Here is a 278,751-nt window from a genome sequence, read left to right as displayed (position 1 = left end):
GTCGAACAGATGTGTGGCAGTCTTGCGTTTCAGGAGCTACTACCGACAAACCAGCAAAAAAAACCGCCAAATGTGTCACCTGTGACACTTGTGAGGTTATCTCAAACACACTCCGTCAGTCTTGATGCTGTTGAACAACAAAATGTTTAAAAATGTGGCGAGTTTACCTGGTGATATCCTCATGCGCGACGCGATCGCGAAAACAGCAAACAAGTAACACCACGCCGATGTTGTTCACGGGACAGCAAGAGTAAACGATCGGGGGACTCTTGTCGTCGTTATCGTTCCCCTCGCACGGTTTATTTCTCCGAATTCAGCGTTTTTGCTTCAAAACTAAAGTGTGCAGTTTACTTTGTGCACTAACATGGACTCGAGTCAACCAGCGCCACCTCTGGCCAAGTGCCACAGCCTACAGCCAGATCAACTGGTGACACACATCTGCACCACGTTTGAATTCGTTTCATGCACAATACATTTGTACCTTTCAATTGTGTGTTTGTGCGTCATGCAAATAAACCTTTGATATGATTGAAATGATATCATATATTCCTTATTGGCCTACATTTGTACAAAATGCCAAATTATATACACAAAGTCATAGAAATCACCACTCCAATTGGTCATCATGATTTTGATATTCTCTTTTCCCATAACAATGAAATACACCTCGGACAAATATGACACATCAATATTTCATTAGTGTTGTCACATCACATACTGTAAGCATCGTCTGTCTGTGTCTTTTCCCTGGAAATTAATATTTCCAGCCAATATAGGCAATCCATCAACATGGCTGGAGTTATATACAGTCTGTATAAGTGTGGTTAATCTAATGAACATTTGTAAGGAGACGGCAGTTACTGTGAATTCACAGCAGTTACACAGTGATTAGTAATAAACAGAGCCAGTGAGAGTGAGTGGATTTAAGAAAGTCAGTGACTCAGGTGTGTCGCTTGGTTTGTCATCTGTTTGTGAGACTGGAGGAGACTGTAGAAATCTTTTGTTTTAAATCTTAGTTAGGAAGATTCCTGTTTGAAAACAAGCACTTTTTGTGAGAAATGCAAGAAGTACATCTGCAGAAAGCACACAGTTACATTCTGTCCATCATGTGGACAAAATAGAAAATGTTGAGCATTGAAAAACTGAGAACGTTGGGCAAGTTCAAAATACGTGTTTGTAAGAACGAAAAACCAAATTGTTCCTGAAATAGTTATGGAAAGTCTAACTGTTGTATGTCTGTGTTCTACATGTTTATCTGATGGGAAACATATGGGCTCAAAATGTGGTCATAAATATTTTGTACTTGTAAATCGGTTTTGTACTTGTAAAAAAGATTTGTATGTGTAAAAAAGATTTGTGCATGCGTAAAAAAGATTTGTATGTGTAAAAAAGATTTGTGCATGCGTAAAAAAGATTTGTGTGTGTGTAAAAAAGATTTGTATGTGTAAAAAAAATTGTGCATGCGTAAAAAAGATTTGTATGTGTAAAAAAGATTTGTGCGTGCGTAAAAAAGATTTGTGTGTGTGTAAAAAAGATTTGTATGTGTAAAAAAGATTTGTGCATGCGTAAAAAAGATTTGTGTGTGTGTAAAAAAGATTTGTGTGTGTAAAAAAATTTGTATGGTGTAAAAAAATTGTGATGCGTAAAAAAGATTTGTATGCTGTAAAACAGATTTGTGGTGCTGTTGTAAAAAGATTTGTATGTGTGTAAAAAAATTGTATGTGTAAAAAGATAAAAGTGTGTTGTGTAAAAGATTTGTTGCGATGTGGTGGTAAAAAGATTTGTGTGTGTTGTAAAAAAGATTTGTCTGTGTAAAAAAGATTTGTGGTAAAAAAGATTTGTGTGTGTGTAAAAAAGATTTGTGTATGTGTAAAAAAAAATTGTGCATGCGTAAAAAAGATTTGTGCATGCGTAAAAAAGATTTGTGTGTGTGTAAAAAAGATTTGTATGTGTAAAAAAAATTTGTGCATGCGTAAAAAAGATTTGTATGTGTAAAAAAGATTTGTGCGTGCGTAAAAAAGATTTGTGTGTGTGTAAAAAAGATTTGTGTGTGTGTAAAAAAGATTTGTATGTGTAAAAAAGATTTGTATGTGCAAAAAAGATTGTGATTGCGTTAAAAAAGATTTGTGTGTGGACTTAGCCAAAAAACCTCTGCAAGTTACAACTACGAATTTTGACCCTATTTTTCTTCCTTTCATCTGATTGGTGAATGTCATGTCAATCATAAATGTAACAATCCAATCAGAGGACAGATGGGTTTGGCTGTCGGAGGGGCGCTTTTTTTGAACTGCAGGTCTTTGAAGGGAATAAATGCCCTTTTACATGCCAACCCAGCGTTTTCCTTCATCACCACGAAGGAAAACAGTCTGTGGTCGTCCGAGTTTGATGATTTTTGTGTCACAGGACTACGTGTTTAATACAGGGACTTCCACAGCCTTTTCAACAGCGCTGCGGACGCAGGGGGGGGGCAGTGTTTTGGAAATGACAGTCTTCATTACAAAGCTTTCTTCGTTATGAATTAGCATACATGTTTTTATTGAACATTTGAAGAACTAGCAAAAAAACCAGAAACTCTTGTAGTTCACATAAAGTCAGCGATAAAAACGAAAACGACAAGGAGCAGGTGCATCTAGTACGGGTAGAGCTGCTGCAAAAACCCACAGAGCCCAGCAGCCAGCAACAAATTCTGGATCCTTTGCTTTTAGTTAGCAGTTAGCATTAGCAGCACATCCTGCGTCCGATGTGAAAGGACTTTTATGCTGCGCGCTGTGACTCACAGCAGTGGTCCCGGGTCAGCCCTGACGTTGTGTTAAACTAATCTTAAAGTAATAATGGTATTTCTAACCACTGATATACCACAACTTTATCCTTTCAACAGCTGCTGAAAGTAAGGGGACCTAACTGCTATCGGATATTTATATAGAAATTACCCTTCAAGGACCTGCAGTTCAAAAAAGCGCCCCTCCGACAGCCAAACCCATCTGTTCTCTGATTGGATTGTTACATTTGTGATTGACATGACATTCACCAATCAGATGAAAGGAAGAAAAATAGGGTCAAAATTCGTAGTTGTAACTTGCAAGGTTTTTTTGGCTAAGTCCACACACAAATCTTTTTTACGCACACACAAATCTTTTTTACACACACACAAATCTTTTTTACACATACAAATCTTTTCTACGCATGCACAAATTTTTTTTACACATACAAATCTTTTTTACAAGTACAAAACCGATTTACAAGTACAAAATATTTATGACCACATTTTGAGCCCATAGATTTTGAGCCCATAGACTTCACGCTCCTCCTGAGCGCTATGCGCCACCTAGTGGTATTCTTAAGTAATGCCATGGAAGATGTGAAGTGTAGTGGGATCGGCAATTAAACACATAACAAACACAAAGAAGATATACTGGGGTGTTCCCTTGTTCCCTTCTTTTCTTGTATGAAGAAATAATCTGAACTAAAATCCCCATAAGTCTTTTTATCTCTTAACCTTTTAACAATTAGTTTAATCCAAATTTATTAAACACACATTTTAACCTTTTACACTCTCCCCTATTTTTTTCATGTCTCCTGACATTTTTCATGTTGAGGGATGTATGTGTCTAGTTACTGTGGTTGAGTGTAACAGTTGTCCATGTATGGATGTGGGTCTGTGTAGTATGGGAGTGGAAGAGTACTGGGAATACCCTGGAGAGGGTATATGGGCAGAAGAGAGTTCACCCCTGCATTCAACTGCTGGTGTGATGGTTGTCCCAGGGTGTTATAGGTGAACCTCTCTCTTAGCCTGCCAGTTTGCTGCGATCTCCTCACAATTTCTATTTCTTCTTGTTGTTTATTCCCATCAGCTGTTGGGTTAGGTGGTGGCTTGCTACGCAGGTCTGGCTCAGTGTGATGTTCGTCTTCCAGTGCAATGTCCTCAAAAGCTCTGTAGTGTGCCTGTGGTACATTCTCACTCTGATCTGGGATGTTAGTTTCCTCCACGACAGTCGGGTGGAATTCATGAGCTGGTGCTCAGCCTGAGGATGGTGCACTGTATGTGGTTGTTCTTCCTGTTGAGATCTCAGCCTGTAACATGGAATCTTTTGGTAAGCGTATTCTTCATCAAGACTGGCTGTGTTTTGGTCATGTGTGTCAACAACTGCCGTTTTTTTTGTTTTGTTACCTTCTATTGTCTCTGGTCAAACAATATGGAAAACCTGGGAGTATCTGAGCCAAAAGCACAATAACATCAAGCAGGTACAGCCCGTTTAACAACAGGATTAAAAAGAACAATGTCGCATAAAATAGACATATAGTCAGAGAACACTGCATCCTCGATGAGTACGTTATGGACAGATAAACTATGTGACAAAACCAAGTCCAGTGTGTGACCACGTTCTTGAGTGGCACCTTTAACAGAACAAAATTACAAGAGTTCACTAAGTCCAGAAAGTCTCCCTGGCTAAAGACTTACAAAATCTATAATTTTAATATACAGCAGACATATTTATTAAAATCACAGAGCAGAAGGATCTGGTTATACCATGATGCACAATCAGCAAGAAACTCTGAGAACTTGGATAAAAACTCCTTATTATATTTATTATATTGTTTGATAAACAATCGCCCACAACAGCGAAGACGAATGGCCCAGTTTGCACAAACAGAGTTCAAAACTGGTGTGGCGTGTCGATGGGGATAGCTGCTTAAAGTCAAGATGTGCCTTAAAAACAACAGCTAGCACTCTCCCACAGCCAGAAACTCTCGGGGCACTATTGCAGCCAGCCAGCAATAATTCAGAAAAATGGTTGGAATGATGGAATCCAAGTTTCAGTCAAACAAAGAAAATCCAGCGATGGGAAGAGAAAAATTCCTTCAAAATGAAGGTCTTATTTGCCACCGATCTGGCATTAATTAAACCAGAGGAAAACAAGAAATCCGGAATCTCAGCTTGATGAGGTGACCTCCACGGTTACCCCCTCTCCTGTGTCGCTTTAACAAATCCAGTGGCAGTAGAAAGTAACGCCAGTGCGGTGGGGTTACTTCCAAACAGGGAAGTAACACAGGTTGTTGTTTCCAAAAAGAGCTAAAACTTGGGTGGATAAACTTATTTCCAATAATGTCTGGCGATCATAAGACAGTGTAGGGCTGACATGTTGCACAAAATTGACTAAAAACACTAAAATAAAACAAATAAAAGAGATAAGAAGCGATAGACGGCATGCCAAACACACAGGCAAAATGCAAAAAAACCACGAAACAGCAAGGCTGCGAAAGGTGGACCACGTTATAGCGAGGGACCACTGTATTTCAAATTTTATTTAATTAATGGCACATTTAATTACTTAATAATGAATCATTTGACTAATTATTTGTTTATTTCCATTTTTGATTAATTATTGACACATTTAATTATTTATTAATGATGTATTTATTATATTAATTTTAGCAGTCCTGACAATAATATTAAAAGTGTATCTGGTGGCACATAAACAGAGTATTTAAGGTTTTGTTAGTTTTTATATGTACTTTGTTGGTGTCACGAAACGCCCACTGAAAGAATGGCCACAAGGCTAAAGCGATGGTTTTGACTCGATCAGCGTTAACCCCGCCCCCTGGCTTTGATGGGTGAGGCTGACAGATAAAATTAATTCAACAACACAGCCAAAATGAATAAAAAAAAAACTACATTATTAGATAAATAATTAAATGTGTCAATAATAGATTAAAACATTGAAATAAAAAATTAATTAATTATATGTGTCACTAATAAAATAACATTTGAAATAAATAAATAATTTATTAAATGTTTTAATTGTAATGAATGGGGATTTAATTAATTATTGAAATATTTACTGAATTAATAAATTTCTATTGTAATTAATTAATGAAACATTTAATTGATTATTCGATGACGTATTTAATAATTCATTTTGTCACTCCTTGCCCTCCATATTTTTCTGGGTCACCTCCTTGTGAAACTGTTTCTCCTCCAGGTTGGACAAGGTTATCACAATATTTTTGATAGATTCAGTCAGGATTTGATGTCAACAGTAAGGGTACGGCACATTTTGTACGTCCTGTGGTCATCCTGAATCTGACAGCAGCCTCAGCTCTTCTCCATCACTGAATTCCTCCTCATCAGTCATTTCTTGGTCTGGATTATTTTCCATACAGTCTTAAACTTCTGACTCTTTCTCCTTAATTTAATCAAATCACTGTCAATTTCCTGGTCTCTCTCCTCCTCACCAATGTAGTGACTAAGTATGTACAGTCACACAGGGTATATTGACCTGCTATGATGCTGCCACACAGTGACCTGTGGGCAGCGCCTCAGAGAATCATCACACCAATGATAAAAGAAAAGTTTAACGCTATTGAAATAATGGCGCCATCTGTGAGAACCAACACAGAAATGTTGGAATATGTGTATGCACATTAATAGGTGCTTACTTGAGAGTGTACATGTGGCCAATGGGCATGTGCCTCTCCCATTCATTTCTAATGACTGGTTATTTTTGGCCAGGAACACAAAGTGTGTAGAAATGTTGAATAAAACACAAAATTGTTTGCAGATTAATACAAATTTCTTTTTTGTGCGTGTTGAAATCCTCTTTGTGGACAAAGTCATGAAATCTTAGGTCAGTCTGATAAAATTAGCTACATGAAACTTTTAAATTAGTCAAATTTCACCGTAACACAATATGATTCATAAACATAATGCTGACAACTTATCAGAAGTGGCAAAAGTAAAGACATTTCATACTTAAGTAAAGTGTTAGCTCGTATATTTTTGCGTTAAAAAAATACTACAAGTTGAAGTACTAAAGCAACTTTTTTACTTAAGTATAAGTAAAAAAAGTACAGGCTCTGAAATATACTCAAAGTAGGAAAGTAAGTAGTAGCTCTTTGAAGGACAATTCTACTAATCATTTATATGCACAGGTAACAGGGCCTCCTGTTATATCATTATAATAATACAATAATATTAGTACATGAGAATACAATTGTTATTCAGTTCTAATTAAACGGTAAAAGAGGAGTGGAGGAGCACTAAGATCTGTTGTCGTGGCTCAAGGTGACGCAAATATTCACAACTGACAATAATTTCTGATGAGCTTCAGTAGATTTTCTTAGCGTGCAGCCTGTGATCAGCTGACCTGCTGCTCTTTGTAGATTTACACAACCGAATTTAACAAGATGTCAGCAGATGTTTCACAGTTTTTCCATTTCCTACACTACACTATACTGTATGTTGTTTTTATACTAGACAGCATAAGGTTGGTAAAAAAAAAGTTGATTTCAATCAATAAATCTAAGTGTCATCAGCTTAACTGCAAATGAATCTCTGCTACACTTAATGTGATCTAACACTGTTCACCACAGCCACTGAGGCAAAAACAGAACACATGTTAAAGTCATCAGGAGCGTCTGCTGATGTGAGGTCAGTGTGGCACCAGTTCTTACCTACAACCACACATGGAGGTTTAGGTCTGCGGATGTGCCGAATCGTGTCAGTGTCAGGCATCGTCACCAATGATAACTTTAAAAGGAAAAGACACAGAAGCTCCAGCTCTGTTCACAACAATCACAACACTGCACACAGAAAGCTGTCAGGCAGGTGATATTTGAAAACAAGTGTTACAATTTTTTCACGATATATGAAATACCAACAAAGACATTGTAGTATAATTTTAGGTAAATTTCATGTTATTTTTTTTTAACAACTACACTAGTGTAAACACGAACTGTCGCAGTAAATCTGACCAGATAACCAAGCAAACTTTAAACTGAGCCATTTTCACTGGGAAGACGTTTTGAGATGAGTTAGTCATAAATAATGGTAAAAATGTCGTAAAGGTGATGCTGTACCTTCTTGAGTCCCTCTTCCTCCAACCTTGTCTATGAAAATTAGAAGAACATCTGGGGATTAAGAAGAGTTCACGTCATTTAAATACTGGTCTTAACTTCCGAATTGAGTGACTTTTTTTTTTCCTGATTTCTCTTCTCGTTTTTAATCCTGTGCTCATTTGTATTTTCTCAGCAAACATAGATTTGACTTCCTATTTCATTTTGACTTCTGCTTATGCATGAACATTTTTACTTGCCCCTGATGCAGGTTCTCTATATTATATTTAATAATTTTCAGTAGGAGTGAAAAGGGGATTGACTTAATCAAATCCAAACAATCTGACTGAACCCAGATGTGAAGGCGTAAATGCAACATTCAGACTGTTGGAGGTCAAAACAAGTTTACCTGAGGAAATTTAAAGTCAAAGCGTCAAAGCGCTAAGTCTGCTGTTCACTAGTGGGGAGACGAGAGAGTGACAGGCGGATTGTGGTAGCTGCAGTAGTGATACGGTCGCTGTACAGGTCCTATATGTTAAAGAGAGCTGAGCAAAGGAGCAAAGCTGTCAATTTACTGGTCGACCTACAACCTCACCTGTGGTCATAAGTTTTGGGCAGTTACTAAAAGAATTAAAGCGGTGAAAATGATCTTTGTCTGAAGGATAGATATCCTCTTACTTAGAGACAGAGGAATAATTTCAGTCATTTTGGAGGGGCTCAAAGTAGAGCCACTGCTGCTCCACATTGAAAGGAGCCATCAGTTCAGGATTTGTAGAAATCCAGAGTCAAGAAACAATCAGGCAACATCACTGCAGACCCAGAACCAGCACTCTGGTCACAACCTGTTCCAACTCGTCCTTTCTGGCAGGCGCTGCAGAGCACTGTACAACAAAACCAGCAGACATCTGTTTCTTTCCACAGGCTGTCACTCTAATAAAAGGCTTAGGACACTCGCATATTGAAACATGCACCACAGCATCAGAGCATGCTGCATATGCTGTTTTGTTCTGTTATATACATTTAAACAAAACAAATTTCGCACCTGAGGGCTGTCTTTATTCTTCAAGCTCAGGTCCTCTACCAGAGGCCTGGGAGCTCGATGGCCAGTCCAGCTATGGTGGGTCGATGGTGGTTTTTCATATTTATGGGCCGATGGTTTTTTGTTTGTTTTTGTTTGTTTTTTTTTGGGGGGGGGGGGGGGGGGGTGTTTTTGGAACGGTATAAGCAATGAAAGGTGGTCGATTGTCCAGATGCTGGCTGATGTGTAAAAATAGCTCAGTTGTTTGGTGGTGGCTATGGCGTAGCTTCCATAGAGGCCAGCAGGTGGATGAGGGAAGGGGAGGCAGGAGGAGGAGAGACCCGAAGCGGCCGCTGGTCCGAGTATCAGGTGAACTGAACTTCAGGTAAGAAGTTAAGACCTGCAGTCTATCTGAGTCAGATATAAACCAAGTTTAGGTGGAGTTTATTTTTGTTGTGCTGACTTTTTACAGTCAGTTACAATAACTCGTACTGCGTATTAGCTAGCATGACGGTGTTTATATACAGCTGGGTGGGTGCTATGATGTTACTGATAGTGAATTTTATTTTATTGATAAGCTTAGTTATTAGAGTTGCCAACCGTCCCATTAAAAACGGTATTCAGAGAAAATATTACGCGTTTTGTATTGTTCCAAAAAGGAACAGTTTGTCCCGGACTTTAGCTACAGTGAAAAAGACACAAAGCTGGAGCTATTCCGCGTCTTTACGCTGCAGCTGCCTCTTCTTCTCTCATTCTCTCTCCCTCCCTCTCCTGTTGCTACTTCAATCATGAAACTGATCAATGATCAGCTGATCGGCTTTTCTGGCGCAAGTCCTGTCTCTTGTTTGTTTATCGTTTACTTTTTGCCAGAAGGAGGAAACCAGCGGAGGTCGCGTTAAACAACAGCGGCACATTTAAGCTTGATCAGATGTTTGTTTAAAGTATTAACAAATTCCTTTTAAAAGGAGTGTTTAATAAGTACCAAAGCATTTGCATTATATACGGTTTATTTTTATGAGTATCAAGTTTTATTGTGAAGAGTTCATGAATGTAAGAGGAAGTGAGTGTGGTTGTGATCGATAGCTGGACTGAGAGAAGTACAAGTGTATGAACTGGACTATGTGTTCGACAGTCTGTGTCGATGCCACATTTTGCAAACTAACTGTGAGAAGCTGGGCACATTTCTGCAACAAATCCACCGTGTAGGTGTTCGCTTTTGTTTTAGGAGAAGTCTGCTGGTCGCTCTGCTTTCCTTCACATGTAACTGTTCCTGTACAGAAAACATGTCCTCCACCCTCTGGAAACATGGGACTCTTTCTGCAATGATCCAGTAAAATAACTGGTCAAAGGTTTTATTTACAATAGAAAATGTTTTCCATTTCATTAAAGGTAAAGCAATTCAGTTATAACATCAACATAATTACAGTATAATATACAGTAGAATTACTTTCCAAATTTAATATTTGAACTCACAGCCAGCTTATTATTTATTCTTGCTCTGTTTGAAGCTCCATTTTAGGGACTTGGAAGCAAAAACACTGGGAAATTTCTGTTTGTGAAAATTCTGCTTCTGCATTTCTCTATAATGAATCTCTAAGCTATAAGTTTCTTGAATAGCTTTAACAAAACACTGACCACATACATAGTGAACATTTGTGCACTCTGCTTAAATATCAGGGCTGTATCAGAGAACCAAACATGTTAAACGAAGGAAGTAAAAAGAACAGAAATCATTAAAACCACCAGAGTGCCCCAACATGCTTAAAGTTTATACAAGTGTATGTACATTTCTAAATTCCACTGTAAATGTTTTTATGAAGCCATTTGTAAATAGTAAAATAAGTTCACTACAGTAACATTTCTGTTTCTCCCCTTTGTTCAGAGGTGTAATGGTAAATATGTAACACCTTCAAAATAACAGCTGCTCCTTACTGCTGCAACCAACGCCTTTTAAAAGGCACTAATGGTATACTGAAAAATAATGAGCTACATTTCTTATTGTGGCAAGTCGAAGGTTGGCTCTTGTTGGGGACTGCAGCAATCTACTTGCATCCAAAGGAAACACAAGAAGGTTTTTAAATCCAGCACGGTATACCTACTTGAGACCAGTTTCATCTAGCAACTGCCCCCAACCTCTCGCAACCAACTGACTGGAGGTTTCCAGGGGTCATCAACAAGTCTCTAGACCTTTTGCTTCTCAAGTCTGTCAAAAGATTTAGAGACTTCTTGTTAATTCTGCTGTGTTCAATTTTGCATTTGCACCTAAGAAAAAAGAAAAAGAAATTCATTGGAGTTTTTCTCAATTTATGTTATTTCAGTGTTTTGTAGTTTTCTTACTGTCCTTTTGAACTTGCTGGTTGATGGTGGAACAGTGTTTATGAAAGAAGAAAATCAAATTAGACCTGACTCCATCATTATAAGATCACATGGGCCTTTGCTATGCAGTGTTTGTTGTTGTTATTACAAATGGTAGGACAGTCCCTATTACATTTTACATGATGTAGTCTAATATAAATTGTATATATAGTGTAAGAGTGTAAGAGCACAATTAAATAGTTAAATTCTCATGATGCACATTCAGGGTCACAGGAGGACTGGAGCCTATCCCAGCTGTCATAGGGCGAGAGGCAGGACGCACAACAATATATTTCATAATAAAAATGTAAAAGAAAAAAGGATTCTTCCCACCTCTAAAATACCTGGAAATTACCAACTACTTAAATTTATTTTATTTTATTTAATTTCTAGTATAATTACTTTTTCCTCCAAAGTCTTGAATTATTCTTCCCCTGATCTGCTGTTTCTAATGCTAAGTTTTTGTTGGTAAATATATTTCAACTTTAAGTTCAAGCGAAATACACAGGAATTTGGTCAAATACAATACAGTAGTAATTACCTGGTATCAACAGTGGTTATACATAAGTAACATTACATGGATGTATTTAAAAACAGCACAGAAACTGGTAATATTAATGTAGAAACAAACATTTTTCTACGAGGCAAAACCAATTAAGAAGCATATAGTAATAGTTTTGTTGCAATATGACAACCTGAATTTTTAAAAGTGCATACATTAGACTATACAGTGAACCATAGGATCCTAGTGTGGTAATGCTGGACGAGTATTTGAGCCTCATCTTCGCCTTCAGGCTCTTGTCGTTTACAACACCAAAAAGTGATGAACAGCAGCCCCAACAGGCCGTAGGTCAGGTTGGTGCTCCAAAATGCAAACAGGTAGAAAGTCTTGTTGCAGTAGATAATGCCTGTGGTTACGCTCTTATTGAAGTTGGGTTTTATATCCGAGTAGATGAACACATTGACTGTAAAAATATTTAAAATACTGCTGTAGTGCATTCGTTTTCAAAATGACATAAATGTAAGAAAGAACTTTTAAAACAATGACTCTTGTTAAAAACAACAACAGTAACTCATTCATTGAAGATCAATATAAACTACAAACCTGTTTTTTTGATTACTATTCAGAGTATAACTTGTCTGTACTTTTTCTCTTTTACTTAAGTAAAGAAATTATATGAGTACTTCAACATTTACTGGAGCTTTTCAAAACACAGGTATCTGTACTTCTGCATAAATAAAAAATGTCTGCACTTTTTACACCTCTGGGGTCCAGCTATCACCTCATGCTACCAGTAGGGACACTACTTAAAGCTTAATTGACTTGATGCTACACTCTGATTAAAAAGTGTTTCTTTTTGAGCAGCGTTTATGACAGGAAAAACAGAAAAAACAACTCATGATTTAAGCAATTTCAACAGCAGCTCTGCGTTTTCTTTTGTTTTGTTTTTGGTCACCATGTAATTTGATTTTTCTCAGTTGTTGCTTATTCCATCTTTCAATATTTCTTAAAACAGGTGTGTGCTGCTGTTAGAACATTTTTAAAGCTTACCACCAAGGTAAAAGAAACAGACGACGAGGAGGGGCACAGAGCAACAGCCTATGTTGCACCACTTGCACCGCCCTCGGTGCAGCAGGTACAGCAACTGCTTTCTTGGTGTAATTGGAAACTGCTGCATTCTTTTCGCTGTGCACATGCTCAGTGCCAGAAATACAGATATGAATCCATAATTGTAGATGCATATGGGGATGTAGAACTCTCCTTTGCATTCATCAGTTGCTAAAGCTGTGGTGTACAGGGATAAAACAAAAACAAATGTCACTGAATCTGCTTCATAAAGTTTTAATACACAATTTAGGTTATTTATTTTTCATTTTACTTATTTCTGGTTACACAAAATAAACTCCAATGAATTTAATCTGATTATTACAATAACAGTGTCTGTCACTTACCAACTATCACTTGAGCAATGAACATGATGCAGGAAATCACCAGGATACACCCTGAAGAAAAGCAGATACAGTGAGTCCCACATGACACTATGCACCGTCTGCACATGTGTGGAAGAATTTCCACATCAGCCTCTCACCTAATATTGTTGTTCGTGGTTCGGAGGTGCATTTTGGTCTTTCACTCTCTGGCATTATTTCTAGTTTTATATCTGTCCTAAAAAGACACAAAAGACATTCATCTGTTAGATTGGCAAATAAAAACAGGTAGACTGAAGAAAGACAATGAATTTTACTTTTTTTTAAAAAATCCTTTTTACGTTGTAAGTCTGCCAGAAGGACGTGTAACTATTTTTTAATCAAACCTAAAATGACACAAAGAAAGCCACAAGATATTCTCCACTTTATATTTCTGTTATACTGTTAAGTGATAAATGGAAACATACCATGATATAACACATGAATAAAATTACAATGTATGATTTAAAATGAAGGAAAAACCTGATAATGTAAAAGCATGTTACCTACTTTTTACTGATTGTCTTTTGCAGCGTACAGAAGAATTTCAAATCACAAATAGTAGTCTGTGAAAGAGAAAATTGTTAATTCTAAAATCTAAATGGTTATTGGATACCCAAAAAAGTTCAACAAACAGATATTTCCATAAGAAATCCACTTTAGAAAGCTTGTAAACATCATTCCTGTGTGAAAATAGTTAGCAAATTAAAGTGTGAAAGCTGAAAGCATTATACAGACTGTTGCAGACCAACCTGTTTGTGTGTCTGCCAGGACTTCCTTGAAAGGGACTCTTGCAGGAACATGGCCACATATAACATGGGCATGTGAGCATGTTGCTTCAACTTCCTTTTACAGCATCTTTCACTTTCTTTTTTAGTTTTAGTATTCTTTTTCATCCAGCCATTTACTGAGATAATTGTGTTTTTAATCATTTGTTTGTATGTGAGCAACGTTACATAAAATTCTTTTTACATTTATTTCTAAGGAGCTCTTTTGCATTCACAGACCAGAGAAAAACATCACTGACAGCGTGTCTGTCACAGCAAAACCTCAGGAGAGGAACACTTCCTCTCATTTGTCCTAACCCACTAAGACCTCGCTACATAAACATTTTTATGTCGTATTTCTCCACAGGACGAGGTTTGCCTGCTTTTCTAAAATATATTCCCTGTTTTAGTTCCCACCATGAATCTTTTTTTAATTCATTGTTGAGTGTGAAAAATACTATGACAGTATCATTCTTTTAACAGCTGACCAGGATTAGAGAAGATAGTGTCAGATAAGGACAGTCATTTTTAAAAATAATATTTTATTCATGTTAATTTTAGGACAGCATGCATTTTGTAACATTAACATAGACATAATACATTAAATTACATCAAATTCAGCACTGTGTAAAGGTCTTTAGCCACGCCTTGTTTCTTTATGATGTATTTCTAAGCAGTCAGACTTTGGATATTGGCTGCTTTTTCATTTATTTTCATTCCTTTTACATTTAGAGATGGTTTTTATTAAGCAACTTAACGCTGATCTGTGAGTCATTCAAGCATGAAAAAGGCTGTGTTGTGTCTATGCATAACAAAAAACCCAAAGTCAGCCACACAAACACATAAATTATTTCAATTTTTTCTGTTGAATCTATTGAAAATACCAAAGATAAAACAATTTGACAGACATAAAATGGTATCCTTGCACCAATGAAGGGTTACATCTGTAACCAATGATTAATAATCATTACAGACTGTAGATTCTCTGACTGTTGAGATTGATCAAAATATATTTTTTGTAAAGGTATTTTTGAACCAATGAGGGGGATACAATCATTTTGACAGAAAAAAAGGACAAAGGGCAGCTTTGAATGTCCTTGAAGAAGCCTGGAGATCTATTCCTGAAGACTACTTAAAGAAAGCCCGTGTTGAGGAATAAAGGTTATCATATCAAATATTGGCCTTCAAGCTTGTTAGAACTATAAAAACTTTCTTGCCTTGGATACTGTCTGTTTCCTTGTATGTTTGTACATTTTAATAAATCCGTGGACCTATTTCTGATCTTCCTGGAAAAACGTAAACGTACACTTTACACTGACATTTTTATGTACATGTATTACTTATGATTAATGATCAATTCACTCGAGACTCCGGGCTTTCTCTGATTTTGTTACTGGATCAACAGATATATTCTCTAAGCATTTCTATGATGTTTCCTCAGTATTCAGCCTCACACATTTGATATTTCTGCGCTCACAAGCTCATAAAACCGACCTATTAGAGAATCAATGGGAAGGAAAAACAGGATATTATTCATATCTAAGGATGTCATTACATAACAGAGTACTGCTGCAAAAGTATTTAAAAAGAGTAAACCTCCAACATTAATTACTTAAAATATAAATTGTCATTCTTCTCTGATAAAAGATCAAACATGTACATTGCTCATTAGAACATTTGATTATATCTACATAAGACAAACAGGAAAACTGCCTTTAAATGCACAATTTGCCCTCATTTAACTGACAGTGTATGATTGTTTTTTTAATTAAGTTTGCTTCGTCTCTATTTATTACCGCACAAGTGTTTGAGTCTCATTATCACCATCACCTCGTTGTCTACAACAGCAATAGGATAAAAAGAGCAGTGCTAACAGTATGTATGTCATGTTGGTGAACCAAAATGCGAACAGGTAGAGCGTCTTGTTGCAGTAGAGATCAGGCTGCGCTGTAGTCTTGTCGTACTTGGGTTCATAAATGGAGTAGATGACAATACTACCTGTAAAAAAAAAAAAAAACAAAGACAGAAAGGCAAAAAAAGAGCTTTAAAATAGTTCTTTTGGGGGGGGCATCTGTGCTAACAGTCACATCTGTGTGCCTGAGATGACCCTTTTAAGGATATCCAAAATCTCTAAAATCAATAAGACATGTTAGATTTTGGAGGATTTGGAGTAAGAAACCATCTTGTTCTCACTCCAGCCAACTCTGTGATACTTTTAAAAGCTTACCAGCAATAAACCAGCAACAGAAGAAGATGGTGGTTACAGACCAACAGACACTGTTGCACCAGTTACACCATAAACTCAGTGCCAAGAAGACCGGTATGATCCCATACAGGGACATGTAGAGGGAGATAAAAGGCTGTCTGGGACAGTCAAAGGCACCTGAACCTGTGGGGCGCAAAGATAAAGATTTGATTTTTCAAACATTGTCTGGCTCATAAAAATAAATTCACATAAATTCAATGTCAGGATGGAAATAAGAGGATGTCTTGCTTACCAACCATCCCTTGACAAATAAATATAAAGTAAAGGAAAAACAAAGTAAGCCCTGAAGGAGGCAAATACAGCATGTTTTCAGTCACAAATAACAGTATCCACCAACTTTATATGTCTGCAAAAACTTTACACATCACTCTCTCACCTATTGTTATGTATCGCAGTCCACAGATGAATTGTGGTCTCTGACTCCCCTGCATTGTAACTAGTTTTGACTCTAACCTATAAAGACACAAAGTGAGCAAGAAGATAGTCTCCTTATGTTTATATTCCTGTTATTAAGTTGTTTGTGGTTGTGGGGGAAAAAATGTACAAGTGCAAATGTCAAATTATAGACATTAGACTGTAAAGGAAAAATTGTGAATGTTTGTACAGTCTTGCAAAAACCGTTCAACAAACAGATGTTTCTACAAGAAATTAGCATGTTAAAAACAACTCTATAAACCTCCTGTGTATTTCAACCTAGTTACCAAATTAAATTGCATTATGTGAAAGCATTAAGCAGATAGTTGCAGACCTACCTGTTTGTGTGTCTGTCTGGACTTCTTTAAGGATAGAGAACATGGCCACATGTAACATGGGCATGTGAGCACGTTTCAACTTCCTTTTACAGCGTCTTTCACTTTAGCGCTTGCTCTCAATCTTCCCTTTTTAATAATGTTATTTGATTGAAAAGTACAGTGATTTACTGGAATAATTATGGGGTTTTTTTGTACTTATGGGTATGTTAGCAACTTTACATAAAAACTAAAAGGTTAAATAATAACAAGAATGTTTTATGTTTTATTTTTCATTTGTTAGTTTTTTGTGTAAGAAATATGAAGCTTGGTACAGTATTTTCAGACAATATCTCTGAGTTTTCTTGTAGCATTACTCAAAGAGTTCAGGGTTTGGATTTCCAAACAGCTCTTTGGTGGAAAAAAAAAAGATAACTACTCACTGACAACCTCAGACAGTTTCTCAGTAACACATTCTCCATTTTCACTTCCCACTGTGACTTGTTTCATCTGTTTTCTCCCTTTGTTAATTTGTTTTTAATTAATTGTTCAGTGTGAAACACACCATGACAAATTATTCCTGCAGAGGTTGATCAGGATTAGTGGATATGGTGTAATCATCCCATGGAGGCCACAAGCCAAGGTCCTCCTGTTGCCCATTTATCAGTCCCACATAAGTGGGGAGGGTTGCATCAGGAAGGGAAGTGGTTGTAAAATCTTGGCCAAATCAAACATAATAAAAAATGAGATTTCCGTGCTGGATCTGTTGGAGCCTAAGTTTGTTGGTCAAAGGCCAAGAAATAGGAGGGGGAAAGGTGTGGTCAGAGGCAAGGAAGGAGAAGGTGATGAGTTAAGAACCTTCTGTGACGCTGTCCAGCTCTCCTAGACTAACTGCTGGTCTCCTTGAATCTCCTCTATGTTCCTGACACTGTAGTAGGAGATAGCAAACCTTTTGGCAATTGCTTGTACTAATGTGCCAACCTGGAGGAGTTTGACTACCTGTGCAACCTTTGTAGGGTCCACATAGGTATCGCCTCATGCTACCAGTAGTGATACTGACCCTAGCCAAATGAAAAACTAGTAAAAACATTCAGAAAATATAAGAATGGAAAAATGTCAGTGGCCTCCACCTGTAACACCCTTCCTGTTTTGGAAGTCGCTAGTTCACATGTGGTTAATGTCATTAACTCAAAGCATCTGAAACTGACTGACAATCGCCTCTGTTACTTAAATGATCAGATTAGTAGTTTTATTGACTTCATGCTATGCTCTTCCTTTATTTTTTAGAAGTATATTTTGATTAAGAGTGCTTAGTTTGAAGTCGACCAGTGTTAGCAGCAGCGTTGGTCAAGTTACTTGAAAAAAGTAATCAGTAACTAATTACTGATTACTTCCCCAAAAAAGTAATCCTGTTACTTTAATGATTACTTGTTTTCAAAAGTAATAAGTTACTTAGTTAACATGATTTACAACTTGAATAGGTGATAAAGCGATAGATCTTTCAGCCCAATTCTACTTTCTGCATAATCCATCATACAAAATGTAATCAAATGGAAAAGTCTCTTTTTAAAACTTGTTTTATTAGTTTTAATCTTTTAACTTTATGCATCAAGCAAACATTTAATTATATGCAACATTCTCTGACTGAAAGAAATTAGTTTAACATTTACACCTATTTTCTGCACATTCCAGCACATAAAATAAAATATTTTTTTGTGTGTGTTTACACTCAGTCTTTCAAATAGATGCCAGTAAAACACAGCAGAAAGTAAATAAAATCAAAGACTCAGCGGTCCTGTTGCTCTATTTTCACCTGTAAAGCAGGAGTAGGGTAGCCGGAGGTTTACCCTGGTGCAGGTGTGCCGCAGCGGTGTGGAAGAATCCGCGAGTTTCTCTGTCAATTTCCATGGTATGGAAATACGTGGTAGCACACTCGGTGCTTGCGTGGAAGTTAAGGGTTTATTTCGCTGTAAAAAGAAGTTTTCTTCCCATGAAGTGAACAGCGGACACTAATGTTTTTGTCACTTTTTACAGAATCAAACTCAAAGTAAGGTCAGTACTTCCACGCTTTAAACGCTGCACGCTCATACTCTCTCCTGCACTCGATATATTATCCATTGTTGATCTGCACACAGCTGTTGTCACGAACATCGCACTCGCTTACGTCTCTGTCTTGAGACACTCACAAAAGAATCACAGTGTTAGTAACGCAGTAACACAGCGTGCTTACAGGAAAGTAACGGTAATCTAATTACCTTTTTTGCAATAGTAATCCCTTACTTTCAAGTAATAGTAATCATTACTTGAAAAAAGTAATTGGATTACAGTAACGCATTACTTGTAACACGTAACTTGTAACGCGTAACTGTCCATCTCTGGTTAGCAGTGTTACGAAATAACAAGTAGAGGACGTCTAAACTCACTCACTTTCTCATCGAGCCCTGCTTCCTTTTTGAGAAGCCAGTGGTTTGAGGATGAGGATCCTTCCCCAACGCCACATCTTCTCCTTTTCGCTGGTCCCCAGTTCCTCTGTCTCAGCCACTGGCCTCCAGATTTCCTCCATCTGCGTCGCTAAGGCCCCAGCAAGCTTGCTTCACCACCAGACCTGGACACTCAGTTCAGTCTTGCCCCATAGACAGGCAAACTCTTGTTTTCTGTGGTTGTCTTGTCTTTGATACTTATTCTGTAAACTTCTGTGGGGTCTCTTGGTATCAGCTCTGATTCGGTAGATACTTTGCAAACAGTCTGTGGGGGTTTTCAGTCATCCCAGATCATGGTAGTCTGAGAAGCTTGGAAAGAAACTTTCTTTAAGTCTCACCAAACTTAAAGAAGTCCAGTCACTTTCTTTAAAAGCTCCTTGGACATTTCAAACAGGCCGGATAAAATAGGATAAAATGACTTTTTTGAAGTTAAGAGCACTTCCCCTTACTTGGTCTAAACCACTAAGTCTTCCCTGTCTGAGGTTTTTTCACTGGTTTTGGAGCAGCATGAGATTTGTCTGCTTTTCCAAAATACTTTCCCTGTTTTCACTTTCCATATTGACACATTTTCTGGTTCATTATAAAAAAAATATTATGCCAATTTATGAAATTGACAAAGAATAAAGAAGATACAACAGGGTACTAAACTATAAAATAAAAAATAGGACGATTAAATGAAAGAACAGCTTTTTTTGTTTTTTGTTTTAATTTATTTTTCAGATAAAAAAATGAATAGTTTGGATATTCCTAAATTAAGAAGCTCACACATGGATTTCATTAAGCTATGATTTATATCACACAACATTTTTGTTTACGTTCAGAAAACCTCAAACCTCTCAACAACAAAATGCTGGCACTGTTTTTGCAATAATCCTCTGCACACAATAAAAAGATTGTCTAAGAAGTCCAACTTAAAAAACACTTTCACGTTTAATGGACATTTTGACTGAATGCTTCTTGCTTTGTCTGCATGACTTCATCAAATCAATATTCTCCATATGTTCTCTTCTAGTTTCTGACAGTCCAGCCTGACACTCTTATTCCTTTGGGAAACTCCAGGAGCTCTAAGTTTGTAACAACTTAACCAATAGTGGTAAAACACAGCAAACACCAAGCCTGACAAACAATAAAAATATTATTTGAGTAGATTAATGAAATCATTTGAGAAGATTAAATGTAAAACATTAATTGCTAAACCTCATTGTGATATTTCTCTGAAAGATCAATAGATTAAACACATGTTGCTGTAATATGTTTGCTAAAAGTACATAAGACATAAGGGTGAGTGAATACTTTTGCCAACATGCTGTACATGAGACACACACGAAAAACACTCACTACAGTTTTTCTCAATCACTTCGGCACAAAGGAAAGTCATTCTCACACCACTTTATGTACTGTTCAGTTTTATAACACAGAGTCACTAAAACAAATAAAACATTTTTCAAATATGTCAAAACATGAAGAGTCAGTCAATCACTTCAACTCTGTGATGAATGAATAAAAACCGTGTTGAAGCAATTATATTAGGCATTAGGATATCAATGAAATGTATTACAAATTTGAGAAGTGCATTAAGAGTAGTGAAAATAACATTTCTGGTTTGATTTTGCACCAAAATGATCAGTAAAAATCATAATACCACCAAACATGCTGATTGTGACCCGCTGTGTGTGCCTATGTTTTCATGTCAGCCATCTTTATTCTTTTCTTTTTATCTCCGCAGCAGAGCCTCATTATCATCAGCCTGTTTTTCCTTACAGCAGCAACAAATGTAAATGACTGCAGCAAACAGCACGTAGGTCAGGATGGTGCTCCAAAATGCAAACAGGTAGAGCGTTTTGTTGCAGTACGAATCAGTTTTTGTTGTGTTCTTGTTGTAGTTTGGTTCATAAATGGAGAAGATCGCCACATTACCTGTAGAAATAAAGTAAAAGAAAAGTAGTAATGTAGTAATGTCTGGTTAGACTAAAAAACAGTGAAATAATGCTTTCATTTTTAAACTGAAAAAGTTTTATTGTCATAACTTCGGTCACAAAAATCATTTTAGTCAGTAAATCAGAACATAAACTAATTTCCAAATGAGATGTTTTAGCTCAGGACCAAGTCTTTATAGATTCTGTATCTGTTTAAAGTTACATGAAAAAATGTTTAAGCATTGAGAAAAGCTAATTTTCTGTGATAATTCTGGACAATTTTTATTTTCAAACCAATATGTGTGATTCTCAGATCCAAGTTGTTCCTCCCTCCACAAAATTCCTTTGCATTTAGATACTTTGCTTTGAAAAAAACCTATAAAACTCATTTGCAGCTCCATATTTTTAGTAACTATATAATCCTGGCCTTAGCAAATAAAGGTTTGAATAGTAGGTGGGTGGAGCCTGAGATGATCATATTAAGGATACCCCCTCTCAGTGACATCATACAGAGCCTAGAGTTGAAAAAGCATGAGCTTCCGGCTCACAGATATCACTTTCACATAAACTGACCTCAATTTTTGAAACTTTGTCCACATTTAATATCATGCACAAGTTGTAATATATTTGTGAACTGTAATACTTATAATCATAATTTTTCTCATGTATTTCTTTCTTATGTTGTCCAAAACCGAGTATTGCTATTAATGCTTACCAGCAATGAACCAGGCAAAGAAGAAAATGCTGGTTAACAAGAAACAGATCTTGTTGCACACCCCTATTGTTCCAAGTATCCCAACGACAATCATGGGTCCACATAGATAAGTGGGGATGAAGGGTTCCCTTGGACAGTCATGCTCGTACAACCCACCTGTGGGGCACAAGGACAAAGTATGACCAGAACTGAGTACACTGCCTGATAGACTGATTATTTGTTACACTGCTCTGTTTTTTCTCAATATTTTTTTGGTCTACTTTACACTGAGCACATCTATCGCTATACCCAATGAGATCCCAACAAACAAAATGTGAAGCAGTCTGTGTGTTTGTGTGACAGCTCGGGACATGCTAGATGCTTATATTTTATATAACTAATAAGCTTTACATTCATGCTGTAATGGACAAAGACAAGTTCTCCATTATCATCACTACATAAATGCAATAATAATAAATGGACGTTTGTTCATATGGTTTTACGTTCATGTATGTTTGCTATTTCTTATGTCTTATTTTCCCTATTTTATGATTTCTATTGAAATAATGTGGGACACACTGTCTACAAACAATCAATGCAACATTGAAAGATGAATTCATTCTGATTGAGCTGCTTCTTTCACTTACCAACTGTCATTTGAGCCACGCCTAAGATGAAAAACATCCCCAAGATGCACGCTGAAGGAAGACGAACAAAGCAGATGTTCACTCTCAAATGATCCCGTTCACCAGCTGCAGACACTTTATATGTAAAAAGTCTGCACAGCGGTGTCTTACCTGCTGCTTTTGTTTGACGTCCACAGACACAGTTTTGAGGTTCATCAGTCTCTGGCATTATGAGTAGATATAAAATTCACAGGCACAGACACAAAGTGAGCAGATGCTTTGGTTGAATTTATTTGTCTGGTAAATGAAAAGACAAATCACAAAAAAAGGTTCATTACTCTATGAAAGAGAAATGCTAACCACCCATGTAGTCTTGCATGATGACTGAAGCATCTGAACAAAGATGTTTAAAAGCAAATTTAACAATCCAGGTCACAAAAAAATACACAAAACACTTAAACCTGTGGTAAAAACAATGAAACTAAATGTGACTGTGTGAGAGATCACATTTAGATAGTATATTCTGCCCTATGAGACAAATTCTCACCTGTTTTTGTTTTCACAATGACTTCCTTTCTTGAAGGGAGAGAAAAAAGCTTTTGCTGAAGAACATGCATATAGTGAGTGATATATATATATATACATGGTGGGCATGTGGTCAAACAGCGCTTGTTTCAACTTCCTTTTTGAGTGTTTATTTCCGTTTAATGCTCAGTTGCTTTATGTTCCTTTTTTCATTACGGTGATATGTATTCAGACTTTTCTGGATTGCAACAGTTGAGTGAGTACAAAATCTGCCCATCTAAATTTAATCACACACATTAAAACGGTGGAAGATTTGGGAACGATTTGCTTGATTTGTTCTCTGTGTTTTAGTTATTTGTTTGGCTTATTTTTAATGAATACTGATGAAAATGACACACCGCTAAAAGCATAAAAGCATGTGTCACGATTGCCTTATTGCAATTCTCACAGCAGAAAAGTCATAATAAGCACTCTTAATGGTGTTCCCAAACCAGTATTGCATTTCCACACCTACATGAGTCTTTCTCATTGTTTTTATACACACTTTTACTGTAACTATGCTTCACTAAAGATATTTATTACCAGAGGTGGGACCAAGTCATTGTTTTGCAAGTCTCAAGTAAGTCTCAAGTCTTTATCCTCAAGTCTCAAGTCAAGTCTCAAGTCTTTATCCTCAAGTCTCAAGTCAAGTCTCAAGTCTTTATCCTCAAGTCTCAAGTCAAGTCTCAAGTAATGTCAGGCAAGTCAGAGTCGAGTCTCAAGTCACTGGTGTAAAAGTCCAAGTAAAGTCACAAGTCTGAAATTTTGAATTTCAAGTCCTTTCGAGTCTTTAAAAACCCCCCGAAAAAAAGCATGTTGCAGTTATATGCTAAATGTAAATATTAGACCATGTAATTTTTAAATCTGTGTTTTTCTCAACACATGACAAAATAGTGAACTTAGAAAATATACACAAATTGTGAAATTGCACCTCTTTAAAATGCAGCTCAATTAAACCTAGCTCCAAGAATAATTTTCACCGACAGTTCTGAGATAAGCTGCATGTTATTCTTGGATGCGGTTGTAGGACCGGCTTTAAAATCGCATGACAAAAATATCATACATATTAAAAAAAACTGCATCACCAACGTAGCCTGGACAACATTTGCTAGTTAGATGAAGTCAGCTATCTCATCGTAGCATATTTATATGCATATTTATAATTATACGCTTCTTGGAGTGAGCGCACACACTCATGAAGTTTAGTAACTTCCGGTCACTGCAACAAGCCCAGGTACAGTTTACCGACGGATGGGTACAGGACCTTGAAATGCACCGTGTAGAAAGTAAAGACCATCGTACGTATCATAAGTTTACCAGTCTCACAAATCGTCGTCATAAATACACATTCGTTAACCGTTTATTAATAGGACCTTTGAGCTCAATGGTAATTAATTAGCAGTGGAAATAATTTCTGGTAGCATCACAGAAATGTAGCAGTGACAATAATACTGTATGCTGTAATCGCACTGGGCAATTAGTGATACAAAACAACTGTTTTATCCTGTGAATAAAAGTATATGTTTTTGTCAATGTACCATAATAACAGAAGCGAAACGCAATATTGTGTCAGGACAATTCACTATTTATGCACAATAAACACAATAAATAAAGGAGCATAGCGCGACAATTTCTGTTCAGCGTCAGACTTGCTTGTAACCTATATCACCAATTATGTTAAGAAAAATGACGCATTAACTACAACAGCAGACTGACCTTTGTGGAAATGCTTGGAGCAGACTAACCTGTGAGCTGGAGTGTTCTGGGACGTTATATTTGGTCTTTGAATGGCTGCAATCCAGTCGCCTCTTTGTTACTTCGGAAACATGGCTCGAACAATTTCTCTTCAACGACGTAATCCGATAACAACCGATCTCTTTACCCGTCGGCTTCCCGTGGCTGTCATGCGACCGGCTATTGCAGTTAATAATACAACAGCTTCTTGACATTTTTGTGTTTCTTTTTATCACTGTATAACTGATTTCAATTGAAAGCCTGCGTGCGCTAGTACCGCTTGCCACGAGTTCCCAGAATCCTTTGCGGTTCTACCCGTGAATGACGTCACATTTTCAATCTCTATATAATATGCATGTTAAATTTTATATTTGGGGTAAAATATCAAGTCTTTTCAAGTAAACCGGTTCAAGTCCAATTCAAGTCCCAAGTCATTGGTGTAAAAGTCCAAGTCAAGTCACAAGTCTTAGAACATTTTTTCAAGTCAAGTCTAAAGTCATAAAATTAATGACTCGAGTCTGACTCGAGTCCAAGTCATGTGACTCGAGTCCACACCTCTGTTTATTACTGTATTGATGCACTTCTCAGCTTATTATCCCAGCAGGGTATCTGATCACTGGCGCAGGGAGGCTGTGATAGCCTGGATCTTGTTCTTCCAGTTCAGCTGACTCCTCAGGACTTGCCTGACCCTCTGCAGGTACTTGGTGGTTGCAGTGTTCCTAGCATGGTTCATGGTTCCCATTAGACCATGGGACTCCCAGGGACTTGTAGCTGTCATTGATGTCTGCAATTTCGCCTTCTGGTAGTTCGATTCCCTCATTTCTGACTCTCTTCTCTCTCTTCGTTACCATCCGACCAGTCTGAATGACATTCCGGTGTCACAGCGGATGTTTCGTTCAATCCTGTCATACAGCTTGATGTCATGCATGCAGAGGGGGCGACTGATGATTGCTCTGTAGTTGGCATTCGTAACCAGTTTTGTTCTATTCTCATAACGTCATCTGGCAATGGTTTATTCTCCTGAGAGAGAGATTGCTCCTTTTTTATGATGAAGTCTTTCATATTCTCATTGCTTCTCCACATACTTCACTACTAAAGATATTTGCTTACTGTGTTAATAGATTTCTCAGTTAAATGCTTTGAAATGCAGCGGAAATCTGATTCGATTATTTGAATTACTGCAATGAGCAGTAGAGCAGGCGTACCTAATAAAGTGGATGCTGAATGTATGTAGTGTGACTTTACCTAACAGTACAGTGGTTGGCGCTGTGTTCTCGGATTGTTTATTTTTTCTTCGTTTTTTTTTTTTGTGCATATAGTTTAATTTGACTTTTTTGCTTTTCTTCATTTTATTAATTTTGTAAAGTTTTAAAAAAAATCCTTCACATTTAAATTTTGTTTCTGAAAAATTATTTACTTCCCCTGTAAGAAAAACTGACAAAACCAAAGAGCAAACCAACCAACAGCATCTGCTTTCAGTTTCACGAGTCAGTTCTTATTTCCTTGCTAATGTTTCCAGACTGATAGTAAAAAGGTGAAGTGTGCGGGTGTGAAAAGCTGGCACAGCATGTTACATGCCACAACAGATAGTTTCTATAAGCTCCCATCAAACTATATACAGAAACACTATTTTACACACGTTTATTCAGCTTTTACACAGTCTTAGATAGTTATTCTTTAAATTTTTGTGGTGTTTCTTGGTATCATCTCTGAACAAACGGGTACATTTCAAACAGGCCAAACTTTAAGGATAAAATGACTGTTCTGAATTTTGAATATTTTTGAGGTTAAGGGCACTTCTCACTCATTTTTGCCATTCTGAATTCCACAGTCTTTTTAAATTGTTTAAAAATGTATTGAGCCATTTCCTTCGGTTTTTCTGGGGGGAAAAATCACACCGATGACCTGTATGATCTATATGCATCAAATATGAAATATGAAAACTGAAGAAGATACAATAAGGCTAATAAAACAACAGCATGTTATTCTTATTTTCTTTTATTTACAAGTAAATAAAACACAACTAACACATGAATTTCACTAACATACATAAAAATTACATCATATACACTTTTAAAAGGAAAGAGGGTTAAATAAAAAGATGAGACATAAATCATTAATTGTAATTTTACATGGTAACTGCAAAAGTTTCACGTTGCCGTATTAACCAAGATAAAATACTGGGCGATAAGCTCCAAATGTACATAAAACACAGATAACAATAATGATTAATCAATAATATTGATCAATTGTATGCTTATCTTTTCTGATTAATCTTATAGTTGGATCAGGTGACCCTTATCTTCCCTTAGTTATGCTGCAATAAGCCAAGGATGCTTGTGGGATTCCCGAGATTAAGTTAAAAAGGGAGTTTTTCCTTCCCACTCTCGCCAAGTGTTTGATCATAGGGGGTCGTGTCTTGTTGGGGTTTCTTTTTAGTATTGTGGGGTCTTTATGATACAGAGCACTTTAAGCTGTTTTTACTATTGTTGTGAATTGGCTGTATATAGTAATTGAATTATGATTTCGATTCAGTCATGTTTAGGTTGCTCTTGAAATTGAGACCTCATGTCTCAATGAGATTTGCCTTTGAAAAAAGTAAACTATAAACATTGCATTATTTTGGTTATCCCCAAGCAGCGTTTGAGTCTCATTATCATCACTTTCTATCAGAAAATAAACAGCTAAAGAATACGAGCAAAAAAGAACAGCTAACAGGACGAAGGCCAGGTTGGTGGTCCAAAATGCAAACAGGTAGAGCGTCTTGTCGCAGTAATGATCGGGGTCTTTAGTGTTCTTGTTGTAGTCAGGTTGGTAAACGGAGTAGATGCGAATGGTACCTGGAGAAATATAAGGGAATCAGTTAAGAAAGCTTGATCATGATTGGCTACCGTCATGGTCTGTGTGCAGGAGGCAGGAAAAGAAGACACAAATGCGCACACACAGGGTACGACAAGACGACGAGCAGGGAAAGACGCAGACACTAAATACAAGTGGTGAACAAGACCAAGAGGAAACAGCTGGGAGACGTGGCTGACATGTCTTTTTTGAGGTGGGCGAAACAGGACATTACGCACCCCGACGGGAGACTGTCAAAATAAAACAGGAAGCAGAGAAGCAGATTTGACACAGCGACGTGGACACGACAGGTTTAGGGAGGCACAAAAACAGACCATGGAGCACAGAGACAAGAGTGACAAGGAAGAAACGGAACAGAGGGAGCATGAAATCAATTATTCAATTATTTATTTCTATTTAGTTTCAAAGCTCTTCTTCTTAAAAGCTGCACCAGTGAATTTAGGGCACTTGAAAGCAGCAGAAAACAACACATCACAGTTTGTGAATTGTGGTTCTTCTTTTGTATCATTGCAGCCTGAAGCCTGACCTTCAGTCATAGTAATCTCATGAAGATTATTTGCATCTACAATAACTTTATTATTTAAAACTGTGATCATGTAAAAGGAAATAAGGGTGATGGAAACTTCTTACACTTCAAGCAAGCACAAAGCAGCAATAGGGATATTTGTCCACTTGTTCATTTCACCAATAATCACCAATAATTTTACTCTTGTGAAAAATCTCTGGGTTTTCGTGTTGTTATTTTTTTTTTATGCTATGCAGACTGTGTGTAATATTTCTCAGTACTGCACTGTTAAGAAACTGTGTAATTTATAACGCTTACCCATGATGAACCACATAAAGACAATGGCGATGGATGCAGACCAAAGGATGATACTACACCACCTCTTAGACCACAACCAGAACACGGCTATGAATCCATAACCAGACAGATAGACGGGGATGAAGGGGTCGATTCGACAATCATTAATGTGCACCAACCCTGCAAACCACAAGTATGAAAATAAAGACGGTCAAATGGTTATTACATCATTTTGGTTATTTCATTTTTTAAACATTGTTTTCATAAAATATATTTAAATGAAAGCGATCTGAATATGGAGCGTCTCTCACTTACCAGTGATCGCCTGAAGAAAAAACATGATATGGTAAACCAGCAAGGTGCAAGCTGAAGGAAGGCAGACACAAAGTGATTTCAGTCACAAATGACTCCAAGCTGCAGCCGCAGACGTGTGCAAAAACATTTTAAATCATTCTCTCACCTATTGTTTGACGTATCCAAGTGAAATAAGGTCTTTCACTCTCTGGCATTATGACTAATTATAAATGGACCTACAAAGACACAAACAAGGCTGTGAGACATGCTCAAGCTGTCTATATGTCCGGTAAAAGAAACGATATGTCTAGAATAAGTATGACAAATTACAAACAGTTATTCGTTAGTCTGTGAAAATGAAATGATACTGAACATACAGCATGTCGAAAATCTGAATAACAAATGGATATAAATGTATATCAAATAGTTATCAAATAAACCTTAAATGTATTAAGTGATTGGATTAAGGCCTACCTGTTTGCACGACTGACAGGTCTTTGTCTTTGAAGAGAACGGTTTCATGAGAACTTGGCAATATATAGTGCAGTCAGATTGAAAGTGTTGCTGTCTACACTTCCTTTTACAGTGACTTTCACTTTAATACTTGTCCTTCACCCATGTTCCTTAAAGAACAACACCCCAAACTGTTTTTGGTGTTGTTGGCTCTGTGCAGCAAATGTCAAACAGTTCAAAATTCCAGGATAATTCCTCCTACTTTAGGTACATTTTCATTTTATCGTGAGTATGAATGAAAACTGCACGAAATCTGTCTTTTTTTTCTGAATTACAGTTACTGTTTTTGAAACAGTAAAGATACACAGCAAAGATACACAGATACCATGACAGAGACTAAGGCAAAGTTCGGAGTCATTGTGATAGTGTGCGTCAGCATCCGCATCACTGGGAACACAAGACTGAAACCAGTGGCAATCGCTACAACGCTCGCCCAGACAGAGGTGGAGTTTGGATGGTAATACCTGCCTGCAGTCCTGACCTCAAACACACTGAACACTTGGATCAGCTTTGGTGTGCTGTTTGTGCCAGAGCGACTAACACAACCACACTGGCTGACTTACAAAGATGGAGACGCCAACAGTAGAAACAGTAGGTTTGTATACCAAACTCTACTTTTTAGGATACCAACCGTCTGTACTAATAAATCAGCTGGTGTCAAACTTTGGTACCAGAACACGTCTGGATTAGAGGAAGAACAAGAGTGTCAGAGGAGCGAGCAGCGATCTTCGGATGTGTTGAAGACCAACAAACAAAGATGGCAAGACAACGGTGGTGAGCTGCAAGTTGTCTCATGCGTGTTTAAACTTTTCATAACTTGACAACGCTCTCAGAAATAACCATGGCAACACATAAAACCTGATAAAGCACCCGGTCAATCAGAAAATATATCTAAAACCTGAAGAGTGTACAGTAGTTGAGCCTGAAATCCAAATTCACTGACAGAGCTGCAGCTAGCATCAGCAATGGAGGATGATGATGAAACACGAGACATCAGCAGCTTCATCTTCTTCAGGTCATCAGGCACTAACTGAGCATTTTTACACTGGGTGCACTCAGATTTGTTATTGGCATGTTACAGTAAATAAACTTCATGTGACATGGCCCATCTGTTGAGAAGTTTTTATTAATTTCTGATTCCACTGCTGCTACTGAGAGGAGGACAACAGGAAGTGTCAGTAAACACGTGCACCATCTCATGGATTACTGACTATCTGACAGACTGGACACAGTGTGTGAGGCTGGGCAGAGCGGTCGCTGATTTGGTGATGTGCAGTAAGAGCCGTGACCCTTAAACATGTGCAGCAAAGTGATGTTGATTTTCCATCAGTCAGCTGTGGTGAGCACAGCGTACTTTACTGTGGTCTGCTGGGGGATCAGCACTGGAGCTGGATAAACTGATCAGGAAGGAGTAATAATGTTTAATTTTATTCTTATCAGTAGTAGCAGTAACTACAGCCATGACGAAGGCTGGTGTGATGAATAAAATAAAATAAAATAAAATAAAATAAATGCTTGAAATCAAAAGGGAGGCATTAAGGATTGTGTGATTAGAGGAATTAGGGGGACATCTAGTGGTCTTTGAATGTTATTGCAGTCAGTTCTTTGCTGGACTTGGAAGAAGTGGCGCAAATTACTTGAAGAAAAATGTGCTGTCTAGAAGTCAGATTTGAGTTCTTTTTGTTCTGTACATTTATTTATTTATTTGTTTATTTTTATTTCTTTTTATTGTAGGTGTTGCTATGATTGCACGTAAATATACCCCAAAAACTGGTGGATAGAGTCCTATATGTGACATCGCTGTAACCAGTGTTTCTAAGAGGAATCTGCAATCAGCCACTCCTTTAGCTAAATCCTAATTTTGTCATCGAGAGGATTATTTTCTATTTCTCAGTTACTTGTTCATTTAGTCTGTTCATTTAGCAACAGAAAATATTGCACCAGTTCTTCAAACAGCTCAGTACAGAGAAGACGATTATGAGACCACAGAGGAACATATAGATGGGGATGAATGGCGCCTTGGACAGTTATTAATGTGCACAAATCCTACAAACACGAAAATGAGGAGTGTCAAGTTGCTGTTCCACAGTTCATTATTTCATTATGTCATTTCAATTTTCAAGTTTTATTTCCAACACATTAAATGAATGTAGATAAATTCAGTCTGATTATAGTGCCTCTCTCACTTACCAACTATCCCCTGAACAACAAACATGATGAAGAATACCATGGAGATCAAATCTGACGGACAGCAGACACGATATGGTTTCATTCACAAATGACACCATGCAGCAGCAGCAGATGTGTGCAAAACTGTTCAAAATCACTTTCTTACTTATTGGTTGAGGTATGCAAGTGTGTTGAGGTCTATCACTCTCTGGCATCATGACGAGCTAGTAATGAAGCCTACAGAGACACAAAGGAAGCCGTGAGACGAGCTCAGGTTGTCTGTATATGTCAGATAAATCAAAGATAAGAGTGTCAGAAGGATGACAAATCAGAAAATGCGAAGTGTGTGAAAGTATTACTTAACATACAAATCAAGCTTAAATGTGTTATGTGATAGCATTAAGTATCCTGTTGAAGCCCTACCTGTCTGTGTGCCGTCTGTGAAGCAAAGAAAAGAATGATTTCCTGAGAACTTGGTAATATTTATTGTGTGTGAAAGTGTTGTTGTCTAAGCTTCCTGTTACAGCGTCTTTCACTTTAACATTTGCTCTCATGGCACTGAGAGGAAGAGGAGTTTTTGTGGTTACTGATTAGATTATTTTTTTATTTTATTTTGGCTTTTTAGCCTGTAGTTTGATAGGTGAGTAAAGTAGGCAGGAAAATGTGGGGAATGACATGCAGTGAACACCCGGTACAGACTCGCACCCAAGACCCCACAGTAGCCTTTTCACATAGGGGTTGACTGCTGAACCCAGTGAGAGACGCTGGCACCGTTTGAAACTACATTTAAAAGAACTCATTTGAAGAACTGGAACATGAATAAAGGAAGAACCCTTAGTTTGGGGGTTGATGTGATTTATCACTTATTTATTTTTAATGTAATTTACATTTTTAGGTTTTTTTCTAGTCCTGTGTTAATTTAAGGTTTTGATTTTTAGATTTCTAAAAATCTGTCTTTAGATACAATTTGTTACTAGCAGCCTGTAACAGAAACACACCATTTGTTCCAATTCCTTTTGTTTACTCTAAAGATTCAAATGAAATGTTTCCCCTATTTAAGTCCTCGATCTTAATGAAAACAAACAAAGATGTTTGTCATGTAAATAATATGTATTTCAATAACTAAACATGATTTATTGAGACACAAAATAAAATTATCTGAGGCTGAAAGGCAGAGCGACAGAAGGATTCAACTAACAGATATGAGCGTGTCGGTCAGGTCAGGATCCAAGATGTGGCTTTGAGCTCCTTTTGATGAACGTGACAGCAAATCCTTTCAACATAAAACAAAATGCAACACTAACAGCTGCCAAACTTACTTTGTACAATAGCTCACCCCTACTCTCTGGCTCTTCTGTGACACGCTTCATATACAGACCTGTGTTGGTCCCTGGGTCTTGGACTCGGGGTTTTGTGTTTTCTGGGGGTTTGAGGATCATTTGAGTTTTACTTCTGTAATATAAACCATATTATTTCTGTTTACCTTGATGTCCTTATTATCACCCAGCAGTCTCTGTTTGGTTTTTTTGCCAAGACTTAATTATGTTATGCTTAAGTTCTTTGTCTTGGTGATGTAGTATTTGGTTACTCTCCTTTTCTCCTTAATCATTCTGTTCCTCCAGTCTCGTCTCTGTATTTGTTTTGTTGTCTATCTAGTTCTCTTGTTTACTTGTCTCAAGTTAATCTTGTTAGTCTCTCTTCCTGTTTTATTTTGGTGATTGTTGTTCTCTGTCTTCTGTTCAGTTTAAGCTGTGTTCCCACCCGCTTCCTCTTCTCCTGTTATCTTGAATGGATCTCTTGTCAGAGTCTCTTCTTATCCTTTGTCATGTTGTCTCACATGGTTGCGTGTCTCCTCCCCCCGAGTCTCTAATATAGATGTGTGGCCTTGACTGAGAACCACAAAAATGAAGAAATAACATCACTTTTTTTCTTTGAATTATTACAGTATTATATAAATGCACTCGTTCATAAAAAATGTTCTACAGACCCACTTGGATAAAGCAAGTTACAGATGTTTACCTTTGAATGTTCTGCTGAGAGACCCAGAAACCAGTGCTGACACCTGTATGTATGCAACCACTCTGACCATGACTGCGTGTGACTTTATCCTTAAAGTCACAACGTTACTGCTGGAAAGTCCAAACTACTTCGACTAACAGTCACAGCACAAGTTAGTGAATGAGAACTGCCAGAGGAGCAATATGAATAATGAAAGACATTCAACTTTATACTAAAGAAACACAAAACTAGCGAAGCTCAAGAGGCAACATTAAAATAATACAACAATGTCTTTACTTTCATATTCTCACATGAAAGGAACCTGTTAACACATCAGCCAATGATGAACGTGCCATATTACGACATGACATAAGATGACCTTTTAAATCATTATTCAATATAAACCACCATCCACAGTATTCATTGCTTTTTGTTTATTCACCATAGGGTAAAGGCAAAACAAAAAAGCACGAGCAACAGGGACAGATAAGCGAGAAGCCTAAAAGGATGTAGTTCAGGTTCATGGTCCAGAAGGCAAACAGGTAGAGTGTTTTGTCGCAGTACATATCCGGGCTCGCTGTCTTATTGTAGTTGGGCTCATAGACGGAGTAGATCCACACGTTTCCTGAAAGACAGAGCAAAAATAAAATGTTTAATATAGAAGTGAAGAGTTTCATGATTATTATTTATTTTCTTTCTCCAGTGCACTTGTGTGATTCATTAACATAACGCTGATGAATGTTTGTTATTATGGTACACCTACTATATCTGTTTCTCTCACATGCTTTATTGGTTTTTTGGTGCTGCCGATACCAAGAACTTTCATACATGAAATCAATGGGTTCCACATTATTTTATTTACCTCTGTTCACCAGCAGAGTGAATTTAAAATCAAACAATCAAGATTTGACTGAAGTGCAGACAGTGTTAGTTTATTTAACAATGCAGCAACACACATAAATAGTGTGGTCTGGAGGAGGTAACCAAGGCAACCAGTGGAAGTAACATATGAGCAGTAAGATCAGGAAGTAATTGGGTGAGAATGTCTGAAGTTTTTACCTACACGCTGAGTCTTACATTTGCTTTCTGGGAAGCAAACAAACAAAACAAAACTGCTTTCTTCCATTTTTCAGCTTACCAGCAATGAACCAGCAGAAGACGAAGAGTGAAACGAGGCAGCTCCAGGCGCTCCTGCAGTTGCGGCAACACTGAAGGATGGAGAACAGCAAGGTCACCACTCCAACCACCAGCAGGTAGATGGGAATAAAGGGCTCCCTGGGACAGTCATGGAGGTTCAATGCTCCTTTTAGGACACAGAAAAATACCTAACTGTATACATTTATGAAAATGTCTACATCTGTCTAACAGTGAGTGCACCTGTGCTTACCCATGATGAGCTGAGCAATGTGCATGACAAACAAAATCACCTGGAAACATCCTGAGACAAAAACAGAACACATATTAAAGTCATCTGTCTGATGATGGTCCTGCTGAGGTCAGCGTGGCACCAGTTCTTACCTACGACCACAAATGGAGGTCTACGTCTGTGGACGTATGTCAGTGTGTACGTGTCAAGCATCGTCTCCAATGAAAACTTCAAAAGAAGAAGACACAGAAGTTCAGCTTTGTTCACGACTATCACAAGACTCAAGTGACTCAAGAATCACAGAAGCAGTAAATCTAACCAGGTGACCAAGCAAACTTTAAACAAAACCTTCCCCAAAGGGAAGTGGGTTTACACCCTGTAAATGCTGCACAAAACAAAGGCTAGGTGCACCCAAATTTTTCAACCGCATTGCTTAATCAAGTTCACTTTTTTTTTTTAAGTTGCTGTCCATACAGACATTATTGATTTGTAAATGATTAACTAACAAAGTTGTTTATTTGGAGCACAGTTCTATAGGAAGGATAAGTTACTTAAAAAGTGCTTGTGCTTAAAGTGCTTTGGCACTTTGGCACTCTTTGGCAATATTGTAGACAATGTTAAACTTAATCACATCGGCCTCCTCTGACGACCTGTTTGCTGCTGACTGCTGCTTAAAGGCAGTGGGGAGAGGGGAAACTTGGGCAGTGCATTTAGCACAGCATATAATGAGCTTTCTGGATACACTGTGCTTTTTCAGCGTTGATGGCTCTGTGTCAGAGCACTGGCTATGAATTTCAGACAGATCAGGCCTTAATGAAAAAGTTATCAATCCTTCTTTTCATCTTTTCTCATTACCCACAGCTACATCCACTTCTGTCGGGCCTAGGCTACTCACTAGGGCTGGGTATCATCACTGATTTCTATAATCCATTTAATTCTGATTCACAAAGTCCCGATTCGATTTGATTCAATTTTGCCTCAGACACTCAGAAATATTATAATTCTGATCATTTAGCAGTAATTTGGCATAATTTAGAAAAAATTAAATTTTAAAAAATGTAAATATTTAAAAAGTTGAAATTTCTTCGCTATTAAACAGCAGACATTACGCTTTCTTGTGGAGGTCATTTTTGAAAAACAAAAACAAAAACAGTAGCCGACAGCACTGTACATAACTTGTGCGTAATAAGCAAACGAATAATGCAGAAAACAGATTTGAGACAGAAAACTGTTGTTGAAGTATACTGAGAGAGAGAGCAGCTGTGCCAGATGTGCTATTTTATGGTGGTGGAAGCAAAACAGCAAAAGTAAGAGGGAATTCGTGACGATGTTTATCAAATGTGAAGCATAGTTTGGATCTTTTTTTGCTGCTGGTTCAGTCAGTTTTGGTTGGAGAGTGAAAAAAAACCTGCAGCATCAGAATCTAGCACAAAAAAAGTGACGTAAACACAAAGACCGGATCTGTGCTTTCGACTTTCAGCCCCGACAGCGTGTCCGTGTACGTGTCGTTAGGTCAGAAAACCGACATCTCGCTGATTCTGACGTTTTTATGCCGAATCCGTTAACCTGCTCTCATTTACCGTTTTAGCTGTTTGGTGGTTGTTGAAATAGTTTTGTGAGCTTTAACCTGAGATTCTGGCGTTTCTGTCAAAAATACGTTTATACTTAAAAGTCGATTCAGGATTTAATGAATCGATATTGCGTTAATCACGCTACTCACCTCCCTCTATCAAATGTAGACAAGAAGAGCTACAGAAATATCTGGACCACGGCCAATCAGAGAAGTCCCGCCCCTGACTATCTCTGATTGGTTTAGACCATGATATGGGCATAATGTGTGTTTGTTGTTGTTGATCACATGGAGACTATCAGAGTGCGGAGACTTTTGTTTTTTTGTTTTTGCCGAATGGGGCCATTCGATTTTTGATTTTTTGATTTTATTTTATTATTATTTTTTATTTTTTGCACCGTTGAGAAATTGGTCGCACTCTAGAGCCCCGCCTTTTCACTCAAATGATGCTGCTGCTCAACCCATTTGTTGGTTGGGCAGCAGAGTTGAGTGCGATGTTTGCGCCCATGAAAAACTTACCAAATCTTCTCTGCCAGTGCCGAACAGTTTCTTTTGCTCCTGTTTTGCAATTCTGATTGGCTACCTGTTTTGTGCCATGTTTGACTGATCTGAAGAGGGCCTATGGCACAGTTTGGAGCAAGCCCTTGTACCATCTCCATATTAAAGGCCAAGCCCCATGGGCTACAACCACACTGAAAACAGGCCGAACTGGAAGACCAACACAGAGGCTGGATGATAAGAGGCATTAGGGGGACATCTAGTGGCGTTTGAATATTATTGCAGTCAGTCAAGTGTGTTTTCTCTCAGGCACAGTGTGTAAATGTTATAAATCTAAAGAGAAAAGGCTCAGCCAGATGAAAGCTACAATATGTTTCAGTACTTGAGGATCTGTTGCACTAAATAAGAAAAAACAGTCAGTTTTACTTCTCTCAGTTAGTTTGAGGACTTTAATTTGTTTACTCATGCCAGGATTAGTGACCTCCAATTAGTGCAGGTGATGACATAATTTACAGTCTCACTAATTCTAAAAGTCCAGTAAATAACCCTCTGCAGTTTGACTTTTTTGACTCCGAAAGTCAAAGCAGTGCCTGCACACATACCTGAAAGTAAGAAGGTAGTCCTCCCACCTAAAGAACTGCACACCACCTCTGCAGAATCCCATAATTTCAAACATTACATACTCACGGTGATTAAGAAATATCAACAGCAACATTAAAACATTCAAAGTTTACCATGTTCCTACTTTTTGCAGCTCAACATCTTGAGGTTAATGTGAAGTCTAACAGGGCAGAGGTAAGACTTGTTGGTGACACCTACATCTGCCTATAGCTCAGAGGACTCACACTCGAGCGGAGAACTCAGCGGAGGAACTCGGTGAAGAAGAGAGAAGGTTAGTTTATATTTCCTGGTAATGATTTGCAAACTTGGTGGATAAAGGAAAGAGCAATCATGCTTGTAGAGTGGGGTTCATGTAGCACGTCTGCTTCAGGTTAGGCAATCTCAAACACGAGCACAAAGAGGAGGAAGTCAGAAGATTTTCTCCTCCTTGTACATGTTTCTGTTGCTCTTCAAGTCACTGACTTTAGCTGAATACTGGCTGCATACTGAACATATGTTCACGACTCTTACCCAAGGCACTCCAGCTCCCACTGGGAGAGGAGGTTTTTGCAGGGGGGGCAAAGACTTTGAGATCCACTCAGCCTCCTGCTGGACACAGTCTTCCTCGACTTCAAGCTTGTCAGTGCTGACGTGACTGTGATAGAAAGTCAAAAACAGTGCAGCCACAGACATGAAACCACAGATGTACAGGTGAACACAAACATCAACATGATGTTTGAAATCAGCTGAAAGCAGGAGCAAACACTGAAAGGATCTCACAGTGACAAATACACAGGAGAATAAGCACAAAGCAATCAATGAGCTTCAAACAGGAACACATTAAAAGGACCTCATACCTCAGCTCTGTATTCATTTGTCACGGCTTCATTTTTAAGATGAGCTTTTGACCGTTTTGGTTACAAATAATGGTTTGTTCAGAGCTGCTTCTCTGCAGTGTCACCTTACAAAAAGCCCATCCAGTGAACTGGTGGGAGTTTACACCTCTGACAGCATCAGCCTCTCTAATCTATAGATCCATAAGAGATAAATTTACTGAATTTTCCAGAGGAACCCACCCGAGGGATTTATAGTTCTATCTAAATAAGTTGCTGAAGAAAATGTCCCAACATGATGATGTAAATCAAACATGCTTACAGAGTGAGTCTCCAACACGTGAGGAAAATGGGAATCAAGTGAAAATCTGGACTTTCCTAATGAAAGTTTGTCAAACATGATTCCATATCACTGACTTCCTTTTAAAGTCTCCACAAATAAGTCGCTGCCATCTTGCGGCCACAAGATGGCAGTGACGTAAAGGTTGGCTGCAAAGAGGAAGAACCTTCCTGACAGAAGCTGTTTAATATGAAAGCAGAGAGAGCTTGTTGTTAATTCATGTGTAACTTAAAACTAAGTCATCCTGGACAAAACTGCCTTTTTTCCAGGCTTCTGAGACTGAGTGGCTCCAGTCTGCTCATTCGATCAGTTTTGATTGGTGGAATCCTGCAGAAATGATCGTCCTCCTGGAAGGCTCTCCTCTCTCCACAGAGCAACATTGGAGCTCTGTTACAGTGACCATCAGGTTCTTGGTCACCTCCCTGACTGGTCAGGCAGAGAGCTCTAGGAAGAGTCCTGCTGGTTTACAAACTTCTTCCCTTTAGAGATGAAGCTGCTGAGTTCACTGGGACCTCCACGCCTTGATACAATCCTGTCATAGAGATCAGCAGACAATTCACTGGACTTATTGTGTGCAGAATTTTGAGATGAAAAGTGAATTTAATCCATTTTGGAGTAAGACTGAAATGACAAAATATGACACAATGGCTGAGAATACTTTCCAGATGCATTCCAAGTTTCTCCATTCAATTTACATTTTATTAGCAGGGAAAACTGAATGCTGCTATCAGATTTATAAGTGCCTGAAATAAAAATCACCGTAATTACTAAACGTAGACGCTGATTTAAAAAAAGACAAAACAATTTTATAGTAAAACTTTTATTCGGTTTTTTCAAGTCAAAAACAAAGAACAGATACAGAATGAGATCATGACTTGATTTCTATACAGTGGCAACTTTAATTTAAACCTTCCTTTGCCCACACATGTAAAGTCATTCCTCAGCTTTACACTCTGCATCACCCTTCATTCACTCACGCACACTCCCATTCATTCATTCGCACTGGGAGTCCCGATGACCTGCATTGAGAGAACAGCACATATTTAAGACTACAGGATTGGATGCAGACATAGCGTCCAACGAGATATTTACTGAGTGCAGTCACCAAACCTGGGTTCTGTCAAAGGCCAGAGGGATGCAGTCCTTTAAATTCAACACCCATTGGGGAAGCAGTGTTTTACAAAAGTAGACATTTGAAGATTTTCAGAACAAAACCCAACCGATGCCTCGGGACTCCCAATCACATCCAACACCTGCTCTCCTCCCTATGATTCCCCTCGTCACAGGTACACTTGTAGAAAGAAAAAAAAAAAAAAAAAACCAAACAAACACTGATTTTCAGAAATGAGGATCACTCATGGATGAAGAGGGAAAAGGGAAGGGGATCCAGCAAGTCCAAAATATTCAGATGAGTTTTTCCATCAGGGGTACAGACTGTTCCCTGACATCATCAAAGCACGAGAGAAAGCACCCGCACTGAAAAGAAAGCTCACACTAATGTAGTGGGTAACAGTGTTTTAAAGAGAGGCCAAAGGCGCCGTTTCTCTGGACGATCTCTGCTTTCAAAGAAAAAACAAAACAAAATCGTTACTCTTACCGAGGACAAAATAAAAATAAGTTCAACCTTTCCTCTATCACAACCTGGTGACATCGGGCAAAATGCGATACAGCTGAGAGTGAACAGAAAAGTAAGTCATGAGTGGGAGAAAAATGTAAAAATAAAGCACTCCTCCTTCACCCCCTGCCCTCTTCATCCACAGTGTGTGAACATGAGCCTCCTGGAAACAGGTTTACAAAAATCACCAAAAGCAAACAAGTGAAAAGCCAAAAAGAAGTCTTACTTTGTCTCTATTCACACAGAATAGTAGTTAACTTTCTTTCTTAAATAGTCCAAATAAACCTGTGTACAAATCAGCTATCAGAGATGGGACAATGATTAGTGAAAAGCCAGATGGATGTGGAAAAGAAATGCTCAAACTAAAGCTTGATCAAAATGTATCAACATGTGTTACTCATGCAAACAGTGACAGAAGCAGCAATGCCAAACTAGTATCCCTCATCCACGGCTGCCCCATTTCCTCCTGAACTCAAAAGTAAAGACACAATCCTTCTATTTTATTTAATAGAAATTTTTAAATTCTCCCGCATCAGGGGAAGATCATTTGGAAAAGTTTTCTTCTTTTTTTTTTGCTTTTGATGCACAAGTCTCCAAAATAGCAGAGGACAATAGGATGCTGGCGGGTGTTTATGACATCATTCAGCGCTCTGGGGGTGTGAAGGAGGAAGAGTGCGAGGCCGATGGGTACATACGCTTATGCAGTCGAAGATGCTCGGAATGAGAAGCGTCTTTTTTTTGTATAAACTGCATGCCAGTTTCTCTCTCCTGTAATGGATGCGTTAATGGAGACGACATGTTTTAATGTAATTGCACTCGAGCCCCCAAAACAACTGGCAGCAAGTGTTCTTCTACAAAAGCAGGAGAAAAAAAAAAAAAAAAAAAAAAAAATGGGCAGGGGGTCTCACAAGACACACCTTGGTGAAATGTGCAGTAAACAAAAAGGCGCAGGCTAACCCTCCTCGATTTTCCTTCCAGCTTATGCTTTTGGTGATGAATACAATCCGCTTAGCTTTTTGGAAAAGGCTTTTGGCAATATGTACGCGTTCCAGGAACCAAAAAAAAAAAACAAAACAACCATTTAATTAATAAGAGCAAGAGAGAGAGACTGGATGCAGGACACTATAAAGTTAAAAAGAGACTCATTTCCCCCTCCACAGTTTAAATATTCACCACATCTTCCTCTCCTTTTCATCCTCTTGAGGGATTCTCAGTTTTGCTTCAACACCCCAAGTGAAAATTAAAAAACTATTTCAAAAAGGCAGCCTTTTTTTCCTTCAGGCAAAGCAGTTCAAGTCTTTCACATAATAGTTTTGAACTTTTTTTTGGGGGGGGGGGGTTAAAGATGAGGGGGAGGCAGCTCCTTCGGATGGTCCCAAGCTTGAGTTTTCCTCACAGGAAATGATCACAGTTGGGACCCTCCAGTGGCTAAAAGCTCCGTCACCTCCAGCTGTTTAAAGATGCTGTCCGTTTAGTTGTCTCCCACGAGGCGATGGAGCTTCGTCCCCGGTCTGTTATTTCTTTTAGCCGCCTCCCCTTCTCCTGCGCAGCTCATCAGTTGTTCTCCTCGTCGCTGTCGTCAGGGCTGATGGCCGGGCTGTAGGTGGGGGAGGTGGGGCTGTATCCAGGGGAGGTGGGGCTGTATGTCGAGCCTTTGGGACTAGTCGGCGAGTACGTGGGAGATGTGGGTGAGTATTTGGGTGAAGTTGGGGAGTAAGTGGGGGATGTAGGAGAGTATTTGGGGCTGGTGGGGGTATAGGTGGGGGAGGTGGGGGAGTAGGTGGGAGAGGTGGGGCTGTATTTTGGAGTCGTCGGAGAGTAAGTAGGAGAAGTGGGAGAGTACTTCGGCGATGTTGGGGAGTACTTGGGTGACGTGGGGGAATATTTGGGGGAGGTGGGAGTGTACTCTGGGGAGCTGGGGCTGTATGAAGGCGAGGTCGGAGTATATTTGGGTGAGGTGGGGGAGTAAGAGGGCGAGCTGGGGCTGTATGATGGTGAGCTGGGCGTGTAAGTGGGCGACTGCGGGGTGTAGCGTGGACTGGAAGGCGAGTATGACGGAGAGGTGGGTGAGTACGAGGGAGAAGTGGGTGAGTAGTTGGGGCTGGTCGGGGTGTAGTTGGGAGAAGTCGGGGAGTAAGACGGCGATGTCGGGGAGTAAGATGGGGAGGTAGGGGAGTAACTGGGTGAGGTGGGGGTGTAGTTTGGTGATGTGGGGCTGTAGCTCGGGCTGGTCGGCGAGTAGGAAGGAGACGTGGGGGAGTACGAAGGGGAGGTGGGCGAATAGGATGGAGAGGTGGGGGAGTAAGAAGGCGAGGTGGGAGAGTAAGAAGGTGAGGTGGGTGAATAGCTGGGCGACGTCGGGCTGTAGCTCGGCGACGTCGGACTATAGCTGGGCGAAGTGGGGGAGTAGGAGGGGGAGGTGGGGGAGTAGGAGGGAGAGGTGGGCGAATAGGAAGGAGACGTCGGAGAGTAGGAAGGAGACGTGGGCGAATAGGAAGGAGAAGTTGGGGAGTAACTGGGCGAGGTGGGCGAGTAGGAAGGAGATGTCGGGCTGTAGTTGGGGCTGGTGGGAGAGTAAGAGGGAGATGTGGGGGAGTAGGACGGAGAGGTAGGGGAGTAGCCTGGGCTCTGTGGGGTGTAGCCACCTGGGGAACGAGGCTCGTAGGCGGGGGAAGTGGGGGAGTAGTTTGGTGACATGGCTCCACCTAAAGAAGAAGAGACATTTTAGAGATGAGTAAGAAACCATCCAGGATGAGTCTTTGACTTTAATGCATGCAGATTTAACACAACACAACAAATGGATCTAAAGACATTATGAAGCGTGTATCTAAGCTAACTGCCCAAACAAGAGATCAAATGTGCCCAGTCAGTATCTAACCTGGAGATGGGATGTATGGGCTGGCAGGTCCCGGAGATCCTGGAGAGCCAGGAGTGGGAGACCAAGCAGGGGAGTAACCAGGAGAAAAGCCACTTGCGTCTGATGCTGCACTGGGGGAGAACCCTGCTCCTCCAGGGGTCATGCCGCTGCCTGGAGGGTAAATTAAAAATCAAACATCAGTAAATGAAGAACAAAATTAAAAAACAAACAAGAAAAAAAAAACAAAAAAAAAAAAAAAACCCACACACAAAGCAATGTAGGCGCTCACACACACACACACACACACACACACACTTACCAACACTGGGAGACCAAGCGCCATAGGCTGGGGTAGCTCCGGTGTTCCATGGGGTCATAGCAGGGGACATGCCGCTCATGGGACTGGGCACAGTGCCGAAGAACATTCCCGTGGCTGCAAATCGGATGGAGACGGAACATAAATATCGTATAAAGAAAAAAGAAAAAGTAAAAAATAAATAAATAAATCTGCAATACAAACGATCCCTGGTTCTATCCAACAGACTTTCCCCCACTTACGTCCAGCCACGCTGATGCCGGGTATGTTTGTGGGAATCTCCATGCCGTATTTGCACTTCTCAGCGTCCAGCAGTAGGTCGAAGCAGCCCGTCCCCGCTGGTGCTAGCTGGCCAAGCATGATATTCTCTGACACACCCTTCATGGGATCGCACTCTCCATGGGATGACGCCTCCATCAACACATCCACCTAAACAGAAAATAAAAGAACATAACTATGAGGACAAAATCTTCATGATTCAGATTAAAAATAATTCAGTAGTTAGTTCTCATACCGTCTCCTCGAAGGAACACTTCATGAGCGGTCCTGTGTCTTGGCGGTTGATGCCGTGACGGGTGATGGCCATCAGGTGACCTCGGCAGGTCATGGTGTCACAGAGCAGAGCCAAGTGGCGGTAGTTGACGTAGGAACCGTCGAAGGAGATGACGTGGTACAACTCCCTCTCCAGAGCCTTTCGCACAGCCTCAATTCCCAAGACCTAACAGAGAGAAAAAGCAGGAGAGGAGAGGGGAAAGTAAATAACAAGGACAACAAAAACAAACAAAAAACAACAGTATTTTGCTCCACTGAGATAAAACCATTTTTATGCTTTTGTACCGTGAATATCTCCACAATGTCGTTGGAGGTGGTCCTGACGGGATCGACATCTTTCTCGCTGAGCACTCTCATGAGACTCACTCCGTCCGTCTCAAGGATCCACTCCTGCAGGGCTTTGAACTCACCGTCCTCTGTGATGATGATCTTCTTCTTGTTGTCAGTCTGGGGCAAGTGCATGTACACCTGAAGGAGAGGAGGTGCGCCTTTAACTTATAATCAGGCTTTAGTGAGGAGTTTGAGAACATTAACTTTCCTGCAGCAATCATTAAAATGTGCGTTATCCATTACCTTGCTGATCTGCTCGATGCCCTGCAGAGTCATGTCCGTCAGCATGTTGGACTCGATGCACCTCAGGAAGACGTCGTCATCCATCTTGTCCACCACCTCCTCGTCCTAGGCAGGAAACAAAAATTAAAAATAAAGAAAATGAATAAATATAAAATCTGACTAGAGTGAATTTACTGTTATTAAAATCATCACTGCTGCTCACCTCCTGGAACTTGTTTTCATCACTGTTCATGATTCTGATTCGCAGCACCAGCTTCTCAGCGTTGTCGTCGTTGAAGATGCAGTTGAGGTCTTCTCCAAAACCTGACAGAGACGCCACAGTTACATTATGGTAAATTCATTCCGAAAAGGGAAAAAGAAAGAAAAGAAAATGTGCGTCCACACCCCACCTGCATTGATCTTCTCTGCAATCTGCTCCATAGTCAGTTTGCGATCTGTCATGTGCTTCCGGTCGAGCTCGATGCGCAGGAGCCACGGCGAAATTCGTGTCACATCGAAGTCGGGCATCTCGTAGTAGACGTTCACCCACTCCTGGTCCTCGGCCACCACCGTGTTCTGTGGGTTGGGGTCGTAGTAGATGGCGGTGTTGGCCGTCACCTGAGAGAAAAAGAATCCAGCTTGTACATTAGGACCGAACAATTTTCTGAAAAATGACACTTCCTGTAGTTTCCTCTAGATCCCATCAAAATAAAGGTACATACAATGACTTCCTCTTACTTTTCTCAGTGTTGTGTGCTCCAGCCGACAGAGGATATCTTTGGCCCTCTCTGCGTCACGTGCCGCCTGACCCAGCAGGAAAACAGTCAGTGAAGGCGTCTTTGGCCTCTTCGAAATGTTGATCAACTCCTTCAGACGGGGCACGCCGAGTGTTACGTTCTTGGCCGACACGCCGGCGTAGTGGAAAGTGTTCAGGGTCATCTGAGTGGCTGGCTCTCCCAGAGACTGAGCAGCCAGAGCACCCACCATCTCACCGGGGTGAGCCTGGAAAAGGAGGTGCAGGAAAACAAAACGTGATGTTCAGCTGTTCAGAAGCCTAAAAACGCTTAAACCCCTCGCGTCAATGTGCTAAACTCACAATAGACTGGTTGAACTTGGTCTCAATCTCTCCCAGCAGCCAATCGAAAGCCTCGGTGGACAGCCGGAACTCCTCGGTCATGCGCTTGGAGCACAGTGTGGAGCGCAGGTGGATGTTAAAGAGCAAGGTGGCGTTCTGCTGGGCCTGTCTACTCAGAGGGTCGTCGCCATTCACAATCACCAGCTTCTTACTCAGGTCGTGAACACCTGAGGATGCAAATGCACAAAGACTGAAATTTTGTCTACAGTGGTGTACGCTACAGAAAAAATAAACACCTTTCCTCCCTGTCAGAACACTGGAGCTATGTTGATCTAATCATTCCGCTTGTTATATAACAGGCAGGAATTCACCAAGTGGCTTTACAAAGCTTTAAGAAGCACCTGAGGCCAGGTCATGATCTCTCAGCTCCAACAGCCAGCGACGCCTCCACACGCACAATTCATCCTTGAACATAACGAGCTGCAGCTTCAGTGAGATTTCTTATTTTTAAGCTTACCCTCGACCACTCTGAGAGGATGGAGGTCTGTCGGAGTTCGAGGGTTGATTCGGAAGATCTTCTGAGCGTTCCAGATCATTCTGGCCAGGTTGCACGGCAGCACCACCTGCAGGTGAAGCAGCATAGCAGAATGAGTATTTCTGCATTCTCAGTAGTCAAGCTGACCAGTTGTCCCACTTTATGTGGGACAATTCAGTCAGCGTCCCACATTTTGACTGGCTCCGGTTATAAAAGTGAAGACATCTCTCAGAGGAAATCTGTGGCCCATTAAAAAGAAATATGCTGATCTATGTATTTATTCTCACGAATGATTAGCAGACAGAAACATGGCCGAAAGAAAAGTGGGTGCACAAAGGTCCACAGACAGTCCAGCTTTATTAATTAGTTTAATAAAAATGTGTGAATCATCTGTGCAACATGAGATTTATACCAGACGTCTAACGTCCATAGTTTTGTTTTTAGATGCATTCATGTTTACTACCTTTAGGGTTTTTGGGGGGCAGTGGAGTTACAGAGCAGACACATCTATTACTGTGATCTCACACACCTTACTGTCACCAGTAGGGAAAATTGCTCGCAGGATCTCCCTGTCCTCCTTCATCTTATCAAACTCCCTTTCCAAGGTGCCCTGGACATGAGCATTGGTCATCACGTCTTTCACCACGTCTTCTTGCAGCGTTCGCCTCAGTGCTCGCTCATTTGTGCAATCAAACTTGAACCTGGAAATACCAGATGAGGCATGTTAACCACTTCAAAAAAAAAAAAAAAAAAAATGAATAAAATGCTCAGCACAGATCTTAAAATCATTTTAAAACACCACTTCTGTGATTGAACACATGCAGGTGTCAGGTGCGTGACTCACTTCTTTTCGAAGGCTTTGTGCGAGGGTTTCACTGTTGCCAGATTTTGGAACTCTACATTCTCTCCTGCCAGGCCGTCCTCACCGTATCGCAGCTGCACCACCTGATTGATGGAGTTCCGCACTGTGCCATCATACTTCACCATCACAGACTCCATAGACTTGATCAGACGACGCTGGATGTAACCTATAAATGGGGCAATTTTTTTTTTCCTTAAACATCTTGTCCTGCGTTTAAATTTTATTCTCCATTTTTTGCTCAGACTGCACAGACTTACCAGTCTCAGCTGTCTTGACAGCTGTATCAATCAGACCCTCTCTGCCTCCCATGGCGTGGAAGAAGAATTCTGTTGGTGTCAGGCCGGCCAGGTAGGAGTTCTCCACAAAACCTCTGCTCTCAGGACCGTAGTCATCCTTGATGAAGTGAGGCAATGTGCGATGTTTGAAGCCAAACGGGATTCTCTTACCCTCCACGTTCTGCTGCCCCACCACAGCAATAACCTGAATAAGGAGGAAAGACAAGTCGAGTGTCTCGAACTCCAATCAAATCCAATTACTCTAATGCAAGGTGGTAAGGAGGACTCCTTTACCTGTGAGATGTTAATCTTTGAGCCCTTAGATCCAGCCACCACCATGGACTTGAAGTTGTTGTACTCGGACAAAGACTTCTGGGCAGAGGATCCCGTTTTGTCTCGAGCATCGTTAAGGATGCGATTCACCTGGTTCTCAAAGGTCTGCCTCAGTGTGTTACCAGGGGTCGGCTCCAGCTCGTTGTTGTGAGCTTTCTCAATGACCTGGCAGACAGAGAGTCAAAGAAAAATTATTTTCCTGTATAAAATTTCACTCTATTATCTGCAAAAACTGGTGAACCAGCTGAATAAGAATCAGCCTCGAGTTTGAGACGTTTATGAAACATTGTTCTTACTTCTATCACATCCTGTTTGGCTTTCTTGATCGTATTCTGGATGTCAAGGTACGTCTTGGCATCAGCAATGGAGTCACCAATACCAATGGAATGACCTGTTAAAATAGAAGGGCTTATTATAAAAACAATCAATTTGGTAATATTTATTTAATGTCTCTTCAGGAATATAGCGATAAAGCTCCATTTCTGATTTCGTACCCTCGATGAGCAGCCAGTTGTTGACCACAGTCTGAATGTTGGAGTAGAAGAGTCGGGTGATATCATGGCCCATTTCCAGGTAGGAGATGTGGACGAGGGAGCCAGCTGATGTTCCCAGGGACTTCTTACACAGGATGCCCATGATCAGCTCACCATTCTCCACTATAACCTGATGAAAGAGATCATAAATAGTTTACTTATAGTGTAATAAGTTTCCAGTCTGTAACTGATACATAGACGGCCTGGCCTTTGTACCTTAGTGTCGCCGGGTGATATGTGCTTATAAGGACCGCTGTCCTCGTCGTCAGGGTGGGTGCTGTGTGTGCGGATCACATTAATGTGTCCTGGAATGATAAGACTGAAGATCTGCTTGCCAGTCCACAGAGGACGAGGTTTGAGAATGGCCGGCTGAGGCATTTTCCCATCCCAGGTGGAGAGGAACATGAGGAGATTCATCACTTCACCCTGTAACGGGGATAAAAGAATTAAATGAGTGCAAAAGGCACTGTGCATTTAGGATCCTTTAAGAGAAAGAACTGCTGGTGATGAAACAAATCTCCTTACCCTCTCCAAGAAAACGTCCCTTTTGGTGAATTTGCGAACAGCAGTCAGAGTGTCCTGCACGATACCCATGACGGGCCTGTTGGACTGCGGTGTGACGATCATACGAGGCACCATGGCCAACTCTTGAATCTCTGCCCTCGTCTCCAGCGACTGTGGCAGGTGGAGGTTCATTTCATCGCCGTCAAAGTCAGCATTGTAGGGCGTGGTGACACTGGATGGAGACGAAATGTTAGAAACGCTAAGACACTTGTGTTACAGCTATTTGCAACTGACAGCATTAGGAACTGCTAATAACAACAAATATAGTAAAAGATTTACTAAACATAACGAATTCAAGATACTCAGATTACTTTCAAGACAAGAAGATGAGTCATTGAGTACCTGAGGTTGAGTCGAAATGTGGACCACGGCAGAATCCGCACCCTGTGCCCCATCATGGACATTTTATGTAGTGTAGGTTGTCGGTTGAAAATGACAATGTCCCCGTCACACATGTGTCTCTCCACCTACACAGAAAATAGTGCTTTTTAGTCTGAACACATACACAGGATTGCAAATCAAGTCAGGCTTTAATTATGTATTTTTTCCTTCTTACCTTGTAGCCAATTTGCAGATGAAGATCACTTGGTTTTGGGTGAAATCGCAGGTCAATTCTGTCTCCATTGTCGCGGATGATGTATTTGGCTCCGGGATACTGGCTGTTTCCTCGTCGTACCAGTTCTTGCAATCTGATAGACATAATCCAAACGAATTAGCTGACACAAGTTCACTTCAAATTAAAAGATTCTTGAATGCACAAATCATTACGTTAAATGAAAATGTACCTGTCTATATTGAAAGGTGTGACAATTTCTGGGAAGGTCATGTTGGCAGCAATGGATCGTGGTACGCCCACTTGGTCAATTTGCAGGTTGGGATCTGGGGTGATGACGGTTCGAGCTGAGAAGTCCACACGCTTCCCCATCAGATTACCTCGCACTCTCCCCTCCTTCCCCTTTAGACGCTGTTTTATGGACTTGAGAGGGCGGCCAGACTTTTGCATCGCCTGATGTAGAAAAACATTGGTTATAGCAGATGATAATGAGCTCACGTGAATGTTTATCTGTTTCGTTATGGTGCCAGAAAGTACACACATACTCTTGGCAAGCCTGGCAATTCATTGTCCACCATAGTGGCAACATGAAACTGAAGCAGCTTCACATCTTCAGCTATGACGTGAGCAGCCGCACCACTCTGCTCGTTTCTTTTAAGCTGGTTGTTGATTTTGACGATGTCGGCCAGTTTGTGGGTCAAGTCATCCTTTAAAACAGAAGTTAAGTCATGATGATTTAGGATGCTCTCACATATATGGGAGGGGGGGAAAAAAAGTCTCAGTTGTCTTTTACCTGGTTGCGAGCTGAGCCCTGCATCACTACAGCAGGCCTTACAGCCAGTGGAGGCACAGGCAGCACAGTTACAATCATCCACTCTGGTCGGGCGAACTTGGGGTCCATGCCCAAGATGATGTCTTCTTCATCCGCGATGCGCTTGAAGATCTCATGCACACGCTCAGGACTCAGCAAGATTTTCTTCTCCTGTGAGTCCTCATTAACGTGTTTCCACTCAGCATACAACTCCAAGCCGGAGCGTTTAATGCGTGGTTGATAGCGTCCACAGCCCCCGTGACCCTATGTAAATCATAAGGGAAGGATGAGGTTAAATAGCTGAGCCATTCCACGAATGTTTGTACACGGTGACTAAAAGGCCCCACCCAAATACCTTCTCCTTGGTGAGATCCTCCTCCGTCTCCTGCTGCTCCATTCCAAATTTGTTGTCCATCTCCTCTCCGCCTTCACAGATGTTTTTTCCTTTGCACAACTCGTAGACGTGGGTCAAACGCTTCCTGGGTTGTCCTTTGGATTTTGCGAGGATGTCTTTGATCTTGGGATTGTTCTATAGGTTAACAGTAATGGATTAAGGTGTTTTAAGAATCCAAACTTGAAACATCAGTTTTTCTAGTGAAACGTCAGTACTGTATTATTACTACTTACTGAATCCACTAGCAGCTTGGAGCAAAAGAAGCAGACACACCGAAGAACCTTCATAATCTTTGATATGAAGCCAACGTGGAAAACCGGTTTTGCTAGTTCTATGTGGCCAAAGTGACCTGGACATTCAGTCATGTTGCCTGAAGAAAGAGAAGCAATGTAAACAATATGACATCACGGCCCACCTTTAAAAGAGTATATAGGGACAATAAATGCTAAATTGACAATACCTGCACATGTCTGACATCTCCCAGTTCGCTCTATGACCCCTTGTCTCGGATCCATAAGGCCACTAAGTTTCGGACGTCCTCCTTCTGTTGTTTCGGGGTACTTGATTCCCGATTCTGTGACGGACATCCGTCTCTGGGGAGAAAACAAAGCAAAGTAAAGTAAATTACTTTCTTCACATTACTGATCATGTCTCAAAAATCGATACATTTTCATTTTGTAAGTTCTTTCAATAATATAATAATATAATAAAGTAAATAATATAATATAATAAAGTAAAATATAATAAAGTAAAAAGTAACACGTGTACACGACATGGTGTACACAGTTGTTAGCGAAACAACACGTGTTACGTGTTGTTTCGCTAACAACTGTGCGTGAAAAACATGAATCTCTGCCCACGATAACTTCATATTGAAATTTTCGCTATATGAAAAAAAATAAATAAATCACCAAAAATGCAAACCAAGAAACTGATCAAATATCAGTCATGTCACGCTTAAAAAACGACGTTCAGGTTTAAAAATGCTCTGAATTTATTGAAGTAACGATGCCTTTATTGTGCATACAGTGTTAAAATTCAAACACGCAATGAACACATCAAAGAGCTTCACAGACAGCAAAATACCATCTCCACACTGGGCCCAGTTATCAATACGCCTTAATAAAAGGGGGTTTCATTCATGTGATAGCATAGATTTATTTAAATAATGATGTTCTTTAAGTTCTCAAACTTCCTGCAACATGCTAGTTAGCTCAAGCTAGTTAAACTTACTGTTAGCTAGCTAGGCTACGCTAACAATAGGATTTCCCCGTTGTAAACGGAACCATGTCGTTGCCCCATATTTTAAATTACACTATAACTGAAGACACTAATGTAACGTATGTGATATGTAATATAATTTAAAATACAAAAATCCCACCCTCCATAAATAAAACCTACAAGTTCATCTGGGCTGATGATGCCGAATTGAACTCTCTTGATCGTGCGCAATGGGCATGCGCTGTCGCCGGAGGGCGGTCCGTGCATCCTGTCTATTCAAAGAGACGCGTCCTTCCTCGGCACGCCGCTTTGTGAGCAGGAACAGCCTTTAAATTGTCACCACGACTCTGGTCAGGCCGCCAACGGTGACCGGAAAGTCTCCGAAGGCGATAGTCCAGGGACCTCTGCTGTCGGTTGCCTTTAAAGCCGAGTTAATTTTGTTTAATCATATATAAGCTGACTACCGACTGTTCCCCTCCCTTTTTTTGATCCACACTCTGGAGCGCTCTAAGCGCTACTGAGTGTTGAGAGGTCCAACGCTTGCTTATATAGATTGAGTCTTACTACGGGTTGGCCCACTCACAAAGACAGGGGCTGACTCTTCGGAAGGTGGGACGTGGATACCCGTAGTAAAACGCTCATTGGCCATTCAAGCCAGTTAAATGAATAATCAATTTTATTGCACGTAAAACCAATTGGAGGGCACGCTTGTTTTTGTCAGCGAATGAAAGCTAAAGGCGGGCGTTGATTTAATCCAAGCTAATTCCTATTGGCTATATCAAGCAAGAACAGGCGGTGTTGAGCATATTTTACATCCAAAATGTGAATATTCAATTTAAAGCCTTCGGATTCGTTCTTTTTCTCGTTAATATTTAGTAGCTGAAAAGAGTTGACCAATGACTGCGAAGATATGAAGCTTCTTATAATAATTTCACCAAAACCCGCCTCGTTTCCGATGTTTGCCGAATGTCGCCGATGTGAATTTCTTCCCTCTGAGCAAAAATAAAAAAAATCTCTCTTCCCTCGTTCGTCTCGCTGTGGATCAGCCTGGGCTCTAAGAAAAGAGGCTCAGAGCTGAGGCCTGTAAATGTCTGTAGTGAAACAGGGAAAATAGTCGACAAATATTACATTTTCACTTAAGAAACATTGTTTATTGGATTATATTTCGATCTCTTTTAAGAAATGCGTCGACGTTTTGGCTTTTTGACTTGTGCATTTTTGGATCTCTGGGACTTTGAATGCAAGCCTCGGACTCGACTGCGAGGGATGGCCGCATATTGAACTGGATTTTCCCGCACGCCCTTTAGGAAAGTCTCGGGGAAGCCTCAACTGCTTATTTAACACCTGCTTCTCACCGGATTTTGACTATTTTCACTTATATCTGTAATATGCTCGCTTTGTATTGAATCATAATGTTAAATTGTTGATTCGCTTTAAAATATTTTTGTTAAAACGAGAAACACTACAAAGGCCACGTTTCGAAAGCAGGCTGAAATGGCGGTTAAGTAGCATTATTTGGCCACTAATTTCACCGACGAACGGCGAGTGTTATTTAAAGTGTAATGGTTGCAACTCATTTACAAGCCCGCTGATTCCATTTTTACATTTCTAGAGTTATTATTTGGCTTTCTTGGGTAAAGCAGTCGATTGGTTAGCTTAACGTTGGACTATTTACCAGCAATGACGGTATGTTCCCTGATGTTTTTTGCCCTGCTATTTCACGTACTATCAACAGTTTATTATATTTATCCCATAATGGTATTATTATATCGTAGTGTTAAAAAGTGCCGTTAACGTGAGGCTCCCTGTGTTTTAGCCTTCTTCGGTTTAGCCCTGTATTTGCCATAATGGCACAAAACGATGTTTACCGGTTAATTACTGGCTAATGGTGCCATGCTTGTTTACATGCTGAAGTTGTTGAAAACGCGTTGATTTACTATACCACCTTTATTTTTGCTTTTCAAACGCTACCGTGAGGAATATAATTAAGGCTATCACAGTTAGCGCTCAACATGGCGGTTGTATGCTTCTTGTTGTGAACGAGAAAAGATGGAGGTCTGGAATATTCTTGTTGGCTAACTTGACCAGTCAAATACCCACGTATTTGTTTTTATATTAAACCGCCGAACACAGTATTAAAATGAGCCCTGTGAATATTTTAGCTTTACTTTTAAATCGTTAGGTTATTTCAGAGGTAGAAAGTGCTCGTTTACGTTTGCCAGTGACGATTTGAACACTGCCGACTCTTCGTCGGTGGAGAAAGTTGAAGCCATTTTGCTAACAACGTGCATATTAGTCTGTTATAGAAGAGGAAATCTCTCTGTTTAGTCTGTATGCGGATGTATAACCCTGAATTTACTGTAATTAGAACAATGGGGTCTTAACCAACATGTATTAGAGTCAAACTGAGGTAAGCGTGTTAGAGCTAAAATATTATAAGTGTGTTCAGTGGCTAAGAATTGTTTTCAGCATAAACAATAGATTATGCTCAAAGGAATCGACCGAAGTGACCAGTGTTTCCTGAGCAAAATGATACAATGTCTTAAATGTAAGCTCTTTGACAGCCACCAATCCCATTTGTCCCATAAAAGCAACAGAGGGTTGTTTGGCAGTAGGTGCTCAGTATTCGGTATAGACCCTTTTACACATTTTGTCTTCGTTTTGTCAAAAGAAGGTGGGAGTAAACGCCACAAGCAGTGTTTAAATCCTTGTGTGGTTGCATAATCTAAATCTGGTGTAGTGTTTTTACTGCATGTAATGCTGTTGAAGCATTGTATCAGTTTCTCCTGCCCATTTTCCTTTTTTTCTAAATAAAGAAACATTTTTGAAACAACAGTATGGACTGTTAAGTTTTATTTTTACATCCCACATTTTCTTGTTTAAAAAAAAAATACCACATGCATGTTGCTGAATGGGACCAAATACCAGCACTGTGAACATGCCTGTTTGCCATCATCTGTTCTGTTTTTTGGCAGATCCATCAGAGGAGAGCATCACTGAAGCTCAGAAGCAAGGTCAGATCTGCTGTATCCACATGGAGTCAAAACATGCTCCGAGTGATGGTGATGACACGTTTTGAAACGTAGATAGGAATGTGACAGTAGATCACTTTGTTCACCATGTGCCATGCTATACCATGACTATACAAAGGATTCATTGTTGACCAGTTGGCTCCCTCCTCTGGCTTGTAGTGAGAATGATCAGCTTTGCAAAGGCATTGCACAACCACATTTTCAATGCGGAACCGGGTCCCAGAAGGCTGTCAAAAGTGCTCCCTCTGCTGTTCCGAGGAGGTTAGTGCATATAGCCCCATAGTGTCAGCATAGTATCAAAAGCAGTCACCTCTGCTTTCCTAAGCATGAAAGAATCAAATGTGTATAGATCAGACTGGTTCAGGAGTGGGGACGTCCTGTAGGCCTGGTGTGTACGGCCCTTGACTGGATTATTTAAAGAAGATTTCAATGTAAAAACACACTAAAGTTGTGCAATTACTGTAACTTTATGTATATGATTCACTTTTTTTGCTGTTATTGAGTACTTTTTAGTTTTACATACACCTTGTAAATATGATAATAGGTAATATCAAATTTCTAAATGGGTAATTACAGCTATGAGATTATGCTGACAAGCAGTTGTAAGTATATATAGAAATATACACTATAATACTTTAAAAGAAGGACAGAGACTATGAATGAAAATTTGATTGCATACGTTTACTAGTAATGCATTTAAAATGTTAATAATAGTACCTTTACTCTAATGAGGCATGTGATTGCATATAATGTGAACTTCTTTCAAACTGAAGTTGGAAAATATTTATATTTGATGATAATGATTAATCATTACATGTCGTGAATTCAGCTTTAGAAGTCTGACAGACTGCGGTACTGTCCGCTGCTCAATGTGGCTTAGCTTCTCATACTTTTAAGGTTGCTTCAGTTTATGTTTCTCAGTCATGTTTGCCGCTCAGTTTCACTTTAGAAAATAGATTGGAAGAAAATCCGGACTCGGTGAATGCTGGTGGTTTTGGCAGCTGGATGTTTCCTTCAGTACCCATGGTTGACTTAGGTTTGATGTTTTAGAGAAGGCCAGTTGGTGACGGTGGCCTGGTTGTTGATGTGTCTGTTAAAACCAGGAGCAAAGTCTCGCTTCGGTTAGAGGGGAATGGCTGTTTGATTTGGCTGCTGTCGGTATAGGAGAGCGTGTGTTTGTTCCTGTAAGGACTGAAGATTGGTGTATCCAGGGGGAGCTCTTGTCTGTTGAGAGCGCATGTGTGTTGTCAGGGGTCAGTGAGTTTGTGGTGGGGTTATAGCACAGTATAGCAAAAAAACAAAGCAGAGACTTAATTTTTTCAGTCAGATTTACAGTGAGCTTAAACTATAACGTTCGCCTCCATCCCTGTAGAAAAATTGTATTGTTATTGAATGACATCAGCCAGTGAGTCACTGCACAGCGCAAGATTACTGTTTCTTGACGAAGTGAAAGGCAGCATGTCCTGGAGGCTGTGTTGCTGCTCTCTGGATAAAACTGCTGAACATGAAATGGAGAATTTGTGTGCCTCAGTAAAGTTTGAGAAAATGGGCGGTTGTTGGAAAAACTACAAATCCCAGTGTGCAGGGGTCATCACGCTGAGCACCAGGATCAAACAGGCAAGACTCAGTATTTAATGTCAGGTTCGTGCGATTATAGGAACAAAGAAAAAGAAAACCTTTCGTTCTCTTACATTAGGGACCAGGATGTTAATAAAAAATGGTTGACGTACGTTCAGAGGCGTGCTCCGAGAGCCCATCGGAACAGGCCAGCCCATTTCTGCCCGCTACAGAATGTCCTGTTCTTTGACTGTTTGTTTTGGCTGATGTCAGCCTCTGCCAAGCGTCTTCATCTTTTCTTTCATCCTTCCTTTTATCATCCAAACACTCTTTCAAGCCTTCCAGGTCCCTCATCTGCCGTCTTTTTTACCCAGGATTCCTTTCAGGCGGCTCATTTGCAGACACAAGCAGGAATGTTAAGTCAGCTAGTATTTGACTCGGAGGAGTTTTTGCGGGAGATCTGTGTTTTGTTAAGGCTCTTTCAGCCTTTTCCTGGAATGATCTGGGTGCTAAATTAATTGCTCCTGATCCCACCTCGCGTTGCAATCAGCTTAGCGCTAATCTCGGGTTCTCAGAGCAGCCAAGTCTTGTCTGGGCGACGCTTCTGCAACGAGCTGTCCATTGCTCGCTTCTTCCAGGGTTTTGACCCCTGGCACTGTCCTTTTCACTCATTGTTAAGCTTTTGGGGGGCTTCTTTTTGTACGCCTTTCATTCTCAATCAGCTTGGCCTATTTACCTTTTCATACGGTCGCATGATTGCTTTCGGTCCCCCTCAAAGAGCTGTCTGCCAACTAACTGAACAACTTGAACATATTTCTCTATGTCTCAAGTTTTCATCTTCGCTTTCTTGCGTCATTGGCTTCGTCTGCCTCGCTCATAGTCTCAGAGATGGCCACATGTTGTCTGCGGTGTCCCTTCTTATCCATTTTTTTGTGTTAAGTTTCTCTCCTGTGCTGCTGTTGTGTTTCCCCTGGCTGGATGCCACTAACCAGACCATCTGCCTCATTTTCTTTTTTTTCCCTTTCTTTCCCTCTTTCCCTTTAATTCTTAATGTCAGCGCAACAGTTAGGTTTCTTTTTTCCACCCTTTCTACATTTTATTTTTGATTACAGGATACGTTTACCTCATATTTTCCTAACTCAAAAAAAAAAAAAAAAAAGAAATCCCTGTATCTATCTCTTCTTTTGTCTTTCCAAGACGGCTTCCCGTCTTTCCGGGAGGCTCTGATTGAAGTGCCTGCGTGCTATTTAAAGAGGCGTGGATGAAAGCGGGGTTGTTTACAGTGCCCTCAAAATACAGCCTGTCTAGAAACAGGAAGTACCATCGCCATGAAGCGCAGCAGCACACGGCGTCAGCCAACATGCAGCTACTTCCTCCTCCTCCTCCTCCTCCTCACGGCTGAGCAGCAGCTCCAGCAAAACAACCCTCATGCTTATCAGAGAATTATGCACCCCTCCCCTCTCCTGCTCCTCCTGAATGGCGCACATACACAGCAGGCTTTTCACCCCCTCCACCATGTCCTATCTCGCTTTCTCCCGTTTTCTTCTGCCTAATGCCCCCCACCCCTTCCAACTGCCTCTCTTTGCCAGTACAGCATGCCTGAGTAGCTGCCTGGAGATGAAGGAGCTAATTAATTTGATTTAGCCGTCCCCTCTCTCTCTTTCTGGCAGTGGAAAAACCAGCCGTCCACCTCCCTCCCTCTCTCTTCCACACCATATCAAGCACCCCTCCCAGATGATTTTCCAACTATCCTTTCTAGTCTCCTTTAGCAACATCCTTGCTTCCTCTCCTCCTCTTCTTTTTCTGCTCTTTTCCCCCGTGTTACACGACCATATTTTGCCAGCGGTTTATTGCATATCAAATTGTAAATTAGATGCCAGCTTTAACTCTCTTGCGCGGCCTGCGCCCATGTAATTCCAGTTTTCGACATTTTATCTCCCGTGTGCCCGGGGAGAGTTTGTGTGACTCAGCAGTCTCGCTGCTGAGTCACACAAACATGCTCGTTATAGCTCGGTGTGCCTGCTTCAGGGACCTAGAACAGGCCTGTTAGACTTTGGGTGGATAAAGGCTCGTTTCTGTCATTTGATACTCCGATGGATCCGCCTATTGAGTTATATCAGGCAAGTCCAGCAATGCACTATAACTGTCGAACATAACTTGTCAGCGTAGCTCGATGAAACCTTTCCTGTGCTTTCATCGTGCCTGTGGGACATCCTCTGAGCTTAGCAGCGTGCAGGTTGTGGACATCTGCTGAGGACAGGCTCTTTGTCGTGTGTGTATTTCTGGCTGTGAGCATGGTGTAGAGTTGAACCTGCTAACTCCTCTGCCGAGACTTCAGAAGTTTTAAGCATTCTCAGCTCAAGAAAAAAGGGGGAATATGTCTTCCATCTTCCATTTTTAATGCGATTACATGAAAATTATTTCACGATCATTGTTGTTGTGTTAGCAACTAAAATATTTCCGCTGTTTTGTGCCTACCTGCAGTTGGTTTAATAGGTCTGACAGCTGTGAGAAGTTCAAGTAAAAGTGTGAAATTACCCAATAATTCTTGAAGAAACAAAACGAAGACAGGAGTTTGAAAACAATACTTTCAGATTTCGATCCTAGTCTGTCATAGCTCGACCTTTGTGATGATACAAAAGCAGTTTCACCTTTATGCTATGCACGGTTCTGTGGTTGTACCCTTTTAACCTTGAAGCATCCAGTCGTAGCCTCTGTGTAGACGTAGAATAAATGTTGTGTTGTGGCACTTCTGACCTGATTATTCAAAGTTTCTTCTGTCTTCCAACCCTGTGGTTTTACGAGTTTTCGAGAGGCTGCTGGCACAGTTATGTTTACATTCTTACAGGTTGGTTGAAAAATGAGTAACTCATACAGCATTTCATTAGATGCCTTTTTTCTCTACTCAGTGACACGTCAGGGGAATATTTTAAGATAAAGCAGGAAAAAATAGGTTTGTCTAATTATAGCTGTAGAATTACAGTCATGTGAAAAAGCTTTCCCAGTGCAATAGCCTGTTAAAGCCAACATTAGCTAAACTGATTCACGCTGGTCTTGTCTGTCCAAAGGACATTGTTACAAAAGGTTTGTTTAAATCAGTGGTTCCTAAAGTGGGGGCACAGAGCCATTGCAGGGGGGGGCGCAGTATGAATAAAAAAAACGAATGCTTGGACACTGATAGCATAATGGACAGTTTTTTGGCGGGGCTGCCACACAAATGCAAAGCAGAAGATGAAGTATCTCCACATATGCTTCCAAACCAAAGACTAGAAAAAATGATGAAGCATATTTTGCCTTTGGCTTTACCTGCACAACGGTGGCGCCAAGGTAGGTATCCCGATCAGAATTTGTTTCCTCTGCATCGGGAGCACCCGCTGGGCTGTCCAAATCCCGGACAAACAATATCCCACAGTTGTTTATGTTTGCACAGAGAGGCATTTTGTGAAAAATGTATTGATAGCAATATTGAGTATTCTTACACAGTAACAAAAAACTACACGTATAATAATTACACCATAAAGATGGTTTGTTTTTCTGTTATTTAAAAGTGTTGGTAGTTTATTTTATTGTAACCTCTAATTTATTGCAGTTTACTTTCATTTTTTTAATTGTTTACTAAAGGTTTGGGGTGTGAAATAAACTGCAATGGAGTTTAAATGCAAAATATGGGCGTGTGTGGTTGGAGGATGCGTTTGTGCCAGGGGGGCACAAAGATTTTCTTGTAAAACAAAGGGGGGCCCAGCAAAGAAAGTTTGGGAACCACTGGTTTAAATACAGTTCTGCAAACGTAAGCTTTTTTGGTAGCGTCTCTGAGCTTTGCACAGTCTGACCTTGGGGTGAATTTGCTGGGATGTCGACTCCTGAAGATTGGCAGACGTCTTCAGTATCTTTCACTTGTGAATAATCTTTCTTACCGGAGAGTGATGGACTTCAGATTGTTCTGAAATGGCCTTATAACCCTTCCCATATTAATGGACAACAGCAATTGCTTCTCTAAGATTTTTCCTCATTGGTATTGTATTACCACCACACTGTAAAAACTTCTGCTTGTAAAAAGGTGCTCATATTTGTTGATGATTGGTTAATCAAGTGTAGTAGATCAGCAGCTCCTGGCGGTTACTTTCCCTTTTATTTCCTGTGAAAGCAGCAAAGGTGTACTTAGTTATTCACCTATTGCACTTTTGCTTTTGTTAAGAAATTAATGACATGATATATAATCTTTTCCTAGTTTTAAGACTAATAGGGAGCAAGTGAATTTTATTATGTCCTAATATATAAAACCTTAGACTTTAAAGAGGGTGTACTTTCTTTTTGACTGTGTGTTGTAAACTGGGCTTTATGATGGTGTTTATCTGTAGGTCTGAGTAGTCTGCGGAAGAGCTGTTAAACCAGTTAAATGGTGGTTTCTGCTGTTAACTTCATCATGTGGGAGCCGTTTGTTGCGTGGATTTTCTGTTCCATATTACCGGCTTCCTGCACTGATTTTGTTTTTTTGTAAACAGCAGAGACGTGTTTGCAGAGGACAGGCTGCAGCACGCTCATCTCTCTCCCTACGTCTACCGAGGTTTTCATCAAATTACTCACAGCACCGCCCCTCTCTCTGTGAGATAAAGCTGAAGGATTAAACACCCAATCGTGTACAGATGTAAACACATGTAAAGCTCATTATTAGCCCGCACGCTTGCAGAAAATGTATATGCTGCGCTTTCACTGCTTTCCTGAGAAACGCGGAAACTTGCTGCGTCGTCCTCTTAAAGCTGCTGCTTCCTCTTTAAGAAGGCACTGACATTTGAACTCCTGTAACGTTGTTTGACTTCCCACTTTGATCAGAGTCCAAGTCAGCTGGAGAGCAGGTTAGTCATCCCTTCTCTGAGATCACTGAGGATGTTTTCTAACCCATCAAAGGGCCTCGGGTTATATTCACACCAGTGTCCGTATTAGCAGAAACACAAAGTGAATGTTAAGAGGAAACAAGCAAAGAGAGTGACTGATTCCTATCTCATAACTCTTTTTTTTTTTTTATTCAACTACAAACAACTGACCGAATAAACACCAAGAACTAAGGATCTGATGCTTGACAAGTCTGGTAAGCAGTAAGCAAGCACGTTTAGAGTTCAGGTGCACTAAAACTCAAACTGACTGCAGGTGTGACTCTGCATATCGTGGATCTGACAGAGATGACGACCTTTCCCTTTCTTCTCAGATACAAGATCCTAGGCTCACTCAAGTGTTTATACTGGAACAACAAGCCTCGTTCAGCACGTCTTTAAGAGATAGACTCGAGCTCTCAGTTGTCTTCATTTAAAGAAAAAAGTCAGACTTCTGGATAAAACGCACTGTGTGTTTCCTTAAAGCGGGTATGAACAGCATGTTTTGTTTTGTTTTTAATTTTAAGAATAGCATGGGGGGTTTATAATCACATAAACTACATTGTTGAGGCTACACTGAGCCTTACTGCTTGGATGATGCCATTTCTGGTGCCTCAGTCAGCAGAGTTAGTGACTAGCTGATGAACATAATGTAGCATTTAAAGATTAAAGACTTTCATGTTTCCCCCAGGAGCTAGCTAAGACTAAAAAAAGAAAAAAAAAATGAGCGCAAACTTGAGACAATGGATCAAAACATGTTTCAGATGAGTGCTTAATGTGATTAAGATGGCTTAATTTGATAATTATTTGCTAAATTTAAGCTAGTGAAAGTTTAAGACAGCATGTCGAGGTATTTTTACTACTTCACAAACTACTTGCATTTTGAGTACATAGTTTATATCAGCTTCCTATCATGGTTAGAACAGTGTTGCTACACAGTCTTAAGGTTTATGCTTTATTTTAGCATGTGCATCCGTGTCCTCATGCACAAGCTGACAGACCCTGAAAAACAAACAAGGACGCACCTACCAAAAGGTTTCCTCCATAATTCAGCCAGACTGCGTAGGGTCCTTTCGACTGCACAGCTGGTATAGTGCTGAGTGAAAACAACAAAAACATTTTAGTTCAGTCCGACCGTACATGTAGAATTAGTTCCTTTTAATTTTCTAAAGAAATCTATTTGAGCTTCAACATCTCGTGTGCGCCCGAGACGAAATCCAAGACTGACGCCGCGACTCAGATAAACACTTTTTTGTTTTCTTCTTCCTTTGGTTAAATATTGAAAGACTTGGTGAGTTAATGGTTTAAATTTTCCACCGACATGGCTTTCTAAGTTTCTCTATCTCTGTGTATTCAGATGTGCGTGTCGCTTGGTAGCACAGCATGAAAAGATATGATCACGTCTGGCCTAACAGCCATGAATAGGGATTGACGGACAACGGGGTGCCTCTGAATGTAGAGTTGGTGGCCGGCTGCAGCCACGGGACAATGCAGGTGCACATGCGTGGACCGAGCGGCTGCACTCCTGTAACACACACTCACTCTCACACACATTGTCTCTGCATCACGCACGCATGAGCTCATTTTCACGACAGACATAATTTTTCATTTTCCAGTTCTCTCTCACATACACACACTTTGCTTTAAAAACGTGCACGAGTGAGGATGGAGGGTGCAGGAAAAAAAAAAAAAAGTTCACTCAACTCCAAGAGCTCGAGAGGTCACAGGAACAACACCCAATCCCAGAGCGGTTCCCATGGAGACAAGTGTGGCAGCGTACAATGAGGGTGAGAGAGACTGATGAAAGAGGGAAAGAGGGAAAGGGCAGGGGAAGAGTAGGAGGAGGAGGGTGGGTTGTTGGCGTCAAGGTTCAGTTGGTGGGTACCGGAGGGGGGTGGGGGGTTTCTCCACTCAAAAGGACAGTGGGAAGTATGATGGTGCTGTAGCATAACAGTACCAGAACATTCTTCCACCCCAGCTCGCATTTTTCTCCCTTCTTGTTCCAGCTGAGAGAATACCTCCTGATCTGAGGCCGCAGAGTGGCTCATGGCTGTCGGAGGAATTTCTACCGACCGCGACGCGCAAGGCCGAGAGCAGCGAGAGCAAAGGCAGTTGCTGTTGTGAGGCATTTTGCGTGGCTATGCACGAATCAGTGCTCAGATGCAGCTGCAGACCTTGATTAAAGTTGTGCTGCCAAACAAAACTGAGAGTTGTGCCCAGTAGATTTCAGAGTATCCCCAGATACCCCAGCTGACCTAAAAGCCCTTAATTGACAGGAGCAGCGCCATCGACGGTAGCACTTGAACCGTTTTAGCTGAGGGCACGGACAATGGAATGGTGTCCCTGCCCCGGGGTTTGTGGCGCTCTCTCAGCCTTTGGCCACGTTCTCATTTAAAGACGAATCTGAAAGATTTCGTGCACTGGCCGCTACTCTGGGACAGCACTCTGGTTTTATACCAGAAAAGATTTGATCCAGTTTCATAAAATGTGAAGTTTCCTTGTCCCTCAAATCTTAAAATATAAACTAGACCAATACATTAGCCTATGATGGAAAAGAAGTATTTAGGCATAGTGAGAGACAACGGCACACAAATAGCCCTAAAGGGAGCTCTGTACAAGTCCCCAGACAGCAAAGATGGAAGATGTCTTTGTCGTTGCAGGGTTGCACGTGGACAGTAGAGGTTCGCAACAGTTTTGTTGCTACTCAGTGTGGCAGAAGAGTGTGTTGGCAGTGCAGTGGTTAGCACTGTTGCCTCACAGTAGAAGGTCACAGTAGAAGGTCCTGGGTTCAACTCCACCATCTGGCCGGGCCTTTTTTGTGTGGAGTTTGTTCTCTCCAGACACTCTGGCTTCCTCCCAGTCCAAAGACACGCAGTTAGTGGGTTTAGGTTAATTGGTGAATCTAAATTGAGAATGGTTGGCCCTACAGCAGACTGGGAACTTGTCCTAGGTGTACCCTGTCTCTTGTCCTATGACCACTGGGATAAGCTCCAGCTCCCCTCATGTTGGTTCTCTGGACTGTGCCGTTAATGAGATGTAGTCAAAAATCTGAGTTCTGTTTCTACACATCTGTTGAAATTAAAGTTAGACTGGAGCTTCAAATAACTGCCCAAGTAGGTCCTCAGTTGGGGCTCCAAAGATGGCTGCAGAGCACCAAGACTTGCTGCTAGAAAGACTTTGTTTGGTTGATCGGCCTTTCCTCCCACCTTATCCCTGTCACTGAGCTTTGCATCCATCCATCCATGCAGCTCTCCATACTCTCACCGATGAATGGTGGTGCCATGACTTCCTTCCAGCAACAGCTGTTTACTTTGCAAACGTCAGGACGCAGGACTGAATTATTGTGGCTGTGCCGTCTTTCCAAAGTTGTAAAATTCTTTATGACACCACTGTAAAGCGCGCTTAGCCCTTGCACTCGTCGGTCTGACCGGCCTTCCTGGTTGGCGGTAAATTGTTTTGGTACTTGGAGGAACACGCCTCCACCTACGCAGCCTGTTGCATTGTTTTCACACATGCTATTTTAAATCTGAACACCCTTCATGGTTAGCAAGTGAGGTCACGAAGCATGAAAGACATGGGCATCTGCCAGGCAGGGAGAGCATGAGTTTAAGTTGCATCATGGGAAATGTAGGGTTTGGCATTTTTGTTTCTGGGGGGTTGTTTTGAGCTTTGCTTAAAGTTGGGGACGTTCCGGCACCTGCTGAATCAATTTTAGCTGTTCTTTTTTCAAAGTGTCTCTTCCGAATCCCAAAACTTCATCGAAGTGGCGTGCTGAATGGTCGGAGTACCCCCCCACCCACACACACACGCACACACACACAACACCCTTTATAATGTCTGAGTTTTCCCCCCCTGAACTTCACTTGTTTCACAGAGTGCTCCCATCCGCCATTTGACTACCACCAGCCTTGTGCTCTCTCTGTCTCTCTCTCTCTCCCCGTCGGTCTCACTTTCTCGCTGTCTCTCTCCCTCGTTCTCCTCTCACTGTCCCTCCGTCTGTCTGTCCTGGTGCCCAGGTTTTTTGAGTTGGCGTGGTTCCTGTTTGTTTTCAGCCATTTTGGGGACTTGCAGTGCTCGTAACAAACTGCTTAAATGGCGTCCTCTTGCTTGCTTGCTCTCCCACTCTGTCTCCCTCTGCCTCTCTCCCTCCCTCTCCCTATCACTGGGCTTTGTGTATATAAAGTAGTGTGTGTGTGTGTGCGCGTGTGTGTCTGTGCATGTGTGTTAGAGAGGGAAAGGGGGGGGGGACAACACTTCCAAATAAAAAGAAGATTGGATTCAGTGGGGTTGGGGTGGAAGTGGTGGTGGGTCAGTTGAGGGGGTGCAGAGGGATTCACTTGCCGGAGAAGAAGAAGAAAAGAGCAAAAACACTAAGAATCGTGTGTCAGAGGCAAAAAAAACTGGAGTGAGACAGGAGAGAGAGCAAGAAAAGGGGGGAGTGAGCGAGTGAGAGCAAGCAAGTTCGAGTGTGAGAATCGCTCCTGCCCTCTGTCTTCACACACTGCTGCCTGTATGTGTGTGCATGCGTGTGTGCGCCGCCTCTCCCTCCGCTCACTCTCTCTCTCTCTCTCTCCCTCTCTCGCACACACTCCGACGTGCGCATACACAGACCAAAGGGGGAGAGAGAGAGAGAGAGAGAGGGAGTGTGAGGGGAAAGAACACATCGCAGCAGAGATGCAGCAGGAGGTTTTCCGAGGTACGTTCTCTTGTATGCTTGCCTTGCTGAGAGACAGACAGAGAGAATAAGAGGAAGAGAGGCTGAAATCTGTTGTTTTCCTGCTTGTTTTTCCGCTTCACTCTGCTGCTGTGGCGGTGATTGCTCCGCGCGTGAAGAAGGAGGAAAAGGTTTTTATTTTACTGTGCGCGTGCTGGGGCGTGAGTCCTGTGGTGGGTGTGTGCGCTTATGCAGTGTGTGTTTATGGTAGGGTATTTATATGTGTGTGTGTATGTGTGTGTGTGTGTGTGTGTGTGTGCGTGTGTGTGGTGGATCTGTGCGTGTGCGTGTGCCAGTAACAGGCCTCGTCCCTCGTCTCCCTCATCCTCTGTCGCTGGCGCACCACGCAGTTCTTTTTCAAGAGCGATGACTCGTTCTGAGATTGTGATGAAACTTTTAATTTATCTCGCGTCTCGGCGAGTCACTGCAGGTCAGGGACTCGAGGGGAGAGGGAGCGAGCGGTGGCGGTCAGCCCGCACCGGTCGGGAAAAGGCGTCAAACACGCGATGCAAGGTTTGTTTTGAGGGGGTCTCTTAAACATGGTGGGCCGGTCCCCCACCTCCTGCATGTGAACTCGCCAACAACATTAGAGGAAGTGTTCTGGTGAGTTTAAATGTCGGATGTAGGCGATGGTAAACATCTCCGGTCCCATCAACAGGTTCTGTCTCTTATTTCGTTTTTTTTGGGCCGCCCAGTTTGTCCTCCATTTTACCAGCCTGGTGTTGTGCTGGAGGTTGCCTCACATAGAGCGGTAGAGGGCATATTGGTGTCCCCAGCCCAGCATAAGCCTTACTTTTTTCTTTTTTTTTTCCAAAACAACAGAGCATCTGCTGCCAGCTACTCCCAACATTCCTCGTTCCCCTCCTGGATGCCGAGACAGGTCCCCGAGCTCGGCATGTGGAAAATATGACCCATACTGCCACGGGGTGAGAGGTCATAGGTCAGACAATAGGAAGTGTAGTTCCTCTGCAGCTCTGTTGTGTTGAAATAAAAGAAGATGATGATGTTGATAGCAGCGGTTTCCTATTTTAAATGTGGCTGAGTCACACATTAGATGAATTAAGTGCCTTTGAGGCGTTTTTCTGCGCTGGACATTAAAGTGCTAAGATGAAAAGCGTTACCGTCTTTGACTTGGTTAGCTGTGTTTACATAAATGTTTTTGTTTTTTTTCTCACATGCTGCAAACTTAAAAGGATGTGGACAAGCTCAGGAAGCTGGTGCAGCGCTTTGCTGCTCACCCTGCCATGGGTGTACTTGCTGTTTATGGTGACAAACCGCTTTGCTAATACTCGCATGTTAAGAACTTAAATGAGGTTTTCACGCCTTCAGCAGGGACTGCGCATGAAATTGAAAATGATTTGGGGGTGGGGGGAATTACCTCAACAAAGGTCACCGATGCATTGCCGCCGCTCTCCAGAGCTGGGTTTTTTTTTTTCCCTTCTTCATGTTTTTTTGGGTCTCGCTGCTTCCTAATGCCTCCCATGATTCTGTTGCAGCAAGCAGAATTATGGGAATTACGTGCTGGGCTGGGAGCTAACAGAGCGTGGAGAGTGGTGCGTTTTAGACACGGGCAGGTTTGCCGGTGCGTGCAGTGGCATTCGAAAACACCACGATACGACAGTTTACACACAGGGTGGGGGCACGCAGTCAGTCACACTGAGGGATTGCACGAGGGGGGGATATGAAAGACGAGGAAACCGTAAAATGTGAACACGGGATGGATGTGTTTGAAGTCTCCCCTCCAGCCCCCCCACGCCCCCACTCACACCACCATAACCACTCCCCGAACCATGCCAACTTCCCCTTACCTCCTCCCTCCTGCTCTATCCCATCTGGCTGGCTCCACCACGCCCTCTTGGCCGGGGGGTTGTCGGGAGTTCAGTAGCTGTTCTTGCTAACGATGCCCCCCACCCCACCCCACCAACCCACCCACACTCACAACATTATGCACACACACAAACACTCATCTTTGCAGACCTACTGCCGCTTCGATGCCTGGGCCCCTCTGGCTGACCCTCCACAGGGGAGGGCGCCCAGCTACACCTTCGTCTTCCCACATGCTCCTCGCCGCTGGCTCGCCGGCTGGAACACACAGGCCCCCCACATTCACCCTCGCAGGCACTCCTCTTAACCTATCACACACACACAAATACAAGCACGAGCACTGATACCATGATTACTTTCAGTAATAATAACATTGGAGTCAGCAGCCTAATTGCTGAGTGCAATGTTATTATCACGCCACAAATAAAGGGATATCCTGAAAAAGGATTGCAAAGAAGGAAAAACATAAGTCACACACACACACACACACACACACAGACTTCCTGGTTCAGCTGTGACCTGTAGTTACTGTCAGGTTACTTCCGCTGGTTACAGTTTCCTATTCTATAAGAAACGCATCAAACTCATCCGCTGCATTCAGGGTCAGAGTAAACTCAAACTAAACTCGGTCGGTCACGGCCTGTTTGATCGTCAAGCTGCTTCTATTTTTTTTTTTCCAGGCGTGCAAGTTATCGAAGATGTCCTGTTGTTGTGTTGCAGTTGTGTAACAATGATGGCCTAAACTGTGGAAATAAAAAGAAGTTTTAATCAAGGCCTAATTTGGGAGGGTGAATGGCAAAGAGTGAATACCCAGAGGTGAAGTTAATCATTTAAGCACTATTAGTTCAAAATTTAAAGGAGCCATAGGTGCAAGTGTTAGCTGTTTGCACTATATTGATTGTGCCACATTAAGAGGCGCTAAAGCAGCATTAAATCTAATTTGCTTTAATCAGACCTTTTAATATTCAATTATAAGAAGTATTGTTGTGAAAGAGCTGTAAAGGGTTTCCTTTTTATGTCGTTTTCCCTTTGAAGATTAAAAAAAAAATCTCAACACTGGTGGTTTGATTTTTGAGAGTGTTTCTGTAAGATGGTTAAAAAAAAAACATGGTAACTGAATCCCACCAGTTATTTGTCTATCAGCATGAGTACCAGTTTCAGTGCGGAATAAACAGATTGCTCAACGTCTGGTTCAAGGCCTCGAGCTGGTGCACCAGCCAAACTCCTCTGCCGTCCTGCCTTCTGTTATACAAGGCCAGTTTAGCGGCGATGTTCCCGGTGACTGATTGTCCGTTGCAAATCATACAATTATAAGGGAAAAGTTAAAGTTCTCCACATTTTTCTCCTGCCAAGAGAAAAAAGACCCCAAAGTCAATAAGTCAAACTTGGAGTCCAAGCGGGTCCAAGTTATTTGTTGTGCTGGATAGCACTTTTAATTTCCTAAAGTTAAGGAGTTTAAAGGTTAATGAGAGGAGTACGGTCAGGTAGGCTTTGTTACTTACGGATCAGCGTTTCCCGTAAAACCCTCTCACCTCCATCAAGTGAATTCCTCTGTCTGAGGTTTCTCCTTGCTTTACTCACGCTGTGTGTCATGCTTCCTCTTCGCGCTACTGTGCCTCCTCCCTCTTATTTGCCAATCACAGTTTCCACTGTGGCTCTATTTCTTCCAGTGTCCCTCATTTCAGTTACCTGGGGAAAGCGACTGATAGCAGTAGTGAAAAACAAAAAACGAGCCTTAATTTTCCCTGAAGATTTCCTGCTCGGTGGCAGACAGGGGTTGTGCAGTGAATGCCAGACTTGATTGGGCCCCCATCTGTATCCCCCTAATGGTGTCATGCGTTGGTCATACGTGTTGGCCATGCCGTTACAATGTGCAGTCAACGTTTAATTTGTAATTATAATCAAAACGAGGAACTTTATTGTCACTTTAAATGCACCGATCTTCAACTTTGTGCTATTTTTAAGGTTTTAAAGAATAAAATCCTCCTAATCAAAACCGCTGATGTTTACTTTCTCTTCAGATTTGTCATTTGATGTGGAAAACAAACTGAATCATGCTCAAAGTCTGCCTTTGATCCCTCTGCCTGTCAGCCCAGCGTCTCTGTCTTTACATGAAAGCCGACGCGTTTGCTATAATGCGCGTCGTGTTTACGTGAGCCCGCTCCGTAATTTGGCCCGCACCGGCTGAGCACCTGCTCTCGATGCGCGGTTTTTGTAGTGCCACGAGCATAAATAGACGAACGCTTCACAGGCCGGGCGACGTGTTTATCTGTGCAGAACATCCTGTTGCAGAGAGGTGTGGGAACAGGGTTGCTGTTTATTTTGATTTTTGCCTGGGGACTCTCATGGTCACATTTGTCTGTGCGCCGAGTGTCGAGGTGTTTGTCCACTCATCTGTGTGTGTGTGGAGATAAAGTTGGGACTTTTAAAAGGCAGCCTGTCACAGTCAGGCTGCGTGTTGTGCAGGCTCTGCTTGCACAGTGGCTCCGTGCGTCATAGGGAGATGAAGAGAAAGAGCGAGGGGGCGTCGTACGCATTTTCCTGTCCGCGACGCAAGAATCAGATGAGGGGATGAAATTTTTAGCCTTGGCGCTGTCTCTCAGCGCGTCCGCCCACTTGTAGCAGCCTGGCGCTTGCCATAAGGGATTTCCTGCACAACATCTATCGCTCAGCAAATGTGAGCGACAACGGAGGCCCGTTTCAGTACTGAGCACTGATTCGTGCACCCTTGCTCTGATTTAGATCTGAAAGCCGGCATGAACCGCTTTATTGTCCCTTGCATAACAAAGAGCATGTGCCGCTGCTTGCACCCAGTATGTGATTAAAAGACACTTCTGTTTTCCTTCCGTTGGCTACATGTCACTCCAGCTGCATCCTCAGTGTTAGGCCGCTGTGCACTCAGATTCACCCTTTGGTTTTGAATATCATTTACAAGCAGGCCCTTCCATGTTGAACTGCTTTGTTTATGCCGGCCTGTCTTGCCTGTGGGTGAGAGTGTATGCAGAGTGCACGTATGTGCTCTGCGTGTGTGTGTGGTAGCATTAGCCTGGGCTCCTGTTTGTCTGACGGTGCCGTGTGTCTGACTGTTCCTATATTAACCTCCCCCTTCTTTTTCACTAACCCACACACTCTTTCTGTCTCCCTTTTTTTCTGTCACCCTTTCACTCTCCCTCATCCTCACCCTCTTTTCTCCTTCTCTGTCTCTCCCTCCTCTTTCCTCTGCAATAACAGTGCTGACCTAGTTTCTGCCTGTTCAGGGCTGCCTGTGGAATTTTACAGCGGCCTGCCTTCCTGGCTGCTTTGCTGCTCGAAACGAAGGCAGAAAAGCATGACTGAGGATTTTTCTCCTCGTCACATCATTACGGCCCAATCCCGTCTCTGCCCCCCCACCCCCCCAAATCTGCAGACCTAAACAAATGAACCCGCAATAAATAAGTGATAACAGCGAGCTGACTGCCGGTACGCGATTCTGCTGCTTTCTCATTTATGGGACATTTTTGCAGTGGCACTGCAACCGCCACCGTAGCAGGCGAATTAGGATGGAAATGAGGATAGCCTGTCGCTCATCTTCTCCGGCTTAGCCGAGATTGTACCGGATGCAGAGGGCAGAAAAACACCCCTTCTCTGTGCACATGCATGCAATCTCCCTCCCCCCCCCATCCCCGCCTTCACAAATAAATGGTTAGAGTCATGCCTGGCAAATACTAGCCACTGCCAGGAATGGCTAACAAGGCTCTTGCTCACATATAAAGAGAGAGCGGGACTATTTTTATGCGTGTTGGGGCCACGAATCTAAGTCAGCAATTTATTCCGCGGGAATCTTGATTAAATCTGAACGCCTTCCAATTAGGCATAGGGAATGTTGTGTCACAGCCTAGAGAGAGAGATGGATCGCTGGAATGCGTTTCTGAAAGCTTGGCTGTGGCACGCTGAAATCTAAACCAGCACTGCCGCAGATTCATTCCTTCCCCCTCTGCCCTCTCCCTCCCTGCACTCACCATTCCTGCCTGAGCAGTCGGGAGTTCAGCATAGCTGGGCATTTAGTCTTCTCCACCGTTTGTCATGATTGCTTCTGCAAAAGTTTTGGGTGTAATGTCCATTTTCTACTTTATGTATGTTTTGTACATATACCATGGTATGCTTATAATGCTAATACCTTCTTTCTGATTTTTTTTTCTTTCAGATTTCGGGGGGTGGTCATGGTGTCCGGTGAGGTGTGGGACCCCCTCCGTGTGGGCCATATTCCGTCACGTCTGAGTGAACAACGCCCGGCTTCCCTCTGCAAACCCGCACGGACTGCAGCTAAGGACCCCACCTCACACCAAAGTCAGCGACTGTCCCCTTTGTCTTCCCCGCCGCCGCTGCCAGTGGTTCGAAACACCCTTCACCCAGCTCGAGCTTCCTCCTTGCATCCGCCTGTCAGTTTGTACGGCTCAAACAAGGTCAAGGGACTACACAAACCAGTACACCGTCCTGGTGTGACTTCCCAGTCTGAAGAAGAAAAAGAAGAGGGGGGGGAGGAAGGGGAAGCTGAGCGCTTGGAGATGAAGGGTAAAAGGCTCGGAGGCCGGGGAGAGACCACAATGGAGGACAGGTTAGAGGATATGGGTGATGGACCTAAAAATGCAAAAATCACCCTAAGCTTCCCGCTCAGTGCAGCCCCCCTTCCGACCTCTCTGACATCACCAAACCACTGTCATGGCTCCTCCTCCTCATCTTCCCCTTCCCCCCACCGACGGCGACCGTCGTCCAAAAGCTCAGACAAGGGGTCGCTGTGGAAACTGGATGCCACCATGGACGTAAAGCACAGACCTTTTAAACCCCCAAGACACGACAGCTCTCCGTCCTCTTCGCCCTCCTCCTCCTCATCTCCCATGACTGTTCATGCACTCATCAGAAAGGACATCAAATCGCCACCTCCTCTAAAGTGCTCCAAGCTCAGTTCAGAGACTCAGTTTCACAGGTCGCCACCAAGATCCTCCACCGGGCCTTTTGGGGGATGTTATGCTAGAGATGGATGGGATGAAAGGCACAGGGCGGCCAACGGTACAGCCTCCCCCTCACAGACTGCTCAGATCCTCTTCAGTCTGGGCACATCAGCCTATCAGAGAGGCGGGGATGCAGAGAGACGAGAGAAAATAACAGGAAGGCCATCTGGGAAAGCTGGGAGCCCTCACGGACCAAGTCTTCACCCACCCACCCTCCATCTCCCTCCCCCTTTACCACCACCACCTCCTCCTCCCTCCGAGGGCCTCACCGCACCCCCACACTCATCCTCCTACTCCCCTACTGACAGCCTGAAGCCCGAACTGATTTGTGGCGTGTGCCATCGGCTGTTTAGCTCAGCCTCCTCCCTCACGGTCCACATGCGGCTGCATCGTGGCAGCCGCGCCCTTTGCTGCCGTTACTGTGGCAAGGTCTTTATCCACAGCAAGAGACTGCAATCCCACGAGGCCTCCTGCAGGGTGCCAGGCCTGCCCTCTAATAGCCTTCGCCCTCCTTCTCTCACTATACAGCCAAAGGAGGAGCCGCTGGAGGAGGGCGAGGTGAGAGTGGAGGGGGGAATGATTGTGGGAGAGACAGACATCAGCAAGGCACGGCCAGGGAAGAAAGCACGAAGCCTCCTGGCGCGTATCCAAGGTGATGATGCAGCAGGCACAGAGGTGCTGGCGGGTGATGAGAACCATTTTGTGAAGGTGGTAGACGGCAATGTCATCTACTTCTGCTCTGTGTGCGAGCGCTCCTACATGACCCTCTCCAGCCTGAAGCGTCACTCTAATGTGCACTCCTGGCGCCGCAAATATCCGTGCCATTTCTGCGACAAGGTCTTTGCCCTGGCCGAGTACCGCACAAAGCATGAGGTGTGGCACACAGGAGAGCGCCGCTACCAGTGCATCTTCTGCTGGGATGCCTTCGCCACGTACTACAATCTCAAAACCCATCAGAAGACCATCCATGGGATTAATCCCAGCCTCATCTCCAGTGAGAAGACAGCTAACGGGGGTTATAAGCAGAAAGCTAACGCCCTCAAACTGTACCGTCTTCTTCCCATGCGCTCCCAGAAGAGACCCTACAAGACTTACAGTGACAGTTTGCATAATGGCCTGCTCCTGCCACCAACCGAAACACCTCCCCTCTCCCTGCCAGGCCTGGGCTGTGCTCTGGGCCCCGGGGACCTGCAAAGCCTAATCAGTGGGGCCCACCCTCAGAGTCTAAAGCCTGACCCAGATGCCTTCCCTGATGGATTCCCTGTGTCTGTGACTGCTGAGCACAGGGACCTCTCTGCACTAACACCCCTCCCCCAGGTAGATATGTCCCAGGTTAGAAAACATGAGAGTGAGGACATTGAGTCAGAGCAGGGGAGAGGTAGTGGCAGCTTCAAAATGTCCAACAGCAGTAAAACCAAAAGTCTCAAGAGTGGTAGAGGCACAGAGACGAGCATGCCTTCTGTGATAACATATGGCCATACAAAGCCCTCCGTCATAGTTCACGGGACAGCTGTGTCATCCTCTGTCATTGTGCATAGCAATCAGGTCACGTCTGGAAGTGAGAAAAGCCCAGTGAACAGCCCATCCCCCGAAAACAGTGACAGTCAGACTGTAGTCAAGGGCCCGTCTCAGCCCATCAAAAAGCAAAGGGACAGCATAGATAATCACAGAAAGAGGTCAAGAGACAGTTCAGATACGGCAGAGGAGGGCTCGAGAGGCAGGCAGGACAGAGAGACAGGCAGATTATTTCACAAATCACGCAAGTCCCACAGCAAGAGTGATATCTCTAACTCAAAGCAGCTGTCAGCATCTGTAGGGTCACAGGTCAAAGAGGCAGGGCCACTGTGTCAGATTACTGTACGTATTGGTGAGGAGGCCATAGTGAAGCGCAGTATATCTGAGACAGACCTCAGGAGAGATAAGAGCCTTTCTCCCCCCAAAACCAAACGCAGTGAAACGTCATCTGTGCGGGACGCCAAGGAACCACGCCACTCTCACTCCCACCACCACCACCACAGACACCGCCTCCAAAGCAGAGCCAGCATGGAAGCAGAGGGCAATAAGGAAGGTGGACACTCTGAGGAGGAGGAGGAGGAGGAGGAGGAGGAGGAAGAAGAAGAAGTGGTCAGGAAAAAGAGCCCCAAATCCCCCAGTGAAGTGAGGGAGTACTACTTTCGTCAGGAGGTGCGCGAGCACGAGAGCGACCATGACACAGAGGACAATTTATGGCGACCTTACTACTCCTATAAGCCCAAGAGAAAGGCCCAAGCACATCTACAGAGAGTAAAGAGCTGGCAGAGGAAGCTAAAGTACAAGCGCTCCATCCGGCTGAAGAGGAGGGCAGAGAGGCTTAAGAACCTTTCAAATAAAGAAACAGAGAAATCACAAGATGAAGAAGAGGATGCAACAACTGAGGAGGCTGAAAAACTGCCAAAAGCTAACAGAGACAAGGGAGAGGGGGAAAAGAAAGATAAAAATAAAGAGGCTGAAGAAGAGGTTAAGGAAACCCGCCATGAGGTTTCCACCTCTCCTGTGCACTCTCCAAAACCTCCTCAGTCTACCTCAGTGGCTCCTACAGGAATAAAAAGGCGGCCGTGGACTAACGGGAACGCAGCTGAGTGTGGTACGTGCGGCCGCTGGTTCTCAAGCCCCAGAAAACGAGACAAACATGAGCTGAGCCACCTGCTGGAGTTTGTTTGCCTTTTCTGTCGAGCCACTTTCCCCTCGAGGGATAAGCTGGAAGACCACCAGAGAGCCCAGCATCCCAAACCTACTGAAGCCCCCTGTGCACCTCTCAAAGCTGCTCACGAACAAGTAGAAGGGGTCAAACCTGTGCCAGAGATTTCAAAATATGATGAAGATAAGGGGGGGCAGGGTGGCCTGGGAGGGAGTCACTCTAGTCCAACTCGTCTAAGCAGAAGGGCCTTATCACGACACACGTGCCCACAGTGTCACAAGGTGTGCAAGACATCCTCAGCACTGAATCGACACATCCGACGCCACGAGCTCAGCAGTTCTCCAGAGAGAGAAAGAGAAGATAAAGACACAGAGCCAAAAACAGCAGAGACAGTTGCCGACATTCTTAGCAGAGAGAATGAAAAAGCAGAGCTTCCCAGTGCTCTCTCTGTTTCAGTCATCAGCTATTCGACGCCAGAGCCGCCCAGCAGTGGCGAGTGCTTGGCGTCGCAGCAGCCTGAGGAGCACCTCTGTGAGCTCACAGATCATCAGGTGTCAGAAACCAGTGACAAACCTGAACTAACAGAGCCCACACTTCCAGCTCCAGAGAGAGAGCCACCAAAAGCTGCAGACCCTCCGTTAGACGCCCCAGTAAACCTTACACCCACCAACCACAAATTAACATCTGCCACGCCCTCCACCCTCCAGACCGTGCTCGTCATGAACGGATCTGAATGTCTTGACTACCGCACTCCCAGCAAAAAGCACCTAGACAGTCAGATCCACAGAATACCCAGCCCTGTGCACGCTGTGGCATCCGCCAACACCTCCCCAAATGTGCCCATGACATCACAGACCAGAATAACCACTGCTGCTCCTCCTGTTTCCATGACAACATCTTCCAGCTCCGAGGGGGGATTCATGAAACGGGATGGGGTCATTATGGACAGAGAGAGACAGGGTGGGAGCAGTTTATTTCTACACGCCGGCTACGAGGAGCCGCCTCTGGTGCAAGATCTCAGAGTCCAGTCCCTGTCCCGCAGTCCCTCTCCCAATGAAGCACAAGACCTGACCATGTCCTCAATACTAGCGCGCGAGAGGGAGATAGAGAGGCAAAGGGAGAAAGAGAGGGAGCTGGAGAGACAGAGAGAGCGGGAGAAAGAAATTGTGAGGGAGAGAGAAAAAGAACTAGAGAGGGTCCACCAAGTCAGTAGAGCTGCTCACATCCCAGAGGACCAGATCACACTTTTGGTCCCCAAAGAGGAGCCCTTGAGCCCCGTCCCATCTCCCCAACATATCCCCACTCAAACCACTATGAATGGACCCTCATCACACAGGCACACTCCCAAATCCCCCTGCCGGTCACCTTCGACCATTGGACTGATAGCTCAAACCAACCACCAGGTTCACTCCAGTTCACAAGGACTTGACAGGCTTACGCTGCCCACTGGAGCAGCTGGTGCCGGCGACCGCCCCTCTGCCCACGCTCTGCTTCTCCCCCGAGCCCCGCAGCCACCTGAACCGGAGCACCAGGATACCGTTTCTTCTAGAGATTCCCAGCAAGGTAACACCACCCCAGTGGGTTACCCCTCCCAGGATTATCCACTACCCCTCATTGTGCCGGACAGCTACCGCTCTGGTAAGAAGCAGGAGGAAAACCTGCTCATGTCCTCCTACCCGCCTGGAACGCTTCCCTTTGGCCCCTTGGGAAAAGTGATGGTCCCTAATGGCGGGGACCTGGCCAAGCTGCCATTCTATCCGGACCCCTACCAGCTGCTGTATGGGCCCCAGTTCCTGGCCTATCCCTACAACTTGGCAGCGCTGCCCGTGGCTCTGAATATGATGGCACCGGGGGGAGACAAAGTGGAGCCTCTGCCCTTCCTCCCTGCCATCTTCAACTACGCAGCAACTGCCGGGCCTTACATGGGGGCGGCCCCCCATCCCCTCGTGGCAAACCCAAGCCTCTACAGCGGCAGCAGCGGCAGCAGCAAAAAGCAACGGGACAACAGCAGCAGCAAACCCTAGGACAGCCACGCATTAAAAGGAATATAATTCAAAGGGGACAGCCTCATGTGTTCAGGCTGGGAGCGGGAGGAGTGCATACACTGGCACGGCACCCCTGCCTCTCTTTAATCCAGCAGAGATCGGAGTTAGGAAGCAAAAGTGTGAAGGGAGGAGAAGAAGCAAAGAAACTCTCCTGCCTTTACTCATGCTCGCCTCTCTCCGCATCTCTCCCGCCCAGCTGTAGCGTGTTATAGATCTAGAGCTCGATTAATCTTCCTCTTTGACTCATTATATTATCTATAATATAAGAATTAAGAACTGCTAACAGGGTGTGTGTTTTGTGAAAAAAAGAAAAAAAATTAGTTCAGTCTACTTCCCTTTATAGTCACCGCATAACGAGGATAAAGGCTCTTCAGGGAAGGCTTGTGTGGGCAAGGATGAGGCAGAGGAGTCCTTATTCAACACGGCTGGAGGTGGTGAAGCATTAAACGACTCAAACCTTTTGCGTGCGTTTGTACGAGTGAGCGAGTGAGAACAGCAGGCGTGTCCCGCTGGTGTAAAAGTGTCCACGAGAGGTATATATGTGAGCTTTTACATGAACATGTACAGCAGGTAGGGATGTGTGCATGCAGGGGTTGAGCATTAACTGCATATGTGCGAAAGTGTGTGAGTTTGGGTGTGTGGGAATAAGATCATTCCGTTTGAGACGCACACAGCATTCCTACTCTAGTCGGAAAAGCTACCGTAGGTCAATGTGTAGAAGTGCATTTAGAAGCGATTCTTCATATCCAAATCATTAAGAAGTCGAAGCTGTGGCTGGACGTGAGTCTATGACAATGACAGATCACCTGAGCTTCTGAGGTCTGTCAGCGAACCTGGCGACTCCGGGGGCCAGATGACACTGTAGGATCTGTATAGCATTCACCATAGTTTATACCTTATGTGCACAAACTAGAAAAGTAGTGGTCACTTAAAAGGGACACTTGTAGCTGCTTTGGAAATGTAGCTGGCCACTGGGTAAGAATTAAAGGCTGGTAGACCATTGCACTTCCGTTTTTTCATCTCATTTCCTTCACTTAAAAACTTAAAAAGGAAAAAAAAAAACTGAAAATACTACTTAAAAAAAAAAAAAGGTCAGCCTTCATGTTGCGTAGCTTTTTCCCCTCTTTGACTGGAAGAGGAAAAGGCTCCATTTTCTAAGCCAGGAAGAAGAGAGCAAAGAATGAGGGGGGAGAAAGAGAAATGAATTCAGGGTATTGAGTTGTTTCTGAAGAGGAAAGAGAAATATATGGGCACAAAACTGCTGGACTCTGAACAGAAGTGCTCCGTAGAAATGACGCTGCGGACGAAAAATGTTGTCCTGCTCCATAACTGTGAGGAGATTGGAAAAAGAAAAAAAAAAGTCTGAACTATTCCCTTCCTGCCTTGTGTTATTAGCGAGAGGTAGGAAAAGGCCAAAAAGCGGTGGCCGACACTCTCCAGACGCCCTCGCGGTGGGGCCTTTTTGTTAAGTGTAATGTTATCTCTCTATATGTTTGTTCTGTTGAAAAGATGTTGTTGTTTATGTTGTTTAGCCCTACCAGGTGGGGAAAGTGGCTTCGGCGGAAAAGAGGGGAGGGTAAAAACTTCAAAATATGAATGTAAATTTAGTCATGAGGTTAATGAAGTACAGCTACATTAATGGTAGAGTTGTTTTTTTGTTTGGGTTTTTTTTTTTTCTTTGTTTTTTCCAAGTTCCTGTTTTGTTTTCTGTTTTGACACAAATAACCTGTTAAAAGAACCGTATAACGTCTGGTATGCATATATACAGTAGTCCTAGGAACATGTCAGTAAACTTTGGTTCTGTATCCACAAAGCATGAGCAACACTCGCTTCCTAACCGTTTATATCCTCGGCAAATCTGGCATTGTGCGCACAGCTTCTGTTTTGTTTCCTTTTATATATATTTTTTCTGGTCTCTAAATCATCCATATCTGTTATGTTTTTGATGTATTATTTGGAAGAATTCCACAAAAATTAGCCGCCACTTTTCTTTTTTTTTTAACTTCTCACGGTCACTTTGTAGGCGCTATTTTAATCCCGCCCCCTCCCCTGCCCCTCGCCCCTCTCCCCCTCGAGCATACACTCGCTCGCTGCACCTTCTTTTGTTTTTGTTACTGGTGTTGTTGTTCTGAGTGACGACGTTTCGGTGTGTGATGGTACGCGGGCACCTTTTTGGTCCAGGTGGGAGTGTTGAAAACACTGTGTGACCGACTGCAGGGGTGCACAGGCGTCCCCCTTGGGTGTGGTTACAAGCCTTTTTATTTTTAAATGTTTTTTTTGATTTGTTTTTTTGTATGTTTGGGGTACGTGTTGTGTACGAGAGCGAGCGGCTGCGCGACGTGAATAAGAAAACCAAAATAAATCTGCCTAAGCAGCATATCCCTTGGCAGTATATGGGCCACCTGTTTTGTTTTTCTTTTCTTTTCTGTGGGTTAGTTTCAGTGTAAAAATAAAAAGCCTTTCTGTCTCCAATACACTATCTCAAGCCATTCCTGTAGACGGACATGTTTGTGTTTCGCGGGGGTGTTTTTGGACCATAGTTTCTTATGCCATAGTTTGCTCTCATGGTTATCATACAGACCAAAAGCATGCAAATCGACGTATTGTAGTGACTGGACTGGAATCTGGAGGTTTAAAAAATCAAACTAAACAAAACAACTATTTACTGTATGTTTTAGTTTCAATGAATGTGCCTCTGCTTTGATATTTAAATAATTATAGTAAGATGTGGATCTGCCAGATTTCAACTGTTAAAGGTGCCTTGTTATGGCATAAGAAATTTGAATTAGCATTTTTTTTTTTCCTTGAGAAATGATGATTTGGAGATAGAGTTCTTGGCTTTGTTTGCTACGAAGCTGTTCATAGATGTAGGAGTGTGGCTAAACTGTTTTGGTATCGTGTACATGTCTAGGGTAATACTGTGCCATATAGAGCCCACAGAATATGTTATTGTTATTTTTAAAAGATGTTTTAATGTTGCCTGATGACTTTGTCTTTAGATTTGATACAAAGGCTTGTAGCCACAGCTCTCCCAAAGTCTGTAGTTTCCTCTCTCCGACATTCTACTTCTCCTCCTCCCCTCCACCCCAACCCCACCCCGTTTCCGTCTCCCTTTCTTTCTCTTTGCTGCAATCAAACAAAATAAAGTATTAACCTGATGACCCAGCGAAATCAGCTCTAGCTTGGTGCTGCGTGTGTTGTTTTGTGGTTGTTCTTGTTCATGTTGATGATGTGTCCAATCTGTACAAGTTGATCAAGCGCCCTTAATACGAACCATGTGCTTAAAGTCAGCAGATGTCTGCTTTTGCATTGTTTGTGAAATGTGCGTTTAATATTTAGCAGATCGGGGGGAAAAAAAGCTTTGTTTTATAGACGCATGTCACCTCTCCCCTCCAAAAACTCAGAATGTATGGATTTTTCTTCTGGCCTGTGCTGATTTTTATCCTCCAAGATTGTTTTGGTGCGAGTTGCCCAGTTTGGGAGATATCAGCTGTAAGCTGAGACGTCTGCCTTCTTCTATTCAATATAATGGAACCAGATGGCTCTCGCTTTACTGTGCTGAGAGTGCCAAAAAAAAAAAAAAAACCCAAAACAAACAAAACAAACAAAGAAAAAGATGCATCGGAAAAGCGAAGAAGGAAAAGTAGAAATTCATTCAGCTATTTCTGAGTAGGAGGAGAAATATGTGGGCACGAATCATGAAGTGAATACTCAAAAATCTTGTTGTGAGCAGTTTCATCAGGAGCTTTGACTGCATGAGCCAGCTAACATGACAGCTCAGCTGATCCATTGTAATATTTGCATCCTGTCACGCTGTCACAAGCACGATCTCTGGATACGGCTGGCCGACGTGGTTCACTTAGAAAGAAAATATCTGAAACAGCTGAACAACTCACAGCAAACCAAACTAGGTCACATGTGGATAAAATATGGCCCGAGGTCCAAAACGGGCCCGTGGACCATCTAGAGCTGGCCCCTGATGTTCTAAGAGGAAACCTAAGCGCACAACCATAAAAATACCAATAAAAAGCAGCACTGTGATAACAGATATTGAGGCAAAGGACTGTTATAAGTCTGCACTGCTCAATTTCAACTTAAAGCACTCCACTTTTTTGTAATGATCTATAACAGTTTTACTCTAATGGTAAATGAGGCCGTATTTATGTAGATGCAACAATTCAACAAGTTTTCCTTTGCTTAGTGTGAAAAAAAACTTGACCTGCCCCTCATCTAAAGGAATAAATATTCTTATTTTGTATTCAAACATGCCATTTCTAAAAAATCTTTAATCTAGGAATTTTTGTCTTAGTTTCAGTAATCAATTGGGGAGCGTTTCTAATATGTGTCAGTTACCATTGTTTACTTGTGAATAGTGGTTTCAGAGGCAAAGATTGATTAATATGATCAACATGGGCATCTGATCAGATTTAAGAACAGACCAAGTGCTTTAAGCTTTATTTCTCACTTTATATTAAATGCATGTTTAAAAAAGACACATGTGGACTGTAATGCAAGCCAAAGCAATATGAGCCTTTTGTTTTATTACACTTCTCTAAAAGGTTGGGTTTTTTGGGGGGGGGGGTACTCAGAGAGAGAAACCAGTTTATTTTCTATATTCTGATTGTTTTTAATCAGGGCTTCATATATCATCCAGGGCCTGTATAACAGAACATCCTACTCCTTAAAAAAAAACACCTGCTGACGGTGTTTTCCTCGACTCCCAAACCCCCTCTGTAGAAACGTTTGATCCTAACGTCCCGACAAAATAAAAGCAAATGCTGAAATCTGCATTTGTGGAAAAAGTGAAACAACGAATTCATCATAAAGTAAGAATTTACCGTTCACCTGTAGCGTCTCTGCTTAATCATTCGTGTCAGCTTAGTTGGCTGCTGAGAAAGAAACCTGAGCCTGATCACAGATTACCATCACCGAATGAGCACTAGTGACACTCAGTGGATTATCCAGGAACAGCCAGTCCTAAAACGTGAGGTAACAGATGAATTGCCTTTGAACATATTAAAGGGACAGATCACTCCAACATCAAAATGACATGTTTTGACCTCTGATCCGTAGCTCCAATTATCCTTCCAGATCAGGGGTATCAAACATGCAGCCCGGGGGCCAAATCCCGGCCCGTCAAAGGGTCCCCCTGCCCCACTGTGCGGCTTCAGAAGGTGGGAAATAAAAATGCTTTGAATTCATTAATAAAGTATTTCTATATTTTAAAGTTGTTAGGATTATAAAGAATTTAAATACTCTTTGTTGTTTCACACTGAAGGTTTTGTACCTAGATTTTAACACACGTGCAATGACAGTAACTCATGACTGTTGGAAAATCAGACCTGCAGGTACGAGTCTGACTTCATTCACTCCGTTTATTTTGTAATGTTGCCTGTAGGTGATATTAACACTGAGATGGATTTAACTGTTGATTGGGACATGTGTGTTTCGTGCTGAAATAAACAGCACCTTTTCTTATCACTGTAAGAAAATCACACAGACCTGGTCCCTTTATGAACTTTGGACCTGTTTCCATCCTGACTGATACGCTCCCCAGTGTTCATAAGTTTCTCCTTTTAAATCAGTTTTAAATGAAATGAGTTACTCTGAGGGTAAACACAAGCTTCCACCTGTCTGAGTTGGCGCAAAATTGGACACATTTGCTTATTTTTTACAAAACAACATCAATTGATGTTGTTTTCCAGCAAGCAACTTCGATTACCTTACACTGATAAGTAAGATGTATGTAGGTATACTCTAGTTTCCCCTGAGCTGATCCGTGGTATGTCACAGAAACACACAGGTATGAGGGCAGATGGAGGGCAGTTTTTATTTTAAATTCATCTAAAATATGTGTATGCATTTGAATCAACTGGAGATAGCAGCCTTTCCCCACTGAGGTCTTTTAATCTTGCCAAATTGTATGTTTTGCCAGCAGGCAGCGGAGACCACTCACTGAAAAGGAGGAATCTATGCAACTAGAGGCGGGCGGATCGATATCAGTACCAATGCTAGTATTGGTATGGGATCAATACTAAGTTATACTCTGTTTCTACCCTCTAAATTCCGTGTGTAGTTCACTGAACATTTTACATTTTTTTGTTGTTTGTTCCCAGAAATAAAAAAAGAACTCAAACGTGCACTATGAATAATATCTTAAACTTTTTTCGTGTTGACTGTTTTATTTATAACCTATACCACATTTAAAGAACAGAAGCTGACAAAAAAAATAGTTTCAAAATACATAAAAATCTGAAAATTGCACTTTGTTGTGTTAACTAATAATTGTGGAAAGTAAACGTCACAATGGTCATTAAAATTGATGATGATTAATCTCATAAATCATGCTTTCCCCTGAATAAGCTGATTTTATAGGTTAAAAGTATCGGTACTAGTATTGGCAACACTGCTGGGGAATGCGCAAACAAATATCACCAGTTAACCTAAAACCGAGTTAAACTGGAACGCCATTAACACCGGTGTGTGACGAGTATCCTCCGACCTGCACAGTTCAGGGTCTCGTTATCATGTGGAGGGCAGAGGCGAGCAGGCGAGAAAGCTGCTCGCAGGCGTCCTGCTGCCTGCCTACAGCGATGACTCATTGGTCACGTGATAGTCACAGTCATGCCTTCTGATTGGTCCAGAATCTAACGCAGACGACCAATCATCCTGCGATGCGGAAATAACGTCTCCAAAACGACAACAACGTAGCGGGAAATTGAAAGGAGAAGCAGCTGGTAACAGTGCACAGTTTCTGCAACTTTAGGTTTTAAGTTAATTTACAGTTTAAAATGGTATCTTTAGAGCTTTAAGCGATGTTTCCTGGTTTTCTCTGTGGACGCGGTATGTTGCCGCTAGTTTAGTGTTTCCTCGTAAAATCTCGTAAAAGTATTGACTGCAATGAACGCTGTATTTATTTTGACATGTTGCTCAAAAAGGCTGTAAATCTGTGACTTAGCAGTTCCCTGTCCTCTCTATCAGCCATTCCTCCTTCTTGTTTCGCAGGAGTCACCGATGCAAGTCATCTGCCTCCATCCTCCTCCTCTGTCATACCAACCCTCTACATATCCACCTACACTACATCCATGAATCTCCTCTGTGGTCTTCCTCTTTTCCTCCTGCCTGGCAGCTCCATCTTCAACATCCTTTGTCCAGTATATCCACCGTCCCACCTCTGCACATGTCCAAACCATCTCAGCTTGAGCTGTCCGTCTGATGTACACATTTTCAGTCTTTCTATCAGTCCCACCATCTCCAAATTATACATCACAGCAGATCTCTCTACCATCTTGTAAACCTCCCTGTCACTCTTGTTGTTATCCTCCTGTCACAAATCACCCTGACACTTGTCTCCACCCGCTCCGCCCTGCCTGTGCTCTCTTTCACGTGCACACTGTCTGTTGCTTTCGATGGATGATCTCAGGTATCCAGTGGAGCAGAACCACTGGATCTTCATAGTGCAGGGTTTTGGGTGACAACATGTCCCTAATTATGTGGGACTGCTCTTGTCCCCCTATGCCACACCTGGAGACAATAACCCACATTTTGATTGGCTCTGCAGAACATGCACTGTTCCAAAATCTGTCTTTTACCCAGTGTATATGAAGGAAAACATTTTTTTATAATACTCAGGAAAATATTGTCTAATGCCATACTCATCAGGGAAAGTTACACGTCACTAAAATGTCACAAGCTAGCAGATTATGTTCAGTATGATGGAAAGAACTGCAGAAAAATGAAGCAGCAGTATGTACTGAAAAATGGAGTAATGAAATAACAGTGAAATAAAAGGAATTTATTGGAATATATAAATACTGTTGCGTGAGACCATAAGAACAAGCTTAAGCTTCCTTTTATCCTCATTGTGTTTACCTAGCAAGAGAGTTGGAAGTGTGTTAGATTTGACCTCTGTATGCTAAATAAATCTGGGAAAATGTACGTTTTAGTGTACTGTACAAACATTTCAGGCGACCTCTCAACTATGTTGACATGTCCCACTTCACCCCAGTCACACACAGCGTTTGCCCTACATTTAGTTTGTTGGGATCTGGTCAAACTTGTAGGTGGCAAAGTTACAGAAGATGCCTTTAACTATTCTCTGGTCATCATAATAAGAGGATACAGAAGGAGAGCAGATAATAATTCATTCCTAATTTCTGTCTAGAAGCAGCACACAAAGAGGTTCCAAAGAAATCTGAGTAGTAAAATAAAAAACAGTTCTGTTAATCGGAGTGGTATTTTTCAAGATTTTTTCTTTTTTAATCAAATGGTCAAAAACAAAACGTAAAAAACATGAAGTTAACTTTTTATTACTGTAGTTTACATTCACCCGAGGGCTCACCCCGCCTCCACTTGCAGCATCATTTCAGACGTAGTGCAGAAGCTGCAGGCGCTCTCTCCTGACGCACCAAACTTTATAATGGGGGATTTTAACCATGTCTCTCTTAAATCAACTTTGGGCAATCTGTATCAATACGTATCCTGTCCTACCAGATGGGATAAAATGTTGGACCTTTGTTACGGATCGGTGAAGAATGCTTATAAATCCCTCCCGCTTCCTCCTCTGAGATCTGCAGACCATAACTGTGCATCTTCTGCCCATCTATAAAACTGTCTTAAGACGAGAGAAGACAAAGACTAAGGATGTTGACATATGGTCAGAAGAATCTGTGCTTACCTTGCAGGAATGTTTTAAGTGTACAGATTGGGAAGTTTTTATTCAGTCTTGTGGAGATGATCTCGACGCTCTGGTGGATGTTACTAGCTCTTATGCAGTATTTTGTAAAGATATGATTATACCCCGTAAGCGCGTTAAAGTCTACGCTAACAATAAGCCATGGGTCACTAAAAGCGTCAAATCCTGTTTAAGGAAAAAGAGATAGGCCTTTAAAGAGGGGGCTGTTACTGATTTTCAGACAGCCACCAAGGAACTGAAAATCGAGATCTTGAAGGCAAAACAGAGCTACAAAAACCTTCTTGAAAGCAAATTTGCTGCAAGAAATTTTGGGTCTGCCTGGACTTGTATGAAAACCATAGCAGGGTTTCAAAATCCCCAGAGCGGCAGTCAGATCATTGTAGATGGTTTTAATTCAGACAGAGATTTTGCAAACGCTTTAAATATGTTTTATGCTCGTTTTAGTTCTTCTGATTTTAGCGAGGATATTTTGGAACTGAAACAGAAACTGAGAGATACTCAGCACTTTATCATTGAACTCAGTGATGTCAAAAAGGCCTTTCATACAGTCAATGTGAACAAGAGCCAGGGGTCCTGATAATATTAGTGGCCACCTAATTAAATCTTGTGCTGATGAACTCAGTCCTATATTTCAGGTTATTTTTAATCAATCCTTGCAAACACAACATGTGCCCTCTCTTTGGAAAGAAGCAGTCGTGGTTCCTGTCCCTAAATCTAGTCGTCCAAAAATTCTAAACGACTTCAGGCCTGTTGCCCTCACTTCAGTTGTAATGAAAGTCTTTGAAAAAATCATCAGAAATGTGATTCTGAAAGAGACTGAACATCAGCTGGATCCAATGCAGTTTGCATATAGGCCCAATAGAGGAGTGGAGGACGCACTTTTGACTTTGTTAAATCTGATTCTTAAACATGTAGAGAGTAAAGGGACTTTTGCGAGACTTCTTTTCATTGATTTTTCTTCAGCTTTTAATACAATACAGCCCCATATTTTAATTAAAAGACTTTTAGAACAGTTTGAAATCAGGAAAAACCTGGTGGGCTGGATTTTAGGTTTTTTAACTAACAGGTCACAAAGAGTGAGAATAAATGGGGTTCTGTCTGACCCAGTGTTCTCCTCCACAGGTTCTCCTCAAGGCTGCGTCTTATCTCCCTTATTATTCACTCTCTATACAAATATGTGTCAGAGCAGACATGAAAACAGGGTCATCATTAAATATGCAGATGACTCTGTTATTGTCAGCTTACTGAAAGAGGGTGAAACTAACCCCGGTCCAGTCATTGATGACTTTGTTCAGTGGTGTGAGGAGTCTTATCTCCAGCTGAACATATCTAAAACAAAAGATATGGTGATTCCTTTTAGGAAACAACAAAATGGGCACGCAGTCACTTTAATTAAAGGTCAGAAAATAGAGCAAGTACAATCATATAAATATCTTGGGACCATAATCAATGAAAAACTGAACTTTGATCAAAATTGCAAATCAGTTTGTAAAAAGGGTCACCAGCACCTTTATTGTCTTAGGAAACTTGCTCATTTCCACACTGACCAAAAAATGTTAACTTTGTTTTATCGTTCTTTTATTGAGGCTGTTTTATCCTTTTGTTTGGTGGCACGGTTTGGTCAGACCTCTGTCACAGAGAAAAACTCTCTAAATCAGATAGTGAGATGGTCCAGTCGTCTGATAGGTGAGCCACAGTCTTGTTTAGCCTCCCTGTACTCTAAGCAGGTACAGAGGATGGCTTTATCGATCCTTAAAAATGGTTCCCATCCTCTAAGGGGTGAATTTCAGCTTCTTCCCTCAGGACGGAGGTTTATAAAAATAGCTTTGTCCCCGTCGCTGTCACTGAATTAAATAAGACCTGTTTTTGATTCGAAATATTAAAATTACTATATATGTGCCACAGTGAGGTTTATATCTTTACTAGGTATGTGTGCTTTTAAAGGGATGCCAAATGCTGTCATTTTTTTCTGTAAAGGAAATTTACCTTGCCTATGGGTATAAATAAAGTAACCTTGACCTTGACCTTGATGATGGCTCTATCACAGTGTCCCATTATGTCAGAACACAAAATGCCATAACCCTAAAAGCAGCAGCATGGACGGCAGCCATCAGTAATCCCTTCATTTAGATGAGTGCTGATACCTTCTGTGATCAGCTCGTATGTATGAGAGCGTGTGACAGGGAAGAGTTGTGGCCTGTTTGCCGTTCATCTTGCATTTCCCACCTTTCATGGCCTGATTGTGTGCAGTGGAAGAAAAGAACTTTGAGTTCTCTCTCCCCCTTCACTGCAACATTTTACACACACACTGAGCCATGGCTGGCAGCGGTCAATCAAGGTTCCTGTGTAATGTGTAAACACATGTGTCTGGGTTCGCTAAGGTCACTCACCTGGCCCGCAGTCGTGTCCTTACACAAATAACAACGAGTGCGGAAGATTGATGGACTTATAAAACCACACTTTTTAACTTCTAATATTGCAACAGACCCTTTAAAACCCCCCACAGTTTCTTTCTTCTGTTTGCCTGTGATAGGTTTGTAGCTTGAACCTATTCGCTGGAACGTTGAAGACAATATAATTACACAGCAAGCAAGACACGAAGTAGGCAAAATTCTTCATGTTTCTCGTGCACGGGAGAGAACCGGACAAACGCCGTTCCTTCGCTTGACCCCAGTTGCTCTCGTCCGCTCCCCCGTAACACTGCTCTTTTATTGAGGTTACATGAATTCATTAACATACGACGTGTACATACACACAAAGAGTACCTTGCCTGTGTGTGTGTGTGTGTGGGGGGGGTCAGAGTGTGACCCCATAAATGACTTCCCTAAACCTGCTGGTCTGGAAGTCCAACAGTTCATCTAAACAAAAGGCACTTAGCCTAAAACAGATATAGATACATTTATCCTACCATAAAACAATAAGAGAAGGTACGACCTCTCCCATGCTCCCAGAGTGCTCTCTAATGCACACAAAGTTTGCAGACTATCAAGGATCAAACCTCTACCAATCGACAACTAATTATAAAACTCTAAGCATATATAAGTAGATATTTCTAAGCATAAATGACAATCAACAATACAAAACCTAACAGCCTGCTGTACTTCACGTTCACCACCCACAGCCATCTGCATTTCTGCAAACACTGGTCTCAACCAGCGCGGCCTTCCAGCCTCAGGATCGATAGCTTGTCCAGAACATGGCATATATGCCCTCTGGATCCCAGGAATTGTGACAGCAGACGCCAGCGAACTGCAGACTTTTCCACAATCTCTCTGCTCCTCATCCTTTTTTCTTTTTTCCTCGTAAATTTGTACATTTACCATTTTTTTCTCAGAATTTTCCCCTTTTTTCTCCCAAAGTTGCAAATTCTTTGCTATTATAATTGTCAATTAAATTGGTAAATTTGCATTTGTATTTTTCTCTCAGAACTTTCTTTTACATTTTTTTTCTCAGGTAACTCGAACATTTCTTTCTGGTAAATTAGATAAGCTCCAGTTCTTCTAAAGATTTGTTGTTCTTGTATTGTTTTGTTGTTGTTGTTTTTTTAGTTTCATATTTTTAATTTAAACCCATTTTTTTTTTTTTTAAAAAAAAAAATGAAAAATTTCAACTTAACCTTGAAAAGTAAAGCAATGCAGCTTTGCCCTTTTTACTTTATACATTTGAGTTTTTTCTTGTAAAGTTGACCATTTTTTCACCTAAATGTCTTTTTCATGAGTTTTCCTATTTTTTCTTCTGCGTTTGTGAATTTCTTTTCAATTTTTGTTTCTCTAAAACTTTTTTCTTGTAAATTTCCTAGTGTTTTTTCCTCACAAATTTGAGACTTTAATCTCAAATGCCACTTTGTTTTTTTCTTGGCTTTACAAATGTGTAAAGCTATCCAAGTGTTCATAAACACTTGGATTGCCTTGTAATTTTCAGTCTTTTAAACACCACAAGACGAAGGCCACTTACTTGTTTATTAAAGTGAAAGCAGACATTTCCAAAACTGGCCACTCAAATGAGAAAAATCTTGATACTTAATGGATAAACAATACTAAACCTCGGGGGAGAAATATTTCAGTGAGATTCAAACTGTCTCTTTAATCTCTTCATGAAAAGGATGAGTCAGTCATTGTCTGGGAAATGGTTGTGGTCTCCTGCAAATAGTTGTTTCGGTTAAAGCCTAACAAACTGCTGAATTTGACTAAGAACAGATCCCTTTTTTCTACAGCACATGTTGTAGCTTTTGAAAGCAGGGAGACATAGATGGTACCATAGTAATAATAATAATGGCTCTATCACAGTGTCCCATTATGTCAGAACACAAAATGCCATAACCCTAAAAGCAGCAGCATGGACGGCAGCCATCAGTAATCCCTTCATTTAGATGAGTGCTGATACCTTCTGTGATCAGCTCGTATGTATGAGAGCGTGTGACAGGGAAGAGTTGTGGCCTGTTTGCCGTTCATCTTGCATTTCCCACCTTTCATGGCCTGATTGTGTGCAGTGGAAGAAAAGAACTTTGAGTTCTCTCTCCCCCTTCACTGCAACATTTTACACACACACTGAGCCATGGCTGGCAGCGGTCAATCAAGGTTCCTGTGTAATGTGTAAACACATGTGTCTGGGTTCGCTAAGGTCACTCACCTGGCCCGCAGTCGTGTCCTTACACAAATAACAACGAGTGCGGAAGATTGATGGACTGATAAAAACACACTTTTTAACTGCTAATATTGCAACAGACCCTTTAAACCCCCCACAGTTTCTTTCTTCTGTTTGCCTGCTGTACTTCACATTCACCACCCACAGCCATCTGCATTTCTGCAAACACTGATCTCAACCAGCGCGGCCTGCCAGCCTCAGGGATCGATAGCTTGTCCAGAACATGGCATATATGCCCTCTGGATCCCAGGAATTGTGACAGCAGACGCCAGCGAACTGCAGACTTTTCCACAATCTCTCTGCTCCTCATCCTAACTCGACCTCCATCTGCACCGCAGTGTAGCTGGACCAACCGTGGGCTGTGGGGACTGAACGCTGCGAGGCCTGGGTCAGTGAATGTGCTGCAGGATGACTTGGAAAGCAATGGCAGGTGCACTACTGCTCACTCTGAGCCTTATTTTGCTGGGGTGGGGAGCTGAGGGCCAGGAAAACGGAGGTGATAAGGTATGTTAGTGCAATGCACAATGCCTAGAATTAAAATGTGCACTCGGTGTGTGTGCGTAGGAAGTATCATCTATATGCACCTTTTCAGCCTTTAACGAAGTCCCTGATTCTCTGCAGAAGCATGGATGACTGTAGTGGCATATATTGTTTCTGCACAATTACATGCTACAGCTCCTGATGATTGGAAATATCTGCCTGTATCATTTAGATACATCTTTTTCTTCTAGAAAAATCCACTTTGTTGGCTCATAGGTTATGTTTTAAAGAATAAAAGTCTAAGGGGGAGGGGGGATCCCAACATTTGCTTAGACTTTGCTCAGTTTGCTCAGTTTGTGGACGCATCAGCATAATTAAGATAAGAGAAGAAATACTTTACTTTTTTTCCCAGTTTTGGGAAATTACTAACACAAAAAGAAAAGCAAGACTTGTTTTTCCTCTTAAATGTTGTACATACACATGGTTCATCTCCACAAGTGAGTGTTGTGTGGTTGCTCTTGTCAATGAAATGCAGTGATGTGGCACTTCATCACCATTTAATAATTTCTGCACACTGCTCTGTTCAGCTTTTTTTTTTTTAAGTCAAATCAATAACTGAATAAATTTAATCTCTCGGTTTAATGTGGTTTTAACGAGCAGCCAATGAAGATCTCTGAGTCTAAAATACTGAGGCTGAGTTCAATAAATTAGAGCTGCGTGTAATAAAAAGCTGTGAGTAACGACCTAAGTGTCAGTTCAGTACAAGATGAAGCTTGTGTCTTCCAGAAAATGGTGCCGGGCAGTTCTACCGTCAATCTGGGCCAGAACACCCACGACTGGAGGCCGCTGATCCACACAACGGTCAACCTTAGTGAGATCCGCAGGTACGTGTGCGATGGGGCAAATCAGTGCACCGTCAAGCCTGCACAGCAGCTCATCTGTGGGCAAGAAGGTGCACATGATTCTTCTGGGATTTCAAATTAAAACATGACATTGAAGTTCAGTTTCTACTGAACAGGCGTACATGAGCTCTCTAAGATCAGTCAAAGATAAATAAGCAGGTTGTCTTATTAATGCACCAATGAGCAGCCGTCACTCCAATTTACTGTATCTTTATTCTGCCACGCAGCATCAAATCCTCCTTTGAGTTCCGGACATTTGACCCAGAAGGTCTGATTTTCTACGGAGACACAAAAAACGGGGATGACTGGTTTATTTTGTCGCTGAAAGACGGCGTCCCTCTGATACAGATCAACAAAGGTGTGCTCGTCAGCGTAGCGGGCACCCCGAGGCTCAATGACGGGAAATGGCACACAGTAAGCATCCAGTGATCACTTGGAAATCAGTTTGTTGAACTCCAACTGGCTAAAGAACTGCTTTATGTTGCTTTGCTGGTTTCGGGCCTGGAGAGAACTCAGGAGCTGCTCCAAGGCTCCGTATGAGAAATTATGAAGAGCTCCTTGAGAGCGCAAGAATAAAAACATGCTGGAAATGAGCATAACAACTCATCTTAAAACTGGCTAACTGTACCGTTTGTTGTTCTCTTGATGCCACCAAGATGGAAGTGAGCAACCAGGACAAATTCGTAAATCTGGAGGTGGATGGCACTGGCGGGCTGGTGGTGGGCATACATTCCAAGCAGATGGAGGAAGCCATTTACGGTAAACTTCGACTGGCCCTTGGCGGGATGCTGATCAGCAAAGAAAAGATGGTTGTTCAGGTACTGTGTGTATTTTGCACCATTTGTTTTAAACTGCACTTCAGCTGCAAATAGACCAGATGCTGTTTTCCTTTCCTTGCACAAGACCTCTGGAAAATAGCTTCTTGAACATGTTTGAACCGTCCCTCCTCTTCCTTTAGTTCAATCCCAAAATGGATGGCTGTGTGCGGAAAGGCAACTGGCTGAACCTCACCTCCCCATGGGTGGCAGAGGCAGACGAGCTACAGCCTTGCTATGAAAACATCCAACCTGGCAGCTACTTCCCTGGCACAGGATTTGCCATTTTCAACACCTCAGGTGGGAACACTCTGCTAAATTATCCCAGATACAAGCAAGTGTTTACACTCCTTTATTCAATAACAAGCTTTCCAGCTGGCCCGGATATTGCATTTATGCATGATATGGCATCTCGGGTAGCAATATTTCTCCTACTTCTAAGTAGGTATTCCTGATCAGATTCAGCACGTTAATTTGTATTTATTGGAAGTGGTTTTATCTGCCTCAACACATCAGCAAATGACTTTTTTTCTTCTTTTTTCCCCAGATTTCCAGATCAATGGAGATCACGAGGTCCATATTGAGCTGTGGGGGGATTTCAGCCAGATGGACGGGACCCTTTTGAGCATCAAAGCTGATGGGGAGGAGCTCATGTTCTCTGTGGTAGCTGATAAAAACACTAAGGTATCCACATAAGTCAGATGTATTTGCCCTCAAAGTGGGATTATTAACTTAGCAATGATGTTTGTTTCATGCAAATAACACACACAGATCAGTGTACATCACAGTTCTGTTTCCATTTGGCATTCAGAACTTCACATTCACCTCTAGAGAAGAGGTGTTCACCATGAAAAACACTTTCAAGAGGCTCCAAATTAAGTTTCTGAAGGATTCGCTGAGCGTGGTTAAACATGAGGAAGAATCATCGGCTGATTTTTCAGTCAGTGCAGGGAGCAACACCGATTATTTATCAGCTTGGAGAGATGGTCATCTTGCCATTGGAGGCCTTTTGGGTGAGACTGCAGCTTTAAAGTATTTCAGTCTAATCCTGTATTACTGTGCAGCAACACAAAAAAAAGGATCTGCTCTGTGTAACTCGTGAAGACGATTGTTTTCTTCATCTATTTTGTCTTTTCAGGTGAGAATGCTGACGATGTCGGCTCCCAGTTCTTGACAGGCTGTCTGGAGAAGATCCAGGTCCAAGGGAAGGATTTGGATCTGGATTTGGCACGCGTGAAACACGTGTCCGTTTCCTCTCACAGCTGCCCCGCTTAAACCACAAAAGCATGCTTACACTTTAGGGTATGCTGAGTAGACATGGTGTTTGCAGTGATGAGCACTAAAGTGTTTTAAGTCAGAATTTTATACTTGTACCAGTGAATCTCTAAAGTCTAAATAATTTAGTGCTAAATATTAATATTTTACGAGATGTCTCTTCCACTTTCCCACTTTTAACACAACATACAGATAAATCTGATAAATGTGAGCAGTTTTGTGACCCTGGTACGTGCAACAGCAAGTTTTTGAATAAAATATGACTTTCCCTAAAATGGTTTCTGATACATATTCATTTTTCTGGTATATTTTAAGGCACAATAGAGGAGTAAGATGTTTAACAAATAAAACTGTTAAGGTATTTTGTTATGAACACCTTTATTCTTCAGCAGAGTCGGAACTCTCTTAGGCAGTTTTTTTTTTTGGTAATTTCTTTAAGGGGGCGATCGTGGCTCAAGGGAGTTCGCCTTGTTGGGAGTTCGCCTTGTAATCGGAAGGTTGCCGGGTCGAGCCCCAGCTCCAACAGTCTCGGTCGTTGTGTCCTTGGGCAAGACACTTCACCCGTTGCCTACCGGTGGTGGTCAGAGGACCCGGGTGGCGCCAGTGTCCGGCAGCCTCGCCTCTGTCAGTGTGCCCCAGGGTGGCTGTGGCTACAATGTAGCTTGCCATCACCAGTGTGTGAATGTGTGTGTGAATGGGTGGATGACTAAATGTGTAAAGCGCTTTGGGGTCCTTAGGCACTAGTAAAGCACTATACAAATACAGGCCATTTACCATTTAAGTAGTCTCCAGGAATAGTTGTCCAGGCTTCCTGAAGGACATTTAAGGCGGCCTTTTGTCCTGTTCTATGTTAACATGATGCCACATTGGTCACCCACATTGATCATTTATCCAATCCTCTACTCTCGGCTGATTATCTATCAGCTCAAATACAGTCATTTATAACCCGGTTAGACCTCTTAGATCTTTCGCCACGAGGCTACCATCACTGAGTGTAGTCGATTTCCTTTAAAGCCAAATTTGAATTCTAATTTTCTTCAATTCTTTCAACTTACGTTCAGCCAGTCTTTTCACGCATGCCTCACAAGAACCCACTCGCTCTCGCCGAGTGACTGATCTTAGACATGAAAATTGCTCCCTCTAGTGGTTGATTAAACATAATGTTAAATTCATCAGAGACTTGTGTATGACGTCATCTACCCCATAAAATTTGATACACGGAAAAAGTCCAAATATTACTTATCAACTTTAAATTATGAAAGCAGAAAAGAGGAAAGATTAGAGCAAATATGAATGAAACGCTCAAGATCAGTTTCAGATAAAATGATGTCTGCTCGCTCGGTTCTGTATCCACTTATCGCTGCAAGAAGTCATCAAACTGTTATGTGCAGCTTTGAAATGAACTGGAAGATGTGAGAGGTCGGGGAACACAGACAGATAAATAGATTTATTTTCATTCAGAACATTATATACATTTGTTTCCCAAGACAGCATTAAACTGACAATAAATAGAATAAAAAATATAATAACACCTAATAATATTTAACTAGAAAATCATATAATAATAAAAACACATACATAAAGCGATAAAATGCGAACTGATAACGAACGTGACTCTAACTGTAGTTAACGTAGAAAGTTTTTAGTCCTCGAGCCAATAAAGGAGAAATAATCAAAAACAAGTGTACGACGAGGCTACGTTGAATGTAAAAACGCTAGCTTCTGAACCAAAGCGTTTATATAGACTTTAAAATGACGCCACGCTTTCAGTCATTAAAGCCTGAGGTGCGGTTGCTAACGATTCCGCAAATCTGCCGGCTGCCATAATGTTACTGTCGCAAAGCCTCGCTGTCGTGAATACTGGCCGCCCACTGAAGATGGCGGCGGAGCTGCATCCGCGGAGCGGAAAGCTGATCGGCCTGTCCAACTCGAACCGAACCGCCCGTCGCAACCAGCCAGTCCAGGAGTTCAATCACGGCCTGGTGCTTAGCAAGGAGCCGCTGAGGGACCGGGATGTCTTCACCGTCCGCATTGACAAGAAGGTAAACAAACTGCAGGCCCGCTGCTGGCTCCTCTGAGCGTGTGTGAGGGCAGCGGGACGGGAGTGGAGCTGGAGGGACGAGCCGGGGGTCTGTGGCTGTCCGCGGTCTAAAGCTATTGCTGCTGCTAAGGCGGCACACACAGGGCTTGACAGTAGCCGCAGTGTTTACCGCTCCTCAGGCTTTAATTAGATACACCGACAGAGGACCGCAGGGAGCTGATAAACAGCCCGCTGTGGGCTGGATGTGATAAACGAGTCTCTTAGCTAACGATAGCCCGCCCGTGTTGCCTTGGTGCCGTCAGATAGCCGTGCTAATGAGCCGCTAGCAGGCTGTCCGGGGCTAGCCTTTCTGGAAGGTGCTACGAGGGCTTTGTCTGGCGCTGACAGGGACCCGATATCGTTTTATCGCGTGAAAGGATCCCACCTAAGCCGGTAAGTGCGGTTCTTTTAGGGCTTGTTTTGAAGGATCGGTCGCCTGTCAGGCTGTCTGTCCGATGGCTAATAACACTGCAGTGTTCACGCCACACGGGGATATCGTAGTGACTCAGAGGCCATGTGTGAACAGTACACAGTCACTACACCGAGGCTGTTACCACTGTCATTAATATTAACCAGAGCCTGTGTGCTGAAAGCCTCAGCTCTGCAGCCTCCGCTCACCTCTGTGCGTATGCAAAGCGTCTGCAGACCGCTAGAACTGCTGCTCCAAAAGTGGCTGACTACTTCATGCTGTTACTCATTAATTACATGCACTCTTTCGGCTGACTTCACAACCATTTAAACACAAAATCACGGATATCATGTGTCTAACTTTACTAGACCTGCTGCTGTTAACTGTTTGCATCATCAAGTTAAGTACAGGTGATCTCTTTCCTTTCTTTTTCCTTCATTTCCAGTCAAAGTCCTGCCTCTCCTCAATCACAAGTGCAAAGACAGCTTACAGCTACAGTTCACATCCACTGATGAAGCTTAAACCAGTTTTTAATTGTGACTTTTTGCAGGTAGAGGTGGCCCAATGTTCACTTTCCTTGAATTAGCATTTGAATTGCACTGGAATTGCATTAAGAGTGCCTGTGCACAGTGTTTACATTTCAGTTGTGGAAAACCTTCTCCGTTGTAATGGCTTCTGTCTCTGCAGTTGGCCTCCCAGCGACGCTTGCCAACAACATGGCAGCATTGGAGTCAGTGCCAAAACCAACTGCCCCCCCCACACACACACGAAATGACAGTGTGTCCAGCCGTCTAAAAGCATAGTGTGTGTGCACGTAAAGCATCTGGTTTAATAGCACCTGCTGCATGCTAGATAATTATGCATCCCTGGTGGAGCTCTCAGCCTGATAAAGGCTCTCATAAAAAGGCTCACGCCCTGTCTTTGCATGCATTGCCAGTCTGAAAATCAATAGTTTGTCATCACGGAGCACCCGCTGGTATGACTCTTGAGTGCTGACGTCCAGGGTGGGGGGACGTAAACACATGAGGGGGAATGAAGTGATTTATTGGAACAGGACTCGGCAGGTGTTTTAGCATTTAAGGAACTGATATGATAGGATTCAGTGGAAGATCCAACTTGTGATATGGAATACTATGTCATGCATTTTGTATACTGGGAGTTACTTAAAGCTAAAATGATTAGCTGTGTTTTGTCTCGTGTGACAATATCAAGTTTTGAATTGTGCTTAATGGGATGAGTAGATCAATATAATTGGCACATTGATACTAATATCTACTTTGAAATGCCACTTTTAGTTTCTTGCTGTTACTGTTTAATTACGAGCTAACGCTAAAGTCATAGGTTTTCAAGTCTAACGTGTTTTTAAAAGCACACAAATTCAGTAAATTGTGCCACTTTGTGTTCCTCAGTCATGCCGATCTGGCTGGAAAATTTTTATTTGCTCCCAAATAGGAGTTCGTTGTTGTGAGAATTCGCGCCGCAAAAGCTGAGCAGCTGCGTTTCCTCTCTCTAGCGGTGCTCCTCATAGGTGGTGCTTTTGAAATTGACAGGCTATGAACTTCTCTGTTTCCCTATAAAAGATGCTCTGTTGTCCCGCTTAGTGGGTATATTTGTAGCCTAGAATTATTAGTCTTTTCGAGTCGAGTCGAGTGAATGACCGGGAGGCAGACGCCCACAGGCTGCTGTTACGTAAGCGAGAGCGCGAGGGAAGGAGATGTCTGTCTCCTCCACACACACAGACCCGGTCAGCCTGAGCTACTCCCAGATTTGTTAACCCAGATACCCTGACTGCAGTAGCACACTGCCTTAGATAGCACCTGCCACGGAGCTGAGGAAGAGGTGGGCAGGAGGAGGCTTACTGTAGTGTAAAAAGAACAAAAAAAAAAAAGGTATTGATCCCGGGGAAAGTGTCTTTGGCACAGAAGTCAGCTGCAGAAAAACATCCCAGGAGCTGGAAGGGTTTCAGTGATATGGTCACGGTTATCTCTTACACTGGAGTCCTAATGGGGGTGGGGGTGGGTTATGACTGAGCATAAAACTGAGGCTTTTATCCACCGCTGAGGTTTTTGTCAGATACCTTTCTCCTTGAGGAGCAGGTGGAGTGCAGCCAGCCAGGAGTCGACTCCTCTTCAAGACGACGGGGGGGTGGGGTTCGCATCTCCTGCGCTCAAGTGTTTTTAATCAAGACTTAAACATCAACACCAGCTGCTGTTTACATTTTCCTTTTTCTGCTGCAGTCTCTCGTCCACGTCGTGGAGGTTAAACAAAAACGAAAAATAGAATTCATCTCGGCAGATCAATAAAGTATCTCGTTGTCGTCAGCTTATGGTGAGCTTCGTGTTACCGGGAAGAAACAGATGCCTCGGGCTGCCTGTTAGGCGATATGAGGCCAATGTCGTGCAAAGGCACGAGGAATTTTTGCTGTGAAACGGGGACCAACTGCGCCATGAGTTTAGGGGATGGTGAGATCGCTGAGCTGAAGCTCAGGTGTTTGTTTTCTTCGAACGGGTTTAATCATTACACCTGGACCACAGAGCCGTCTGTGCTCTCTGCGGCTCCACTTCTTTTTATTATTTCAGTCATAAAACGGAGGAAAGCATTAGCTATGACCTCATAGTGAGAAGATCCTGAGCTTGTACCTGATTCAACTCTGTTCCTTTACTTGTGGAGTTTGCATAATCTGCCTTCAAAAGCTTGTAAAAAAATTTCCTGCCCCTGTGCCATATTTATATTACAAATCCCCAAAAACTGCCAGCAAGTTGGTGTACAAGTATACACTTAATGGGTAATAAAAAGACAAAAACATATAAAGAAAACCCCTCACCTCTAACAGCAGATAGCTGCCCCTCCCCGATCCTGGTTCTGCCAGAGGTTTCTTCCTGTCAAAAGGGAATTTTTCCTTCCTACAGTCGCCAAGTGTCTGATCATACGGGGTCATCTGCAGAGATGGGCAGTAACGCGTTACTATAATCTGATTACTTTTTCAAGTAACGAGTAAAGTAAGGGATTACTATTGCAAAAACGGTAATTAGATTGCCGTTACTTTCCCGTAGTAACGCTGCGTTACTGCGTTACTAAAACCGTGATTTTTTGCGAGAATGTCTCATGACAGTGACATAAGCGAGTGCGCCGTTAGTGACAACAGCTGTGTGCAGATCAACAATGGATCACATATCGATTGTGGGAGAGAGTATGAGCGTGCAGCATTTAAAGCGTGGAAGTACTGACCTTACTTTGAGTTTGATTCCATAAAAAGTGACAAAAACATTAGCGTCCGTTGTGCGTGGGAAGAAAACTTCTTTTTACAGCGAAAAAAACCCCTAAACTTCCAAGCAAGCACCTAGTGCACAACGAGATAATGGGAAATTCAGAGAAACTCGCGGATTCTTCCACTGACCGCGGCACACCTGCACCAGGGTAAACCTCCGCCTACCGCAGTCCTGCTTTACAGGTGAAAATAGAGCAACAGCACCACTGAGTCTTTGACTTTATTTATTTCCTGCTGTGTTTTACTTGCATCTATTTGAAAGACTGAGTGTAAACACAAAAAATATTTTATTTTATGTGCTGGAATGTGCAGAAAATAGGTTTAAATGTTAAACTAATTTATTCAAGTCAGAGAATGTTGCATATAATTAAATTTTTGCTTGATGCATAAAGTTAAAAGATTAAAACTGATAAAACAAGTTTAAAAAAAAGAGACTTTTCCATTTGATTACATTTTGTATGATGGATTATGCAGAAAAAGTAGAATTGGGCTGAAAGATCTATCGCTTTATCACCTCTTCAGGTTGTAAATTGTGTTTTTAAAAAGTAACTAAGTAAATAAGTAATTAATTACTTTTGAAAATAAGTAATCAGTAAAGTAACGGGATTACTTTTGGGGGGAAGTAATCAGTAATTAGTTACTGATTACTTTTTCCAAGTATCTTGACCAACACTGGTCATCTGATGTTGACATTTCTCTAGATTATTGTAGGTAGGGCTGTGCGATATGACCAAAATCTCATATCCCGATATAAGAATTCTATCTTCCGATAACGATATAAATCACACAAATGTAACATTTTCTGTAAATTCTGTGAATCTCCGGCAGCTCGACTTGCGGGAAGTGTTTCCAGCTGGGCGTCGTGTAGCTGGAGTCGAGTGTTTTAACAGATGCATGAAACGATACATTTTTAGACATAAGTTGTAACAGCCGCCGTTTTCTTTGTGAGTATTTATTACACGGCGTGCTGCGAGGAAAAGCCTGTTCTAACGTTTGAGTCTAAGGCTTATTTTTTAGCACCTGGCTTCTCTTTTTTACTTCTCATCCGTAAATAATCTGCTCTTTCACGTGATTAAGTTTATTTTGAAAAGTCTCAACAGGATCTTGAGCTTTATTGTGAAAGGTTTATGTGGAACATAAACAAGCAGACATGCGATGGTTTTACCGTCATTGTTGCTAACCACAACGGATAAAAACAGGCGCTTGTCCGTCTGTAGTGTGGTTATATTAAATATAAGAGAAAGAGAGAACTTTAAGAAATTAATATAGCCACTACAGTGACCATCAAAACGATGAAAAAATATCGCCGTAAACAGTTTATTTTGCGACACCACGAAACAAACGATAGCGTAAAATGAAACGATAGACGTTTTTATATCGTCATCCGATATATTTCATTATATCGAACAGCCCTAATTGTAGGGTCCATAAAGCACCTTGGGGCGACTGCTGTTGTTGTTGTTTTTGAATATAGAATTTAATTGAATTATTTACATACTAGCAATATTTCGTTACCTAAATAATCTTCCGATTGCTGTCAGTGCTGCTGTGTCATAGCAGCCCTAATCTGCACACGCACTGCAACATGCATCATTTCAACTGTGCTTTTTGTCATCAAGCTAATGGGACATCAGACAGATGACAAATTGGACAATATGTAGGGACAAAGCTGATTACGTCCTTCTGATGTCGTGGTCAGTTGCAAGTTGTTATTTAATTTTTTTCCCTCTTCTGTTTGATCTAAATATAGAGCAGGATGTGTGAAACTCACCCTTCAGTATCAAAATGTATTTAACTTCCCATCTTGGCAGTAAGACACCGGTATCATAACAGTAATCTAATGCAGCACTGGTGGTTCAGTGAGTTTTCTTCCAAGTTCATGTTCGTGCTGTTAAACATGACAGTGCAGCGACAGAGTTACTGTCAACTAATCTCTGACAAATTTTCATATTCTTCTACGCTCGCACTGTCCCGCTTTATTCTCAAAGGAGCGCTCCCTGAGCTGTGCTCGTCACCGGCAGAACGACTAAAAATAACAGCGGCGGATCATACACGACACGCCCTTTGTTTTCCATAGATATCTACTTGCAGTTTTTAGCACAGAGCTTCACTTTTTTAAGAGTAACTCCCACGGCACAACACAGCTCCACTCGGAGTCAGAGAAAAAATAATAATAATAAATTTTTACTACTTCTGTGCTTTTTCTCAATATTTGCTGTCGACTTCACAAAGCTACATGGCTCTGACGTTATTTTTGAGCGTTTTTAAATGTTTTGCTAAATGTGGGACAAAGACTCGGTCTATGGTAAGGTGTAAAATCCATACTTTGTTGTCTTTTGCTTTTTTAAAAATGGATCTTTAATTAGGAGAAAGGTTAAAGGTCACACTGTGTCTCCTTTCAGGTGAACTCGTGGAGCGGTTCCATCGAAATCGGCGTGACGGCCCTGGACCCCGCCGCTCTGGACTTCCCCAGCAGCGCCACGGGCCTTAAGGGCGGCTCCTGGATCGTGTCGGGCTGCTCGGTGCTACGCGACGGCCGCTCCGTCCTGGAGGAGTATGGCCGCGACCTGGACCAGCTAGCTGAGGGCGACCGCGTGGGCATTCAGCGCAGCTCCCGCGGAGAGCTCCACCTCTGGGTTAACGGGCAGGACTGCGGCGCGGCCGCAAGCGGCCTGCCACCCAAGCTGTGGGCGGTGGTGGACCTGTACGGGAAGTGCACGCAAGTGACAGTTGTGAGCTGCGAGCCGCCACCGCCCTCTGCGGAAAGAGAGAGCGAGACATTAGAGCGGGAGGAGGAGGAGGAGGATGAGGAGGAGGAAGAGGTGCTAGTGTGTGGGGGTCGGGAGGACGCGGGGATCGCGGCACTGATGAATGTGACAGCAATGAATGGAATGATGAATGGAGATGAAGGTAAGAAGCCTTTGCTCTTTATCGCCACGGTTCTTTTTCCTTCTCTGTCTGTTGGACTGCGCTGATCTGCTGTCTCCTATCTCTGCCAGTGCCTGAGCTTAGATGCAGTCAAACTAGACCAGACAAGTTCCTCAACAACCTGGAGCCCGATGCTGGTAAGAACATGCCCCCCAGAACCATCAGCGGACACTTTCCAGCTGGACTGGCGCTCACAGCTGTTCTCTTCACGTGTCTTTCAGTTCTGACGGAGCACCAGCTCTTTGACGTGTTCAACAACGCAATAGTGTCCTTTTACCGCTCCGAAGATGAGGGCGGAGGGGAGGATGGCGGAGGAGGCGGTGGTGGAGGGGGAGGAGCAGCAGGAGGAGGAAATACAGGAAGCGACTCCTCTTCCAGAAATGACAGAGGGAGCAGCAGCGGAGGAATGAACAGCGACAGCGGGACGGGGACGACGGGAGGAGGAGCGGGAAGTGCCGGGGACAGTGGAAATTCTAACAGCAGCCCTGCTGGTAATGGAGGCGTGGGGCCGGGAGCGCTGACAGGCGCGATGACCACCAACGACGCGCTGCTGTTCCACGAGAAGTGCGGCACGCTGATCAAACTGAGCAACAACAACAAGACGGCGGAGCGGAGGAGACCGCTGGACGAGTTCAACAACGGCGTGGTGATGACCAACCGGCCGCTCCGACACAATGAGATGTTTGAGGTGCGTGCACGTGTTCAGGCCAACTGTTTAAATGAATGTTGACCTGTACATGAAAAGTTATTGCAGTATGTTATATGGTCGTTTTAGACCGAGCCACAGCCTCACATGTGCCTCGCAAGAGGCCAGGCTTACTGGGATCTGTTTGAGGAAGCCAGCCGAGGGGCAGGCAATCAGAATAAAGGTTCGGCCTTAAGTGAGAGGAGGCTTTCAGTCTTTCCCCCATAAAGAAAACATTTAATGATCTCTGCTGTGCCCTTAATGATGATGATTGTGACAGTTCAGTATATCAATAACAACTTTGGCTTTGGCAACCGTTAGAATCGTTTTTGGGCTTTTCTAAGGGTAGCTGCAGAGCCAGAGGCCACCCTCATGTTTTCCTGTACGCAAAACATCTCGGTGAAAAAACATGGAGGTCGCACAGCTGTCGAGTAGTTTGCTTTGAGTTTTATTGACGCAGAAAGAATGACGGGACTGGAAGACGTGATATTTTGCTTGTAGGACATGCACTTCATGCACGCCTCATGGTCTGCAAAGGTGGTCAAACCAACAGGAATGCAGCAAAGTGTAAACGTGAAAGCAGCGCAGGGTTGTTGTAATTTTGTGTTAAGCTTTGGTGCAATTCTTGTTTCCTTTTCTTTGAGAGCTGCACTGAGTTTAGACGGATCATTTGATACAAAGATTTGCACATTAACCGGAAGTAGCACAAGGACGTGACAGAAGCATTAAGGGTTTATGAAAGTGCAATAAAATCTTTGTTTGACATTAAAATCAATGAATAATTGTGACAGATAATCATAATACTCTCTGCTATCAGATCCGTATCGATAAGCTGGTGGACAAGTGGTCAGGCTCAATAGAGATAGGTGTGACCACACACAACCCCAACAACCTGGACTATCCTGCAACTATGACCAATCTGCGCTCAGGTAAGGCACGAGTAATGACACGGGGAAGTCTGTTTGTCTGCGGCAAATTACAAGGTGCTGATTGTTTCTGCTTCTTTAAGGTACAATCATGATGAGCGGCTGTGGGATATTAACCAACGGAAAAGGAACCCGCAGGGAATACTGTGAATTCAGCCTCGATGAACTTCAGGTGAAGCACGTGAACACACGCGTAAACATCTCATTTAGTCTTTTTCTAGTAAATCTGACTTTACTTTCTCCGTTATCGACTTTTAGGAGGGAGATCACATAGGGTTGATGCGCAAAGCCAGTGGAGCGCTTCATTTTTACATCAATGGCATCGATCAAGGTGAGACGGATCACAGCCTTTGATGAGGAGACAGAAGTCCGGTCCAGGACTTTGAAGCTGCAGCCGCAATATGGTGGTTATGAATGAGTGAGAGATGTAGCCAGTAACCACAAAGCAGTTCATCTGGTGGTGGAGATTTCTTTTAGATATTTACACCGATCAAGGATAACATTTTGACCGCCTGCCTCGTATTGTGTTAGCCCGTGCTTTGGTGCCAAAACAGCCCTGACGCATCAAGGTCCAGGCCACCTTCTTTTATGGCTCCGTGGTCCCGTTCTGATGCTCACGTGCTCTTTGTCGGTGCTTTCGGTGGCGGGCAGGGGTCAGCATGGACATCTTGACATGTCTGCAGCTATGCGGCCCCCTACACAACAAACTGTGATGCATGTGCAATCTGACAGCTCTCTGTCAGAACCAAAATTAAATTTTTAGGAAATCTGAACTACAGCAGCTCGTCTGTTTGATCAGACCACACCGGCTGGCCTTGACTACCTACATGCATCAGTGAGCCTCGGCCGATCGTGACCCTGTCGCTGGTTCAGCACGGTTCCTTCCTTGGATCGCTGCAGACCAGGAACGGCCCACAAGAGCTGCAGTGTTGGAGATTCGCTGACCGAGTTTAACCAAACTCCCTCAATTCCTCACACTTCTACATTTCTCCTGTTTCTAACACATCAACTTTGATGACAAAACGTCCACTTGCCCACCCACTAACAGGTGCCACGATGAAGAGATAATCAGTGTTATTTACTTCACCTGTCAGTAGCCATAATGTTATGCCTGATCGATGTAAATATGTTTTAGCTCCTGTGTTATTCTCGGCTGTTCATCTCTGTATCTGCACATGTATTAAGATGTGTCTGAAGATGTAATCGTAGAATCCACACTTGGATGAAGTAATGAGTGTAAAGAATTTTACTGTTCTTGCTTTGTTTCTCCCAGGCGTCGCAGCAGCTCAGACCCCCAACGTGGTTTACGGCGTGGTCGACCTCTACGGCATGGCTGTCAAAGTCACGATAGTCCACAACCACAATCACAGCGACCGCCTCAGACGCAACAACGCCATCATGAGAGCGCTGTCCCCCGACGTGGGCCGACCCCGGACAACTCTCTCCGTCACCCCGGACGCAGAGCTGCCCGACCGTCTGCTCTTTCACCCTAACTGTGGCCAGAAGGCCGCCATCATCAGCGATGGCAGGACGGCGCTGCGACCTCAGTGAGTTGTCCTTTCTGCTACTTCATGTTAACCTCGTGATCTGAAAATACTTGTTACGGGTAATGCACACAACTACACCGCGTTCCAAATTATTATGCAAATGATATTTTTCTTTGATTTTCCTAAATAGTCGATTCAAATGACAGCATCATTTTCAAGTCATCAAGCATTAGAGTATAATTCAAATGTCTTAACAGGTCAAGTTACATATTAACATGGGACCTCTTATTTGATAGCAGTTCACAGTTCTTGCACTCATGGAACTTGTGAGTTTTTGGAGAGTTTCTGCTTGAATGTCTTTGCAGGATGTCAGAATAGCCCCCCAGAGCTGCTGTTTGGATGTGAACTGCCTCCCACCCTCATAGTTTTTGCTTGAGGATGCTCCAAAGGTTCTCGATAGGATTGAGATTAGGGGAGGATGGGGGCCACACCATGACTTTCTCTCCTTTTATGCCGATAGCAGCCAATGATGCAGAGGTATTCCTTGCAGCATGAGATGGTGCATTGTCTTGCATGAAGATGATTTTGTTGCGGAAAGCACGGTTCTTCTTTTTCTACCGTGGAAGAAAGTAGTCAGTCAGAAAAGCCACATCCTTTGCAGAGGCCATTTCCACACCTTCAGGGACCCTAAAGCGCCGACCAGCTCTCTCCCCGTGATTCCAGCTCAAAACTTGACTCCACCACCTCCTTGCTGATGTCACAGCCTTGTTGGGACATGTTGGCCGTCCACCAACCGTCCACCACTGCATCCATCTGGGCCATCCAGGGTTGAATGGCACTCATCAGTTGAACAAGACTGTTTGAAAACTAGTCTTCATGTAGTTCTGGGCCCACTGCAGCCGTTTCTGCTGTGAGCATTGGTTAGGTGTGGCCGAATATAAGGTTTATGCACAACAGCAAGTCTCTGGAGGGTCCTACACCTTGATGTTCGCAGGGCTCCAGAGACACCAGCAACTTCAAATATGTGTTTGCTGCTTTGTAATGGCCTTTTAGCAGCTGCCCCCCTAGTCTGATGTATTTGTCTGGCAGAAACCTTCCACATTGTCCCTTTATCCACACCAACCCATGTGTGCTCTGACTTAGGCACAAATGTCCTAACATTATGCTGATCACGCTTAAGTTTTCGTGAAGTATCTAAGGTTTTCATTACGTGTCCGAGTCATTCAACTATTTCACACTGTTCAGCAGCAGAGAGATCCTTTTCTTTCCCATATTGCTTGAAAATGCTGGTCTGCTTAATAATGTGGAACGTCCTTCTTTAGTGGTTTTTCCTTTAATTGGGCTCAAACCAATGTGTCCGAGATTGATTTCAGTGATCCAAAGAGCCCTGAGACACAATTCCATACATGAGTTTAACTGACAAACAACTTATTTAATATTTATGCCACTTAAACACAATTTGCATAATAATTTGGAACGTGGTGTAAATATGTTCTTGCGGCTCAATATTTTTAGTGTTTACTCATCTTCACACTAATCTTTGCTGCAAAAGCTCCTAAAGCCTCTGAACAACACGCAGATTACCTGCTTGTTCTCTGCTGTTTTTTTCATAAGTACTTGTGAAGAAAGTTGATATAGTACTGCAGTATTTCAATCACAGAACAGTGATGGAGTGTAAACAGTGCCGCTTTTACAGCGCCACTGACGACTTCAATCACGGCGTGGTCCTGAGCAGCCGGCCGCTGCGCTCCAATGAGGTGTTCCAGGTTCGCATAGACAAAATGGTGGACAAGTGGGCGGGTTCCATTGAAATAGGTGTCACAACGCACAACCCCGCCTACCTGCAGCTGCCCTCCACCATGACAAACCTGCGCTCAGGTGAGATGAGATGGAGCAGCTTTTGTAGTTTGGATAACTTGCTGTGCCGGGGTTACTGATCCCACTGGGGATGTTTTCCAGGGACGTGGATGATGACGGGGAACGGTGTTATGCACAACGGAACGACTATACTGGATGAGTATGGACACAACCTGGACCGACTCAAGGTTAGTGGTAATAATGGTTTTTTTTTTAATTACTATTTTAAACATGACTGTTTGTTTTGTTTTTAATGCATTGTTCTCGTTCCAGGCCGGTGACACAGTCGGTGTGGTGCGTAAAGAAGATGGCAGCCTTCATTTCTTTGTGAACGGCGTGGCTCAGGGCCCGGCAGCTTGGAATGTCCCCCCCAGCGTCTATGCCGTGGTGGATCTCTACGGCCAGGCTGCACAGGCCACCATCATGGACGACATGGGTAAGACAGGAGAGCACGAGAACTAAGAAATGTCTTTAAAAAGAAAATATTAGCATCAGAGTTATTTTTCTCTGCTTCTTTCTCTCTCAGTAGACCTCCCTCCTCTTCCAGAGGACAGCTCCGAGGGACCCACAGCCATGTCGCCTGGGAGTCCTTGCTCAGTAGGCGGAGCCACCACAACCACTGACTTGCGTTTCCACCACCTACATGGCACCAATGCTGTCATCACCAACGGGGGGCGCACCGCCCTGCGTCAGAACTGCCGCAGCGAGTTCAACGATGCTATTGTCATCTCCAACAGGTGAAACACGTGACGTCAAAGTGACCTGTAGTGACTCTTAATCCATCCATGGAAGATTGTGCCTTTATATAAAAAAATAAAACTTAATCCTGCAATCTTCCTAACAGCCAGCAGGGGGCAGCACCCGTTTGATTATATAGAAGTTTATAAGGAAATCGCTTTGCTCCTCTCTTGATCTTTGACCTCAGAACAAAACATTTCTCACTCTCAATCACTAGTTTTCTGTTTTGTTCAACAAAACGTGCACATTTTGTAAATTATCAACCCAGCAAGAGTTAAACAGACAGTAGAGCCATGTTGGTTTAGAGTGGGGCTCCTGTATGATTGACTGTGTTGCTCCTGTATGAGTGTGCGGCGTCTCTAGGTTTGTCCACCACTTGTCACATCTGGTTTCAAAACACCAAGATGAAACCAGTGATGGCGCTGTCCATCTTCTTATACAGTCTATGCTTGAAGACTATCCACCTCTTATTCACAGGAGACGGGCGGTGTCACCATGTTTGATTTCCTCGTTAGGTGAAGGTGTAAAGCGTTTCTCTGTGGAGCCGCTAACATTCCTCTGTGATGTCTTAAACTGCTGCAGGTGCCTTCGGGACGGAGAGCTGTTTGAAATCGTGATCCAGAAGATGGTGGACCGCTGGTCGGGTTCGATAGAAGCCGGTGAGATGTTTGCCATGTGTCCAGCAGCAGGTCACTTCACACTAGAGCAGCAAAAAAACAAAAGTGTTCCTCTCCTCGTCTTCCCGTGTTTAGGAGTGACAGCAATCAGACCAGAGGAGCTGGAGTTTCCAAACACCATGACAGACATCGACTATGACACGTGGATGCTCAGGTACTGATGCTGTACGCCAATGTGATGTCATCTTGAAACTAATGTCTGTGCTTTATTAAGAAGGACTCGGTGTATGTGTGCTCAGCACGACCAATGCAGATGTGCACGTTCCCAGTTTTCTCTTTTTAACCTATTAAAACTGGTGTACAGAGAAGATAATTGTTGGAAAGTCAAAATATTTTTCCAGAACTTCTTTTGTGGAAAAATGTAAAATTTTGGTTTCAATCGAGAACATTTTTTTTTTCCCTTTCTGCTTTCCTCGCAGTGGGACGGCCATCATGCAGGATGGCAACACAATGCGCAACAACTACGGCTGCGATCTGGACTCCCTGACGACGGGCTCGCGGATCGGGATGATGCGCTCAGCCAGCGGAGACCTCCACTATTATATCAACGGTGTCGACCAAGGTGTCGCCTGCTCTGGCCTCCCATCAGGTAGTGTCGAGTTGGAGGACTCTGAACAACACAACACTCTACGACTTCCTCTAAATCACCACGCTGCATATCTGCACTACGCGACTTCCTCTTTCCTCTGGGCAGCTCATCATCTTGTCCAGCAGTCCCATCCGCCTCATGCACATCCAAACCATCTCAGCTGAGTGGATGTACTCATTTCTAATTGTCCCTGAAGCCCGATGAAAATATATTTTCATCGCCTTCTGAACTTTTTGTCAGTGCCACCGTCAAACCATACATACTTGCTTCTGCTGCCTTTCATTCTGCCACAGGGTTGAGATGGATTATGGTAAAGGAGTCAGATTAACAGATGTGTGTGTCTGACTCTTTCAGAGGTGTATGCTGTGATCGATCTGTACGGTCAGTGCGTTCAAGTGTCCATCACCAGCTCATCGGGCCCGCTGGACAACAGCCTCTGCACCAGCAACGTCACAGAGAAGAGCTTCCCCATCCACTCACCAGGTAAATGTCAGGATCCTTACTTAGTACCAAAAGCAAAATGAGTAGAAATGACGGGTGGTTCAAGAGTTTTGCACAGCACTGCATATTTCAAAATGGAAGAAAAAGACGAAACTATGGCTTGTTCTCAGAGTCTGATGTGTTTGTTCTTTATTCCGTGTGATTGCAGTGGCAGGTGTTGCCCACCGGCTCCACAGCAAACACGGTAAGAACGTGGTGCTGCTCGGCGAGGGCTGCCAGGCCGTCCGAGTCGGAGGTTACGCTCACGGCATCGCGTTCAGCGCAAAGGAGCTCAAAACGGATGAGCTGTTTGAGGTGAGGAAGAGGTCACGGTGACCAGATATTTCAGAGATGGCGGGCCTGATTTGCAACATTTGAAATGCTTAAAAATAGAAAGGAAAGGTTTGAGTTCTGCATTTAATCCTCTCCTGCTCCTCTCTCCCTGCAGGTGAGGATAGATGAGGTGGATGAGCAGTGGTGCGGCTCGCTGCATATCGGCCTGACCACGCTGGCTCCTCTGGAGCTGCCATCCTGCCCGCTGTCAGGTCTCTCCCCCTCCCTCCCGCAGCTCCGCACCAAGGTCACCTGGCTGCTCTGCGGCTCCGAGGTCCGTCGCAACGGCGTGCTGCAGCGGCAGAACTACGGCTGCTCACTGGACCGGCTGATGGTAAGCCACGCACACACCCCCTCCTCCCCCGCCGGCTCTCTGAGCTGTGCACCGAAGCTCTTCACGGATACCTGTAAGCGGCGCTTCAAGTAACTCATTACATTTTAAGGATTTAGTTGAAGATCAAATTAAAGACCCTTAAACCTCTTGACTTAAGAGATTCTCACAGCCTCTCAGAGAAGCTTAGAAGAATCTGCTTCTTTGTCTCCTGCACGCTCACATTTTTGTCTTTTTTTATTTTGTGTTGTTTTGTTTTTTTAAAATTGGAGAACCACTTTATAAAAATACAAATTTTAAAGGCACCGTCTAAATAGCTGGATCGAGGGCTTCTCACTGTTCACTGATGATTAATATTAATATTTAACATTATCTGTCCATCATTTGAAGTTGACCCCAGGGTATAAAAACCTGCAGACTTAAACACGAGCACCCACGCTCTTAATCTTCAAGTTAAAATGCAAATCCTGAATAGTTTGGAGCTGAATACTAATCGTCTTACTCCATCAGTCTTCAGGCTTTTTGATTTAAATATTGATTCATTTTCTTAATGCAAAGAAATGCTGTGATTCCTTTGTGTTGTTTATCTGCTGTGGCTGAAAAAAGCTTTAAAACAGAGCGGAAACTAATGTTTTGAGACTTTTTCTAAATGTCTCTTATCTTTGAAAAGCATTGAAGCTAAAAACCAGACGAACAGCAGCAGTGTGTCATCGCCGCACGCCGTTCGGAGGTGTTAATTGTGTCGTGACACAGGCGGCGTTAAACCCGGATTTGTGTTTTCAGGTTGGGAACCGCGTCGGGGTGAAGAGGTGCAACGACGACACCATGCACATCTTCATCGACGGAGAAGACATGGGGCCCGCCGCGACAGCCGTAGCCAAGGTAACCACCGCTCACTCTGACTCTCATCAGTGATGTCGGTCTGCGATGCCACTCAGCGCCTCTTTCCTGCTCCTTGCAGAACGTTTATGGAGTTTTGGACCTGTACGGGCGGATAACGGCGGCGTCCATCGTCAGCTCCTCGCTAACGGAGGACGTGGAGAGCGTTAAGGCGCCCTCGCTCTCCTCAGACAGCTGCAGCGAGGGCGAGGAGGACAGCACTCCCGTCAGAGAGGTATGAAGGATATTTAAGAGGTACCCTCCGCCTGTTCGATTTTTAGAGAGAAAGTCTGACTCTCTGTTGCCATCTTCAGGCCGAGAGCGAACCGTGCGTGCTGGTGCCCACTGTCATGGCGTTCCTGGAGAATCACGGCAAAAACATCCAGCTGTCCAATCAGAACCTGACAGCAGCCAGAGTGTCGAGCTACAACCAGGGCCTGCTGGTCACCGCCCAGCCGCTGGCTCGTCAGCAGCTGTTCCAGGTAAGAGTAAGGCTTAACGTAATCATTCGGATCCTCCGAGCGATCGCTTCGATTTCGGGGGTACCGTCTTAAACCATCGCTGTTTTTGCCCACCAGTTTCACATCGACCGTCTGAACCCGTCATGGACGTCGTCGCTGTCTTTAGGGGTGATTGGTCACTCCCCCGACCGGCTCAACTTCCCCTCCACGGCGTGCTGTCTGAAGCGCTCAGCCTGGCTCCTGCAGCGAGACTCTGTCTTCCACAACTCCCTGAAGGTGTGCACTGAGATCACACAGATCTGTCATCGGGGAGGATATTGATTTATTTTTTTCTGTCTTACATGAGAGAGTCTGTTCGCACTGACCCTCAAATTTGACTTCCTTCACTTTCACTGCTTCACTGGTCTCCCCCTCTTTTTTCCAGATATGTGAGAACTACGGTCCTAACCTGGATACGTGTCCAGAGGGGACGGCGTTGGGTCTGCTGGTGGACGCCAACAGTTGTCTCCACCTTTATGTCAACGGCATGGACCAGGGCGTGGCGGCCCAGGACATCCCTTCTCCCTGTTACCCCTTCATAGACCTCTACGGCCAGTGTGAACAGGTTTGCAGAGCCGACTAACATTAAAAAGAAGAACATGAAAGTGTAAGCTGAGAGTGGATTTATTTTATCATGTTTAATGAACTTTAAGTCCAAAAACAGACCAGAGACTTCATTTCTGTCACATTTGAAGATTGCCAAAGTTTAGGGGTACGGAAAGCCAAAAGGGTCATAGCAAACCATCAGATGGCAGCACAGTTAGCAGTGTCACCTTTCTGTGTGGAGTTTGCATGTTCCCCCCACAGCCCAAAGACATGCAGTGAGGTTAATTAGTGATTCTAAATTGGCTGTAGGTGTGAATGTGAGTGGGACTGGTTGTTGCTGTCCAGGGTGTGCCTGTCTTAATAGATTTCCATCAGGTGTTACATGTGCTACCTCGTCGGGGTTTTTCCTGGGCCCACAGGGGATGAAGCGCAGTGGGTCTGCATATAGCCTTTGTTACCTTACTTAACAGAGGTCCATTTTCATGTATTTTAGGCTTTGGTTCATTAAACCTTACTTCATGAATCCTCCTCCTTTATGAAAAGCCTCTTGGCCACTGAAACCATGAATTAAATATAATAGAGAAGTTTGAGCACAGTGTTGACCTTATTAGATACCCACGTGTGATGAGCGATGGCACTGAAACAGACCCTGTGCGTCTTTTAGGTTTGTGCAGCTCTTCCAGCTGCTACCTTTAGACCTTCGTGTAGCTGAAAGCTGTGAATACAGTTAGTGTGTGGACTGTGAGGCAGCATGTTTATCATATGTCATGTGCTGACGGCAGGTTACAATAGTCACCAACAACGTGCCAGCTGTGGGTGGAGAAAGTGGTGAGACCCGCTGTCAGGGCGACATGGAGAAGGCAGACATGGTTGATGGTACGAAGCTGACTTTTTTTTTTTTTTAAATATTCAAAGTGCTGAGGCCGTCAGATTTATCAGTTTTGCCTCCTTTTCCTTCACAACAGGAATCAAAGAGAGTGTGTGCTGGACGCCGCCTCCAGAGGTCAACCCCAATAAGACCTGCGAGTACCAGGCGCTGTGCTCGCGCTTTAAGGACATGCTCACGTTACCAGGTGGGTGCTTCATCTTTCATCTTTTCTTCCCGAGACTTCATCTGGATCTAAAACGCAGCGTCTCTGTTTATTAAGATGGATACTTCAGTGAAGATGCAAAGTACAACCTGTGCTACTGTGAGTCCTGCCACAAACTCCGGGGGGACGAGGCGTATTACAAGAGAGGAGAGCCGCCCCGGGACTACGCCCTGCCCTTTGGGTGGTGCCGCTTTGGCCTCAGGTAAGAAGACGGCCTCAAGCTGAGCGGCGATGACATCGCTATCCGTTTGACCTGAAACTAGCGAGGGAGTCCACGTTAATCTGTTCAGCTTGCTTTGTGTTTGCGTCAGTAACACACTGTCACATCTGTACAGGATGAAGTCCCACTGTGAGGTTTCCAATGCACTGAAGAAGTGGCACATCGCGTACCACGGCACCAGCGTGGGAGCTCTGCGACACACGCTGGACCACAGCCAGCTGTTGCCGGGTAGAGAAATCACTGGCACGCCTTTTCTGTATTCACACGACGACTCCAGACACACGCGAGTTGTTTAAGGAAACACCTTAAAGCAGCTAAAACAACATTTTGACGCTTTGTCTCCACAGGGATGTCGTCCATCTTCTCGGTGTCTCCGGCGAAGGTGGAAGGGCCGAACGGCTACAGCGAGCCGGAGGAGAACAGCGCCCCCGGCAGGGAGGTGCCCAGGGTGCGACTCTCCCCCACCATGCGCTACTCTGGCTTGGAGATCTTTGCTCCCAAAGTGCAGTAAGTCACATCTGCCTGTTTTATGAGTGCTAACAGGAAGTGAGGTGGCTTTTTGTACTAACAGCGCACTTCTCCTCACGCAGATTTCGGGACCCCCGTTCTCACCGCTGCCACCAGGCTCAGGTGGGATTCCAGGTGTGCGTGCGCCCGGGCTCCTACAAGATGGGACCCCCGACGCTCGGCCACAGCGAGCCCCTGGACCCTCGCTTCAGCAACTCCGAGATCGAGTGGATCACCAAGGAGCAGGGCGGCACGCTCCTCTACGGACTGCTCGTTCGGATCGAGTGAACGGAGCAATGAAGGAAGAATTTGGGTGGAGGCGGGGTAGCTCCACACGGCACTCCTAGTACTTTTCGAACAGAAGAAAAACTTGACAACCAAATCCAGCCCTGCCTTGAGCGAGAGACTCCTCTGGAATCCAGCTGTTCCTACTGTGGATTGTTGACACTTCAGCATCTTTGATTTGGTTTCGTTCCTTTCGCTCTCGGACTCTTTTAGCGGCGCCGCGGCGGTTTCAAAGGACAGACACTGCCTGCACTTTATGTTTCAGACACTCGTGGGCGATTTTTAAACTTCTCATCCACACAAAGCATTCGTTCATCCGCTGTAGGGTTTGTTTGGGTTTTTTTTGGTCATTTTTATTACACTTTTCTTTTTCTTCTTTCTTTCCCGGAGCCTCAAACGGCTTCTCTTTTTGGCACTTACTTTTAACACTGTGCTGCTCAGTGTTTTACTTTGGGAGGAGCTGCACTCCTGCCAGTCTGCACGTTAACAAACTGTCACCTAAAAAGACAAATGTGGGTAAAAAAGAAGAAAAAAAAAAAACGAGGCGTGAGGATGTTTTCACACACAGAGGAAAAAAGAAGACACACTTGAATCTGGAGGGATTTTAAAACTGGAGTGGGTGGGTTGGGGGGGGGTTGTTTACACATGTACCACTGTATGTTGCTGTCCTCTTCATGTCTCCACATTAGCAGTTTGGCTTTTTTTGTTTGTTTTTAAATCAGCCCCGTTTGCAGTCTTGCCCAGCATCACTTCTTTATCAAATGGGAAAACAAGTTAGGACCTGGGAAATGCCCCCGCTGCACGTTTGGGATTGTCAAAGTGCAGGTGATGAATGATAACTAACGCTCCAGCCTTACAAGTTAAGGAGATATGAAATATTTTAAGATACTGTAGAATTAAACACAAGTTTATAGTACACTGTTTAATTTAAAGAAATTACAAGCTTATTAGCATCTTTTTTTTTTTTTGCTTAGATTTTACCTTTCACACCTGTATAATGATTATGAAGCTACAGCGAGCCCCTTTTAAACCTCTCCCACATGGTTCCCTGTGATACCTCACCTCATTTTAAAGGTTTTCAGACAGTATTTTTTGAGTTTAAGGTTTACAAGAGAAAGGGATGAAAATGTGGGTGAAGTCGTAGGTTTAACAGCACCCGTAGCACACAGATGCTCTCCAGGTTCCTCTGGAAGTGCATCTCTCACTGTTGCTGTTGTTGTCAGCGATGGCCTGAGAGAAAACAGTAACTTCAGGTTGGTTCCTGAGATCCTCTGAAAGATTCACAAATCTTCCTCTAGAGAAGCATCCTGAATCAGTGCCACTGCTCTCTATTCTTTAGTGCTTGTGCGGTTTAAACAGACCAGAGTGAGAGGATGTTAATTACCAAGCTTCAGAGGACGCGGTAGCTTTGCAGAGTCCTACAGGCTGACTGTATCTTCATGTGAAAACGCACATTTCCCCAGATGTTTCGCTTCTTCTTCTAAAGGTCAGCGAAATGGACTCACACCAAAAAAGGTGTGACCACCCTTTCATCCTTTCAGTTTACACTCGATCCACCCCCGGGAGCAGAGTCCGTGTCCCCGCGACCTACGTCCAGGTGTTTACACGTGAATGTTTCTTCATGATTTACACTCTGTGTCAAACGTTTATGCTCAACATCCACCTTGACTGCATGTGATCAGCTTCCCACTCTTCAGTTCAGTTTCCAACATTTCTTTCATTTAAAGAGCCAAACTCACTTCACGATCGAAGCTCGCTCACCTTCTATAAAAGCAGCTGTGACGGGGAATCTTAAGAGGAAAAGAAAAACACTTCCAATCAAAAATGTGAAAACAATAAAGTTATTAAGTGGGTTTATTTATGGCCCAGTGCTGCTTTGTACAATTTAATTTGTATTTGTTGGGGGGTTATTTCTGTTTTCTGTATGTCGCGTTGTACAGGCTGTTACATAACAGATCATATCTTCCTGATTTATAAAAAATAAAACTGACAGACAGTATGCACACATGGATGGGTAAAGTCTGTTTTTTCACCTTTGAGCTGAAAAACAAACAGATGCTGAAAAGAAAAGACCAAACCAGCTGGTGCTTTTTGCTTCCTTTTTTTTTTTTCACATTTTATTTCCAGTAGGAAAAAAGAAAAGTCTGGTCACTGACACGTTATTGCAGTGTTGCACACTTAATCACACCACCTCCAAAATCCTGGTGACTTGTAACTCTTTAAGGCCGATAGTGGGATTTTTCATAGCTTTTTTTTTTTTGTTTTCTGTACAGAAACAGCGGCTGCTTCGAGAGAAGCTCCATCCTGCTATTTAACAACAAGCACACACAATGTGATTTAAAAAAAAAAAATAAAAATGCAGACCCAGCAAAGTGGCAGCTGAAAGTCAGAGTGAGGGAGTTTGCTGCTCCACGAACAAAAGATCTGACTGTAGTACTGACGGGGCCTGATCTACTCTGCGGTCCTGCTGGGTTGCATAGTCAGCGTCTTTTGCAAATCCATCCCTCAGCGGTTAAGTTGTTTCTGCACCAGCTTCACTTTTAAGTTGGACCCTGAGATTTATTTATTTTTTATTTATTTAATAATTTTTTATCGTCTGCTAACAGAGCTGTTCACTCTGCCTCTTTAGCTTCATTTACAGGGAATAGTTGCATGAGAACATCTTTCCTTTGAGTGAATTAAAGTGACACAGGTGAGCTAATTTCTGAGGACACTGACTGACTGACAAAGAGCACATGGACGACCAGAGGGTCACTTTTCCAACCAGAGCCTGCAATATCCACCAGCAGCCGAACTTCAACGAGCGAGCGAGACTTAAAGTGGACTTTATTCAGCTCGTTTCCACCTGCATCATTTGTTTGCGCCAGTTAGAAATAATCCTCATTTCTGGCATCCTGGACCCTGCTTGAGTCTTTCAGTTCATCCTTTCTCTGAGATCACACAGTTTAAAAGATGGATGTAGCTACTACAACTTCACCCACTCATTTCTGCTGCTGCCGTCCTTTTTCCCATGTGACGAGGAGGACGTCTGACTGAAACCACATGCTCACTGGCTAATGTCGTTAGCTAATGAGTGTTTATGACAGGGACGCTACATGCATGTTTTATACTGGTCTAAAACAAGCTTTTTTTCTCTTATTCTTTTTTTCTTCCTCTGATTGGTTGTCATAAGGAGCAAGTGGGTGGGGCTTTGCACTCACTGACGTCCTACAGGTCCAATAATAGAAAAAAAAAAACACCGCTTAGAAGAGTGAAGTGTGAGCTTTTAGCTCATATGGATTATTTCTAGACTGTAATCTCATAACTTTAAATTAGGGCTGTCAATAATAATGCAGAATTAATCTGTCGTCACGATTAACGCAATTAAAAATTTTAACCCAACTGGAACGGAGAATGACTCAAAAATCCCTGAAATGTCTGTCAACGCATTTCCAAAGTTTGTCCAATCTGCACTCCAAATGGGTTAAATGTGTTACAATTTTTATTTTATTTTTTAAATTTGAATCATGATGACGTGTTAAGGCGTGAACCTTGACAGCCCTAATTTAAAACTCTTGCCATATAAATACAATCATACGTCACTGTAACAGTCTACAGTGTGTAGCAAATTAGACCACTTGTCTTAAAAACTAGAAAACATGTTAAAAATCCATCATAAGATCTTTAAAACTAAATATAACAACAACTGATATTATTTATTATGCAAATACAACAATAACTCACAATTTTGAGGGGTTACTCTCAACTTCTCTAAGAACTCAGGAAATAATCCACCACACCAATAAATTTTCTGTTCAGGATTTCATGTAAATAACTGTAATTTAGCATGCCGACTTAAATAATAAGTCATAATTTAATGTTAATAAACATTAAAGTCAATGGATGAAACATGTTTTTAATTATAGAAACATAATTATTTTGGCATTTACCAACACTGAGGATTTAGGTCAGCTGTAGTATAAACGTTACACTGCGTGGTGGTCTAATAAATGAGCACTGTATAAATGTATACGACAGAAAATAAGGCATAGGTCCACTTTAAGTCACTGATGCCGCGAAATGATGGCAGTGCCGCTCACGGCAGAGTCATCTTTAACTGAAGTTCAGCTGCAGTTCCTCTTGCTTTAATGGACAAGCGCCTGCTCTGATTTTCTCAGCTAATTCTCAGAGAAACGCCTAATTAGCATATTTTCCAACATGATCAAGTATTCCTTTAAACCTCCAGGCACAAGCACGGTTTAGCTAAACTGCTTGAAGTCTGGGTCGGTTGTATAATTTAGCAACGAGCTCACATTTTAAGTCTCAGAACCAAAAAAAAGGGCATCTTTTTTTTTTGCTACGAAATATCCGTAAAATGAAGCACCTGAAGGAGAGGAAACCAAAGTGCGGCTGTTTATGGTTGAGTTTTTTCTTTTTTTTTTATCCTGGAACAGAGATGTCACTTTAAGCAGCACGTCTGAATTAAAGATGAGTTCAGAAGGTAAATAAAAAAGCAAACAAACAAACAAACAAACAAACAAAAAGAAACAAGAAAAAACCCTCCAGGATGAGCTCCGAGCAGACAAACGGACAAAGACCAAGTAAAAGTTTGGTTCAGCTTCTTTCAAATATACATCTTAACTTGCACGCGCGCACACGCATACAGAGTCTTTCAAATATACCAGAAACCAACAAGAAGGACAACGACAACAACAAAAAGAATAATAAGAATCCCACACAGATTTAAAAAAATAGCGAAAAGTTCTTTGTACACTTCGAACAACTAGTAACATGTTCTCACCCCTGACGTACAGCATTCACTCCCAGACGCAAGGTTGCAAGCTACAGCGAGTGCTTTATAAAAACGCATGGTCACAGTAGTTCAAATGAAATGGCTCCTTTTGTTTTTTTCTGAATAAATAAAACAGTTGTGACAAAACAAAAAAACAAAAAAACAACCTTCATTACAAAACAACCAGTGCAGGACTTCCACGTCTTCTGACTTATTATTTAAAAAGAACTACAGCAGCTGTTTGTTTTTTTTGCTCCCAGTTTGGAAATAATTTTTTTTTTTTTTTTTTTAAAGAGACTCATGGGTGGAAAAACCTTTCCTGAGCCCATCAACGCACGGATACAGCCCACTGCACCACATTAGCGAACTGGAAATGAGAAAGCTCTTCGTAAAAACCAGAGGAAATCTTTAAAAGTCGTCGGTGCTTACAAACTCTTCTCGCTCTAAAAAACAAAACCACACTCTCCTCTCTTTAGGTTTGCGTCAGGTACGTGAGGATGCCTCCTCGCTGCCCTCTGACAAAGTCAAACTTCTCTTATGTACCGCGCTGACGTGATGTCGAGGGGTGGGGGGCGGAGTCTGGAAGCAGGAGGAGTAAAAAAAAAAAAAACCAAACAAAAGTGGTTGAACCGAGAGGAAGAGCAGGACAGCAAAACTATGGACAAAGGACTCAATGTTTTTTTTCCTCTCGGGGGAAGGAAGAGGAGGAGGAGGTGCTCAGGGAGACAGGAGGAAGAAAGAAGGAATAGTTCTCCCAGAATTCATTGTGGCTGGTTGTTAGGAGAACAGTGAGGAGGGGTGGTTCAGAGAAAGAGAGACAAAAGGAAGGTCACTAAAGAGGAGGGGAAGGCGAGCAGCAATTAGATTTGAGATTTGTTCTGTCTCTCATCGTCTACTTTACAGAAGTTTTGTTGGTTTTTCTCCAGATGAACAGCTTCAGAACTTCTTGGGGCCCCAGGCCGATGCCTGCTTTGGGGCTACGCCTGTCCCGAACGTGGGGAAATCCTCGGCGCTGCTCATGTCGGGAGCCTGGAAGGAAAACACACGGTCTGATGGGCCCTTACTGCACAGACATCCCTCCAACAAAAGGATCACGTCATTAAACTAAGACATCCCACCTTGTTCCCAGCCGCGTTCCAGGGAGCGTCCCGCACCACAAAGCCCTTAGCCGGACCCCCGCTGCTGTCGTCCCCTCCACCTGCTCCGCCTCCCCCTCCGTAGCGAGATGGAGGCTTCATGTAAGCTGCCAAAGTCTCTGTCTCCGTCACGCTGAGCAGCTGAGAGAGATGAACAGAAGGAAAACTGCTCCTGAAAACAGCCTTTGTTGATGAGTCAGAATGATTTTCATTTCCTGGCCGGGATCCTGTGGATCTACTTGTTACCCCGAAGGCACGTAAAGCAATATATTAAATTTAAAACATAGTTACAAAATAACAGAAACATGATTACAAATATACCACAAATCTCTTTATCTGGTACAATAACTCGCAAACCTCAACAGATAAAGTGTTTTTTGGGGGGATTTCTGTCACAATTTATTGGAAAAACACATTATTATACCTCAGAGTTCATTAATATCATGAATATTTCCTCAAATCCAACAAAAACAGATTTAAAAAATACAGAAATGTAAAACAAGCAAAACAACCAGATTTAAATTTGGCTGATCTCCCCTTCGAGGTCGTCTCCTCTTGTACCTCTGTGCTGCTTTGAACCTAGCTGCTGTTCTTAGATCGCTTCCTGTTTCTGACTGCTAGCGCTTGACTGAGAAGCATGCTCGGCATGTTTAACCCTAGAACCGCCAAAGAGGTCATTTTGACCTCCTGTGATTTTAAAAATCATGCAACGGCGTTAAAGTAAAACCCAATCATCTCATATTTCATGACCTTTCCTAAAACGGGTTTGTTCATCACTGCTGAGGATGGAATTTTAGCCGCATGTGCAGGACGTGTGCTGTAACTGCATCTCTGTCTTATATTCAGTGAACTCACATATTCCTCCTCCAAGTTGAGCAGGTGATCGATGGCGTTATCAACCGTCTCAGGAAGGCCCGTCACCGTCACTTTGTCGGGCTCGTCCGACCCCGGCTGAGGGAACCGGATATCCACCTGAGAAACCAGAGGAGGAGTGAAGATCAAACATTTCCTCGTTTAACTTCAAAACGAGCGATCTATGAATCGATCCAAACCAACCTTGAACTCCTCCATCAGCTTGCGGATGGCTTTGCCGCGGGCCCCGATAATGCGGGCGTGGGTCCTCGGGTCCAGGTGAACGTCTTGGCTCACCATCTCCTGCAGCTCAGCGACAAGCTGCTGGATGGCCTGGCGCGCCTCCTCCACGTTACGCTCGTACCCCGAGATTACGATCAGATCCTGGGAGGAAAAGGAAAGGATTTGAAGTGATCAATGGGAACGGTTCGGCACAGAGCCAGGAAAAGACAAAAAAAGGGAAACGGACCTGCTGCTCGTCTCCTTTGTCGGGGAACTGGATGCTCACGTCGTGGTCTTTTCTGATCTGAGAGATGACGGCTCCTTTGCGGCCGATAATCTTGGGATGAAACTTTGGATCCACAGACATGGTGACCTTGAAACTACGCAGGGCCTGAGAGGAGACAGAGCCACTGTTTTCTTTCTTTTTTTAATACATGTTAAAGAATAAGAGATACTACACACGCTACACATTCACTGCTATCAGGAAATCATGACCCCCTGTGGTAATCTCCTAACTTTAAGAATTAAACTTGTGCTTCCATTTTTCCCCCTTTCAAAGTTTTTTAAAGAGGTTTTTCTAATCTGGATGGATGGCGTAACGATTGTGGATGATGAATAATCTGAAAATCTGTCGCTACGATCACGAGAAGCAAATGAAAAACTGAACTGTGATGATAAACATGACACAGTGTGTGCTCGTACCCTGTCCTCCTGCTCGGCCTGCAGTTCTTTCACCCTCTCCAGCAGCCCCTGTTTGGCTCGCTCCACGTTGGCTGCCAGGCCCGTCACCTTGATCACATCCAGCTGCTTCTCAGGCTGCGGCACCCAGATGTTCACCTACGTACACCAACCCCCAAAGTTCACACGTTTGGAAAGCACGGGTATAAAAAGTCCCAGTAGATGGCACCAGAGAGCAGCAGCGTGTCGCCTTACCTCGTAGTCTTCCATCATCTTCCTGATTCCAATGCCCTTCTGGCCAATGATGTAGCGATGCAACTCATAAGACACCTCCACGTCCTCTGTTATGGGCACCAACGCCTGAAGGAGGAGTCACAGAGCGTGTGCTCAGAGATATTAATGAACATTAAACAGCGTCACATCTCAGCTTAATGAAGATAGCGCCTACCAGCAGGGCTGCTTTAGCCAGCTCACATTTCTCTGCCCGCCCAGAGATGGTGATGATGTCACACTTGCGGGGCACAAACTCCGCCTCTGGACTGACCTCACCGTTCTCCTGTGGCGAAACCTCCTGAGCTGCAAGTTTACAATGAGAAAAACAGGGATAATTGAAGAATTACACTCTACCCGACTCTGCTAGGAACAGCTAATTTTGTTTGTGCTGCCATCAGGGAAAGTGCACAGTGCTGTGCGACTATGCAGCGTCAACAATCACAACATTGACTGACCGTTATTTCTCCCGTCTCTTCTTTGACATTTTAATTTTCCTTTATCAGCTGTTCTAAATGTTGATGCGGACAGATGAGCAGGTAGGGAGGAAACTTGAGAAAGGCCTGCTCATTTCTAACCTAGTGTGCTAAACTGCAACATAAACCCCTCTGCAGCGGCAACATCTTCACAGCAGCAGCAGGACGTAGCTGCGGGTGCACGTTGTGGGTCGTTTCTAACCTGCAGCGCTGTCGTCTCTCTCAGGGAACTTGATTTGCACCTCGTGCTCTCTGGTGATGTGCTGGATGCGGCAGCCTTTGGGGCCCATGACGGCGCGATGGTAGCGCTGAGGGATTCCCACCTCCACGGTCACCTGGGACTCCTGCTCGAGAGAGAGGAGGAGGAAAGAAGAAAACACAAAAGGTGAGCACACCGGGAGCAGGTTCGATTCCAATTATAAATAATGAGCTTATTGAAGCGTCCTTGAAATAACATCCATGTCTGTCCAAAGTAGAAAACTTGCAGCTACTTTTGACAGCATTTCTGTGTCTTTCACACAATCAGATTCTTATAAATCAGCTTTGACCTGAGTGCAGATAGCGACCGTTTGTCTCTACGTGTTTTCCGTCTCTCACCAGATCCTCGATGATCTCCTGGATGCGTTTCTTTGCGGCCTCCACGCAGTCCTTCGCTCCCTTCAGCGTGACCCGCTGGCTGTTCGCTCCAGTGCGCGGGAAGCTCACAGCCACGCCGCCGTACTCCTCAGCCAGCTCCCGCAGCACCTGTCCTCTCCGACACACGAAGTGGCGGTGGTGGCGAACGTCCACCACCATCCTGTCCTCCACCACGTCGTCCTGCAAAGGGAGACGGCGAGATTGTTGATTTGAAAAATCAAGAATCAAGACATGAATTAAATGGTGATGTTTTGTAGGACAAAGGTCGTCACCAGATTTTTGACCAGACTTTCCAGCTCCTTCTGGGCCTGACGTACGGCTTCTTCTTTCCCTACGATGGTGATCAGCTCCTGCTCTGTGTCGTCAGGCGACGGGAAGATGATCCGGGCGCCCGTCCGGTCTCGGACGCGGCGAATATTGGCCCCGCCCCGTCCGATTAAGAACTTGTGGTACTCTGGTTTGGCCTGCAGCTCAGCGGTGAAGTTGTTTACTTGCTGCGAAAGGCAGAGGACGGGGGGAGGATGTAAGTATTTAAACTTTTAGTCACCTCTTCTATTTATTCGCTCTTTCCTGCTCACCTTCTCTTCCGCCAGCTGCAGCAGCTGCTTCTTGGCTTTCTCCACCTCACCGACGGGCCCTCTGATCGTGACCTTGTCGGAGCCGGAACCCTCAGAGGGGAAGTGGATGTGGACGCCGCCGCAGTCTTCCATGATGGAGCGCACGAGGCAGCCCTTTGAGCCAATCAGAGAGTTGTGCAGCTTGGCTGGGATGGTGACCTCTGCCTCTTTAATGTTGGCCTGGAGGGACGGAGAGGGACAGGCTGAGATTTTCATGCAGTTTAAAAACTGACGACAAAGACGAACATTTTAGAAGGCGTATTTAATTCCCAACAGAGGAAACCAATAAATATTCAGTCCATCCACCTTCTGCTGCTCATCCAGGCTGGGGTTGCAGAGGGCAGGTCTGAGCAGGGAACCTCAGCCACCTCCTACAGCTCATCCGGGGGCGATACGGTGGTGTTCCCAGGCCAGCCAAGAGACATAATATCTCCAGCTTCTTTTAACAAAGAAATCTTAACCCACTGTCATTTTTTCCTCTTTTTAATATTACTTTGGAGAATTTTGTACCCTTCTGTGGGATTGGAGAGATGATAAAAAAACAAGAGAAACCGGATTTTGGCTCAGAACCATATCTAATAGTTCATCTCTGCATATGTGGTTTCGGAAAGTCGAGCGGTGTAGGGAGAATTAAATTCTGCTTTTTAATTCTAGATCTGCCATAATGGCAAAGATGCCGTTTATTGAAGAAGTTAAGTTTATATCGACTCTTTAAAATATAAAATAAGATTAAAGCCAGCAAGCAACCCACCCGCTGATTTTCCTAATGCAAGTTAGGAGTGTTTTTTCAGGTTAACAACTCCACTGATCGTCTATGGATATGACTCTAATCGAAAGATTTAATAAATAATTCATCCAAGAAACAAAAAGAAAGTAGATTTTAAAAATCTATTTTCTTCAAAACTCTTCAAGCATCAACCAAAAGCAACCATGTCTCACCAGCTCTCTCTGGATGGCGAGGATTCGGTCTCTGGCCGCCTCGCAGTTGTTCTTCTTGCCCGTGATGACGATCATCTCCGAGTTACTGTTCTCCGTTGGCAGGTCGATCTTGGTGTTGGTCTCTTCGCGGATCTGGCAGTGCGAGCGTCTGCCGTTAGTTTTTGTCTTAAACGTTACATTCTGATCTAATAATTTTAGGAGTCAGATTTGGACAGAACCTGTAAAAAAATAAATCTCACCTTCTTAATGTTGGCGCCCCCTTTGCCAATTATGTTCTTGTGAAACTGCTTGAAGATGGGAACGGAGAGCGAGAAGCTATTTTCAATCTGCGAGAGAAAGAAAGCTGTGTAAGGGCCGAGGACAGGGAGAGGCAAGACGACAAAAACAGAGGGTCGTACCAGGTCAGCAATGATTTTCTGGAGAAACTTGGCGCATTTCTCCACCTCATTTTTTGGACCTCTCAGCTGGACGATGTCGCTCTTTTGCGACGGGTCGGGGAAATTGATAATGACCTAGAAGGCAGCGAGATGATAATCACCAAATTACATTACAGCTGAGTCAAAACAAATCATTGAACGGTGATGACAAGGCCAGACAAAGTCTCGGGTCACAGAGGACGTTCACCTCGGGAAACTTATCTCGAACTTCTTTGATTTTTTCTCCTTTCTGTCCGATGATTGTCCGGTGAAACTTCTGCTCCACGATCAGATCTTTGGTGCGCTCGTTTTCCTTGAAATGACAAAAACGTAAGAAATAAAGCTCTTTATGTCATCTGGCTCTATCAAACCAATGAACCTATGCTTTGAGTCCATTCTCACCATCCTCTGAACCATCTCCATGAGCTCTCTGCGTGCCAGCTGTACTCCTTTAGGATCTCCCTCGATCCGCACCAGGCCACTTCGCTCAGAATCCTGCGCGATTCGAACCGACACCTTGTACTGCTCCTTGATACGATTTACTGTAGTGATACAGGGAAAACAGCAGAAATGAAATAAGAGTGAAAACCTAAGGGGTGATGCCACTGTGACATCACCCACTCAGCTTAGCTTAGCATTTTATTCGTCGTCATCTGGGTTTTGAGACTGGATGTGAGCGATGGAGCAACCGGCACACTCACACTGAAACACAACCTGAAGAATGTCCTGCTTCACTGTCCCTAATACTCTAAAGGAGACCATGATTTAAAAAACAAAACATCATGACAAGTATCCATCGGAGTATGAATGTGTGTCAATGTTAGCTGGTAACCACTTAAAGCAGAGAAGAAAGTGCTTGTGTGAATGGGTGAATGTGGCATGTTGCATAAAGCGCTTTGAAGGATCCGGGAGAGCAAAAAGCGCTAAATAAGAATCAGTCCATACAGAACTATTTCTCTTAAAATGTTTAGAAGAAAACGTGTCCAAAAGGCTTTGAAAGTTGGTTCTTTTTGTCTACATGCAGTGTTTTGAGAGGGAGAAATGTTTCGTCATTCATCCAAGCCTGAAGTAGTCACTTGGAGAATAAACATTTCAAGCTCAATAGAATTGTACTAACTCTGTTTTGTCTTATATAGTACATGTTTGCACGTTTTAATAAAATGCTGCAACCATTTCCTATTTATCTAACAAGATATAAAGAAATGAAGGATGGAAAAGATTTCTGCAGGACACTTTAGAAGCTAAATCCATGTTTCATAGCGTCTATCCACCTTCAGACGTTTCCAGGTCCAAACTCAAAACAACACGGTGGCATCGCTGAGAGTTAAAAAGTGTCTAAATTCTTTCATCTTTAATAAAATGATCAGTGTGGCTGCTCTACCAGGTGTAACAATTAAGTTTAACATCCACGAAAACAGGATTAATGAAGCTTAACAGAGTTAGAAGTTAGCAGGGAGTTAGCTCGCTAGTTTTCATATAAAGATGATAGACCAGGTTCTGACTGAGGGATTTCTGTAAAACTAAAACGTACAGCTCTGCTATCACTTTGGACATAAATGAAGACAGAAAACTAAACAGCAGTGACTTTTGTAGGGTTACTGAAGTTGGGCTAGCTATAATGATGTGCTACGTGGTGGCTAGCTACACAGCTATGGTTAGGATAATATAAACACCTGAGCAAAGGGAAGTGGGAGGATGAACGCTGAATTTTTTCCTCTCAAAAAAATTAACATGAGGGTTCCTGATTGTTAGGGACAAATGCAAGGCAGGAAAAAGATGCTGAAAATTGACCAAACTTCAGTCAGAAAAACTGAGACGATCCATCACCAGCACGAGGTTGGTCATCAACATACTGCTGCGTGGTTTGGATTACTCGCTATGACAAAAATCCTGATCCTCAGCTTCACGTACTCATTCAAGTCTTCGTTAGCCTCAGAATGACTCTTTCCTGACCTGTTCAAACATCTGGTGGCAAACCATGGGCCGATGGGCCGTAGTTACATCGCAAGGTTTTAAAAACTCAGCTTTTTCTGCTGCAGATGAATAGTGGTAATAAAAACTCAGAGAGGCCGACAGAGATCATTGACTGTTTTTAGGGGCTTGTTCAGATTAAACAGAACAAGATACAAAGCATTAAAACATGTTAAAAACACAACAGCCTTAATGGACGCAGTTTGGACCCGGAAGGTCTCATACGTCATCACTTAACAGCCAGATAGGATTCATGCTCAAAGATGGAGCAGTTTTAAACCTGCTGGAGAACACTGATGTGCTGTAGGTAAGAGCCTGGCATCTGTTATCAAAGACTAGCTCTCATGATGAAAATCAGGTCACTAACACCCGACTCATGACTCACAATCCAGTTCCCTGCTTTACAACACAAACACTGCAGGAAGTCTGAGATCAGCGACAGCCACATGACAACTTTTCAGTTTGAAAATCACTCAAAACCTTGAATTTGATGCTTTCCATTAAATATTCTACCCCAGGCAGCATTTGAATTATCTAAACTAAAAGCAACTAGAATGACTGACAGGAAAAATCTAAATACATCGATATGTGTGGATCAAATGATCTTTACCATTATATAAAACATGAAATAAAAGCACTTTTAAAAACATATTCTTTGTTAGTTTTTGCAGGTAGGGAGACAAACTAATGAGGTGCAACAAGGGCTCCACCTGGGAGTATGACAGATTTGCTACAGTTTAGTTTTCAGGGCAGGGGTAAAGTGATCGACTCACTGTTGGCTCCGTTCTTTCCGATGAGGTGTCTGTGGAAACGCTGATCTATGTTGATTTCGGTGTAGTCCATCCTCACCAGCTGGACACCGGGTAAGAAAAAGGAGATTTGGATTTATAAATGTGAACCAACACTCAACCAATCAAACGTGATTCTCTCTTCTCTCTCTTCGGGTCTACCGAACCATAAGTGTGTGCAGCTCTTCCAAAGCTTTGTCCAACACAGCAATATTTCTTTCAGTGACAGAAGACAGTACACGTCATGTCTACCGTAGCTTTGTTGTGTTGGTGTACGTGTGTGTCTGCACTGACCAGGTCCTTGATGATCTCTTGTATCTGGGCCTGAGCCTGCTCCACCTCCTCCGTCGGCCCTTCGAGACTGATGCGCTCCTCGCCATCGGTAAACTCTATGTGAACCTACACACACAGACAGGTATAAAGGCAAGCCAGTTAGGACGTTTCCCCTTCTGCTCCGTCCTGTGTTGATTCTTCCATGCTGCAATTCATCTCAGCTGACGTCAAGTTTCTAAAATCAAGTGTCCTCCGCAGTCACTTTTCTCTGTCTGTGTTTTGTCCAGCATATTTTGCTTTACTGGTCCCATTTTGCACAACAACTGCTGCCGTAACACAGCCTCCTCCCCACAAAGCTTTCTGTCACGCTGCAGGAGCAGGATGTGAGACTTCTGTGTTATCTCTGGCTTTTACCTCAGATCACCCCACGCCTTCTTTGTTCTCCTTTCCTTACCCGTGGTAGCTGCTGTGTGATCCGCCCGATGTTCTGTCCTTTCTTGCCAATGATGAAGCGGTGCAGCCAGGCGGGGGCAGTCACCTCCACCACCATTACGCTCTTAGCCTGAACAGGTACAAAACATTAAAACCATGTTTGCATTGACAAATCACAGAAATAGTTTTTCTGCAATGGCTTCGTTGCAACTTAAAATAAAGGGGTTATATGGGGCTTTTCCTTCTTTCCATATTAAATATTTAAAATGAGATCAGTGTACATGCAAGTAATCCCTGTGAGCCAAAGCTCAGGCTTCAGACTACTCTACACGCTCAGTCTCCAATGCTTGTACCGAGCTGACTTCAGCTCACCACGGATTTCCTTTTATGGTCACGGAAGCTAAAGCAGCTTGTTTCAGACACAGGGTGAGGTGGAGTACGTATCCTGACCTGGTGGAGCTCAAAACCAAAGTTTACCCTGTAAATGCAACTTCAGGGACTTTTATTCCCTACATTTCTGCCATAACAAAAGCTAATTACATTAAGCAAAATGCAATCCCCTTCTCTGTCCTTTAATTACAGGGAGTGCAGAATTATTAGGCAAGTTGTATTTTTGAGGAATAATTTTATTATTGAACAACAACCATGTTCTCAATGAACCCAAAAAACTCATTAATATCAAAGCTGAATGTTTTTAAAGTAGTTTTTAGTTTGTTTTTAGTTTTAGCTATTTTAGGGGGATATCTGTGTGTGCAGGTGACTATTACTGTGCATAATTATTAGGCAACTTAACAAAAAACAAATATATACCCATTACAATTATTTATTTTTACCAGTGAAACCAATATAACATCTCCACATTCACAAATATACATTTCTGACATTCAAAAACAAAACAAAAACAAATCAGCGACCAATATAGCCACCTTTCTTTGCAAGGACACTCAAAAGCCTGCCATCCATGGATTCTGTCAGTGTTTTGATCTGTTCACCATCAACATTGCGTGCAGCAGCAACCACAGCCTCCCAGACACTGTTCAGAGAGGTGTACTGTTTTCCCTCCTTGTAAATCTCACATTTGATGATGGACCACAGGTTCTCAATGGGGTTCAGATCAGGTGAACAAGGTGGCCATGTCATTAGTTTTTCTTCTTTTATACCCTTTCTTGCCAGCCACGCTGTGGAGTACTTGGACGCGTGTGATGGAGCATTGTCCTGCATGAAAATCATGTTTTTCTTGAAGGATGCAGACTTCTTCCTGTACCACTGCTTGAAGAAGGTGTCTTCCAGAAACTGGCAGTAGGACTGGGAGTTGAGCTTGACTCCAACCTCAACCCGAAAAGGCCCCACAAGCCCATCTTTGATGATACCAGCCCAAACCAGTACTCCACCTCCACCTTGCTGGCGTCTGAGTTGGACTGGAGCTCTCTGCCCTTTACCAATCCAGCCACGGGCCCATCCATCTGGCCCATCAAGACTCACTCTCATTTCATCAGTCCATAAAACCTTAGAAAAACCAGTCTTGAGATATTTCTTGGCCCAGTCTTGACGTTTCAGCTTGTGTGTCTTGTTCAGTGGTGGTCGTCTTTCAGCCTTTCTTACCTTGGCCATGTCTCTGGGTATTGCACACCTTGTGCTTTTGGGCACTCCAGTGATGTTGCAGCTCTGAAATATGGCCAAACTGGTGGCAAGTGGCATCTTGGCAGCTGCACGCTTGACTTTTCTCAGTTCATGGGCAGTTATTTTGCGCCTTGGTTTTTCCACACTCTTCTTGCGACCCTGTTGACTATTTTGAATGAAACGCTTGATTGTTCGATGATCACGCTTCAGAAGCTTTGCAATTTTGAGACTGCTGCATCCCTCTGCAAGATATCTCACTATTTTTGACTTTTCTGAGCCTGTCAAGTTCTTCTTTTGACCCATTTTGCCAAAGGAAAGGACGTTGCCTAATAATTATGCACACCTGATATAGGGTGTTGATGCCATTAGACCACACCCCTTCTCATTACAGAGATGCACATCACCTAATATGCTTAATTGGTAGTAGGCTTTCGAGCCTATACAGCTTGGAGTAAGACAACATGCATGAAGAGGATGATGTGGACAGAATACTCATTTGCCTAATAATTCTGCACTCCCTGTACAGTTTTCTCGTGTTCTCACCTTGGCGTAGACCTGTGTAAGTGCTGGTCCCAGTTTGTCAGGCTCCCCTCTGAGGATGATGGTTTCTGAGCTGGAGTCCAGAGGAGGCATCTCCACCGACACCCCCGTGGCCTCCAGGATCTCCTGCAGGGTGTTGCCCTTCGGACCTATGATGTACTTATGCTGAGACTTCTTCACCTCCACAGAGATAGTCGTGGTCTTCCGCTTCTGCGAGGAGGACATGGACAAGTGATAAGACAATCGTGGCGAGAGGATGTGGGTAAATCGAGAAGCTCATTGAGGGATGGATGGAAACATAAGAGGAGACAGAAAGAAGAAAGAAATCAGGGAAGCAGGAAGATGGGAAAAGTCAAGTAACAGAAAGACCGGACATAACCCAGGGGAAGGAGAAGGGAACAGAAGGAGGGTGACTGACAGATGAAAGTGGGAAGGCAGCAGAGAAAGTACATTTGTTTTTGCTAATCATACATATGCACTAAATGACATTAGCATTCTCATCCTGTTGTTCTCTGGTGAAATCCAATTTTCTCTCGTCATTATCTCCGGCTTGCCTATCATCGGAGCTCATCTGCTACAAACACGCAGTTCCTCTGCTTCACCCATCTCACAGAGCTTCTTTAAAGTTGAGATAATGCACAAACTCTAAATAACCTCCTTAAATACAGAAACACACTAAATCAAACACCTTTGGTACAGATTAGCTTTATGGTTCATGGGAGGGAGCGAACAAGTAAAACAAGACTGGTGAAACAAAATAACCACACTGAGCTGCCTGCAGTCATGCGTGTCCTTCAGTAAAACCCTAAACTAAACCGCGCGCTGCTTTCCCACAGCGAGTCGTTCGGGGTAACAGAAACACTCGAGCGTCTAAAATGTCAATGCAAATTTAGCCCGGATGAAAAAACTGGCACAAACAACTGAAAAAAGCAAATAAAAATCATGCATGAAAATAACAAACACAAGACTCCCCTTTATTAAGTATGTGATCCTATTTTTATCATTTGCTTTGTTCTTTGATTGGATTTCTGCAAAATCTTAAAGATTTGATTATATTCTGAGGACAAATGCAGCTGGAGTCGTTATTCCTGCTAAACTGCTTGCAAGTCCACTTGAAATCTAACGCACATGCATAGTTTGCATATTGTGATGTAAATTTTCTCTGGACAAGACACAAAGACGCACAGGACCAGTGTGATGACCGAACTTGCTTTACTCTGACCAAAATGCCCCTGACATATACGGAAAGTCTTTATTTTATATTTTTGGCTTGATATTTTTGACTCTGTGTTTTTTAAAAAACAAAAACAACAACAACAAAAAACAAAAAACAAAACACGTCATCATGAGTACTGATGCAAATTAACTATTTTAAGCTCAATGACACAAACAAGTGGACCACAAAAACAAAAAGAGGAAAAAGAAAGGCATTGATGGAGCAGACAGAATCGGATGATTTCCAATCAGCCACTCAGCTTCCCATATGTCCAATAATGAGCCAGTCATGAATTTGAAACACATGAACAGCAGCTCAGAGAAATAGTCACATGAACGCTCACAGCCACACGCTAGCATGCTGTCGGCATAGAAACGCTTCACTTTGAGCGCGTACACAAACAAAGGCATAACTGTGAAAACGTTTGTAACAGCACAACCAATCACACACTTAAACCCCCCCTCACCCCGCTTAACATGGATATTTTAAAGAAGCTGAATTTGTCCTTTTATATAAATCTGTTACAAATCTGTTGTACAATTTACAACCATACATGATCCCACCAAGCAGCAGACATCAGTGGAGGTCGTTTTCTGGCTCAATCGCTTCGGACAGTAACGGCCTTTAAGAAAATTTCCCTTTCTCTCTAAATTTGGTTAAAAGCAATCAGTGAAAACTGTTCAGGCCATTACAAAGATTGACTTTAATCCATCTTCAACGCTGACTTCCTTTATTCTGAACAATTTTCTATGAATCTGAGGTTTAAAGTTTGTCTAGTCAACAAATAATGCTACAAAACCTTTAAGGCTAAATTCAGGCTTAAATTCAGCACACCCAGAGCACCTAGCTGTCATCTTTAACTCAAACACGTGTCTCTGTTTCTTCGAGTACCACATTTGACTGACACTTTGGTAGTCAAATGTGATCAGACAGCCGCTCCACAAACACAGATTAGTATTACCAAGAAATAATACAATTGAAAAATACGAATTTAAATATGAAAATGCGTCGAGCCAACAAAGGTCTGGGTTTCAATCTGCTGATAGTCTGGGCAGTTTGAAAGGAGGAAGAGATGACCTTTGACCTTTTAACTCAATGTAAACATAACAGGGCATCTGATTTTTGGGGGATTTTTGACCTAAGAGGACTTAAAGTCGCTCATGTCCCATGTCTGCAGGATGGGGCATGAATAATCTCTGGAAAACAGTCTCACCTTGTCTTCGTAGATGGCTCGGATGCGGCTGACAGCCAGCGCGACCGCCTCCTTCTCGCCGGTGATGACGATCTCGTCCTTAGGCAGGCTGGACGGTGGGATGCTGATGCGGGCCCCTGTCTCAAGGCTCAGCTCCTGCACCAGCCTGTTGTGGGCTCCGGCGATGAAGGGGTGGAAGGCTTTCTCCAGGGACAGACGCTCCACCGCACGCTTGTCCTGGTGAGTGGGTGAGGAAGAGCAGGAGAACGACGGCAGACAGAAGAGTCGATCAAACCATGGTGTCATGGTGATGGTTCAACACGATTCAATATTGAATAGTAAGAAACAATTTAGTTCCTAATGCTACTGTTTGTGCATCTTTTCACATTGCGAGACCAATTAGTTTCGGTTGAGCAGAAATTAGTTATTAAAACAACCCCCACCCACCAATCCACCCACCCATGTCTGACCTGCTCAGCAGAGATCAGCAGGATCTCATGGCGAGCCTTCTCAATTCCCTCCTTGGTGCCGGTGATGCGAATGTTGGCGCTGGGGTCGTCCGGGCGTGGAATAGCAATCTTGGTGGCAGTCTTCAGCTCCAGCTCCTGCAGCTTCTCACCGTTCTTCCCAATGACAAATCGATGGTGCTCCTTGGGGATGGCGACCGTTGCCGACGCCTAGAGGAGCAGGAGAAAGTTTTCAGGAGCAAGTAAGTTAGATTTGTAGTGTTTCCCAATGGAAATAAGCCCTCTTATTTATCAGGGTACAGCAACAGCCACAGAAATCCCTTTTAATTCTAATGTTGGTGGAGCTTTGTGCACATGTACAGAAAATACCTTTTTTTAATAGTCATCATCTACCAGGGAAAGTAACAGGATGACATAAAATTCCTACTATCAAAGTTTTCTTTAAACTTGGTAAAAAACATTCGACCTTGAAAAGAGAACAGAGAGCCTCTGCACTTTTTTCAACCAGTAACTGCAGCTCAGCTAAAGGGCTGCACCTCAGTGCACCAACTGAAGTGGAAATCAGCATGTTTGCTGCTGAGGCTCACAAAGGCCACCCCTGGGAGCTGATGGTCATTTTCCGGCTCAACTTTTTGTCCTAAACTGGCCTGATAGGATTATTCGAGCCGCAGCCGGTATTTGCCCTCCGTGTGTGTCTTTGGATCACGTTTCAACATTACGCAGAGCGAAACAAAAACATTTTTTAGCCACCGGTTACACTGTTCTGATGTTTCTGCTTCACAGTGATTTTTGTTCAAAGATAGATGGCTGCGTATTCAAATTCTTTGCTGCGGGTTTAAGTTTATCTGAGTTTCAGAGGTTTCACTGTTTTTGCAAGTCACACAAGAATGAATAACAAATGTAAAGCCTGCACTGCACAAATACTGACAACAGACTGTCTTCTGATTGGTTGCCCCTCACAAACAAGAGGTTCGAACAGCAGGCAGATGGAACTCCTGTGCTCGCGGCCAACGCTGTGTACCTGAGATGACCATATTAAGGATATCCTGTCTCTTTAACATCGTACAAAGCTGGGGTATTAAACATAAGGCCTGAAGGCCAGAATCGGCCCAGCAAAGACTTCAATCCGGCCCACTGGAAGGCTTCAGATAACAGGAGTACATTGATTTTGAACAAATGAAAAAATTTTCCCTTGCGGTATCAATAAAGTATCAAACTATTGTCTTAAGATTTGCAGATTTTCCTCCTGATAAAGTTTCCACCTGCAGCGTCATTCATTCCACACCAAAGAGTTTAGTAATAGATGAACAATTAAATGACTGAAAAGTTCCACTTTTTCCAGCATCTACTATAGAACTTTTTGTTTTTATTGTATGTGTTATAAATACAGCACACTCTGGGCAATGAGCTAACAGAGTTTTACACATTTACAACGAGGAGGACATCACACATACTGTTGAAATTCTTCTTTTCTGTCTTTTTTCTTTAAAAAAAAATTAAACGTAACCATCTCGTATGTTGAGTTAAATCTCTTTATACTGACAGAAAGGGCAGTTACGCTGACCCACTATGTAAAATGACTTTAACATCCCTGTGTTAGAGCATTAATAACTTTTTGCTCACATTGATTACTTGTACACACTCTGACCAGCTTTTCAAACAGAAAGTAAAAAATTACATATATGTATATCCTCCCAATATTTTCCAAATCCAGATCACTTAATTATACTATAAGTAGTACGAGTGCATTTACCTGTGTCTGCAATCGAGCTACGATTTCTTTGCGAGCCTTCATCACGGAGTCCACTTTGCCAGTGACCATGATGGACAGGCCCTGGTCTTTGGCCAGAGACAGCTCGATGTGCGCTCCCGTTCGCTGCATGATGTCCAAGCACACTTTGGCCTCCTCGCCCTCCCCAAACTGGCTGTTGTCCTTGTAACGACGCTCCTCTAGGGGCACGTGGAACACCTGGGTACAGACGAGTTGAAAAAGTGTTTTTTTCTTGCTTGTTGTTCCCAGAACATGCATCTTTCATTGGACCTGCTCTACTGCAGCTAAAAGGCCTGAGGCTAAATTCAGTTACAGCCATCATCATTAAAAGAGCTGAGAAATGCATTCATTCACTTTTAACAGTCCCCACAGTGAGCTCCTCACCTGGGTGATGACAGAGGCTTTGATGGGTCTGATCTTGCTCCCCCATGCCGAAGGCGGCTCTCCAGCCTTCTCCCCTGGTGCTCCCTTCTCCGGCAGTGGAGGGAAGGCCTCCAGATAGGTAGGGATGTAGGCCTCATCCTCCGGGACGCAGCCTGGCCCGGAGAGATAAAGATAAAAATGGCAAGGAAGGAGTAAGAAAACAGTATGTGTAGGGAAGGATTGTTAACAACAAAGATACCAAACAACAATAAAAATAAGCCTGTGTCAAAAACACATAATGCACATATCAGAAAATCTAAACACATTAAAATTGGGCTAATAATTTGCTCACTAGTTTGGGCTCGTGAGGGGAAAACTCTAGCAAGAATAAAAATAAGTGGGAAGGTGCAGGTCGTTACCTGTGATCTCCTGGTCCTTGAGACCACTGCGATGCTCTGCAAAGCTTTCCGGGGTCAACACTGCCACTGAGCTCATGGTTCAAGACTTATTCCACTATTCCACTGAAACGGAAACATGGGAATATTGATTTTTTTTTTTAAAGAAAAACAATAAATCAGAACCTTAGAGGAGGAAACGCACTGCTGTGTTTTCATGAAATCTCAGACTGATAAAGCACTAACTACGATCAAATTGCTTTCACATTGTTTCCCTCCCTGTGCTCTCTAGGACTGCTTAGAGAAGGCCCTGAAGAACCACACTCCCTCTGTGGCTCTGCCGCGTTGCACCGATGCTGCACGCTGCACCTGAGACGCTCCAATTAACACTTAACAAGCGTCAGATAAACACACAGTGCTGCGAAGCCTCGGGGACGGGGTTATCACAAGTCAAACGCTCAGAGCTGTCCAAGACAACTGCTGCTGACATTCCTCGTGATGCACTATCACAGGTCAGATCTGCTCGGCTCACATCACAACAGTGGGTCCCATAGGACTGTGAGTCCAAAACATAACCCACAGGACCTCCAAGATCTCTGCTAACTCAAGGTTCGAGGGGTTCATGCACAACTAGACTAAAAACATCGATTTATCTAGCAGCACATAAATAAAGACGCTGATAACACAACAATAAAGACGCTGTTTTGGCGGGTCTTTAAAGTCGAGCTGCAGCCTGTCCTCTGCATTTAACACACACAGAGTGGACAGCGAAGAGATGGCGATGAACTTAAGTGGCATAAAAAGAGCGCTTCGTTCTTGCTACAAGTATTCTAAAATGTGTAATCAAAACCTTCAAAGAAGCTGTCAAATAATACTTATTTGGCCCTTGAGTTAATCCACTACATACAAGTCATTTTAAGTCATTTTAGCTCCTCTCACTTTGAGGCCAGCCTCCATTTAAGCCACGTTTCTTCTGATTGGCTGCCCCTCATAAAAAGTTTTAAGCTTTCTGAAGACTCTCTGAGCTCACAGGGATTAGCTGCACATATGCTGCAACTTTGACCATGTTTAACATCAGCATCCTCTGCTGTCACAGTATATTTACACCCACAGCAGGCTAAAGCTACACCCCGACCACATGAGAAGGTGACAGCACCCCATTTCTGCTGCGATGTCCAGAAACTCAAGGACAAGCCTTCGAATGAGTTATAGAGAGTCATACACTTTATGCAGTTTAAAGTATAAATATTAACATATTAAAGGAATGCAGTTTGAATTAGAAAGAATGTTAAAATGTAGTGTACTTTAATCACGTCTATTGTAATCTGAGATAAAATCTTATTGAGGAGAAACACATCATTTCATTTATTTTCGCTGCAGCCATAAAGTTCTTTATGCGAGGGGGTGGGGTGAGGACGTGGGGGTGAGGGGGTGGCAGGCACTGAACTCTGTAACTGTGCATTTTGGGAACACTGGTACAGTCTTGTGATTAAGGGGAATTTTTTTATTTTATTTATGGCAACAGAGCAGTAAAATAAAAATCAGTGAATACTACAAGCACACATTTATGAGTCCAATTAGCAGCTGAGGAAGTTAATCTTACAACTTTTGTTGAGTTGTTTTAAGACAGTTTTTGTTTTGTTTTTTATCTTTCCAATAAAAATGTAAGTGATTGGGGGGGGTTTTCTTCATAAGACTTTTGCTTCAACAGCTCAGTTGTTTTTATTCCACTCTCACTCATAAACAGGCATGTTTATGAGTCCTTTCCATGTGGAGAGTCATTTTGAGCACAACAGTGACATTGTTTTATTATCTAACATCTATGAAGCTCTCCAGTCGAGCTTTCTCTCCTTAAACGTGACTGTGTGCTCTCAGGGATGCCATATGAACCAAGCTCTTCAAGTCCACCCGCATTGCAAATGATCCAGCAGTTGTACCCTCTAAAGACAAAGCTGTGGAGGACGTGATCATTCAGAAGTAGTATTGTCTGCCAGAACTGTAGAAAGAGAGCCCAGGCTTACCTGCAAAAGGTCAATTGCCAGAGAGTCCGTCCAGTTAGCGGCTACCGTAGGCGCTTCAGTGTGAGTGTGTGTTTCAGCTCCTGGATGCACAGGAAGGAAAATAAAAAGAAAGAGTAAAAGTGAACAAAGGTAAATCAAACAGCTCTACAGCACGGAGGCTGGGTAAACACCCACACTGCACTGCACCTTATACCGTCTCGAGCTGATTCACTCTCCTCCTCAATTCCTCCCTCTCCTCTGCTCGTCTCTCTAACAATCCTCCCTCTGAGATTTCACAAATTCAACAGCTAAGGAAACCTGAGAGCAAACGCTTCCAAACACCACATGTGACAAAAAATAAATTAAAAAATAGATGGCCCACTACTTTTTTTTTTTGCCCTGTAAGCAAAGCTGCAGTGTCTCTTGAAAGTGTGTTTAATAGCTTTAGTCCAACAGCAACCAGCTGGTCAGATACAGGAGCAGTGCCATTTTAAATGTCATATTTCAGGATCATATTTGTGCGGGATGGAACAAGCTAAAAGAGCAATTACAGCATAATACCATTTTAACACTGAAGCTACTTAAGGGGAAATAAAAGGGATACTTAAGTGGCAGTGGGGTCTTAAGATACTCTCAGACTTTACACAGTGGGAGCAAACATAAAAACAATCTTTTGAAGAGCTTATAAATTATGGACGTGCAGCACTCTTACAGATCAAACTATCCGAGACACAGTAATGTAAGCAGCTGAAATTAGCTCCTCGCTAAATGCGTCTTTACACATTAATGAAGCAGCAATAATTAATGGAGTTACAATGTAATGTAACCGTCTAGGGTCATTTAACTTCAGGTACATTTTGGAGCTATTACACAAGTGGTTTTTTACCACAGTGAACGTTTTAAAAGCGGGACTTTTGGCAGTAGATGCTCTTTCCGTTATGGTGGTGGCGGTGCTTCGCAGCACGCAGAGGGTTGTGGGGGTTAAACGGGCTCCCACTGTGGGTCACCACCTGCTTCCACGATGTTAGTTTGCTAACATTAGGCGAGAAAACTAGAAACAAACGGAGGAAATAGGAGCACCGTTATAACTATCAGTTGCAGCAGCTAAATAAAAAAGGCAGCCGTACACGGTGCTAGCTAACCGCTTCGCTAAACGCACCTTTCTCCAGCCGACTGATGTATTTCTTGCTAGCTTGAGGACGCACTGCACGGCTGGTCCTAACTAACTAACATCGGTTAAAAGCAAACTAAAGGTCTCAAAATATTAGTAAGCCACTTTCGCTGAGCTAACACGCATCGCTTCGCGCCGACCTCAGCCAGACATGATTAGGCGCAAGGACTTTCTGATAATCGGCTAAAAAACAAGCCAGGCGGACGGATAACCAGCTCCAGCTCGCTAGCTCTCGGGACGCTAACCTTGCTATCCCCGGCTGCTTGTCGCTTGCAGGCGAACACACTCTATCGCCACCATAACTACACTTTAACTCCCCCCAATGCATTCATATGTGCATTAAAAAGTAAAGATAAAATAAACATAGAAATCCTACCTTTCAAAGAGAAAATCTACCAGAGGGTGTGTGTTTGACAGGTGATGGTGTAAACACAGATGTGATTGGTCTAGGAGCATTTCCTCTGCCGGCGGAGTGATACCAACCAAGCGCTGCGACTCAACGAGTATAAAGGAAATGCCGCAGTATCTTTGCGCGGCACGAGCATCCCAGTTAAATAGGTCCTCGTGAAATTAGACTCACTCAGCTCATTTGACTGTGAAATTTAACCGCATGATATTTGCATATGGTTTTGTGATTGGTTATCAGTAATTTAAAAAAATGTTTGTATGTTATTAGCCATTGCAGCTTCTCACGTCCATCAAACTGACCGGCTCTACTTCTCATTCATAATGGCTAGCATGCTTTTCAGGAGTCGGCGCATCATACTTTTCCTGAAGTCTACAAATGTCTGACCTGGAGTGCAAAAACGATCACGTACAACTAAATAAAATACTGCTGTTTTTTGTTTTTTTGTTTTTTTAATTTTCCAAATAAGATAAGTGTCACTTTGTGTGTATGTAAATCATGTTTAAAGGATATTAAGTTATTTGTTTGTAAGCTAACTTAACATTATGGATTTTCAATAGGTCAAACTTTAAACTAAAACAGGTTAGGTATAGTTGTGGTTGGAAATTTTCATCCATGAATGCCACGGTGATTTTTGGCTTTTTTCCAGGGTGGAACGATTGTACAGGATAAATCTTTATTGACTTTAAAAATCAAAAATTGGGTGCAAAAGTTTGAATTTCTTTTAGATTTTCTCTCATCCACACAGAATCAAAAATATACATATGGGCTCAATATACATATGTCCCTACAAATATTTGGTTAAATGTCCCTTAGTAACTTGCACTTCAACAAGATGCTTTTGGTAGCCGTCAATAAGCTTCTATTATAATATAAATTAATGTTGTTATTATTAATATTATCTTTTATGGTCAGGTTTTACGCATCTGTTGATTTGAGATGAAGTTAAAAAAAATTGGAGGTAATCCTTCTTCAATATTCCAGCCACTTTATCCAATGTATCAGTAGCACTGACAGCAAAACAGCTCCAGAGAACTATTTTACCACCACCACCACCGTGCTCGACAGCTGCTACAGTGCTGTTGTGTTTGAAAGCCTCACATTCACTCCTTCAAACATACCTCTTGTCATCGTGACCAAGTAGCTTAATCTTTTACTCGCCTGACCTTCTTTCTTTGTTTGCCCCCTCTCAGTTCATGACGACGGAAAACTATCGATTGCAGCCAATCATGATCACTAACGAGATCTGGACTCGGTCTTGTTAAGTTAAAAGACTACGCAAGACAATTTTGAGCCTCCGTGGATTAGAGAAAAAACAAACGAAACACAAACAACAACAAATCGGACTACAAGTCAACTCCGGTGTTCCGAAAAGTATATTATTTGCGGAGAGACTGTCTCAAAATGATGTCATAGGCTAATAGTTCAATCAATATTAATGGCGAATTCAAATTATTAATAAGGGACATTATGCCACCAATTATGTCCTCCACTCCCACCCCAAAAGAAACCATTCACCTCACATTATCCGAACCTCAACATGACATGTAAAGCCCACTTTACGTGTTGTGTGGTGCGGCTGGACTGATCGCTCGGACCCAATAATGGACGGTTCATTGCAGTTCAAAAAACAGACACTAGGTGGGGGTAGGAGACAAAAAAAAGTTCAGGTGCACCTACTTTCTTGACACCTGTGCTGGTTTTACACCAACACTATCACGCGTAAATAAATCAGAAGTAAAACATTTGCATTATTTGTTTTGGAAGACCAAATATGCGCAAAGTTTCAATAAACGTCCACTAAATATTTTCACAGTAAGAGTCCGATAACAACTAATCCCAATCGAAGTCCAAACATGAAACACAGAGTTTTAGTTAAGGTTAAGGGCATTGTAAGTTCGTTAACCTAGTAGCATTTGGAGGCAGCAAGATTTAAACCTCAGGTGTAATTAAGCTGCAGTGTTTTTTGCATAGGCAGCCACATGTGCTATCATTCTTTGTTATTAATGAAGATGTTCAGCCAATACTTGGACTATGTGCATGCAGAGAAATGGGACTTGTATCATTCAGCAATGACGTCCACCAATTGAGCATGTCTGCAGATGACCTGTCACAACAGCTTATCACAGAATACAGCGACTTATTTTCTGATGAGCTTGGGAGGTTGCCAGTCACCTATCGCATGACACTGAACCCAGATGTGAAACCAGTTGTTCGCCCAGCACATCGCATCCCTTTGGCCATGAAAGACAGGGTCAAGGCAGAGCTGGTCAGGATGGAGAAATTAGGCGTCATTACTCCCGTCTCAGAGCCGACGGACTGGGTGTCTTCCATGGTAGCCACCAACAAGAAGGGCAAAGATGAAATCAGGATATGCATAAATCCTCGAGATTTAAACACTGCTCTGAAAAGACCACACCATCCCATGCGCACAGTAGAAGAAGTGGCTGCAATAATGTCTAATGCTACTGTGTTCTCTGTTTTGGATGCTAAGAACTCTTTTTGGCAGGTGTCATTGGATCAAAAATCATCCATGCTAACCACCTTCAGCACTTGTTTTGGTCGTTTCAGGTTCCTCAGAATGCCTTTTGGTCTTAACGCTGCCAGCGAGGTGTTTCAGAGAGCCATGGAGCAGATATTCGCTGGGTATCCATGTGCCATCATTGTTGATGATATACTCATCGGCGGAAGAACCATGAAAGAACATGACGACAACCTGAGAAAAGTCCTTGATCATGCCAGAGAAGTAAACCTGCGACTAAACCCATTAAAGTGCAAATTCCGGCTGAATCAGGTCAGTTATGTCGGACACATTTTCACAAGCGAGGGGCTTAAAGCAGACCCTTCCAAAACAGCCGCAATCAGAGAGATGCCAGTTCCAACAGATGTCCAAGCCCTGCAGAGGTTCCTGGGGATGGTCAATTATCTTGGAAAATTCATTCCAAACTTCAGCCATCTGTCAGCTCCTCTGCGACAGCTCACACACAAGGACAGCGAGTGGATGTGGGACACACAGCATCAGACTGCGTTCGAAGCACTTAAAGAGCACATGTCTAATCCACCTGTTCTGTCATATTATGATGTCAGCAAACCTGTGACACTAATGTGCGATGCATCACAGTATGGTCTTGGTGCAGCTTGCTTACAGGAAGGGCGACCTGTGGCATATGCTTCACGTACTCTGACAGACACTGAAACCAGATATGCTCAGATAGAAAAGGAGCTGCTGGCTGTTGTTTTCGCATGTACAAAGTTTCATGACTACATTTATGGCAAGCCTGTGGTCGTAGAAACAGACCATCAGCCACTGGTCACCATACTAAAGAAACCTATTCACGCTGCACCAGCCAGATTACAGAGGATGTTGTTAAGGCTCCAAAAATACAACATCACCCTCACATATAAATGTGGAAAACACATGTATCTGGCTGACACACTGTCTCGTGCTCCCAACAGCTCCACTTTCCAGCAGCCTGAAGAAGAGGACAACTTTGATGTCATGACGGTGAGCTGCATCTCTTCTTCACGCCTGGAGGAACTTAAAGGACACACAGCTGAGGATGAGACACTGCAAGCGCTCAGCTCGTTCATCAATCATGGTTGGCCACAACGACTCCACAACCTTCCCACAGCAGTTCATCCATATTTTCCTTTCAGGGATGAGCTGATTGTGGATGATGGCATCATTCTTAAAGGTTCCAAAGCCGTGATCCCAAAATCACTGCAAGGAGACTACATCACCATCATGCACAGAGGACATCCCGGCGTAGAAGCTACCAAGCGGAGAGCACGGGGGATCGTCTTCTGGCCGTTCATGTCAAGAGATATTGTACAAACAGTTACTTCCTGCTCAGTGTGTAACAGCACTAAACCTCATCAACAAAAAGAGCCCCTTCATCTGCATGAAGTTCCAGAGCTTCCTTGGTCAACTGTGGCTACAGATATCTTTGAGTGGCACTGTCAGCACTATTTAGTAGTAGTCGACTCATACTCAGGATGGTTTGAGATTGACCTGCTAAAGGATTTGACATCAGCGACAGTCATCAAGAAGCTGAAAAGACACTTCTCAGTTCATGGTGCTCCACACACTCTGATCTCAGACAATGGCAGGCAGTTTACAAGCCAGCGTTTCAAAGACTTCGCTTCACAGTGGGACGTTCAACATGTCACCAGCAGTCCAGAGTATCCTCAATCCAATGGGCTTGCTGAGAGAGCAGTGCGCAGTGCTAAACAGCTGATGGAGAAATCACACAGAGATGGCACTGATGTATTTCTCAACCTGCTGAACCTCAGGAATGTTCCACGTGATGTGAACCTGGGTTCCTCTGCAGAACGACTTCTATCCAGACAGACTCGAACCACGCTCCCAATCACAACGAAACTGCTCAAACCACAACACCGTGAATCTGAGAGAGTGAAAGCTCAACTACTCAACAAGAGACTGACTCAGAAGGTCTGTTATGACAGATCCAGCCGACCACTTCCACCTCTCAACGAAGGACAAGTAGTGAGGTTACAGACCCCACAGGGTTATGACCGCACAGGTGTGGTGAAGGAACTTTGTAAAGAACCTAGATCCTACCTGGTACAGTCAGATGGAAACACTTACAGGAGAAATCGCAGACACATATTGCCTGTGTCTGAGCCTGTTACTGTTCAGAAAGACACTGATCATCATCATTATGATGGACTGCAGGTTGTGGGTGAAAACAATGATGTAGAACAGTTTAAAGACAGCACTCATGTTGAGAGCTCTTCTGATGTTTTGCATTCTCCAAGACCTTCCAAGAGTGATGGTGTTTACAGGACACACTTTGGTCGTGTGTGCAAACCAAATCCAAGATATAGGGATTAATTGGGTACTAGTTAAAACACAGAACATTTTCAGGTTTGATGTTTGAGCCAACAGTAACTGATGTCAATGCTTCAAGTTAAATTCTGTTTGAGGTGATTTTCAGTAGTAATCATATTTAACTTTATACAGCAAAATGATATTCTTGTCATGTTTATTTCTTCCATCTGGTTGCAAATTTAAATGTTCCTAAGGGTCAGCGTATGTCACCTTTTATGCTGTGATTATTATTATTCAGTATGCATTAAACTTTATATCCGGTTGGGGATGTACTAAAGAAGGGGGATGTAGATAACCTGCTGTTAGTTTGGTATTTTGTCCTAATCAGCTTGCCGTACCTCCGTGTAGGTGTGTGTATGTTTTGAGTGGTATAGGCGCCATTCCGTTATTGAATCCAAGCATGTAAGTTCTCTGCTGCTGTGCTGGTTAATAAAACCACGTTAACTGAGATTACTGCTTCATCATTATCATACTGGTGAACATACAACAGGCATGTTGTGTGATGTAGTATCTAATTATATTTTCAGTCATATTTCCATTAGTAAAGGCTAAACCGCTTCAACAGTTGTGCTTGCAATGTTACAATTTCAAACTAAAATATTTATTTTTTGAACCAAGACTGTATATACCCAATATATACATCATATACACACTATATTAATTCGCACAGTTGCTGATTTTGTTGTCATCCCCCACCTTACGTTTTTAAGCCGTAGTTTTATTTTGAAAACAGTACCGGAAGCTGCAGTTATCTGCTGTTAGCTTGGCAGCAGTAGCTCTCGGGGGCAGCTGCACTCCTTCTTTACCTCTCATATTCTGCTGGTAACAAAGGCGAGACAACAAGAGAGGGGTGATGGGTGCTCAGGCAGCAAGCCTGTCAACAATGAACTGAACTGGTTTTGTTTTTATTGGATATTTGTTGCTAACAGCCTGTCTAACTACCGATTTATTTCTTCTCGTGCGCGAGCACAGTTTAAAGTTCATTGATGTAGGTGAGCTGTGGACAGGTTTTTAATCCCGAAGCTTTCGATTTTCTTACAAAACATAAGCAGAGTATGTTGGACTTCGAGCACTAAAGCCGAATGACTGAGGAGAAACATTCAGACCCGTCTTCAACAACACTGGTGAGTTTCTGTCTGTGTAATTATATTTTATATGGAGATTTTGTCTATATTTGGCATTTTAACAGGTGCACTTTGCTGGATTCCGCGAGCACCTGTTCCTTCTGTGGAATATGTTGGGATACAGTGACAGTGTTAAACTTTAACAGTGGTTATTTTAAAGACTGTATTAGCGCAGAGTTTTCTGTGGTTTTATGCTATCTTTTCAGATTATATTTCAGAGACTGTTATGGACTCATAAGTCCATTAAGTGCTCTAGTCTATAAACAGTGATTGTTTTGTATTCACTACATAAGAAGATTGTTTTTCACAGTAAAATCATGCTTCTTTGTAGGATCATCCACATCTGGTGGGTCTTAATGTGGGCATTTTTATATAGCCTATTCATAACAGTATGCTCTCTCCTCATATCAACCAACTCTGTTTCTTTCGATCTCCATGAGAGCCCACCGCGCTGTTTGTGTGTGTATGTTTTCCTCTCTGGCACACCTTTTCCTGTCTCCTCTTCCTGGCCAACGTGGAGCTTCCATCCACATCACAAGTATTGATGCTGCTGAGGTAGAGCGACTCTCTTAAAGCCCCCATACCCAATTTATATACACACTCAATCCATTAGGCTTCAGACCAGATGGCATAATGTGGACACACACACACACACACACACAGAACACTGTGCTAATGGACGTCCTCTCTAAAGGCACTTAAGTATTGTTCTCAAGCTGGATTGATTTAGGGGATGACACCATATCTGGTATGTATTGGATTTACAGGATAAATACACTGAGTGAAATGAATGAGTGGCCCACTGACCCAGCCTGAGCATCTGTATGGTCCAGCAGACTGGAGCATGCAGCTATTGAGCTAAACAGGTCAACAGAAATGTACACAAAAGAGATGAAATCTGTTGGCCACTGCTTGAAAGAAAGCAATGTCTGGAACGTGACCTTAAAGTGTGTTGTTTTATCTGCAAGTGCATTAGAGTGTTTTATTTTAACGTCTACACAAGTTCTTTGTGAGCAAACACACCCTCCTGTTAAAGGTTTATAAGTTACTCCTGTGGACGGTGATGATAACTGGAGTGAGATGTGGAAAGACCTGCTTCTACACCCACACACACACACACACACACACACACACACTGCTACAGCTCCTGATGGGTTAATGCTTCTAATTCTGAATTATACCTCAACATATTTCTAAGAACTGTAAAGTACTTAAAAACTCAAAAAAACAAAAAACACATAACGTGACACAGAAACAAAAGACAAGGATGGGGTTAGGGGGGTGATTGTGGTGTAGCACTGTTTGATTTACTTTGTTGAAATGTGAGACTCTTGCTTTTCTGTCTCCTTGTTTAAAGCTGTGCATCGTGTACATGCCCTCCAAACCTGTCTGACTAGCTGGTGCACTCTTTCAGTAACAACTGTCTATTGGTGTTTGTGTGCGGTTGACTTTAGTCAGATTCTGAGTCAAGGAGCTATTATGGTCACAGTGACTTGTCTGTTTGCATGTGTAAGTATAATAAAGATGACAAATATCTTTAAAATGTGGTTTCCTTGAGACAGAACAGCTTATGTATTTCTTACACCAAGCCTTCAATCTTTTATAAAACTGTCGTCAATAGCGGTTTTTGATCGGGGCGACATGGGCGGTTGCGTGGTGGGGGTGGTACCACGGGCATCTCCAAAAGAAGTTGCTCGTACTCGAGCTGCCCCGACATCAGCCAGCGCATTTTGGAGATGGCATAGGCACCGATCGGTTTTCTGCTGCCCATTTGCGGGGAGGGCGCCCTCCCCAAAGTAAACTTTATTGTCATCTTCGCTACATACAGTCCAGTATATAGAGAAACGAGACGACGAGGCTCCAGTTACAGCAGCGCAAGTAAACAAACAATAACTATAAGAAGAGTAAGAAAATAAATATACACTTTAGGCGTAGGGGTAAAGGGATCAATAACAATTTAAAATGTATAATTTACAGTTTGATGATTTAAAGTCTCACACACAACCGGCCGAAAGGGGAGGGTGTGTAAGGTGTAGGTCTATTAGGTTATGTTGTGGTGATCCTCGGGTTGAAGGATGGGTGTTCATACTGGAGTATAAAATTAAAACCAATGGAAGATGGACAAGAAAAGTTCAAAGCCATCAGGTGCTCAGTTTAGAAAAAAGAGAAAAGAAGATGCAGGTAAGCAGATGTGTGATTGGATAATGGCAGGTCATCCTGAAACAATCAGAATCAGAATACTTTATTAATCCCTAAGGAAATTATGTGGGTTACAGTTGCTCCAAGAAGAAATTGTAAAAATAGTAACAGTAACAGACTAAACTCCAAACAATACATTATGTTACAGATTTTCCACATTTAAGAAATAGCACTAATATATACAGATCACTCAGTTATAAATATCAAGAATTAACAGAGGTGGTTATAAATAAATATCAAGAAAATTGACATGAATATTACAGAGTAGAAAAGAGCGTGTGTAAAAAGGGTGTAACTATTGCAGTTGTTGGAGCTATTTGTTCTTTATTTTTATTATTTTGAAATTAAAGTTTGTTGTTAGTTCACTTACATTTTGGGGTTTATTTACACGTTTATTTGTAGGTTAATATTTGTTTCAATGTTTTGTTTGTTTGGTGTTTACCTTGTTAAATTAGTCAGTAAGAGCTGTAGGACCATTTTGTTTCTATAAATAAAGAGACTGGTATAGGACCAGCATGCACTGGGGTGGGCCTATGGTTTTTTTTTACCAGAGCAGGAGAAGCAGCAGGAAGTAACAAAAAATGGATCTTGTTATTGTTTGCCAAACTGGATGAATGAACCATAAAAACGCAACCTTCAAGTTTGGACCGTGGACTTCTTTTGCCTGCATACAAAATATTATCTCAGTGCAGCAGTGGCTTGTGGACGTTTAATTGTGGGATGTTTGGTTTGTCAAACAAAGGAATTGCCACTACAGCAGTGTTCACAGTGTGTTAGATGGAGGAGTTGTACAGGGAGATGGCAACGGGCAGGAATGATTTCCTGTGTCGGTCAGTGGTGCTTTTTGGTAATCTCAGTCTCTCACCGAACGTGCTCCTGTGACTAGCCAGTACGTCATGGAGTGGGTGGGAGGTATGATCCATGATTGTCCTTATCTTGGACAACATCTACCTCTCTGACACCACCCAAACAGAGTCCAGCTCCATCCCCACAACATTACTGGCCTTGTGGATCAGTTAATTTCGTCTGTTGGCATCTGTGACCCTCAACCTGCTGCCCCAGCATGCAACAGCGTAGAGTATGGCACTGACCTCAACAGAGATACAACAAGATAACATTAATTAGTAGGGATAGTGAAAACTTCTGTGTACGTTTGCTGGCCACTTGGCTATGATAGTAAACAGTTGACACTGATGTAGCTTACTGAATCAGACTGTGTTCAGCACAATATTAATTAGTCATTGTCAATTGTTGATTTGTCCTATTCTCATTGTCCGATGAATTATAATGGCTGTTTGCAAACTATACATACTCTCTCTCTCTCTTCATGTTTATCTGGTTAAATTCAGTATGGTTCCAACAACAGTTTTTACAGTAAAATATGTTTTACATGTATTTACAATCCTTAATATACATATATATACACATAAAATATACAAATATTTTAATGTGGGGAAACATTGCTCAGACTTTTGAGATTTCAGAGAGGCCAAGGTGTGTTATCCTGCTGGAAACAGCTATCAGCGGCACACTGTGGTTATAAAGGACATGGTCAGCAACAATCCTCAGGGAGGCTGTGGTGTTTAAGCGATGTTCAGTTGGTACTAAGAGGCAAAGTGTAATAAGAAAATAGCTTCACACCATTAACCCACCAGCATCCTTAACTGTTGATGAGACAGGATGGATCCATTCTTTCGTGTAGTTTACACCAAATTCTGACTTTGAGAGCCAAATGTCAAACCAGAAATCAAGAGTCATGAGACCAGACAGCAAACTTCTGATCTTCTACTTTCCAAATTTGGTGAGCCTGTGTGAACCGTAGCCTCAGCTTTCTGTTCTTAGCTGATAGGACCCAATGTGGTTTTCTGCTGCTGCTTCAAGGTTTTATGTGTTGAGCATTCAAAGTTGCTCTTCTGCATACCTTGGTGTGTAACGAGTGCTTGTTGTTGCCTATCAGGTCGAAGCAGCCTGGGCATTCTCCTCTGACATCAATGAGACATTTTCACTCAGAGCACTGCCGCTGAATATTTTCTGCTTTTTTCTGACGTTCTCTGTAAACCCTAGAGATGTCTGTGTGGAAAGAGTAGATCAGCAGTTTTTGAAATATTCAGACCAGCCAGTCTGGCACCAATAACCATGCTACATTCATAGCCACTTAGATCGCCTTTCTTCCTCATTCTGATGCTCAGTTTGGCACAGGGCTGCAGATCATCACAACAAGGAGCACTCCAATAATTAGTATAGTAATTATAGTAATTGAATGTCTTTGATAAGACCCTCACTGTGCAGTGCAGTTTTCAAGCCTAAGCTGCTCCTGGAAAGCTGCTCCTCGGTAACCCCAGCTAAAGGTTGTGTCTCTTTCCACTTGTAAACTTGGTGGACTGGTCCTTTAATAATCTGCTTATGCGAAAAGTGAATCGTGATCAGCTGTGCTTAAGGTGACTTATGATCAGTTACTCTTTTGGCTTCCATAAATCTTGTTAAAACTTAACAAGTAATCCATATTTGCTCATCTATGAGTCATTTAAGAGACGCTCCTGCTTACAGCACCACATAGACATGGATTTGTCAGCATTTTAAATGCTCGAGAGATTAACCAGCTAATCAAAAGTGTAATCGCAGAGTTAAAACTGTCTAGAAAATCGGAATGCTTGCAGCTACACGCTCAATTTATTCACCAAAACGATATACAAAGCAGTGCAGAAATAACATGTTTTTCAGGATCTCTGTTCTCTTTTCTTCATGACTCAGTGCATGACTAAGCCTGCTTTGATTTGCTATTGCATCAGTTGTCGCGCACACAAACGGGCACATTAAAAAAAAAAAAACATATGGTGAGAGGAATCTGCAGCGTGGACATTTGGTCACCCAGAATGGAAAGGGACTACCACATTGCTGTCATCACGTTTCTTTTTATAGACACTTTTTAAAAAAGCTCTGGTTTATTCGCTTCATTTGAATGACCAGAGTGCTTTGAATATGGAAACTTCCCCGAGTTCCCTCTAGATTAAAAGATTAAGTCCCTGCAGATTTACTGCAGGCGTGACGTCAGGGTGTATGTGTGAGAGACCAGCGTTTTCACAACTGTAAAGTACTCCAGTTAACATCCCTAATTAACTTTTTTTTTTTTTTTAAGTTGAGTAATACACGAGTGATGGTGATATTTGTGAAGGGAGGAAAACACAACTGTCGAGGATGTGCTCATTCTCTGAACACAGATGTGTGTGAGGCTTTTAAGCTGACAAGTCAACACGGGAGACGGTCGAGTGGTTGTTGATGCATTAATATTAACTATTAATCAAACTGAACTGGTGTAACTTGATCACATGACCTTGGGGGCTCGTTACACAGATACAGCACACAAAAGAAGAAATGCTTTTTGTATTTCTGCATCTACACTGCTCCTCTGCACAGAAGCTCTTCTATTTATAAGAAAAGGCCTTGCGTAGCTGCTACTGACATCAGGTATGCCCAGTATCCCTGTTCTGAAGCCGTTAAAACAGCGAATAAACACTGTGCAGTGCAGGATGTTTCTTTAGGAGCAGCTAAAACACTCTCTACCGTCTCCATACAGTTGCTAGAAACTAATGAGCTTATTACAGTGTAAAGTTCATTCTCCTCTGTGGCCTTGCAGAGGGGGGGTTTCTACATAAGAACTCAAAGTCCTACTCAGCGCTGGTATTCACATACCGAGTTATGTAACATCGATTTCCTCTCTGTAAACATTTATTTCTTTTTACTCCTCAGGAGATGATGACACGCTCACATTAACATTCACAAAAGCCTGGCCTTTGATAGGTCAGGGCAGGGAGTGAAGCACATCAGAAGAGACGACGTCCTTCCTGCCACCATGTCCGTCCAGGAACCGCCAACATCCACTTCACCCTTCAAACCCGAGGCCAAGCCAAGGCCGGAGATTCCTCCAAAACCACAATGCAGTTCCCCTACTCTTGGAGAGAGGGACAGCAATGTCAGACGCTCTGGAGGGAAGGTCAAGAGGATTGTGAACCAGTTCAGCAAGCAGGAGTCCACCGAAAGGTTGGAACCGGCCACCAATGGTACTGCAGAAGTCAAGCCAGTTAGACAGACCAAGAGGCCTCCTACGATAAAGCCCAAACCCCGGGTTAGACTGCAGCTTCAGAAGGAGGCAGAGCAGGCAGCGCCGCCGCTCCCTAAGAAGAGGAGCCGCTTGGCGAAGAAACAGAAGGAGCTTGGGGGAGGAGAGGAGGGGGACAGAAGCAGCGTGGAAGGAGGCCGATCAGGTAAAGCTTTGGGGAGAAGTATATGGGAGAAATACCTCTATCTTGAGTTTAATTTATTATTTTAATTTGCGTTGATTGGAGTTTAACTGCAGGTTTTGTCACAGATATAAAGATGGTCAGAGTGAAGTAAGGTTAGTGTTTAAAAAGAAGCAGAAATGCATTCTTAATGCAGTTTCACATCAAAAGCAAGTGTCACCTGATTTACTAGAAACTAAACATGTTTAAACCTTTACCTCCAATTAAAAAAATCTCTTGCAACAGCTGGTCAAAGATCAGATGACAGCAGTAATTGTTTTATCTTGTGATGTTATGATTTCCTGTCTTTATGTCCCTTCACACACACAGTTAGCATAATTAGGCTAGTTTCACAGACTTCAATTCAATTCAATTCAATTCTTTATTTATTTGTCACATGTAGTTATAACTAGTACAACACACAGTGAAATGTTTTTTCCGGCTAAAAAGTACTCCCCCCCCGACTGTGCATCTTACTAAACTTATAATAAAAAATATCTATATAAAAGTATAAAAATGTATAATATCGTGCAAAATATTACGCTGTAATACTTAAGAGCTATAGTGTACGTATTTACATAAATACAGATGTATATGATAAAAATACAAATAAAAATAAGGATAAAACTCAAGGAAAATTATATACTGTGTATGGAATTGTCCATCATGTTGTCCGATTTGTGTTTTGATTGAGGAGTCTCACTGTTTGTGGGTAAAAACTCCTCCTGAACCTTTCAGTTCTTGTTTTCAGGCTACAGAGGCGTTTCCCTGACCTCAGTGGCCTGAACAGTTTGTAAGCGGGATGGCTGGAGTCTTTAGTGATCCTGATGGCCCGGGATCTGCACCTTTCAGCGTAGATGTCCTGCAGTGTTAGTAAAGATGTTCCCATAGTGCGTTCAGCTGTGCGCACGACCCTCTGCAGGGCTTTCTGTTGCTGTACTGTGCAGTTCCCGTACCACACCGTGATGTTATTACACAGGATGCTCTCAATGACCCCGGTGTAGAAAGACTTAGTGTAGCATAAGATCACACATGAATTATTAGACATTTTGTCTGATGCAAAAATTGTGTGTGTGCGTGCATTTAAAGACCTTGGCATATGAGTGTTAAATGTGTAACGTCAAATGTGCAGCGTAATCAGTGAGCTCTGAGGTGCGGTTATGTTTGAATGGTCTGTCCCATAAAAGAAGTCAGTCAGCTGATCCTGTGTGTGTGCGTGCTCTTGAGAGCAAGGAATGTGAAAGCAAAAAGTTAGGTGTGCTGTGTTTACTTTCTGTTGGAAAAGACAGAGGGATCCTAGAGGGATCTCTTACATCTCTATCTCTTTGTTTAAGCTGCAGCGACACTTTTCTTTGGTGTATCATGGTGAAACCCAAAGAAATTAAGTTGCATTGGTACTGATGTGAGATTTGAATTTTCCATTCCAACATACAATATCACTTCCCTTGTTTTGCTTCCTTGTTCAAACAGAAAACATTTAAACATGACCTCACTGAGTCTTTGAGTGAATACAGCTAAAGCATGCAGTCAAGTTTAAAAATAAATATTCCTGTTAGGGCAGGGGAGGGTCAGAATTTATTCCGGCACACCCCAACAACCACGAGTTTTTTATTATATCTTTTATTGTCAGCATTAGTAAAAACAAACAAACAAAAGAACCCCAAAACAGGGATTTCATTCATTTTAAAAGATTAAATAAAATGGATCTAAAGCGAAATGATTCTGTTGCAGCACCAGGGCAAAATCTAAAAATATCACAGTATACAATAAATTAAAAGTTAAAATAGAAATGTCACAGGCACATAGTGAGGATCTTCTACTGTGAGATACTTCAACAGTAATAAAAAAAAAAAATTAAAATGAGTTTAAGTTGAAGAAGAGTAGATGTTAAAGAAATGTTTAGGGATAATAAGCTCATTTTAAATTGTTTATATATTTATTGTCTTGCTAGTGATTTGCTAGTGTAAAAATGATTAAAAAAATGGTGATTGGTGAAATTTAATATAACTTGGAACCGGTGCCTCGATTATGTGCTAGTGGCCAATAACCAGTTGCAAATCAAATGTGCAGTAAGTGAATCTTTTCTTTTGTGGACGGCTGTTGTGCAGTGTATTGAGCTGAATCAGTATCTGTGTCGGTGCATCTGATAGTTTTGGGGAGATTCCACTCGTTTAACTCTCAGGAAATAAAGGTGGTCCAACACCACCATCGCTGATGTCACCAGCATGGCAAAGTGCGTCAGTGTCCTTAGTGGTTTAACTGGAAAGTTACCAAAACTGTCCTTTATTTCCCAGCTTTTTTAGATGCTTACTTGCTGACCCCTTTAACCATCTTTCCAGTTCACCACTCTCTTTCCTCCACCTCCTCCATTTCCTTTTGTCAGTATTGAATTTTCCCCCATGCGATCCTCCAAATGTTTCCATGAATATTTGAAGACGCGTGCTGACTCAACGGTGCAGCATGTGCATGTGAAGCATTTATGGGAAGAGAAGATGGGGGGGGAAGCAAAGCTCTTAATGAAAGTGTACCTTTCCTTTCTGTCTGAGGACACAGGAAGTGGGCAGAAAGCAGCCATTCCCACTCATTAGCTCAGTTTCTTTTTTTTGTGTTTTGTTTTGTTTTTTAAATTGCAAAATAAGAAAGAAACTAAATATTAGAGAAGTTCACTATGATTTTACTTTCTTCCCCTTTTGAAAACATTTCAAAACAATTCATGTGTTTCTTATGTTTTACGCAGAGCCTGATGGAAAGGAGGTTGAGGTTGAGCTTACTGGAGGAGATAAAGTGGAGGCGGAGCACAGTCATCGCACGCCTGTCAGCCCGTGCTGCGCCCCGAACTGCAGCTGCATCTGCCACCTCCAGCGGCCTGGCATGAAACTAATATGGGTGCCCGTGAACGTGGAAGATGTTGGGGAGGAGGGTGGAGAGGAGGATGAGGAAGACTGGGAAGATGAGGAAGTAGAGTTTGTGGATGAAGGGGACAGTGAGGCAGAGGACACAGAGGACACTTTTGCGATTGAGGAGGATGAGGCGTTGAAAAAACAAAAAGCAAAGTTCCACGAGTCGTTGAGTGTTTTGATTGCGGACAACCAGAGGAGGCGTTCGGACCCGGGTCCTCACTTCATTCTTGCCTCGCTTGCTATCACTCGCTCCGGGTCTCCCCCCATTCCCCCAAAACGTATGCAGTCACCGCAAATTCAGCACGGAAGCGCCCAAAATGAAGAAGAGAATATTTACGAGGCCACGCTTCCATTGATTTACCCCACTCCTAAAAACAACGCAGTCGAGTGTAAGGAGCTGGATATTCCTCTAATCAAAGTGTGCAAACTAGGCCGTCGGTCCAAACTGACCAACAGTCTGTCAGATCCCACGTCCGAGTTTCAGAAAGAGGGAGAAACCATAGTGACCCCGGACGAAGTTCCGCCTGCTATCCCCCCGAGGATCCCTTTGAACCAGGACAGTCGTAGCCAAACAATACCCAGGGGCGGCATTCCTCTTCCCATGCCCACACCGGAGGAGGGTCACTTGTTGCGACCCTCCTCCCCCAGTGGCTCCGCCACCACTGGACTGAGCCCTCAGCGAGCCCACACTCCACCTCCACACATTTCCCTCCAACCTCAGAGACTCCCACCACCACCACCAAAGGCAGATCCCAGGAGGCTCAGCACTGCCTCAGCGCAGTCCCTCACACTGAAAAAAGGTCTGAACGAGGATTCTGTGTGCCTGACATGAGCTGTGAATGATGCATACAGGTAATATCTGTTTAACTAAAAGCAGCCATGTCTTCTTTTACTAGGGGAGGAGAATGGAGGGAAAGAGGAAGAGAAGGAGGACACAAGCGAAGAAAAGTGAGTCAGCATCTTTACCTTTCCATTTTAAAAGGATATGTGTGGAAATATTTTATATTTTCCTCAGATAAAATTACACAAATATATGCAGTATATTTCCAAAGATGCTCCTAAACAAAAACCTGCTAAAAAATACAGTAGGAGGGCTCAAGCTACAAATGGATAAACAGGGTAGAGCGCATTTAGAGAAGAGCTAACACAATGTCTTTATATAAGAAAAATAAAGATTTTCACCTGGATTACCCTTTAAACCAGCCTTTATATTATTGAGAGTATTGACAGATTAATAAGGGGGCATTTGTAAGTTGTTAACCCTTTTCTCCAATGTCATGTCCCCTGACAGGAGGAATCCTATCAGGAGGAAGATTGGGTTCATTTTCGACGCTCGTCTGCAGGATGGTAAGGCTGACACTCAAAACAAACAAGCCACAACAAGCCCAGATCTATCAACTGTAACCCTGTTTCCAAAACAAGTCCATAAATGATTCAACTTCTAATAAACATGCCTTTACATTTACAATAATCCGCTCACAGTCCACGCGTCCTTATCGCCACAGGCTAAAGATGGGAAAAATTGCCAGCATCAATAAAGGGGCAAATTTCACTTGCTGATTGGTCAGGTCACACCTACAGGCATGTGTGGCTGCGCTGAGCAGGGATTTTGCCATCATACCTGAGAGGATTGCTGGATGATGATTTGGGGCAACACTGTGCTGTTTAGTTTTACTTTTTGCATCAGAAACTGTTAAATAAACAAAAAAATTTTGGACGTAGTTTCGTAGGATATTTGCAGACAGTGAAGCTAAGATTAAAAAAAACATTGGAAATATTGGAAAGTCCAGTTGTTCTGATCGTGTCATTGCCTGGCTGTCTTTGTGTACAGTCGGAATTCACTGCCTGGGTCACATTTGTGAAGGCGCCGCTAACGCTCAACAGCACATGCAGGTTTTGGAGCAACAAACAAATGCCACCTGCATGACGTCAGATTAAGGAAACTCTTTCTTGTCACCTTGTCACATTCTCCACATACTGAAACTCCAATGCTGGTAAAACATGAGTACAGGTGCTAACAGGATGTGCCTGCAAAACCTTTCACCCACTAAAAAACAGTCCTGATGAACTGTTGAGCAGCTGAAATCCTGAAGCATGAGAAACTTTGCACTGGTCTCAATGTCGAGTGTCATTAGACATGCTTCTGTCCCTACAAAAACCAGATTTTGATATGTAGTTCCAGTTAGACAATTTCAAGCGTTTGCATTGGATGCAGGTTTATGTCATTACTAGTATCTTAAATAGGAAACGCATTTGGTGAATTTTACTATGAGCCATAATATTTGTCTCCATTTAATCAGTTTCTTTGCACATTATCGTCAGTGTGATTGAATCTGATGATATTCATCTGTATTTTCATCGACTCCATTAAGATGTATTGCATGTTGTCCTATTTCCAAAGTACCTGAGGCAGTAGATTACGTACTATATACAGCACTGTCTTATTTGCTCTCACTGAACAAATCACTGATTGTACAAAGTAATTTATTACTTTATTATTTGTCACTCGAATGCATTTTAATGAAAAAGATGCAGTTCTGACATTTTTTTGGCTTTACCTCCCAGCAGGAAGTGATGCTGCTGGGAAACTCTTCGCCAAAGAGCGACGGTGACAGTGTTGAAGCTAAGGCATGACAATTGAAGAATAGCTTTAAAGTAGCAATAAAATTCAAGTTAAAAGAAAAGGAAAGCCTAAAACGTAACCAAAAAGTTAAACGAGTAGTTCTTGGTTTACTGATAACTGATTATGCAGGTCCACTGGGAAGCAGAGTGATTGATGTTTATGAATATATGTAGTAATCAGGAAAATGTTTGACTCTTTTCCCTGTTTCAGAACCTCTCTACCAGACGTACCGGGCTTCTGTCATTACAAAAGAGATCCGGCGCCAGACAGTTTGCCGTAACATCAGCAAAACTAGTGCGGACTATGCTATGGACCACCTCGGTCGTCGCCCTGGAAATGGAGGACCGAGGGGCAGCCCGGTGCCCACACCGGCTCAGAGCACTCTGTGGCAGGAACTCCCAAATGTGCGGGACAGCGGGGTGCTGGAGAATCTCAGCTCTGACCAGTGCAAGTACCAGGAGGTGAGGGAGTGGAGGAGAGGAGATGATAATGCATGGCAGAGAGGCTCCATAAAGACAAATCAATAAAGGCTGAAAGGAGAAATCTGAGATGCAGGATCAAGTTTTAAAACACATCTTAAACTAATAATATAATGCTTTTCCATGAATTAGAATCCATTTAGCCACACTGTCTAACTCATTGCTATTACATCATATTGATTCACCCGGTATGAAGTTCAGAAAAGCTTTTACAGTTAGTTATAAAGCTGTAGTGCCAGTAACAGAATTTGTAAAGGTAAATAACCTTTGAAGTACTGATACAGGCTTAAATACACCCCTCACTAATATTTAGTGAAATGACAAGCTGCACATTGACTCGACATTTTTGATCGCCATCATCAAGCATCTGGCATCATTCTGGCTGTATATTTGATTACTTCTCTGGGCAGAATTGCTCCATTTAAATTGCTTGCTTTGTATCATAAATCCGTCTTTTAAGCATAGTCTACATGAGGTCGGGGCATGAAGAATGGCCATGCCAGAGGCGTAATGCTTGTTTGCTTTATCCATCCCAAAACCAGTCTGATGTGTGTTTGGGATCATCCTCTTAAAGCACCCAGCTGTGTCCAAGTTTCAAGTATCTAGCTGTTGATTTGAGGTGAAGTTGAAGAATTTGGAGGTAGTCCTTTTTCCATTATTCGAGCCACTTTATGCAATATACTGGTACCACTGGCAGCAGAGCAGCCGCAGAGCTTGATGCTACCACCACCATGCTTACCATGCTCAACAGCTGATGCAGTGTTCTCAGGTTTAAACTCCTCATCTTTGCTACTCCAAACATTCCTCTTGTCATCGTGGCCAAATAGTTCAGTCTTGGTCTCCGTGTATTATCCATGTATTTGTAAATTTCATTTGAGCCTGATTTTGGAGCGGAAACATATTTCTTGGTCGACACCCTCTCAGTTCATGGTGAAACTGGCTTCACTGTGGACAGGATGCTGGTGTTCAGCAGTTTCCAGTTCCTCACAGGCTTGAGCCTTGGTGGTTCCTGGGTGGTTCTTGCTTATCAGTTTCTTCTGATCTGAGGGTGACAGTTTGTGTATTCTTCCAGACGTTTGCTGACACATCCATACGATTGTTTGAAATGATGATCTTGGATTTTAGTTGTTTATAAATAGCTCCCAAGAGCCCTTCACAACCTGTGTAACTTTTCTTATTTTAAAAAAAAAAATCATATATAAATCATAAATATTTCCTGCAGTTATCCTGCTTTTTGTGTCATCTTGATTTCCTTTAATGTGCAGCTTTGTTCACCTTCTTCCTGACAGAGTATGTTTGAGGTCCTGACATCAGAGGCCTCTTACTTGCGATCTCTTCATGTTCTGACTGAACATTTCATGGAGAGCCGGGAGCTGGAAGAGACGATGATCATCAGAGACAGGAAGACTCTCTTCTCCAACATCCTGAGGATCCGTGAAGTCAGCGAGAGGTGAGGAAAAAAAGGGTGAAGGGAGATAAGGAAAAAACAGAAACTCCAAAGTGATTTATGATGTGAAGTGCTGCAAGGTCACTTGTTGGAGATGAAACTGGGACAGGAATGTAAAGCTTGTTCTTTATGGTTCAACAGGCTTGTGCACAGTTTTCTGCAAGTTCTGAAAATTTGTTATCCGACTCAACAGATTCTTGAAAGACTTGGAGGACCGCATATTTCAGGACGTGGTGTTCTCTGACATTTGTGATATAATCAACTACCATGCCCAGCACAACTTCCCCGCCTACATTGACTACGTACGCAACCAGATCTACCAGGAAAAGATGTTCACTGAGCTCATGTAAGCAACCAGAGTTTCACTTGAATCAGGTTCAAACTCTCTGAGAATTTCCGTAGCAACTATGAGAAAGGATTGTAAGTAGTGCAGGCTGGCAGGGTACCAACTGTGTCAACTGGAGACAAAGTCTTACCTTATCTTTACTTTTGTGGTGTATTTACAGGAAGAGCAACCTGCAGTTCAGTGCAGTAATCACTCGTCTCCAAGAGTCGCCTCAGTGCCAGCGGCTGCCCTTCATGTCTTTCTTGCTACTGCCGTTCCAGCGAATAACACGCATCAAAATGCTCATTGAGGTGTGCAGCATCACCCAGTTTTCACTCTCTATGCCTTAGCATATGTCACCGGTCACTTTATTAGGTACACCTGTTCCACTGTTAGTTAACATAAGTTCTGTAATTGCAGCCAATCCCCAACTCTCTGTCAACAGTATTCAGGGCCATTGATCAGTGCTCATGACACATGCATATTAATGATCAATTCACTTTGATGAGTGATGAAAGGTTAGAAATGTCCACATGATCAGAATCATCTTTCTGGGCTTAACTTCAAATATCTAATCAGCCAATCACAGGGAGACAACTCAGTTCAAACAGAACACCAAAGTAGGGAAGAAAGATGATTAGAGCGACTTTGAACGTGGCATGTTTCTTGGTGCCAGACAAGCCTGGTCTGAGTATTTCAGAAACTGCTGATTTTCTGGGATTTTTCCCACAAAATAATAACTGAGATAACATCTCAATACAACAAAGGTATGCAGAAGAGCATGTCTGAACACACAAGCAGATGGGCTCCAGCCGCAGAAGACTGCACCAGGTGCCGCTCCTGTCACCTAATAACAGGAAACTAAGGCTACAATTTGTCTGGGCTCAATATTAAACCACAGAAGATGAGAGAAATGTTCCAGGCTTGACAAATCTCAATTTCTGCTGCAACATTCAAAACAACATAAACACAGTTGTATAAATATTTCAGGATTCACAGTCACCAGATGTCAACCAGTAGAGCACCGTTAGGACATGGTGAACCTAGAGATTAACATCATGGATGTGCAGCAGACAAATCTGCAGCAACTATGTGACACTGTCATGTCAACATGGACCAAAGTCTCTGAGGAATGTTTCCAGCACCTTGTTGAATCTATGTCACAAGTAACTAAGCCAGGTCTGAAGGCAAACTGGAGTCAAACCTGGTACTAGTGAAGCCCTTACTAACTAGGTGGCATGTGAGTGCATGTTTAGGCCACAGAGTGACAAATTGGTTATTTGCTTCTGCTTCTCTCCTGAGAGGAAAAAGCTCAGCAACTCACAGATGAGTGACAGCCTTTGTAAGCTTTACGTGCTTTACTTAAGTGCCAAACAAAACGCCACAGTACATTGTGCATAGCTGACCCTTCTCTCCTGAGGGTCAGTGAAAGGCAATAGCATGAGTTCATCACGGTGTTCGGATGTGTGGCATGCCCTCATTCCAGCGTAATCTTACACACTCTAGCCTTCGCTGATCCTTTAACCTATAAGCAAACACACAGACTCGCCTCGCCCCAGTTTCACAACCTTGCTTGTGTTTTGGTGGAAAAATGTCTCCTGGTAATGTTGTTTGTCTGTTTGCAGAAATAGAAAGTTGTTGTTTGTTGTTTCAGAACATCCTGAAGAGAACAAAAGAGGGGACGAAAGAGGAGCAGACAGCCTCAAAGGCTTTGGCCTCTGTGTCCAAGGTAAACACGCCTCACTCCTCAACCGCCCTTCTGCCTGCAAATGCGGCATATTTGAGTCTAAAGTGTGCCGTATGCTTCTGGAAATTAGATGTCAGCTATTGTCTGAATGAAGGATTTCCTACTGAATCAACTCAGTGAGTCACAGGTGCCATTGAGGGCAGTGGCAGGGTGAGATTAGGTTTATTAAAAGAGCCAGAGGAATAAACTTGATACTCCCAGTGAGACACACACGGTTTTATACAAGGATGGTTGAGAGGAGGTTTTTTTAAGTGTGAAAATAAAAGGGATCTGCTAACTGATTTCATCATTTTGTTTCAGATCATTGATGTGTGTAACACAGAGGTGGGAAAGATGAAACAGATGGAGGAGCTGATTCATATCTCTAAGACACTGGAGTTTGACAAGCTCAAGGTAACGGCAGTGTTGACGTTTGTATTCAGGTTATGTGATCTCTTTTATTTTGAAGAGTCGTAAATGCCACCTGTCCTCTTCAGGCCATCCCCATCATCTCCCAGACTCGATATCTGGAGAAAAAGGGAGAGCTCCAGGAAATGTCCAAAGGAGCGACTCTCTTCAACATGAGGGCAAAGTTCACTCCCGTCTACTTCTTCCTGTTCAACGACCTGCTCGTCATCGCTGCCAAAAAGGGGTTAGGTTCAAAAACAAAACTGACACAACATAAAATGCTCTTAATTTGTTGACCCATCTTTGATGCATTATTGATTCGTTCTGTTAGATTCTGATTAGAATTGAAAGCGTACACTGAATTTTTCAGATGTTGTACACATCATGCATTCAGTCCCTTTACAGCTTAATAAATGCTTCTTTCTGCTTCTGTGACAACAGCTACATAAATTTGCTTGATGTCAGTGGATATCAAAGCCTATCTGTAAACTGGAGATATTTACTAGCCTCAGCTTTATGCACTAATTCAGAATTATACATTTTGGTTAATCATTAAACACTGTGAGGGTGGTCTCTGCCTATGCAGCTACCCTTGGAAAAGCCCAGAAACTATTCTAATACTTGCCAAACTATTACATCTTTATAGATATATAGTGAGCTCATTACAGGGGAGGTCGCCGAATGTCGTCTTTATGGGGAAAGAGTTAAATGTGTGTCATCACTCGTTTAAATAACTCCAACTCCCTAAAATTTAAGGGAAGGTGGTGCCAAAGGTGCTAGACGTTAAGAGTATACACAGCATGCGATATACCTGCTTCCTGCTAGACCCGTTTTCCTTCTCATATTTTTCTTGTAATTAGCTTTTGTCTACATTGTCTCAAACAGCGCGGAGCGTTTTGTGGTGCTCGACCATGCCCATCGCTCTCTGGTGCAAGTGCAGCCAATAGAGGAAAGCGGGACCAGTGGGAGCCCCTTCGAACACTGCTTCAATCTCACGCTGCTGGAAAACCACCAGGGACGCCTGTTTGAGCGGCTCATCAAAGCTTCCTCTCAGTGAGTGGTCGCGTGTGTGTGTGTGTGTGTGTGAACAGCATGTACTTGACTCTAACATCTGCAGTATGTTGAATGAAAATAAGGGAAAAACTAGACATGAAGTCAAAGTCCAATTCAAGTAGTTCATGCTGTTTGCATAGAAGCAGCATGAATCGGGTAATTTGACTCATGTAAAAGAAACATTTAATTTCCTAAAAGGAAAAATTGTAGATGAACTGCGAGTGACTCAAAGGTTACGTGAGATGGAAATGAGAAATTAGATCCACCAAGAAACAGTTCTGGCCTAAAAGTGTAACTAGATTACACTCCTGCCTGGCCACTCCTTGAAAATGTTGCCCTGGATGAACAGCTGTTCTGACTTTCAAAGTAAAAGCTTACGAGCACAAAGAAAAACATTCACACTACATTCAAAATTAAGTGAAATTATGAACCAAATACAACAAACACATATGCAAAGTCCTGCCCCCCTGATTCATGCCTGGGAGCCAGTTTGGAGAGCATACAAGCTGACGTCCTGGATTTTGACAGACTTGCTACAACCGGCTTACAGGGAAGTTAAACATGGAAAAAAAGGATGTTTGTCATTTCAAACAATTTTCATTGTGATGTTTGTTTATTATATGCATGGTTGGCAAGGTATCATGTGTCTTAATTGCCCCTTGAGGATAAATATGGTCTTTTTGACTTTGACTTGATGACAACATGATCTGACGGAAACATTGTTAGGATGTTTTTGCAGGTTATAAAATATCCCCAGTGTTAGGTGATCCAGAGCAATCAAAAACATGTCCAGGATGTGATTGAGGCCAGAGAATCCATAATGCTCTATGCAAAACATTTTCTCTGTTAAACATTTTGAGGATGTGTTGTTGGTGAGTTTGGTGACATAGTTTTCCTCTAACACCATCCCAGTAAAATGCAAATATCGGCCACTATGCTAATAGTATAATGTGTGACTCCAGGGAATAAATCCTTCAAATTTAGTACTTAGGCCAAAAACATCTAATGTCGATCCATTCGTGTATCCACTTCTGCTTATCCAACTCGGGGTTGCAGTTAGGCTGAAGCCTGTCTGAGCCGTCATAGGGTGAGAGTTGGAGAGCACCCAGTACAGTGGTTAGCGCTGTACAGCACAGTAAAAAGGTCCCTGGCGTCCTGCGTGTTCGCCTTGTGTCTGTCTGAGTTCTCTCTGGTATTTCCAGCTTCCTCCCACAGTCCAAACACACGCCTGTTTGTTTAACTGGTAGTTTTGGCGACGTATCAAGGTTAAACTCAAGATCTCTTGACCAAACCATTATAAAAGTGATTTGCTAAACTTAAATGAACCTAAATATAATGCTGGGAACATTTTTCAGAGATGTGCCAAAATGCAATGTGAGGATTTTTAGATTCAGAAGACTGTGGGACATGTTGAGCCTCGTAAAGGCGGTGAGCAGAAACGGGTTGCTATGGTTTTCTGTTGACCTCCTCTTCTCCGCACACCTCGAAGGAGGTGAAAACTCTTCCTACTGTTACATCAGGAATTACACGTCACTGGTAACGAGACTAAACTGTGGCCGTCTCCATCAACAGGTCGGACATGGACAGGTGGATGGCAGCTTTCCCCAACACGGCCAACCAAGAGAGAGATGATAAGGAAGTGATTTACGAGGACTGGGGTGAGGACAAGCGCATACAAAATTCACACACACCGAGTGTTATGCGAGTTATGAAAGTTTACAATTTTATATGTGTCTGTGGATGGCAGACTGTCCTCAGGTGCAGTGCGTGGAGCAGTACATCGCCCAGCAAGCGGACGAGCTCAGCCTGGAGCCCACTGAGATCATCAACGTCATCCGCAAAACCAACGAGGGTAAGAGCATCGGGTGGGAAACGTTTATCTTTAGAAAACAAGCTGTGGCAGCTGAAACCGAAACTAATTATTATTATTAACATTTGTTACACAGAAAAAGTTACATGTACTAACATGACTTTGTATCACCTCCCTGGACTCTGCTTGTTTATATGCCTCCATCCTCCAACCCTCGCTTTAGCAGTTTATTTGCTTTGACTTTCTTGCATGAACGACGCAGAAACCGCCAATATCTCCCCCTTCCCTTGTTTGTCCTCTCCCCACTCTCCTCCCCCTCCTCCCCTCTCTTTTTTTTTTTTCTCCCTCCCCCCCGAATAGGCTTGTATGAAGGAACCCGCCTGTCGGACGGTCAGAAGGGCTGGTTCCCCGTAGCGAATGTCATCGAGATCACAAACGAACACGTGAGGAGGAGGAACCTCCGGGAGCGCTACAGAGTCATGCAAGCAGCGACTTTGGTTGCAAACAGCAAGACCCGCACGCTTCAGTAGATGTTTACAGTAAATGACGTGGACACTTTTGAGAAAGACAGTTACTCAGGGACTGTGCCACGTGAGCTGCCAGTTTCTAGCAAACAGGAAACGAAAGGTAAAAGCAGAAGGGCGACCACGACGAGACGGCGGACACACACTCGAGCTGCTGCAGCATGTGCTACTTCAGCAGAAGAAACAGAAAGTATGTGACAGCAGAGGATTAGCTTACATATCTCCCTAACTGCAAGGATCCACCTCTTCCTGTTTTCCGTGCAGCCCCACGCCAACACCTCTTCACAGACTGCTGTGCCAAACTCACATGCCAGTCATTCGTGGCATTGCTCAAACGCTCGTACGCTCAGACAGGAGCTGGGTGTTGGCTGGAAACATTGTTTAGTTGTCAATACACAAACAATGCCCTGTTTTTTAGTGCTACGTGACACTTGGTTGGCCGGATTAGAGAACAGAAGGAGTCTTAAAAAAAACACAAAAACCCCCAAATGCATCTCAGCTGAAAGATGTTAACGTTTTAAAATTTCACCAGAAAACAGACATAAAATCAGGAAGTGCCTTTTAATTGAAAACAGAAGTACACAATTGTGAAGTACGGGGTTTATGCTTTCAGCATGTGCAAACTGTGCTTGAACTTTGTTTTTTATGTTTTTAGTAGTTGTGCTTTTGACTAGCTTGTTAGCTTGTCCACCACCGTGGAGTGGTGCTGTAGCTCCCCCTGCAGGGCATCAGGAAATGGGGTCTGGTCTGTATAGTATGTTGTAAATTACAACAGGGTGATTCTCCTTCAGGACATATTTTAATAAAACCTTTTGTCTTTTTAACTGGCTCTTTGTTTCTCAGTAACGTTTACTGAACATTATAAAGTTCTCGTCTGTCAGAGGAACCTGTGCAAAATCCAAAACTGGGTAAAGTGCAAATACAATGCTCAAACACAAGAGCCGAGAACAGAAATATTGAGCACAGTCACTGCGTGATATCAACATCCATAAGGCTCAGGAGCACGTCCACGGCATCGCCCTCCAAATCTGAGAGCCTCTGTTCCTTTGCTTCCATAAACCCTTCAAAGACACTCACTTTGCTCTTGATCACTGGGGATGTCCTTCAGGGGAACGGCGCTACTTCCTAATGCAAGTGGAGCTTCAGCTTCCTGGTGTGTTTGAGGGCTTGGGCATAGCAGAAGACCAGGAGGAGTGTTTGCTGTTTCATTTCGGTTTTGGGCCTTCAACAAGTCAACATAATTTAGTTTTAATTGACTCGAGAGAGTGTCAGCGACTTCAAGCTCTGCATCTGACCAAACCGTTCCCTCTATCAGTGCACCACGAGCAGGTTTGTACCCCTCCTCACCATCCTTAGCACAAGGATGACTGACGTTTGAGTCATGGTCCATTTGGTAGTGCAGTTTCAGCAGGTTAGTAACGGCCTGGTCCTCTTCCTGTGTAAGCTGGAGGACAACCTGCCTTGGCTGCACCTGAGGGTGAATGGTTTGTGTTCTCCAAGTGGGGCTACCCAGATCTCTAGTGGGGTGTGGTCCTGATCTGAATGGGTCTGGGCGGTTTGGTGGGGCCAGGCAGGCGGACATGATGGGTCGTGGCGTGTTGAGCTGCAAGCAATCAAATACCTGAGAGAAATGAGATGAAAGAAAGAACAGCTGTGTGTCGCTCCAAAAACAACACATCATTTGTTCCCATTTCTTTTGCACCTTTCACTGAATTCAAGTAGTGATAACTCGGACAGGCATCAAATAGTATTTTGGCACCAAGGTGTCCTCAAAAGACATTAAGGAAAATTAGCAAGTGGAGCATGAAATGGCAAGAGTCAGGCCTGAAAAAACTATCTACAGCAGATGAACAATATCTGAACCTCGTGTCTTTAAGAATCAGGCGATAAACATCCAACAAAGACCTAACACACATCTACTGTTCACTGAAGCATCATCAGAAATGGCCTAAGTGGAAGGCTGGCTGTCAAGAAGCCATTCATAATGAAGAGAAACAGATAAAACAGAAGAACTGCACTGATGGAGGGATGAATCCAATGTGAAACTTTCAGTTCAAATTGTTAATAATGCGAGGAGAGAGGTACGACAATAAGTGTCTACAGCCATTTGTAAAACATGGTGGAAGCCTGTCATGCAGTCGCATCACAATACACCAGCACAAGAACTGACTGAACGACTCAAAGAGCAACTAAAAGAAAACACAATTATCATGAAGCGTTTGATGTGTGCATTTTTCTATGTGGCCTAAATGAACACTCTGTTATTAAAACGCTGACACACTGGACTCTTTCCTGTAACCACACAGATATTATGAAATCTGATTTATATGATAAGTTAATTTCCACAGGATGGTACTTCAGTTTGTGGATGCATTGAGTAGAGGACGATGGGTAAACAGAGGTGGAGGCAAAATGTAGTTTACAAAAGACCAACAATATTTTTTTAAAGTTATCTGAGAGTGAAGTCTTGATGACAGACTCTGACAGAGCATTTAGTTATACTTAAGCTGTGGTATTGTTGTGTGGGACTCTGGCCCCTGGAAAGCCATACAAGTCTTTATTTGGGCATGCAGGAACTAATCCTTAGAAAATGAATGAGTATGAAAAATGGAGCTTCTCCACAACAGTGTGTTTTGTTGGTGCAGTTATGAAATGGTCTCTCACTCACCTTTAACCCACTGAGTCTATTAGGGATCCTCCTGCCACAGCACACGGTGGGGTCAGTGTAGAAGAGCTCTGCAGGCGTGGTGGGGTGAGCTGGGGAGAAATCAGGGAGTCCTCTCAGAGGTTGAGCAGCTGGATGAAGCTCCCCTTGAGCCGGTTTAGGTAAAAGCGACTCACCTGTTTGAGCGTTTTCTTGACTGTGGCGTGGGAGGCCTGCGGCCCTTTACAGCGGCAGGAAGGAGGGGTGGTACAGGGTCCTGTTGGACAGAGGGGGCAGGACCGTCTTCCTGGGTGTCTGATGGAGGACGGACGATGAAATCACCACCGCTGACCCGCAGGACCTGCGCATGCAGTCCAAGTGAGCTAAAGAGTGATGTCACTCACCGATACATGCTCCTCGCTGTTCATGGTGGTTCAGCTGTGTTGCTCCAGAGGTAAGGGTAGCATCAAACTACTAACTACTCATAAACTTAACTTGTTTATGCTCCGTTAAAAGAAGTCGGGGTAGCGACACCTGCTGACTGACGTATGAAAGGCAGCGTGACTGTATATATGTATTTCCGGTCATGCTCTTATTAATATTTGTAAAAATTAAAATTAAAAAAGGATCCGGAGGAAAAAAAAGTCAATGTCTCTAAGTGTTTAAATTCACATTTTCAATCAAATGGTATAAGAAACCATGCAGTGCATGACTTGCAGCAATTAATCAGGCCGACGTCCTCTTAGATAGTTTACAGAGTTCCAAAAATGTCGGGCTTTTTTTTTTGCAACATAAACGCATGAGTCGCTTTATTAGGTTCACAAATGAACCACCCCATGTTGTGTAGCTTCCTGGATTTTTTTACTTATTGGGCTACATACTTCTTTATTATGCAGGCTATACAGTGCATAAATCAAAATTCACATGTTTTATGTAACTGAAATGTTTAATTATCTGGGCTAAAGAAAATAAAGTTATAGACCATTTCTATGAAACGTGTATACTTACTGCATTTGGTATATACACACACACACACACACACACAGATATATATAGCAGATTACAGGGATGTAACACCAGCATGTGTAAAAACATGGCTTTGATTTTGCTACCCCATTTGATTTCCATGCTATGTTCGGGAAAATTTCTCTAGATCCGCACCTGTGCACCCCATCTGCTTCAAGGTTGGACTTGTGCATTTAGAGACACTCCTCTACATACCTTGGTTGTAACTGATGGTTACTAGAATTATTGATGCCTTCTTATCAACTTTAAGCAGTCCGACCTCTCTCCTCTGACACTTTCAGCAAGAGAACCCTGCTTCTCACTGAATTCTCTTTAATACCAGTCTCTTAAACCCTACGGATCGTTGTGTGATACAATGCCAATAAATCAGCAGTTTCTGAAACAGACCAGCACCATGCCATGTTCAAATGAATTTAAATCACCTGTCAGGATTCTGTTGCTCAGTTTAAACTATCATGCTGACCTTGTTTACATGTCCAAATGCTTTCATGTGACTGGCTGACTGAGGTACACTTCTCGCTGAAGTGTACTAGTCTGTAAGTTCACTACCTGCGCATTCTACTCTTTCCCAAGCTTCTCACTCTTTAATATATTTAGACCAAGATACAAGTTTTCCTGAATATTTAGGGAAAAAAAAAAAAAAAATTTAATGTTGGAGAGCCATAATTATTCATTTCTACCCCTTTTTTATGACCATGAGTTCCTTACAATGAAATCTCGACACTCTTACATCCTGTGTCAGAAACAGTCAAAAATGATGCAAAGTACACAGTAAAGCTCTACAAGACAAATAATTTCAAAGTCAGCTTTAATGCAGTTTTGTCCCATTTAAAATACAACTTTGACTTTTTAAGCTCCTGAAAGGGGATCACCAAAAAGTGATATTTATCAGTTAGCCACCTGCAAGATTGTGAACCCTAGAAACTCGAAAGTATCGAGCAGATGGACGAACACCAGGTACAAACACAACAGGTTTTGTGTGTCTTGGGGTGCTTTGAAGTGCAGCAGTGGGCTTTCTGGTGGGACGTTGCAATCCTAGAAACAGATAAAAAATAAATTAGATTTTGAAAAAAAAAAAGCATAATTTCCAGCAGGTGAATAAGTTACTGTACCTGCTGTGGGCTGCACTGTGCGGATGATTTTACCAACTCCAACTGTGTCAGACACAAATCTGTACATTGTAAAGAGTTGATGGAGACTAGATAGAGGATATGTACACTGCACGATCACCCTGGGAAACAAGGACAGCCTTCAATGTCATGGATCGATGCAGGTGGGGGGAAAGAAAAATTAACAGGAAAGTTTTGAGATTCATACCTCTCAGTGGCATCACTAGAAACCAAGTCCATATTCTGGTCATTCTTGTTGTAGAAGATCTCATTTTGATAAGTCACGTAATCCTTTCCAAGCTGAAGAAAAAGTACAAAGTGAGGGCAAAGCAGCACAGGGAGGGGATGCCACAGATCAGTAAACTCAGCTTTTACCTCAAATATGAATCCACAGCTGTTGACCGGAAAAGAAAAGAGGGCCCTGGTGCCATTCATATCTTTAGGCCCACAGGAGTTGTCCATGAGGCTCATTCTTAATGTTCTCCCTCCACCTGAGACTACCGGAGGGAGGTTTGCCACCACAGTCATCATCCCATCAGTCGAACACACTGCATAAACAGATGGATTTTAGCATGATGGGTAACTGAGACCATCTGCGATAATAAAGCTTGGAGGCACTTACTAATGAATTCTGGGGGATTGAACAGGCAGGTCTTAACTGTGGACGTCTGGACTTCTGATGTTTCACGAACTCTCACAAGGATCTCAAAAGTTCCTGAGAATCCCTTCAAAGTGACGTCCTGCCAAACACATGCAGCACTTCTACATTTAAACACAATTCAAGCCTATTAAGAACAAACTGATCATGCCAACAGCATTTCCCTTGTCTACCTGGTATTTATACCCATGAGTGGCAAGTGGCACATCAAGCTGCAGACTCTGGCTGTCATTACTGAAGATGTAGCCACGCCGGTCTGCCAGGTCTGAGGTTAGCACGTCTAACCCGATGGTTAACTCCCACAAATAGTCAAAAGGCTGATGGTTCAGCTTGAAGCGTATCCCGGACTCAGAGCAGACCGCGTCAAAGGCTGGAGGTGCTGTCGGATACAAGCTTGTTAACCATTCTTAAAGCTTTTGCCAATATCGAGTAAATAATCAAATGACTTACAGACATCTGTGAACAGTGCCAAAATGGATGCCAAGTGGTAATAAGACTCGTTTCCAGGTAGCACAGCCAGCGTGTAGTTAATATCCAGCATAAACTGAAGAACTGCATCTTCTATAAAGAACTAAGAAAGAAAACAAATTCACTAAGATGAGCAGGATTTAAGCCATCATGTTGTGAATGTTAATAATATTTATTTCAAACATAGGCAACAAGTGTTTATATCAAAACAAAATCAAAGAGTCATCATTTTCACAAGGGCGTGGTGGTGGCAGGGTTACCTTCTGTTTGACAACAGGGTCGTGGAACAGCACCTTCAGTGTGTAGCCATGGGTGCCGTTGGGGTGAAGAACTTCAGTGACTTTGTAGGTGCTCGTATTCGTAAATGGCAACGTAAAGTCTCGTTCATTCAACTGGATAGAAACTAACATGACATCTTCAGGAACGTCGCCGAGATAGATGGTGAACATCTGTTCTTCAAGGACTGTTTGATTACGAGTGAAAATCGTGCAGGGCAACAGGGGAGTAACCAGAGTCCTGCGAAACTGGAGCATGGTATCGACATAGTCACGATCTACTGAGATCTGCTCCACGGAGAGGTCGAAGGCATAAAACTCATAGAGGCTCCCAATAACAAAGCTCTGAAAGACAAACATGCAGTTTGCATGACTTCAATCTTTACCATTAGATAAACTGCTAGTCTGACTGAAATATGTTTCACAGAGGATGTAATACAAGATAAATTAGTCACATGGCCACAAAGACCAACATCTCGAGTAAAAATAGGATAACAATCTCTGTTCTGGCTTGGATTGCAGTCACTCTCCGAAATGTTGCAATGAATCCGCTCATCAGCTCATCTGTGATTAAACTGAACACTATTCAGGAATATCGCCTGTTTGCAATCTGCTTTCTAAAGCGGGAGTCATCGCTGGCCTACTTCCTGTCTTTCAAAAAGGCACCAAGATTACAGAATGCACACAGTTACAACAAATGGGGTTGTGCCGAGCGCTCCAGTTTTTCCCTAGTTCGGACAATTATTCAAGTTATTAAATGCTTAAACGAGCCATCCCTGTGCATCATCCAATTCAAAATGTTAACAAGCAGCTTCAGAGCAATCCAAAACCTACACTTATCATGCACTGCAAAATTTGTATGATCCTCAGCTTAAATATCCATCCTCTGACCTTCCTGTGTCCTCCTTCAGCATTATAAGGGATGCCGATATGGACTGCGCCTTCGTGCTTCTCAACAATGTAACCCCTCTTCTCTGCAATTAGCTGCTCCATGGGATCCCCGTTCAGTCCAATCCTGATCTGTGTGCCACCGACACTCGGGTACAGCGCCTCTGGAGTCTTCCACATCATATAGCCCCCGTCATCAAAGTAACCTTCATCTGTGAAGAGGAACAACATTGCAAGTCCACCTGATCCTAAGCAGAAAGTCACTAAAATGACATAAAGGCAGATACTGACACATGGAGCAAGCAGCCAAGAGGTCGACCATAAGGACAACCCAGTTTTGTCTGGAGAACACGGTTGCATACACTGCCTCCACTGGAACATCCTCCACCTGCAGAGAAACGCATGTAAGCCTTGCTTTGCGTCAATGGTTCAAATGCAGATTCTGAATCTGTGGTTTACCTCAGTGCTCAGTGAGTCGGGTTGTCCGTAGGGCGTTCGAAACAGAAGTCTTCCATCCCTCGAGTCAAACGTATAGCCCCGCTTCCGTGCTTGTGACACATTCATGGACGGCATCTGCTCCTCCGGTCTTTGAAAAGTCACCTGCCAGTCTGAAGAAGTGGTTCTGCGTACCTGGAGGAAATGTACAAATCTTAAGACCGTTTACTTACTGAGTGAGAGATTTACACGAGTGTAAGACTTACAGCTCTGACTGCATTCTTGTTGTGTCCGATTGGGACAATCGGACAGGTAACATCACTCCTCACAGACACCTGCACAGAATTCACCAAATTACAGGGTGTAAGATTTTCACCACTAGATTATGAGTAGAGTGCAGACTGCAGTCAACCACGTTCTGTTTTCTTACCCTCTTCCTATTCAAGTGTATAATCCTAGCTACGGTGGCTGCTATACAACAGACATGTTTTAGTCAGCCAAGAGATCAAAAACATTACATTTAATCCATAAAGGCCACTGCCAGCCGGGATGCAGATCCACACATCCAGTTTGCCACTTTCTGTGGAATGCCATCAGTCCACTGCATACCTCAGCTATCAATGCCAAGTGAGAAGCAGCCACCTTTACTCACACAGACTGCAAAACTAAACTAGCCTGATACAAGTCAACGAGTCAGTGAAGCACTTTATTTTAAAAGTTCTGACTTCAGCTCAGAAGGTGAGGAAGATTGTGACATTTTATTACGGTGTGGGTGGCATTGTCCTTCATGTGTATGTCTTTAGTGACTGCAACCCATTCTCAGAGGGGGGAGGGGGGGGGGAGGAATGCAAACCTGCTGCTGTGTATTTTTAATTGATTGATTATAAGAACACATGTTTTTTTTTGGGACATGCAAATATAGATTCATGTATATTTATCAGTTCAGTATTCATTTTTTCCTCTATTTAAAAAAAAAAAGCCTCAAAAAAATTACTGACTACATTAAAAAAATAAATAAATCCAAATTTACCTCCATGTAGTTCATCTCACAGGTAACCTCTCTGTGAGACCATTGGAGAGATAAAGTGCAGGTCTTGTTCAGTGCATAGCTGGCCTTCTTTCCCTTATGTGTAGCGATCAAGTTAAAATTAAAGGAGAACATGTCATCCTGAAATACACAGAAGAGAAAATTTATCAAAGCCTTCTCTCTGTACGCAGCAGCACATTTCTGCTTATTTGACTGCTTGCACATACTTTGTTGTCAGTGTGGCAGCTGAAATAAGAAGCTCTGAGCTCCACGTGGCCCAGGAGAGGGAGAGCACTCACGGTATAGCCACACTTTGCAGCATACTGTTCAGTGATGGCGTACACTCCTGTTCTATCTTTACAAAAAGAAGACAACCTCAGTCAAGCAGCTCCGTAGTGGCCAGAATTATCAGACGAAAGAAGCTTCTTAAAAAAACAAAGAAAAAACAAAAAATGCTCCAATGCAGAAGGGAAGCTTTTAAGGGGGACTTACCCACAGCCTCAAAGCGAAGTTCCTTTCCAGTGAAGGAGAGATCAACACCTATCATGAAATAACGCTCACGACACTCCATATGAACTCCTGCATGAACAAAGCAAGTTTTAAGTACAGATTACCAGTATTTTTAAAATCACACTCCCTAATCACATGCATGTTACCATCCGTGATGAGATCACAAATTGCAGCTGAGCACACGGAGAGGAGAAAGGCCACACTGCAACACAAAGGGACATGTGACAGAAAACCTAACTGGAAATTAACTTCATAAATAAACTTGATGATTTCCCACTAAGGCAGCTTACCTAAACTTAAACGCCATACCCACTGATGTTGGCAGGGTCTAAAGCCAGCCTGAGAGCTAGCAAACTACACTTCTAACCAACACAAGCTCAAGTGAATCACGTGTTTGGGATATCCAAACCGCAGCAGTAGTCTGTGTGAGCTCAGTTGCGTTTGACCCCTGAAATTAAAAGTTCACTTTTAGCATCAGCTGCAAGTGATTTAAAGATGAGTTGATTATTCAAAGGCTGCACCTGTGAGTGTAACTCTGAGAGCCTCTGATTGGCCAGTGACACTACCAGAATATAAGTACTGATAAGCTTCAGGCTTCTTCCCTAGCCTGACGCAGGGTTTCCAGTGCACTTTAGGTGCTACTGATAAAGTTGCAAAGGGTTCTTGAACTTAATGTTTGGCCCTTCTGTCTGTGTGTGCAATTTCAAACTGTGATATTCCCATTGATAAATACTTTAAAGTGCACTGAAGCATAAATCTGCAGTCATTTTGTGCATATGTCTGGATCTTATATTTCTTTTTTTGGATTTCATTTTCAAATCTTGTTGAAATCCTCAGTGGATCACAAGTTGAAGTTCAATCACAGGATTGGAGTAAGGTTCTTGCAGCACCCTCTGGTGGGCAAGGGAGGAACTGCACCACATTTTTTCACACTGTAATGCAGGGGTCCCCAATCCCAGTCCACGAGGGCTGGTGTCCCTGCAGGTTTTAGATGTGTCCTTGATCCATCACAGCTGATTTAAATGGATAAATTACCTTCTCAACATGTCTTGAAGTTCTTCAGAGGACTGGTAATGAACTAATCATGTGATTTAGGTGTGTTGGCCCAGGGTGAGATCTAAAACCTCCAGGGACACCGGCCCTCGTGGACTGGTATTGGGGACCCCTGCTGTAATGTAATAAATATGCAATGAAGTGTTTCAGAAGTAGATCGTATGGTTGTTAGATTCCACCCCTCAATAAAAAGTCGAGTCTACTAAATATGTGCAACAAAAATAAAACGGATGGTATACATGCAAAATTTGGATTGGAAAAAAAAAAAGGCAAGTGAAGAATAAACATTTAGTGCATCATGGGAAGCCCTCAACAGCCAACGCCTATTGCAACATAACTAAGGGGGAATCCTGAGCCACCTAATCCAACCCTAACTATACGCTTTATAGGAAACCTTGGAACCTAATCTTAAAAGCAGAGAGGGTGTCCGTCTCCAGAATCCAAACTGGGAGCTGTCCTCACAACAGGGGCCTGAAAGCTGAAGGCTCTGCCTCCCATTCTACAGGGTGGGCCATTTATATGGATACACCGTAATAAAATGGGAATGGTTAGTGATATTAAAGTCCTGTTTGTGGCACATTAGTATATCTGAGGGGGCAAACTCCTCAAGATGGGTGGTGACCATGGTGGCCATTTAGAAGTCGGCCATCTTGGATACAACTTTTGTTTTTTCAATAGGAAGAGGGCCATGTGACACATCAAACGTATTGGTAATGTCACAAGAAAAACAATGGTGTGCTTGGTTTCAACGTAACTTTATTCTTTCATGAGTTATTTACAAGTTTCTGACCACTTATAAAATGTGTTCAATGTGCTGCCCATTGTGTTGGATTGTCAATGCAACCCTCTTCTCCCACTCTTCACACACTGATAGCAACACCGCAGGAGAAATACCAGCACAGGCATCCAGTATCCGTAGTTTCAGGTGCTGCACATCTTGTATCTTCACACCATAGACAATTGCCTTCAGATGACCCCAAAGATAAAAGTCTAAGGGGGTCAGATCGAGAGACCTTGGGGGCCATTCAACTGACCCACGACGACCAATCCACTTTCCAGGAAACTGTTCATGTAGGAATGCTCGGACCTGGCACCCATAATGTGGTGGTGCACCATCTTGCTGGAAAAACTCAGGGAACGTGCCAGCTTCAGTGCATAAAGAGGGAAACACATTCAATTTCAAATATCCAGTGGCCCTGAGGTTTCCAATGATGAAGAATGGACCCACTATCGTTGTACCCCATATACCACACCAAACCATCAATTTTGTTGTTCCAACAGTCTTGGAGGGATCCATCCAATGTGGGTTAGTGTCAGACCAATAGCGGTGGTTGTGTTAGTTAACTTCACATAAAAGTTTGCCTCATCACTGAACAAAATCTTCTGCGTGAACTGAGGGTCCTGTTCCAGTTTTTGTTTTGCTCATTCTGCAAATTCTGTGCGCCGATCTGAGTCATCCTCGTTGAGATGCTGCAGTAGCTGGAGTTTGTAAGGGTGCCATTTGTGAGTAGCTAATATCCGCCGAAGGGATGTTCGACTAATGCCACTCTCCAGTGACATGTGGCGAGTGCTACGCTGTGGGCTCTTGCTGAATGAAGCTAGGACAGCCACTGATGTTTCTTCATTAGTGACAGTTTTCTTGCGTCCACATTCTGGACACAAATCTGCTGCAATGACCCGGTTACTGCGTTCACCAGATATCAACACAATTTCGATCCGCTCCTCACGTGTCAATGGCTGTGAACAAAGAGAAACTTGTAAATAACTCATGAAAGAATAAAGTTACGTTGAAACCAAGCACACCATTGTTTGTCTTGTGACATTACCAATAAGTTTGATGTGTCACATGGCCCTCTTCCTATTGAAAAAACAAAAGTTTTACCCAAGATGGCCGACTTCTAAATGGCCACCATGGTCACCACCCATCTTGAGGAGTTTGCCCCCTCACATATACTAATGTGCCACAAACAGGACTTTAATATCATCAACCATTCCCATTTTATTACGGTGTATCCATATAAATGGCCCACCCTGTACTTTTAAATAGCAGGAACCATATGTAAACCAGCAGTCAGAGCAACGTGCTTTATTGGGGTGAAACGGTACGATGAGGTCTTTAAGACGGGCCTGACCTTTAGATTTTAAATTCAATTCTGGATTCAACAGGGTGGTACAGAAACCTCTTACCTGAATTTGGAAGCAGGAAATTATTTCATCCAAGTCTGTCTTGAAGACATGCCTGCAGTTTGTGTCTCATCTGGCTTCAATGCCCTTACTTGTTGCAGTTACTTAATAAAACTGGTCATAAATAACACTACCTCAACTTGTCAACTGAGTGGATCATTAAAACCAGAGTCTGCATTTCCAGTACTGGTTTTGGTTGATATCCCAGCTGGCTTCAGTGCTCTTCATAAAGCTACTGTAGTTCATGGAATATCTATAGATGAGAAGCATTTGTGACCTAAAGATGACAACACCAAGTTTTGATTGTTTAAGCAAAAGTCCAATTTATATTTTGTCATGATTACAGTAAACTGATGTCATTGATATGGAACAAGTTAAAGCCAATGTTGTGAGGTCAGCAAATCAAGTATTTAGTGTTTACACAGCTTGTTCCAGCTTTGCAATGAGCCATTTGAACACTGCTTTAAAGTTCCCAGAATTAAATGCTTTAAGATCAGATGTTAGTAGCAAAGAACCTTGAGTAGCTTTATAGAAGCCAGGCCATTTCCCTATGAGTTTCACCTAGTCATACAAAGACTTCTTAAGATCCTGAGGCCCATGTTACAGTAATTCTGACACTGAGTCCCAGTTTCAGCAAACACGCTCTAGTGTGAACAGTTCATGGCCCTCAAAGCGGCCTGCGTGTGCAAAAGACACACATAACACGCTGTTTACCGAAGTACAAATGGCAGCTACAGAGCTAGGTGTTGTTGCAGCAGTCTAATTTCTGCACAGTTGTAACCGACAAAATTTTGACAAATTAGAGGAAGGACACTGAATGGGAGGGGGAGCCTGTGCTTTAGCAATGGCCTTGTTTGCAGCAGTGGCTCCTACCTCTGTGCAGAGGTTAGTCTTCTCCAACATTGATATTTGGCATCTGTCACGTAAAAGACTGACTGGTCATATTGCATTAAAGCAAACAGCTGTCACTTTCTAAAACATCAAATATGTACCGGATTCGGTACCACATATGAAAGTGACCTGGTCCGATTTGAAAAGACTGGATTTGTGTTGTTCAAACTGTCATACCATGATTGGATATGGGTCGCATAGGGTCAAAGTCAGATTTGATGCGCTTTCGCCTGCAGTGTGAACATAGCTTAAGTGACAAACTGACAAGAATGGATCACATGCTTCATTTAAGTCTTTATTACAAAAGAGTGCAAGTCTTAGTTCTTTAAATGACAGTAAATACATTTACTTGTGAAGATTCCTTTAGTCCTGTGGAGAGAAATACTACAATTTAGACACTTCCAATGCTGGCAAATTCTATGTGGTTTAAAAGTAGTGCAGACCTTTGTTTGAGAGATTCTTTAAGAAACTCGACACTTTGATGTACTTTGCAGAAAGCTGGTAACGAGGTCGTACGGTCACTGATCTCCTGGTGGATGCACTAGTGGGATCCACTGCGGGACCTAGAGTACGAACATAATTTAACTTAACACTTTCAGTGACACTGATAGGCTGATTAATTGTTAAACCACCCACCTCCAATGATGCGGTTAGAATGCACAATATGACCAACGCCAACTGTGTCAGACTCAAACTTGTATGCCGAGAAGAGGGCATGTAATCCAGCCACAGTGTATGTGCACTGCAGCAAGACCCTGGAATACAAGTTACATTTTAGTAGTTGAAGGGTGAAAACCCAAGTAGTTGAGGGTGAGGATGCATACCTGTTTTTACTGCTCAGATTTTCTGGATTTCTCACAGAGCTGAAGATGATCTCATTTCTATAGGTCACAGAGTCCCTGCCCAACTAAGTAAAATAAAAGCATTTTAATATATGGTACAAATGACACATAAAAGATAACATTTGCTCATTACCATGATTATAGCTCCACAGTCATTAACAGCAAAAGAAAAGAGAGCCCTGGTGCCATCTGCATCTTTAGGCCGACAGGATTTGTCCCTGAGGCTGGTTTCAGCTGGGCTCCCTCCACTCGGGATTGGCAGAGACAAGTTAGCCACCACGTTCACCTTCCCATTGGTCGAACACACTGCACAGACAATTGAATTTTAACATGATAGGTAACTCTGAGACTGTCTGCAATAGTCAAGACTGGATGCACTTACTGATGAATTCTTCGGGACTGAACAGGCAGGTCTTAACTGTGGACGTCTGGACTTCTGATGTTTCACGAACTCTCACAAGGATCTCAAAAGTTCCTGAGAATCCCTTCAAAGTGACGTCCTGCCAAACACACGTGCAGCACTTCTACATTTAAACACAATTCAAGCCTATTAAGAACAAACTGATCATGCCAACAGCATTTCACTTGTCTACCTGGTATTTAAACCCATTCGTGAACAGCGGCACATCAAGCTGCAGACTCTGGCTGTCATTACTGAAGATGTAGCCACGCTGGTCTGCCAGGTCTGAGGTTAGCACGTCTGAGCCGATGGCAAGCTCCCAAAAGTAATCAAAAGGGCGATGGTCCAGCTTAAAGTGTATGCTGGACTCAGAACAGTTGGCATCAAAGACAGGAGGCGCTGTTGGATACAGGATTACTTAATACCATTTCATGCTTGAGCCGAAGACTAAACAGGTTCAAGACTTACAGACACGAGTTAGAGCTGTGACTGTTGTTTCATGATAGTAAGGCTCATTTCCAGGCTGAACAGCCAGTGTGTAGTTGACATTCAGGATGTGCTGCATTGCCACGGCTTTTCTGGAGAACTAACAGGAAACATTTTAAGAACCAGCATGAAATACAGGGGGTGGGGGGGTGTTAATCCCAAAGATTACCTGCAGTTTGACAATAGGATCATCAAAAAGCACAGTCAGTGTGTATCCATGGGTGCCGTTGGGGTGGAGGACTTCAGTGACCTTGTAGGTGCTCGTATTTGTAAGTGGCAAAGTAAAGTCTCGTCCATTCAGCTGAATAGAAACTAACACCACGTCTTCAGGGACACCGCCGAGATAGATGGTGAATGCGCGCTCTCTTACAAGAGTTTCTGAAACAAAAAGCCCATCAGAATATGACCACAGCGATGTGATGCAGTGCATTAGATACACTTACGATTTTCAGTGAAAATGTGGCATCGCAGCAGGGGAGTGACTATAATCCTGTGAAAACGAAGCCTGGCCGCAATCTCAGCCTCGTCGACTGAGATCTGCTCCAAGTAGAGATGAAAAACGTAGTATTCGTAGAGGTCTCGAGACACAAAGCTCTGCAAGAGAGTCAGGCTATGTCACTAATATTTCGTCTTAACCTGAAAGCTCTGCTGTGATTAGAAGACCTGCTGAGTCCAAGTCTACAGCTCTAGTGCCTTCTTACCTTCCTGTATCCTCCTTCAGCTTTGTAAGGAATACTGACTTTCAGGGTGGTGTTAACCTTCTCCACGGTGTAGCCCCTCTCCTCTGCAACTTTCTTCTCCACAAGTTTCCCATTGGCTCCAATGCTGACCTCAGTCTCATTTAAGGGAGACACCAGACTGTGGAGCAGCTCAGAAGTCTCCCAAATCATATAGCCACCGTCATATGACCCATTATCTGTGGACACGCCATTATTGTTTCCTTATAAGTATTTGGGTTAAAAAACAAACAAAAAACCCCAAAAGCACCCCCCCTAAAACACCAGGATTAATACTGACGCATCGAGCAAGCAGCCAACAGATCGACCACAAGGACAACCCAGCTTTGCCTCGAGAACAGGACTGCGTGGACCACCTCTACTGGAATGCCATTCACCTGGAAAAAAGAAACAAAAATTGGAAATTTTACATAAGCCGGGAATAAGATAAACCGTTACAGTTTCTCATCCCTTTACCTCAGTGCTGAAAGAATGGGGTTGCTCATACGGTGTCCGAAACACAAGCCTCTCATCTGTGAGAGCAAACACGTAACCCAGCTTCCGAGCTTCAGAGAGGTTCATGGGCAGAAACTGATCCTCTGCTCTTTGAAACATCACCTTCCAATCTGAGTAAAGGGCCTAAGAGGAAATATATTTCAAGAGAAGCCCACCCAAATTTGTAATTTTAGCTGTGCATAAACATTGGGTTTGGCAGTTGCACTTAAGGTGAAACATACGGGTTTGAAAGCAGAATCGCCGTTTTCCACATACGGACACGTTGCTTCACTCCTCACCGACACCTGCAGGAAATCCAGGATTATAAGAGAGCTCAAGGAGTTCTCTGGATAAAAATGCTACAGGTTGAATCCAAGCTTACTTCCATGTAGTTGACCTCACAGGTAACCTCTCGGGGAGACCACGGGAGTGACAGAGTGCAGGTCTTGTTCAGCGCATATGTGGCCTGCTTCCCTCCACGTGTTACAATCAGGTTGAAGTTGAACGTGAACACTTCATCATCCTGTGTAAGCGCATGGAAACACCAGGTTGCCATCACAGAGAACAGACAACACTTAACGTGCAGTAATTAAGTCTGGATAAATTGCGTTGGGCATACTGCATCGTTAGTATGGCAGCTGAAGTAAGAGGCTCTGAGCTCCACGTGGCCGAGAACTGGGAGAAGACTGATGGTGTATCCACACTCTGCCGCGTACTCCTCGGTGATGGCGTGTACGCCTGTGCTGTCTGGGCGACAATCCAGAAGTTAGTGAGATTTAACATGCACCAGGATGGAGTTACAGCCAGTCAGAGACTCACCGACAGCCTCAAAGCGAGGTTTATCCCCAGCAAAGGAGAGGCCAGCAGCTATCACGAAGTAACGCTCACGACATTCCATTTGAAGAACTCCTGCATGATTAAAGGTTTTAGAGATTGCTTTTGCATTGCTTTTCACAGCTGCTCTTACGAGAAGCAAACATTTAAAGCTCACCGCTGGGAATATCACGCGTTGAAGCTGTCCGCAGCGACAGGAGAAAGAGCACTCTGTAAGATAAAACGGATTTAAGTCTCATGGAAGAAAGCTGCTTGAGGAGCAACTCATAAACTGGTGTGGAAAACACCTTACCCAAAGCAAAAACAAAAGGCCATAGCCACTGATCTGTTGGTAGGGTCTAAAACTAGCCTGGATGCTAGCAAACTACACCTGCTGACCAACAAAAGCTCAACTGCCGCGTTGCATATCCTGGTCACACTGGCACCATGCAGTGCTGAAACCCAAACCAGCTTTTATTACCACACCAGCCGGGCAACCGCTACACCCCCATGTGTAGCCTGTTAGAAATCAAGCCGTCTTTCAATCAGCAGTCATGGCAGCACAGGTGTTGCCAATAACAACACCAAGAGTCCTTCACTTGTGACCATAGTGATACGAAGCTACATGGTATGGGAGCTTTTTTTATGATCCATAAATCAACGTTTCAGGTTGTCATCTTATTTTCTCAAATGTTTGAGTTAGTAGGTCAAATTGTTGATTCATGGCTGATTTTTAGTGGGAGAAACATTCATGTGTCATTTATGCTTAAAAAGAAGAATTAAACGTGTTCATGCCACACTTCCTATTTTACTTTAACAACAGACTCTAAGAACATATTGATAGCGTAAGTGAGAACTGATATCCTTGGATGGTCATCTTAACCACATAGGTCTGGCTGTGAGTACTGAAGCTCCACCCACAAACTTCCTGTTTGTGAGTTGGAGCCAATCCAAAGAATGCTGGCTTAAGGGGGAGGAGTTAAATGGGTTGTTTCAAACAGAAGATGAACAACAGCTTGTATTTTAATGCTTTATGAATAAACTGACACCGCCCTTCTTCAATAAAATGTAAGCTTTGTTCCATCAACAAAGTTTATTCATTGAGTCTTTAATATTTTGATTTTTCATGGTTTGCAAAGAAAAAAAAAAGTAGTAGATATGTCTCTGCCAGACACATACATTGTATTTATACACAGTGGTATAAAGGATTTTGTGTATCTGTCCTTTTAGCAGTTGAGATGAATCAGTCTGTTAGAGAAGATGCTCTGCTGCCTGACCAGTAAGTGGTTTGATCAGTCACGTCCTCTCCACAATAACTTCAAAAGTCTTCAGTTTGCAGCCAATCACAGAGCCAGCCTTTCTGATTAGTCCGTTGGTGTCATCAGCTCTGATGCTGCATCCCTCCTCAGACCACAGCAAAGTACACAGCACCCACCACAGCTAACAGACAGAAAACTCAATAAATAAGCTTTCTCAGCTCTGTATACAGCCTGGTCTATACAGGTCTACCAGTTCAGCCTGTGATCGATGTGGATGCCCCGATGCTTGTACTCCTCCACCACCAGGATAAACGCAGGTCGCGTAGCCGTCCTCCCAATCGTCTCTGGTATCCTCATTCAGAGAGCAGATATCCCACCCGCAGACCACTCCACAAAATCATTCAGTCATCAAATTCTGCAGAATCACAGTATTTCTGTTGGTGGCATATGCTGGAGATGTACTCAAAATCTTCCTTGTATGAGGTGAACATGAATGGAGACTCACCTGTGCAGTAAGAAGCTGTGAGGCGCCCACATTGGCGTGGACGTCTGCGGTGTAAAAGCACCCGTGATGATTCACTTCAAAGTAAATTTTAAAAAAGAGGAAAAAAAGAGCCAAAAAGACAAATTTTAGGCCTTAATGTAAACTCCGAACCACGTTTGACGTGAAAACTCGCTGAAGTCAGAAACTGGATGAAAACACGATGCTACAGCGACACCTAGTGCTGAAAGCGGGGTGTGTCGCTGACTGCCAGCTTTGATGAAGAAATGAAAACATGGCACACAGGAAGCGCTTGGATAAACAGATTTCGCTACGTAATAACGAAATTGATCATAAACGTCATAAAGCCTAATAGATGAAGGTTTTCTGGAGGCTCTGTGAGTGCCTGTAAAAATGTATCTGCATGCAGAGTAGCAAGAAAGAGGATGAAAACTGCCAACTCAAGCACAGGAAGCAACTAAATAGTAAATGTGCATCAGTATTAGATCATTTTATGTCACTTTAAAAACTGGCATCAGTGAGTTAAAAATATCAGAATTTTACAGCATAGGTGGGGATTCTGTCTGCACCTGTATTGTTATTATTATTATTATTATAGGTGATGTTATGTCACGAATCTCTCTGACAGTCATTTAGGTTAAAACACCTGCTGTGGTAAGACTCTCAGTAAATATGACTCCAGGTGACGATGGATATTTGGCTCTAGTGTCATACATGTCTAGTTTTTTTGTGAGCCACGTTAGTAAATACCGAGGCATTGACTCAGGGTGACTCAATTTTATTTATAAATCGCCAAATCACAGCAACAGTCACCTCAAGACGCTTTATATTGTAAGGTAAAGACCCTCCAATAATACAGCAGAACCAGGCTCAGGGAGGAGCAGCCATCTGCTGTGACCAGTTGTTGGTGAGGGGAAGGAGATGAGATAAAAAGACACACTGTGGAAGAGAGCCAGAGTTTAATAATATATCATGATTAAATGCATAATGGTGTATAAACACTTGGTGAGTGACAAAGAAACACTGCATCATGGGAAGGCTGCAGCAGCCTAAAAATATCGTGGCGCAACTAAGGGAGGATTCAGGGTCACCTGATGAGAACAGGTCCAGATGTGACATTTGGGTCAGATGTCTCACATAGGCATCCTTATTCATTATCTCAGACCTCTCTATTTAATCCCAGGCGGCACAGCTGGATGCCCGCTCTGACTCAACAACGTCCAGAAAATGTTACTTTAAGTCAAGTCCCGTCATGATTAAAGACTGAGTAATCAGACAGAGTCCCGTGGAGAGGACAGTCACAGAAAAGGTCACTCTCTTTTTACAAAATGAGATGTGAAAATGGTTTTTTCTTCATTAGTTGGCCCGGTGTTGGAGCACTCCTTTATTCCAGCTGGTTGCTGAGAAGTTCTTTTAGAAATGTGATGACTTTTTTAAATGGCAGAAACAGTGTATCAAGTGAACATGTCAGTCACAATCAATAAAGCTGACTTGATAGTCGGTTCGCTGTGAATCAGTATTTAAGTATTTTTGTTAAACGTTTTTTTAAAAACATATCTTCACCAAGTTCTTGATGTTTTTCTGACTTCCTGTCCTGCTGAAAGAGTAGAAAACTGAGTAAATGCAGTATTTATACCTCCAAGCAGGCGTCAGAATTGATCCAGCAGTACCAGAAATATTGCCTTTTGTATTTTTCACACTTCTCTTCCTTTTCAAAATTTGCCTACATTACCCACAATGCAACCACTGACTACTCTTTCAAAGAGTTGAGGATGTTAAGCCTGAGATTGTCATGGCTCTGGGTCAGCTGGCCCAGTGTTTAGTGGTTTTTGGATATTTTAGTTTTTTTATTTTATTTAATTCTATGAATTCCCAGTGTTGTGTTTTGTTTATATGATTTCTTGTATTTATTCTCTTAGTGTATTTAATCGATGTTCGTGCCAGAATGACCAACAAAGCTGCAATGGCTGACTAGTGACAAATATTGGGTGAAGAACGGGACACCATCCCACAGCAGTGTGTGACCGAGCAGGTGGCCAGCAGGAGGAGGTGGTGCTGCTCAACCCACAAGTGGATTTTCATTACAAATGTAGCACCATTTAAGGTGGAATACACTTTCCAACAGTATAAGATTTATTGCCAAGAACAAAGAAATAGTTAACCAAACACAAACTTAGTTTATTAATGAAATGATGTAACCTATTATAAATCAATCACCAGTTTACGACACGAGCTTCACATAAACGTTACTCGACAGCATTTACATCCTCGGTGGTTGCACTCCATCCGTCCTTCGAACAAGCAAAGCAAAGCAGCCTAAATCATGACGCTCCCTCCGCCGTGCCTTTCCTCCTTCAGTGTGGAGCATCATGGGGACTTTCCAGTGTTGAACATTTCACTGTGTTTTTGCAGCACTAGTTTCCCTTGTGGTGTCCTTTCACTGACACCATCTTAATTCAGTCTTCTGACAGTGGACTCGTGAATACAGATTTCACCAACAAGGACCACAACCTCAAAAATGATGGGCAGCATTTGTTTAAACAAATATCTAGATGTGAAACTGTGGTTTGAGGGAAGAAATCCTCCCGGCCCGGGCGGATCCCTGCTGCTACTGAGAAGAGGAGGTGAAAAAACAAGTAAGCGGGATGGAAACTCAATCACAGAGAAAGCATTTGAAGACACACAAAACAGAGGAGTGTATTTCTTTTAGGGGCAACCCTGAAATTTCTCTTTGAGTTAGTCTTTAATGTTACTTAAATAGCAACTTTCTACTCAGTTGAGAACTCAAAGCACTTTCTACTGTAAGCGTGTCACCAGACACTCCAGCGGATGAGTCAGGCTCAGCATCTTGCCGATAGAACCCGCTCTACCACCACCACCACACTTACATCAAGCGTTTTTGTTGGCGAGTTGACATTTAGATGTTAACTCCTCTTCTCCTTTATTTCCCCATTGACTCAAAGTGACGATGGCGTGAAGGGTGGGGGAGTGTTGGAAGGGTTAGCTGTGTCCAGGCAGCCTCATTAACATTTGAGTCACACTGTGTTATTAGCAGCACTGAACGGTGTCCGGAGCTCATGTTGCGCTCCAGACCCCTGCAAAGCTGCTGTGGCTAATTACGAGTGGCAGAAGTTACCTCAAAAATCAGTTTTTTGGATTTAATGGATCTCATTTAAAGTTAATGCAGCACGAGTGCCGATCGGCCTGAAAACCACCTCTGTCACTTTTTGTCGGATGCGTTTGGGAGCTGGTTCGACCACGCCATCGTGCCCAGTGATGACCTTATCTTGTCCGGTGACACGTCTGTTCACAGCCTCTGTCACACACACACACACACCTCCTCACTGCCTCACAGCCAATCCTCTCCACCAATCACATCCTTTTGTTGGCTTGAGGATGAGGAGGATTTGTAGATGAAGGTGCCTATTTATCAGCTCAGCTCATCATGATACCCTTCAGCTCCTGCACCTCCTACATCCCGATTGGTTAGGGTTTCTTATAGTTTGGGGATTTTTGCAGCACCGCACATCTCCAGCGTTGAAAGCAGAGTCCGGGAACGTAAGAGCTGAGTTGTTCTGTCTGCGGTTCGAGGCGGAGATGTTTCGCTCTCAGGTGCTTCTCGTGGCTCTGGGTTTGTCTGTGCTGCTGGTGCGGGTGAGCACGGCTCCATACAGCGACATGCTGACAGAAACACTGAGAGCAGACCTCACAAATGACAAGGTGAGTAAATGCTGCATCAGGAGCTAAAATATATAAACAGTTTTGTACTGGAACAGGTGTTTGAACTTGAGGAACCCCGTCCCCTCCATTTCTGTCCTCCTTTAGGATCTGACTCACTGGCTCTTGCTGAAGTTCATGGCTGAACTGATGGCGGCGAGAGGAGAAGAGACGCGGCGAGGCAGGGAGGAGGTGACGAGGCGACACCTCTCTCTGTCCCAACGAGAGCGCAAAGCAGGCTGCCGCAACTTCTTCTGGAAGACTTTCACCTCCTGTTAACAGCAGGAGTATCTTTTGTTTTTACGGATCAGCCGACGCATGTTTGCTTTCTTTGTGGTAACCGGATTATTTACCGTAAGATAACAAATGTGCAGATACTTTAAAAGTTTAAAAGACTAATAAAATTATATGTTTCAAGACCGGCAGGTACACACTTCTGAAATAAATTTTCTGATTTTAAATTCTTGCTTTTCTGTGAAGCTGGTACCGATGAGATATCCCGATTCTGTCTGCATCAAACCCCAGCTTTCCTGGATCCTACATTTCCCACAATGCAAGTTGATATCATCTTTTGGTAATGTGTTTTTGTTTTTTTCTTACTTTTGAACACAGTGCAGCAGATAGCATTAGAGGGAAATCATTCACAGATAGATACAAGTTACTTTTTTGATAAAGCCATTTGAAAACATGAGTGACTGGCTCAGCCTGCAATGTAAAAAGCATTATATAAATCACAGATAACACTGATTAACCTGGAGAATGTAACGAATACCTGGGCAGCACCGTTACGCAGAAGACGTGGGAGCGTCAAACTGATATCAAAGGTGCGTCTACTGAATATTTCAGATGAAACTCAAGGTCAAAGGTCAAGTTGTCTAAAAATTTTGTGAATGTGATGACTTGAGAAGTCACTGAGGTGTAGCACTGATGGTTGTTTTAAAAGATTGTTTTAGTTATCAGCAGCACTTGATAGTGTTTGTTAAAATGCCAGAATCACCTCTTTGCTAACGTTTTAACCACCGAGCTCCAACTCAGCACTTTAAACTGAATCCACAACAAGGATCGTAATCCGTGACTGAAAAGGAAAGAAAACTCCAAGACCCGAGGAGCGTGACGCATGCTGGCGTGATTCAGTGTGTTGAGTGAGTTGCGAGCACTGTGAAATGTTTAAAAAAAACAAAACAGATTAGCACATCACGAGATAAATGAAGAGATGCCGACGACTGGAGCGTTTTAAAGTGATCGTGTTGTGTCACCGAAACAAAAGCAGAATTCACAGAAACACACAAACACAAAAACAGTTTCAAATCAGGACAGTTATGGAGCTGAATGACATCCTTGAGGTAAGGCTTTCACATTTCTAGCCCTTTAAGTTAAACACGTACAAAATGCGGACGGAGAGACAAGAGGTTAAACACAGTTATAACAAATACTGCAGCTCCAAAGGCTCAGAGTATGACTACTTTGCCTCCATAAATGAAGACTTGTAATCGAAAACAAAAAAAATCCATTTAAGGGGGATAAACAAAGTCATCACCTTAAAAGAAAGGGGACCCTATCATGCTTTTCTTTACTTCTTTATTTCCAATTACTGTGCTAAACTGTAGGTGATGTCATAGAGTAGGCTTAATCATAAGCACATAAGCCACCTGCTGGTCTAACCATTTGTTTGTGAGGGGCAGCCAATCAGAAGAGAGCTGGTTTTAAAAGAAGGGGAGGCGCAAAACAGCTCAGACAGAGAAAGCAACTTTTTGATTATTTCAGACTGAATCATTGCAAAGCTGCTCTACTTGAGTTCAAAATTACAGCACAACAGGTCCCCTTTAAATTCAGCACTCATTACCCCCTAACGGTGCCTTCACACCAAACGAGAAACACAAGTTTTGCTAACGATAATCCATAAGTCATCTGCCCCTTTAAACAGATTATCACTTTTAAATGCTTTTTTCCTTTTTAATGTTTCCCCAAATGGCACATTAAACAAACTCTTTACAAGAGGCTTTGAGCTTTTGCACACCAGGATGCCTCGTAAGTGAGCCACACCCTGTTTTCCATTAGACAAAGTGAGTTTGACTTCATTGCACCGTCATTTTCAATGTAACATGTCAAGTATCAAACAAACAAGCATCGAACAAAGATTGTGTTTCGTAGACATTCAAAAATGGCAAAAAAAAGAGAGAAAAGAGTCTTATTACAAGTTGTGAGTAAGCGACTAGTAACATGATGCTGTAATGCTGAGAAGCGTGACAAAGAATCTGTCCTAACAAATCTCGTTCTAAAGAAAAATAAGCTATTGGCTGTCAAACTGCTACACATTCTTATCGTCTACATTTCCTGCTCTATCAGGCTACGCCACCGCACTGCACTACAGGCTACACGCGTTCCACAACAACCCGCAGCAGATTCACTCAAACCCACCTGTTATGTACAATCACAGTTGATTTTGTGTGCTTTTAATATGCATTTCGACGCAAAACGCTGCCTACTCTCTAGCCTGGTTCAGACAAACCATAATCCTGATTATCACGCGTGTCCCTTATCTGGAAAAAAATCCTTATTTTCAGGTTGAAATCCGTAACGTCCGTGTGTGCTTTCATTGTCTTTGAAAGTGTTAACAATAAAATAAAATGACATGTGCAAGGAATATGTGGGCAGTACCGGAGTGGATGAATGATAAAGTGGAGCCCAAGCTGCCTGCAGGTCAGGCCACTGTCGTACAAACGCTAAGCTAAACATTGCAAACGATGTACCAAAGAGTAAAGGAAATGAAGCGGGAGAAGCCGAACACTAGTCAGGAGGAAGTAAAAGTAACGATTTTCTACCGACACTGTGAGTGAACAAGCTGCTATCAATAATGTGCCGGCTGTCCGTGGATCTGTGAGGCCGGGAGCGAAGAGGTTCAGGTAGAGATTCGTTAGCAGTCGGTGGAGATTTTGGCCGAGAGGTCCTGGATGCGGCGTGCGCTGCAGCTCTTGCACAGGATGTGGCCGTCCAGCGGGTAACAGCCTCGACCGTCGCCTTCAGACGACAGCAGGAGACCACATTCCTGACGAAAAGAGGCACTCCGGGTCACTTCAGATAAACGTTCACAAGGACTGCCGAGTTTTGTGTTTTGAACTCTTCGTCAACTATGATGAACTTCACACTTTGATCAGCAAGTCCACATTTAAATACACATTTAGATTCCCCAGATTACTGTGATTGATTTATGTCAACACACTGAGCTGTTTCCACCTAAACCTGCAGTTTAGAGATTAGCAACGCCATGCTGATGTTTATTGACTACTTTATTCTCACAAGAGAGTTCACTGTGTTAATTATATGTAATGTTTAATGTAACCAGGCTTTCTTCTGCCTTGGAAAGGCGCTGGCATTGAGGCTGTTACTCTATTTCCCTGAAACTGATCCCTTTTCCTCTTATTTTTAAATAATTTATTCTCAGAAAAAAGGGAATTCATAAAGCTTTTCCTCGATATATGCCAAGAGATCTGCTTGATTGGGAAAGCTCACCTCACAAACGTAACAATTAACATGGAAGCTGCGGTCCAGGGCTACAATCCTGACGGTCTCCTCCTGCCCCGGCTCGGGCATGATGGGCTCCCCACACACCGAGCAGCGCGGCGCGTACTTCCTGTCAGACACAACAAGCATCCAAGCTCAGAGTTAGTTTAAGCACCTCTGTCTCGGCCTCAGTGCAGAGTCGCAGCCTGCAAACGCTGTTTAGCTCGCACAGTTCAGCGATTACCTGTGAAAGTCCTCTATGCAGTGTATCTGAGACGTGGCGTCCACTGTGAAGGGCACGCCGTCCAAACAGCAGTTACAAATGACACACGTGAAGCAGCGAGGGTGGTAGGCTTTCCCCATGGCTCGCAGGATGCGGTCAAGAATGGGTTTGGAGCACTTTGAGCAGCGCTCTAGTGTGCTCTTGAGAAAAACAGATGGAAATAAAAACAGGGTTGAGAGAGGACCACTGAAAGACGAGGGAGAGCAAATCTCTCCGGTTTGAGGAAATATGAAAACAGCTCATTCACGTACGATGTAACAGCTCTCGCAGTAACTCTTCTTGTCGAGAGCGTAGAAGGGTTGCCCTCGCAGACGTGCGTGGCAGGTGATACACGTGAAACACTCCACGTGGAAAACCTGCTCCATGGCGATGCAGCCGCTGCCGTCGCCGACCACGTTGTCTCCGCAGCGGGCGCAGCGACCTGAAGGTCGGCATGGAAACAGACAAGAAAAAAGTCATTAAGATGAGCTTTCCTCTTAAACTATTTTTAGATTTATTGCTGTGATGTGCCACTAGTAACAACTGATACCAAAATAGTCCTCAGCAGGCGGGTGGTTCATATCATACACCAGCTTCTTGGTGAGCCGATCCAGCTCTTCCTCAGGCCTGGGCGTTGCTGCCCCCTGCTGGAGGAAAGAGGACACATGAATCACACAAAGTTTATTTGATTTTTCAGAACACCTGGACCACAAATCAATTTGTGTTTGTTGTATGAAAAAAATAGAAGTTGCGTTTCTACCTTGCTCGACTGATAACCTGGACCCTGTGCGGCTCCCGACCCACTCTGATTATTTTCCATCGCTCTCTTAGACACAGGAAGCTGGTTAACTCTTCCTCCAGACCCTGAGCCGCTCCCCTTATACCCCCCCTCAGAGTGCATCTCCTGAACCTGTGAGCCGGGATGTGGAGGGTACCAGCCCTGGGGAGCAGTTTGAGTCTGGGGCGGGGGTCGTGACACGTGCTGGCGAGGAGGAGGCGGAGTGTATGCCTGTTCAGCCTGCCTCCCTGTCTGAGAGTAGGTGACTGGCTGCGCTGTCTTGACCTGGACGCTGAACCTGGGCCCCGTAGGAGTGGACGCTGTGGTGTAGGAGGCTGGGACGGGCTGAGGGTAAGGTTTAGGGGTAGAAGTGGTGTAGTAGTCCTGCTGGTGGGAGGTGGAGTACTGAGGTGTCTGATGCTCATTGGGGTAGGGAGGTGCTGGGTGGTATTGGCTCTGGGGATGAGGGTTGTAGCTCATGGATGGGCGACCCTGAGGAGGGGCAGCGCTCTGGTGTGCAGGCTTGTAGTGATCCGCTGAGAGGTATTTGTTGTAAGGCACGTTGTCATAGAGCTGTGGGGAGGCGGAGAATTAATAAACAGGCAAATAAAGAGAGATATCAACATTATTCATTGTTTAATTTATCAATTAAGTACATGTAAATCATTTTGAGCTAATCAAACTTGCCGTACTTGAGTGCTGGAGTCCTGCGGGTGGCTGTCCAGATCAGCCAACATACTGGTGAGGGAGTCAATTTCAGCATCGATTTTGGAGTGGTAGTTTGCTGGCTTCTCTGGGCCACGATGCTAACACCAGAACAGCATAAGAAACCTGTCAGCTGGTTCTGAAACCCTTCAAATCTTTAGTTTCTTGTAGGCAAAGCTACTGACATGTCCACTCACCATCATCTCGTAGCTGTCCATGTGAGGGCTCCAACTGCGGTCTTCTTTAGGACCGTGTGGAGACGGGTAATAGTGATCACCAGATGAATGATGCATGGGTCCACCTAATGTTTTAGAGAACAGATATTGGAAATGAATCCAAAACCGTCTTTTTAAAGCACAACATCACAAAGCAGATCTTCACTAAAGAGATTCGCTCTGACATTCATGCGATGCATCGCTGGTTGCTGAAACACTCGTTCTACCCACGTTAACCACGAGAGATCTTTCAGTCATGATTCTAATATGAGTAAGAAACGCTACAGGCCTGAATCTGTTTCCAATTAAACAAAAAACACAAAAGTGAAGAGTCAGTATTCCAGCATAGCCACATCAGATTTGTTTCTATCAGACTTTTAGTCACTTACTTCTAAATATTCTCATTGTGTTTTACCCCTGAAATACACCAGTGTTTCAGGAGTGTCCCCAGTGGATCTCTCCTCTGTATCACTTAAGAATACCACGGCTTACTTTTTTTTTTTAATGGAGGCAAAAGATACAGGGAGGAGTCACCTCAAGGCACTTCATTCTTTAAGGTAAAGACCCTACAATCAAACCCCTAATGAGGAAGCAACTGGCGACAGTGGGAAGGAAAAACGTCCTTTTAACAGGAAGCAACCTCCGTCAGAGCCAGGCTCAGGGAGGGACAGCCATCTTCTACGATCGGTTGGGGAAAGAAAAGAAAAAAAGGACATCGCTGGGAGAAAGACGTCAGACACAGGAACAGGATAAAGAATCTGGTCAATTTTCAAATTAAAAGACCTTGCTTCGACCACAATCACCGCTTCTAAAACTCTGACGATGTGATATGACACCATGTAAAAAGGACAGAAGAAAACAGGGTCACAGCCACACACTCGGTGTATTTCAGAGGTCAGCAGAAACTTTTACGAATTTAAAAAGCACGTTTTTGACATTTAATACTAAAAAGACTTCGGTAAACACAGACTTTATTTGTGAACTCAGACTGCTAGAGCCTTCCTAAATATAACTGCTACAGGAAGGGATCATTATTCAGCCTAACATCTGCACATCAGTAGCAGAGGATGGATATCATGCAGAGTTTTATGAGTTTTATGATTTTACAGCTCTTTTCTCCTGATTGTAACATAAAAACATCGGTGAGTTGAGTTTCAGATGCTTTCAGGACGATACAGCGCGTGCCGAGTAGCCTTCTTACCTGTGGGCCCAGTTGCCATGTACCTGTTGGCCATCCCTCCTCCTCCTCCATTCTGATCGTAAGGACCATATTTTGGTCTGAAATCGGGCGTGCCCTTCTTCATAGGGGCTCGATAGATTGCTCCACCAGCAGAGTGGGACATCTGGGGGGCGGCTCGCTCTGGGCTGTCCAGAGTCCTCGGTGGCAGCCAGGTGGGACCGGACATGGCAGGTGTCTGAGGTGATGCAAACATTTATGTCACATTTTTCTGTACATAAAAGTTCATTAATACAATATGACTGATACGTGCTTTTAACCTGTAACGATAATAAGAAAATTGACTTTAACCTCCTGGTATATTTTTCATGCTTTTAGGCTTAATTCGTGTATTCGAGCTCAGCTGTGGCTGTTTTGCACATTTATGCCGGAGGTAACCAATGGAAACTAAGGGATGCTTCAGACTTTGTTTCCTATGGCAACGGGCACACACGGCTTGAACAATGGGCTTCTGGTTGAAGAGCAGGAAGAGAGAAGCTGGACTGCAGGGCTCGGGGATTTCCAGCAGGATCGCACACGCCTGAAAACATGTGCGAGTGTGTTTTTGTGCGTTTCACGACACAAACGGTGACGGAAAAGATCGCCAGCACACCCGTTCACACACACAGATGTACAGCGACATAAACAGGTGCAAATCTGCAGCTACCCCTCGTCTGTTTATCCGCCACAATAGTTATTGTCTTTTCATGTTTACACACCAGTATCATTTATTTCCAAATGAAGCTGGGAGAAAAACACGGCAGGAAATGTTGTACCGTGATATGCATCTGTATACGCATAAACACCTGGCTCATAACAATATACTATGTATTCTCAGGACAAGCTCACAGCTGAGCTGAAAAAGTGCCGACTTGCACGTGAGGGGCGTAAAGCCGCTCCTGTTACATAAGAAAAAAAACATCTGGCATGTTTTACTGTTATCTGTATTGTGTATTTTTGAGCAAATATGACTGCAATAACACTGAGGCCAGACAGATTTCAGGCCATCACTTTGGTGTCTGCGCTTTCATCATTTTACAGAATACAAATATAGCTGACTCATCAAACTCTACAGACAACATAAACCAAGAGCCAGCACATATGAATGCAAGCTATGGACACAAAGCTAAAATGGACTGAGAGGCACAGCGAATCACATCTACGTACTGTCAGAGTGGAGAAATTAATAGCCCACTCAGACTGATTGTATGTGGGTCGTGTGGCCATCATAAGAGGATTATACTGACGGATGAGAAGATGAGGTAGTCACACAGAAAAACAATTCCCAAACATTAGATTTAAGCTTTCCCCCCTCTCCCCCTTCATTATATTAAGATTTGGAGTCATTTATGAATAAACCACACAATGTCAGGGTGGACTTTACATGATAATACACACTGACCACGTGGAAGAAAGAGTGACCCAACACCTCCACTGACACCCGTTTTAACACCCCCTGTCTGAATCCGGATGAGCACACACTCAAATCCCAGGATCCAGAACAGGAAATTAATCCCATCTGTTATATCACTTAGACCGTCTTGTTACCTCTTCATGTGGAGTGAAACACAAAGCTAAGTGTGTGAGCTGGGCTGGGCTGTACGGGAGGCGCAGCAACCCGTGAAATGTCAAAGTTGATGCTGACTGCAGCAAGAAGCGTGAAGGAAACGGGAACACAGGCACAGGACATCCGGGATTTTTGGAAAATCGAAATGAAATGCACTGGAAGCACTTTAGTAACACGCAATAGTAAAAGAATAACAGATTAAATTAAAATTTAATCTGTTATTTATTTCTAATTTCAAGAACAGGTCGTTATTTTGTAACATTTACGCTTTTATTCTGAAGCTCGCTGCTCTGTTTGCGTTAACTCATCTGACAGAGTGTCGCCTGAAAAGGTGGCGATCTGTGCTAAACGGAGTAAGAGGAAGACAAAATGACTCAAGTCATACCGGGAAACATTTTTTGTAAATATGTATACATTTTATTTTGTGCTATATAACACGAACGGCATCAGATCGTCTCCTACCTTTCACAGTACCGTTACAGAGAGCCTCCTCTCTCCTTCGGTGTCATCTAAAAATCCAGAAACACAGCAGGATAGTGAGGAAACCAGCAGGCGCATCACAGATGCACGAGCGACATGTTTGTTCTGCTTTTTTGCGCTCACTAACATTTTTCTTCTCTCGTGAAAGACAAACTGCTCAGCTGCTCGTCCAAAACTGTCCTCCGTACCCCACACATGTAAAAACACACAGCATTTTAAGCGCTCCAAACCGGGGCTAACCGGCCGTGATTAACTTTAGTAACAGCCTTGTTTACTTGTTTGCTAGCCTGTTTTGAACTCGAGCAAAGCTCGTGCCTCTCCCTCGGGCTAACTTCAGCCGAACAGGAAACAAAGCAGCCAGCCAAAACGCACCACGACACATACCGTGTGAAATGAGCCACACCAACACGACCTACGCCTCCATCCAAACGCTCCCAGGCCGGGGAAAGTTGTCCCGGAGAAACTTTCCTTCTGCTTCGGCGTGGCTAACCTACTTTGTCCCGGATCCAGAGGCCTTTAGCAGCAGCAGCGGCGGCCGCAGATCCTCACTGCATTCCCACCGTGTGACGTCGTTGCTGCGCGCGTGTACGTGCGCGCGCACGGAGACGTGGGGGGTCCGTCACATCTACAGGCTGCCCCCCCCCAAAGAATACACTCAAAACTCCAACATAACATATATACCAGACTGCTAAGTTTGAACAGAATAACCCCACATGTGTAATTACACCAGTATATAGATTATATTAAGTCTGAGACCGCCACTGAGCTCTGCTTCCCTTTGGACAAGGTGGGAAAGTCATGTGTTTCAGCACCCGAAACATTACCACCAGCTATAACAGGCCAGCTTTAGTAAAACAGAGAAGCTCAGTAGATTACTATAAAATAATATGACCAGAATTCCCCAAAAAGGTGACTATGGTAAAAATTATACAAACCAAAATGTCTTGATGCATGCTCAATCATCCAGCTAAAGAAAACACAGAAAGTTGGGGAAAGTGGGTTAAAAAATGGCACAATTAAGCAGATATTGTATTATCATTTAGGGTAGTTTTTCCTGTGCACAACAAAGTTTTTTTGTCCCTCATAAACATGAAACAATCATTTTATGGTTTAATAGCAGCGCTTGTGCTGACAGGTTTGGGCAAAACTTGATACCCGATGTTGTTATCTCAACATGATCGTGTGTGTGGACCAAAGACCGTGACGTTCAGCACTCATTTGCCTTTGTTTTGCGTGTGGGCTCGTTATCGTGCTGCAGCACGAGAACTGTCAACATAGAGTTGGGTGAAGAGAGTAGGATAGGGTGAAGGTGATTCAGTACTGGTGTCCAGCTCCAGACTTGATTAGCACTATGTTTCATTTTGGGTCTAATACATTACAGTTTCATTCTGTCTCTTGTTTATCTGCACACTTCTGTCACTGTCACAAATGCCAAACTTGGATTAATCAGTAAACAGGAACTTTTTTCCCAGGTAGCCGCTGTAAATAGCCACCGTATGACCTTGTTCGATGACTCTTGCTTTTCCTCGTTTGATTTCACTCTTAGGCAACCTCCTTCTAGAGCAACTTTTTCTCGCTTAAGCATTGCACTTTTTAAAAATCTTTTTTGAAACAAATCATTTGCACCGAGGCTGCTTCTTCATCTCTCACTGAAAAAAACTTGATCTTGTTATCGATCTTCTGATGGTGGTGTGCACAATAACACTTTGGAAACAAATGATCTAGTCTCAAAGTGTTTCAGAGTGTCAGGCTAGCCACTAGTTCACTCTGAGGAAGCACCTCTTTGGCAAACATAGCTCTGATGCCATGTTTGCCAACTTACCACTGATACTAAGCCCTTGGATTGGTTCCATCTGAAGGATACCCCTCATGCAGATTGGATTGTCTATTGTCAACAAAAAAGGCAATTAAACATTGTATTTTTGTATTATTGTACGGTCTTTACTTTATAATATAAAGCACCTTGAGGCAACTGTTGCTATGATGTAGCATTGTATAAATAAAATTGAACTGAATTGAAAAGACAATTATACTATTTATTCTACATATTCACTTGCTTCTTTTTCACCACACATACACACACAGACACACACACAGCCGTTAATATGGAGGTCAAGTACTAGTTCTATCAAGCTTCATCTAATCATGAGATTTGGGTCAGCTGCCCATCTCCCTTCGCTCCCCCTCTTCCTCCTCATACTCCACCCAGCACAGTGTTGGAGGCACATGGCTCTTTCCTCAAGGCACTGCTTCAAAGGAAGGGTTTCATATCATTTATTTTTCATTTCCCACTCTATCTCTGCCAATAAGCGGACAAACAACCAGAGCTGCTCCCTGGGATCTCCCTGCTTCCTTGTCCCGCTCCTCCTCCTCTAGCTCTGTGCTGTTTGCCCTTATATGGCCATAGAGCTCTGTAATCACAGGCAGTTTGGGTTGATCTCTGTTATTGTTACAGGAGTTATCAACACTTTGGCACCAACTGGTGGATTTGAAGTCAAAGCATGGCTTCAGTCCATACATTATCAGATAAACAATATGGTCCTGTCCAGGCAACCAGGAAATCACAAAACAAGGGGAAGCTCTTTATTTGAGAAGTGCAGAAGGTCCATTTGGGACTTTATTTTGATGTTAAATATTAACAACTCTGCATTTTATCAAAACAGGGCCAGTGGGTCGCTGATGGGCATTGACAGATGGGGCAAGATGCAGGAAGTCACAATGAGCGTTGCCCAGTCTTGCCAGCGGGACAGACTCAATGGCTTCCGGCCATTGGTGAACCCGTTTAGTAATGTTCTCACTTTTCCTCAACCGCCCCCCTCATCCGTTCTTCTCACAATGCCTGGAAGTAGCCTAGACCTACATCTCCTTCTCTGTTTTCTTAACCGTTGTGTTCCTTTATGGTTTTTCCTTTTTTTTTTTTTTCAAAGCACACAATTGATCTGAGCTCCATCCAAACAAATAAAAGCACAAGAGCACACACAAACACTCAACGTCCCATGCAAACATCTTACTTCCGATTCACCTTTTCAAAGGATTCATATGAAAATGGGTTTGCGTTTGATTTTGAAATCATCTTTTAGACACTGAATTGTAGGGAAAATATTTTATTAAAGGCTTATCAAACCTGAAAAAGCTAATTAATTGAATGCGTTTGTTCAGTGGGACTCCCAGTGATTTCAGACTTATATCCAAAAGAGTTGCAAAGTAATAAATTGTAAAACAGCATGCCAAAAAATTACACATACAAAATATCCATACTTATCTGTGTCCTTTTATTGCCATCTACATTATCACTGGAAACTCCCACATAATATGCAGTAAAGTCATCACTGGAAATAAAAAACTACATTTTTACTTAATATAAATTTGTGCATTCGACTTAATCTTCTTTAGTTCGCTTACTTATATTGAGTTAAACGGGTATTGAGGATCACAGCTGTATAAATTTGTTTTATTTAATAATTTGCACTTCAGTAAGGAAAACATCTGCAATTTCTATCACAAGGAGTGTGGTGCAGTGCATGGGCCATAGTGTGTTATATGGGGCACAATGCGGTGTATGAGGCACAGTACAACATATAGGGCATAAATATATGCAATATATAGAGCATGCAGTGTTTAGAGTACGCTGTGCTGTATCAAACTGTGTAACAGTGTAACAAAAACTCTGTAAACTCTATGCCTAATAATCTTCATTACTATTAAATAAATCCTTGTTAAATGTTTTCCCCTTTAAGACATATCAAGCCTGCAAAACTCTGAGAACATGTAGTCTAGTTAACTGAGTCCCTTTAAATTCATCAAAAGTAATCATTTAAGTTTGAGCAGTATTTTGTTTCTCTTGTAGATCTCATCCTGCACTGAATCCTGCATCTGTTTTTCATTTTAGAGGAACATTTCCAAGCTTCACCTCAACATTACACAGTATAGCTGAATCAGAGCACTTCTAAGAAGTCAACCTTGAAGATTTTTTTCTTCACCTTCCTCATGGTCTCCTGTAAAATGCTCTGATGTGGAGGAAACACAGTTCATAGTTCATGTTAGCTGTGACTCAGTTAACTGCACTGTGTGTGATTCTCTGTGAACCCGAGGCTGTGCTAAAGATGGGGCAGCTTTCCGCTAATCATTTATAAAAATAAATATATTCATAACCTCTAAAGCCTTTGTCCCCTCACTTCATTAACACCTCCCAGCCCCCAACCCAGGTCTCCATATCTCTTCCCTTATCTCCTGCTTGCTTTATTATTGACGGATGTCCTGCGGGGGCGTTTTTTTTATCCACGTCTCTGAGCAGCTTTGCAGGATGCATAATAAGTTTGTGCATGTTTGTGTGTATGTGTGAGGAAGTTCCTGCACATCTGTCGGCTGCATTTCTCTCAGTCAGGGTTGGGTAGGGGTTGTTTTTCAGTGTGGAGAAGGTGTCTCCCATTTATAATGATCAATTTTGTCTCGCTTCCTTCCTTTTGGTCCTCATAACACGTAGCCTTTGCTCTGAGGCATCAAGCCAGAAGCTTCCGGATAGTGTTGTGAAGTACTTATAAATGCCCATTATACTGACCTGGTTGACTCAACAATGACAGTTTGTATTTGAATGGGAGTATTTATTATAAATGATGGGCATCATCATAGGTTATGAGAGCTTGTGCATAAAATTATTAGCAGAATTTGTAAAAATGTTTAAAAAAATCATCCTTTAAAAAGGTGAAAGCATAACTTGTTTATTCAACAATAAGTTGGTGCTCCAGCTTCCTGTCAAGCAGTTTCCTCTGTCCAGGAGAGAGGTGAAGGGCAGGAAAGCGTTGGTGGGGGATGTTCTCTGGCTTACCCCTGGATAGTCAGACACGTACTGCATGTCCCCAAAGGTCCTTACATATATTTTTTTTAACATGGCACAAAAACACACGATACTTTTCCTGCTATTAGTTTGTACAGACCTAGGGGGGAGTTTAGAAAAACTAATAGACCACTAAAAATACTTAGAGCCTGGAGCCTGAGCCATGCAGGGCTTTTTCCTGCGTTGCTTCCAGTGTGCGCGTGGGCCCATTGAGGAAAGAGGAAATGAGCTGCCCTGGTTGTAAGGGGGCTTCCTGAATGATATTATAAAGAGCTCCCTCCCTTCAACCTCTCCTCACAGTGTTGCTCAGAGCAAGCGGAGGCTGTCGGTGATCCCTTTGCTCCACATCTTTGACCGTGGACTGAACACTGAGCCAAAGGGGTTTGACGTCAGTGCAGTGCACGCTAATTCTCGTCCCTGCTGGTCGGGGTAAGGTGGAAATACTGATTGTTTCGCTTTTTTAAAAATGATTTGCCTAACTGTCGCTTTCTTAGATTAACTTTTTTATTTTTATGTAGAACTGTTAATAATCTTAATCTTCTTTAAACAACCCTTGAAGTACACTAAATAGGTGATTTATCTACAGAAAAATTCTGGTAAACTCTTAGTTTTTAAAAGTGCACGCTGCTGCTGTTTGATTCATATTCATGTCGATTTAAAAAGGTAACACTGTAAAGTTGAATATGCAAATGGGATTAAATTAGTATTTCTTTTTTCCCCACTCAAAGGTACGAGTAGGGAGCTGGTCTCACCTAACGGATGTGTCTGGGACACTCCAGTATATTTATTCTTTCAGTTACACACAGGTAAGTGTCTGTTATGCATCTTACATAGAAAGGATATTGGTGCAATCATTAAAAAAAATCATGAAAATTATGTACAATGCCTCATTGTTTTACTTATAATGCCTTAAAGATTCAGATGAGCACGATGGAAGCTCTGGAGGGATATCGGGCCGACAGAGGGCAGAGCATGAGGGCTACGGCCCCAGCTGAAGGATATGTGAAGGAGTTCACTCGCCACTCCAATGATGTGCTGCTGAACCTGAATGAACTCCGACATCGGAGCATCCTGACTGACACCACCCTGATCGTTGGCAACGTGCACCTGCAGGCACACTGTGCTGTGCTCGTGGCCTGCAGGTTGGTGGACAAACCAGTCCTTTTGTGGTCAGAATTTAGGAGCAATATCTTCTTTAATCTTCTTCTACTGCAAAAATAATCCGAGTGGTACATCTTGCACCTCTTTCTATGCCTGACTCATAGTTGTTTTTGTCTTTCTAATTTTGTTTCATTCATCATAAGCTCCTGTTTCCTTCCAGTTAGTACATCCATTGTTTTTTTCTTCCCACTCCCTTTCTCCCCATTTCTTCCCTTAAAAGCACTGCAGATAGTTTTTTATACGAGAACTGCATGACTTACTTTAAGTTGTTTTTGCTTTCTCCTCTCTTCTCAGTGGTTTCTTCTACTCGCTGTATTCACGCCGTGCATTGCTACAGGGGCGTGGTGGGAGCGGGGAGCAGCTCATGACTGTGTCTCTCCCCACCACACTGGACCCCTCCAGCGTCTCCCTGCTGCTAGACTTCATGTACACCTCCCGCCTCCCTCTGACACCGAGCATTGTCTCCGGGGTGTTGGCTGTGGCTGTCTACCTGCAGATGGACCACGTGGCTGAGACCTGCGAGGATTTCATGCAGCTGCACTGGTGAGGGCCATGAAAGAACACGTGCTGTTCACAGCTTGGAAGAGATAGTGTATTAAACTGGATCAAATTGCATGTGCAATCTTTTGCAGCATGGAGAATAGGACAGTCAGACACCTCCACTTGGAGCTGGACTCCAGGGTGTCCGTACCCTCTGTATCTCCCAAAGGAGGGGACTTGCCTACTCAAGGACCCCTGCGATTACTGCCAACAGCAGCAGCAACCCGGTAAGAAGGTCTAGTGTGAAACTGAATAATTAAATGTATAGTTGATATCCCGGATGACTTTTTTTGCACGGCTCCTACTTTTCAAAGTTGTTTATCACTTTGAGCCGTTGTTTGCACAATGCCAGACGTGCTTTGGTTTGCGCTCCTTTGTCCTTTGACGGGTTTAGCTCATTACAGCGCTTCCTTTGTTTTTCCTGCAGGGTCCCTGTGGTGACTGGGGGCTCTCTCAAGCCAGGGGCTTTCCCCAGCTGTCAGCCCAGGTCAACAGAGCTGAAAGGAGACCCTGAGTCACCTCTCATGGCCAGCCCGACTTTGTCTCCAAGCAGCCCCACCCGCTCCAGCTGCCAACCAAGTTCTCCTGCTGCATCTGAGACCTGCAACAAAAACCTTGTGGTATGTCTCAGGAAAAGTATTTGATTTGTAGGATTTTGGGGAGCTCGTGCAGCACTTGTATAACTGATGTTCTGTCTGTTTTCCCCAGAGTGATGCCAAAGCCACGCCAGACCCGAAGGCCTGCAACTGGAAGAAGTACAAGTACATTGTCCTCAACCCTCTCTGTGCTGCCAGTGCAGTGAAAGTCGAGGAGATGGAGGAACCCCAAAATCGAGCATCACCCACTGATGACTCAACACCAAAAGCACCAACAGAGGCGTGGTCTGGAGAAGTGCCCGGTCAGATTGATAGGTAAACTGGATAACAACAATGAAAAGACAGAGAAAACAGAAAGTTTGTAAGGGTTTCTAAAATCTTTGACCCTCTCTTCCTCAGACAGGGGCAGGCCTCCTGCTACGAGGGTTCTGGCCGAGCCCCTCCCCTCAGGCCATCACCCTCTGAGGACCACCCAACTGTGCCCACCTCTAACAAGGAGGGACATGGTAGGTATAAACAGCACTTTTAAAACCTTCCACTGGTGCTATTATAAAATTTTATTTTTAACTATTTTCCTGAAATCGCACTCTTCTCACCCAGAAGCTGCCCATCTCAATCATCACCAAGTTAAGCGTGAAAGCTACTACACGCCCTATTCCTACTCTGGCAGCCTTCAAGGACCCAAACCTGCCTGCTCAGGTGAGACTTTAAAAAAAAAAGTTTAAATTTACTTTCCTGTTCTGCATGCAGTTCAGAAGTGAACAACAAACATGTAACAATGACCTCTGGGTCTGCAGGTGACAAGCCATACCGCTGTAACGTGTGTGCAGCTCAGTTCAACCGACCAGCCAACCTGAAGACTCACTCCCGGATTCACTCCGGAGAGAAGCCTTACCGCTGTGACACCTGCGGGGCACGGTTTGTTCAGGTGAGGGTCAAATGACTGCGTGAAAAGACTTCTCAGAAATAACACAGATGTTAGCCACACTAGATACTGGTGTGTTTTCTTTATCTCCAGCAGTATCAGACTTGTTCATGTAGACTAGTTGAGTTCCAGTTTCTCGTTAACTCTTCTAGTTGCTCGCAAAATTTGAAAATGTGGAGCGAGTGTAGACGGCTACAGCTCTTCCTCGAGGCCTGCCTTGTTTGATGTTTGCATGCTTTATTTTGCACCTCTCAACCTGTTTGTGTGGTCTGCCCCGGTGTTAGGTTGCCCACCTCAGGGCCCACGTGTTGATTCACACTGGGGAGAAGCCTTACCCCTGCAACACCTGCGGCACCCGCTTCCGCCACCTGCAGACGCTGAAGAGTCACCTGCGGATCCACACCGGAGAGAAGCCTTACAGCGTAAGCTACCTGTGGCACATGTAATCGAAGCATCAAGAGCATTGTCCTGTCATGTTCATGACGTCTAATGAATGAACGCCCTGTGTTTTTCCAGTGCGAGAAGTGTGACCTGCACTTCCGACACAAGAGCCAGCTGCGCCTGCACCTGCGCCAGAAGCACGGGGCCGTCACAAACACCAAGATCCGCTACAAAGTGCTGACTGAGCCCTACCAGCCTATCCTGCAGGCCTGCTGAGGAGAATCACTGATCGCACCTCAATGATCTGAATCTGTCAGAATGTGAAATTTGGCTCATTAACTCACTTGTCAGTTGCAAAATTGTTAGCATCTAGTCTTGAATAGAGGCAACAACAAACAATAAATGAATGAAAAAATACAAATAGGTTACACATGGAGTAAGAGACAGTCATTTCTACAAAGCTGTTGGTTGAGGTTTGGTGAGGTTGTGCTTTAATAATACACGATTGAGACGATTAAAGAATGTTTTGCTTGAGGGTTTGCGAAGAAGTGTAAAGAAGGGGACAGGGTATGGAGCGAAAGGTAAAGTCGTACAAGTGTTGTGCATTTGCGTGCATATTGAATTGTAAAGAAATGTGTGCGTGTGAGCAGATTGAAGGAAAGATAAAGCAAGTTTTGTGAAGGAGATGTGATCAGATTTGGTGTAAATTAGAACAGACGTGGGGTTTTTCAGTTTCAAGTTACCGAAGCTTCTTTGTCTGATGTGTATTTAACTTTGATTTATCTTAACCCGATGGCCCGGCGCCTGTGTAACTTTAAAGAAAAAAGTAAAACTATGTGCTTTTCCAGTCCAAGCAGGCAAAGGACTTTTGTATCATACTGAACAAAAAGTGAAGAAATCAAATGATGTTTGCTAAACTTTTAAACAAGACAACTCAAATAAAAATGTAATATTACTAAATCTGTATTTGTGAGAGGTAATTTGCTGGACAAAGATGGTTTTGTACAATTTAAATTAAATAACTTTTATATTAATTGGAAACGTGATCTTTGGTGTGTCATAGTGTATATATTGTATTTTAAAGAACTCAAGGTCAAGTGACTTTATTGTCATCCCAACCATGTGCAGTGGTGCAGTACACAGTGAAATGAGACGACGTTCCTCCAAGACCGTGGTGCTACATATGACTCATCCCCTGAATGACTAAAACTACTTTTGTCATAATGGCTCGCCCAGGGGGCAGCGCCACATGTTTGATGTGGTAGAGTGCCCTTCCTGACACAATCCCAGAGGGATCTATATCTCATCCCGGGATCAAACTGGAGATCTTGTTGCTTGTTAGGCGAATGTGTAAACAACTGGATAACTAAAACAACTTATTTTCAGGCTCTCTGCGCCTTCAGCCTTTCACCTCCTTTGATTTTCTTCCTCCCATTAGGAAACTCTTTTTACCCATGAATCACATCTTCTGCTCAGTAAAATTATCCCTCCATTTTTTTTTTTTAGTATTTGTTTTGTTTTTTCTTGGTTGCTGGTGAGGAAACAATGAAGCTGAGGGCACCTGTTTCCTCCTGGGTCTTAATAGTCCACTCTACCAGCCAATAACACGTGTGCGAGCCCACTGGTGCTTCCTGGAGGGGCTGCAGACTCCTGCTGAACTCTCCCACCCTCTGTCATCCCTGTTTCCTGCTCCCTGATGAGTTGTGGCTAGCTGGCCTTATTGTCCACACTCGGCGGACAAACATTGGAAGCTTGAAGGGACTTTCCAACCTTCAACCCCCTCCTCCCCTACGACATGCAGCTTTTTCCCTTCATTCATACCTTTGCAGGGTTCTCCTTCTCATATGACTTCATCTGAAGGCTGTCAGATAAGAGGATGGAACAAATCTGAGGAAGTGAATATGAAATGGGAAATATGTGAAGATTATTTCATGAAGTGAGCATTAGTGAGCACAGTTTGAGCATTTCAGGAAGCTACCGCAGTTATGAGTATGATGCTGCCCTAATTTGGAGAAGCATTTCCTTCCCCGAGGAACATAAAGCGCAAACCAACTACGATCGACACCCAAGGTTTCTACTGCGTTTGGAAAGAAATTTACTCCTGCAAGCAGCAGATAGAAATAGATAGAATCAGAACACGTCATTAATCCCTGAGGAAATTATGTGATCACAATTGTTCCAAGACAGTAAGAAAAGTAACTAACTAAACTGAATTAAATAATACAATATAGTATAAAGTTTCAAAATCTAACCATATAGCTCTACTAGATACAAAAAGCTCTAATTGTAAATACATTTAAATATATAAAAAGTATACATTTATTCAACAAAATAAAAGCTACAGCTATGACTAATTCCCAGAAATCTTGAGAAATTATAGACGTATGAGGTTGCAGGGAAAACTGATCTATCAGTGAGAGTCAGAGAGTGTTTATCATATGTTACACAACTTGTCCTGCTATTGTGAAATACAATCCTGCAAAAGGCCTGTTGAGCAAGTTTGTGACGAACCGCATATTTATTGGGAAATACATAAGCTAACAGAGACAATAAACGATGTAGAGCTCAGAAAGTGGACACTGGAGCAAAGACCACGGGAGATTAGTAGAAACTGCAACGTTTGGGTGCTATTTCTCATTTCTGTTGTAACTCCTTAGAGATTAAGTAAAACTAAAGTCTCCTGTTTGGGTTTCTATAATGCACAGTTTTTCTGACTTACACAAAACTGACAATAATTGAAGTAGCTTAAATTCTTTATTATTATCTTATTAATCTGTGAGGCTTTAAATATCTTATAGACATAGTTCAACCCCAGATATCAAATCACATGGCAGCAACTTAGTGCATTGACGCATGTAGACTTGATCAGAACGACCTGCTGAAGCTGAAACTGTGGATCAGAATGAGGAAGAAAGATGATTTAAGCTGCTTTGAATGGGGCGTGGTTTTGGTGCCAGACAGGTTGGTATTTCAGAAACTGCGGAGCTGCTGGGATTTTCCCACAGAGAACGGTCTGAAAAAGAGAAAACAGGTTAGCAGAGCAGCAGGGTTGTGGTGAAGAATGTGTGAAGATATGCAGAGTAGCTCTGAATGCACAACATTGCTGTCATATCAGCATGGACCAAAATCTCTGAGGAATGTTTCCAGCACATCCACCAACACTTTAAAATAAATTTGGGAAAGAACAAAAGTCCCCTTAAAGACATAATACGTATTTCTGTTCTGACAACGTCATAATAGTTTCTATTCTGGTTACATTAGGCTTTGAGCAATGTTTTTGAAGTGTCGCAGGAGGAAAAGCAGAGTTATAATGTTAATGATGACAACTCAGCTGTTCCAGGAAAAGGCAACAGATATAAATATATTTTGTGACACAGAATTTAAAGACAGCCATTAATCATCATAGACTGATGCATTTACACAAGAAAAGACTGATCAGGAATAATATTGGTACCAAAAACTGGATGTTTACTGGTAGAGCTGGTCAGTGACTTGAAGCCTTTTCTGAGCCCTTGATTTTTAAACTTGGCTTTACCTCCCTCTACTGTCTGCACACCTGAACACTCACAGGGCAGATACTACACTAACATATAAAATGCAAATCAAACTGGAAATATTGAATACACAAGGCACATTGTATTTTTTTTCTTTCATATTCTGCACCCTGGTCCCCTAATTTATTTAATCGAGCCAAAAAAAAATATCAAAATTATCACTCATTGTGTCAGCTGGCAGCCACCATCAGAGATATTTTAAAGCAAATAATATATAAATGCTCGTGATCACATTTTTAAAAAGAAACCAATAAAACAAAATATGGGCGGTCACTCAAACAAGGTCAGAATATTTTTGGGAATCAAATAAGATTCAAATATGATCCACAGCGGGATGATTTACAATGTGTTCATGTGTCCTCGTATGACTCTGGTTACATTCAGTGTGCTGCAACCTTAAAATTAAGATAATCTATTAATTCAGATAGTTATTGAAAAACAATCATATTCTCCAACATCTGTGGGACAAAGACATTAGACTGTAAGTGAGGACATCCAATAATAACAGAAGTCGTTTTAAATGAAAAATAGGTAATAAAAATAATTAAAAAAAACAAATTATTATTATTATATTCATAATGAGGAGTCAGTTCAAAAACAATAGACAACAATATAATTATAGTCTTACAATTATTGGGGAAAATGATTATATTTTATATGTTTGTGAGTGAAAAAGGGCGAGACAGAATGATGCTTTCAGTTTCTTTTTGTTGGACAGCCATCAGTGAGGCTCTGTTATGATACTTCTGCTGATTTGATTAGGACTGCACTATTTTAATATTTAAATCCAGACCTCTCCATAAAGCCTTCTCTTTGTTTGTTATTACTTCCCGATTTACTTGAACACTTCGACGACAGACATCAGCCAAGGATAGAACCACTAACCAGATGTAAGTTTAAAATTTGTAATTCATTACATTGAATGGAGTGTGCTTATTATTTGGTGACCAGTGGATTTCCCAGTATAGCTTGGTTTTAGTCAAAGTCCGAGTCGCCGTTTGCCTTTGTTATGTATTTTTTATGATTGCAGCCTTAATAAACAGCTTGCTTTTGTTAAGTTTAGTCTCCCAACGTTTGTATTTGGGTCCTCTCTTCAAAATGTGATCTGCGTCCCACAGAACAATTGTGGGATCCAACCCAACCTTTCTGTACAGCACTGCAAAATGATCACACAGTATCTCATCAATGACCTAAACAGAGCTGTCGCTTCAAATGATAATCAGACAAATTTAAAGTAGAGCATCCAGACCAGACTAGGAACGGCTTTTTGGTGACTTGTCAGGTATTTAGTAATAAATGGGTCATTTTATACATACTGTCTGGTTTTTCTTGGTTCCTGGGTAGCACTTAATACACTTCCAGGTTAAACATTATACAGTATAGGCTCAACTGATGAGGGTTTCATTCATGATTAGATGTTGCTATTTCTTAAAAACCTTGTATTTGTTGGATAAACGTGACAAGTTAATGGCAAAAGCCATAACAGACTGATAAAAGCTTCATGAATTAACAATGTGAGACCAGCATCACTGTACACAATTAGAGATATGAAGAATAAACACTATGATATTAAAGAGAAGCTAAAAATAATAAACTCTATGCATCATAAAATATTATATAGTACCGAATGTGTTTCAGATCATTTACCAGCTGTTGTATTGGAGGTTTAATTTTCTTAACCTGAGTTTAAGGTAAGATTTTCTCAATTACAGATGTGGTTTATCAGATTAATTCAACAGATCATTTTATTTGAATGTTAAAAGAACTAAAACGTGTTTTCATACAGTTCCTCGAGAAACACATCCAAACACAGTATCAAACAAAACAGTGACTTCCAGCATTTTAAGTGCAAGTTCTATATGAATGTAAATACATTTCTCTACACACACACTAAAACGACACGTTTTACATTCAAAATGTTGTCATCTTTTTACTCTGCATTAAAGAAAAGATGTTTTCATTATGTGGCAGATTAAAGATGCGGTGGAGTCGGTTTCTGCTTCTGATGGGTAAGTGGAAATTCTCCGCACTGCTTCCTCAGTTTTATTCTGCTAACATGTTTGTATTTTTCCGGTTTACATTCTGCTCTGATGTTTGCTGTTGTTATTATTTATTGCTGTAATTCTGTTTCTTTATTATCTTTGCTTTTTCATTTGATCTCCATCAATTCAATTGTTTCTTTTTGTTATGAATAATCCTTTTTATTTCAGTCTCATGTCTTTGTGTACTGTGAACATTATCTTTATTGTATCCAAACACTAAAGTGTTATAGTCGCACACATTTGTCTTTCATTGACAAGGTCACTGAGATCAGAGTCACACTTGTGTTGTAGACTGTTTATCTGTGAACCAGTGAGTTTGATTTGATAATGCAGCATTATTGCTAATATTTTACTGCTTTTAGGTCAGTGTTTCGTCTCCACCTGTTACCTGTATGAGTACCACTTTATTAGAGAAGACAAAACCTGGGAAGAAGCACAGAAATACTGCAGAGAGAATTATGCAGACCTGGCCAGCGTGTTTGACATGGCAGACATGGCGAGACTGCGTGAATCCAAAGAGTATGAAGGTAAAGCCTGGATTGGACTGTTCAGCAACCCAGGAAAAGAAAACAGGATGTGGCATTGGTCTCTGCCAGGGGTGAACTACACTGAACATGAAACCAAATGGGGACCTTCTGAACCAGATGATCAAAAGGAAAATGAGAACTGTGTGAAGACAAGAGGAAACTGGGCAGATGTCACATGTGACCAAACTATGTGGTTCATCTGCTACGATGGTGAGAATATGTGGATAATAGTCTGATTTGATAATATAACTGAACTGAAAGAGAAATGGAGAGAAAGCATGTTTGAGGAATCATACAAATTATGTGTCTTTCTGTATTTCTTCAAAATGTTTGTGGTGATGGAAATTTTGTTTTGTTTTGATGTTTTTCCTTAACAGGAAAGAAGAGAGACGGTAAATCGATCCATTTGATTAAAGAGTCCAAGAACTGGACACAGGCTCAGAACTACTGCAGGGATCACTACACTGACCTGGCCAGTGGACTCGATCAGGTGGATGGGGAAGAATTTAAGATCCTGAATAAGTCTCAGGGCTCTCTGATGAATGTGTGGATCGGCCTGTTCAGAGACACCTGGAGGTGGTCAGATGGAAGTAATTTCTCTTTCAGGCACTGGGATATGGAGTCATTTAATGACGGACAAAACAGGAAATGTGCTTCGACTCTGTTAAACAGATCAAGAAAATGGAGCTCTGATGAATGCAACAACAAAAATCCTTTCTTCTGTTATGGTGGTGAGTTTCTACTAAGATTAATCTGATTTATTTTCCCCTGTAATAGGAGCATCACTAGACTTAGAAGATCCAATGACTTGTCTGTAGAGCTCTGAGACAGGCTTGTGTTGAGGCACAGAAACATTTCTGCAGCACTGAAGGTCCCAATAAGCACAGAGATCTGTAAATGGAAGAAGTTTGAAACCACCAGGACTTTCCTAGAGCTGCCACCTCGCCAGTTAGAGAGTTTGAGGTAGAAAAGCCTTAGTCAAGGAGTGATGGTCACTCTGACAGAGCTCCAGCATTGCTCTGTGGAGAGAGGAGAATCTTCCAGAAGAACAATCATTTCTGAAGCCCTCCAACAATCAGGCCTGTTTAGTAGAGTGAGCTAGTGATGGTAAATTTGATTCTTTTTGAATAAGCTGCTCCAGAGTGCACCGGACATTAGATCCACATTAGGTTCATTTTATACAGGACAAGCCCCCAAGCACACGGCCAAGATAAAAACAAGTGGCTGCAGAACCACTGTGAAGGTCCTCAAGTGACCAGCAAGAGCCAAAGTTTGAACCTGATTCTCTGGAGAAATCTGAAAATGGCTGTGCACCATCCAACCTGATGGAGCTTCAGAGGTTGTGCAATGAATGGGAGAAACTGCCCTAAAATAGATATGCCAAGCTTGTAGCATCATACTCAGGAAGGCTTGAAGCTTCAAGTGTTGACAAAAATACTTCAACAAAGTGTAAATACTTACATACTGCACATGCCATATTTTTGCTTTTGATTTGCAGGAATTTCAACAATCTTTTCCCCACTTTTTCATTTTGGGGTATCATGTGCAGAACTTTGAAGTGAACAAGAAATTTAATCTATTTTGGAATAAGACTGTAACAGGACAAAATGTGGGACTGTGAATGCTTTCCAAATGCACTGTACACACTTACAATAATTAAGTATACAGCTAAAGGAAGTGAAAAACTACAATGTTTTATTGTGTACTGTCTGTATTCAAGGTAAAGTGGAACATAAGCTGCTGTTAACCAGACTTAACTGAAGTTTGATTGTTTCTGACAGATAAATTGATTCTGATCAATGAAAACAAGACCTGGGAGGAAGCCTTGGATTACTGCAGACTGCACCACACTGACCTGGTCTCCATCACTAACCCTCACCAACAGAGATGGGTGGAGAAGCGAGCCAAGAATGCCAGCAGTCCCTACATATGGGTGGGACTGCGCTACACCTGCGTGCTGGATCTGTGGTTCTGGATCAGTGACAAAGCAGTCTGCTACGAGAACTGGGCTGATAATGGAAAGATTGATGAGTGTGGTAGGTGTGCAGCTATGGAAAGAGGAGGACGGTATCAGTGGGTCAGTCAAAGACAAAATGAGAAATATAACTTTATTTGTTCTAAACAATAAGTTTTAAACCTCTCTGACTCACTGCAGGTTAATTACTGCAGCAGAAATAATTTGCTTTTATGATTTTTATCAAGCACTGAATGTAGAAAGATGAAAAAACAATAATAATATTGCAGTGAGTCACCCCTATGTCTTATATTAAGAACCAAAATATGGATTAGGGGAGAAGAGACTGTATCCAACATTACAAAAGCTATATGAAAAGGGTGATTACAGTTTTTGTTTTAGGGTCTCGTGTGTGTTATTCACACAGAAAATCACAGCATGTGGTGTTAGCATATTAGCAATGAAAGCAAAGAGGAGGAACTGACATCATGTCCAGTTTCAACCAAGACAATTAACATCTATGATAAATGTTTAACCTGCTGTTTAATTTAAGTTATATCCAAGTGTGTTTGTATGAAGATTAAAAGTCGCTTTTTAGAGATAAGTGGTCCTCATAGCCATGTTATAATCATTTGTTTAAATTAAACCTCAGTCTTAACCATCTGCAGCAGTAATATTGATCCATATAACACTGATGACACTTTTACTTTTAAGGATTTTATGTATACCTTGCCAATAATAAAGTTTTATGTGTATTCAGCTGTTTTCGTTGTATTTTATTGCTTCGATTGCTAAAGGAATGGCTGTTAAAATAAATCCTCCAACATGTGTCATTGTCAGCTATTAGTAAATATTTAACTACACATGTAATACATTTTTATTATTCTTTAACCCTGGAAGGAGTTAGTCAGTACACTGTGTTTTCGTGCGGTCCAGTTTGTCTCGTTAAAGAGTGCAGGAAGAGTTTTTTCCTTGCTGAAAAGTTACATCACACCCCTGAAGTAAAACATAATGTTCATATAAGTTGGGTGAAGAACAAAGGAATGTTTCTCAAAGAGATAATATCATTCAGTTTAAATAATAGCTAAATAACTTCTATAACCGCTTGGCTACATTCAGCGCTTCAGAGCAATGTTTTTAATGCTTTTACTTGTCATGGGAGGAAAAGCAGAGCCAGACTGATGCATTCAAAGAAGAAAAGATTGCTCAGGAATAACACTGCTGCCGAAAACAGGATTTTAAGGCCTTTACTGGCAGAGCTGGAGCTGTGCGTGAGCAAAATAAGAAACCCACCTGAAGCCTTTTCTGAGCCCTGATAAGTTTTTCACTTGGCTTTGACTCCCTCTGCTGTCTGCACATCTCAACACTCACAGGGCTCTTACTGTTTGTTTGTTTTAACCGCAAACAGAAAGAGACTTTTTTTAAATAAAATGACTGACAAAGTGCTGATAGCGGTGGAGTTACATTAAATAAGAGAAACAACAAACCTTATGACACCCTTGATGCTAAAAACACTGTAGGACACTGTTAGATAACCTCCTCCCTTTATAGATGAAACCATAATTTCAAAAAATCAGGTTGTCTTTGTCTAATATTAACATTTGGTTGATGATCTGAAACATGTAACAAATATGCACAAAACTAAGAAATCAGGAAAGGAGAAAACACTTTTTTACAGCACTGTATTTCCTTCAGCAACAGTCTGAGAGAGCAGCATGCACAGCATACAGCTCCTGTGCTTATGTGAGCACATGGTTTAAAATCCAATTCACTTCACAACATGTCGTAACAAGTTGCACTGTATCTTTTCCCTTTCATATACTGCACCTTGATCCTCAGGATGTTTACCTGAGGATTGCACTACAAATGGGCAGTCTGTATTTCTGCCATTTCTGCCATTTTTTTTTAGATATTTTAGTCTGTTTTTCTGAATATAAAGCAAAAACACTAAAAATACGTTCTCTTTTATCCTTTCACTCTCTCATATTCCCACCTTCATTACATTTATTGTCAGTTATCATGAATCTCTAATGGTTTTTATCCTTAATTCATTCATTTAAGGAAAAAAATTTCCACTCGTATGTCAGCTGACAGAGATGTTTAAGGCATAGCTCCCCTAGATAGGTTACAACCTGCTTAACAAGTACTATTAAAGAACAGGAGGAAATAATAAGAAAATGCTTGTGATCACTTTTCAAAAAATATATATATTTGAGGTCATTTTGCAGACGACTGCAGTTCGTGGGAAGTTTTCTGAGCGTATGGCTCATTTGCTCACATGTTTATCTTGTAATCATTTCAGAGAAATTTGCATTCAAAATGTAAATATGATCCACACTGGGAGGATTTATAACATTACATGTACAGTGAAAAATGTGTTCATATGAAAATTAAGATAATCTCTTAATGATAGTTATTGAAAAACAGTCATATTCTCCAACGTGTGCGGGAAAGTTCAGAGACATTAGACTGTAAGTGATGACATCCAATAATAACAAAAGTCATTTTAAATGAAAAATAAGTAATAAAATGCAAATTATCCACAGATTCTGGTCTTATTTTATCAGCAGTGTTTCAGTGTTTACATGCAAAAGTAAGGAAATTGTAAAGCGACATCAAGATAAAACACTCAGGTAAAGAACAAGCTCACAATAAAAGTATAAATATTTCCATAATTTCTAATATTTCTGCATATAAACGAACCAAACCATCATCAGCTTTTTCATTGGTGAAAGTATATGATGAGAAGTCAGTTCAAAAACAAGAGACAACAACAAAATTATACAGTTTTACAATCATTGAGGAAAAAGCTATAAGCTACAACACGCCACAGAATACCGCTTTCATACGTGTAAAAAACTCCCTCGTCTTTATCTTTCTGAAAGCAGCAGCAGTATTTTAATATATAAATTCCAATCTTTGCATAATGAGCTCTCTGTGTTTGCTTTTATTTCAGTATGTATTTGAACCCTTCGAGGAAAGAGGCCAAATTAGACGAAGGACCGAACGACTAACCAGATGTAAGTTTGAAATCTCTAATTCATTGCATGTTTTGTGTTTGTTTATGTTTATATATATTTATATATTTTCAAAGTCAATTTCTAAGATATGCAGCAGACTGGATTTAAAAGAAAAGCACCTTTAAACCGAAGAATCAGCCTTAATATAATATCAGTTATGTTAAGCAGAGACTCTTTCATGCATTCAGACTACCAGAGAAAACAGATCTGGCAGCTCCTGACCTCAACAGTAAGACACCTCTGTATTAGTACAGCATGGAGTATTTTTACAACAGTGATAACAGTGATAAAGCCTAATTCTATGTTTTGATGTATACATGAGTGATGTAAAACATTTACATTTTCACCCTTTGGATGTTTGCTGCATTTGTTCTTTTGTTGCCATCAGTTGAATAAACGGTTCACTTCCTGTTAAACTCTGGCTGCCTGCTCGTGTCTGCATTTGGATCCAGCTGAACTTCCAATCTGTACACCCAGATTATAATGATGATTATAACCAGACCATCTATGAAATGAAACATGATTTCATTATCTAATGAAATATTTATTTAATCCGGCAGATTAAAGATGCAGTGGAGTCTCTTTCTGCTGATTCTGATGGGTAAGTGGAAAATTCTGATTGAGTTTCCCTATAGAGATGATATTTCTCTACCTGGTGTGTGTTTTGTTGAATCCTACAAACTTACCGTGTTTTTTGTAATGTCTTGTCTTCTTACTTCATCTGTCTTTTCTTTGTTTTTCCATTTGATTTTCATCTATTTGTTTTATCTGCACACGTTTGTCTCTCATTGAGAAGGTCACTGATATCAGAGTCACACTTGTGTTGTAGACTGTTTATCTGTGAACCAGTGAGTTTGATTTGATAATGCAGCATTATTGCTAATATTTTACTGCTTTTAGGTCAGTGTTTCGTCTCCACCTGTTACCTGTATGAGTACCACTTTATTAGAGAAGCCAAAACCTGGGAAGAAGCACAGAAATACTGCAGAGAGAATTATGCAGACCTGGCCAGCGTGTTTGACATGGCAGACATGGCGAGACTGCGTGAATCCAAAGAGTATGAAGGTAAAGCCTGGATTGGACTGTTCAGCAACCCAGGAAAAGAAAACAGGATGTGGCATTGGTCTCTGCCAGGGGTGAAATACACTGAACATGAAACCAGATGGGGACCTTCTGAACCAGATGATCAAAATCAAAATGAGAACTGTGTGAAGACAGGGGGAAACTGGACACATGCCAGATGTGACCAAATGATGCCGTTCATCTGCTACGATGGTGAGAATATGTGGATAATAGTCTGATTTGATAATATAACTGAACTGAAAGAGAAATGGAGAGGAAGCATGTTTGAGGAATCATACAAATTATGTGTCTTTCTGTATTTCTTCAAAATGTTTGTGGTGATGGAAAATTTGTTTTGTTTTGATGTTTTTCCTTAACAGGAAAGAAGAGAGACAGTAAATCGATCCATTTGATTGAGGAGAAGATAACCTGGACAAAGGCTCAGAAGTACTGCAGGGATCACTACACTGACCTGGCCAGTGGACTCGATCAGGTGGATGGGCAAGAATTTAAGATCCTGAAAAAGTCTCAGGATGTGTGGATCGGCCTGTTCAGAGACACCTGGAGGTGGTCAGATGGAAGTAATTTCTCTTTCAGGCACTGGGATATGGAGTCATTTAATGACGGACAAAACAAAAAGAAATGTGCTGTGACTCTGTTAAACAGATCAGGAAAATGGAGCTCTGATGAATGCAACAAAAAAAAAAAATTCTTCTGTTATGATGGTGAGTTTCTACTAAGATTAATCTGATTTATTTTTCCCTGTAATAGGAGCATCACTAGACTTAGAAGATCCAATGACTTGTCTGTAGAGCTCTGAGACAGGCTTGTGTTGAGGCACAGAAACATTTCTGCAGCACTGAAGGTCCCAATAAGTTCAGAGATCTGTAAATGGAAGAAGTTTGAAACCACCAGGACTTTCCTAGAGCTGCCACCTCGCCAGTTAGAGAGTTTGAGGTAGAAAAGCCTTAGTCAAGGAGTGATGGACACTCTGACAGAGCTCCAGCATTGCTCTGTGGAGCGAGAATCTTCCAGAAGAACAATCATTTCTGAAGCCCTCCAACAATCAGGCCTGTTTAGTAGAGTGAGCTAGTGATGGTAAATTTGATTCTTTTTGAATAAGCTGCTCCAGAGTGCACCGGACATTAGATCCACATTAGGTTCATTTTATACAGGACAAGCCCCCAAGCACACGGCCAAGATAAAAACAAGTGGCTGCAGAACCACTGTGAAGGTCCTCAAGTGACCAGCAAGAGCCAAAGTTTGAACCTGATTCTCTGGAGAAATCTGAAAATGGCTGTGCACCATCCAACCTGATGGAGCTTCAGAGGTTGTGCAATGAATGGGAGAAACTGCCTTAAAATAGATATACCAAGCTTGTAGCATCATACTCAGGAAGGCTTGAAGCTTCAAGTGTTGACAAAGATACTTCAACAAAGTGTAAATACTTACATACTGTACATGCCATATTTTTGCTTTTGATTTGCAGGAATTTCAACAATCTTTTCCCCACTTTTTCATTTTGGGGTATCATGTGCAGAACTTTGAAGTGAACAAGAAATTTAATCTATTTTGGAATAAGACTGTAACAGGACAAAATGTGGAACTGTGAATGCTTTCCAAATGCACTGTACACACTTACAATAATTAAGTATACAGCTAAAGGAAGTGAAAAACTACAATGTTTTATTGTGTACTGTCTGTATTCAAGGTAAAGTGGAACATAAGCTGCTGTTAACCAGACTTAACTGAAGTTTGATTGTTTCTGACAGATAATTTGATTCTGATCAATGAAAACAAGACCTGGGAGGAAGCCTTGGATTACTGCAGACTGCACCACACTGACCTGGTCTCCATCACTAACCCTCACCAACAGAGATGGGTGGAGAAGCAAGCCAAGAATGCCAGCAGTCCCTACATATGGGTGGGACTGCGCTACACCTGCGTGCTGGATCTGTGGTTCTGGATCAGTGACAAACTAGTCTGCTACGAGAACTGGGCTGATAATGGAAAGATTGAGGAGTGTGATAGGTGTGCAGCTATGGAAAGAAGAGGACGGTATCAGTGGGTCAGTCAAAGACAAAATGAGAAATATAATTTTATTTGTTCTAAACAATAAGTTTTAAACCTCTCTGACTCACTGCAGGTTAATTACTGCAGCAGAAATAATTTGCTTTTATGATTTTTATCAAGCACTTAAGAGATTAAAGATTAAAAATATCTATGTCATAAGTATGATTGAAAATGATGATTTAAAACTTACCATGTCATAAACATTTTTTCTGGATGCGATCTATTATTCTAGAGAGAATATAGTGTGTTAAAAAAAAGCTCAGTCTTAACCATCTGCAGCAGTTAAATTGATCCTTATAACAGAAGAAATACTTTTTACTTTTATCATTTTATCTATAAATTTCTAATAATAAAGTATTATGTGTATTCAGGTGTTTTCATCGTGTTGTTTCTTTTGCAAAAGGAATGGTTCTCAAATAATATCCTTCAACACTCATCATTGTCAGGTAATAGTTGATATTTAACCTAAAATTTAAAAAAAATTAACAGTTATTTAATCAGGAAGGAATGTGGACAGGTGAGTGACGAAGTGTTTCTCCCACTGAAAAAGCTACATGCAGATGCAGATGAACAGAATCAGCTTTTTGGATTTAAGGTCATTTATGTGAGTTTGCCTGTGAGTCAGAAATAAATCAAATCTGGTCAGTTGTAATTTTTGAACCTTGTTGTTGCTTCCCTTTAGTGTCTGTATCCTGAACACCTACAAGGCAGATAACCGTTAAACCTGTTTCACTCTCCACTGTCTACATACTTTTACCGGCTCATCTGATTGGTTGATAACACACTATAGAGAATCTCTGGTCCTTAACAGCCCATGGTTTCAAGTCTAAGCCACTGGATTACCTATTTTGTTTTGGGTTTTTTTTTTTTTGCTTCTTTCTTGAAGTTGTGCATCAGGATCCTTTCTCTTCCAGGTTCTTAAAATCTCATCATCAACAAGCAGCTCTGAAAGGATATTAATCTATTCATATGAAAATTAATATAATTCAAGCCAAAACAACTTCTTGAGGCTTTTTTTTTATTCAGTTGTAATGCTCGGTTAAAACTGTGTAAATACAAAGCAGCCAGCAGGTGATTAAAAAAAATGTCTGCGGTGGATTGTTCAGCGGTGGAACTAGTGGTCAACAACATTTCTGCTCATGATCTTTGACCCTTATGTGTGGCGACATAATAAAATAGAAATGGGCTGCCGTACAAAATTCTGTGCTGTGTTGGGGCTTTTGGAACATAACGATGCATGAATTTCCACTGCGTGTGGAGACACAAGCATTAACCTTCAGGGTTAACGTGATTTTGCACTAAAACACTGCATGTCTCAGCCAAACACCCTTAATGTAACACACACACACACACACACACCTATACACACAGACACACACACCTACACACACACAGCAAGATCACATTACCTGTGTGTTCTCTAAATCTTTCATTCTCCAGCAGTGCATGGACGAGTGTGATAATGACAGGAGAATAAAATTAGTCTTTAGAGCCCTACTGGGAAGTTTATTTAACTATTGTAGGAAAAAATTTAGCTCAAAAACTTTTGGATTTTTATAAAATCTGAAGTGGTCTGAAATTCCACTTCACTTAAAAAGACACAACGCATCTTATATTTATGTAAACCTAGTGATAAGACTTGTTTTTTCAGATAAGATTCATCTTGTTTTCATGGCAGTATGCGCGTGAGGACTGCGCACGCGCACCGGTTGTAAGTTTCCTGAGTGTACTCGTGGGTGGACTACAGAGCCTTATTATGTAATTTAACTGTTTACAAAAGTGAAACTGGAGACCGTGGACCACGAGGTGCTCCGGGGAAAAGAATGCACCGGGGGTGAGTTGTGTCGCCGTGAGCAGCGCAGTGAGGCTTTGCTCAGCTGTTTACAGTTAATCGGTCAGCCGGCTTTTTCACTCTCACTCCGCTAGAAAAGGTGAAGTTCTCACAGTGAACGCTGTCATACCTCTGCTCACGCGCACACGTTAATAATGACGTCACTTGAGACCTCTGACTTGCGCTTGAAACACATTTTCAAATAGTTTAGCTGGAAAACATGAAAAACAGTTATTTTTGTGTCGCCTCGGACAGCCAGTGCGCACGCGCCAAATGCGTCGACGTCAAGTGCATGTGATAATGATTGGGGAGAAGGCACGTGCACAATGTCCACCGCGCGGTCGTCCACCTGTTCGAGTGTAGCCGACAAAACATTTAGCTTCATACGTTTGAAGTTTGTGTGAAATGTATCTCCGAGTCTGTGAATCAGCCTTTAAAATAACCAGTTAGTGTTAGTCACCACAGGCAACTCGGACAGACAAGGACTTCTTTCTTTATAGGAAATAAACCCAGCTTCATTACAGCGAGCTGTCGGGGTTATCTGCGTTAACAGAACCCTCTTACAAGCTGCTGACAACTTTGTAGGCTGTAGGAAACGAATGGTGGACATAGCAGCTGGTCCTGTTTAAGTGTCTGCTGTCCCCCTTTTATCTAACTCTGCCGGACTGCTTCTTCTTCTGCAGGTAAAACTCAAAGTGTACATTTTGTTATGATGAAGCACACAAGCAGTGGGTCAAAGTTGTATTTGTTGAGAATGACATTTTACTGTTAGTTTCATGATGGCTTTAAGTCTTAAGTCTTTGAGCTCATGTGTGTTAGCAGCAAATTCCTGCGATTCCTTCTGCTTAGCAGTGAGTAACATTAGGTCATGGGTGGATTTGGTGGTTTAACTTTCTGATGCTTTGACTCGTTTGTAACTTATTGCTCGGATGTTGCTCAGCCGGACAGTCTGCACTATTATTGTCTGACTCCAGTATGGTGTGTTATAATTACATGCATGCAAGGAAAAGCCATAACATACATATTTACCTTATGTATAAGCCTATACATAAGGTAAATATTTGTAAGGTAAGACTCCAGCACCTGTGTTACCTGGGGCAGTCAAGAGAAGGTATTTGATGAGCACCAGCCTCAAAGAGATGAGACTGGTGGTGAGAGGCCAGCTCAGCAATATGAATGAGCTCGAACCCATTGGTACAAATTCCAGCACGATAAATCTACGAGTAAGATGGAGAGGGGATTGCAGTCAAGGATGAAATGCTGGATGAAACTCATAATCTTCTGTTGAGCTTGAAGAGTTTTCTTCTTCTTCGGCCATGTTCTCTTAATAATACACTCACTTGGTTGATTACTTTGCCCGTTTCTTTTATTGTTAGCAACACAGGAAGGGAATGCAATACATCATTGCTGCAGTTCGCGCCATCTGAACACACACACGGAACAGGAAGAGGAAATGAAAAACAATCACCAAAGTAAAATCTATTTCAAAATAAAATGACAATCAGAAAATGACAATCAGAAAAACATCTCTCCCAACATAAAATAAATCAATATATTTACTCATGAGAACACAAATCTAACACCCCCCCCTTGTTCTCATGCTATCAACCCATAGCATCTTATGCATTTCCAAAGAACCATTTTTGAAACTTTCTGAGTCTCACTCTTGTAACTGGTTTTGTTAGTATGTCTGCAGTCATTTCTTCTGATGGACAGTATTCAATGCAGATTTTCCCTTCATTTACCGCCTCACGAATGAAGTGATATTTCACATCAATGTGTTTGGAACTCTGTCTCTTCACAGGGTTTTTACTCAAAGCAATGGCCCCTTGGTTGTCCCCAAACAGTTTCGTGCATGTGTATCTTTTCTTGTCCATGCTGTTTAACAGTTGGGTTAAATACATGCTCTCCTGAGTAGTGGTTGCAAGACCAATGTATTCAGCTTCACATGTTGAGAGTGCCACTGTAGGCTGTTTCTTTGTTTTCCAAGATATTACTGGTCCCTCTTTAGTAAGTGCAAAACAGTAGCCTGTTGTACTGCGTCTGTCTTTTACAGAGGATGCCCAGTCTGAGTCACTGTAAGCAATTAGATCTAGATCCTCACTGCTTTTCTTAAAGATCAGTTCAAAGTCATTTGTACCTTTCAGATACCTGAGGACTTGTTTTGCCGTTACTAGGTCCTCTCTCATGGGTTGAGCTAGTGTTTGAGATAGTCTGCTAACAACCCAGCTTATATCTGGTCTCGTACACGTCATGGCATATATCAAGCTGCCCACTCTTTCTCTGTACTCTCTTGAGTTAACAGTCTCATTTCCATCATTTTCTCCACACGTGGTAGTATCCGTTTTTAGTTCACACGGTGTGGATCTGGGTTTGCATTCAGATGTCATGTTTGCTGTTGGTGCAAATGTCTCTTGGTAGTCTATCCCTTGTGTCTGGTTGTACCCTTTTGCTACAAACCTGGCTTTGAATATTTGTCCTTGTTCATTTTCTTTGAGGGCGTAGACCCATTTTTCTCCAATGGTATTTCTACCGGTAGGTAAAGTAGTCAGTTCGAATGTGTCATTCTCTTTCAGAGGGTTGATTTCTTCTGTCATTGCCTGTTTCCTCCTTGGTGCTTCTGGTGATTTCAGCGCCTCTTTATAGGTTTGGGGGATTCCACAGGTTGCTCTGTAACAGTAATCAACACTCACAGAGGTTACATTTGTTCAATCTTTGCAGTTAGATGTGTAATCCTCTAGATATTTGGGAGGTTTCCTTTCTCTGTTAGGATAGCGCTCGGTTTGTTTTTGCTCATCATCCTCATGTCTTTCTATGTCAGGGTTTGGTTCGTTTGTGGTGGTTTCCTCATCTCTAGGGGGTCTGTTCTCTGTTGCATTTTCGTTTTGTTGTCCTGTACTTTCTTTTGAGGGTACTACATACTCATAAGTCTGAATTTCTGAGTCATATTCATCAGTCTGTGTTTGTTGTTCAACAGTGTTCTTCTTGATAAATCTCACAAGCCTGTGTTTTGACACTTTTCCTGTGTGAGGGTTATAGACCAGGTATGCTGGGCTATTTTTACTATAACCCACAAATATTCCTTTTTCACATCTGGGATCAAGCTTCTTGTGGTTATGTGTGTATGCATAACAGTCTGATCCAAATATCCACAGTTTTGAGAGATCTGGTCTTTTCCCTGTTAACATTTGATATGGTGTACTTTTAGTCCTGTTACTGTAGCATCTGTTGCGGGTGTGAGCTGCATTTTGAATGGCGTAAGGCCATAATTCTTTTGGCAGCTCTTTTTCTAGTAAGAGACACCTCCCCATTTCAAAGAGAGTTCTCCATTGCCTCTCAGCTGTGCCATTCTGATGAGGAGAATATGGTGCAGATGTTTCATGCTTTATGCCTTTTTCCCTTAAAAGAGACTGAAAGGAACTGCTTGTGAACTCTGTGCCATTATCTGATCTAATGCACTTAACACTGCCGTATGGTGCACAGTCAGCTAGAAACTTTGCTGTGGCCTCTGTCGTGTCACTTTTCTGTTTTAGGAAGTAAACTGACACTGCCCCTGAAAAATCATCGGTAAATACTATAGCATATTTATGACCACTTTGGCCACTTGGTTCAATAGGGCCGGCTAGGTCAGTGTGTACCAACTGTAATGGTTCACTCTCCTTTGGGTCACTTTGTCTGTTTCTGTTGTTAGTGAATTTCCCTTCTGTGCACACATTACAGTCTAGCATCCCACTGCCTGTGATTTTCATGCCATCTACAACATCGGGTAGTTTTAACACATCGCTAACATTACAATGTCCTAAAATTTCGTGCCATGTTTTTACATCACAAGCCAGATTAACAGTATCACAGGATATTATGTCATTGAGTGATGTTTCAATGTTTACCGTTTTCAAATAGTAGAGTCTGTTGTATTCTTCGATGGGGAAGACTCTCCCATCTTTGTTCACTAGTTCGTTCTGTCCCTTCTTGAAGATCACCTGTGCTCCATAGTTTGTAGCTGCCTTCACTGAAAATATGCTCTGAGGGTAGGATGGGATAAACAGAGCATCTCTTAGTGTGATGGTAGTACAGTGTCCTTGTGTGTTTCGTAGAGAGACGTTCGCGTCTCCCCTCTTGAGTGCGACGTTGTTTGTCCTGGATCCATCAGCGAGCTCCATGTAGTGTTCCCCAGGATCAAAGGTCTCGTCGAACTTTATGAACTTATTCTTCTCCGTAATGATGTGTGAAGTCGCACCACAGTCCACCATTAGTCCTTCTCTCATTATGTCAGTAGTCAGAGGTCTTTGACTGACTTTAAATACAAAAGTCTGCTCTTCTTTCTTGCCCTCTAGTTTTACTACAGTTAGTTTTGCGTCATCTCTGGTTTTTCTTCTACATGTCTCATCACTGTGTGTCGAGCTTCTATGGTAGTTACACCACTTAGGTGTTCCCTTTTGGCAACAATCTTTTACAAAATGTCCTTTGTTTCCACATCCATGACAGGTGATTGATGTTAAATCAACCTTCATCACATTATCCACTTTTACTTTGTTGTCAAATTTTTCTGTTTCCTCGTAACTTCGTAGGTTGCTTTTGAACTGTGTGAATGTTAGATCTTCACTGCTTTGAGTTGTGTGGATAGCAAATGGCTTGTAAGCTTCAGGAAGCCCCTTTAAGATCATGGCGATAATAAGTCCATCACTGATGACTTCTTTTGTATTTCTTAGGGAGGTCACTGCTTTTTCAGCTCGGATAATATAATCTGTCACTGTCTCATCTGGTTTCTTCTGTAAAGACGTCAGCTCTGTGTACAGTGCGATGATTCTGGGCTTGCCTTTACTATCGTAGTGGTCACGTAGTATTTTTAAAGCTTTTCTTCCGTCATCAGCCGCATCTCTCATTACCAGTGACAGACTTTTATCATCAAGAAACTGTATCAGTTCAGCGTAGCATTCTGCATCTGGGTTAGTGACTGATAATATAGTGTCATTTAGGCCAATGATCCGCATGTGGCCGAGAAACTTCGCCTCCCAAAGTTCGTAACTGTTTTCGTCTCCGTTGAACACTAACCTCTGCCATCTTCCTCCTGTTGTGTCACGCCTGGGCCCATAACCTGTTGAGCTTGAAGAGTTTTCTTCTTCTTCGGCCATGTTCTCTTAATAATACACTCACTTGGTTGATTACTTTGCCCGTTTCTTTTATTGTTAGCAACACAGGAAGGGAATGCAATACATCATTGCTGCAGTTCGCGCCAACTGAACACACACACGGAACAGGAAGAGGAAATGAAAAACAATCACCAAAGTAAAATCTATTTCAAAATAAAATGACAATCAGAAAATGACAATCAGAAAAACGTCTCTCCCAACATAAAATAAATTAATATACAGTGGGGCAAAAAAGTATTTAGTCAGCCACCGACTGTGCAAGTTCCCCCACTTAAAATGATGACAGAGGTCAGTAATTTGCACCAGAGGTACACTTCAACTGTGAGAGACAGAATGTGAAAAAAAAATCCATGAATTCACATGGTAGGATTTGTAAAGAATTTATTCGTAAATCAGGGTGGAAAATAAGTATTTGGTCACCTCAAACAAGGAAAATCTCTGGCTCTCACAGACCTGTAACGTCTTCTGTAAGAAGCTTTTCTGTCCCCCACTCGTTACCTGTATGAATGGCACCTGTTTGAACTCATCATCTGTATAAAAGACACCTGTCCACAGCCTCAAACAGTCAGACTCCAAACTCCGCCATGGCCAAGACCAAAGAGCTTTCGAAGGACACCAGGAAAAGTATTGTAGACCTGCACCAGACTGGGAAGAGTGAATCTACAATAGGCAAGCAGCTTGGTGTGAAAAAATCAACTGTGGGAGCAATCATCAGAAAATGGAAGACATACAAGACCACTGATAATCTCCCTCGATCTGGGGCTCCACGCAAGATCTCATCCCGTGGGGTCAAAATGATCATGAGAACGGTGAGCAAAGATCCCAGAACCACACGGGGGGACCTGGTGAATGACCTGCAGAGAGCTGGGACCAAAGTAACAAAGGTCACCATCAGTAACACACTACAACGGCAGGGAATCAAATCCCGCAGTGCCAGACGTGTTCCGCTGCTGAAGCCAGTGCATGTCCAGGCCCGTCTGAAGTTTGCCAGAGAGCACATGGATGATACAGCAGAGGATTGGGAGAATGTCATGTGGTCAGATGAAACCAAAGTAGAACTTTTTGGTATAAACTCAACTCGTCGTGTTTGGAGGAAGAAGAATACTGAGTTGCATCCCAAGAACACCATACCTACTGTGAAGCATGGGGGTGGAAACATCATGCTATGGGGCTGTTTTTCTGCCAAGGGGACAGGACGACTGATCCGTGTTAAGGACAGAATGAATGGGGCCATGTATCGTGAGATTTTGAGCCAAAACCTCCTTCCATCAGTGAGAACTTTGAAGATGAAACGAGGCTGGGTCTTCCAACATGACAATGATCCAAAACACACCGCCCGGGCAACAAAGGAGTGGCTCCGTAAGAAGCATTTGAAAGTCCTGGAGTGGCCTAGCCAGTCTCCAGACCTCAACCCCATAGAAAATCTGTGGCGGGAGTTGAAAGTCCGTGTTGCTCGGCGACAGCCCCAAAACATCACTGCTCTCGAGAAGATCTGCATGGAGGAATGGGCCAAAATACCAGCTACTGTGTGTGCAAACCTGGTAAAGACCTATAGTAAACGTTTGACCTCTGTTATTGCCAACAAAGGTTATGTTACAAAGTATTGAGTTGTATTTTTGTTATTGACCAAATACTTATTTTCCACCCTGATTTACGAATAAATTCTTTACAAATCCTACCATGTGAATTCATGGATTTATTTTTTTTTCACATTCTGTCTCTCACAGTTGAAGTGTACCTCTGGTGCAAATTACTGACCTCTGTCATCATTTTAAGTGGGGGAACTTGCACAATCGGTGGCTGACTAAATACTTTTTTGCCCCACTGTATTTACTCATGAGAACACAAATCTAACATCTTCTCTTTAATGTTTTTCTTTCTTTTTCTTTCTCTCCTTTTATTGTTATAACTTGTTTTTCTTTCTTAATCACATTAAATTGATGGATATACACATCAAAACCTTAAATCGAATCAACATAGACATATTTACTCATCGACATAAACCACCAAACAATTCACAATATAACATATACCCTTGCAAACATTTATGGACCCAACAATGTGGACCTATCCTTGTTTCATAGCTTTTTCTCTTTTATTAAGATAATTGTTTATAAATGACTCGACAATTACTACAATAGATGGATATCTTAATACACTTTTCACCCCTAAAATATATTCATATTCCAATAGCAACTCCAGATTCTGACATTCAACATATATAATAAACCATTATATGAACTCTTACGGACTTGATGATAGTTGGAGAATAAATAATCCCACATCTAGACAGTAAACATATTACCCCCCCACCCATCAATCCAGGAACGTGATCATTGTGTGGAAGGTATTAACCCACAAAAAACACAATTTATCATTAAACAGCTTAAATACGACAGCTTCCAATATAGCAGTAAAGAAGGAGTCAGCATAAATGTGAAAATTAAACTGGAGAACCAGTTCAGAATCCCCAAGACATCAACAACGTTTTCAAATCCTTCTATAATCAGTTATATAAACTAGATCCTAATCCAAACCAAAATTATAACCAAAATTAGTGTTCTATATAACACTTCTCAAAAGAAAAGGATCATTCTAATTTCTCCACTGAACAAGCTAATATAACAAGCTTTTATTATGACAACAAAAGAACAGGGCAGACATGTCAGTGATGGCCGATATGGGTGCGTCTGAGTTGGGGGGTGATTGGGATGTGCCCTGGGATATCAGCTCCCTACATGCCTTTTGCTGGCTTGCTCTGGGGCCGACAGTTTAAAGTGGTTCAAAAGGAAATCACAATTTAATAAAATTGCCCCTCCCCTTAATTCATGTATTTTTACTACTTATAGTAGTGTCATTACGAGGTATTATTATTATTATTATTATTATTATCATCATCATCATGGACAATATTGCATTTCAGGGCATTTTTTTTTAAATTTGTTTATTTTTGTTATTTCTTTAGCATATATAGTTTATATAGTTTTCATGACTATGAAATTATTTCATGTACCTTTTTTTTTTTTTTTTAAATCAACACATACTTTACTGTGCAGTTAACGGAGTACACTGGACTCAGTTTAATAATATTTTCACACAGTTTGCTTATCTTTTTGTCTGTTGACCTGTCCTTACTGGTCTTGTTTACCTCACGCAAAAAAAGGATGACTGCTCCCCAAGGTTACTTGCTTCAAAAGTGTCTCAGGTGCCTAAAGACAGACCATGATGAGGAACATAGAAGCTCAAGCTCCCGCATGAAGTGCGAAAGGGCATAAAGGATGGCACAGAGGCTCTTATCGTGTCAGCACAAGTGTCCCTAAACACCAAATCCACAGTGGGAGAAGTCTGCCACAGCCGACAGGGCCCAAGCTGCAGACTGCCACGGTGAGAGAAACCACTAAAGCTGGTTGAGAACAGCAGGGCTCCTGTGGGACTGACAGTTCCAGGCAGACGAGCAGCTGCCGGTAAACCAACCATATAACCATAGTGGTGTGTGACAAGGAACAGAAAACCACAGTTGTGATAGCCGGGCAATCCCCAGTGGACGGCAACATCAAGAAGAAAGAGCACATAAGGCAAGGCAAGTTTATTTATATAGCACAATTCAACAACAAGGTGATTCAAAGTGCTTTACAGAGACATTAAAAAACAAAAACAAATAAAAAGCATGATTTAAAATTGATTTAAAAAAAAAACAGTAGTTTAGGTCTGCATCCATCACTACACCCAAATTTCTCGCCTGGTTTGTGGTTTTTAGGTGTATAGATTGAAGTTCTCTGGTGACCTGTAATGATTTTTCTTTGGCACCAAAGACTATGACCTCAGTTTTGTTTTTGTTTAGCTGGAGAAAATTGTGGCACAACCAGTCATTAATTTCCTCAATGCATTTACCAAGAGCCTGTACAGGGCCTCGGTCTCCTGGTGACATTGTGATATATACTTGTGTCATCTGCATAGCTATGATAGTTTATTTTGTTGTTCTTTATTATCTGTGCCAGTGGGAGCATGTAAATGTTAAACAGAAGGGGTCCCAAGATGGAACCTTGGGGAACTCCACATGTGATACTTGTCTGCTCAGATGTGAAGTTACCTATTGATAAAAAGTATTTCCTGTTTTCTAAGTATGTTTTGAACCAGTTTAGTACAGTTCCTGAAAGACCTGCCCAGTTCTCCAGTCGTTTGAGTAATATGTTGTGGTCAACTGTATCAAATGCTGCACTGAGATCCAGTAAAACTAAGACTGACATTGTTCCACTGTCTGTATTCAGACATATGTCATTAAACACTTTGGTCAGAGCGGTTTCAGTGCTGTGGTTCTGTCTAAAACCTGACTGGAAGGCATCATAGCAGTTATTCTGTTTTTAAGAAGTAACTGAGCTGTTGAGAAACTGCTTTTTCAATGATCTTACTTAAAATTGGGAGATTTGAGATCGGCCTGTAGCTGTTCATTTGTGTCTTGTCAAGATTGTCCTTTTTCAGTATAGGTTTTATTACAGCAGTTTTTAGTGGTTTTGGAAACACACCTGACATTAAGGAAAAGTTGACGATCTGTAACAGGTCTGACTCCAAAGTCTTTGAGACCTTTTTGAAAAAACTTGTTGGCAGGACATCTAAACAGCAAGAGGAAGAGTTCAGTAAAACAAAGGGCTGAAGAAACAGTTGGAGCAGATGTGGAAGTTAAAGTTGAAAAGGGTCCCAGTGATAATGGGAGCATTAGGAGCTGTAACCCAGAGTTGCAGCAGATTCCAGGAACAACATCTCGGCGTCAGAGCTCCATGTGGAAGAGTGCAGTCTTGGGGTGTGAAGGAGATTTTGCATATATATGTGTGAGCTGATGACTCACGTGGAAGAGGAAGTAGTTTTCAGGGAGATAAATGGCTGAAAGCTGAACAGAAACCAGAAAAACGAAAGTGAAAATGTGGGAAATAACACATCATAGAAAGTCATTAACAGCATCACGATGGCTGTAGTGGCTCACAAGCTTTTCTTCATAAAGTTAAAGAGATACTGATACTTTACAGATATGTATTTACCCTTTGTAATACTCTGCAAGTTACCTTTTTATTCATTGTGTTTGACACTGCGTCCATAGTGTGATGATTGTTAACAATACTTGTCACTAATCATGAATAAAAGCCTCTGTTTAACTTGTATGTAAATCTGGGTCAAAAGACTGTGCAGAATGAGTATTACCCATTTTATGACTTTTTATAGCTGTGGATGTTTAACGAGTATGACCCAGATTGAGGTCAGTTGATAAGTCTAAGTCAAACAAAACATCGTAATTTATGGTTAGAATAAATAAACAGAGCTGCTTTGTAAATCATTCATAATTTATAAAGAGATGCAACACCGTTAAACTCTGAGTTATCTTGACACACTCAGACTTGCACCATGTTCCCCTCTGGCAGTGAAATATGATTTATCATTGATCAAAACCAGTGAGCGTGTAAATATTTGATCAGAGCTGATGTATGAACACTTCAGCGGTTACTGTCACCTCTCACCTATATTTTCTTGTCAAATGAAGACCTGCACCTGAGTCACACATGCATGGGTTAACCAGACCATTTATTGGCCTGTGGGAAGTTAATCAATTATGGCTTTTGAGAATCACAGACAGGATCTGAGACTTGTTCTGCACTCATTCATTGTTCTCCTCACCTGCATTTCAGATAACTTTCCTTTGGAAATGACCAACATAAAGTCCAAATCGCAGAGCCAGAGCGATGAGGCCGAGGGCCCGGATGGAGGCTGGGGCTGGGTGCTGGTTGTCGCCATGTTTGTCAGCTCGAGCCTCGTGTTCGGCCTGATGCGGAGCCTGGGCATCTTCTTTGTGGAGTTCGTTCAGTACTTCGAGGAGAGCGCCCAGGCCATCTCCTGGATCTCGTCCACCGGCCTGGCAGCTCAGCAGTTCTTCAGTGAGTCATTGATGTTTGTGGAAGTGTAAGTGTGCAGTTTGTAGTATTACAGGTGACAATTGTACAGTAATTATTTTTCTTTCTTAATGCATTAAAACACTTATGGTGAGACTAAAGGGTAAATACAGACTACTACAGGATGCATATGTGACCCTGTTTGGATTAAGGTCTTTCAACCTTAAATCTTCTAAAGGGGGGAAAAGGTTGATATAGTTATAAATAAATGATGTAAATGTGTTTGCTTGCTCTGCAGGTCCACTGGCCGCTGCACTGTGTAATGCTTACAATCCCAGAGTGGTGGTGATGACGGGAGGCTTTCTGGCCGGGCTCGGCCTCACACTTGCCTCGCAGTCCACCTGTCTCGTACACCTCTACCTCACGATGGGAGTAATTTCAGGTAACGTGTGTTAGTCTTAAACCACCAGTTTTAGCCCACTTTAGCTCCTGTTTTTTGGCACATCCAGTGAAAAGCATCGGTACACAGCTGTAGCACTTTCAACTTTAACTTACAGTTAGGGTTAGCTGGGTGTCACAATGTTACGGTAAAAATGTTAAAAATACTTAATTCAGAGCCAGCAGTCATAATTAAACTCACTTTTTAAAGAAAGATGACTTCTGCACATCAGTGCAGAAACAAGATTCCGTTCAGTTCAGTTCTGCTTTATTTATACAGCACCAAGTCACAACAACAGTTATCCCAAGGTGCTTTATTTTGAATGTAAAGACCCTACAACAATACAGAGAAAACCCCAACAATCAGATGATCCCCTATGAGCAAGCACTTGGCGACAGTAGGAAGGAAAAAACCCTTTTAAAAAGGAAGAAACCTCCCACAGAACGAGGCTCAAGGAGGGACACCCATCTGCTTTGCTTTTCTGGGGGTGAGGGGAGGGAGGCGGAACAAAACCATGCTGTGGAAGAGAGCCAGAGATTAATAATAATTCACAAAAAGACAAAATACAAGTCAGAATGACTCAGACACAGGTAAATGTTCAAAATGAACACGCTGCACTGCTGAACTCATTTCAAGCCGTGTGACAAAAAGCACAAAACTGCATCTGAGACGTGACATCACAGACGAGCAGCAGGTGTATTTCAGGCGTGAGTCACTCACACAGGTGCAACTACACTCTTGTTACGCTGCAGAGTGTAGTTGTTTTCAGTTATTGCTGCTTCTATGCATGCCATGAGCTAACTGTCCCCCCTCACTACACCGTCACCAACAGATCTGCTTTAAGTTTGGTGCTTCAAGATGTTTTGTACACACACCGTGTACTGCATACATCAGTGGTATTTTTTTGTACTATTTACCTTGTGCACTTTGCCAGTGTTCTTCTACTCGTGTTGTGGTGTTCACGAAAGTAGGATTTTTTTTTTTTTTTTTTTTTTTTAAAAGAGGGTTTTAACAGTTAACCGATTAACTCGTAAAGTAGTGAACTGCTCACTTGCCTCTCACGGTGTACTTTGCTCGCTTTGTGCTCCAGGTTTTGGATGGGGGATGGTCTTCACTCCCATAGTGGCCACGGTCATGGCTAATTTCACTCGCCGGCGTGCCCTGGCTCTGGGACTGGGGTTCTCCAGCATCGGCCTCTCCTCCTTCGCTTTCAACCCGCTCTTTCAGTTGCTGGTGGAGACGTACGCCTGGCGAGGGGCCCTGCTGATCCTGGGGGCTCTCAGCCTCAACATTGTACCCTGCGGGGCGCTGATCCGTCCGCAGCGGCGCTCTAAAGCACCGGCAAAGGTAGAACAGAAGGAGGAGCAAGGCAGTGGTCTGGTTTAAGTAAAAACGTCTCTCTCAGAGAGGAATATCGTAATGTTCTCTGTCATAACCATCCGGACAGAAGAGTAAAGTTTCTTGCTCACTGACTTTGGAGCGATATGTAAAGATAAAGCTCAGACTTTCCTTGTTTCCTCTCCTGCAGGTAGATTCAGAGACAAAGTCATGTGCGTCCATGCTGCGGCGCATCGCCTCTTACCTGGAGCTGTCCCTGCTGACTGAGAGGCCCTATCTCACTTACACTTTGGGCGTTACTCTGTTTAACGTCGGCTACTTCGTGCCTTACTTCCACCTGGTGGCCCACAGTCGCCAAGTTGGCTTCTCAGAGTACCAAGCTGCCTTTGTTATGTCAGCTGCAGGTGCTTCGGACATTTTGGGACGCATAGTGTCGGGCTGGTTCTCCGACCTGGGCCACTTTCGGGTTGTTCATTTACTGACCTTGTGGACAGGCCTAGCAGGAGTGTTTATCATGCTGCTGCCAGTGAGCTCCATGTCTGGCTCCTACGCCGCTCTGATGGTGATCAGCCTGCTTTATGGCTTCTGCTCTGGGGCTTTGACCTCCGTTGTTTTTGCGGTGGTGCCCATGATTGTGGGCGTGGAGCGCACGATGGGGGCACTCGGACTGCTGCAGCTCATCGAGAGTGGTGCTGGACTTCTGGGGACTCCTTTGTCAGGTAGGTGTGCGTTAAAGCTGCCGAGATAAAGCCAGCTTATAACAAAAACGACTCTAAAGTGACCTAAATCAGCCCAAAATACAACACACTGAATGTGGTGCTGTCATAAGCTTGGATAACTGCTCTTATAAAAGGCAGACACCTTGTCTGCACACCTGCTATTTTTAGATCACTTTGTGTCACCAGAATCATTCTTTCTCCACATTCAACCCAAAGCAGAAAGCTTTGACAATAAAAAATGAGCTGTCAGTAACTGATTGACCTGTTTCTGTTTTATGTTAATTTCAAAGCATGTAAAAAAAAGAGTTTAACACAAAAATGAACCCTTTTCCAGATCAAATGTCTGATCTTAGGTTTCCTGCCACATTTTTTTCCGCTCTAACTGTCTGCACTGTTAGAGGTCTGGATTCAAGGTAGAAAAATGAATGAGCTGTTCAGAAGCTCTTATTTTACCCTACAAGGCTTCTCTTTTACTAGTATTCAATGATTAAACGTGCGATTTTTGCAGAGCTTTATCAGGGCTTCATCTTTTTTAAACACTGCAGTGTTTTCCTTTAATCGACATGAGGCCGATATTGTGCACTTCAGTTTATCCCTCAGTCTTTCATCATCTCATTCTCAGTTTTACGGTTTCTTACATTTCAAGTAATATCCAGGTTTTCTTTCAGGATTCCTGAAGGACGTCACAGGAAACTACATCGCCTCCTTCGTGGTGGCCGGCTCCTTCCTCCTCCTCGGTATGCTGACCATGACCACCCTGCCTCGCTTTTTCTCCTGTACTGATCCACCGCCTCCTCAAAGACGTTCCCTCGATGCCAAAGAGAAAGTTTTGGATTTAGAGCTGGAGCAGATGAATAGTTCGCCCTCTGACAAAAAACACACAGTGGAGTCGAATGATCCAGCAAACCCAAAACTCTGTTAGTAGATAGAGCCTTGCACATTCTGAGCACACAATCAAATTGCATCCTGTTGCACACCTCCATGAGCAACGATGTATTCATGTCATACCTCAGAGACTCAGTGAAAGATGAAGCTTCCTGTGAAACTCGTAGCAGCTGTAAGGGAGCGGCGAGCTCCTCCCTCTGTTACAAATACGAACCTCAGTTTAACGCTGGAGCCAGAACCTTCTGCCTTAAAGGAAACTGGACATTTTTTAAATAATTCACGTGACTGTTTTTGACATGTGACATGCAAAGTGAGGTGCTGTTGTTTTTTAATTAATCAATTTTTATAATTATTTTTTTTTTCATGTGAACATGAAACCTGAGTCTGATTTTCTGCCGAAGACTGGCCAGGATCTTTTATATTTGCACACACATTCTTTGAATGTGGCACAGCTCGAAAATTAAGCAAATGCTTGATCATCACAGCTCAGTTGAGTAACAACTCAGTTAAACTTCAGGGACGTCGGTCCGTGCTGTCAAGAAGCATCCATGAGTCCATTTCACCTGCTTTAATACAAATGAAATCATGCTCTCATTTTCCCTCCTGACCTGCTCGTGTCATTGTTGGTAGAACGAGTGTGCAACTGCAGCCAGTTCAGCTTCCACAGGTTTGCAGAGTCCCCCAGCACAGTCTGAAGGGAGATACCAGGAGACAGGCTGTTACTTGAGGAGAGCTGAAGGCGAGCACTGCCAGAGCTACAAAAATGACCTAATGTATGATAAGGACCGAAGCAAAAAGCAACACTAGAGAAAAGTCAGGAGGGAGCGAGCAGTGGTCCTTTGTTTTTTGTTTTTTTAAATGGGGTTGTTTCCTCTGCAGAGCATCTGTCGTCACTTTGGTTTACGTTAGAGCAGGTGAAGTGATTCAGTGGTTTCTCCTTCCTCTGGACAAATGGATACACCTGAACTTTACCTGAATTTGTGTTAGACACCGATGGTCGAGTGCTCTCCTCATTTATTTTTTTGGTGTAGATACCCTCCATAAAGTGAGTCACTTTTTTAAATTTTGCACCATCATTGCATACACTTTTACTAGCTTGGCATGACAGGACTAATGTGTGAAACGTTAGCTCTCTGACCTGATCTGCACGTGACAATGTTTTAATTCGGAGAAGCCCAGTAAATTGAGCTTAAAACCAGTGGCACAGTGGTCGAGTTACTGACAGGTCCTGTGAAAGCTTTTTCAAGGTTATTATAGTTAATTAATACTAAACCTATGCATGGCAAAAACTTGCATCACTTCAGTCTGAGAAGCAGCCTCCACATTAAGGCTGGAGTCTAAAAATTATTCTGAAACTGATTTTAAAAAAACTAAAATAACATTTTTAAACAAGAGATTAAACAAAATAAATTTCAGCTCGTTGAATAGGATATGAAACTAATGTAAAACGCTACAATACATGTGTTTTTTGGACTTTTTATATTCTTAACCCTGTCGTGCCAAGTGTATGACACATGAGCTGATGTATGAGTTTGTAACACTTCTATATCGTTGTCATCATCAACATTAAAAGCTTAATTAAATTGCACAGTAGATTTTTAACCTATAAGATGCAAAAAATGCCAAATGTAGCAACTATACTACAAATTTTGTATTTAATTAAAGCGTTTCGTAAGGTTCAATAAGCTCGATTTTCAAAAAAATATAAGAATTTTCTAGCGATTACTTCGTGGTTTAAGCTTTAAAGGGTTACATTTTTAAAGTTCTTCAGACATACAATATCTCACAATCATATGTGAGCCTCTGCTGGCTCAAAGATGAGGTAAACCACAGTGTCAGCTGGTCTGGGTAAAAGAATTTGTATTTTAGATGCTGACTGGTTATGATGCTTCAAATTTAAAGGCGTGTTAAACACACATACACGCTCCAAAATTAGGAGAACAAATTTAACGACTGCAGTGGCTGTTTTTCAGGTCTACGCTGATGGTGATTTACTGCTGCCTGCAAATGCCTGATTTATGGTTGTAATCTGTTGAAGCAGATGTTTGGATATAAAAACCGCAGCATGTCCTGTCCTGTTAACACTGACTTATTATGAGCTCGGCTAAATGAGCTGCTCGTGTCGACTCTGAACCTCAGGAATTCCTCTTCCCACCGCTGCGTTTTGTTGCACAGCAGGAACACAAGACTGTGTTTTCTCAGTTGCGTTTTCCTGATGACACCGTGACCTTTTTTCCTCGAGCACTTTGTACTTTTGCTGACCGTAAACTAGAGCAGGCTTTGTAAACCAGACGTGTTTGGTTTGGAGAGCAGCTGGATGGTTGCCATGTTTGAAAGAAGAGCATGACTGGATCACTGTGACCTGCTGATCATTAGCACACTTACTTACTTTAAAGGTGTTGCAATGCAAAAAGCAGGTGGTCTGTGCTGAACAGCTTCTTCTTAGTGTGTTCTTCCTCAACTGTCTGTGACTCTGGAGTAAATTTACCTTGTCAGTTACCTGCAAACTCTCAGTGATTGTCTTCTTTATTATTATTTTTTTAAAGCAAACATGTATTTTCTTTCGGTTTATTTCAGTCTTTATTCCTTATCAGACAGATCTTCACAGAGATTGTTTTCATCTAAAACTGCTGCAGGATGATGCCTGCCCTCTGCTGGGCTTTTGACAGAGATACAAACTGTATTCATCTTCTTTAACCTCCTAAGACCCGAACTCTTCCACGGCATGCATTTTTAATTTCTCTTTTATATTTGGGCTGATTGGGACCTGATGAATGTAAAAACAAAGAATTACCAGATTTTTTTTTTTTTTAACCTAATTTTTGTTTCTAAGAAAAATGAGAGCCGCATATGAGGATATTTGTTTAAAATTTCGATAGAACAGTAGCAGTATAATGTCCTTGTAAGTGGATATCAGGCTCTTGTAGAGCAACATTGAGTATTTTGGTCTAAATAACCCAAAATGTGATGTCCACATATGTGGACGCCAGGTCCTAGGAGGTTAAAGGGAACCTCTTATGCTTTTCTTTATTTTCTCTCATATACTGTCACTATGTTGTGTGCTTATATTAAAGATGGCTGCGTACTCGCTACTAGTGCTGGGTCTGACTCCATTTTTTCTCTCATTTATTCTTCTGTCCCATCACATCCCAAAGGCCCTGTACTGGATTGAGATCAGGTGAGTGTGGAGGATATTTGAGTAAATGATGCTCTGCTTGTACAAAGGGGCCCAAGAAAATATCCCCCACATTATTACACCACCGGCTTGACCATTTTTTTGTGGATAGATCCATGCTTTCATGCTGCTAACACCACATTCTGACCCTGCCATCTGAACAATCTGTTCAGATTGACAACTGTTTCCGATCTTTTATTGTCCAGTTTTAGTGAGTCTGTGAGTCAGCTTCCTGTTCTTACTTGACGCGAGTGATATTTGATGTGGTCTTCTGCTGCCTCTGCTTCAATTTTGGAAATGGTTTTCTGCATATTTTGGTTTTAACGCGTTTATTTGAGCTACTGTTGTATTTCTATCAGCTTAAACCAGTCTGGCCATTCTCTTTTGACCTCAAATATCAACAAGACGTTTTCCACCAGAGAACTGCTGCTCACTGGATATTTCATCATTTTTTCCAGACCATTCTCTGTAAACCCTACAGATGGTCGTTACAAACTGGTCGGGGTCAGCAGTTTCTGAAATGCTCTGACCAACAACCATGCCACATTCAGTCACTTCAATCCTCTTCATTCTGATGCTCAGTTTGCACTTCAGCAGGTCACCTTTACCCTGTTTTACATCCTTAAATGCACTGAGATGCTGCCATGTGATTGGCTGACTAGATATTTGTGCTAATAAGCAGTTGATCAGGTATACCTACTTAAGTGGCTGGTTACTGTCTACAAACACTTCAGACTGCTCTATACACTCTGTTGCAGGCATGTGTTTTTTTTCTACTCTTGGTTTAATACAGTGGTTCTTAACCTGGGTTCGATCGAACCCTAGGGGTTCGGCAGAGCCTCCGCCGTGACATGCACGGCTCATTTTGCGCACCAGTAAAAAACATATGAATGTCTTGAATTTGAAAAAAATCACATTTTATTTTTCACTAAAGAGGGGTTCAGTGACTGCACATATGAAACTGGTGGGGTTCGGTACCTCCAACAAGGTTAAGAACCCCTGGTTTAATACAATGTCACAGAAAGCAGACATACCCAATACTGATGCTCTTAAGCACAGCGGCTCCATCTGTGAGCACCACCAGTGGAGCTACATGCTCTTCTGTTTGCCAATCAGAAGAAAGCTGGATGAAACAAAGGTGGAGATAATGTGGCTTGTTTCAGAGAACGTGAGACCCAAGACAAAATTAGTAAGGATAATTAATGACTTTTGGAAAGTTGTGCAAAGCACCTCTAATAGGATGACGAGTTCTTTAAAATAAGAACTTATTACTGCTTCAGTTCAAAAGGTTAAAACTGAAATACACTGAAACACGAGTTTGAATTTTTCTTTTATTTGATCTGAATACAAATTGAATGTACCTCACATAATTTAGACAAAACATGAACAAAGTCCCAAATTTAAAAATCTGCAAATACTCCAGTTCATCGCAAGACGGTAGAAATAAAATGCAACTTTTAACAACAATTTCCTACAAACATTTTTTTGTTTCGTTTCATGTAATGAGTCAGTAGAAATCGCAAAACCTAAAACAACAGCCTCGTTTCGCTTACAAAAAGAAGGAAAAAAAAAAAAATAAAACAGATTTACTGGTTTTAATAAGAAAACTTTTGGCAGAGTAATGGTGCTACCCTCTGCTGCAGACACCTCACGCTGGTCTCATAAAGCTGTTGCAGTGTTTCCACTTGGACACGATTGTTCTGCTCTGACGTGCTCGCACAAAGAATTCACTGTTCGGAGCGTTCGTTCCCTCTGAAGTCAACACCAGCTGAGCTGTGACCGAACACGTGGCAGGTAGCCAGCGAGAGAGAGAGAGAGAGCGAGTGCATCTGCATGCCTGAAAGATGAATCTTTTCTATATGTGCCTGAAAGTATGTGGTGCTGCACTGTGGAATGAGGAGGTGGAGAGGCAGCTGGTTAAGACTTCGGGTCAGCACTGCGGCGTTTGAGCTTCTCCGGGTTGTTCGAGGCCATGTGGGAAAAGTCTCTGAAAATGTCCTGGTAGGTTTCATCACCTGAAAAAGACCAGAGAAGACGTGAGCCTCAAAAGCTTTTGGGAATATTGAAAAGCTTAAAGAACCCACATTAGTGCCGCCCTTGCTTTCTGAAAGCACCCGTACTTTAATGTGCCGCAGCCATCGTTTCATCAAAAGCTACACCGTTAATTGCACACCAACTATTTCCTGGACACGTTTAGAGCTGTAGCCCTAAAGCAAGACACATGCAACTGAACACATAAACACACGTAATGGCATGCACATGCACTTTACCTCTTAGTTTGCTGTAGGTGGCGCACACTGCACAAGCAGTTGAGACCAGCCGGACGTCTCAGAGGGCAGAAGGCAAAGGCACACGAGTGCATACAACACAGACAACAACAGACAAAGCACAGCACGTCAAATACTGACCAGCAGTTCTTTCAAGCAGACAAACAACTTGTTTTTTCTTGTCCTTTTTCCTGCTCTCCCCAATTCCCGCATGACTAAAAACCGGACACAGGAGACTAAAGTATAAAGTTATCAAGAAGCCCTTAAACGGACCCAGAAGACAACCACGAAGGAATGGTCTTTGCAGCTTGAAAAAGAGCCAAATGGCACAAAAAACGCAAACAAAACCCACTGTTAACCTCAAGCTCGAGGGGCTGCGGCAGAGCGCTCAGTTAAGCACAAAAGAGGTCAAATCCAACAGTGTCGAAGCTTAAACTGAGTCACCGTTCACAGAACAGCGGGAGAAAATTGTCCTTGAGAACCAAAACCCAACCCTGAATTTAGCTTACATAAACTGGAATAAGAAACACAGTCACAAATACACAAATCAGCACACTGTACAGACAGAAAATATCCTAAATACGCTGAAAATTGGCCTGACCCAGGTCTACTCTATACACAGCTTCTTTAAGCTCGCTTAAAGAACGGTTTAGTATTGAAGACGCCCACATGTAGGTCTGTGTTGACATAGTGTTCGGATGCTTTGTGGGTTTCAAAGTGCAGCATGATGTGCATTTACAATTCAAAGTGCGTGTGACCACCTCATGAGAACCACCCGTCGTACCCTCTGTTCCAGCCTATCTTCTCTCACAGGATTCTTGAAAAAAAAATCTAAGTTGAAGCTTGTTTTTTTCTTTTTCATCTATAAACTCATGCACGGTAAGGCATGCTTGATTTTAAAAATATATATGTTTTAGCCCAGTTTGTCATTTTGAATCCCCATAGCCCATCCACTTATATGGTTCTTTATAGCCTGGAGACTCTTTCTAGTATTGGCCAGCCCACCTCCAGTCCCGCCCACTCCCCCCCCTGATCCCTGCCCCTCTGAATGACCTGGTTGGCCGAACGCTCCATCCATCTCCCGCATCTCCTTGTTCATTTTGGCAATCCGCAACCTGAAAGACAGAAGATCGATTAAGCGACCCCGCCGCTGCTAACGTGGCTCACGTGTTTTCTTTCGAGTCAAACACTTACAAAGTGACGATGTCTGCATTGGCGTTATCCACGGCGATAGTTATCGGGTCCTTCTGGTTCTTGTCTCGGGCGTTGTAGTCAGCCCCTCGCTTCAAAAACAGACAAACCAACCTGAGAAACGGAGAAGAGAGAGCACATGAGAGACTTTAGCCTGGAAATCTATACTATATCCAAGCATTTCCAAGGACCCGAGCATTTAAGGAACTCAAGTGAAGGGACTGGAGTTTAAACTGACTTTCCCAACCAAAGCTTCTGGAGTTTAGTGTAGTTTCTCTTCTCGTTTTCTATCTCTACAGATCCACTTTCATATCCAATCAACATTAAACTCATGTCACAGTAAAAACCACAGCGTCACAGTACTCTTCTCAGGAATATCTTACAGGAAATGGGCAAATCTGCATGTATGTGTTTCCAAGCCCTAAGGCGTGTGCAAGAGAACCAATAAAAAAAATAGTTAAAACAATAAAAACAAACAGAATTATCAAACTCTAGATAATTCTTAAACGATCACTTTCCCTATTCCCCCTGTAGCCTCCCTTTATGCTGGCTTTTTTTCTGATTGGCTGCCCCTCTGAGAGATGACCGCATTGGGGATGTCCACTCATGATGTTTGGAGCAGTCTGAAGCCTGAACCTCAGGGATCACACAATAGCTTTCTAATGCACAGAGTCATTAGTTCATGCTTTTGATGGAAAGCACAACGGGGACTATTAGTTCATGGGTTTATTTCTGTATTAGATTCACGTGGGTTCAATTCTTGGAACTATGAGTTCTGAACAGTTGAGAAGAAGTGTTGTCATGAATGTATCTGAATCATGTTATTTCTTGAATTTCAATGTATTATTAGAAACAAATAAAAAGATACTTAAAGGTAAGGAAACAATGAATTATACTGTATTATGTATTATAAAGTGTTACCGAAAATGCTGCAAAAATGGGAAAAAAGCTACAGTTTTGAGACTATTTAATATCAATTATGTCCAACTAACTCGTCGCTCTTAAGAATAAACGTTTATGTTTCATTGTGACTCATTTTCCACTTTACTCACCACCGGCAGGTATTGTTGGCATAATGAGTCACACTAGCCTTGTTATTAGTTTAAATATATCTTAAGTGTGTATATCATCAAGTTTATACACAAAAATGGACATTCTGAATCCTTGACCTTGTTTTTTTGGTAATATTTGACATCTGTTAACGTCCCCTTGTTGTAGACAGTTGTTTACATCCTGGTGCTTTTGACCCTTACTCTTGATTTATGGTCGCTCTTTTTGAGTAGGTGTCTGCCTACAGAGAGAAGTATTCAACCTACGCAAACTGTTTACTCCTCCAAAAACCCAACGGCACGCAGCTTTACTGTGAGTAGGTCAAATGCTGTTTGGTGGAGAAGCTGACTAGAAAAGGGAAGGATGCAACAGTGGAGTTCACGGGGAACACGAGAAGTGCGAATTAAGATGAAAGCTAAAAAATCCAGAGTAAAGGCACAGGCGGTGGCCGCAGTGGGCACTTTTGATTGTTTTTAACACTCGGTTTCACTTCAGCTTATTGTAAAACTTCGCTCCTCTTCGCGGACGGCTGACAGGTCAACAACAGCACATGCAACAGCGGCCCGCAGACTGGTTGTACCGCATTATTTGGGTGTTAGCTCCATCCAGCAACAGACGCTGTCTGCAGGTGGATGGTAGTCTGTAGCTGCCAAGTGTCTGCGAATGGAGAACCATGACGAGGCCCTTAAACTTCACCCACAAAGGACAATAAGAGACTACAGAAAGTCACTGATACTTGACAACTTCAAAAAACTACGGACACACAAAAAAAAAAACTGCTGGCAGGGTGGAGTTGGAGGTAAACATCCAGGGCTAAACTTTTCTCAATTTCTAGCTAGTCTTAGTTTATGATCTTGCCTCCCCATTGCTGTCTTCCAGGCCCACGGTGTTAGACTTTTTGTCTCTGTTTAACATTTACATGTAAACCATACCCCCCACTGATTGTTCCCTGCTGTCCTCTTGTTTATTATTATAAATGTTATGTTATGATTTCCCAGTGGTTCAGAGTCATCTTACCGCCTCAGCCCCCCCTCTGGGTTGGTAATCTCACCATACTTTGGTAAACACACCCTCACAGGAAAACTGGATCTGAAGGCACGTCTTCAACACCAGACATCGAGGAAAAACGACAAAACGCACTCTTATGGTGAAGACTTGTCAGCCACCCGCCTTAAATCTACCCCGCTCTACCACCTTTTATACTCTAAATGGGACCACCATTTACAGAAGGAACATCATGTTGTGTTAAATAAGACTTGAAACCACCAACTGAGCCCATAAACCCATTAGGAAACTCTTTACTGGAATCATGAGCAGTCGAGACATTTTCTCATCGACTTCTACTCAATCAGACTGCAACTGGTGGAGTTGCCCCCTGCTGGCAACTGGAGGGACTGCAGGTTTAAGGTCAGGTTTACATCTTTCTACCAGTCCTCACATTTTTTACCCATGAAAGCATCCTGCATCACTGTGTTTTCTGAGTCCAATAACCAGTGTCTGTTTTCAGATTCTGTTATCTTGGTATGAAGCTATTTTTTTTCATTGAAACAGGGCCGTGTCACAGTATCTGTGTTTGTCTTACCCCGTGTGGCCCAGGATGGTGGCGTGGTGCAGCGGTCCCCTGCCATTGCTGTCCGCCTGGTTAACGTTGGCGCCGTTTTGCAGCAGGAACTCGCAGGCTGCCAGGGCGTTCTGACCGAAACAGGAGAACGCGTGAGCTCAAACACCCTCTGAACCTTTACCAATTGCACCGTGTGTCACACAGTGTGAGTAAAAGGCAGCTTAAGGATAAAAACGCCAGAGTATCGTAATCGTTGATGTAAATGCACTTATGGCAGTTAAGAGATACTTTATTTTTAGTGGGAAGGGTATTTTGACCAGAGAAAGTAGAAACCCATTGACTACTACATGACGGCGACTATTTCGGGACCTGTTTCAAAGGTAAGCCGTACCATCCCGCTTTTGTTCTCTACAAATGTTTAGCTGTACTCAAGCAAAGGCTGCTCAACCAAGACTGGTGTCCACAAATGGGACAACAGAGAGATTTCGTTATCACCTCCATCCATTTCCATGAGATCTAGAGGTCACAGAACTCGTAAAGATTCAAACTCTAATGATCGACTGAGCGTCCTTCTCACCACTGAGACAGCCTGTATCAGCGGCGTGCTCGACTCATCGTTCACGTTGACCCAGTTGACATCGGCTCCGTGGGCCAACGCGTCGGCCATGACGGGGAAGTTCTGCAGGGCTGCCGAGCGGTACAGCAGCGCCCCGGGGTGGAGGTGGCTGAGATCCTCCTCCTCCTCTTCCTCTTCATTATCTGAAAGATTTAACAGATGTAATGTTATGTGATTCTTCTCAAAAGCTGTACAAGCTCTTTTTTGGTGGATCTGTGTTTTGTTGAGGTCTTATCTCACCTCTGTGGAAGCCTGAATTGTTCTTCTGGACAAGGTCACTGGGGCTTAACCCTAAAGAGAGAACAACAGTCGTGATTACTGATACAGCTGACCAGGCCCTTAGCGTTATCGAAGTACGCCTTCCTGTTTGACAACAGGGGCGAATCGCTGCTTTACCTGTGACCCGAGGCAGAGTGGCTCTGTTCGGTTTGGGCTTGAGCGGCGGTCTCTGCGCGATCTGTGTGGCCGCTCGGTTTCTCCTGCCGCTGGATCGCCTCAGCGGGGGGTTCCTGCCAGTCTCAGGCAGCTTATGGATAAACTTCTTTTCAACATACTTTGATCGAATCCACGACTCCTTGTCTCCTCTGAGGATCAGAAAGTATCAGAAAATGAGAAAGAATAAGCGCGAGCGATGGAGGATACGCTTCTCTTACATCGAGGTAGAGTTAAAACAGAAGAAGGCCACGTGCAGGGCCGTGTCCATCAGTGTGTTTCTGGCTTTTCTTAAGCTCAGTTTCACTTCTCTACTTGAAGGTGTGAGACAGGAATTTAAGTTTTTTAATTTAAGTTTCTGAGGCACTGAGTCAAGTAATGCATTTATTTAAAATTGGGGATGTTTGTGTGCCTACTTAGTTTTTAGGCCTTTACAGACTCAAAGTTGACCACTGATTGGTATAATGTAACTATGCACACAACTAGCATTGTTAGAATTACAGGACAAGACACATGAGCAATAATCTTACAGAAGCAACTGTTGCTGTCCATCAGTCTGAGAAAGCTTATAAGGCCATATACAAATAATTCGAACTCCATCGTTTTACAGTGAGCAAGACGACACACAAGTGTAAGTGTAGGCTCAGATCAGACTTTCACAATCCAGAGCAACTGGGCAGCATGCTGGCACTAACACCTCATACCAACCGTGAAGCACGGTGGAGGAGGGGTGGTGATTTGGGCTTATTTTGCAGCCACAGGTCATGGGAACCTCGTGGTCACTGAGTCAACTATGAACACATCTACACACCAAAGTATGCGAGTTTTTGAAGTATTCTAGAGTTAAATGGCATCTCTCTGATAGCTAAAACTAAACTGGTTCATGCAACATGACAATGATCTCAAGCACAGCAGAAAATCTGCAACAGAATGAAGAAAAAAAAAAAGAAAGATTAAAGATGTTGCAAAGGCCCTGTCAGAGTCCAGACCTCAACCTGACTCAAAAGCTGAGGTAGGACCTTTAGAGAGCTGTGAATAAATAAATGCCCACAAACCTCAAAGAACTAAAGCAACGCTGTGAAGAAGAGTTGGTCAAAATTCCTCTATAGTGATGTGAGAGACTGATAAAGCCACACAGGAAACGATAACTTTAAGTTATTACTCTTAAAGGTGAATCTACAAGCTGCTGAATCATGGGGTGTAATTAGTTTAACGCGGTGTAATATTTCATGGGTTTCATTTTATAACTTAGTAAAGCCTGGATCACTGTTATTATGTCCTGATACCCAAACCTTTAGAGTTAAAAGAGGCTGTACTTCCCTTTGACCGTATCTGAAGCTTGCAGCCTCACTACAAGTTTCCGGAAAACACTTTAGTTAGAGAGTTAACCATCTGTTTCATGTACATGCTGCAGTTCCTGTCTGTCGTGACAAAACGCAGACGAGAGGAAGCAAAAGAAGAAGAAAAAAGGTCTGAGATGGGTCGTAGGCTGCTGATAAAGTTAACCATAAACTACAAAGATCTCCATGGAGAGCACCTTTTTATATTCAGCATATAAATAAACATGCTCGGTGAAGCAGTGGCGTCAGTCCGCTCCCACTCAGATCTGTAGCGAGTTAGTGATCAGTCAATGTAAAAATACAGCGTGCGCAAGCAGAACTGTTAGTAATGTTAATGTGGCAGCAGAAGGAGATGAAGAGCGTGTTCCTGTTTGTTTTTCTTTCCAGCTGCATCAATACCGATGTTCCATGAACCACTTAAAGAATGACGCTTGAACAGAGAGGGGATTGCAATGGATGTATGCAATATTCTCCCATCTGGAGGAGTCGTCTGAATTGCAAACAGGCAAACGCATAAAATAAAATACCAACACGATTAATGAAAGAATTGATTTAATTCAGTTGCAGCTGATTTGTTTTGCCTTTGGTATCAACCAACTATCATTAGCTCCTGACATCTATGGTCTACTTCCTCTACTGCTAATATTTACCCAATCGTCAGTCTTGTTTTGGCAATATAATCATCGCCTAGTTGCAAACTTAAAGGAGGAACACCAGTAATTTTCTACTGCAGCTCCAGGGTTAAGAAACACAAAATAGCTACTTTCAGCTGCTCCCTTGTCACAAGTGTTCGCCACAGCAGGTAGGTCCACATGTTTGATTCGGGCACATTCGTGTCTCGGCCTGAATCCTAATCAGGGACTTTAGTTTGATAAGCTAATGTGTAAACCACTCCACTGCGCTCAAAACTGAAGCACGAAAAGGCAGAAATAACTTGATTTTGACAGAAACCTTAGACATGTCCTGCTATATGCTCACACTTTTAACACTCGGTGGCATCCCCGTCCAATCAAGCAGAAACTCAGAGGCTTGAAACTGAAGCCAAACTACCAAAAAACCTGCCCGACCGCAATTGACTAAAAAAGTAAATGGATCTCACCAAAATTCTAAGTTTTACAGCAGAGATATTAATGTTACTTAAAACAGTTTAAAGTGCATTTCGAAGTTGATGCCAACTGTACATGGTGATTATTTCACAATTCTCCTGTTTACACTAAATTAACTATTTGAATTGTACCTATGGGTACAGGTGCGTACCACCGATTCTGCTTCAGCTAATCTGAGCCACTGAACTGGACGTCTCAACTATGTTTGTGGTATTTGTGCCTTTAAGACCCTTTTTAAATCAATAATCTGTCAAAAGTCTGTCCAGGAGGAATGTTCTCTAGTTTTTGAATGAAATGTTAATGTTTTATTTTCATGCCAGCGCTAATTTACATAAATCTGTGTCTGTGCATGCTTCTGAGATGAACCGACCTCTTGTCATAAGAAAGGTGGAAATCGATGCACTGCATTAAGCTAGTTAGCAGTAGCGGATAACTTAGCACTCTAGGACTCTTCCAAATCCGGTCACTCTGGGCTCCAAATAAACAAGATAGCAACAGGCAATGATGCTAAAATGAAACCATTAAAGCAGGTGGTTTGTAAACCTGTTTTTTGTGCCATCTTTTATATACAGTCTATGTTTCTGATGCCTTTTGTCTTGCACACGTCATGAAGTCTCCCAAAGCAAGATAGCAAACAAGAATAACTGTCGGACTACACAGCGCTCCTTCAGGACTACAGAGGATATTAAATATTATTTTTTAATACCTAAGGAGACTTCCTGTCACACATCTGCACGTGGAAAAATCAGCTGAATGCACGTTGGACTGGATTGATTATGCGTACCTGGGACTGGAGGGATTGGGCTTCTTGATGGTGATCTCATCAATCCGAGCTTCATAGATCCTGTTGATAACTGTGTTCCCCAACTCACACATCAACTAAAGGCAGCAGGGAAACAAGAACAAATAAACCAGATTAAGTACTAATTTCTTTCTAATTTTTTTTATTTTGTTTTTGCTTATATAAAGAAAATGGTTGCATAATCCATTGCGCAATCATAATTTTCTCTGGAACTTTTTCACAATAGGCCACAGGGAGGTGGAGCCGCTGCAGCTTTAAAATTTTAAATTACCTTAATAAGCTCGGGCTCCCAGGAGTCGAGGGTGAGGGAGCGCACTTTGGAGAAATGGACTCCAAGGCTCCTGGCAGGGAAGGAAACCATTAAAGCCCACAGTGGAAGCCAAATGTGTGTGTGTGTGTGTGTGTGTGTGTGTGTGTGTGTGTGTGTGTGTGTGTGTGTGTGTGTGTGTGTACCTGTGTATTCCTGAGCAGACAATACAAAGTGTGATGCCCAGGTTGATGGAGGCCCAGTCAGGACCCGGCTCTCCGCAGTCGCAGCACTGCCTGTTCCCCGGGATTGCCTGAACCTCCTCCAGTGCTTTGCAGCCCTCGTTGTCCTGATCCACGCCTCCTCCACCTCCTCCTCCTCCCAGGCTGCTTGTAGACACCGAGCTGCAGCGCTGTCTCTGATAACAGAGACACATGGGAATGGCGAGCATTTAACTCCCACTGGAAAGTGCACGTTGAAGATAATGTGTGTGTGTGTGTGGTGTATGCGTTCTCACTGGGCTGAGCGTGTCCTCTCGGCGCTCCTGAAAGGCTGAGGCGATGCTGTTTTGGACGGCGCTGATCCATGCTTGCTGCTGCCTTTCTGAGTCTGCCTGCAACAAACAGCACCTACGCACACAAAGTCACACAACAGTGACCATTTAACACTCGAGAAGCAAGAAACTAACACCTCGGCAGTCTGCAGGACGCTTTCACACACATGTGACGCTAATGCGACTTCACCACCATTACTGGAACAGACACACGCAGGTGTGCATGAAGTGAACTCACTTTGATGGGGAAACCACTTCAAAGCAAAAACGCCTCTCGTTTTCAATGCTGGGTTTGACTGTGCAAAGACGCAAGTCCTCCACCACGACTGTAGGCTGGTCCTAAAAGATGGACAAACCGTGATGGTCAGGTTGCATACGTGCAAATTCGTCTTTCGAATGTGCTCGTGACCCTAAGCGAAATTTACCTTGAATTTCTTCTGATACACCAGCTGATTCTTCTGAATTGAAAACCAGCGCCTGAGGTGGAGAAAGAGTTTAGCTTTTTAGCTGTTTTCATTCACTGCCGGGCAAGCAAACGCACGGTGGACATCGGATTTATCACAGTGAGGTTCATGAGAGGAAAAGCGCACAGCAAAGTTGTACCTGCTCCAGGTCTTGAAGGCGTTGCTGGCCCTCTTGTACAGATAGCCCTCCATCGCGATCCCATTAGCTGCGTCACCATTAAAGTCCATAATGGAGTCATCATAAGACATGTCCTTGAAATATTTAAGAAATTAAAATCACATTGTGTCATCTGCTTCAAGGCCTTTTTTTTTTCTCCCCACAGCTTTAATTGTGTTTACAAAAAGTGATGTAATTGGTGCGGTCCAGATCTGGTGTACCATGTGGAATGATTATTCTTTGGGTTGTCCCCCCTGTTTGCAACATCTGGGCCAAAAGTTATCAATAGCGGTGTTGCATTTCATCCGAGAATGATGCAAATAAAGCAACCATGCTATAATCGATGCCATTCAAATGTGGGCTACTTTTAGGCTGACATCCAGGCCTCACCTGACCCAGTAAGTTGCATCTTTGCTCATGTTAGATTTGTTATATTTGCACCAAAATGCTTTAGTCTCACAGTACATCAGTTTGTCGGGGCCAGAAAAAGCCCATCGGCACTGAATCCTTTCCACAAGATGCCAAAGTCCCTGGTGGGCTCCAATGAGCAGAGCGTATTTTACTGAAATACACATCTGTCTGCACAATCAGGAGCTTAGCAACCAAACCTAGCATACAGGTACCTCTTAGTCCCCTTGAGGTTTTTATCTTTTTATCTATATTACATGTTATTATGTTGCCTAGCAACCACCTACCAACTGTCTAAAATAACTTGTTGGATTTATGCATCTCTATTAAATCATTGCGTCATTTTAACTTCACAACACTAACATCTCATTTTTATTGTTGCAACTTTCATTATGCATCATATACTGTTATGTCATCGTGTTGTCTAGCAACCACAAGAGATTAAAATCACAGATGAAAACACAGCTACATCGTGTAAAAACGAACGTGACAGCACCAGAAATGCCGTCTTCGTTGTTCCACTGTCTCCGTCTTGTTAAAACCTAGTGCCTACATTACCCATGATGCCCCTTTCGGTTGTGAACGTTTGTAACTGCATTACCTTTTTCTTGATTGCTGCGTGTCTTTGCTCCATGTCCCTCTTTTCTCTGGCACAGTCGAGGACAAACTGTTTGTGCTGTCAAAACACAACACGACACAGCGGTTATTAAACCTGGATTCATATTTTTACACTTTCAGCTCGCTGTCCAGCTCTACCAGGTTAAACACACACACTGAAAGGACAGTGGTTCGATCACCATCCCCTCCTGTCACTGTGCTGAAATACCCTTGGGCAAGATAGTGAACCAAACACTTTATAACTGAATGTTAGAAACTGTTTATGCGTTGAAAGCGAGTAGCGAGATGCTTTAGAAGCACCAGCCTATTTACCAGTCAAACTGAGATTATTCAGAACATCAACATTTTTACGAGCCTTCAGATTTGCACCACTTTTATTCAGGTCGCTAAACTAGTACAAAAACCCCCCACACCAACTATTTTTCAGCATCTCTCACCGATCACTTTATATTTTCCTTTATTTCACAAGAACATCGCAAATTTTAAAAAATAAAGCCCAAAACAGTTTGTGAGGACCGTTTAAAACTGTAAAACCTGCATAGTCTTTCCATTTAATGTTATGAAGGAGAGTTTTCTCCTTTCACTTTCATCTCCGACACATTTAGTTCTTTCAGAAACTCGGAGAGATCGGCAGCTTCGCGGTGGGTTATCACTCCTGCGCACTCTTGTGCAAACAGGAACGAGGAAGTGCTGAACTTCTGCCGTGTATCCTGCGCCAAACCAAAAAACAACATGGGTGGTCTCTCCTGCACAGAGCCTGCTTAGAGCATCACCCTCTCCCTATTTCACTCTCTCCTCTGCTCTTGCTCGTTCTCATCATTTCCTGTTCAAACAGGAAGCGCTATTCTGTGGTTTGATCCGGTCAGTGAACGTGTTCACAATTTACTTCCTGTTTGAAACTCTTTTTATTTGATCAAAAACACTTAGCAGCAATGCTGCCTCTGCTCAAGGTTGACGGTGCAGAAAAGATTTTACAGTTTCCTCTGCAAAGGAGCAGGAAGGGGCGCACGCGCACACACACACAGACATGTGAAATATTTCCTGTTGTTGCTCACTTTTTCCTGTCACGATGAAAGTGTGATGTCACCTTGTGACTCCACTGCCCCTCCCCAAAAAGATGCCAGTTCCTAGTTGGACAGAGTTAACCCAAACAGCATTTTGGCCAAAAGCATCATACCATGACGCCTGTGGTCCACAAACACGATTGTTTCATTCAAAATGTTTTAGCAACATCTTGTGTATCCCTAAGCCAGAACAAACATTTGTAATCCATTTCCTGCCTCATAAATCATCTGCGAGGCTTTTCTGGGTGTTTCAGGTCTACGTTGTTCACCAGCTTTTGGTTGGCTTCTCTCTTTTTAGCATGCAGACAATGTACAATGCAGCAGTTTATCACCACTAACTAATCAACTCAGCAGCAACACTTTGTCTATACATGTGGTCCGATCATGCTTACTGTGAGCGTCCCTTGAAAAAGCTCATTCTAATGCAAGAAAAACACTCTGTGCAATAAGTTTACAGCAATTAGTGTTCGGCTCAGGATAAAGACTCAAACTGAGAAACTGCTAATGTGGCTGTGTCCACTTTTTTGTTTAAGGAAAACATTTTTCAGAGATGAAATTAACACGTTGACAGCCTAGGCCAAAAGCACTTTTTGTCTATAAAGCTTATTTCCTCCTTCAACAACTGTAGAGTAGGTTAAGATTTAATACAATACTGAAGTTATATCCTTAAAATTGTGTAATTTTACAAGACCAAACATGGTCACTTCTGGTCTAAAAAGACCAATGAGTGCATCAGGAGTGGCTGTTTCCATCTTTTACATACAGTCTATGGGGGCAGACTTTGTTACCTATTTTAAGGGTGGCTCTTTGGTGCCCTGGCAGGGCCTCTGTGTGCGTGTATGTGTGTGTTGCTTGCTCTTGGCAGCTGACTCCAGTTTAGCCAGAGAGAGGAGTGCTCCAAGAGCTCAGTGCAGAGGAGGCGGTTTTGTTTGGCTCCTTTAACCCTTCTTTGGTTACTCTTTTGTTTAGTTACCAGCTTCTAGTTTTGTTGTGTTTTTAAATCATCATTTGTTGTTATTCCCTTGAACTTCTTAGAAAGAAACACACACACAGCAGGATTACAAGTAAGGTTTCTATTCTACACATTCACAAGTATGAACGCATTTTTCTCACATTGAGGATGTCTTCTTCCTGTCCTACTGCTACTTATTTATGACTCATGCACAGACGGTTTCAGTCACAAAATGTCATTTTAACCGAAACAGCGATGTAACAAAACAGAAATAGTTACCTCTTCATTCAGCTTTTGTCGATACTCGTCCAGTTCTGACAGAGACTGGTGACCCTGCAGGAAGAACTGGGCTTGGGCATCCATCAGCGACAACATCTGACAGGAAGCAACACAAAGCCAGTGAGAAACGTCTGAAGATAGAGTATGCATTTAAAAATGGACACATACAGGTAAAAAAAAAAAAACAACTCACTGCCAGCAGAATATCTGTCTTCTTCTTGGCCTCAATGACATTAATCTGAAAAAAAGAAAATGCAGGAAGCAATGGTTAGAGAGACTTCCATATTTTCATGACCAAAACAGATACTGCCCAGCCAGAAGCCACAACCACAAGACTGGACGGAAGCCCCGAGGCAGGCCAGTTATCATCCAAAGCAAAAGTATGACCACTGTGCTGCTGCTGCAGGCTGTTGTTCCAACCTAGCAGTCTGAGTTAAAGTGAAGCCTGTGTGAGCCTCTCTGCACTCATCTTTCCTCACCTCCAGCACGTAGTCCAAAGCCTCAGACCTGAAGGCCTTGCGCGCGTTGAGCAGGGCGTTACTCGCCTCGTCCACTTCGTGCTGCTTCCCGCGTGGAGCCTGAGCGTTCCTTGACAGCGACCCCTCCAGGGCTTCGCTGCTCTTTTCAAACTCTTTTCGTCTGTCCTTAAAACGACGAACATCTCTGCAGAACAGGAGACAAAGGTAAGAAGGGGAAAAAAAGTATTATGCTGTGCAAAAATCTTGAGCCATCACTTTTCTCTGCACATATTTCCTGCAAATGTTCTAGTAATTTTGTATTACAGTGCTCTTGAGCAACAGTTCTCCATGCTTTCTTAATGTCTTTCAAAAATTATTCTGGTGGCAGATCAGTTTTTATGCAAAAGCAGAAAGCAAGTTATTGGATGCTGCTAAGTCACATGCACATGATATAAAACATTTTTTAATCACCGGCAAATTTATTGTTCTTTCTTTCTTACTTTTTTACCATAGCTTTTGTGCAATACTGTTTACCACGTGACGCTATCGCAAATACCTCTCTTATCTAATCTACCAAGTTATTTCCACTAATGGGAGCAGACCACAAGACAAACTATGAGGAGAAGCAGAACGATTATGACAGGCACACATGCAGGGGAATGACTGTATCTAAGGAAAATGTACGTATGTATGAAGTGTATGCTGGTGCTGGTGGGAAAGAAACTCAGAAATTAAAGCCTTAGATCGAACACACAGGTGGGGCCACCGTAGCGGCTCACTCACTCTTTCACAAAGCTTTGCAGCTTCGCCCTCACTGACTTCTGCGTGGTCTCAATCACTTCCTAAAAGGAGACAAAGACAAACATATTAAATGTCAAATGTAATATGTTCAGCGGCGTGCTGCAGCCGTACTTGACCACATACTGCAGCTGATAAGGATCGGCACTGAAAAGGGGAAGTCAGAGGCCGTGAATAACAAACTCACCCCCTGTGCCTCAAAAATGACATTCAGCTTTTTGGAAAATTTCTCCAAGCAGTCCTGCAGAGCACAAATCTTAGATTAGACTCTGAAACTTATCAAGTCAATAATGCATTTTAATGTTTTCATTCAACGATTCATAACCGCCATCTTTATTTACAGCTTCCGGGCACTTTGAGAACCCAGTGTGCTCTGCTCACCGCCATCATCTTGTCCCCGGAGCATTGGTGTCCGAGCTCCCGGAGGCCATTCACGAAGCTCTTGCTGGTCTGACAGTAGGCTTTGCCGGCCTCCAGCATGGCCTGGCACTGTTTCACTAGCTGGATGACACAAATAAGCAACACGAAGATTAAATGATCTCCTGAACAATGTAGCAGCAGGCAACAAACGTCAGTTTAACATAATCTGCATTCATGCTGAGTATAACCTTGTTCACAGATTTTAATTCTGGTTGTTCAGTAGCTGTACTGGAGACCTGAGAGAATAAGTATAAAACATGAAGTGTTTCAAACCTTCATTCTATCTAAAGGCCACCAGGTGGCGATAGCTGTGGTTGCAGCTGCAAAAAGACTTGTGGTCCTATAAAATTGTATGCAGAAAGCAGCTTGACGTCTGTAAATAGTTTCCTGCTAAGTGTATGAGCTCAGTCGTATATTTTGAGTCATACTGAAGAAAGAGCGGTCGACCACTTCGTGTAAGCACTATGTTTGTTTCTCTTTTAACTCCATTTTGGTCTCCACCACCATACGAGGACTATATGAGGCTCTTTTATCTGTTAAAGTTAGCTTTTTTCTTCTTCTTCTGTTGCTAGCTTATAGCTAATTTGGCTAGCTGGCTAAATAATAAACAGCAATGTTGTTTTTGTCTTATTTTTGCTGAAACAGCTTCTTGATAGTCTGCTCCTGGAAAATATGAGAGGCTGTTTCTGCCACTGGAAAAATAAATTTGCCATCTATGAGTCAAAAATTCAGGTTATTATCAAAATTTTGACTTACAGACTAAAATTTCCGAGGAAGTTGAAATTTTGAGATAGCTGCCTGAAATTTTGACTCTAGCTAACTTGAAACTCAAAATCAGCTCTTTCTGGTAAAAAATAAAAATAAAAAAGATAAAAATTTCATTGGTGGAAACAAACAGCACTGATGGAAGGACTGAGACTGAAACAGCACAAACTGCGTCATGCCAGGAAAACTTGCTTTAAAGCTATTTAGAGGCCAGGAAAGTGGAGGATCTCTATGTGTTGAATTATGCTTTTTAAATAAAAGTAAGTAGTAAGTAAATACATTAATTTTTTAATTAAAGGTCAAATATAAACTGAGCTTCTGCCTTGGAAAGATAAGGCCTGTACCCAGTGTCCACCCTCACAGTCGTTTCCACTTTTTTGTTGATTAGATCTTTCCTCTGGCCTCTGTGAGGACCCTTTGAAGTTCAAAAACAAGAAATTGCATGCAGATTATATTTTCTTACCCATTAAAAGCTCCATTTATCAAGCAATAAAACCCACCGCTGATCACTTCAGCGTGATCTGCTAACTTACAGCTTGAAGCTTTAGGTGGTTTTCAAGCCAATTCAGTGACTTTATGACTTTCCTCTTAAGTGCTGCTTGTGACCACAAGCGTTCAGCAAAAAGGACTTAAACCCTGTGGGAGCTCCTCTCTTCCCCAGCGTGTTCAACAGCTCATGACCTTTACTACATCTGCAAATATCTAATTCAATGCAATAATTTAAAAGACGTGCAAGGAGAAATCTTTAGTTTTATTTGCGTCACATTTAAACCACCAGTGACATCTGAGGAGGCACGTCGCAGTGACAAAACCTAACCTGTAATGGATGTTTGGGGGGTAAAACATTAATAATAAATCCCTGCACCAAGACATGTCAGTGACTCATTATGTAAGCACACACATCACCTGAGCGTAGATATGACTGCAGTGGCATCATAGGACACGCTGTCTGACCTTTTTGTGCAAATCTCAGTCAATTTATCTGCATTTCTCTGAGCAAAAGCACCTCTGAACCTCTGAACACAGCGAAGACGTGAAGCTGAATCCACACGCTTCAGTCCTGAACTCAACGAACTTCAAAAATTGTTGAAAAAAAAAAAAAAAAAAAAAAGCGTAGTGGCTAATTTGCATACAAAACACACAGATTACGCATCTCTCTACACTGCTACAGATCACAAATGAGCTCCATGCAGCATTAAATCCACACTTCACTTACATAATGAATACTTACAATCAGACCTTTATATAGAATATTAAGTTTGATTTGTACTCCAGCAACGTTTAACTCTAAACACCCCCCTTTTTGAGACTGTGGTATCACTCGTACAGTAGATTATCTGCTGACTTCTTCTGATCTAGTCAGATAACTGAAAAATATAGCGTGCAGTGTCTGTCAAAGAAGAAGAACTTTGTCCCAAAATCCTTTTGGGATGTGGCTCAGACCTGTCGCAGCCTGTGAAATAGCACCGGGACAGAAAAAAAAAAAAAAAACATGTGCTACTTCCTTAAACCTAATCTCGTGGAAAACATCTCATGCATGCAGGGAAAGGCTTCTTTCTGTTTCACCTGCTCAACTGAAATCAGTCACATTCATGACACTTTACAGGCAAAGTGAGTGTGTTTGTTCTTTTGTTTTTGTATTTAAAAATGGTAAAATATAACATGTGGGAACCTGAGCTCGCAGAATAACTAACAACATAGTAGTAAGTCACTTTGATTTGTGCTTATTCCGTATCATCGGGGAACAGAAACGCAGCATGTGACTGACGTCTATCAGATGAATAGATCTGAAACTGTCGATTTTTACAGCGTGAGCACGCAACAGGGAATATAGGTCGGCACGGCGAAGCAGAACAAAGTGCAGTTCTCTCTGAAGCAGGACAATATGATGGGGAAGCAGCACCTGCAGGCACTTCCTGCTCGCCGTCAGGTGAAAAAAGCTCCAACCACCAACGCCCACCGCTGACTTCGCTGCCACTGTCCATCGACATGTGATGCCTCGTCTCCGTTTGTGCGCTTGTGTGTTTGTGTGTGAAGTGGAGCTGTGACTCACAGCGGTGCTATTTCAAAAACATCTGGAGGTGTCTTACCTTCTCCAACCGTGTCTCGAGTTCACTCACGTCATTCTGGACGTCTTCGATCTCAGCTCTGGAAAAGAGAAAATTCCAGTTAAAGGTCAGGGGTCATGGATTTTTCAATATAAGGCGTGAAAACCCTTCATTTTAAAGTCATTTATCAGCTCTATCCTCTCAAAAACTGCTTTTTCTCTTTTTTGCACAATTATAAACTAGAATAAAGAATAAAACTAGAATAAAACACAAACTTTCTGATGTTTTACAGACTAAATGTTTCATTTCTTTACACATTTCTGCAAACATCACTCCACCTGCTCTGTGATTGGCTGGGTTAGCCACCACCACCCCTCCCCCTCCTGCAAACCCTGATCTAAAAAAGCAGTTAAGAAAATGAATGGATGGATTCTTGCACATTTTACTGCTTAAAACATAACCACTGCAATATGATGCGCTTCTGTGGTGCAAGCTCGATACCTTCATGGACAGCTTTATTTCTCCATTTCTTATTTGCTCTGCACGCTTACAAACCAAATAATTCATGCTTAACATTTTTATTCTTGTGCTTTATTTCCACTGAGACGATGCATATGACTCGTCAGCATTTCCATGCCTTTAAAAGCAGTGGATGTCAACGTGTCACCGTCACAGTGCGCAGGAACAGTCGGAATCGCACAACAGGAAAGAGTATTTTTTTTGTTGTCTTAATATTGTGCAGCTAGAGACTCGTCACGCTGACAGAATTACTCCACATATTTCACGGCTGCCACTATTTCATGCCCCGGGCATCTTGTTTTACACTCATTTAGCTGTAATTAAGCATGAAGCGTTGGGTATTTTTAGAATCTCTGTGACCTTCGGCAGGGTTTGAAGTGCATTCCTGTGGGTTTGAATGGAGCTTAGGGGACGCTCCAGCCATCAGAAGTTTATGTAGGCCCACATGACTGCAAAGAAAACCTCCAGTGTGCGTGTAATTGATTACGTTTTGTTTTCTGGGTTCAGGATGTGGACTCGAACTTCTCTGAGACAAAAGCTCCTCAGAGATCCTCTTCAGGGCTGGTCTTTTTAAGAGCCTTCTTCTTTTTCTTGTTTTTTTTGTCGTGACACTTTCTTTCGATCTCTTTCTGCCTGTCGTGTCTTCTCATACCAAAAGCTAAACCATGTGGTTTCCGCTGCCTTCCACCAACAGTACAGAGATACAGAGAGAAACAGAGAGACAGAGAAAGAAAAAAAAAAAGAGGCGCGTCTGAGTGGGGAGAGGAGAGGAGGCCCGGGACAGACAGTAACTGTTTGTGTTTGTTAGTGCGGCGAGGTTTGAATCAAAGTCTGAGGTCATGTGCTCTTGAAACACGACCAAATGACATGTCAAGCCAGGAGAGAAGGGAAGAAAAGGGTTGTTTTTTTTAAAAAAAAAGAAAGAAAAAGGGTCTAAAGGAGAGAGGCCACTGTGGAGGAGAGTGAAGGAGCCCTTGATTAAAAAGAAGCACATCCTTTTTATCTTCTTCATGTCTCCTTGCAAGAGAGACGGAGGCTAAGAAAGCAAATTAAGACAGAGCTTAAGCTGAGTTTCCGCCGTGGTTCTCCCCACAGAAAACACGCTTCCTGTCTCCTGTTGATCACCTCAGCACATCTCGCTTCACTTCCTGTCGCCCTCCCACCCCGCTGTTACCTAGTAACCAGAAGGTACCACATTTGAGTGTCTGTCCCAAGGTGTCAGAGCACTTTATTTCCCCTCTTTTTTTTTTTGGCCCTCTGTATTGTCCATCCATCTTCCCGTGTATGTGTGTGCGATTATGTGTATTTGATGACTGCAGCACCTCCTCCTCCCTCCTTCACCCTGCTCGCAGCCTGACACGAGACCTCACCACGTCTGCTGCCACAAGTCAAACTTTCCACTGCTGTGTGAGCCCCATAAATTCAAGATGGGCGAGAGAGAAAGACTGAGGTATGCCAAATCAGGCTGAGGCAGCCACTGTGACTCAGGCGAGCTGCCACAAACTGTCAAGGCACACCCAAAGTTGTGCCAAGCTCTCTCTTGAGCCACTTGCAAAAGCAACTCAGAAACACTTCCCTTTCGATTGCACCAGATGTGCTGATGTTGAAAGGAAACTGATCGCACTCCGCTTTGCTGACACGCAGCAGGGGCTGCAGTGACCCGGCCTGAATTAAGATTTCGATTCTCTGAAAAATGAGTGTGATCTCTCTGAGAGTGGAGGTGGGTTGATCTCGACAACTATCAGGAAGAGGAAGCATCAAAGCTGCAACTGCAGTTTGGAAAACCAAGCCACTAGTGATAGCACTGCTGATATTTTCCACTGGAAGGAGTTTCGTGGCGATGTTTGAATGTCCGTGGCTAGTACAGGTTTTCTGTGGTCTCGGTGAGACGTGGGAAAGCACCTCAGAGCAGCAGATCAGCCCCCCACGGCCCTGCAGGCCTGCACAATGTCCTCATAGCTTTCAGTGACTTTTGACCCGAGCAGCTCAAACTCTCTGACAGAAGAGTGAGCAGCAACACCGGCAGATGCGTAAATGTTTTATTAGGGAAACATGAATCAGCCTTTAATCCATAATCTCCTGCTGGAGCTGGAGCAAAGCCAGCTTTTCACTGGTGACATCAGCATGACTAACAAAGGTACAGGTGAAACTCTTACCTGAAGCGCGGGGAGTCCTTCAAACCCTCCTCAAAGTCCAGCTTCACCGTCATCCTTTGCGTTGACACCAACCCTCGTGACACTTCGTGTATGTATGTGACTCCTGGCTTTCAGCTGGAGGTGCAGCCTGGCAAAGACAAAAACTAACTCTTTTTCCCCCCCACTCGTTTTAACGCTCCACATCGGCAGCCCGGATCATTGTTCTCGCTGCTGGGTGTTTTCGCTCTCGCGTAGAACTTGTTTTCCTCTCCGGGTTTCTTTCTTTTTCGCCCGATCTGTTGCACATTCGCGTCGGAAGAGAACTTGTCAGCACTGAATGAACTGAGGGGATGTTAGTCGCGTCATTACCATCTTATGCGGCAGATTTTAAAAAAAAAAGGAAAAAAAGGCACAGTCCGGCGCAGAAGATGCGCAAAGCCACGGGAGGAGTTCCAGCAGAGGGCCAGAGTGTCCTTATGGATCCCAGAGGATTTCAAATAAAATCCGATGGCAGCGTGAATCAGGACTCCCCGGGGGTGCCGAGTCTAGTACTCTGCCTGTCTCTCTGCCTCTCTCTCTGTCTCAGAAGAGGTCCACCCCCCATGTCACGTCCCACTATTTCCGGGTTTGTTACTCATGGCAAACTGTGGTTTTGAAGTAGGAAGCTGCACATAATAAGAGACATACGCTGCCAAGTTGCATCATATGAAAAAAACGCCGAGCTGAAAGACTTACAATGTGACACTAACGTTTAACATCCACACCGGCTACAGCAGGCCGTGTCGTGACTTTTCACCCCCTCACTTAGTTTCTCCCTTTGTTGTTTGTGTGTTCTACTTTTCAGTTACAGTACAACAGTGAGCTTCACATGCAGTTAGACTGGGTGTGTATTCTTGTCTGACAACCTTGTCTGTTATGGTTTTTACTGAGGTGTAAAGAAACTCCCCTATAGCCACCCACTGCCAACAGATCCGCTATGGAAGTTCATTCATGCCAAGAAAATAATGAACCTATTAATAGCAATGGAAAAGCGATTCCACGAATGGAAGAACAAGAGGTTTGACATTCTGTGTTTAAATATGTGGCGTTGTTTTGATTTTTAATGTGTCTAAATGGCTTTAATAAAACTATTTTTAAAAATGTGCGCACATTTTCTACATAAATCCAAAGTGCCTTTCTTTTTTACCCTTTGCCCACAGCCAATAGTGTGTAACTACAGGAAATATTAGGTTAGAAATGTAGTCCACTAGTTGCTATACCACAACACCGATGTAAGGCCAAAAGTAAAACTGATAACGTTTTGCTAGGAATATTGTTTCACCCTAGTGACAGATCCAAATCAAACAGAGAGATTCATTATTCATAGGGAAGCAGGAGAAATATCATTATAAGAATAAGGGCACCAGGTTAGCAGCTAACCTGGTGCCCTTATTGCAGGGGTTGCTCATGTGCTGACAAACTTCAAACTACAGCAGAGTCAATGTGCAAAGTTTGCAATGACAGACGAGGTGAGCGTGGTCACAGCACGTGCACTTGTCGGCAGAGATTTTACATTACAATGCACTACACATGTGCCTGAACTTCAAAGAAGTATAACAGGAATGACTACTCCGCCATCGCCAGCTATAACTGAGTATAGCCGAGTGATAAGTGGCAAATAGTTTGATTCTGTTTAAACAAGCCTAATGACAACAATGAACAGCACTCAACAAAAACGAGGCGTTAACCTTCTGGGAATGAAAAAAGAAAGAAGAACAAGAGCAAGAGGAGTGAGAAAAAAGTCAGCACATAATAACAACTGAATATAACACTAAATAATTCATGTGAAATGAACTGTGGAGGACAAAACCTTAAATAACCAAAATGTCCAAAATCAAATTCTGCTTAGGACCCAGTGATACCTCTGGCTGACTCTGCTCAGGCATACATTACACTTGTCTCTCAGTTGTCATACAACATATGACATACAGTGCAAAACAGTGCAACCCAGAAAAGGTGGAAAAACTGTTGTGATACAAAATAAAAATTGAGATATCATTCAGAAAATGATAGAATATAAAGATTACAGCAACAAAAATCTAAATACAATGCAATTAGCATGATAAAAGTAAAAAAAGAAGTTAAAATATGTGAAATGTCAGACTTCCAAGGTGAAAATTGTTAGTATTTCAGCTCAACATCATGAAATACAAAGAAAATCTGTGACTTCCTGGGTCAAAAGGAGGCAACTAAAGACTCGGTTATACTCAGCTGTGGACAGTTAGACAACTAATGACTGCTCCTGTTATACTTTATGAAGTCTGCCGCCTGGTTGCAGGAACAGTTGCTACATTGTCATGTAAATTCTCCTTGGATAAGTCTGCACAATCCCAAAAATCAGGCAGGTATGTGGATGTACACATGGACCATCTGATGATGAGCTTTACCTCACTGGTACCCAAGTGGACGTTATTGGACTTGTACAATCCCTGCTTAGATAAAAAAACAAACATGCAACCTACTCACTAAAGATCTCGATAGTACTTCAAAAGAATGGCTAACTCAAAAAAACACGAGTAAGTACTGTACAGCTGACTGAGGCTTTCTATGTTAGAATGATAGTAGAAAATAAAGAGTAAATCATTATCGCTTATTATCTAACACGTTCAAGTTACAATGCAAAAACATAAAAAGTATAACTTTTTACATTTTTGTCCTGGCAGAGTTGGGCTTCCATACATTTCACAAACCGGCACAACAAACTATTGGCCAACATTAAATAACCAATCTTGGCTTCGTTATCATTCCCACAAACTTGTGTAGTCAGGTTTGTAGTCAGACAGTATAAAGCCTGTGGTTGACTACTTTGCGTGGAGGTGTAATTACAGCGGCTCAGAGGACTCTTCTGTCTACCTCCATCATACCACCGTGTCGAAATGCACAAAAATACTCTATTTATCTATCCGATCCTGTGTGTGGCTCCCCCTGCTGATCAGAAACAATCATTGCAGGCTCGCCTATCTCATCAGACAACAACATAGCTGTACTGATGTTTTTCTTTCTTCCTTTGCTTTCACGTCACTGTTCTTTTCCCCTTATTCCCTAAAAGTCTGGGTGTCGGGAGATCACAGCAGAGTGACGCCTTCGGTGTCCAGACTGTTCCTGTTTCAGAGGGAAATTCTCACATGTATTTTCTCAGGCGACACGGAAAGGGCGTAGTTAGGTATGCTGTTGCCAAGTTGCTTCATCAAAATAAACAGTGAAGTGATTTCAGAAGTGTACCAGCCTTAACGTTTCAAAGTAGGGCCTTCACCAAAATTCCCATGCCAAAGATGTATATATATATATATATGTGTGTGTGTGTGTGTGTGTGTGTGTGTGTGTGTGTGTGTGTGTGTGAAACGTATAAAGACGGGGACAGAAAACCGCATGTGTTTTACACAACTGACAACTATAAAGGATTAAATAGTAATTTTAGCTTCTCAACTTTACGTATCTAAGCCCTTAAAAACATCCTGCCCCCCTTCCAGAGCGGGCAGCAGAAGCAAAGTGCAAGTCCTGCGCCAGTAAACGGGGGCGTGTGCGTAAATAGCGCACACTGATAGCGCGGCACAGACGGCACGTAGCGACAGACGGTCGCTTCGGAAGGAGAAATAAAACCGTTTTGTGCGAAGTAAACTTGGCGACTCGACAGGTTCTTGTTTGTCTTTGACAGGAGATCCCCTCAGCATCTCTCCAAGAGCCAAACCAGTCAGAATAAACAGGGTCACATCCGGCAGGATTTTCAAAGTAAAGCACGAAACGAGACTCCTGAAAAGAAAGCGTGCTAGGAGCACACTCTTTGTTGGAGGGCTTTATTCTATAGTGGCTATTTATAATAAAATAAAAATGTATGTGTATATTAGTTGATAAAACACAAATAAGATATAACCAACTTAAATAAAAGGCAAAACTGCAGTCGCCACCAAGTTGTAGAAATTGTAGTAATGTTTAATTATCTATTTTTTTTGCCAGGCCCTTCTCATAGCTACACAAGAATCTCAGGTAAAAGCATTTTTCATGAGATTAGGTTAAACAAAATGAAAGCATTTAGGCCAATGTGGATAGTTCATTGCCAAGGTGTAAATACAGATGATCATATTGATGCATCACATGATTTTCTGTAATGTTCGCTAATTACAGGTCTTCATACATGGGGTGGGTCAACATTTGGCACTTTTAAGCTCTGTTAAAAACTGAAAATCTACTTTAACCCATCTCCAAGTGAGACAGAATTAGTATGATATGGGATATATCATAGTCTCAATAGTAAATCTGTACCAATTTAATCCCTGTAGACTAACAGAAGCCATGGTTGATATGCTGGATGTTTTATTTTCTGTTGATTCACTGGAGAAACCATAGAAAGTAGGTCATATCCTCCTGAGATCGAGCCTATTCATTAGGTTCTCTGTAGCGGACAAAATAAGATAAACTGAAACATACTTTTCCCCCCGGTTCTCAGGAAAACATTACCATGTGTGTAAAACCATTTATAGCATATGAAAGATCTGCTCTGAGTCACTTTTTCATATTTGACTGATTTCATAAGGAATGACCCAGCTGCTATTTTCCAAACCACTAAACAGGTGTTAACTTTAAAAGTAAGATCAGGCTTGAAAGGAAACTTTGAATATATCACACGATCTTTATGACATTTTAAATATTTTTATTTCTCAGCGTCTTTATGGCAGACTAAGAGTAATACAGCTGATTCACTGTGACCCACAGAATAACTGGAAAATACCTTGACCTACAAAACAGTTGATGAGATAACCAAGTGGTTATGCTGGACCGAATTTTTTAAAGAAACAGGCAACCAAAAAGTAAAAATGTCACAGTCGCTCTCGAGAGTCCCTTGTCAATCGCTTTTATTTTGAAAGGTAACCCGAGCTGCTTCCGCTATGCTGCAGGTGGGTCGCTCACGGCTTGACGCGCCTCTAGTCTGTGCAGCCTTGCGTTTGGGGTGAAGCCGCATAAAAGCGTTTCCATAATGCGGGCGTGAGGTGCTCCTTGGAGTAAACGGAGGGGATCCGGGAGGAGGACCGCGGAGTGTTAACCGGGGAGGGGGGGAAGCCTGCGTGACAGGCGGCGACCAGAATAATTTAAAAAAAAATGTCGAACCGTAAGCACCGGGACAACCAAGAGATCTGCGCCCGCAAGGTCCGGGAGCTGGCCCAGTCTGGAGTAAACAAACACTGCTTCGAGTGCAACCAGCCCGGGGTGACTTACACCGACATCACCGTGGGCAGCTTCGTCTGCACGTCGTGCTCCGGAATGCTGTGAGTGCAAACCCCGCCGCCCCATCCGGGGGTGGGGAGGGGTGTGTGGGGGGTTTATTTACTGCACATTTAGCATCAGTGTGAGGGGCAGCCAGATACTGATAGAGTAAAAGTACCAGGCCTTAGATTACGCCGTGCACCACCCAGCCACGGACAAATGTGTATCATTTGGTTCCCCTCTCCTGACGTTAACAGGGGTTGTTGGTGCTATGCAACAGCCGAGGATGTGTGCACACATTAATTTACGCAGTGTCTACCTCTCTCTGTCTCTCTCCCTCTCTTTCTCTCGTGCGTGTCTCCCAACAGCTTGATAACCGACAGACCGCTAGCTGGTCATTTTCCAGCTCTGAGTTACGTTTCATTTCGTCATGGTGCAGGTTTGACACCACCTCTCTCTCTCTTCTCTCTCTCTCTCTCTCTCTCTCTAGGCTCCTTTTCAATGTGGGCGTGTGTGAGTGAGTGAGAGAGAGAGTGTGTGTGCGCCTGTGTGCTGTCACACTTTGTTTTGCATGTTCAGCCTAGTCCCCGGCACTCCTCTTCAGGAAGACGGTTTCGGCACTCAGTGTGCGTCATTGCGCAATCTTGCACATGTACAACAGTGTCCCACTTTATGTCCCCAGCATGAAGAAAATAGGAGCTTCTGGAAGACATGTGTCTCTCTCTGTCACGATTGTGTGCGTGTATGTGTGCGTGTGCGTGTGTGTGTGTATATTGTCTTCTCCACAACAAATCTGTCCTTTGATTCACGGTCACGTGTCAGATATATTTCCTTTCCCACCTGCTCCATCCCCTTTGTGCTGTCTTTAGAGGTGAGGGCTGACTGCAAACCTTCCCATTTCTCTCCTTTATTTGACTCATCCATCTCTCCTCTGTGTCCCAGGAGAGGCCTCAACCCTCCCCACAGAGTCAAGTCCATCTCCATGACAACTTTCTCCCAACAGGAAGTAGAATTCCTCCAAAACCATGGCAATGAGGTGAGTGAAGTCCCAGCTGGGGGCCCGATGCATCGTGTTTGCTTCACTTTAGAAAAATTCGAGGAAAAAAAAAGAAAGACGTGCAGCTGAATGTGATTTCTTCCTGTTGTTGACACTGCGGAGTCGTCCGAGGACATCAGCTACCATTTCCTTTTTTTTCCTCTTCTTTGGTCCAAATTCAAGGTTAAAACTGTCTGTTTGTGGTTCTGATATGGAATGTGAAACGCCCCTTGAGACTACCAGTCCAACCAGTCTTTGTGGCAGTGCTTTTTTTTTTTTTTTTTTTTTGGAGGGGGGGGGGGGGGGGGGGGGGGAATACTAGTGCCAACCTCATACTGTGCCAAGAAACAAAAGGATGGGGCACTTTATGTCCCACAAAACCACGATCTACTTCCTTTCTGTGTGTGTATTTTTTAAAACCAGGGTTTAAACTCTGAACAGACCCCATTTTAACCAAAAGTCAAACAAAAGCACCCTATCAAAATCTCTTCCTTTATTTACCTTTATTTAACTAGCAGGGTTTGGTGACATCAGAACCCTTTCACAACAGAGACCCAGCCAAATAAAACATCCAAATATTTATGTAAAAGCAAAGAAAAACAACCGTGTCTCTTACCAAACGTTCTGTGTGATGTTTTTTTTTAATAAACTAAACAATTAATATGAGAATACTTGAAATTATATGTTTCTGGAAAGTGCTTCATATCCGTGGTGCGTCATAAGAAAATGCTGTTTTCTGCACGTCCGTCAGGACCCGCAGCTACGTTAAAAAGCGGCCGTTTGCAGGATTGTAACTGATAACGGTTGGAGCTGAGGCAGAGGACGGTACAGAGGTGAACTTGCCGTTTACTCAGTGTTTGTTTATGCCAAGAGTGTTGAACTTATTTGAGTTATTGGGCTACAGTTAGAGCCAAAGGTGGGCCGTACCTGTACAGCCTTTTTTATAATAACATATAAAAAGCACTTCCCCCTTTATCTGACCTGCACACGAGGAGTGTGTTGGAACTAAACATTCTTTTTTTATAACTTTATGATTTTAACTTTGTGATTCAAGAGCTGGACAAATACCTTGTCCAGCTCTTGAAATCCTTTTAAAATTTTTAAATGTTTCTACTCTCGTGTAACAATTCTGGCAATAGCGCATCATTAGCAGCAGTGCATTTTATTGAAATACTGGAAGTATTAATGATATCGCTCTGTTTTCTTTGTAGAAACCTGGAAAATTGACCAGTGGTGCAGATCAGCAGGCTATTTTAGGATTCATTTTATGCAGCTTAGCTATTTTTGTCAGTACTGAGTGATATCTCTTATTACTTATTATTTAACAAAGCCTGACATTATCTTCTAGAGTTTAAATGAAGGCTTCAAATCGGTTCATCTTGGTCCAGAAAAACTTAGAAATTCGATATAAAAAGAAATAAAACCCTCACGTCATCAAAATGAAGTTTTGATATATTTTCCAACTTCCATATTAATATAATACCAATCAATCCAGCTGGTTGAGCTACAATTACTTCAACTTAGATTATTATGGTAATTATTGTTTATTTCTGTAGTTTGAAAACTTAATTACCAAGTTAATTAAACCTCATTTTGGTGCTGAAATGTGATTGGATTGCATAAGCGCCCCCCCCTCCTCACAGCATCCACTTCGGGAGCCACTGGTTCAGGCAGCTCTCTCTGCTGAGCATATACCAGTAAGTGGTAAAGAGTTTGAGGCTATCAGCACAAGTGCTTATCGGTTTTTATTAGCTTGTTGTTGGCCGGGGTCTGTGAGTCAAGTGTAATGTGCAGAGAAGCATAGGTGTGCATCGTCCAGCTTTTCCTTTCTCATCATCCTCTGTAGAGTGATCCGGTCAGTCATGATTCGCTGCCAGTAATATTTGCTGCACTCTTGCACCGGAGATGAGTCACTGATGAGAAAATCTGTGTGTATATCTGAGAGACTCTCTGAGATTAAATGTCAAACAAAAACCAGGGATTGCTCTCATTTTCTACTCAGGGAATCGGAAACTCACTAACCCTCTTTTTGTTTTTGATGGATCGGTCCCAAGCAGCGTGGTTTTAATGTGACTTCTTGGAAATGTGTGTCTTCAGGTGGGCAGAAGGACGTGGCTGTGCGTGTTTGACCCAAAGAATGACGGCTGCTCCGACATGAAGGACTCACAGAAGTTCAAAGAGTTCCTTCAAGATAAATATGAGAAGAAAAAATGGTGAGAGCTTGGCCTCCGCCTACATATAACCCAAATTATAATATATGCAGATGGAAGCAGAGAAAAGCATCTTAATTTTTATTGAGTTCATTTATTTAGTTTAAATCAATTTTTTCGGTTTAAAAAAGCCCAGCAAATGTTCAAGTTTGCATGTTAATAGTTAAAAGCCTTTAAAATAACAAAATAAAACCTTTTACAGTAAGAATGTTTATTATTTACAATATTTTTTTAATTAGCACCATTATTGAGTAAATATGTTAGTCTGTTTAAAATAGAGCAGCTTAAGATAAAAACAGCAAATGTTAGCATGCTAATATTTCAAACTAAAGTAGCAAACTTGCTAATTAGCAGAATGTAGGTGCTGTACTTCCTGCTGTTAAAGGGTAATATGAGTAAAAATAAAACCCTTTCAGTATTTTACATGTGTAAAAATGGCTATAAAAATAAAATTAGAATTATTATTTTGAGCATGATAGCATGCTGACGTTAGCATTTAGCTCAGTTTTTATTGTGTTACAGAGCTGCTAGCATTTGGCTGTTCTGCTTGTGCAATAAAGATGTCTAACTGTAAAAAGAGTCATTTTGAGAGGTTAAAAAGGGAACACAAAGTAAAATGAAAACAATAGCTAATTAGGGTTGTGTTAAAGTTAGGCTTTCCATGTTTGAATAAGAGATACTTGCTCAGAAAAATTAGCTGAAGGCTAATAGCTGCTTATTTTCAAGCTTAGAGAATGCTCTCAATCTTCTTGTTTAGCAAATAAATGACCAGATGTCAAGCTTTAATTGTGTTGCTAATGAGACTGGTTAGTTACACTGCATCATTTGTGTTTTGCAGGCATTTTTCCAAAAGTAAGAACCGGAGAGATATGGAGGGTCCTTGGAGTCCAGGGGTTCAGGCTATGCCTCCTTCTCATGGTCCCTTAGCGAGCCAGGGGCTATCCCATAATATGCCTCCAAATGCCAGAGCCACGAGACCACTGGTAAGAGGCTAAAGGTGTGGTAGTTGCCTGTGAAACGGGTGGAGGTAAAGTGAGGGGAGTGAAAGTGAGAAGACGAGGGTGGTGTGCGTGCGTGTGTGGTTTTAAATAAATAAATAAAAAGAGGAAGGGAAAGTGGAGGAGATTTTCAAAGGGTATCGAAAAAAGGATAGAAAGTGAAGAAATGACCTGAATTCGCCACGGCACAGAGACAAAGACTGATGGTTCGGACAGTCGGAGGGCCAGGTAGCCTCGGCTTCAAAGCCTCTGCTTATGAATTATTGAGAAAGGATGAAAGAGACTCACTTCCTCTGGCTTTATGTCTCTCTTTCTACCCTCCATCTGCTTCTCTTCTGTCTCCTTCGATCTCTCATCCTCCAGTCTCAGTCCCAGCTGCCGTCTTGGGATCGAGCCCCCGCCATCTCTCCCGCTGACATGCGGACAGACGCGTTCACGGCTCGGCCGTCGCGCTCCCAAAGCTTTAGAGACCCCCCTCTGAAAGGTGAGAGGAAGATTTGTTTGTGGCATCGTCATGTGCTTATCTCTTCTTTTCAAATTGTTTTTAATGCATCTTTTGTTTCTTTCCAACGCAGATCCCACCCTGTGTGGGATAGAAAGACAGCGACCAGGCTCTTTGTCGTCAACACTGGGAGGTCAGAACCACGGTCCCTCATTCCCCGCCCTTCCACGGCCTTCAGGTGTGCCCTCCGCCCACTGGATGCTTTGTGCCACTGTTAGTAGTAAACTTATGAAGGCTTTCACAAGTTTACTACTAATGTGTCTCCTACCAGCTGTGTAGTAAAGTGCCACAGTGTTTGTTGTATTTGGGAAGCTAGTTCCTCCTCTTATGTGATCTTAGGAAAGATTCCTGGTTAAAAAATAGACACTGTGCTTTCTCTGTTCTATTCCTGACGCCTCTAGCAAGAACATTTGGCAGTGCATCGTTCACGGTGTAAAGATCATTGAATATTTTCGCTGATTCTCACTGATGTCGCTCTCCGCTCATCAGAGCCGGCGAGTGGCAGATTCATGCGACGCCAGTGGCACTCACTTGTTTCTCCTTATCTCCCCCCCTCTTTTCTCCTCTGTCTTCTTCCTCTCTTCTCCAACCACGTAGCCAGTAGCTCGTTCAAAAACCACTTCACTTTAGGTAAGATGCATCTCCGGCCGATGCTTTTGAGTGTGTGCGTTCGTGTGAATGCTGAAATCAATAAGCTCTTCCAATGCTGTATCATTTATAATAGATGGCCAATCTGCGGGGCGCGCCGGTGCTTAGCGAGCATCACATGCATGTGAGTTGGAGTTTGTTTCAGAGCGGCCTGAGGGGAGAGGCGACGCAGCACTCTGTATTCATTTAGCCAGCGAGTCGTGGCTGGCCAGTGTCACATACTGCAATTGGGGTCAATGTTTTTCTTCATCACTCAGGTTTCCCACTTCAAAGCCCAGATCTGAAGCCTATGAGTGTCAAGGACACACACACACACACACACACACACACACACACACACACACACACACACACACACACACACACACACACACACACACACACACACACACACTGTTCCCTCCCTCAGAGGAAAAAGAACAAGTTTAAAGTGGGGCTATTTTTAGGCCGGAGCTGCTGCTGCTGCCCCCGTCAGCAGAGGGCCGCTGATATTTCGCACCACGTTGGCGTTGAAGCACTTCAGAACTATGTAGGGCACAGCTGTAATCGCGCCATACACATTTAACACCCACAACAATATGCTAGGGAGTTCAGGTATACTCTCAAAGGCGGAAAAACATGCAGATACCAGCAGATAAGCTGCATCAGGTCCATTCTGCTCTGGTGTTTGTGTCTTCATGGAGACCATGTTGGATTTTAACTTCTGATCCCATACTCATAGCTAACTGGCTGATCCAGACTCTGATATTTTGCTACAAACACTGATGTTAAAGGTCATTTCCTGTCTTTGTTAACTTCTAACAATTGCATCTAAGAAGTTTCTGGCTTGCTGCTTTCCTGTGGTGGTTTTTTTTTAATCCCTAAACACGATGAGTGTGTGTGCTTTATTTAGTACAGTCTAAGCTAATGCTGCTATTTCTACACCTCGTAGCATGAGGATCTTTACATGGCGTGAGATAATTTGCTTCTATATGTAGTGAATGGGCTGTGTTATGTGAGAGTTACTTGCGAATTATTGTATGTTATTTGAATTTGATGCTTCAGGTTCGAACAATCACATTTTAAACATCTACCTGTTAGTACATACTAATCTGCGATCTCTCTTTCAGGTCGGACAGTGTCGGCCTCGGGGGCTACGGGCCCCTTCAGGGCCTTCCCCAAGTCTCTGAGCGTGGACTTTGGAGGTCTGAACCATCCCCAACCACAGCCTCTGCCTCAGTCTCTGTCCCAGCCGCAGCAGCAGCCTCAGCAGCAGCAACAGCAGCCTGTTGGCATAGGTCAGACGACACCGCCGGTCAGCAGCGGCAGTGCCCAGGATAGGTACGCTGCCGTGTCACAGCTGGACAGCGTCTTCTCTGAAACAACATCGGTCACAGGTACGATGTTTTTATCAGTCGAAGCTTTAATACTTTTTGTATCAGTGTAGTTCAGAGGCTTTTGCATAGTTGCATTTATTTCACAGCTTTTTGTATTTGTGTAAGGTGTGCACATAGACTGTATATAAAAGACGACGATAGCTGTTCTTGTTTTTTTTTTTTTTGTTTTTTTTAAATCTTAACTTTAGCTTTGCCTTGTTTTATTGCAACCACAGGTGACCATACAGAGACAGGAAGCTGGAGTGTTAAGTTCTAACATGAGACTAGCAAGCGTTTCACACACGGAGACAAGATGTGCAAATTAGTCTTAAGTGACACCAAGTAATAAATATTAGAATATGTCTCACCGAAACTGTTGCACACACTTCCTGTAAGGGATGTGAGTGCAGTTGACTACACAGGAAGGTGTATTTGCATCATAAATGCTCTAAAGGGACCAAAACCACAAACATGTTTGAGAGTTACTGTGACTATAATTAGCTAAAGACTGGCAGACAGGTAGTTGGCTAGCCTACGTCCAGTTTTTACTCAAAGTGACCTCACCCCTTGATGACGAGTAACCTTAATTTGTTTGTGGGCAGGGTATGATAAAACAAAACTTCCCACCCTGTGTAATAGTGTGTGTGTGTGGGGTGGGGGGGGGATTGGCCGTAGAAACTGAAAAGGTTTCTGTACCAAAGTTGGGGATTTTAATGGATTGAATCGGGTTTGGAGCCTCGAGTGGTCATTAGAGGAACTGCACCATCGGCTTCATATTTTCGACTCGGAGGTCTCCCCACTTGATTGTGGGTTGAGTTTTACCAAAAAGTGCTGGTCCTCCAGGCCCCCCACTCAAAAATCTTCACTGTCCTATCAAACACAGATTTAAAAAAAATAATTAACTCAAGAAAACTAATCTTTTCTGTAGTTATCTGTAAAAAAAAAAAAAAAAAAAAACTAATCCAAATTTATAAACTGAAGAACTTTCTTTTTTTCCAGTCCCATTAATCCTCTCACAACCTCTCTGACTAATCAGGAGGAGGGACTAAACTCCCTGCCTGAACAGAGAATAATTAAACCTTGCTTCAGCTTGACCTGATTACTTTTTCCCCATTGTTTCAGTAGCACTCTGGCTTCAATAAAGACCCGAGCACATCTTCCAGCACTGTGTAACAGATAGTTTGATTTGAGGGCTTCGCGTGTGCAGATTGTCGCGGCCAGCTCAGCTTGGTTGCATAACATCCTTACTCCAAATGCCAAGGCTTTTAGCAGCTGAATTATGCTCATTGTGTTTGCTCCAGATCGTGCACAGCGTGATTCAAAGGACCTTGTTGATAGGTTTTGAAATCAGCTGTGTTTGCGTTATAACTAAGCCGGCTGCTTTAATGCACAGCATTCGTGTGAGAGGCCTGCTAAGCTCTGCTGCTTTCCAGCGTCATCGCTGCCTCCCCTGCTTGGCAGAGTAGGGAGGTTATTGATTTTCTGCCTCGGCTCACTTTTGATTCATATCAAGCTGAACATGAAGATGATATTTTATTCAGGGCGTTTGTAATTCTTTTGTTCTGTGATGACTTGCATGCACGGGATCAGCAGTTTGGACTGTTTTAAAGGTTTTTGCTCACATATCAAGATCATAGCACTGCTCGAGCTCGTAAACCGGGGCTCATGTTGGGCCTGACGTTGTGTTTGGTTGTGTTGTGATGCCTGTGGAAATGCTTGTTTGCAGCTCCACCTGGCGGCCCACCGCAGTACAGCGCCATCTTCGGCAGCAGGCTCTCATCCAGCTCAACTCCTGCCAGGTAGAGGAAAAAAAGCAGCCTTGTCAAATCAGCTTTTGTTAAACATGGCAGATTTGTAACTTTTCTGCTTGTGGAGCTGTTTAAAGGTCAAATTCTGATCGATCCTCCTCCCCCCCCCCCCCCCCCCCTCTTTTCTTCTACTTCTCCCCAGCTCCCCTGGTGTCGATACCGTCTCCAGCTCCCAAAGTTTTGCAAGTAGGTGCCGAGCGCGAACTGCATCGATTGCTGCTGTTAACCTGCACTATTTACATTCAGTTCCCTCCTCTTCAAAAACAGTCCAGCACTCCAGATTAGACTGTGAAAATCAGAGCAGTGTTGCCTTGAATAGGCAGGAATGTAACCCGTTAACCCCCGGGCAGAACTCTGAATTATCTCCCTGTCTCTCTCCCCCCAACCCATGTGTCTCAGATTTCCCCAACCCATTCAGCTCCAGCTCCAGCTCCAGCTCTGCTTCCCAGCAGCCCATCGCCCTCTCCCCCAGTAACCCCTTCAGTAACGCCTCAGGAGGTAAGCCCCATGCTCACTCTTTCTGAAACTTCCTGCTGCAACTTTTTAAGATGTTAGAGCAGCTTGAGCTGGTTAGATAACCACCGCTGTGGTGGAGGCAAAGAAATAATCACACATTAAAAAATATATGTAGGGTTGAAACCCTTTTTACCTTCAGAGCCGCTTTAGTTCTTTGTTCTTCGATGACATCGCACAGCACATCCATGATGTGAATCTCTTGTTCCACCTGTTGAATGTGGAGGCCATTGGAGTGCGGTGAACTCATCGCTATGTTTAAGAAACCAATGTCTGAGCTTTGTGACATGATGTGTTATATGAAGATGTGTACACTGTGGTCATAAAGGGATGGACATGGTCAGCAACAACAATCAGGCTGGCTGTGGTATTTAAATGATGCTCAGTTGGTACTAAAACACTAAAAGTGTGCCAAGAAAACATCCCGCACACCATTACACCACCAGCAGCCTGAGCCATTGATACAAGGCAGGTTTGATTCATGCTTTCATGTTATTTATACCAAATTCTGACTCCATCTCTGCCATGTGTTCAAACTTTTGTCTTTTAGCTTGACTCTACGTGACTTAAATGACATGTGAATGCCTAAACTTAAAAACAGGAAATCACAGCCCGTTATAAAACACTGATCCCTCTGCTCTGTGTATAGGTTACATATTTCAAGCATTTAGTTCCTGCTTACAGAGTCTGAATGTAACTTTTGTGCCTATTTAAAAGTTAAAAACGCTCCTGTGTTTTCCCTCTGCTCGGCCCATTAACGGGTAACATTTAGTCTCCAGATCAGCTGCGTGAGCTGGGCCTTTATTTCTTTTCCTGTAGGGCAGTGAAAACGACGCGTAGAGCTGCTACACTGAAGTGTATGTTGTGTACACACTAAACGGTTGATTACACAAGCTCGCACACAGCTACCTGCTTTCACAGCCACTGAGGCTTCATGCTAGCAACGTTACTTTTTACTCGGGTCACTGACTTCACCCACCAAAGGCAGATATGTAAGAGGAAAGGCTCGGCGTGGAGCTGAAATCTCAGTTAAGCTTCTCTGGTGCATTAACCACAACGTGGATAAACGAATGCTCAGCGATGCTGTGATGTTTCATGATGCAAATAAACAACCTGGCGTTTGTTTCCTTTCAGCTTTAGACCCTCGCCGCTCTGGGCTTTCCATCGGCTCCACCTCAATTATTCAACAGTATCATGTATTCACGTACGCAGTTATACTCTTGACTGGTCGCAGGGCTCATTACTGCTTTATGTTTCCTGTAGGCTCTCTGTGTAAGGTACAGACACGGGGAAACAGTCTTTTACTGTCAGTCTGAGAGCAGCTGACAGATGTGTTCTGCATGGATTAATGATCTGTGTCTAATTTCGCCGCATGTGTGGGTGTTTCGCTTCTCCAGGTGACTCCAGTGCGTTTGTCACCTCGCCCACCTCCGTTTTTCCTCCGTCCGGCGCTTTCCCAGCGGCTGCTACCCAGAATGCATTTCCTCATGAGTCGGCCACCAATCAGGAAGCAAATGGTGAGATTTGTTGCCGTTTATTTGTCCTCCTGTTTGATGTTTTTTGTTTGTTTGTTTGTTTTCTTGGATTATAAGTCAAGTTTTTAATTATTATTAATATTTTTATTTACATAGTCTTCTTTTAAAACCTCAAAATAGACCAAAAATGAAAAGTCTGGTCATTATTTAGTAAAAACAAAACAAAAACATGTATTTGTTGGATTTTGTTGCTCTATTAAGGATTCGCTACTTATCTGTTTTATATTGCTAAAAACTAATATCTTCTAATCATTTAAAAGGACATTTAACAAAATATCTTATTTTTATGCATCAGTTGTGTAAATGAAAATTTGTAAATGAAAATTGATAATTAAAATTTTTTAAATCACAGTTTTAATCAAAAGTCATGTCAAAATGCCAAACAATCTCTTTCCTCTTTATAAAGTCAGTTAGACTCTAAGTAGCTGTAATAGTTGTGAGGTCGACCACAGTGCAGAGACCACACAGAGACGTCCTGTAGTTCCTCCTTCACCTGATCTATGACTTCTAATATTCAGTTTACCCTTGGTGGTCTTCCTGGTGCCACCCTGCCCATTTAAGCACTTCGTCTGCCCAGTTAACCAAGCTACAGATGCTCAGAGTCGTGCTGGGTAGGAAACGAAGAGACGCTGGGTGTACTGGGAGATGACATGGATGAGGATGAGCAGGTGGTGGGCTTAACAAGGGACGACAGAGATGGGAGGTAGAAGAAGATAAGGTGCTGTGGTAGTTGGTTTTTATGAGAATACAAACCATATTACTTTATTACCTCCTGAAGCGCGAGCATCAAGTTAAGGGCCACACTGAGAAAAGAGACCCAGACATTTACAATTATTGATGTGATTTATTTTAATACATCTCCTCCTCACGTGCAACCAGCCCTCAAAAAGAAAAGAAGGTTATAATGCCTTCTGATCA

The 278,751-nt window shown here is 42.6% G+C and overlaps 22 protein-coding genes across 44 annotated transcripts in view; 11 read left to right on the top strand and 11 right to left on the bottom strand.

Annotated features, from left to right (window-relative positions):
* LOC120740921 (transmembrane protein 272-like) overlaps positions 1-38 on the bottom strand; it is a 3,592-nt gene extending 3,554 nt beyond the window's left edge. Inside the window, exon 1 of the mRNA XM_040043460.1 lies at positions 1-38. This exon is cut by the window's left edge and continues 667 nt beyond it. The gene's annotated coding sequence lies outside the window, so the exon portion shown is untranslated.
* The window catches only part of LOC120740915 (transmembrane protein 272-like), a 23,910-nt gene extending 6,965 nt beyond the window's left edge, over positions 1-16,945 (bottom strand). The window contains exons 1-9 of one of the 4 annotated variants that reach the window (XM_040043450.1): positions 16,584-16,945; positions 16,440-16,490; positions 16,169-16,330; positions 13,927-15,939; positions 13,685-13,740; positions 13,297-13,373; positions 13,160-13,210; positions 12,759-12,992; positions 10,183-12,171 (exon numbers count right to left, since the gene is read on the bottom strand). In XM_040043450.1, the coding sequence (XP_039899384.1) occupies positions 11,930-12,171; positions 12,759-12,992; positions 13,160-13,210; positions 13,297-13,373; positions 13,685-13,740; positions 13,927-14,106 (840 nt within the window). In that variant the 5' untranslated portion in view covers positions 14,107-15,939; positions 16,169-16,330; positions 16,440-16,490; positions 16,584-16,945 and the 3' untranslated portion in view covers positions 10,183-11,929. Of the gene's footprint in view, positions 1-10,182; positions 12,172-12,758; positions 12,993-13,159; positions 13,211-13,296; positions 13,374-13,476; positions 13,522-13,684; positions 13,741-13,926; positions 15,940-16,168; positions 16,331-16,439; positions 16,491-16,583 lie in introns of those variants that run through there. The other 3 variants (XM_040043451.1, XR_005697516.1, XM_040043452.1) reach the window with 3 other exon arrangements.
* A 3,171-nt stretch (positions 16,946-20,116) lies between these two features.
* Positions 20,117-23,266, bottom strand: LOC120740923 (transmembrane protein 272-like). Its single transcript, XM_040043463.1, has 5 exons — positions 23,199-23,266; positions 22,823-22,948; positions 22,673-22,723; positions 22,047-22,202; positions 20,117-21,332 (listed from the first exon to the last, which is right to left on the bottom strand). Exons 2-5 carry the CDS (start codon positions 22,878-22,880, stop codon positions 21,130-21,132), a joined length of 468 nt encoding a protein of 155 aa, XP_039899397.1. The 5' UTR covers positions 22,881-22,948; positions 23,199-23,266; the 3' UTR covers positions 20,117-21,129.
* A 3,663-nt stretch (positions 23,267-26,929) lies between these two features.
* On the bottom strand, positions 26,930-29,690 carry LOC120740917 (transmembrane protein 272-like). Its single transcript, XM_040043454.1, has 5 exons — positions 29,379-29,690; positions 29,071-29,140; positions 28,926-28,976; positions 28,632-28,790; positions 26,930-27,789 (listed from the first exon to the last, which is right to left on the bottom strand). Exons 2-5 carry the CDS (start codon positions 29,117-29,119, stop codon positions 27,491-27,493), a joined length of 558 nt encoding a protein of 185 aa, XP_039899388.1. The 5' UTR covers positions 29,120-29,140; positions 29,379-29,690; the 3' UTR covers positions 26,930-27,490.
* A 4,167-nt stretch (positions 29,691-33,857) lies between these two features.
* Positions 33,858-36,755, bottom strand: LOC120740922 (transmembrane protein 272-like). Of its 2 annotated transcripts, none has more exons than XM_040043462.1 (5): positions 36,671-36,755; positions 35,103-35,178; positions 34,972-35,022; positions 34,723-34,859; positions 33,858-34,209 (listed from the first exon to the last, which is right to left on the bottom strand). In XM_040043462.1, exons 3-5 carry the CDS (start codon positions 35,019-35,021, stop codon positions 34,019-34,021), a joined length of 378 nt encoding a protein of 125 aa, XP_039899396.1. In that variant the 5' UTR covers position 35,022; positions 35,103-35,178; positions 36,671-36,755; the 3' UTR covers positions 33,858-34,018. The 2 variants fall into 2 exon arrangements, with proteins under 2 accessions (XP_039899396.1, XP_039899395.1); XM_040043461.1 differs by having other exon boundaries at positions 33,863-34,209; positions 34,723-34,887; positions 36,671-36,753.
* A 2,840-nt stretch (positions 36,756-39,595) lies between these two features.
* polr2a (RNA polymerase II subunit A) lies at positions 39,596-52,363 on the bottom strand. Its single transcript, XM_040043408.1, has 29 exons — positions 52,020-52,363; positions 51,079-51,211; positions 50,852-50,988; positions 50,580-50,753; positions 50,207-50,488; positions 49,959-50,120; positions 49,646-49,866; positions 49,417-49,549; positions 49,203-49,327; positions 48,822-49,032; positions 48,513-48,722; positions 48,258-48,426; positions 48,060-48,154; positions 47,725-47,928; positions 47,413-47,635; positions 47,138-47,321; positions 46,823-46,994; positions 46,276-46,381; positions 45,780-45,985; positions 45,422-45,685; positions 45,094-45,301; positions 44,907-45,007; positions 44,705-44,809; positions 44,417-44,599; positions 44,094-44,297; positions 43,822-44,008; positions 43,583-43,696; positions 43,285-43,434; positions 39,596-43,111 (listed from the first exon to the last, which is right to left on the bottom strand). Exons 1-29 carry the CDS (start codon positions 52,104-52,106, stop codon positions 41,961-41,963), a joined length of 5,901 nt encoding a protein of 1,966 aa, XP_039899342.1. The 5' UTR covers positions 52,107-52,363; the 3' UTR covers positions 39,596-41,960.
* Positions 52,364-52,847: 484 nt separating this feature from the next.
* On the top strand, positions 52,848-80,724 carry zbtb4 (zinc finger and BTB domain containing 4). Of its 5 annotated transcripts, XM_040043413.1 has the most exons (3): positions 52,848-54,901; positions 55,031-55,132; positions 72,018-80,724. In XM_040043413.1, the coding sequence occupies exon 3, from the start codon at positions 72,034-72,036 to the stop codon at positions 77,521-77,523; it is 5,490 nt and encodes a 1,829-aa protein (XP_039899347.1). In that variant the 5' UTR covers positions 52,848-54,901; positions 55,031-55,132; positions 72,018-72,033; the 3' UTR covers positions 77,524-80,724. The 5 variants fall into 5 exon arrangements, with proteins under 5 accessions (XP_039899347.1, XP_039899343.1, XP_039899346.1 ...); XM_040043409.1 differs by lacking the exon at positions 52,848-54,901 and having other exon boundaries at positions 54,915-55,132; XM_040043412.1 differs by lacking the exons at positions 52,848-54,901; positions 55,031-55,132 and adding an exon at positions 58,171-58,548.
* Positions 80,725-91,013: 10,289 nt separating this feature from the next.
* shbg (sex hormone-binding globulin) lies at positions 91,014-94,630 on the top strand. The gene is made up of 8 exons (XM_040043445.1): positions 91,014-91,387; positions 92,150-92,247; positions 92,493-92,679; positions 92,922-93,083; positions 93,224-93,380; positions 93,628-93,764; positions 93,892-94,093; positions 94,219-94,630. Exons 1-8 carry the CDS (start codon positions 91,280-91,282, stop codon positions 94,353-94,355), a joined length of 1,188 nt encoding a protein of 395 aa, XP_039899379.1. The 5' UTR covers positions 91,014-91,279; the 3' UTR covers positions 94,356-94,630.
* Positions 94,631-96,166: 1,536 nt separating this feature from the next.
* neurl4 (neuralized E3 ubiquitin protein ligase 4) lies at positions 96,167-117,176 on the top strand. 3 transcript variants are annotated; one of them, XM_040043415.1, is made up of 29 exons: positions 96,167-96,397; positions 102,515-103,022; positions 103,112-103,177; positions 103,262-103,728; positions 104,543-104,654; positions 104,735-104,823; positions 104,910-104,982; positions 105,925-106,198; positions 107,835-108,016; positions 108,098-108,183; positions 108,269-108,431; positions 108,525-108,732; positions 109,316-109,392; positions 109,486-109,564; positions 109,830-109,999; positions 110,354-110,482; positions 110,649-110,794; positions 110,928-111,146; positions 111,927-112,025; positions 112,105-112,257; positions 112,337-112,504; positions 112,601-112,759; positions 112,908-113,087; positions 113,851-113,944; positions 114,034-114,141; positions 114,217-114,361; positions 114,495-114,607; positions 114,727-114,886; positions 114,970-117,176. In XM_040043415.1, the coding sequence occupies exons 1-29, from the start codon at positions 96,182-96,184 to the stop codon at positions 115,172-115,174; spliced, it is 4,848 nt and encodes a 1,615-aa protein (XP_039899349.1). In that variant the 5' UTR covers positions 96,167-96,181; the 3' UTR covers positions 115,175-117,176. The 3 variants fall into 3 exon arrangements, with proteins under 3 accessions (XP_039899349.1, XP_039899350.1, XP_039899348.1); XM_040043414.1 differs by having other exon boundaries at positions 96,168-96,397; positions 108,522-108,732; positions 114,970-115,741; XM_040043416.1 differs by lacking the exons at positions 114,034-114,141; positions 114,217-114,361; positions 114,495-114,607; positions 114,727-114,886; positions 114,970-117,176 and having other exon boundaries at positions 108,522-108,732; positions 112,908-113,129; positions 113,851-113,925.
* Positions 117,177-118,319: 1,143 nt separating this feature from the next.
* Positions 118,320-140,892, bottom strand: hdlbpb (high density lipoprotein binding protein b). Of its 2 annotated transcripts, none has more exons than XM_040043422.1 (28): positions 140,760-140,892; positions 139,234-139,313; positions 137,237-137,338; positions 136,839-136,990; positions 136,437-136,652; positions 134,687-134,893; positions 134,238-134,453; positions 131,812-132,018; positions 129,671-129,778; positions 129,238-129,342; positions 128,929-129,007; positions 126,587-126,726; positions 126,393-126,497; positions 126,167-126,280; positions 126,008-126,094; positions 125,769-125,900; positions 124,791-125,009; positions 124,485-124,706; positions 124,174-124,392; positions 123,779-123,920; positions 123,279-123,406; positions 123,086-123,190; positions 122,855-122,989; positions 122,400-122,543; positions 122,135-122,314; positions 121,934-122,050; positions 121,061-121,219; positions 118,320-120,971 (listed from the first exon to the last, which is right to left on the bottom strand). In XM_040043422.1, the coding sequence occupies exons 3-28, from the start codon at positions 137,310-137,312 to the stop codon at positions 120,879-120,881; spliced, it is 3,807 nt and encodes a 1,268-aa protein (XP_039899356.1). In that variant the 5' UTR covers positions 137,313-137,338; positions 139,234-139,313; positions 140,760-140,892; the 3' UTR covers positions 118,320-120,878. The 2 variants fall into 2 exon arrangements, with proteins under 2 accessions (XP_039899356.1, XP_039899357.1); XM_040043423.1 differs by lacking the exon at positions 140,760-140,892 and adding an exon at positions 140,372-140,699.
* Positions 140,893-142,881: 1,989 nt separating this feature from the next.
* Positions 142,882-148,378, top strand: LOC120740971 (uncharacterized protein K02A2.6-like). Its single transcript, XM_040043538.1, has 2 exons — positions 142,882-145,551; positions 148,163-148,378. Exons 1-2 carry the CDS (start codon positions 142,882-142,884, stop codon positions 148,211-148,213), a joined length of 2,721 nt encoding a protein of 906 aa, XP_039899472.1. The 3' UTR covers positions 148,214-148,378.
* arhgef15b (Rho guanine nucleotide exchange factor 15b) lies at positions 146,418-167,360 on the top strand. Its single transcript, XM_040043424.1, has 16 exons — positions 146,418-146,765; positions 152,712-153,226; positions 155,979-156,941; positions 157,038-157,089; positions 157,433-157,488; positions 158,975-159,225; positions 160,533-160,693; positions 160,884-161,036; positions 161,197-161,326; positions 162,670-162,744; positions 163,063-163,155; positions 163,239-163,393; positions 164,035-164,202; positions 165,775-165,860; positions 165,950-166,054; positions 166,373-167,360. The coding sequence occupies exons 2-16, from the start codon at positions 152,815-152,817 to the stop codon at positions 166,540-166,542; spliced, it is 3,030 nt and encodes a 1,009-aa protein (XP_039899358.1). The 5' UTR covers positions 146,418-146,765; positions 152,712-152,814; the 3' UTR covers positions 166,543-167,360.
* A 3,637-nt stretch (positions 167,361-170,997) lies between these two features.
* On the bottom strand, positions 170,998-176,036 carry LOC120740904. Its single transcript, XM_040043426.1, has 17 exons — positions 175,867-176,036; positions 175,723-175,778; positions 175,559-175,645; positions 175,294-175,421; positions 175,070-175,207; positions 174,306-174,374; positions 174,064-174,234; positions 173,896-173,992; positions 173,608-173,816; positions 172,702-173,061; positions 172,424-172,544; positions 172,147-172,352; positions 171,938-172,055; positions 171,691-171,863; positions 171,524-171,615; positions 171,319-171,437; positions 170,998-171,241 (listed from the first exon to the last, which is right to left on the bottom strand). Exons 1-17 carry the CDS (start codon positions 175,881-175,883, stop codon positions 171,099-171,101), a joined length of 2,304 nt encoding a protein of 767 aa, XP_039899360.1. The 5' UTR covers positions 175,884-176,036; the 3' UTR covers positions 170,998-171,098.
* Positions 176,037-179,986: 3,950 nt separating this feature from the next.
* On the bottom strand, positions 179,987-183,908 carry LOC120740902. Its single transcript, XM_040043425.1, has 19 exons — positions 183,770-183,908; positions 183,635-183,687; positions 183,463-183,552; positions 183,263-183,390; positions 183,026-183,166; positions 182,886-182,948; positions 182,626-182,787; positions 182,450-182,546; positions 182,134-182,348; positions 181,876-182,026; positions 181,602-181,810; positions 181,415-181,532; positions 181,140-181,345; positions 180,929-181,046; positions 180,680-180,852; positions 180,529-180,611; positions 180,341-180,459; positions 180,148-180,267; positions 179,987-180,073 (listed from the first exon to the last, which is right to left on the bottom strand). The coding sequence occupies exons 1-19, from the start codon at positions 183,790-183,792 to the stop codon at positions 180,030-180,032; spliced, it is 2,313 nt and encodes a 770-aa protein (XP_039899359.1). The 5' UTR covers positions 183,793-183,908; the 3' UTR covers positions 179,987-180,029.
* Positions 183,909-188,703: 4,795 nt separating this feature from the next.
* On the top strand, positions 188,704-189,351 carry sst5 (somatostatin 5). Its single transcript, XM_040043469.1, has 2 exons — positions 188,704-188,937; positions 189,043-189,351. Exons 1-2 carry the CDS (start codon positions 188,815-188,817, stop codon positions 189,211-189,213), a joined length of 294 nt encoding a protein of 97 aa, XP_039899403.1. The 5' UTR covers positions 188,704-188,814; the 3' UTR covers positions 189,214-189,351.
* Positions 189,352-190,162: 811 nt separating this feature from the next.
* On the bottom strand, positions 190,163-198,255 carry trip6 (thyroid hormone receptor interactor 6). Of its 4 annotated transcripts, none has more exons than XM_040043431.1 (11): positions 197,786-198,255; positions 197,641-197,687; positions 195,597-195,810; positions 194,378-194,481; positions 194,168-194,281; positions 193,458-194,048; positions 193,248-193,344; positions 192,970-193,139; positions 192,680-192,858; positions 192,445-192,565; positions 190,163-191,980 (listed from the first exon to the last, which is right to left on the bottom strand). In XM_040043431.1, the coding sequence occupies exons 3-11, from the start codon at positions 195,799-195,801 to the stop codon at positions 191,849-191,851; spliced, it is 1,713 nt and encodes a 570-aa protein (XP_039899365.1). In that variant the 5' UTR covers positions 195,802-195,810; positions 197,641-197,687; positions 197,786-198,255; the 3' UTR covers positions 190,163-191,848. The 4 variants fall into 4 exon arrangements, with proteins under 4 accessions (XP_039899365.1, XP_039899367.1, XP_039899364.1 ...); XM_040043433.1 differs by having other exon boundaries at positions 193,248-193,341; positions 198,043-198,255; XM_040043430.1 differs by having other exon boundaries at positions 198,043-198,254.
* Positions 198,256-202,779: 4,524 nt separating this feature from the next.
* Positions 202,780-207,061, top strand: bcl6b (BCL6B transcription repressor). Of its 2 annotated transcripts, none has more exons than XM_040043435.1 (12): positions 202,780-202,921; positions 203,221-203,298; positions 203,408-203,634; positions 203,948-204,196; positions 204,286-204,420; positions 204,621-204,813; positions 204,902-205,104; positions 205,189-205,295; positions 205,393-205,488; positions 205,587-205,717; positions 205,999-206,136; positions 206,231-207,061. In XM_040043435.1, the coding sequence occupies exons 3-12, from the start codon at positions 203,414-203,416 to the stop codon at positions 206,369-206,371; spliced, it is 1,614 nt and encodes a 537-aa protein (XP_039899369.1). In that variant the 5' UTR covers positions 202,780-202,921; positions 203,221-203,298; positions 203,408-203,413; the 3' UTR covers positions 206,372-207,061. The 2 variants fall into 2 exon arrangements, with proteins under 2 accessions (XP_039899369.1, XP_039899368.1); XM_040043434.1 differs by having other exon boundaries at positions 205,390-205,488.
* A 3,418-nt stretch (positions 207,062-210,479) lies between these two features.
* LOC120740913 (macrophage mannose receptor 1-like) lies at positions 210,480-214,988 on the top strand. Of its 2 annotated transcripts, none has more exons than XM_040043446.1 (5): positions 210,480-210,539; positions 211,621-211,658; positions 212,054-212,428; positions 212,596-212,949; positions 214,000-214,988. In XM_040043446.1, the coding sequence occupies exons 2-5, from the start codon at positions 211,628-211,630 to the stop codon at positions 214,344-214,346; spliced, it is 1,107 nt and encodes a 368-aa protein (XP_039899380.1). In that variant the 5' UTR covers positions 210,480-210,539; positions 211,621-211,627; the 3' UTR covers positions 214,347-214,988. The 2 variants fall into 2 exon arrangements, with proteins under 2 accessions (XP_039899380.1, XP_039899381.1); XM_040043447.1 differs by lacking the exon at positions 210,480-210,539 and adding an exon at positions 211,383-211,514.
* Positions 214,989-217,128: 2,140 nt separating this feature from the next.
* LOC120740914 (C-type mannose receptor 2-like) lies at positions 217,129-220,646 on the top strand. Its single transcript, XM_040043449.1, has 5 exons — positions 217,129-217,192; positions 217,753-217,793; positions 218,093-218,467; positions 218,635-218,979; positions 220,027-220,646. Exons 2-5 carry the CDS (start codon positions 217,760-217,762, stop codon positions 220,371-220,373), a joined length of 1,101 nt encoding a protein of 366 aa, XP_039899383.1. The 5' UTR covers positions 217,129-217,192; positions 217,753-217,759; the 3' UTR covers positions 220,374-220,646.
* Positions 220,647-222,032: 1,386 nt separating this feature from the next.
* On the top strand, positions 222,033-237,755 carry slc16a13 (solute carrier family 16 member 13). 6 transcript variants are annotated; one of them, XM_040043441.1, is made up of 7 exons: positions 222,034-222,161; positions 230,472-230,888; positions 232,984-233,229; positions 233,483-233,626; positions 234,714-234,970; positions 235,152-235,680; positions 236,349-237,755. In XM_040043441.1, the coding sequence occupies exons 3-7, from the start codon at positions 233,001-233,003 to the stop codon at positions 236,600-236,602; spliced, it is 1,413 nt and encodes a 470-aa protein (XP_039899375.1). In that variant the 5' UTR covers positions 222,034-222,161; positions 230,472-230,888; positions 232,984-233,000; the 3' UTR covers positions 236,603-237,755. The 6 variants fall into 6 exon arrangements, with proteins under 6 accessions (XP_039899378.1, XP_039899375.1, XP_039899374.1 ...); XM_040043440.1 differs by lacking the exon at positions 222,034-222,161 and adding an exon at positions 222,172-222,841 and having other exon boundaries at positions 230,472-230,883; XM_040043438.1 differs by lacking the exon at positions 222,034-222,161 and adding an exon at positions 222,172-222,841.
* A 2,880-nt stretch (positions 237,756-240,635) lies between these two features.
* acap1 (ArfGAP with coiled-coil, ankyrin repeat and PH domains 1) lies at positions 240,636-262,064 on the bottom strand. The gene is made up of 23 exons (XM_040043427.1): positions 262,012-262,064; positions 259,379-259,436; positions 256,485-256,604; positions 256,291-256,344; positions 256,089-256,147; positions 255,327-255,510; positions 255,041-255,085; positions 254,848-254,943; positions 252,536-252,610; positions 251,509-251,621; positions 251,331-251,382; positions 251,144-251,244; positions 250,870-250,981; positions 250,559-250,770; positions 250,377-250,446; positions 250,088-250,182; positions 246,822-247,009; positions 246,666-246,716; positions 246,387-246,568; positions 245,831-245,940; positions 243,202-243,312; positions 243,061-243,122; positions 240,636-241,755 (listed from the first exon to the last, which is right to left on the bottom strand). Exons 1-23 carry the CDS (start codon positions 262,062-262,064, stop codon positions 241,658-241,660), a joined length of 2,301 nt encoding a protein of 766 aa, XP_039899361.1. The 3' UTR covers positions 240,636-241,657.
* Positions 262,065-266,922: 4,858 nt separating this feature from the next.
* Positions 266,923-278,751, top strand: part of agfg2 (ArfGAP with FG repeats 2) — a 13,842-nt gene continuing 2,013 nt past the window's right edge. The window contains exons 1-12 of one of the 2 annotated variants that reach the window (XM_040043436.1): positions 266,924-267,290; positions 268,171-268,264; positions 270,362-270,477; positions 271,313-271,457; positions 271,836-271,956; positions 272,048-272,152; positions 272,572-272,604; positions 273,732-273,998; positions 275,704-275,776; positions 275,928-275,971; positions 276,185-276,283; positions 277,696-277,815. In XM_040043436.1, coding sequence (XP_039899370.1) covers positions 267,124-267,290; positions 268,171-268,264; positions 270,362-270,477; positions 271,313-271,457; positions 271,836-271,956; positions 272,048-272,152; positions 272,572-272,604; positions 273,732-273,998; positions 275,704-275,776; positions 275,928-275,971; positions 276,185-276,283; positions 277,696-277,815 — 1,384 coding nt within the window. In that variant the 5' untranslated portion in view covers positions 266,924-267,123. Of the gene's footprint in view, positions 267,291-268,170; positions 268,265-270,361; positions 270,478-271,312; positions 271,458-271,835; positions 271,957-272,047; positions 272,153-272,571; positions 272,605-273,731; positions 273,999-275,703; positions 275,777-275,927; positions 275,972-276,184; positions 276,284-277,695; positions 277,816-278,751 lie in introns of both variants that reach the window. The other variant, XM_040043437.1, reaches the window with a different exon arrangement.

This window comes from Simochromis diagramma, unplaced genomic scaffold (assembly GCF_900408965.1).
Source record: "Simochromis diagramma unplaced genomic scaffold, fSimDia1.1 OVJJ01000656.1, whole genome shotgun sequence".
NCBI classification, from domain to species: Eukaryota; Metazoa; Chordata; class Actinopteri; order Cichliformes; family Cichlidae; genus Simochromis; species Simochromis diagramma.
Note: the sequence above shows the minus strand (reverse complement) of the source record. Positions and strands in the feature narration are given on the sequence as shown.

Excerpts from the sequence above, each read along its gene's own strand:
- LOC120740923 (XM_040043463.1), bottom strand. The coding sequence starts at position 22,880 with ATGCCAGAGACTGATGAACCTCAAAACTGTGTCTGTGGACGTCAAACA. Across the intron at positions 22,724-22,822 it reads ACGTCAAACAAAAGCAGCAG|CGTGCATCTTGGGGATGTTT; the intron begins GTAAGACACCGC and ends GTCTTCCTTCAG. Across the intron at positions 22,203-22,672 it reads CGTGGCTCAAATGACAGTTG|GTGGGTTGTACGAGCATGAC; the intron begins GTAAGTGAAAGA and ends TGTGCCCCACAG.
- LOC120740917 (XM_040043454.1), bottom strand. The coding sequence starts at position 29,119 with ATGCCAGAGAGTGAAAGACCTTATTTCACTTGGATACGTCAAACAATA. Across the intron at positions 28,977-29,070 it reads TTGGATACGTCAAACAATAG|CTTGCACCTTGCTGGTTTAC; the intron begins GTGAGAGAATGA and ends GCCTTCCTTCAG. Across the intron at positions 27,790-28,631 it reads CTTTATGTGGTTCATCATGG|GTACCATTCGCATCTACTCC; the intron begins GTAAGCGTTATA and ends ATATTTCTCCAG.
- LOC120740922 (XM_040043461.1), bottom strand. The coding sequence starts at position 35,163 with ATGCTTGACACGTACACACTGACATACGTCCACAGACGTAGACCTCCA. Across the intron at positions 35,023-35,102 it reads ACCTCCATTTGTGGTCGTAG|GATGTTTCCAGGTGATTTTG; the intron begins GTAAGAACTGGT and ends TTTTTGTCTCAG. Across the intron at positions 34,210-34,722 it reads CTTCTGCTGGTTCATTGCTG|GAAACGTGTGGATCTACTCC; the intron begins GTAAGCTGAAAA and ends TCTGTCTTTCAG.
- polr2a (XM_040043408.1), bottom strand. The coding sequence starts at position 52,106 with ATGCACGGACCGCCCTCCGGCGACAGCGCATGCCCATTGCGCACGATC. Across the intron at positions 48,427-48,512 it reads TATCACCCGGCGACACTAAG|GTTATAGTGGAGAATGGTGA; the intron begins GTACAAAGGCCA and ends CTCTTTCATCAG. Across the intron at positions 44,810-44,906 it reads ATGAAAACAAGTTCCAGGAG|GACGAGGAGGTGGTGGACAA; the intron begins GTGAGCAGCAGT and ends TTTCCTGCCTAG.
- zbtb4 (XM_040043409.1), top strand. The coding sequence starts at position 54,966 with ATGCTATACCATGACTATACAAAGGATTCATTGTTGACCAGTTGGCTC. Across the intron at positions 55,133-72,017 it reads CCCTCTGCTGTTCCGAGGAG|ATTTCGGGGGGTGGTCATGG; the intron begins GTTAGTGCATAT and ends TTTTTCTTTCAG.
- shbg (XM_040043445.1), top strand. The coding sequence starts at position 91,280 with ATGTGCTGCAGGATGACTTGGAAAGCAATGGCAGGTGCACTACTGCTC. Across the intron at positions 92,248-92,492 it reads AACCTTAGTGAGATCCGCAG|CATCAAATCCTCCTTTGAGT; the intron begins GTACGTGTGCGA and ends TCTGCCACGCAG. Across the intron at positions 92,680-92,921 it reads ATGACGGGAAATGGCACACA|ATGGAAGTGAGCAACCAGGA; the intron begins GTAAGCATCCAG and ends GATGCCACCAAG.
- neurl4 (XM_040043414.1), top strand. The coding sequence starts at position 96,182 with ATGTTACTGTCGCAAAGCCTCGCTGTCGTGAATACTGGCCGCCCACTG. Across the intron at positions 96,398-102,514 it reads CCGTCCGCATTGACAAGAAG|GTGAACTCGTGGAGCGGTTC; the intron begins GTAAACAAACTG and ends GTCTCCTTTCAG. Across the intron at positions 108,733-109,315 it reads GCTATTGTCATCTCCAACAG|GTGCCTTCGGGACGGAGAGC; the intron begins GTGAAACACGTG and ends AAACTGCTGCAG.
- hdlbpb (XM_040043422.1), bottom strand. The coding sequence starts at position 137,312 with ATGAGCTCAGTGGCAGTGTTGACCCCGGAAAGCTTTGCAGAGCATCGC. Across the intron at positions 134,894-136,436 it reads TAGCTCGATTGCAGACACAG|GCGTCGGCAACGGTCGCCAT; the intron begins GTAAATGCACTC and ends CTGCTCCTCTAG. Across the intron at positions 132,019-134,237 it reads GAGCCATCTACGAAGACAAG|AAGCGGAAGACCACGACTAT; the intron begins GTGAGACTGTTT and ends TCCTCCTCGCAG.
- LOC120740971 (XM_040043538.1), top strand. The coding sequence starts at position 142,882 with ATGTCTGCAGATGACCTGTCACAACAGCTTATCACAGAATACAGCGAC. Across the intron at positions 145,552-148,162 it reads ATGTTGAGAGCTCTTCTGAT|CTGGTGCACTCTTTCAGTAA; the intron begins GTTTTGCATTCT and ends CTGTCTGACTAG.
- arhgef15b (XM_040043424.1), top strand. The coding sequence starts at position 152,815 with ATGTCCGTCCAGGAACCGCCAACATCCACTTCACCCTTCAAACCCGAG. Across the intron at positions 153,227-155,978 it reads CGTGGAAGGAGGCCGATCAG|AGCCTGATGGAAAGGAGGTT; the intron begins GTAAAGCTTTGG and ends TGTTTTACGCAG. Across the intron at positions 163,394-164,034 it reads GTCATCGCTGCCAAAAAGGG|CGCGGAGCGTTTTGTGGTGC; the intron begins GTTAGGTTCAAA and ends TGTCTCAAACAG.
- LOC120740904 (XM_040043426.1), bottom strand. Across the intron at positions 174,235-174,305 it reads ACAAGAATGCAGTCAGAGCT|GTACGCAGAACCACTTCTTC; the intron begins GTAAGTCTTACA and ends CATTTCCTCCAG. Across the intron at positions 172,056-172,146 it reads CTCATGGGTATAAATACCAG|GACGTCACTTTGAAGGGATT; the intron begins GTAGACAAGGGA and ends TGTGTTTGGCAG.
- LOC120740902 (XM_040043425.1), bottom strand. The coding sequence starts at position 183,792 with ATGGCCTTTTGTTTTTGCTTTGG. Across the intron at positions 183,391-183,462 it reads ACCTCGCTTTGAGGCTGTCG|ACAGCACAGGCGTACACGCC; the intron begins GTGAGTCTCTGA and ends ATTGTCGCCCAG. Across the intron at positions 182,949-183,025 it reads GTGAGGTCAACTACATGGAA|GTGTCGGTGAGGAGTGAAGC; the intron begins GTAAGCTTGGAT and ends GATTTCCTGCAG.
- sst5 (XM_040043469.1), top strand. The coding sequence starts at position 188,815 with ATGTTTCGCTCTCAGGTGCTTCTCGTGGCTCTGGGTTTGTCTGTGCTG. Across the intron at positions 188,938-189,042 it reads CAGACCTCACAAATGACAAG|GATCTGACTCACTGGCTCTT; the intron begins GTGAGTAAATGC and ends GTCCTCCTTTAG.
- trip6 (XM_040043431.1), bottom strand. The coding sequence starts at position 195,801 with ATGTCCGGTCCCACCTGGCTGCCACCGAGGACTCTGGACAGCCCAGAG. Across the intron at positions 194,049-194,167 it reads CGCAGGACTCCAGCACTCAA|CTCTATGACAACGTGCCTTA; the intron begins GTACGGCAAGTT and ends GCCTCCCCACAG. Across the intron at positions 193,345-193,457 it reads CAGGTTATCAGTCGAGCAAG|CAGGGGGCAGCAACGCCCAG; the intron begins GTAGAAACGCAA and ends TCTTTCCTCCAG.
- bcl6b (XM_040043434.1), top strand. The coding sequence starts at position 203,414 with ATGAGCACGATGGAAGCTCTGGAGGGATATCGGGCCGACAGAGGGCAG. Across the intron at positions 205,296-205,389 it reads CTCTAACAAGGAGGGACATG|AAGCTGCCCATCTCAATCAT; the intron begins GTAGGTATAAAC and ends CTTCTCACCCAG. Across the intron at positions 206,137-206,230 it reads CCGGAGAGAAGCCTTACAGC|TGCGAGAAGTGTGACCTGCA; the intron begins GTAAGCTACCTG and ends GTGTTTTTCCAG.
- LOC120740913 (XM_040043446.1), top strand. The coding sequence starts at position 211,628 with ATGCGGTGGAGTCGGTTTCTGCTTCTGATGG. Across the intron at positions 211,659-212,053 it reads TCGGTTTCTGCTTCTGATGG|GTCAGTGTTTCGTCTCCACC; the intron begins GTAAGTGGAAAT and ends TACTGCTTTTAG. Across the intron at positions 212,950-213,999 it reads TCCTTTCTTCTGTTATGGTG|ATAAATTGATTCTGATCAAT; the intron begins GTGAGTTTCTAC and ends TGTTTCTGACAG.
- LOC120740914 (XM_040043449.1), top strand. The coding sequence starts at position 217,760 with ATGCAGTGGAGTCTCTTTCTGCTGATTCTGATGG. Across the intron at positions 218,468-218,634 it reads GCCGTTCATCTGCTACGATG|GAAAGAAGAGAGACAGTAAA; the intron begins GTGAGAATATGT and ends TTTCCTTAACAG. Across the intron at positions 218,980-220,026 it reads AAAATTCTTCTGTTATGATG|ATAATTTGATTCTGATCAAT; the intron begins GTGAGTTTCTAC and ends TGTTTCTGACAG.
- slc16a13 (XM_040043444.1), top strand. The coding sequence starts at position 233,001 with ATGACCAACATAAAGTCCAAATCGCAGAGCCAGAGCGATGAGGCCGAG. Across the intron at positions 233,230-233,482 it reads GGCAGCTCAGCAGTTCTTCA|GTCCACTGGCCGCTGCACTG; the intron begins GTGAGTCATTGA and ends CTTGCTCTGCAG. Across the intron at positions 233,627-234,713 it reads CACGATGGGAGTAATTTCAG|GTTTTGGATGGGGGATGGTC; the intron begins GTAACGTGTGTT and ends TTTGTGCTCCAG.
- acap1 (XM_040043427.1), bottom strand. The coding sequence starts at position 262,064 with ATGACGGTGAAGCTGGACTTTGAGGAGGGTTTGAAGGACTCCCCGCGC. Across the intron at positions 251,245-251,330 it reads TGTATCAGAAGAAATTCAAG|GACCAGCCTACAGTCGTGGT; the intron begins GTAAATTTCGCT and ends TCCATCTTTTAG. Across the intron at positions 250,447-250,558 it reads GTCTGCTCAGGAATACACAG|GAGCCTTGGAGTCCATTTCT; the intron begins GTACACACACAC and ends CTTCCCTGCCAG.